Raw genomic sequence first — 243,793 nt, 5'->3', positions numbered from 1 at the left:
TACCTGCAGCCGTTTACATATCTGCACAAGAAGAAGTCAGTCGTACGTATTGTTATATTATTATAAAACTTCCCAAACCTCAATTTCTTCACACTTTACGTATATTGTTATTATTAATTTAATGTGTCCATTATGATTAGTTTATGTACAACAAACGATTAACCATGTTATTTAATTTATGCACAAATTTTAGTAATTTTAGTAAAATGGATCGTTGGGCTGGTAAAGTAGCAGTAATTACTGGCGCTTCATCGGGAATTGGATTAGCGACAGCTAAAGCTTTAGTTCACCGTGGCTTGACTGTGGTTGGTTTGGCCAGAAGAAAAACTAAAATGGAGGTACAACGATTATCATATAGCGCTTTTCAGACTTGTTACATTACTATTTTTATACGCGATTATTCTTCAAGATTAATCTTTTTTCAGAACGAATTGAAAGACGTAAAAGGCCTTGGAAAATTTTACGCGGTAAAGTGCGACGTGACTATCAAAGAACAGGTCAAAAATGCCTTTGAATGGATCAAAACGAATTTAAAAACTATTGATATCCTCGTCAATAACGCAGGGACCAATACATCTGGTAGCGTGGCCGGTGAGTTCACGTTAGGAATTACTGGTAAAAGTGTAAGCTTACAAGAAACTTACGAGAACATGCGTCATTCTTTTAGACATTGACATTGACGAAATGAAGAAAATGTTAGATATCAATTTTATAGGAGTGCTCCTTTGCTCTCAATTGGCTATAAAAATGATGAAAAAAGCTGGCCACGAGTCACATATTATCATGATCAACAGGTCAGTAATAAACTTAGTGGATAAGTTTTTTAATTAAATTCGAACATTCAATGGTTGATTAAAGCGTCATGGGCCTTCGAGTAAATCCCGTTCCTACTCCAAACTGCACAAATATTTACGCAGCAACCAAGTTTGCTCTTCGAGCACTGTCCCTCACGCTAGAAAAGGAATTATACGATACCAGCATACGAGTAACGGTAACAATTTTCTGATTTTCTTTGTTGCTTTGCACGTCAATTAAAACAATTATTACATTAATATCCGTGTTTATTACAGAACATAAGCCCAGGAGCTGTGAAAACTGAATTATTGGAAAATATGTCGAAAGACTTTCCCGAGATTAATCAATTAATGACATTAGAACCCGAAGATCTCGCTGATGCTATTATTTATGTTTTGAGTACTCCTTCAAGGGTTCTTATTGAAGAGTTGACGATTAAACCTGCAAAAGCACCATATTAGTAAATCATTAATAGTTTAGAATTAAGGTTTATCCATCGTACATGCTTAAAACGTTTATTTAAATTTTTTACACGCGTATATATTTATTAATTGCTTCGTGCGAAGGAAAAAGCAAAAAGTTCGATGCCGTAGATTAAAGTAACAAAGTCTTGATAGACCATAACAGAAAATACATAACAATGACACGTGCATAAAATTATTATCGGTCACAAACCTTATCACAGTAATGATTGTCATCAAAATTCGATACAGATTGATAAAGCTCAGTAAAAATAAATAGAAAATCCATTAAAACATATGGTTCTTGCTAAAGGGTATTGTCAATGTAAAAATCAGTTGGTGCTAATGAAAAAAAGTCCAAGATTGATTATAGCTTCTTCTTATTTCTGATGATGAAGACGACGCCTTCCGAAGAGCGCAATTATAATCTTTATTCATTAGCAAGCCAGTCGAGCTTGCGGTTTCGAGATACGATTCTTTCCATTCTTCTCCGCCTCTCTCGCTCTCCAACTTGCCTTATGGACTCGCCTCGCGGATGATCAATATTAATTTAAGCTTGAAAAAAGATAATGAGAATGAAAGGCACTTTTATATGGCGTTCGACGAAATCTCTGAAAATTGAGTTGTTCCTTTAAATTGTCAAGAATGACGTTGGCGATTTTTTAATTGACACGCTTGGCTCGACTGCCAGATATCTTTTGTATAAGAGTATTATCAATTGATAACTTTGCTACTACTCACTAGGAATTCGCATTCGATATTTTATTCACGCAGAGATCGATAAATAAGATTTCAATGGAAAATATGGTAAATAATGCGCATTCACGTTTTACCATTCCTCATTCATTCACCCTACCCTCAGACCTTATATGGTAAGGCCGATGCGAAAATGATTATCCTCAAGTGTTTTCCTTCGATTATAAAATAAGAAAGAAAAAGAAAGGTACGTACGGCGATCCCATCGATTTCCATCTTGAAAAGTTGCCAGAGTCAATATGCGAATAGGATTTCAAGCGAGATAAACTGGAAATAAATTGAAAAAGTTTATTGCCGTGTTCGAAGAACAACACACACACACACGCACACACATACATATGTACACTTCGATATATTTCTTTATTCAAGCATCTGCGAAATAAGAAATCAGTTAATTGTCTGTACAAACTTTCAAGTGAACAACCTAAACAGTAACTTTCAAAATAAATATTCATAAATCACGAACAAAACAGACATAAAAAATGGGATAACTACAAATAAGTTGAACTCCGAGACAAATGATATTTTTTTTGGTACAGTCGAAGACGAACAGTAAAGAAAAAAACATGACGACGACTATATGCAAATATAGCACGGAGACAGAACTTGAGGTTGTCGCGTGTGCACGAGGGGGAAAACGGAAAAAATTACGACAAAGTGCTAAACGATCGCGGCGCACCACCTTATGCCGGGTTATCACTGCGTCTGCGTTTCTCTATATATGTGTATGTGGGAAGAGAAGAAATGGGAACGGGGAAGGCGGAGGCGGGGGGGGGGCAGAGGGAGGCCTCGAGATTTTAGGTCGACTATGCAAATAAGCCACTCAGCCCCGAATGTCTCAGGGGCTCGATTCGCCTCTTGCTTTTTCTTCTCGTGTGTGCACTGACTTGTTGGCCGCCTATCTATACTCTCGCTCGATGTCGATACGGATATGTCGCGAGCGCCTGGGAGCTAATTTCACGCCAACAACAGCTTTCTTCGCTCCACGTTCTTCATTTCGAATTCATCGCTGGAAAATTATAGGCCAGTGTTTACACTTGGCGGCAGCGTTTGAGAATGAGCTTACTCTTCGCAAAGAAGATTCGCGATTTTTCACTTTACCATGTCGTTTACTGCGGGCACAGTGTTTTCTGCTTACTGCGTACGCTACTGCGGCGTAGATGGTGTGCGCGTAACACGCGTGTGCAGCTCTTTTTATAAGAATAAAAACATTTACGGCCTCGCATAGTTCTCCATCTCACGAGTATATGCAGGATCTGAGAGTTATATAGCTACGCCAGCGCGCACCCTTCTGAAAAAGTATCAACACTTTTATCAACACTTATCGCGTATTTTCTCGACGTTCTAGTTTGTTGCATCAAGCTTCTAGCTCTCGAGCAGCTTTTTCAGCGATTAGTCACATTTTAAGATTTTTTTTTTCATCTTACCCCAGTCAAGTCAAGTTAGTACGTTGATGTTGCGTTAATTACAAAATATTTTATCAATGTGCAGATATTACAAATATACACAGTTGAGTAATTATTGTCACTTATAAACTAAACATTACAATTGTCCTTTAATATTTTCCGAAATTACTGTAAAGGCGCAATATATATAAAGTACATTTATTGAGTTCTCCGTATATTACAAAACTGTTCACACTTCAAACGACCACTTCAAGAGATAAGAAGAAATTTGAGCTTGAAAGTGGTGCCACCTATGAGCGCTGCCATGAAATAGCGAATTTATCAGCAGAGTTCCTATTTACACTCGTATCTCAAATGATATAAATTAGATTTGGATAATTTCAAAAGCGTTACCTTATTTTATCTAATTCCCTATAAATTTAACAGATATATCAACCAACTGCTTTTCAAAAGTATCTAAAGACGAATAAAACTCGACAATGGAACGTTATTTTTATACTAATGCATAATTTCAACAATTATTGTACCTCGCACGATAATTTACAGAAATATTATATTCATGAACTCTTGAAAAATATTTACCGTACAATATAAACATAAAAGAGGGCATAAAGAAAAAATGAAAAAAAAGACTATTTATATCGAACAAAGCGTGAAAACGAAAAAAAAAACTTCAAAGAACGTCCGAAACGCACAGCGTAAACAAATCATAGCATAGAACCCCGACAGTGCCACAAAGAATCACATGCAACAATCATCAAAAACGAAGCGGAAGAATAAGTGAAAGAAATAGTTGTTTGATGGTTACCGCGCCTCCTTGAAAAATAAAGAGACAGCGGTGTGCAAGTACATACAGCAAATCAAGATCGGCGGTGTCGCGCGAATTCGCTTAGATCGGCAGATAAATTCAGTCTTTGGTTTTCGACATGTGACTCAGTTTTAGTATGAGTACTATAAACACTTAGGCGGATATTTGCCAAGTGAGAGCGAGGGAGAACAAAACGATCTCATTCCCATCTCAATCTATATTCGAGCGTTGAAAGAGGTCGCGCGAGCCAAGCCCGTGGCTGTCGACGTGTGGGCGAGGGGGGGGGGGGGGGGGGGGGGGGGGGAGCTCTGTGTGTTGGCACCTTGCGCGGCGCAACCCTTTCAAGCCCCTTTCCGCACACGAAGGGCGCGAACCCCGACGCCACGCGCGTTTTTAACTCCGTGTGTATATGTATGAGGGGCCGCGCATATTGCCGGCTCTCCGTAGCTTTCTTCTTTTTTCTCTCACTCTTTTTTTCCTAGCGGCCGTCTTCACTTACTCTCTTGTTTTTCACTCGCGACGACGGCAGCTCTTTCAGCTCGCGCTCGCTCTCCTTTTTGTCACTGCGGCTGCACGAGTCTTTCTTCTTCCGAGATACCTTCTCTCTTTCGAGTGTCATCTTCTCTTCTTTCTTCCCTTTTTGATGTTTTATGCTCTTCGCGCACGACTCGCACCCTCGACTACTTCCGCACGCATTGTCGCTCGGTTGCTCGCTTGTCTTTTCATACTTGTTGTTTGAGATGTGAATTTTTTCACTGCTTCAAATGAGTATGCGTTGACGATCAAGTGACTTGAATGCACCTACTTGATTATTATGCTATTTCAGTTTCTTTTTGTCAGATGGATGGAACAACGTCTTCGTCGGTCAGCTAGTCGGTTCAAGAAAATTAAAAGAAAGAAAGATTAAAGAAAGATTAAGAAAGAAAGGAAGAAAGATTAAAAGTCGCTTCGAACTCTATTTTAATTCCTCGCGCTAGCCTACAACCTCAAGTACATTCTCAAGTATAGATAAAGATTACGGAGCGTTGACACACTTTACTAGCTGTAACCATCTGTTTTTTTATTATTGAATCATTAAAATTGCGAGACTAGCTGATGCGATAAATTCAAATTACTCCCAATACACGTGAACAACGTTCGACCAAGTAAAGTGTGAAGCCTCGGTCAGGCAAAATAATACGCTTACGCGTGAAAAACAACGATGAAAGAGTGATTATAGAAAAGTTTATTTTTGAGGTGAACGGTGAATGACGCGTAACCTCATACGGGCCGGAGACTCCTCTGTTATCGAGTAAGCAGAGCAAATTCATGAGAACAAATATGAAAATCTCGAGTGCAGTAGCCGCCAAGCGTGAAAAACAACGAGTAAATCCGAGGGTTAGGTTGGTGCTGCGCTCTCGAGTCTTCGCGGGCGCCTCGAGCCAAGTCCCCCTGTGTTTAGTTGCATTTCGCTCATAGCGCCAGCTATACGCGCTATCCCTATGTAGACAAAGCTTTAGCACGCACACATTGCCAACTGCGAGCTTGAAGACGATATCGTGTGCTGCTTGCAAGCCAGGTTGCGAGTGTCGATTATGTATTGCTAGTTTCCGCTTTCTCCAAGGCTCTATATACGCGGCTTTACGTCAAATTAATGGCCGGCTCGAGTTGTAACGTACATTGCTGAGGCTCGGCAATTGTTACTCTTGCTGAATTATCATCTCGTGTTTTTCATATTTATTGCTTCGATATTTACTGCATAAGCTAAAATTGTTCTTTACAGCTAATCTACGTTACACTTCACAATAACCAGAACTATTTGATGTGCCTAAAAACGTATCACGACACCTAAGCCGTCCTCGAATTCATCGCGTGAAGTTCCGAGAATTATTTGGAGGAAGGAACGACGGGCTGCAATAACATAAGAAGAGCAGCAACAAGAACATTATTGATAGATGGCGATGAAAGCAGCAGCGGTAAAATCTATTGGAGCAAAATAGAAGCGCAGCAGGCAGATAGTCTAGAGAATGAACGTAGAGAGGCAATAGCGAGGCAGAGAACTCTTGCGCGGAAGAGACGACGCAAGAAAGCCCTCTCTCTCTCTCTCTCTCTCTCTCTCTCTCTCTCTCGCAGCCGCAGACTGTGGAGGAACGAGAGGAAGAAGAGGAGGATGAGGAGGAGGGGGAGGGGAGAGCGGAGCGAGAGAGAAGAGGTGGCGTGCACACAGAGAGAAAGGAAAGCTGGCTGACTGGCTGGCTGGCTGGCTGGGAGGAGGAGGTAGTGGTGAGGTCGCTCGGTCGATTCAGCCCCGGGCACTTGCAACGCTACCTAACGTATATCTGCAGCCTTCGCGCTGCTCGCTACCATTCCGAAAAGCCTCCGACAACTCTCCACCCTCCCCCTCCCCGGTCTCTTCTGCCGCTGTGACAGTGCAGACGCGCCAGCAGCGGAGAGAGAGAGAAGTGGAGGCAATATTTGCTGCCGCTGCCAGCGCTCGTATATAGCTTGCATTCTACTCCGAGCGTGTGCCTTTCTTTTAATTTGCTTTTTTTCAAACGTCGCTTCGTCAATTTAAAGGTTGCGCGCGTCGCATCCGCTCTATACTTTAAATATCGCTTAGCGCAGCACTCTTCTACCGCGACACCTGCCATTTATCTTGCTTCTAAATCATTCTTTTTCCAGTTTACTTTGGGATTTTCCGCCAAACAAGTTTTTCAATTTATGGAGAACAGTCGACGAAAGTCTTCTGCTCGAATTGCGCCTCCTCTTGAATTTCCTCGAATGCTTAATTGAACGAAAGGCGCTTCTCTTTTTTTGTCGAAAGCCATTATTTCATCGCGCAATTTTTATTGCCTTTTTTTACCTACCTGATCCCAGCTCTCTCTCTCTCTCTCTCTCTCCTATCTACCAACTTTTTTTCTCGCTCACTCTCCAAAATAAAGTCTTCGCGCTCTGAGTGCTATCGATTCGATGGTGAGCCGCTCGGAGGGCCAAGTTTTATAGGTTTGTTGATGGAGGCTCTCGCATTCCGACGGGATCACGAAAATTAAAAGATTAAAGATTTGTATAAGGGAGAGGCCGCTGCCTCGTTCTTATGTCCTTTCTTCGAGAGAGATTTTCATTAAGCTCATTGCTAAAGAAAATTGCGGGAGGAAAAGAATAATATTTCATTTTTTCCGTCTCTCTCTCTCTTATTCGTATAATAATACTGACGGATATTGGTCGTTGAGCGTGAGGGGAATATACGAGTGGCTGACTAAACTCGGGCGTCGCTACTGAATCGCGAACTTTCTCTGAGAGAGACTCAATTCGGTGAAGCTGAGCTCTTACCTGAAAATTACGTTATTTTATACTGCGCGCGCGGCGTGCAGGCAGCGCAGCATACTCCAACTCTCTCGCGCGCGCGCGCGCAAGATTAGACCGAAAATGCAATTTCGTATAGGAAACGTCCGGAATAGTAAATGGAGTGTGCCTCGACGACGCGCAATAAGCCGCTCTCTCTCTCTCTCACTCTCTCTCTTCCTCTTTCTCTCAGAGAAAATGGAGTGAGTGAGGAGGGTAGAAGGAGGGTTGGAGAGAGGGCAAAGACAGAAGAAAAGGAGGTGCAGTAGGCGAAAGAGGGCGGGAGGCGTTTCTCGCGGTGGCGTCTCTGTCTGGCGGAGGGAATGAGAAAGCACTCTAGCGAGTCGCAGAGGGAGAAACAAACGGAGAAAAGGGTGGGGGATCGAGCGGTAGGTTTGTGCAGCAGCAGCAGCAGCAGCAGCAGCAGCATCGCTGGCTATAGACGTCGACAGAGGAGGGAGGGACTTAGCGCCACCAGGCATTGGTTTCTACGTCTGTTACGTATACGTCTGATGACGCAAAAGCCCCGCGAGGCTCCACCCAACGCACGAAGAGCACACAGAGCTATATACAGCTGCACAACTACCAACGCCAATTCTAGCCGCTCAATGCACTCGCAGACTCTCCAAAGAGAAAAGGATACCAAGATGGTGGCACGTGATGATTCTACAGATGCTTCTACCTTGACGCGACGCTGTTCCCTATTATTCTCTTGAAATACAGCGCAGTGAATGTTCTATTTGATTGTACCCTAAAGGCATCCAACGAATCAACAATTTCTAGATGTCATAGAACTAATTATACGTAATTTAAATATATTGTTTTCAGATAACATGAAACATTTTGCATATAACTATAATAGACACTACTTCAAGGAATCGAAAAGCAGGCCGAGCAACGTATCTGACTAGAGTATTTCTTACTACTGAAAACTAGATATTGCGCGTAGGTCTTTTTCGGGTTTGTCGCAAAAATGCAATGTGTGCAACAAAATACGTATATCTATCCTCCTTTTTCATCGGAAATCGATAGCACTCGGAGGGCGGAGTGTAGGAGAGAGTAAAGGAGGGGGAGGCTGCAGTCTCATAAAGCTTAGGCGATCCAGCGAAGCAATTAAAACTTAGGACAAGGCTGCGGTAGCGAGCGCGCACGGCAATGCAATCTGGCTGCTCGAATGCGAGCTCAAAACGCCAAAGCAGCCAGGCAAGAAGAGCAGAGTGGTAGTGGCAACGGTAGAGGGGTTTCGCGGGGGAGGGTTGGCTGGTTGGCGTCGATGCGGGGAGGAAAGGCGCTTGCGCCGCAGCCACCTCTCTCTCAGTCACTCTCTCTCTCTCTCTCTCTTTTATTTGTATCTGTCATTGCTTCTGCAGCTCGGGACGCGAGGAGAAATAGAGGGGAATGCGCTCAACTGGAAATTCCTCTCGTATACGTGTACACACAGACATATAAACGTTATTCCGGAATTTTCTTCACCTCTCCTGCTGCTGCTAGTGCTGGTGATGCTGGTGCTGGTGCTGCTGCTGGCTTGCGTCTCTGCTGCTTTATATCCCGACTTGGCGGGCTGTCTTCTGAATTTTTCCAATATAGCCCGCGCAGCCCTATGCTAGCTCTCGGCTTCTTCTGCTTCTTTTTTACTGCCGTCTACGCTCGCTTGGCTACTGCCTTTTCATGAGAGTTATTTTCTTGCGTGACTTTCTTCTTCCGATCTTTTTACCTCACAGCGAAAAAAACTCAGACATATCGGTCGAGAGATGAGAATGAAATGGTTTATTTGTCATTAGGCTATACTGAGGAAAATAGTCAACCGGGGACTTCTTGTAACGCGAACTTGTTCGGTCAGTGATGGTAATCTTGCAGGCTGATTAAGCAATAATTAACGAGAATCCACACGGTAAAATCCTTTATTTTTGCACCGAGAGAACAAAAGAGACGTGGTCGAAGTGGTTTTCTCTCAGCGCCGCGTCGCTCGAGATACATCCAACCCCTTTTTTCCAGCTCACCACAACAATTTTTTCCGCAGGCTTTTCCCTTCTCATCTTTTCTCGTACTCTCTTTGGTGCCCTTCTCACTTTTCTGCCGCGGGCTTTTCTTTCATCCTTTTTATACGAGTCCTCGTTTACCTTGCTCTCCCTCTCTTTCTCACTCACTCGACTCGCTTTTCCTTCTTTTAATTTTATTTTTGGTCTTGGCTCGCATGCCCTCAACTAAAGAGAGAGAGAGAGAGAGAGAGAGAGAGAGAGAGAGAGAGAGAGAGAGAGAGAGAGAGAGAGCGAGGGAAATTTATTCTGCCGTTAAAGTGCTGTGAAACAGAAAACTCGGACCAAGCAGCGCTGGCTGGGCGAGAGAGTGCTCGCGGCACGGCGGCTGCTTGCTCTCTTTTGTCCTTCGCTCTTAGTTAGTTTTCCTTTTAGCCAGGTAGCGCGCGACTTTGCACGCGCGCGCGCCACCCACCCAACCATTTTTGTGTTGGCCGACGAAAGCGCGCGCGACCAAGGGTATATATACACACACCTCTCGCACCGCACAATTTTAATTAATGCGTCTGCCCGCGTGGAAATGGCAGGCGCGTAATCGCGAGTGGAAATAGCGTTCTTAGCCGGCGCAAACTCGTGGCCAAAGAAAAAGCGTAGGCACAGCTTCGGCCTAATGCCGTTAGGCATGTTAAATTTGATGATAAAATTCACGCGAAACGTTTGACGGTAGACTCCGCGATCTCCGATATCTAACGGAATATACGATATCGGCCAAGTGATAAAGCTTTTTTTCTTACTATGTGCCGATCGCGAGAGCCGATACCAACTAATACTATTTCCGATAAATTATTCTTTCTTTTATTACATAGAGCTTACATCCTCCTGGAGTACATTACAATGCCCATTTACTTGGCTTTTATATTGAATTTTAATAAATTCCACGTGCTCGTAGCGGGTGCCCGAATATGTTCTTTAAATATCTTATCTATGCATCCATCTCTTACAAATATCAAATTCATCCTCTTTGTTTTCGATATAAATTACCACTAATTATCGACGAGCCGTATTTTTTTCCCGGCAGACGCGCAACATTTTCTTTGTTCGTGGCATCTTCAATCTAGGCTCCGCTTAGCCTTCCAATTGAAAAAATTCTTTATCTTTTTTCTTTATTTTTTTAATGATAATTAATGCTATCATAACCATTGCTCTTTCCAACGGTAACGTGTAGTTTTCGCACACAGTCGTTGCAATGCAGCAGAGACTATGACGTCTGTCTGACAGTAGCCTGATGCATTCTACTGGCGGCATGCTTGCATGAAATCCTCGCTGTTTAATTGGCCGTCGGAGCTGAATCAATATACAAGCGCCAGTTGGATGAAATTCCGTCTATTTATATCATCCAATTTATCGGCCCCTCGGTGCATTCTCATGGGTGATATATATAATTGCTCTTTCGCGCGACTCTTTCTTTGCTACCGCGGCTACGGGGAGACGATTGTGCACGATGTTGGCGACGACGACGACGACGACGGGATGAAAAACTTTGATATCGGCGCGGCAGCCGCCGGCGTAAAGCGATATAAAGGCTGACGGGAGGTAATTATAATTAGAGTGGCGAACGGCAGTAAATGCATAATGAGCGCTTATGCCACTCTTGTGCTGCTGCTGCTGCCTACCTGCCTTTGCCTGTCCTCGTTTTTCCTTTCTTTTTTTCTTCTGTCGCCCGGCGCATCATGCGGCTCGCAATGTTATTTTCTACAGAGACTATTTATCAGCTTTTTGATCTATGTTTTCAATATGTATTTTATGGCTAACGTCACCTCATTTTTCTAATATGTTTCTTATTCTTGAGGCGCCTCTTGACATCTTGAAAAAGAACTAGATAATCCCCACTATTAATAGCTTTCTTTATCCTTAAAGGCCACTAATTTTCTAAGAATTCATAGTATCGTCAGGATATTTAAGAAAAAATACATTTCACGTACTTATATATACTATTGTGGAGAGATAAATTAATTTTCTTTATTCTCCAAGCTTTTTTATTTATACTATCTGTAGGCATATTGAAATGTTTGCATTGGTCGAAGCTATCAGTTCGCGCCGCGTTCGTACTGACCCAGACAACGTGAAATAAAATAATAAGAATCATAAGAAGATTTCAAGCTTGGATGCCTTAAGTAAAAATAATGAGCAATTTTTCAGATAACGGATTATCGTAACTACTTTAACTAATGTTTAATTAAAGCTCCCCTCCTGTTTACTCTCGTTCAGCCGCTTCTTTGAATTTTGATAAATAATATTTGTCTCGTAATAAAAAACAATGAAAATGACAATAAAAATGAAAGTACATGCTACAGCGATAATTAAAAGAGTTAGGATAAGCGACTTGAAAACGTTCAATTGGCAAAGCAGACTTGTGACCAAGTATATATCGATATAAAGTTGTTAAAAATCAACAACACGCTAACGGAGGAAAATATCGAAAAAGCCCGAGTTGTTTGGAATCCAAGAAAGAAAATAGTTACGCGCATCGACGATTCAACGGGCGCTTCTTTTCATTATTCAAGCCCGACATCGAGAAACGAAGCACGCAGACGGTTCGAAGGGAAAAAGAAGAAGAAGCGACGCGAGGAAAAAGAGGAATAAGGGGAAGGGGAAAGAGGAAGAGGCGTCGAGAGTGTCTGCTAGCTACTGAGGTCTCTTTGTCTCTTTCTTGGATCGAAGCGCTGCTGCCGCTGCTCTGCCGCTACTGCTGCTGGGCCCTCTTACCCTTTCGAGTGCGCGCGCCTCCCCCCGCTCTGCACTCCATTTTCTTTTACCTTTCTCCCCCCTTGCCAGAGTGCAGACTCGTTATACTTCGGTTTCCTTCGTTGCTCCCACCTTTGCATGCAACGACTTCTCGCTTTTTCTCTAGCGAAGCGTCTTGAAAAAGAAAATTAAGGGAAATTATAACAACATTCACGATATTCACTGTGAGAAAGCAAGTTTCATGTTATAAGCGAATTGGATACAGAGTCTTAAGTTGCTGCTATCGAATTTTCTTTTAATCTGTTGATATTTTTTTAAGGTGTTCTATTGTGTTTTTATCTTCAATTATTTCATAAGCTTGAAAGCTCTACTTTATAAAATTAGATAAGATCAATAAATAAATTGTCGTTATTTTTGTATTGATGCTCAAAATATTGCAGTTAAATTAATAATGAGATAACAATTTATTCGTATTTCTATATATTTATCGGTTAGATAAATGTAAGCGTTGATAAAACCTAACTAAAAATATGGAAAGGAACTTCAGTCGTAAGCATATACTAAAGGTTAGTCACCCGAAAGAGAGACAGACAGACGACAGACAGACAGACAGAGTGAGTAGAGTAAGACAGAGGGGAGTAAGGGGAGAGGACAGGGGCGTAGCCAACCCCTCTCACGGCGACAGTCAGAGACCAATGGAAAGCACAAATACGCACGACTTCCGCTTTCCCTCCCTCGACAATTCGGGAAACTCCAAATCCCAACAACCATTAGGATCTGCACGAGTGCGGAAGCTTTTTGCCATTGGTCGCCGTGAGTTTCTCGCTCTCTCGTGCTCAGGTATTCGTCTTTTCGACGATCCACTCACGATCGTTCGTGGGAGTTTCTCGTATTCCAGGCCTTCGCATTGAAGGGAGTGGTTTTCATTTCGAATCTCGAGTTTTTTTACTTTCGACCTCAACGTAAATCATTTTAAAAAATTGTTTAATACCGCGATTATGCAAAAAGTAAGTCATGAAAAGAACGAAAATAAAATTAGACAAACAGAGAAATGCAAGGGGTGAAAAACATATTGCCATGAAGGCGAAGATACGTGAAAACCTATACATTTCACTAATCTCAAGTTATATCGAAGATAAATCTGGAGATACTCGATAGAACGAGGTAGACATTTTTATGCTCTTTTATCGTATATTATGATTATCTATCGATTATCAACCAAGAAACGAGTCATTCTTAAAAGCCCGAGCATTGATTATTAAAAATAACTGGTGAAAAGAAGAAAAAGCTTAGTGCGAAAATGGAATCATTCTTTCAAAGTATCTTTTCCTCGTTCAGCCAAATGTTAGTCTGTATATGGATCCAAGCTGCGGCGCTTTCGAGCCACCCCCCTCGGGTCGCGAGTTTTCCGAGTCTATATACCAACTCTCCTCCCGCTACCACTATACTGCCGGCGCTACCGTTTCCTCTCCTCTATAACGCGCAGGAGGGTTCCTTCTCTTTCCCTCTCTCACTTTTAAACCATCGTCGTCCTTAGTTTCTTTCTCCTCTTTCTCTCTCCCTCTCTCTCTCTTATATCCCAGCAAAATCCATCCATTTTAAATGACGGATATTTTCTCCATAGAACCGCGCCTTATGGATTTTATTTTACTACAGACGCTAGAGACGCATATATAGAAGCGAAGATGAGACAAAATTAGCCTTTTTTGACGACGACTTATTTTTCTCCCTCAAGCTTTGATGATTTTTACTTTGCGTTCGAAATTTAGTGTTGTAATCTCGATTTTTCCTTTTTTCTTTAATTACAATTATAATGCTGTTTACAAAAGGAGCATTATATTCGCAAGCAAGCTCGTTCAAAGTAGTATTAAAATATATTAAAAAATTACAGCAACTTAATTCATTTGGGATGTAACCATTCCGAGTGAAAAACCGCACGCAACGAATTGAAAGTAATTAACTACTCAAAGAGATTTAATTATTCGAGCAATAAAAGAAGTGAAATTTGAAATTAAAAACGAAATTCATAGCGGCTATAAGTAAAACTTTGTCGACTATTGAGCACCGGAAAAAGGAAAACTACACGAAAGACGAAGACAAGGGAGGTAAAAAAGAGAGAGCAGAGCGAGAGAAAGAGTGGATGCTGTCTCGTGCCAGGAAAAGTGATGAACGAGCGAGCGCTCGTGGGAGGATAGGCGAAAAAATTATAGACGGAAGATTATCGAATCCGCCGTCGCCGTCACTGTCTCTCAGAATTTTCTCTCGCGCCCGGTACAGCGTTTCGCCTCCAAAAAAAGAAGACCAAATCGATGCCGTCTGTTTCGTTAGCATTTTTTATTTAAAAATTAAAATATTACAGCTCGTCATTTAATTATACATTACAAAAATTAGCTAATTGAATAATAGCGAATCATCTTATTGTCTAAATTTTAGGAGAGCTCGTAAGGCCAAAATATTAATCTAATTCTTTATTTAAAACAATTTCCTTTTTTCATTTCATGATTAAATAATTCTTCGCAATGTGTAAGTTCTGTAAGTCTTCGATCGTAAAAACGACAAATTGTTCGTAAGATACTCACGTAAATATTTATGTTGAAAGCAGTAGATATTTGGAAAAATCATTTAAACGATCTTCAAAACTAGATTTTCCTTAAGTTCATCGCAGTATGCCATAGATGCGGACGTGAAAGAAAAACATATAACATGGAAATGAACGTTTTTTTCTGTATACACTTCAGAGTACAAAGACAGATTATTTCTTCAAATAGTATCATCGACAAATAGTAGAGGTCATCTGCGTCATAACCGAGCACAATGATGCTCTTGAAAAAGAAATGATGAATTATTGATGCGCAGCTCTCTGACGTTTTCTTAGCATCTCGTTATTTTGACTTTTGTGAGGTGCATAGCTAGCTTCTTTCTTCTTGTTCAGTTGTCTACGCTATGGGGAAATGTAGTTTTGCCCAAAAAGTAGAATTAGTACTGGAAAAGCTGATTATTTCTGAGTCTTAAAAATCTCCATACCCAAATAATATATTTATTTGAGAACATATATTGAATAAATGGCCTTATAGAAAAGACGGAATACAGATTCCATCAGTTATTTTTGCTGGGTCCCGAGGCAATCTCTACAAGCGATCCGCGACCACGCCGCTAGCCACAACTCGCGGAAGAAGACGAAGTAGGAAAAGAAGGCTTTGATAAATGACTGCTGAGAAAAAATCCACGTCGATACGTCTTCCTCGAGAGGAGAGCTGCTCTTCTCTTCTCTCTCCGACGGAGTGCCGGAAAAAAAGAGAAAGCCTCCAACTCTCTTATCTGTACCGAATTCATCCTTCCGATAAGAATAAAATGATAAAGCAGCAAGCTACTTTTTCGAGGTGCAATTTTTTTTCACACAGATAGTGATGGATAAATGATTTCGTGTCTTCAGACTTGCTTTTGAAATCCCATCGCGTCAATCCAACCGTTAAACTGAAAAATACTAAAGCGAGTGAATTTACATTACAGCAAATTGATTGCTACAAATCAATTAATAATCTGTTTATCATGACTCGTGCGTATCAAGCAAAAATAAACCAATCGATCTATATCGCCAATACTTCAAAACAGAAAGCTAATTTCTTTTATTACGTTCTAACGTAGATATATTCCAGTTATCATTGAACTTTTCGCCTTATCTTGTTGTATGCTCGTTCAATGACAACTTGCCCCCGAGTTGAATATATTGCCGGAAAACTAAGATGCACGCGACTTTGGTAAACGAAAAGATGGTTATCGTCACGCGGATCTACATGCGTCCATAAGAAGGCCGTATAATAAGATTGTTACTTGTAATTCGATATAAACAATGATAGCTTGAAATTAAAATTACATTTCAATTACATTTTGCATTGTTATTGATATCAGCTACTGATTGCCTTGGTATATTTCATTAAAAAATATTTATGTTTATCATCAGGACTTTCTAACGTTAATATCAACAATAAAATGAGCTATTTTAACCAATTCGAGCACATTATATACTAAACGCAGTACATTATATGAAGGCTATTAATATAGATAAGTAAATATACGTAAAATTTTATTTACGTAAAAACACTTTCCTTATCGAGGAAATAGGATTTCATAGAAGCTTAATCATCATATTATTGTGAGCCAAAAGAATTAACTTGAGAGTTTGAAAAAAACTTTTACTTACGATTGAAATGCAGTCTATCGTTATCAACAATATAACAATCTTTTATCGGCAATTTACATTACGTTAAAGAATCGAAACCTATAATGAATATTTTTATTTGAAACATTATAACTCGATAGTGAAATTGAAATTCGCAAAGGAAACGATAACAATCACGAAACGTAAATAAGGTTGAATAGCCGTAAATTATGAATATTTACTTAGGCAGAAGATACGCACACGGGGGAGGAAGTTTTGTGTCGAATTGTGGATGGAGTGTGCGGCCGCATAAGCAAATACACTGACGTCCAAGAGCAAATACATGCAATCGCAAGATAAGACTGACCTTTCGCGGTCTACGAGGGACGTCTACACGCGTTTAGGACTGCCATAGGGGCAAAGACGAATTTCGCACAATTGCCTAACACACTTTTAATGTCAATCTTACAAAGTCGCATTTGACACTCAATACCGTTACATCGTCGTATGTCGTAGCATAATTAATTAATCCGAATGGTTTGAATGTAGCGTGGATCATTGACGCTTAAACGTACAATGACCCATGCTTCAAACATCACACGTGCTAATGTGTATAGTACCTTCAACTTGGATATTCCGATTATGCATAGTTTTTTTCTTATATGTTATGTTATTAGTGTGCGGGCCCGCGAATGGATGATAGGTCAGTTTTGGATGAGAAACATCTTTCGCTGTCTTTCTGTCGTTTTCTTTCTCGTGGTGAGTAGTGCAGTGAAAAGCTACATTGGAATGTTGTGAACAGTCAAAAAGTGGTCCGACGGCTTTCTGGATGTCTCTGGTTCTTTGACACACGCTGACGTGTTTGTTCCGATGAAAAGCCAAACGAATAAGTCAACGCCCGGATACATCTTAACTTGGGGGATTCCGAAGAGAAGTGATTCAGATATTATCGTCTATTATTACAAATTTATTTTTCAAGAAATTGTACTTTCGAGTATGCTCTATCTTTATCGTTTGTATAAAAAAAGGTAATAATTGAACAAAGACAGTGTTGATAAAATGTCAAAAATTGAATCCAGGCGAAACATAAAAATTGTATTTTATTGTAGGATTTGACTGTTACATGAGAAAATGCTATTGTGGTAATAGTAAAAACTATTCAAATAAAAATCTATCGCAATAATAACTCGAGATACAAGGTTCTTTTATTACGTCAACAAAATAATCGGATACCATTGAATTCTAAAGTTGCTATCGGAATGTTTCGACTAAATCTGAAGAAATATTGCTGATAATCACTACATTGAAGTGTGTCAAACTAATGCCACAAATTTTTATTAGAGAGATGTTTGTTATGTTGGATAACTAATATTGAATGATGAAAAATCCATTCAAAAGTTTCAAAAACATGAACTGTCTTTTGAAGCTTGCCTATTCTGTAAGATGCGATAATAGCCAATCCACCTATATCAAAGTTTGAAAGTACATTGTTATTTGCAATTTATTTTTCAAAGGAAGACTATGTAGAATTCCAACGCATATGATACGTCTGCAATAATAATGGAAAATCATTATCGTATATAAAAATATCACCAATTCTAAAAATACTAACCATGATAATTCGTTGCATTGACTGTATGTAACCAGATAATGTTTCTTTTAAAATAGCATAGAGTTCAATACCAATGCCGTCGAAATAATAGTTCTCTCTCAGCTTATTTTTTTTCAAATACAGATCACGTGAACATCACGAATTGTAACTTTGGTAATTCCACTTGTGTCTTACTCAATTAATTATATTTTGAAATATGGACATGCTTTCAATCATCATTTGTAATCATAGAAGAAGTTAATCGTTATCTTCGAGGCGGTTCCCTTCAATATAAGGCGCGTGATAAATTCATAGTGATAATTGAACATATTGAGGCTAAGCTAGAGCTCGAGATGCTTAATTTTTCTAAAGAAAAGTAATTACAGTTGCTCTCTGTATTATTCTCTTAGTGTACCGATCAAACGACTTTTATTTGACCATTATGCCAGTGTTTCGAGCATTTTTTTTCTACTAAATTAATCTAAAATTCTTGGAGATAATAATATTCTTATTTCAAAGAAACCGCAATCGCCAATCCCATTTTCGCCTTTCATTAAGCTTACTTTTCTATTGTGGAATTGGTTAACTCGTGAATAAAATAAATGACCAAAAATCACGTGGTCGTTTTGTAAAAGACAAACTCTATGGTACATAAAAAATATGACGTAGATTTTAAGAGGAAATTCGGTATGATTGAAAGTTTGAAAATATCAACAAGATCGAACACAATACTGCAAGATGATGCAATTCCAAAAACCCTTTCGCTATTAACAAGGGCGAAAGAGGAGAAAAATGAGCAAGCTATTTGTGAACACGATCTCGCGAGACATCGAAAAGAATCACGTCGAACGAGAAGAAAAGCCAAGCGTAAGAGAGAGGTGGCAGAGTAGCATATGTATATAAAAAAGAATCGGTGCCAAGTGAGAGACAGACAGTCAGTCGAGTGAGTTACATTCGGCCGGCTAATAAGATGAACGGGGTGCAAGACTACTTGGAGGCACATCAGTTACAAACTAGAGACGCCAACGATGTGATCGAAGAGTTTCAAGATGAAATTGCCAAAATGCAAGGTTGCTGTCTCGACATTGGTTGTGGGCCGGCATCCACTACGCGTAAGCTCTTCATGCCTAAACTACCGGCTGATGCTACTGTTGTTGGTGAGAAGATATTTATTTTATTACTTAACTAATCCATTTTTTTTTAATTTAGCACTTTCGACTAGTCTGGCGGTAACGAAGATCAGTCGGTTTCAAAATTTCACTGTTGCTATTATTTTTCATGAAAATTTTTTAAAGAACAATCGTCTTACTCGGATTACAAATTGATTTCAGGTGGTGATATATCAAAAAAAATGGTTGATTTCGCAAAAGCTACACATGTTGATGAAAAACGATTGTCATTTGTTCAACTTAACATAGAAGCTGATAATCTTCCATCGAATCATTTTGAAGCTTACGACAATGCGGTTTCATTTTATTGCCTTCACTGGTGCCAAAATATAAGGTACTGAAAATTTCATTATCGCAAAGAACTTAGAAATTACGTAACGATCGATGGTTAATCCCGTTACCGTTGTAGATAGTAGTAATAGATTGATATTTAAAACAGAATAATGTGTCGCAAGTAGATAATGATAAATAAGTTCCAAAGCGATATTTTAAAAAACTTATTTTTAAATATTTGTTCATTGACTATTTAATATCACTATAAATACATTTTGAACAGTAAATGATCTCTAACTTACTATGGTTAACATAATCGATTAAACCATCGAGATGTTTAAATAATGATACGATTGTTTTACGATTTGTTTTCAGAAAAGTATTCGATAATATGTATAAACTCTTGCGTCCCGGCGGAAAGTCACTAGTTCTGTTTTTAGCACACAACACAGGTTTCGATAGTTATTTGAGACTGTCAGACGATCCAAAATATAAGCCGTTTATGAAGGTATTTGTAATTTGCAGTTATCAGGATCACTTATTGAGTAAAAAAGATTCCTTATAATATGTCCGTATCAAAATTTCATCTCAATTAAAGAAATTCAATCAATAAAAGAACTGAAGATCCGCTTTATCCTAGATGACTAGGTGACTCGTCTAATAAAGAATGTATTGTTCATATACATACAGCACAAATATAAACGAAGATTTAAACTGTCCTAAAAGTAACATACCAAACTATTGAATATAATTTTATACTCTTAATTTTTACGTAGAAGTTTATAAAAATTTTAATAATAACTGTTCACCGGACGATGCTTTTAAATAAAACCTTATCTTTTTCTATTCCAAGTGATTACACTCGATTTCAAATTACAGGACGTTTCAAAGTACATCCCTTACTTTCAACAGAATGATAATCCAAGAGCAACGTTGAAAAAAATGTTGGAAGAATCAGGTTTTAAAGTTCATCATTGCAGTTTTCGTGAGAAAACCTTTATCTATAATAGACAAATATTAAAAAGTAAGTATTATTAATAAATACATTTTTGCATATGCAGGCATTAACGATCAGTACTATTTCCGTTTACAATAGAGCACGCAATAGCTGTTAATCCATTTATTGAGAGAATGCCTCTCGAAATAAGAGAACAATTTGAAGAAGATTTACTACGTGAAATTATCAGTCGCAAGATTTCTTTCGGACATACAGATAATGGATCGAAAGAAGAAAGTAAAGTACTCGATAGATATCACATAATGATTGCTCATTTTGAAAAGATAGGAAGCTAGATTTTATTTTTGATCGAGAAAACAGTATGATGGCTTTTACTTTACGCATTAGAACATGATGACACAACTGGAGAAAATATCTTGTCTGATATGTATTGTTATGAATACATATATTATGATATAGATATGAACCCAATCATATCCATGTAGCTTAGAAAATCATTATGTTCCATGATGAAATGACCACGCTACATATACAAAGTATTTTTGTGATTATTTTCGTGTATTTTAAGTTATAGCTACACAGCAAGTACTCTATGTTTTTAAAGTATAAGTATTAATTATACGTTATAATATTATTCACTTGACTGAAAATATTGGATGGCGCTACAAATACTTACAAGTATATACTCATTAAGAAATCTACGAGATAATTTTTTATTTCCAACTATATTTACAATCTGTCTGACGACAATATATACACCAAATAAAGATTTGTTTCTCTGTTAGATTGGGAGTTATTAAACTTTATTCTCACCATGGATGTTTTGTATTGTAGTCACCTCCCGCTAAGAATCGATTTCCTAGACTGTCAAAGAACTTTTTGTGGTTTTCTTAGCTGATAGTGTGTCTCGGAGGACAGTATATCGCAAAGAATGTGATTGAGCCGTTCTTATCTTTGATTTCTACATTTGTTGCTTGTATAGATAACCATATTTGTATGCTTTAACTACATGTTGTTTAATGGTAGTTTTGATTATTATTACAGTTTCCCCGTGTACTTTGTCATAATGATGATTAGTATTGTAGATAGAGTATTGTGGCATTTTCAAGTAATTTTTATGCATGAAATGTGTTTCAGGAATTAACATTAAGTCGATATTATTTTCTTTATGAAATGGTTTTAGTTCAATGCTTCTTTATACCAAGCCGTTTTCATTCCAAAGTGCTATTGTCAATCTAGTATTCATTTAATCATATTTATGAGCGTGACGAGCATACTGAGTATTGTATCCATTCTGTTCATAAGCTTAACCATCATGTTTTCTAATTGTGAGTAACTGTTATTGTATTCTGTTGACGGTGTGGTGGCAGTACGTTTGGGTTTTTCTTTAATTTTGTAGACACTACCACTTGCTACCAGTGCACATGTAATATTTAGTATAATAGCATTTTCAGGGCCTTGGTCTTTCTTTTGGTCTGAGCACTGAGATTAATTTTTACCGAAGAAGATTTCCGCCGTAGTTGGCACGTTTGATATCTTTTATTTTTGTTTGAATAGGGCAATTTAAAGCTAAATGATTATTCGCGCATTTAACACAGACTGGAGTTCTGTGGCAATAGTTTTTTGTCTAACCGTATTTCTGATATCGCAATCGCATGCACTGAGGAATATCTCTTTCTTACACGGTTATTCCAAAATGATTATTTCGTTCATAAGTTTTTTGATTTTGTATATTTCTTTGTTATTTTCATTAGCTTTTATTTCTACGAAGAAATTGGTAAAGGTTGTTCTGTTATTCTATGTTTCATGTTAGAAATTCTTATTATTTTGTGATTATACAATTAAATTTCTTGTTTTATATAATTTGCGTTAACTGAAGGGTTCATATTTTTGAAAATGGATTTAAATGATCTATTTTTCGGACGTGTAAAATCGGTGTGGTTCTTTTCTAATTTAGCTATCATATTGGTGAATAGTTCTAGATTATCAATTAAAATGTTTATTTTATTATTGTTTGGACTTCGATTGTGAACTCATTTTTCGCGATTTTATCTTTTGACGGATTGATATTTAAAACACTACTATATATTATGAATATCTACGGTTATTTTAACGGTTTAAGGACTACCGACATTGCTGGCGTTGTGTTTACATTACTTGTTCTGATTTCGTCTTTGAACTTGCAATCCTTTCAATTTGTTGCTTACTTTAACAGCTGCATTGTTGGAAATTCCTAGCCAGTAGTCTTTGATATTGGTATCCCTTTTCTTGATTATTCTATTTTCTTTCGAGCTACTTCTCGATCTTTTGCTTTACATAGAATTCTATTCTGTTTTGTTTTCTTTTTTCTTCCGTATTTTTATTTATTTATTTTTTTAAATTACATTGATGATGTTGGCACTGTTTGATTGTTTGCAGTTATGATGGCTGGTTTTAATAATATTAAATTTTGATTGGATATATTGATAAATTCATTTTACACTTTGCGTGAGACTTGTATGAAAACACTTGCTACGAGTTGCTTAGATTTTCGAGAAGCGATTCTTTGCTCGTTTATTCAGAACGAGAACGATTGGCGGTTTTTCAAGATTAGTGAAAAGATAATGAAATAAAAAATATTATAATTTTCATTCCAAAATATATATTAAATACACATAAGAGAATCACTTTAAAATATTTAAGGTTAGAATGGTAACAGTTGCAATATATCATATTATTTATTACTTTAATTAATATTCTTTGAATCGAATGGATTTTTATCAATATTTTTATCAAAAAATTTTATGGAAAATTTAGAGATCATTTATACGCCTGATCTTTTATGAACAAACTATATTCAAGTCATCCTCTAAAATACTTGCAGAATATAAACAAATTTTACTTTTTATTTTAGAAAAAAATCAGTGATAATGAATAGTAGAGCTATATAATATATGATATTAAATAAAATTAAATATTGAGATTAACATGAACTTTATTATGCCAATAGTTCTTCTTGATTTTACATTGCAATACAGCCATTTATAGAATGTAATTCTTTTTTATATTTATTAAAATGGCACGTATTTCTCCACATTTGCTTGGTAATTAACAATTGTTTATTATTATCTAAGTAATTGTAATGCATACACATGGATATATTTTATTTTTAAACTTATTTAAGTTCCATGATAACATATGTCTATATAATGTCAGTTTCATTTAATATAATGGTCTCAAATATACATGTGCATCTTAAAGAAATTATTTTGCTTACACTTAACAAAATCTATTGGAAATATCTTTACTTCGTTTTTTTTGTTTCGGATGATATTTATGCATACGCTTTCAGAAATTTCAATAATAGGATATTATTGTTATACATTTTTCGAAGAGTTTTAATGTATTTTCGACTGCGGTGACATTAGCATGATCATCCCAGTTTCAAAAGAGTTCTTTTCGTAATTGAATGATAGCATTTGAACTAAAGAAGGGCCGTGGTTTTATTTAATTAAGATACATCAATATTTTTTGATTATCAGACGTGATGATTGCAAATAAACAAAACTATTCGTGTGCAGTGCTATCCATGTTATGTACCGTGAAAAAAAAATCTTATAACAAGTGGATTCTTCTCAAAATAATCTGGAGAGGAAAGTCCCTCTTGTTACAAGATGATTTCTTCTCGCTATAAGATCTCTTCTTATAACAAGACGATTGGACAAATGGATTAGTTTCAAGAAAATCTTTTTTATTAGTATTTAAATTTAGCTTCTAAATTTTAGTTCATATGATGTAAAAAATTGATACGCAAAGTGGACAAAAACAAAGCCACTTCTAATATTACCTCACTATTAAAATCTGCCTCATCTTTAAATAACAAAATCTATTTATATATCTCCGTAGCATAATATTAATGGTGATTCTATTATTACTTTTACTTATATGTTTTGAGATATTTTCTTATTCAATCTTATAGAATTCTAAATAAGGAATTAAGCATGCTTAGAAAATTCAGATTCAGTTCGTACATACAATTTGATAGTTTAAGTTTGAAATTTTCATTACCTTCTGTTTTTATTTCATATTCATCTTCAAATAAATTTCACTTCTGATTTTATAAACATTCTCAAACATTAGAATTATTCAAATAAAAAAATATCGTCAAATCATGTCAAAAATATATCAAGTGACATATATCAGCAAACGCGTTCACCTTTATGATCATATGACCTACTTGTATCAATATTAACAATACAGAAACAAAAACAAATAAACGAAAAACACTGAAAATTTTCAGAATTTACGATGTTTAATGTTTAAAAAAATATATACATGTACTGATATATAAGATTGTAATAGAATTTCCAGCATATAGTTGTTAGTTGCTTTCAACCGTCAGATTTACTGTTAAATTAGCTACATTAAAAAATTGATGGTATTAATTTCAGCTCACATTTATAAAATAATAATAAACTTTTATTTCAGAAAGCTTGTTATAAGGAAATACTAACATGTTAATTTATTATCATAAAAGTGATTGCGTTTCCTTTTACTTTCGTACGATTACGTATCTTTCAATAACAATTTTCAACGTCTTCACATGACAAAATTACATTTTTATAGTCCCTTTTTCATGTATTATATTTTTAGTAATTTTTTAATTTTATTTCTTATATTATTATGAACATCGAACATCAATTATAACCCTTCGCTGAAAAGGAAGCAGAATCAATGGCGCGATCCATGCTTTTGTGTGCACAGAATAGAATTACAACATTTATGGAATAATTTTTGAAGTCAAGGCACAAGTGTATTAGAGAAAGGGCCATTAAAGTTCCATTGGATATTTAAAAATTTTTTAATTATTATTATTTCCATTTCAAATTTGTGGGTGACATCGATTCAATACTTGTCCGTAAACCTCATTATCTTTTTATATCGTATACCGACACAATCTGATAACAAATGACCATTCTTTTATTCTTATACTATTTGAAATTCATACTGATACTTTTATTTAGTTGTGTTAGCATATTTAAATAAGTGTTATTAGATGTAGATGTTTAAAAAATTATCATTCACCAAGTTTGAATTATAAATAATGCTCTTTTTTTTAATAAGCTTTATATTATTTTTTTTTGGAGAACCATTTACTACAGTAATTTATAATGGGTTGTGATAAATGGTGTATTCTACAAATTTATAAATTAAATTTTACACAGAATAGAAAATTACTTCTTATTCAGTCAAGAGACATTTTGATTTTCACTAATAATTACTACCTATAAGTCACATCTGTTATGATTGAATATTTAACCAGTGCTTTTACGTTTAGACCGGACGCCGAGGGGTATCTGTGAATGTATTAAAGGATGGCCTCGATATTATGTTTTTTTATGTTTTTATGAAACAATTGATTCATCGTGCAAAATTATTTGTACTTAGAAAAAAGCTCGTGTGATTTTCTGACATATTTTCATGGAGTATACAATGTGTATCCTTTTGTTATACTTGCACGAAGACTTAGAAAGACATTGTATGTATACAAAAAAAACACCCTTTAGCGTCTCGACTAGTAAGACTACAGATTAACTGCGTAGATATTTATATTGCTTAATTTTTTATTTAAATATATGTTATAAAGAGGCAGGTTCATATTATCTAATAAATTAATTATTACGTAAATCAAATGCACCATAGAATTTTACAGGTACAAGTATTGAATAATTTTTAACGATTCATTTGACAGTTTCAAATACTTTTAAATAGAATATATTTTACGTAGAAAACCAAATTTAATTAATTTACTGGTCAATTGATTTGCAATAAGTGATAACGACAGGAAGCGACGAACTATTTTTTACGTTTATACTCACACACACAGCGATTTGATGTGAATTAACCATTAACAATTACAACTTTATTAATAATTCTTACAAATACTATCGCATGTCATTTAGACGTGTTTTACAATGATCTATAAATTAGAGGAATATAAAACTTTTTTATTTAGACAGCAAAAATCAGACGATCATCACTATGACTTTTATAATCTAATTTTTATTATTATCAATAATCGTCTGTTCCAATTTATTTACAGTTACTCTAGCTTAACTTACAATGTTAGATATACTCATATTTAACAATATTTAACGATATTAAGATGCACAAGAAATAGTAGAAATGGAAAAGTGTGTAAACAGCATATAACATCGCAGAGAAAGTGCAAAAGCCATATAGCAAAAAGAACTTTATGATTACCTATTTATTTGACTCTAATTTTAACAACTGGGGTTATTTTCTTTTCAGTACTTTCACACTTAATTTCAAATGTTATTTTAATTATTTACTTTTCAAGTTATCAAGTTTAAATACAACAAGACTTCTAGAACACTTTCATTCAAAATTTGTACAAAAGTATAAAATATGTAGACAACTAGTATTAGTTACACACCTAGTTCTGGTAAATAATGTCGATATATATGATTTTCATTTCCGGTGTTATTTCTCAAATAACACTCGAAAAATCGGTGCATTGGCTGGTTTTTATTATTTTATAAGAAAATCGTCTTGGAAGAGAGAAATATTTATAAAACTCTAGTATTCATTGTTAGTTTCATTTGTATGAATCCACAAGATTTTTTTCTGATAAACTAGTAAGAGCTTATTAAATTTCAAATACAATTTATTCAGTTTCATTAATGTTTCAAATAAAAATGTTTGATATTACAAAAAAATCTTATCTTTAACAAGAAGTCACTTTTTGATGGATAAAATATCATATTTACAAATGTATGATATTTGTCATTGTCAATTTCATTTCGCGACTTGACATTGACTTAACATTACATTGAGAGAAATTTACTGGTCATTGATCTATTTTTTGGAGTTAATGGAGAGCTACACATCATATAAAATGTATTATTCAGTTGAACTTGTAAAAACTATACATAAAATATCGAACAATATACCCAGCAAAATATACAAATTTTGAAAATTGCAATTTTGAAGTTCAATCGAATATCCAATATGGATTTAAGAAAATGCCTACTTAAAATGGGAGATATGATTTATCCCTTATATAAGCCTAGAAACTAAACTTCAATTTGAAGGACATTTTTTTGTATGGATTAATTTGGGTAGAAACTAATTTGTGTATAAAACCGATTTTTTTATTATGTATTAGATGATGTTTACACACGTAATTATATCTTTTGTAAGAAAGATATTTTAGGAATCATTGGAAGAAGATAGCTGATTAGACTTTCATTTTACGTTCGATTTGGCAGAATGATTTTCGAAAGCTGTAGGGATCGAAGTCGTTTCTCAAAATAAAGATACTACAAAACAGAAACAAAAACAAAAAAACACGTTAACAAACTTATTTATATAGTTACTAAATAAAAGTCGACTAAATCATATACTTGATTACAATATGACTTTATCTCATCATTAAAGACTAGTTTCGTGACTTTATTCCACTGTGATCCAGCGATATTACACTATTGAAATAATATAATATTTGGATAATGTTTAAATGCTCAAAGTGCAGTGAACATTTTAACGAGAACTAGGTAGTAAAATATTGTCTACTAAATAAAACTTAATTTTTTCGGAAGGCCACTTCGAACCTAGCTGTTCGATGCGTATTCATGAAAACATTATATTTTATAATATTCAGATGTGCTTATTTACATTGGCGATTTTCTTACTTAATAAGTTCTATCGCATGAATTTCGCGTAAGAGATTACAGAAGACATAACTTATATATCTATACGCTTATATATGCTCAACAACATCAACAGCAATAACACATAATAATATTTTAACGCGAAGTTTATAAAGTAATTATTAGCTTTGTTATTATTCCTCTTAATCTATTTACACAAATTTTTAAATAACAAAAAGAGAAACCATTAACGTTAAGATGCTTAACGTTCAAGTTTAAGTTACATGGAAGTCCTTTTGTAATTGGAAGAACAGAACATTACATTCCTTTCTTTCTTTGTAATAATATTTCAATTTATGCTCTCTTGATTCATTGTTATATGTTCTAACAGTTTGCTACAGTTCACGCATAAAACGTAATGATATATAGTTGCTGAGATTAGCGGTCTTAAAAGTAACTGAAAAATATGTATATATCAAAAGTAAAAATTTTTTTTTGAGATTCAAGAAATTTCGCATTGTGTCTCTGAAAATATCATAAATCGAGTGCGTACCGTAATTATAAGTTATTTCTTTACATATTAATTTAATTAATTTATATTATAACTTTTCGCTGTATACTCACCACAATAAATACATAGTTCACTTTTATAGAAAATCTCCATTTAGATTTCCTTCGATATATAATTTGATAACTAGTAATAACCTTCACAATAGAATTAACGCTGATAGCGGAGGAAGCTCAAAAACGTCAACAATCTTTTCTTTTGTATATGGCGGAAATTTGAAAATACATATTTATTTAGCTTTTTTATCGGTATTTGTGCTTCAATAAATTGATATGACAAAATATTTTAATTGAAGAACTTTGTACCGATAAAGAATAAAAAACGTATGTATTTTATTTAAAATTTGTCAGTACAAAGTGTAATCGATAATGAAAATTTTTCGTACAATGGCATACTCAGTAAAATGTACGCATAGCAAATGAAGCATAGTTCATTAAATAATTTGAGCACAACATTTCGAAAGATGCGTATATTATTTGGAAGAAATTACGTATAATCCTTAAAAATATAATTGACATTCAATATAAACATAAATATATTTTGGAATTCGTATATCATAGCATATTGCTTCAATATATACAATATATTTAATATATAGTATTACTGAGCATGCCAATTTTTTGTAATAGTTAACTTGAAAAAATTCGAAAACAATTCTTAAAAAATAATTTATCGTAGAAAATAATTAACACGCATAAACCAACAATTCATGATTATTTCAATTTGTAAATGAATCCATCAATGATAAAACGCTTTATAACTTCAAGCGTTTGACTATTTTCGCATCACACTATTATCTTTCCTCTCGCTGAGCGCATACATATAATTAAGTTTTACACAGCGATCCTACGATTGCTTTGAGATCCATTAATATCACAACGCGTCGCGTCTATAAAACAACATGTTTAATATTAGTCAGTTTTATACTCTGTTACTGAAGGACGAGAAGCAGTTTTTGAAAATAGCTTTATTTTTAGTTCTTGAACTTTAATTCTGCATATGCTTCAACTTTAGTTCTGCATATATATCATTCCATCTTTGAAAATTTTTCTATTCTTTATAACCGCAGCGAGTAGAATTAAAAATTTTATGCTATGCATAGTAGTACATTAATATCACGACTATGTGGAATTTATCCTGATATATATTTTAATCTGAATAAGAATTATAAATATTATTATCTGTATCATATTTTTACTTTTCATATTTTCAATTTATAAGAATTTTTTTCAATAAATTGTATTTTATACTTCCTCATACATACGCTTCATAAAAATTAATGTTAACGAGGAAAATATTACATCAGTGTTAATATTTACACGTGTAACATTTTTGATTGTCGTTTTGAAAAAATTAGTCTACGGAGACTTGTTTGATAATTAAATTATTTTCGATAACGCGTCCATTTTTTTAGTTTAAATCGTCTTTGACTTTCCTTTTTTTAAATAAACATCCAAAATTTATTTTACCGTAAAAAAATATCTCATTAGAGCTCCTTCACAAAAAGTTAAGGTTCCTAATTAACTGTTTACAAATCAATATTTTTCCAATTAATTTTATCTTAAAAAATATACTTTCTATAGATCGACTCACAATGAATTTCGGTGACGAACGCCTTAGCTAACAAAAAATATTAAATCGAATAATTGTATTGTTTTTCCTAACACATTACTCAAAACCTGAAGACTCCGCTAGGCCGATGAGATTCTATGCGGGTCTGGTTTTATTACCCGAACAAATTTATACTTTATTGACAAAATTCTTGTACGAAGTTTATCAATATAAGCTGAGTGGAGGTATCACGTCTTATACATATAACAACAAGATTCATAATTATATTTTACAAAGATTACACTTACTTAAAATCACATTCCCATCGTATAAGTACATCTCTTTTTCACCTTAAATAACTTTATTTCATCAACCAGATTTTTTTGTTTTGTTTTTTTGTTTTTTAAGCATATCATCAACCTTAATCTTCTATTGTTTGCAAAAGGTTCTCTGCTTATATTTTAATTATTTAATACTGTGACTATGAGTCAAATATTAATGAAGTGGTGTTTTATGCGTAAACGTTTTCATTGCTTTTACAATTCGTGATGACAACGTCGCTAAATCAAACACTTTCCTCTTTCTCATTGAGTGACTTTGACAATTATACAATTTCATCGAAGATCAGTTTTACACGATTTTGGAATGTTAAATATACCAAAAATACAACTGTCTTCATATATCCTGTCAGGGTATTATTATTTTAATAAGCTTCTCAAGGTCAATTTATAGAGCCTATTCACGGAGAGGCTTTTCTCGTAATATCAAAACGGATTCCCACCGTTGAAATAATATATCCCATCATTGACTTTTATTTCGTTGGAAACAACGCAACCAACCAGAATGTCCAGTGGCCTCTTGCTAGTAAGTCTTTTCACTGACACCTTCAGGGACTTCCGGGCCATCATTTGTTGGAGACAAATCTTCGCCACTTTCAAATTTGCTACAACGGCTGTTGAATTCTGCCTGAAGAGCTGCCCGTACCTACGAATAAGAAACGTAAAATTTTCATTTACAATCATTAGTAAAAAATTCGATTATATATTGAATTTTAAGTAATTTAATTTTAAGTAATTTAATAAAAGTTTTAATAACTCATTACGTAATTGAAGACAAATTACCTTAATTTTTTCTTCTTCCAATTTTTGTCTCACTTCCTCGTGCTGTTTTTCCAGTTCAACTCTTTTTTTTTCATAAATCTTTGTCAATCTTGTGCATTCATTAACTCCTTTTTCCACGGTTGATTTTGCTACCTCCCTCTTCATACGATCGAACTCAGCTTTATCTTTGTGAACTTTGGCTAACTGTTTTACCTATTGTTTAATTTAAGTTGATATAATGTAACGATAGTAATATGTCAACATTTTAAACACAAATATTTGCTGGAAATTAATTGAAATTGTAATATCCTAATTTTATATTGTATTTAATATACCTCTTCATGTCTCATAGCTTGTAACTTCCGCTTTACATCAACAGTTTCCCGCTCGTAAAGAGCTTGAAGTGTCTTCAACTGACTGGACTGCGAGGACTTCATAATTTTGTCCAATGTATTGAACATACTTTCGTAATACTTTTCTTGCAACTCACGCTCTTGCTGAACATGCTCTCGACAAACTGCGAGCAAACGTTCGCTCTGACTTCGCGGTAATCCTTTCGGAAGACTATCATTGCCATCCACCTCAACTGACTCTGCTGCTTCAGGTAGAGCCATGGTACTTAGAGCTACTTCACTGGAAAAGCTGAAACAGCATCTTTATTTGAGATAGAAGAATAAAACTTGTTCATTCGAACAACAGCTACCTCTACTGTCAACATTAATCAAATTGATAATAAATATTCTACGTACATGTTTTTACTGGACAAACGTTGCAAAATTTTGTGGCTTACGAATTTGGATTTATGTTTTTCTCCATCAACAGAGCCCTTGGCATTTTGTACCCGTACTTTCTCCTGCAAACGTGAGCCAAAAAATTAATAAGTTGTAAAACGAATTTTTATAGTGAGTAGAATAATTATAAATACTTTTTCTTGTTTCTTTCTTAAAGATTCCAATTTTTTCTCTAATTCACTTTTCTTCTCCTTTACCAATTTATTTTCCATAAACTTGTCCAAAGGCTCGGCGATGATCTCTTCGGATGCTATAGAAAAAGAACCTTTTTTGAGGAAAAGTCAGAGCTGTTCTAGAATTCGACTTTCCTCTGATAAATACTTACTCATACTGGCGTTCAAGGGGCTCTTATTGGAAGAAGCATCGGCAATATTTACAGTCAACGAGGTCCCGCCATCTTCTATCTCCTGAGAATCAGATGTATTTATCGCACCTATTGAAGGTCTTCCCTGTGGACTACCAGTACTTGGTATTAATCCCGGCAGCTCTCCGATCGATTGGTGTCTTTTTGACTTTGAACTCTCGTCCTGAATAGAAAATAGTGGTTTACTAAATTTGTAATATAGTAGGTGATTTTCATCTTTAGATAGGAAATTTTAAAACGATTAAACAAAAATATTAAACTATTATTAAATAATATATATCTTCTTCGAAGAAAATGAATATTTAATTTTAAATTACTTTGAGTACAATGATAGAAGTTGAAAAAATAAAAGGAAAAGATATTATTTTTTTATTGATATTTCCTATTTAAAGATCACAAAACCTTTAAGAACTCACGGCTGGCTTAGAGGAACTTGGTCCACTGCCACCTTTTTCCTTAACTTTTTCTTTAATCTATAAGAGTTTGTTAGATTATTCATATTTCTAAGACATATGTACACAATTTTCATATAATTTCATTTAAATTGAATAATGTAAGTAAACATTTGATAGAATGTGAATGTTATATCTTAAAATCAATGAAATAAAATCTGAAGTGTACGAATCTAATAAAATTATACTAGTAAATAGTCGAAAATACACGTAATAAGCAAATTCAGTGATATAAAATCATATATTGTAAGATGTTTATAAATAATTGTAATAACTTGGTTAATAAACTAACTAAAAGCTGTAAGACCGTTATTAAAGAACGCATAGTTATAGTTTAATAGCACCATAGCTTAATATTCAAAAATAACTATAAAATACCTCGACTTCTCCTTCTTTTGGCTCTTCCAAATCATCAAGGAGCACTTCCAATTGCTTTTCTCTCTTTTCACGTTCACTCTGATACTTGATTGGATTGGCGAGAGCTTCAGCAAAATCACTAAGACCATCCGGTACGTAATCGTTAACAATGACATGCATAAAGAGGTTCGCCAACGGAAGGGGCTGACCAATGTCATTTCTCAATGCCACATGGTGATAGCCTGGGCAAAGGCCAACCACGGGCAGAACTCGATGCCCGATCATTTTGCCAGATTCCTCGTATGCTGCTATTCGTATCGATGCTAGTTCTGGTAATACTATCTATAAATATAATCACTTGACTGACTATTGGTTGAGATTGATACTTTCAGTACTAATTGGTTATGCGAAAAAAACGATCATCATCAAAAGGTTGACATAGGTGTCATATATTTTTAGATTATTGATTATCGATAAATTAATTGCAATGATTTATTCTTAAAAATACTAAAAGCTTTATCCTTTTTAAATAAGTCGTGCTAAGGCAGCGTTTTTTTATGAATAATTAAACTTTCCAAGAGTAGAGTCTATAAAAGCTTATTGTTTCAGCGCTCTTTGGACTATATTTTATTTAAGTGATTCAAATTATTATATTGTCAGAATTCAATTAAAGCTAAATGGCTCTTATATAAAAAATATTATAAAAGAATAAAATTTTAATATATCATTTTACCTTTTTAAAAATAAATGGCTCTTCATCATATACTGGATTAATACCATTATTTGGAACGGTTTTCGTTCTAAACTTCTTTCTAACTGTGTCGGCCGGAAGGCCATACATATCGACTTCTACGTAAGTCCCGACTCTCCTATCTGTTAAGAATTGGGCCGATATAACATGAATACGGACCATTCCAGCAATAATTCCATCTACAGCAGATTCAGCAAATGGATCTAACGGACGATCTTTTCGACGCATAAATTCAGGTTTTAATAAATAGCCGCATCGCTTATTGTATTCGAAAATTCCTAAATTTAGTTGCATAGCAAGATCTAAAGCAAAGTAAAAATAAATTTAACTTTTATTGTTTTACTAGTACTGTTTATAATTATATAACTTTATAAATTAAGAAATTTTATATATAGGATTTTGAAAAACATTACCTAAAGTCTGATAATTCAAAGCAACAAGTTGACATCCTGCGTTCCAGAAAACTTGAGGCATAAAGTTACTCGAGTCAAATCGTGTTCCCGACGGGTAAACTCTCGAGAGTTGATGTTTATTATAATTGACAAACTCCAATGGTCGTTCTTTCAAAAGAGTTGTGGCTTGTTTCTCATCAAAAGATGACATTTCATAAGTTCTATTTTTTCCTGTAAATTAATATCTTAATAATTTTTTACCACAATTTTATTGCACAAATTATCTTGATTTTAGGAAAAAAGAACAATCTAGCCAGACCCAATTTTCGTAGTTTTCAACAATGTTTATCTCTACTGTTATTATATAGACATACGCCTGCTAGATCACATTAATGAAGCTTTTACGTATCTAAAGCTCGTAATACTATTAATTTTATTTCAAAATATGAAATTAGAAATTTGTGATAAAAATTTAATGAAATTGTAAATAAATTTTAATCACTTAAAAATTTCAAAATTGTTGAATGATAATTCGATCAGTAAAAATTCAGAAATTTTACCGTAAAAGTCATTCGAAATTACCCAATTCACATTCTCAAAATGCAGCCCGCGTAATAGAAGGATAGATTCGCTGACCGAAGACGAAAGTGATGCCTTGCATTCAATTGATAATAAGAGTGTGCATCACAATGAAACAAGCGACACCGACGAAATGAAAGGCGAACATAACGGCGATTACTTGAAGAGCCTGGATTGATGTAACCGAGCATTATCCAAAATAGACGGACACTATCGGAAACGTGCCCCTCGTTGTGCCAGGATTCTTTAAGAAATTGAGCTACTTTCATCGCGACCTCCTTGTTGTTCTTGGTCCTCTTCATTTTACAAGTCTATTGACACTTTTACGTAAAAAGAATTGGCAACGATTATTTTTTAAATCATCTCTTATTTTAGTTATTGTAAATGTTATATAAAAAACCTGTGGGTCGACTAGTGGCTACAAAACGTTTTAAAGAATTAAAATGCAAATGAAAAATACGATTTCATCGAAAAGGAATCAATTCTCAAAACGTATCGCAGATGGATGAGTAACCGGTTTATTATTTCGGGGTCATCAAAGAAGGCCATCGATCGAAATGTGGCCTTTGTAAACGAGAAAGTGTTGACCGTATGTGCACTTGTGTTATAATTACATATTCCCTTCTGATGCATATTGTGCATTATACCATTAAACATGTGCTTAGCATGGATTGATCAATGAATATTAATGGAATAATGATATTCTTAACGTTTTATAATGAGGTCAAGTGTAAATTTACATTTACAAATATTCAACGAAAAGATTCTACATGAAATGTTAATAATTCCTATGAATAATTAATAAAAATTAAAAACATCTTACTTTCGGAATGTTCGAAGCTAGTGAAATGAACAGGCTGAACGTAATTAACAAGAGCTGATATTTCAGCTCCAGCTTCTGTTTCTTTTGCAGCAGCTACTTTATCGGCAACTTGATCCTTGTCATTGAGTCTCACTTTGCCATCTTCAACATTCGATTCATCTTCTTCGGTGCTTGATTCATCGTCGTCATCTAGAAATATTGAAATTGATTTGATGTTGTAAAAGACAAATCATTTTTAGTTAATGAAAAATATACAAAGAAAAACATTAGTTGACAAAATAAAATAACGTACCGTCGTCATCTTGCGTGCTATCCTTGCTACCCTGTCGTTGTTGTAGCATAGGCGGATGAATGTCTCCATTTCCTATTTGATTCTCGCCATTTCCATTACCCACAACAACTCCATCAACCACTTCACTTTGCGGAATAATATCGGGTGGGGGACCATTTTCTCCTTTACTCGCTTGACTTTCGTTCCCGTTCTCTTGGCCGGCCTCAGCATTTCCCTCGTTGCCCTCTATTTGAGCCTGCAGCTGTTGCTGTTGCTGCTGCTTTTTTTGGTGTTTTTTATGATGATGGTGATGATGTTTTTTCTTATTTTTTATTATTATCTTTTTTCGCAAGAGCGACGGCGGTGGTAACTCTTGGCCGGGTTCTAACTACAAATTATGAAAAACTGCAGTTTAGTAAGGGTTTCTCGCGACTATTTATCTTGATGCCTTGTCATCGCAAATTTTCTAAGGTTAATTTTGATCACATCAACTTGCAGTAAATTGACGAATATACGAAGAAGCGTGTCTTTCTTGATTATATATAGTATATATTGTAACGTTAGCGAGTTACCTTATGTGTTTCGAGGGGCTGTTCAAGTAGCATTTCACCAAAGTACTCTCTGCAGTACTGAGCAATTTTAGCCTGCTGCCTTGGGTTACAGTGATTTTCGAAGCTAAGTATCACAGGATACTCGGATGTTTTAAAGGCACTCTCTGCTATCGCCTCGATAACTTCGCGAGCTGAGATCTCAGGTACGAAAGTGTAGCTGCAAATTGTTAACGGAGCAATAATTGACCGAGTCTCAGACTGAGAGTTTTGCCTTTTGCCGGAAATAAATGAGAATATTTACCCATGAACAATGACGGGTTCGTCGAATTTACCATTCCAGAAATCAAGTTCGACGCATCGACAGCCGGCTAACAAACATTGCCGGTATATTTCCACCGAACTTTTGCCAGTTAATTGATGACCTGCGAACGAATCAAAGTTATTCTACATCAGTTTGGCCGTCAGGGTGTAAAGGTGTTTTCCGATTGAAGATTTGTTGCGCGCAAACTCACCGGTGAGATAAGTATTGTGACTAGAATTGATGAAATAGTGAGCGAGCGGCTGATCCATATCGTCGGACAGTTCGAATTTGGACACGGCAACAATGGGATTATCCTCGCTCATCAAGTAACGAAGAAATCCGTCGGAGCTTAGTTGGCCCTTTTGGGCGTTGTGCTTATTGGGCTCGTATTGATCGATTATTTCCATGGCGCGTGCATCATTGGCATAAGGATAGAGGATCTCATTAAGACGTGGATCGCGTTGCGTTTCATTCAGAAATTTCACGAATTGCGGCACTGACATCAGCTTGCGCTTCGGATTGCCCACTATCTCGTCGAATACTTTTTCCACGTCCGAACGTTGCGTCAGCGACTTGTAAAAGTTAAAAAATTCCTCGAATTGGAATTTTTGCAGTGGAATTGAGTCGTTCTTGCCTGACGCGTAGCCGGATATGTCGAGTGCCTTCTCCACGCGCTTTCGGTCATCTTTGTTTTGCGTGAACATCTTTACGATGCTAAAACAATGAATTCATTATTGTTTCGTATTCTAATTGAAGAATATGACGACGTTAAAACAAACTGCCTGCGAATTGAGAAGAATTGAAGCTTAGACATCGAAGCTTTAAAAATGGATTAGTTATCATATACGTTGAGTAGTGCTGTTAAAATAATGGAATATATAAAAGGCTTTATCAGTGAATAAAAAGTTTGTGAGTTTCAGCATGTATAAGAAAACACAAATATCTGGTCTATTTTACATTTTATTAATTTAATCGTAAAAAATACTGCGAAAAGCTTGAAATAGCAAATACGAATGTTGAATCCCTGAAACTGTATATCTAACTTACAAGAATTAATTATTACAAAATCTAAACGTAAATCTGAGTTCTTTTTTTTTTTCAAAAAATCCGTTAGAGCACTCGTCGTAATACCTGCGTCAAATCGAAATGGAGAGCAGAGAGTAATTCATAAAACTTACTTTTTGACAGGTACGTTTCCCTGTTTATCAGCCGATAATGTCAATTTTGTGTGCGCCTTTTGCAAGAACATTATTGTGCTAGTATTAAGCTGTGTGAGATTATAAGCCAAGTGGAGAATCTGATCGGTCCAGTGACGCGCAATATCAGCACGAGTTGTACAGAAATTAATGAAAGTCACGTTTACAAAATCCGAACCATAGCAGATAGTAATAGTCTTGTCTTCTAAAGAATCTTGAGAGCCCATTGTTACAAGGCTCCTTAACTTTGGATCCTGCAAATTTGTCGTACGATTTATTTCAATGTAACTACCCCACCAACTTTTAATTTTCTTTCACTAGAGTCACATGTATGTCAAGAAAGCAAATTAGAAAGCTAATTGTATTTAATGAAGATTTTTTAATTAAAATACGAGTACAAAGCGAAAAGCTGAAAATCAAATTAAAATTTCTAAATCTTCAACGTATAACATAGAATTATTAAATTGCGTATAATTATAATTCAGAATCTAAAATATCTCAATACAACGATACGAAAATTTTTATGTAAATCAATGCTAAGATACTACATCAATTTATTGTTGCGAACGAGTAATTTAGTAATAAAAAAAATGTACTATGCATAACTACTTGCAGACAAGATTTTCCAAGTATAACAAATTTATTGAATTTTAGATAAATTATTCATGAAAAAAATAACTCTACTTTCCATTAACTATATACATAGATTAGCTAATTACTTTAAACCAAATAACATTGAGAATAATATTTTTTTAAGAAATCAAACATATAAGTTATATTGTGTTATGTCTAAACATTGAGTATATTATGTAAAAAGTAAAATCATGCTTCAACGTTCAATCAATTCTATAACGAATATCAATAAAATCTTTTCTTGTCAAATAGTATTTAAATTGATTATATAATAAATAAGTCCTGAATGACCCTGTGTACAATTATGCAAATATTTCTCAACTTATCATTAACATAAGTAATTTAAAAACGATATACACTAAATTTAAAGCAAATCAATAAACAAGATAATATGTTTGCATATGTACACATACTCTAATTATAAATTTGCAATAACTGTTAATTTAAAGTATTGTGCAATGTTAATATCCATGCAGAAATGCAATAGAATGATATGCTGTGTTAAATAAAATTAAAAACAGTTGAATACATGCACAATTGATTTTAATAACAATCAATGACTATCATGAGATGCATGCATGCAACATTATGAATCCAAGTTCATAAATTTTACTGTCAGTAATCACCTTGGGTATTTTAGCATGTTTTCCATTTCGTGTATCACGAATTATAGCTATATCAAGCATATCCATTTCGTTGTGCTGATCTATCCAGTGCAAATAAAAACCATTTTTGTCCACTTTGAGAGTGACTGGTGTTGCTATTCCTGAATCCTAATTTCAAGCATAATAAGGATACAATTGGGGTCAATTCAAAATTTGATCAAATCAAGAAATTTTATCTACATTTATTGGACTTCTAATTAGGTATATCACTAGTTCAGTAGCATTTTAATTACCAAGGATATATTTATAATTTCTATTGCAAATTGAACTATAACTACTGCTATTTTTAATTATTTCCTCTTTGATGTAAAATTAAGTGATACATGCTTTTTATGAAAGTATTCTTCACCTCCTTAAATACGTTTATTATATATACAAGTAACATGATAGTTCTTTGAATGTTTGATATAAAAAGAATGATTAGAAAAGAATTCTTAAGGCTTATTAAACTTCAGAACATAACATTGATACTGTTTAGCAATCATTTTAAATAACGGTTATCACTCTTAAAAATGTGAAGATATATCTATCCACTCTCTAATGGATGTACTTTTTCTGAGTCTAATGATTGTATTTAAATTTTGCAAAAAGTGTATGCAACATTATAAGTCATTCTAAAATAAAAAAATATCTTACCTCGTCCCACTTGACAAACTTTTCACCATCCTGGAGCTGCTGAGACACTTCAATGGGTTTAGTTTGAACAGCGTTCTCTGCTGATTTGGTACTTGCCATTTTTATGTTTGATTCTTTTGACTTAGATGAAACCACTCAAAGGTATAAATATTAATGAACTCCACCACAAGATAACTTGCTTAGTTATAAGTTTCCCTATTACAATCTTGACTTGAGCTTACCCATGGGCAATACAATTGCCGTTATGTTTTGGGTACACAGATCTACCTTGCCCAACATTGACCAAACTAAAAAGGAACATTAAGTTTCAACCTACTTGTATCCTTCATTACACAGTAATACTTCAGTAAATACATGAAGCATATAACTCTAGCCAATTAAAAACAGCAACAATTTTTGCGTAATTCTAACCAATCAGCAGTATGACTGAGGCAGAAACAGTCAAAGCACTGCGAGTTAAGGCGAGAAAACGATTCGCTTTAAAATTCGCTTTAAGGTATATTATGCGTCTATTTATTTGAGAGAGCCAACGCAAGCTTGGTTGTGTTTAACAATTACGCGAATATAAAAGCGCTGAAAGAAAACACTGCCAGCTAGAATTTCAACTCTGGCTAAATGATATGTTAGATTCAAAATATATAATGTCTCTCTGTGCAGCGAGAAATCAAGCTGTGTACAGCATACTGAAAGGCACGGTAATCTAACAAAAAATAGCGTTCAGAGCTAATATAACGAAGAAGAGGGAGCCCACTTAAACAAGTTATGTAGGCGCTATATAAATAATGAGGGTGAGGATAGGGAGCTGATGATCACCTGTCTGAGATGTTGACAGGGATACAGAGAGATTGCAGAGGAAGCTATCCGCGGTTGTCAAAAATGGAAGCACTGGATCGCAAGGACGGACATCCTGACTAGAGAAGAGAGAGAGAGAGAGAGAGAGAGAGAGAGAGAGAGAGAGAGAGAGAGAGAGAGAGAGAGAGAGAGAGAGAGAGAGAGTGAGAGAGAGCTACTGCAATATTCAACACTTGTGCAAAGACAGACAAGCAGACAGACAAGCAGACAGACGACGGCGAGGAGTTGAGGCTGCTGCGACTAGTACGGCGCTGGCGCGGGAGCTCCTCCCCGAAAACTGGTGAATATACACAGAGAGCGCGCGCGAGAAAGAGACTGTAACTGCGTCAGGTGTATTACGAGGCCGAGGGCACACACGAAGACTAACTGCTATGTGAATGTGTGCGCGTTTATTATTATTATTATTGTTATTATATATTTGTCTCGGTTGAGCTTATTCTTCTTAGCTCAAACTACGTGTGGTCTCGTATTGCAGACACACCAGGAGGCTCGCACGACTCTTGAGCGCAACCACTACCGCAACTCGACTATTTTTCTCTCTCGGCAGTTCTCGGTTCAGAGACAGACGGCTCACAGCGTAGGCTAGATAGGTTCTTCTTGCCGTCTTCTGCTACTGGCGCCTGCGCTCCACCGCGGTTACTGTATATGTTACTGTTGATGTGTGCGCTTATGACGTTGTGCGCGCGCGAGTATGCGCAAAAAACGATGGCACTATAAGAGAAGAGAGAAGCTCGACTAAGATTTTAAAATTTCTAAAAGAAGGTTTGATCGCCACGATTTTTTGGACGATAAACATACGTACACATGTACCTCGACTTTTTCTGCTTAATAAACAGAAACATTATATCGGAGAAGAGAGTATAACTGACCTAATGGAAATTGATGACGGATCTAATGAATGTACTAGAGCTTTTCTTTTTTTTCGAGAAGAACGAAGCTTTCACTTTGCGCCTGGTCCAAGAGAAGTTTACGGAAAATTTATAGCGTATAAGTGACAACGCTCAGCTTACATTCTACCTCGCTCGTTTAGCTGATGCCTTGGTCTAATATATATTCATACGCGACACGATTGCTATTTGCGAGGTGTCGCTTTTTGAACTTGAATTGAAAAATGGCACTTAACAGAATTTAGTGACACTTTTATAGCCGGGAATTGAATACGTATACATCGAAGAAATAGCTTTAGCATTCGAATACAAAAATACAGTAAGTAGCTTTTCCATATGATTCTTTATTATTTGCACTCTGACACATGTCGTTCACTGCACATTCTGAGAAAATCTATTTTGATTTTTTAAGCGCCAAATTGATGTCAACTTGTTGATACGTAAACATAATTGATCCGCCTCTCTAACGGCAGGTCCATTCATTCGTTCGAAAAAGCTCTGAACTTTCGGCATTTCCATGGTCAAATATTCAACAGCCCTTTTTTTCTTGATCACAGTCAATACTGTCCAAGTTTCACTTCAAATAAAATTTATGTAGCTATGTGTGATGGAAATAAAAATGAGATTGCATTCGACGTTGTAAACCGAATAGTTCAATACCAATACATATTGAAAGTTGAGCCGAGAAAGCTTGCGGGCGCTAATCTTCCTTCTTTTTTTTCCGAAGGGATAACAGCGTTTATCCATCAATATAAAGTTCGACTGAATAAATGGTGCGAATGAGGTGAGGTGATATATGATCGTACCGTAGAGCACGGATATATAGGCAAGCAAAAAGAATCTGATAAATGAAAAATCCATGAATAAAAGAATCAACCTAATTGCATGGCAAGGAGAAGGGAGATAGCAGCATCAAAAGGGCAATAGCTGAATGGGGCGCGTCTATTCCTTTTCAAAGAGAAAGAGAAAAAGTATATAGATGAATGTATGCAAGCTAATTTATAAGGGGAAGGGAAGGATGAAAGGCATCGAGCGCGCATGATGTATACCAGCACAGACTGACAGACGCACGTACAGCAGCTGGCGAAGTTTGTTCGTCGGATTGATTTTGTCGTGGCGCGACGCTCGAAAATAAGCTGCCGCAAGCTCTCGGATAATAATGAGCGAGTTCGGGCGAAGGACTTACGTCAGGCCGACGTTTTATAAGCTAATGAGCGCCAGAGCAACGTAGCGTGAAAATTCTGAATTTGCATTTCGCTGAAACGGGAACATTGCGTAGTTATGTGTTGGAGCGAAAAACGCGCGTCAATAAATGTGTGCTAAGCGCGTGTATTGCGACTTTCGATTTCCAATTGGTTGGCGCGAGCGCTGGGTTTTTGCATTTTTACGCGCCAGCCAAGCCAAGCTTCCAAGCTAATAATATACTTTGACACTATTGCGGCGCCGCAACACCGACCCATATGCATTTAACGCTTTAATCAATTGTACTTTCGAGCTCGAATCGCGACTGAACGCCTTGTTTTATTGATTAAATTCCTCAGCGGACGACGGGTTTTAATATTGCACGTGCTCGCCGTCAACTTTCAAGAGCACTGCTTTTCACTTATTGACAGTTCTATCAAATTAAATCTGCAATTAATCAAGTCCAACCAAGTTCGGTTTGCTCTAAAATGAACTTTTATTCGAGAATACCTCTCGCGATTTCTCTGAGTTTTATACTAAGAAAAGACAATTTCGAAACGACTAATTGCTTTTATCGATCGCACTAAAATCGTATTTATTATCTTGTTTTTTCCCATTCGTTCTCAGAAATCACTGGACTAATCATACATAGTTAGCGCTTTACCAAACTTCGTACACAAACTGAGCTGGTCTAATTTAATGGAACTTTGCTCCAGCGTCTGCGTGGCTAACAGTCCGAGAGCAATAAGTTTTAATTGCCGCCCGCATGAATCAAATTTTCTTTTGCGGTGCTGGAGAATAAAAACAAATGAAAGATCGATAAAAGTCGCATGCTTATACGACCTGTGTAAACTGGTGTATGGATTTATAAAACACTAGCAAGCCGCCTGCTTTGACCCCGAATGGTGTTTGATCAGTTGAGCCCTTATATTCGTCTTCCCCGTGATATGTAAGGTTATGAATTATTTATGTTATACGTATACCCTACCTTTTTAACTTCTATCTTTGTACACTTTGTACACGGTAGACATTCAAGAAATGTACAAGTTACATTTCATATGTGCACGCTTAATTCATATATTGGCTACATTAAAAATAAAATAATTTAGAGCCAGAAAATATGGTGCTCATATAAATCATACTGTTTTTCAGATAGCTCAATTATCTTGGGGAAGAATATTTGCGCTAACTGAAATAACTGGCATTCCGTACGACATATTCATCTGAAAGCGCGAAAGTACATTTTTCGTATTTTGGGATAACTTTTACATCGAATGAAAACTTTTATAATCATACATTTCTCCTTATCTTAATGTTTCACAAAGACAATATTAAATATATTCTTATTTTATATTCAACAAAGATATTTTTTACTTAGAATATAACGAATATTTCGAAAAATTCATGACTGTACAAACTGCTTGCGGAACTCGTATAATAAAAATCAATGTCTTGTTCTTTGTCACGGAGATTATACTCGTAAGATCACAAATTCCTTTCACATAACCATAACATAAATTATAGCAATTGAATATTTTATATTAAAGTATTTGTTTTCATGATTCAGTGTAATTATATGAAAAATATCAAGTCTCAAGTTATTTTTAGAGCCTTCTCATTTCATTTTCTATCTTCCCTTAAATCTGCGATCGCGTGGAATTGACATATATCTGGTATATAAATCGCATTTTCTAAGAGGTTATTACGTAGACTATGTATTGCAGATAATCACAAAAACAAGTTTTTTTACGAAAATAGAATATTGATCAAGTCTACTCTACTTCTATATGAATTAGAACGAAAAATATTCATTTCTTTATTAGATTGAAATGCAGTTGCATATCAAATATAGAACACAAGCAAATAAAATACAAGAATTTGATTGTAAGTTATTTTGAATTATTAAGGTATTGGATATGTATAATAATGTATAAAATTTTTTATTAAAATAATTTTATTACTGTTTCGGATTCGTGAACATGTTCCTTAGCAGTTATGAAAGTACATTTACTATAGAAAATTAATTTATTAATTGTCGATATACAAAATTAAAAATCGTAATTGATTAGACGCAAATAACGTGCGCCATTTATTAAACTATTATTTTGTTTTGTTTTACCTTCAAATTAAAGCGGAAATGCATACAAAAAATTAACGTTCAAGTAATGCCTAACGCACGTTGCAAACACAATAAACAAAAAGAACTCGTACGTGACTTGAAAAATATTGAAGCTATACAGAAACAAAAACCTTCCCGGTACCACTTGACTTGGCGGTCGAACAAACAAATGTGAATAAGTGATGTAGCGTGATGAAAGGAAAGAACGAGGTAAAGATAGTACAAAAGACTAAAGGCTCTAAGCTTTTTGTCCTGTTTAATTTATCGTCGTCAGTTGAAAACTGCTGAATCTGATAAAATTAGCTCAGCATGTTAAACTTCGCAAATTTTTGTAATTTATGTAAAACTTCATTCCTGAATAAAAAATTAAGTCACTGCAAATCCTTCATTCTCAACTGTTCTATATTTTTTTAATAACTGTATAATGTTGATACAAAAATATTTTTTCAATTCAGTAACTGCATTGTTTCCACAGAAAAATTTTTTATATTACAATATTAAAATTTGAAACAGAATTATAAGGACTAGAAATAAAATAAATTATACACGCCATCAAATATAAGTGTTTCAGCCTTATTCCTTAGGGGGTACGTTTTCATCGTGATGATTTTTTATTCTTTATAGTGAAAATGCTACAAAATAGTATAGATTGTGTAACAAGCCAAACAAAGTTGTCAATTGCGCACGTGGACGTTACTCACTATACTCATACCTACAATATTGGCGTTCAAGTACGCAATTAGAAATTACCAAACAAATTGTATAACAAATTTTAGACCATTAGATATATACTTGTAATAGATACATACTAATATATACTAGATATATACTAGTATATGTTCCACACAACATGTAAAGGCTTTGCACGTGTGACGTGGTAGGTTAGTGAATCAGCCATTTGGCACTCCCAAAACCGTCATGCAATGTGGTACCTCACTAGCATCTGCAGATATGCAACAACATATTGTATGAACAGCATTCGACATATCACAAAGATACAAACAAATCAAGAAATTATTTTCTGGAGAATTATTTAAGTTAACTTAAAATTCCACCATGTCATCTTCATATCTATTAATTGGGTCACCTTTCAACAGCGAAACAATTAAACTGAAAATTTTATGATATTTAATAGAGTTATAAGTGTGCAGAAAATGAGAGATTTATTAGTATTACTCACCAATACAAATAAATGAAAAAGAATAATAAATAATATCCTAGATAAACCATACAATCTCTCATGTGCCTTTTTAATTGGCCTCTATTGTGGATTTCTGTTGGATCATATACTCCCATGTTACCTCCAGGAGTAGCAAAAATTTCATACAAAAGCCATAATGTCATTGGTATATTTACACATGTCAATATCCATTGGCCATTGATAAAAAGTAAGCATAACAAAATTGCATGAGCTATCATCTTTGGTATAACCCACTAAAAAAAGAAGATAAATTTATCAATGTAAAAAATAATAAAGAACAAATATAATTTAGAGATATAATTGAAAAAATACCGCATTTAGCCTTGAGCAACATTGCTGAGCATTCAAATAGTCACATTCTAGATCCGACAGAGTTATTACCTATTAGTAAATGTTAAGGCTAGTATTTTAAGCATCATTAAGTCTATATAACAGTTATTTGAATAGATATGGCCACTTATAAACAAGTATTTAATCAATATCTAATATACTACAAAGATTAAAACTTAATAAATTAGCAATAGCTTATCAAATCAATTATGGTTTTTAAGAAGTTATTGATTAAATTTTATACAAATAATGATGCACAGAGTATCAATGTGTTTTTAAATTCAAATTGTGGCGCTATTTTAGTAGAAAACGAAAAATGCTAATTCCCTAGATATTAATAACATTCGCTTACTAATGGTAAAGCTTAGCAATTAAAAGAGAATTAATAATACTTATACCTTTTTGTTTGGATATCTGTCAAAGTAATATGTATAATACAAAAGGATACAAAATACACAAGAAGAAATAGAAGTGCACCGGTGTCCAGGAGAGCAAGTGCAAATACCAGCGGTTCCGGCATAAAAGTCATCGCGAATGAAAATTATCGAACTACGTTTGTCAATACACAAATATATTCTTTTATGTCATTTCACTGGTTTTGCTTTGTTATGATGGTCACCAAGTGATTAGTACTGTACGCCAGAAGCCAAGAATAAACTTTAGATCGACAATTATGCGATACAAAAAATGCAACAATCAACACGGTGACGCACACTTCATGCCACTCTTTTTGCTGACTTTTGATTTGCATATAGTGAGTATCGACTGTCGACATTACAAAGCTCTACTATATCGTGCTTTTCACTATATTCATTTTATATACATATATACATTTCAAATAGCCTTGAAAAAACACTATATATACATCGCTTCTTTATGAACACATGAATATTTTTGTAAAAATATCGATATTTCATGAATTTTGCATAAACAATTTGTACAAAATTCTCATTAGCTGTGAACATCAGATATCACTAAAAAAAGATTAATATACTCTATAAATGTTTATTATTTTCTTTAATAGGCTAATAAAATAATAAAGGATAGTTAGAAAAATGTTGACGCATTCGTTTTTTGCAGCATTATCGTTTGAAAGATTGTATCCATATATATCTTAAGGACGTAAGGACCCGAACTATGTCACGAGAGACAGAGACACGTGAACCTAATCTAGTAAAATGATTTGGAGCCCCTATAGATACAAACTTTCGAATGGTAACATTACGTACAACTACAAATATTCGTAGCACCTAACCTACACAACAACATACAACCTAACTTGACAACGAAAGGTCGCCGAAGTCTCTAGCTTTGTTGTCATGAGAGCAGTCGCAAACCGCTGAGCGTGCCGTGAAAACAATAAAGAATTTGAAGAAACACGGCTAGGTGGACTGCAAACGAATTGATTTCACAATTCTATACGATTCCTAACTGTTCAAAACCGTCCACGCAAAGGCCAATAATAGGTTAGCTGTAAAGGAAGAAAACGAAGAAGGCAAAAGTAAATGCAGAGGGTCATGAATCGATCAGGATAACGATTGAATAGGAGGCCAGGTGCACACATTATCCTTGCTTTTTACTCGTAGCTTTGTGACAGCTGCATTATACCAGCTTATCGATATGTCCCACTTCTGAACTTTCCATCCCAGAGTGAGACGGACAAACGTCCTCATGTACATATATACATATGTAACCTTTCCGTTGATGTCGCGATTCTGCAGTCAACACACAAGTCCTCGTGCTAAACAATCGTCGCACGAAGGATAATGGACTTTTTTCTTTGCGTTTGTTAAAGGTAAGAGCATTTAGTATCAATCACGTAAAAACGTAACTATTGATCGATTCTAAAACGCTGATTCATTTAGAACAGTATCGGATTTTCGATTGATTAAAAAACGACTCAATAGAGTTTCTCATTTATTTTTTCCCCGTTATCTATTAAAGTATTTTCAAATTCAGAAAATTTTCTTAATTCTATTCACATCTCCATTCTATGACTGCTTTTACTTCAAAGTAAACATTTTGGAGCAAACAATATTTTTTAGTTGAATATAAAGTTTTCTTAGACTTCTTATATTTAATAACTATTCATTTTTTCTGTTATTATTCCTTATCCCTATTTTAAAGAAAGTAATATAATAATAATTTAATATATTAGGTTTATCAACATTAATTCCTGAGATAACGTCCTCTCAAAAGACAACAAAATGTTTCGAAATTCAGCAAAACTTCTAATTGAAGATCCATCTGCTCCATCTACAGCATATGCTGCTTACGTACAAATGGAGGATTTGTTGGAAAAGTTGAAAATTTTAAATTATGATAATGAAATTGTTGAAGATTTAAAAATGAAGAAATATATAAGCAGGTAATTTCTCAATAATTATTTTTGAACTGATAAGATATTGTTGAGTAATTTTATTGCTTTTTATTTACAGGCATTATTTTATGATACCAACAAATCCAGGAGAACAATTTCATACTTTTTCTTCATTAGCTGCTTGGTTAGTGAGGAAAGCTGGAAAAAATTTTGATCCACCACAAGAGTCTGATGATCCAAATGCAACAATTGCAAAAATTTTGGATTGCTTAAAAGAAATTGGAATTACAACAGACATTCCACAAAACAAATTAAAACAAGGAGTTGGAGAACATGCTGTGTTTGTACTTGATAATCTTGCTGACCAAGCTATAAAGGCTTTTAAATTTAAATGGAAAAAGTATATATATTTTTCTGATATTTCTAAAGATTTATTTCTGATTTTTACTCACTGAAAATATATTCTTTTTAGAGTTCAAATTCCATCAGATGAAGGTATTATGGAACCAGAAGTAGAAGAAGATGAAGCAGAAATTATTTTAGAAAAAGTTGAAGAAGAAATGTTAGCAGACTTTGATGATGAAGATGATGACATTGTTCATGTCGATGATATTACGAAATTATACAAAGAAGCGTCGGTAATTAACAATGTTCTATGAAAGTACAAATATATATCTAAATATATATAAATAATTTACGCATTGTTTCAGAGTATCAGTAAAAAACCTGAAAAAATTTTAGAATCTACAGTTGATGCAGAAGAATGGAAATTAGAATTAGAACGGGTCTTGCCCCAATTGAAATTAAGCGTAAATGCAGGTAATGATTTTTAATTTTTTTATATAAATTTTTCAATATAACTGTTTTTTATTATTTTGATTATATTTACTCTGCAGATAATCGAGATTGGAGATCGCATTTGCAGGAAATGAAAAAATTGCATAGTATAATGAGTAAAAGTCTACCTGCGACGACAAGCCAATTAGATAAACTACATATTGACATTGGAAGAGCTTTGGAGAAGATAAAAACAAGAGAAACTTATTTAAATCAGCAATTAGAACCACAACTGCAAGAGTTGAGAATGCTTCAGGTAATAAATTATTGTTTAATTTAATGTCAACGATAACAATGTCAGTGTAAGTAAAAATTATGAATTTTCTATTAATTAGGAGGAACTTTCAAGAATCAAAGAACGCTATAGAAATGCAAGTGGAGATTTGACGGAACGAAAAATAGCATACGACAACCTCTGCAATGATTATAATCAGCTTAAAAAAGAGATGGATGAAAGAGGATCAAGTATGACTGATGGAAGTAAGCAACTTTTTTATATTATTTACTTGAATAATAATTGTATCGTTTCCTAAACACAAATTTATTTGCATATATATTTGTTAGCTCCGTTGATCAATATCAAGAAAAATATTGGGAAGATGAAATCTGAAATTTCGGAAATGAGCATACGTATTGGAGTTTTAGAATATAGTTTGATGTGTTCGAGGGTTCGTGATCGAGCACAACTACAAGAGGAAATGAACAACACCACTAGTACCGTTTCCATTTAATAAAACACGACTCAAATTAGGGAAATTATTAGAAATTTTCTTATATTTATACTTGTACACGAGTAATTTTTTTTATAGTCAATTCTTGTACATACATAGTTCGCACAAAATATGAAATCAATTTTCATAACAGATCTTATCATTTTAATTGTATATAGAGCATATAGTGTTATACTTTAGATAAAATTGAGTCACAGTCGACATAAACGACGATGCTATACTTTTCAATGTTTCGTAAAAGAAAAAATTAAAGGTCACCAAGATACCAGTGTCATACTAGCTGACGTATTCCTTATTACAATAAAAAGAAAAAAATAATTATTTATTATTTTGAATTTAAACCAAAATACTTTCTCTTTCATCCTCTCAAGCTTTGAACACAAATTCCTTAAAGCATGAATGTATTATTTTTGGTAACAGGTGAACTTGAACTTTAAAAGCTGAGTGAGTTAAGAGACGTTGCAAATTAATGTACGTTCGTGAGTTGCGCAACAAAAAAACACTCTTAGCAAACAACATGCTTTAGTTGACTCGCCGGAAGCAGAGAAAAAGTCGAATCTTCATTTAATAGTGACCGTGAAGTGATGACGTCCCCTCCACAGAGTTCGCGTATAGCAAGGAGGAGAGAAGGCAAAACAGCGAATCCAAGTTCGAGTGAGTAGTTTATGTTGCAGTGCATCAACTTTCGCCAGCGATACGAGTCCGACGCAATCGTTCTTCTACATTGTTTGCAAAGTACGTTTTTTGGCTTTTTAAATAAACTTGTTTGCGAAATATTTTTAGATTTAAGTAAAACAGATTTCTGACAGGTATTCGAAGTACTTTAGATTTGCAAGTGCTTGAAATACACACATTCTTTATATAGCATAATATGTTTCTTTGTTCCTATTATACACACACACACACACACACACACACACACACACACATATATATATATATATATATATATAGTAGCGATTACATACTCCGAGATATAACAAAGCAAATAGTCGGTTGAATCACTGACCCAGCGAATGTTCTCTTTTAATTAGCATTGCATTGTTTTGGTGGATCATAACTGACGAAATATTATATACATTTGTTGACAATAAAGATTTGTAAAACATAAACGAACGCTTTCTTTTCCTAAAAGGCAAGTGGTGCCTGTGAATGGACTTTCACCGCCGCTAGTATATACGTATCTCGCGAGTTTTGACGTTGCTTTCATCAGAAGCGTAATCAGTGTGGCCATGTGCACGCACGCTCGCGGTATCACGGCATGTAATGTAAATGGCCGGCACAGTGCAATTTCTTCTATATATGCGATAAAAAGTATACGAAGGACGATTCATCTGCCCAACGGCTAATATCGCGCGCGTGAGCTGGCCTTTCCGCCCGTAATATTTGATTGCACAGCTCTGATGATATGGCAGCTTATTTAACATTGCTTTTGTTGTTTGTTTATGGTTACATTGGTCTGATTGAACGAGGAAGTTATAATCCAACGTGTTAATTTGATTGAGATATTCATATAACAATACGTAAAAACTTTCAACTATAATTTCTCATCTATATAATCAATGGTACTTTCACGCAATAATAACTGAATTTGCTATTTTGAATTCATCTTGAATAATCGATATAAGTCCTTAGATCAGACGATGTATAGTTTTATGGTTTCTACCTTAAGAGAGATATACGTCGGGAAGGAAGGAGACGCAATAATTATTTGTTCGTACATTAAACCATAGACCTTTATCATGGGCATTATATGGATTTTAGTCAACAATTTAGATGATAATCAAGAATACGTGTCGCGACAAATTTAATCTAGCGCATGCGTGAATGTTTCGCGCTTGATGTAAATTCACACGTTACAATGACTAGCCCACTTAAAAAAAGATACAGTTTTTCATCGGAATTTTTCTGATATACATGTCTTTGCACATAGTCTTGAGATGATCCAATTTTATTTGGAAGTAGCTACATTCATGCCAGTACTTGGCCAGTATCTGCAAAAAAACTATCAAAATACAGAACCCAATTGTTACAAGCCGGTTAGAAATCTTGACGATTTATACTGAAATATTGTGTTTGCTTTAATAATGCAATGTAAATTTCTACTGACGCAGTCCGTAACCGTCAATAACTGTTAACATAAGTATCAATAGATATAATCTTAGAAAAGGATATGCAACTCGAATAAAGTATTTGACCTAGTATCGATTCATAATTTTAATCCTGATGTTAGCACTTTATAGTTAAGTCATATTCGATAGTTATAAGATTTAATAACTTAACTAAAATGCAAAAAAACATCCAAATACTAAAATGAATAAATTAATTGTTTTTATGAAGTATTTTGATGTACTAGACGAAATAATTTTATTAATCTTTGTTTTGAAATTGAAATAATGTTATCGATCATTGCTTGGACAACACAATAAAAATAACATTTATTATGAAAAATAAACAATACTAATCTTAAATAATTTTCGTCATTGATTTCGAAAGAAGATTAATAACATTATATGGAAGCTTATAAAAAATTGCCATTATACACACTGCATTCAGCTATAAAGTTACTAATTGTAATCTAAAATCGTTATTTAATCGTTATGACGTGCACACCATACAGGGAAATAAATAATAAAATAGCATGAACAATTTAGAAGAGCCAGTACAGATATTGCGTGCTCAATGAATTTTCAAGTTAACATTTTGTATTTGAATTTGAAAAAACACTTGTGGTTTATTTTATCCAGATTTTTTAATTTATGATCTGTGAGTTCTAAGAATAATCAATTCCACGTGAACTGCAAATAAACTATTTATAGATAAAAATGAAATAACGTTACAGTCCAATCAATCAAAAAAATGAATCAGATCAAAAAATACACTTTTTATTTATAAGTGTTTACGTAGAATTTTGTTCTTATAACTTTTGAACAGTTCCACCTTTTCAAACAATTTTTTTACTCAAAATTTCACGAAAATAGCCTATGATTATGGAAATATAAATTTTATAATAATTTGTAATCTTATATATTTTTAATACGAATGACATTTTCTATACCTTCAATCTGATTATATATATACTTGCCAAAACGTATACAATACCTAAGCGACCTTCAAAGAAATGTCATAATCGATCACAAATGCTATCGTTCATTATCTTTCATTTGAGAAAGTACAATCTTATTATCATACAATGTGGTCAATGTTCAAGCAGATACTTGATTTCCCCTTAAAACACTTCTTTCTTAAAATGTTCATATTACTTTAACGTTGTTGAATTAGTAAGAATTCTCATAATTTCTCGTACACAATGCTATGATGTTTGCACTTGATAAAATTCCCTGAATCGTCGTATCCTTCAAAATAAGTTATTCAAATGCGTTATTGTAGATGTATGCATAAATATATACATATATTTTTTTCTTTTTGCATTTATTACTCATCTCACGTTTGTCCAATCTCATTTACACATATCGTTTACAATTAATCATTAAAAACTCAAGAGTGAGGACACATACATTGTATAGAAATGAATCAAGAGAAAGATCAGTATCATTTCTCGAAAATACTTACGTACCTATGCAAAGTATAATCAATATTAAATTAATATGATGAATTTTTTGAAAAAGAAAAATTTTTATACGAAACTATCTATCAATATGCGTAACAGATAGTATTTTGTAGCATTAGTAATGACATTTTAAAATATATTTGATTATTCTTATTATACAAAGGCATTATGGCCGTGCAGCATAATCTGATGTTTATTAGATAACACTTCGGTGCTTCCGAGTTATGATTCCGTAAAACTATTTTTTTATTTAAACAAAATAATAAATATAACGTATTTTATGCCACACTTACAATTATTTTACATAAAATGCGAGGGATTTCAGGGTTATTCCAGAGAAAGGTGAGACTGCTTAACTTTGTAATACAATAATTGGCTTGATATTACATTCGTCTCAACTCAACAAGAATTTGTATCCGATTATTTCCATGATTGCGCAATCTTATCTAAAAAGTGACTTCCAATAATGTAGATATTTAATTAATCTTGTCTACGGATAAGACTACCGAAATATTTGAACGTGCGTTCACCATGCATCTTGATTTTTCTCGCGCGAGAAATTGATAAAAGATATTTCCAAACAAACAGATTTCCATCACTACCTTTTATTTTTATTATTTTAATTGTAAGTAATTTTAATGTTATATTGTCTATTTACAACTAAAAGTTACCGTTGTGGAAATATAGTTTTCAGTATAAGGATAAATAGATTTACGACGATTGATCGTGATTTATAGATATTTAAAGAAACAAAATTTGAGCCAAGGACAGAAAAAGCAAATCTGTTTGAACCGTACATCATTAACATCTGCTGGTGAAAACAATCAATCTGTCGGATCATTTCCATTGATCTCAATTGCTTTTGTAGCTTCGAATGTTTGAGAAATCATTCCGGTTTGTATATTTTTGAAGTCTCCCACTCAATTAAAAGGCGCTTGAATTGTGTGTATCTCAAATAAAGGTTTGATTTTCGACTTGATTACTATCTCGCTTCTAATCGGTCATCGATGATTTAGTATTTTTGACATTCTTTCCTCTCCATGAGTATATTCTGCGTCAGAAATGCGACTGCACTTGACAGCAAGAAAAAACCGTTAATCAATGCAGGCGCTCCTACGTCAATGATTTTTAATTCATCTGCGAATGAAAAAACCTTCTAGCGCGAATGGCAATTGAAAAGCGTAACTGGAAAACTTGGCAAATAAAAATTAATCTCGCGGACGCGAAAGTAAACGAAAATGTGATTTAATTGCCATAACGCGAATAATCTTGACGAGTGGGCGCATTGTGATATGAGCATCAGCAATTCTTTATTTTGCGCGATCTTGCACATCAACAGAAGTGCGCGCCCGAGAGAGCGAAGACAGCGCAAAACAGGGGAGGATTGCATGCATCGCTCGGTGAAACGAGGAACGAAGAAAAGAAAGTAAAGCGGTTCTCCCTGGCGGCTGATCGTCTGTCTGCATCTTTTTCCCCTCCACGGTTCTCGTAAACAGAGTTAGGCTAGTGATTATCGCTGAGCGAGCCGCGTACTGCCTTCGCACGATAAACTGGCTGGCGCTAGAGTCCAAGCTAAATGCTTGCGCTCTCTGTCGCTGTCTCACGCGAGCGGCGCTCTGCCATAATATTTAAGTGTATCGCGTTGGCTCCTTTCGTCATCAGTTTCGTTCACTTCGGAGCACGCCTCGACACGTGCACGTGTTGCGCCCGCGCGCGCTCTCCGAAAACACATCGCCTCGCCGCGCCATCGAACAAGGATGCAGCAACAGAGCAACTGCGTCGAGCTGGCTACTCTTGAGCATCCGGCCAACGGCCACGAACGCAACGACCTCGTGTAAGCTCTTTTCCTTTGCTTTCGCCCGATTTTTTTTCTGCTCTTGCATTCTTCAACGCCATCAGCCCTTAAAGACGACGACGACACACTCCTAATTTTGATCCCGTTCTAATTGCAACTGTCTTTTTGATGCGCTTATACGTCATGCGTCTGCTCTCTGACTTTCACTTTTCAAACTATAAGAGTACCTCGAGAAATTGCAGTGCTTGCTAGACAGACAGCATATTACTAAATACTTGCTATTCGTGCGCTATACAACCTGTTGAGTTTCGCGACCGTCAGTTTCTAATTTAAAAGACCAGACACGTCGAGGTGCTATGCCATCTTGCTCAAATAAGTCTAGATAATACCTATAGACATATATGTCTCTCGATATGCATATCTAAAAATTGACTAATATTCACTTGCGCAATGGTGATCGCTCGTATATATCTATCAAAACACGCGGCATCATGTCCGCGTCAGAATAAATCACGAAACGTTGGTGTGGATTATCCGATAGTGCTCGATCTACTAAAAATTTAACACGCAGTCTATCGATTTTCATCATCAAGACGAAGCTACGACTACTTTTACACATTTAACAGTACCTACGACTATTTGTATATTCAACAATGAAATATAACTTAAAAAGGCTTCTTTTCATGGTCACTGTCATTTCCAGGAGTGACCATAATTGACTAGTCTAGTGAAAATTAATTTGTGTGTGTGTGTGTCTGTATGGGTGTATGTAGTTGTTAAATTAGAAGTGTAATCGTCAAATCTAAAATCAAGATATACCGGAAATAATAAAGCATAGTTATTCCGTACGTGGATCAATACTTTGAATAATTTTTCTTTTTGTCTCGAAAAGATTTAATCTCAGCTTTCATTAAATGATACTATGAAAATTCTACATTAATTAGGAGTTATGTTATTTACACAATAGCCACCCAGTTTTACTGGCTTCATGAAAGCACTCTGCAATTGTAGAAAAATCTAATTTTTAATGGGATAGCTACTATTTCTATTATATTTTTATGTAATAAAATTACTTAAAATTCTAGTCAAATTAATAATTAAAAAATGAGCCACACTCTTTAAAAAAATGTTTAAAAATATATATTGAACTAGACAGCAAATACGTTTCGTATTTTTATTTCCATAAAATAATTATTCTCAAAGTTTGATAAATGAAGGAAGTTTTTATAAAATAAAACAAATTAATCTGTCGAACGATATTTGAGTAGGAGGTTTACCTTGGATTAATATACAAATTTTGTAACATTTTCTGGATCATTTAATTTAATTTAATTTACATTATTCTATTCAATATAACCAATATATATCTAATTCAAGGATATAATTTGTAGTTACACTGTGATACTCAGATAATAAAACGAAAATTATTGATAAATTTATAATCACAATTGATATCTCGATAAATCGATAATTTTTTTATACTACTGAATTGTTGATTTATTAAATTACCAGATTTATTTTCACTAGAGATTAACTCTAGTAAAAAATAACTTATCAAACACGCATTAAAATAGCTAAGTTATTAATATTTGATCGTGCTTGTTATATACTGTTATACTTGTTATCTCAAAATACACGTATTTTAAGAAATTGTAAAAACGTTATCATTTCTAATAAATACTTACGTCAATCAAAGCAGAAACTCAATAGTTCACCAGTTGATTTTGAAGAATATTAAAACTTCATTAACATTATTATATAACTTCAAATCATATATTATATTAACTGTGCAATTAGTATAGAAAAATAAATTGCAATATAATAATAAATCTCATTCATATATGGCACATTCCAGACTATGACGATCAACTTTTCAGGGGTAGATTTCGGATTTGATACTTGGTCTACATGTTGCCTATATGGTAGTATATTTAAGTATGGATTCTTAGATCATTATAATAATTATATCAAAAGTTATAAACAATTGAAAATTTTTGAAAAAATTTTCAAAAATGTATATCTCCACAACCATTTAAGTTAGAGAAACGATTTTTTTTAATTACGCATAAAAGGGTGTACTTCGAAGATATTAAGCGAATAATAGTTTAATATCAATTGTTCCGAAAGTCATTAACATTTTTTTAAACAATTGGCCATATCTCAAAAAGTGTTATTTTTATTTAAAAAATTCTTTTTTTATTGGGTTCCTTGACATTTTTTCTTTAAGAATCCTTTTGAAAATGCATCGAGCGATCATTAGATGCGATACAGTGAGCGATGTGGTTTTATTACCAAGTGCTCAACTTCGGGTAACCGCACGATTAAAATAATACTTTTTGTCTTCTACTTGTTCGCTATAAATAAGTTATTGATGCATCGAAGCGAAAAAATTTGGAAGTACTCCTTATATTATCTAGTTTCTCATAATCTTTGACAGGATTTGATTTTTACTTTTGTTTGTCTACAAAAAATTATAACCTGAAAATTGCTAAAATTTGTAAATTTGTTGTGAATTTTCAAAAATTAAAAATTTGTTTATGCTATATTATTATATAAGGTCTCGAAAAGACATATATCAGTTTATAGGTCTTATTACTCATTAGACAAAAATTCTAGAAGCTATTTAGTAAATCAGCATGGTGTCGCGACGACGATGTTTTGCACTTTTTAGCAATATGTTTGTTAATAATGTAAAAAAATTCACGACAACCTATAATTTTGAATACAGCAATTGGCTTAAAATTTAATGAGCCTCATTTTGTTAAAGATTGGTAATGTTCTTCAGTTTCTTTCTAAATTATTTTTGGAAAATAAAATGAAAAATCTAGGTCTCGTGAAAAAACACATTGAAAACTATAATTATCTATTTCTCATTGAATTTTAATATGGAAAGAAAAACATTACGGAACTTTGACACAACAAAGCTAATACAATTTTGAAGTGATTGCCATATTCAAAATTATAAGTCGCCATGGCTTTTTTTTATGTTATTAACGAAAATGTTGCTAAAAAGTACTGGTATATCTTTTAGAATTTTTTTTAATGCGTATTAAGGCCTATAAACTGATGCACGTACTCTCAAGGCCTTAGCAAATAATGAGGCATGAACAAATTTTTGATTTTCCAAAATTTGTAACAGACTTTTCTTGATCAAAGTTACGAGTTTTAGCATAATTTTTTGTAGACAAACAAAATTTGATATCGAATTCGGTAAAAGACTATGAGAAACTAGATATTATGAGGAGTACTTCTAAATATTTTTGCTTCGATCCATCAAATTTGTTATAACGAGCTAGTAGAATACAAAAAGTATTTTTTTAATCACGCGGCTACCCGAAGTTAAGCACTTGTCAATAGAACCACCGCTAAAAAAAGAAAATCAAAACATTTTATACTTAAAGAATATAAAGAATTATACTTAAAGATGAAAAATATTTATGATGATAACTTTATTAAATAATTTCTGTACCATAGTAAAAAAACAATTATAATTTTAACTGTTTTACACCAGATCCCCTGAATTAATTAGTGAATAAACCAACTCTTTTTTTTTCAACGCCTTATATCGCAAATATTATTTTCTTTCAAATCCAGATCGCTGAAATGTGATTTTAATCTGTTATAAATATTTCAAGTTATATCGGCATTGTTTGATATAATAAAAATTTATCAAGTGATCCAGATCAAAATTTTGATAGGTGTACAATTTACTTAAGAAGATGCCTCTGTTTGCCGACTTTTTCTTGGGGTCTTATTTCCTCTTACAATATATACGCATCGGAGGACGTTCATACTTCAGTTAATAATTAGTTGATTATTAGAAAATAAAATGATGTATGGTTGACTTGTTGATAAAATTAATAAAACTTATATTTCTAAAAGAAAATTGGATTAATAATTTTATCTGAGAAAAATAAACAGTCACCATACAATGCTGCTGTGGAAATAAACAATTTTTATCGATTTTATCATCGAATTTATCGTACTTCGCTTTAATATCTAACAATCAATTATTAACCGGAATATGAACGTTCTCCGATCGTTATTTTGGGAAAAACAAAATATGCCTCCAAGAAAGTTGATAAAAAAGAATTATGGCATTCCTTTAACGCACGTGCAATATTCAACTATAACTTCAAGAATACAAAAGCAAAAATAACATTTTTTACAAGCATAATAATAAAATATCTTTAATCAAGATAATTTAAAAAATCTTAATCATTTGAAAATATTGCAGAGATTACCCGAAGCATATTGAAACAAATATTACGCCTGGAAAACAAACTGAGCATCCAAAGGAGTACATAGACTCTATTAAATCCGTGGAATCAAAAGCCCAGAACGATTTCCAATCAGGATCAACAAGTAACGAAAAGCAGTAAGATATCATATTAAAAAACTTGACATATCAATTATTCACTTGCGGTACTTCAAATTTGAATTTTTCCGTCAGATTTTGTTCTTTACATTGAGATCCGTACGCTACAATAAGTATAGAATAGAATAGATGAATTCTTTGAACAGTTACATTTGTTATTATCGTCATTCACTAAGTGGCGGTAGGTTAAATGAGTACCCACGGCTCAGATCAGACTTATAACAAGATGAATTAATGTGTATGAGCCATGCTGAAAGCGGTGAATGTTCACACAAACACACTACTGTAACGCGTCAAATCAAATTCCCAGTCGGTAACGATCATCATACTTGTGGAACGTTTATTAAATATTTTATCATTTTTAATGCTAAAACAGTCATTCTTACTGCTCAGTCAACATTGTTGTCATTCATATCATAAATTTAAAGTTAATAATTAATAATTCTGTGACCATTAATGTGTTTGGTAGAGTGATATCTTTTAATTATCTTAATTTTTTATTTTCAGTGTCGGTAGAATAAAAAATTCTGAATTGCAAAATCAAGTTTTTCTATGTAATTATCGCAGAATAACGAATATACATAAAAAGATTTACAAAATTTAAAAAGAAATTTACCCTAGCTTTATTTGAAACTTTTCTCAGCCTACTTGTTTTCTATATTGTTGAGTAAGTTTGAAGCTACAATATATTCCTCTTTGTTTACGAATCTGAACATAAAGTGGTAACAAAATTGTATAATAAGAAAAGTTAAGGAAAGCAATCATCGAATCAGCTCGGATTTTTATACAGACAATCCATATTGTTTATATCAGAATTAAAATAGCGAACATTATCTTCGATTCATTAATTATATTTTTTATACCTTTTCTACTCGCTCAACTATGGCTGTAAGAATTGATTTACACATCACATTATAGAATTGTCATATAACTTGTTAGATATCATCAGTTTTTATTAATAAGTTGATTTATTTGACTGATTTCCATGTATGTATGTGTAAAACCATATTTTCTTTGCAATAACTTTATTTGGATGATATTTTTTCATATAAATATTATTATAATTTTTTATATTATTTATGTACAGTTTGAATGAATAAAATTAACAGATAATGTAGCAATGTTTTTTAATTATATAGGTAGATAACTTAAAAATGTATCATTTTGAAAAACAAAGAATATTCAAAATTATATATTAGGAGAAAAAATAACAAATGATGATTTAAAATATCAATATTAATTCTAAACACAGAAAATATTCGGCGGTAAGATGGGGTATATGGCACTAAATAAGTATAAATGAAATAAATAATGATTAAGAATAAATATGAATAAATATTTTATTCGAATTTTGCTAGTGAAGCTTAATATGCAAAGAGGAAGTTATTTATACAGCTTTTTAACTCTAAAAATACCTATAAAATGATTTCATATCTAATGAAATTGAGTAATTATTTTTTTTATTATTGCCATAAAATATTAAAATTTAATTATTTATTTATCCGTGCAGTTTAAAAGACATCGATTTAAAAAAAATACAGTAATAAGATTGCCTGTAGTTACTGTTAATTATTACTATTGTTTTTTTAAATATTTTTTTATTTATTAATATCAGCGGAAACTTAATCTTTTCGAATTAAAGCCTAGATAATCTGAACTAAGGTAATCGTATTCTTAATATAAATAATTTTAAATTATCTGCAAATACGCTTATATTTACGATAAGAAGACACGAGTGAGCTTATTCTATTGCCAAAACTATAAACTTCCATATCTCATAAGTGGCATTTCTATGGAATTTTCTTTTGTTCACGATATCTATATGAGAAACCAACTGCTTTATATTTTTTGCTCTATAATTTTTTAACCCGTAATAATTGAAAGTTAATTTCTATCGGATCAGATCTTGTTTTACAATATGTAAGATCGAAATATTTGAGTGATCTAAGTTACAAAAATAAAATAGAACGTAAAACTGCCAACGGAACAAAATTTACCTTTAAACTTAGAATTAAGCAGTTGGGATTTTATAACACACCCGGTTTTGAATTATTGACATTGTACGTATCAAGATTTCCTGCATTATAATTAGTAAAATATATAGTTGGTTAGTTCAATGTAACGTTTATTCGCCTCAATTGAGAAAAAAATAAAAAGTTAGAACTTTAAATTGATGATATGAATATTAACATAGTTGATTAAGCAGTAAAAATTATTGTTTTAGCACTGAAAATGATTACATATTCAATAAACGTTGCGCGAGTGTGTTACCGACATAGCGTGGTTCACAGAACTTTCTTCTTGTTATAGGTGTGAGCTGTGGGTATTCATTTAACCTGGCGCCACCTAGAAGTCGCCGACTCAAAGCTTACTTTACGGGCACGTTCTCTTAGCATTAGTCGGTCTATCTTTCTATCGTCCACCGTGATCGTCAATCAGCTGTTTTTGTGCTAATGTATATATATCAGTCAATTTAAATAACTTCAACTGTAACTAATCTTGTAAAATGAGCAATTCGTAGTAAAAAGTTATTATACATGTTCTTATTAATCCATTGTTGCGCAACATATATAAAGGATAGGTGAATAATCAAAATATTTTCTGATGCAATATCGATGAGGAACAATCGCATGTGTGTATAAAATAATATTGAATTTCTGAGTATTGGAAAAATTCACGAAAACTAACGCGATAACACGTTTATTGTATATTCCTGTTGATTCGAACATTAAGCTCAAAATTTCTGTCATATTTAGTGAAAAAATAAATTATCGCCGTAGAGATAAAACTTTCTAATCAGTATGAAGAAGGTATCATCAATTAATTAATATAAATATTTACAGATTACCAAGTGAAAAAATGGTGAAAATTAAGAAAAAAGTAGGCATTATGCTAATAGTGTCTTTCTTCTGTTTGGCATTTGGAGTTACCTGTGCAGTTCTTTGGCCTTCGATATTTCGTGATATTATTCATAAGGTATCATTTTATTAAAAGTTTATCAGAATCATTGTTCTATATATACAAAATATCAATGAATTCACCTTTTCCAGCAATTTACTTTATCACCTGAATCAATCAATTATAAAATGTGGAATGCAACTCCAGTGCCAATGTATTTGAATATTTATCTTTACAATTGGACAAATCATGATAAACTGTATGAAACGCCACACTTTGAGCAATTAGGACCCTACGTATTTAGGTAATTACCAACAGATGTAAAAACCATAAATTTCAATGTGATATCAGTAATATACTAATAATATTGAGTATTTGTTCAAATAATATGATTTTTTTTTCTCATCTCATTATTTTATTTACAATGCTTATTTCATTATCAGGGAAATAGATTATAAAGTGGTCAAAGCATGGAATGAAAATGGTACTGTCACGTTTCAACAGAGAAAAAATTGGCATTTTGAACCAACAATGTCCACTGGATCACTAAGCGACCAAGTAACAAACATGAATCCTATTACCATTGTAAGAAAAATTTGATATAATTTGTTTCAGAAAATATTGTATTTTGAAAAATATTGATGCAGCAATTTTGTTTTAGACAATGGCATATACACTTAGGAATGCAGAAGATCATCTTAAAAAGCTAATAAATTTGATATTAAAGGAAGTTGAAGGTATAACTTTAACTGCATCAGTAAAAACAATTTTGTTTGATGGTTATGAAGACAAATTACTCAAATATGCTGTTAAGTATAAGTTAACAACTATACCTTATGAAAAGTTTGCATGGTTTTATGCGGTCAGTAATTACAAAGTTTATTTTGTAATCATGTCAATAAGTAATTTTGTTATGTAACAAATTTGTCTCCTTTTAGCGTAATGATTCTAAGACATATGATGGAACTTTCAACATGTTAACAGGATCAAAAAATATAAATGAATTAGGAATGATTAAAGAGTGGCAATTTAATAACCGTTCTACTTATCATCCAAAAAGTTGCGGGCCAATAAAAGGTACAAATGGAGATTTGTGGCCTCCACTACCTGATAATAAAACTGTTTCAGTATTTTCTCCTGACGTTTGCACGTAAGTGATAACGCATATATACAATAAAAGTAAAAAAAGAATGTCATTAAATTTATTGAATCTATTGTATGTTAAATTGGATATTAAACGTTGTATCGTAAACAAAATTATTTTCATTTTCAGAACTTTAACTTTAAAAGCAGATGGTACAAATGAGTGGTTAGGTCTTACTGGAAATAAATATATATCAGATGCAGAAATGTTTGATAATGGTGATAAAGTACCATCTAGAAAATGTTACTGCGAAGATAGTCAATGCCAACCTAGTGGTACATTGAATGTATCACTTTGCAAATGGGGGGCACCAGCATTTGTCAGTCTACCCCATTTTTATCTAGCTGATAAAAGTTATCTACAAAATATAAGTGGAATGAATCCGCAGAAAGAAAAACATGAGTTCAGATTAATTGTACAACCAGTAAGCAAGAACAATACAAATATTTAAATTCTTAAATTAAATGCTTAAATTCTTAAGTTAAATGCTGAAATTCTTAAAATCATATAATGAAATATATTTTTATTACTTAATTTTAAAGGATACTGGTGTCCCACTACAAGTACGAGCTGCTTTACAAGTTAATTTTTTGGTAGAACCAGAATATGGTTTCAAGTAAGTGATCTTATTAGTATTATTTGATCAGAAATGTAAGATGCTAAGGACATAATATATGACCTATTGATTACAGACTCTTTAAAGATCTTCCAAAAATGTATGTTCCTATGTTGTGGTTTACACAAGAGGTTAATTTAACATCTGAATATGCTAGTCAAGTTAAATTGCTTCTTGTACTTCCTCCTCTTGGAAGTGGAGTCAGCATTTCTGTAGCAATATTAGGGATACTTTTAATAGTTATATCTGCCTTTTTATTCTTTCGGCAAAAGAAAGAAGATGACCAAAAACATCTTTTATCAAAAAATTCTAGCAAAGATAAAGACCTTGATGCAGCTGTAAATAATGAAGAATAGATATAATAATGAATAGATAATAGTGAAAAGCACCTTATAAGTTTCTCATATTAGATATTAATGGAATTATAAATGAAAGTGTGAGAGTATAAGCTTAAAGTATCTGCTCACATTTGAAAGATTTTGTAAATTTATAAAGTGCCTCGTAACTCTTCAAAATGTTTGAAGTAAGTTTTTTTACTCTTAATTTTGGTGCATAAACTCAACTACATACTTATCACTGAAAATGCTTATCTGGCTTTGTGCACAAGAAATAATAATTTGTTCTCCACATCGGTGTAGTCTTTGAAATAAGTTTTTAAAGATTTCTACAATTATTCATTATTAAAAGTACTGACTAATGAATTTAAAAATTTCACATTAAAAATATAAATCTCGTTAAAATAATATGTCTATTAAAGTAAATATAATATTGCGGCATGCTAATTTAATCAATGGCTTATTTCTGCATCAATCGTATTTTTGTTGATATATTTTAAAAAAGTTCAATTATATATATTAGAAAATTTATTCGATAATATTACATTTATCGTGAAACAATATTGTTATGACAAAATTTGTCGGACTGTGCAAAATAAATTAATATTTTGCGTTCGGATTTTTGACCCTTTATAGTATGTTATTTAAAAAACTATTATCAATTGCTTCTCAAATTTCATTGGAAAATTTTAGAAGAAATATTTAACAATGGTAAATTCGTTATAATCGAAAGTTAAAAGGCATTCTACTCAGCGTGTATGAACTTACAAATAGTTTTTATCTATTCTGTAAATAAAATGTAAATTTTTAGTAGTTATTGTATAGCCAAAAAAATAAGGTATTACCAAAACTTCTCAATCAAATGTTTAGATGAGTGTGATTAATGCACCTATAGTTATCTTATTGAAAAAAGTAAAGAATAATTATCGTTGAACTTTTCGTAGCTTTATATCACGCTCGTTCAGTTTAAACAGAAATTGGATGTTATTTTTAGGTAAAAGGTTTTGGTATTGCAATTGTACATATATGTAAATAATATCAAACCTTCAACTTATTTTTTAAGAAAATTAAAGACCTTCCATTTCTATATCTAGCTTCCAATATCTTATAAATCTCGAATATGCATTACAATGCCGAGAAAGCGATTTATATCGGTAGATTAATGTAATGAAAATACCATCGATCAATTTTATTCACTGCAGCAATTTCTTTTAAAATTAACTTGATAACAAAAAATATCACAAAATTAAAAAGGCTAAATATTGGAAACAAAAAGCCAATTATACTTTAGAAATTCATTGTCAGAAATCTTTATGAAAAAAACTATTGCACCATATTAGAGCCGAAATTGATTCACAGTACATACTTTTATCGCACTGATCTAGTAATTTATATTTTTCTTGGCATTGCGGTTCTTATTCCTGATTAAACTTTGTAGTAAAGATTACCCAACCCATTACTTATACATATGTCATAGGCAATTGATATATTGCCGAAAAATGACAGAGTAAATCATTACAATCACCGTACTTCCATCTACCAAGCATGATTCAGACTGTCAGTCGAATGCCGGGAGTTGAAAAGCTAATCATTTTAAATCGTGCAATCAGTTCATTTTCCAAGGAATTGTAATAAGTTATAAATATGTGTATTATTAATTATAATGACTATTTATTATTATTTATCGGGTTAATATTCGATAACATCTCCAGTCACAATTAATTTGTGCAATGTCATGAATAATAATTTAAATATTAGTGGGTTCTTTCGAAGTACACGTCAAATCTACAATAGTTAGTTTTCCAATAATCAAAACGAATCAAAATTATTATTTCCACTAGCAATTAATAGGGACGGTCATTCTTAGAATTTATTGACATTTGAAAATTAATTGGGTGCACTTACCACTATGCTACCGGGGATTCTCAGAATTTATTTAATCACTGATATTATTATTCAACATTTTGCTGATCTCTTTATCAGCCTCCTCAGGATAAGTCTACATTCAAAAAATTACGTTACAAATTGTTAATAGCGATGTACTACCTTGTCATATATTGGTCTCTCGTTTTTTTGCACATAAATCGGAGAATGACCTTCCGTATCGATCACTAGTGTTATGATTATTATATGATGAAGGGTGACAAAAATTTTTATTTTGTTTAAATGAATTATATTCTGATACTTGTTTGTAAGTTTTATTCAGACTAACTGCTTGATTTAAAATAATCGGTCTTTCTATTGTCGACAATCGTCCGACTGAACAAAACAAAGTAGATGAAAGAACCAAGGGTCATTTCAATGGTGCATCCTTCAATTTTCCAATAGTATACCGGCTTCTACCAAAAGCCTATAATATATATTTATAGACATATATGAACCAACTGTAATGCTAACATTTATTTTATTGCTTAATAAAATTAACAAGAAAAGGTCCCCACGTGTACCTCACCGATTTTTATTATGTTGTAATATTCAAGATAATATTCAATATTAAGATTCACCCCTAAAGTTAACTGCTCAAAACAGTCTTTTTAATATCTCAAAAACTACTTAGACTTTTTGAATGAAATCAAAGTCGAAATATTCCGTATAAAATTACGCCACTGTAGACACAACTTTGGTACCAAAGGATTATAACTCCTTTTTTTCCAGGGGTAAATATAAATTTTTTCTTTTCTTTACACGAAATTTATAAAATTAGCTAGTTTAATCTAAAAAAAGACAAAATGGAAATACAAATATCTGGTCCTGTGATACGCATATAGGACCTTCAGGTAGCTAGCAACACGATTATGCGTATTGCTGGGCCTCAGCGTTAAAAGATTCGAATTAGGTTTTCTAATATATATTTGCATGTTACGAGGCCTCGGAAAAGTAAATACTTACTCAAATAACTTGAAAAAGAAATTTATCAATGCGACGTCCTTCGGTTACAGGTCCTTGAAGTACCACTCATCGCGGCCCAATAAAACAAAAATTTTCTTGCGCCCTCTTTTACGCAAGTCTGATCTGACGTGGTTACAATATGCTTGTTTAAAGGGAAGATATTCCGCGTGCGGTTCATGAAATTCCCTAATTTTTTTTTCAGAAATTTTACACATCGGAATTCCGACGGGCTATCCCCAATCGACGATCACTCTTGTGCCTGTAAAAGTGGAAGTATTTTTAGCGTGGTCCTGCAAAACGTATTTACATGTTACGAGACCTGGGAAGATTGAATTTCAATCTTTCCTGGCCTCGCATCATGCATAATATCAGAAATATAAAAAATTAAAGTTGACATGTTTCGGGGTTTTTGAAGGAAAAATGTTCCTAGAGTTATTTTGCCTCTAATCATTTTTTTCATTAATATTTTAGGAAATAAAAATACCCAAACCTTAAATAGCTTTCAAGATCTTATTTTCCAAGAAAATGGTTCAGTCAAAAGTCGTAGGATTTCATTCAAGAATCTTAAAAGATTTACAAAGATTTACAAAGAAAAGGTTTACTGAAATAAATTGCGATTGTGCAACAATTTATGTGCTTTTGTTTTTTCTTTTTCTTTTTTTACATTGTTTTGTTGTATTTATTATGTACTACCACCTTGTGTGTGTGTATGTACCTCTATAAGTTTTACTGTCTAGAAAAAATATCGTGAAATAATAAATAATAAAAAATAACCCTCCAAAATGACATTGGGGTCAAGTCAAAATCATCAAGAAATTCCTTAAATAAAATTCTACAACTTTTGTATGAAATATTTTCTCAAAAAATACGATCTTAAAAAGTTATCCAAAGGTATTTATTTCTATGATACTAAAGAAAGTTTTTATTTCTATAATGCTGAAATAAAAAAATAATTTTAGAGATAATTAAAGCCTAGGAAAATTTTGTCTTCAATAAACCCGAAATATATCATCTTCAACTTTTTATATTTCTAATAACAATTGTATTTTTAGACTAAATTAACTGATTTCATAAATTTTGTATGAAAAGTAAAGAAAAAAAATTGATATTTACCCCTGAAAAAATAAGAGTTTCAACCCTTTGGTACAAAAGTTATGTCTACAGAAGCATATTTTTACATGGAATGACGGTTTCATTCAAAAATTCCAAGTAGTTTTTGTGATATTAAAAAAATTGTTTTAGGGTGAACTTTAGAGATAATTGACATCCCTTAAATCAGAGAATTATCACTTAAAAAAAATACATGTGAAATTTTCTTAAGTATTACAATATGTTACAAAATGATCAATATCGACGAGGTACACTTAGGGACCCTTCCATAAATATTTGATATAAAAGTTAGAACTATGAATGATTCCATAAACTATTACAATTTTATACATTTGTAAATTATTAAAAAAAAAATTTGGTTTTAAGTTTTAGTTGCGACTTAATTGTTACAGCTATTACGTATATTTCATTTCTTACTTTGCCGTAGACAATAAATTTAAGTGACGTGGCATAAAATTGACTTACGGTAGAATAGAAGATATAAATTTAAATGCTGCAAAGGTTTTCCATATGTATAAAGCTTACGTTTACAAGATTTATTATACTTATGTTCTGCAACTGTTTCTTGTGAAGCGATGCACTTTTTTATACAATATTAATCTTGTTGAGAATAAAAGGATTTAAACACTAGCATTTTTTTACTTTTATACTCTTGTGATAGTGATGTACCTTTTTATAATATAACCAATAAGGTAAGTCAATAAGAATACATGATTTGGAGTAAAATTTGCTATTTAAAAAAGTCAGACCTAAATGAATCGAGACATGGCTATAAGGACTCATCATCTTACAGTATGTAGGATAGGGCGCAGCCAACAAGTTCATGGCAACTTCGAGCATAGTTTACCACTGCGATTCTTAGTAGAATTCATAAATGTATATTTTTATCTAAATGCACGTCATATATGGATACTACTTCGGGACTTTTTCTATCTATTGAGTTTCTCAAAGATAGAATATACTTAATAGCTCATCGTGAAATATGATGCTTAATGTGAACTGATTTCAAAATAATTACTATGAATAATATCTTTGGATTACTTTTACATTATGGATCTTCAATTATAAAAAAATTATGTAAAGAAAGCGTTTGATAATAATCTTTATGAACAACACAATAATTATTTCAGCGAGACTTTAATTACTTTTTATGCATTAAATCCAAGAAATAAGAAGTGCGTAGTTTGTTTCGATATTCCAAAAATAGTCTGCAAATTTATTCCACTTCAATCTAATATCCTATCACTGTTTATCTATTTGATGGATCGTCTCGCATACACTAGGGTACAAATTGCGATCTAAACGCGCATATGCCTATTCACTACGTGTTAAAAAGCGAATAACTCGGTAACATTACTTGAGCTAAAAGACTTATATGAAAAAAAAGAATTTTTTTCATTTTCATGATTTTAAATTGCAAAAGAAAAAGAAATTGTTTTCCTATAAAATGTAATATACGTATATACACCTATGTACAATGTTATCGGGTGTTGTGCTTTCAACTTAAAGTACCACGTAATATGCATTTCTTTGTAGCTAAAGTGTCTACAGTATCAAATTTAAAAAATCATCGGTCTACTACGCTTTGGCTAGTGTGAAAAATGAAAGGTTGCGTAGACTAAATATTAATAGAACATCTAATCAAATGAACACATACTTGTTAATATATTTCTGTAAACTATAAGCAGTACATCTTAATTGTTTTGGACAAAAAATCATGAAAAATTATTGCGTGAAAAGAATAGGAACGGCAATTTATAGCAAAGTAACTGGAAACGCAAAAAGTACGATAAAAATGTATAGATATACCTATATAATAGTGTTTTACATATCAATATTTCGTTACATCAGATACATGCAGTAATAAAGTTTTTTACTCTAGCGATATGTGTACGTAATATAAATACATACGTTATATGTTGTTCATTGTGAATTTAAGGCCCGATCCAAGTTTATTGAGCTTCAACTCGCATACAAGTGAACTATATACATGTTCGCGAAATTTAATACCTGAGATGGTAACAGTTGGAATTAACGGAGGATACCAAAGGGCGTGTATGATGTGTATCAAATTTTATCCCGTTAAAATAATAGAAGAACAGAATGAAAAATTTGTCACGCGATACTTTTCGTAAAAGCATTTACTTTTCAGTTTTCGCGCTTTGAAATACTGTACCTTACGGTATATATGAGAAAAGGAGGGGAAATGTTAACTTCAAACTTATGTATATATGTGTATGTATCTGTGTGTGCGTGTGTATGTGCGTGCGTGCGCGCGTGTATTCTTAGGCACGCGAAAAGATATGGAAAGCTGGTGTTGATAAACGACTTTAACGTCGGGAAAAATTGTGTGATAATATAAGCAACTTCTTTCTGCTCCTTGTATTCATCGCACGCAGGTAAAGCATATGTGCATCACCACCAAGCTTTCACACCAAACGGGATACATATATTTTTTGTAGCACATGCATGTACTTGAGGATTGGTTGACAAATATTGACTCACGAATACGACACAACGTGGGATCTAAAAAGAAACCGATTCGCATTTTTAATCTACGCAGTTTACATGGAAAATCGTATTGGCAAACACTGCACACAAAGTTTAAACAAACGCGAAAAATCAACATAACAATCGAATAAGATTACCTTTCTGTTCTGTTGCCTTTGATTCGATCAATAGATGTTGCAATATATTGTCGCTAGTCCTAGCTTTATTTTGCACGTTTTTCCACAAGGAATTAATCATGTTGAATGTGTGTAATGAATATATAGTTTTTTTTACTTTCTTCGATAAGTGACAAAATATTGTGTGCGTGATCATCAAAATAATGGATTTAATTGATTTAAAGAAGAATATTTATAGGATTGGTGTTGTGTATCCCGAAGGAGTCCCCAAATGTGGTATTGACGATGTAGTTGGTGTGCGTGATATTAAACAAAATATAAGGGTAATTCCAAATGAACTGATTATATTTAAAAGTTATGAAAAGTATACACGTGCACTATGCAAAGGATCTTTTAACATCTCTGTTAATTATCCTTGTCATGCAATCACTTGCCATTTGATTCTCATTTTCAAGCTTTCTCATTGTTTTAAGACTTTTCTTGAAATTCGATCACAAACCGCCAAACATAAGCTGATGCAATGCAAACACGTTCTTTTCTCCAAATCAACTAAACGTACCCATGCTCGTAAACATTTCATACTCTTGTACTTTCTACACTCCACACATTTTTTTCATGATTAGATATACTAGTGAAAATAACACACATTATCTTGTTTTCCTTTTTATGTAATTCATTGAATAATTTTGGAGTTTGTCAAGATCCTCTGTAATGGAAAAATGTAGGTTATTGAGATAAAAAAATTAGCACGCATTCGTTCGTACATGAACTTGAAAACTCATAGTATAATGAAATTCACTAACAATAAGAGTTTTAATGGTACCAAATTTGAACTTTGAGCATGTATTTTAAAAAAATTTGCCGAATGAGTAAAAGTCTAACAATAAATGATTCTGAGATGCAATGAAATATTAACAGCCTTAGAAGTTTAAGTAAGAATAAATACGAGTCAAGTAATACGATGTAAGAGCAACAAACAACATCGTTTTTCTTAGATTAGTAAGAATAATACGATAATCAATCATCTTATCCAAATACTTCTTGATGTCGATAGAAAAATATTTGAAGTACTTTAGACTTGATTTCAATAGTTGTTACTCTATTATCGCAATAACTGAGAACATAAATTATTGTATCTATATACGACAATCCAGTACGTAGTAAATTAATCTTTGAATAATATTAATGAAATCCTCGACATAGTAAGCTGCCGGTATTATTGAGCAAAGCACTTAATGCTTACCATTACATTGCTAACTTTTCGTCTATAGATGTAAAGAATTTGTTAGAGTGGAAAGACAATCAATCTTCATATCCAGAAGACAGATCTAGATATGTGGGAATGCGGTAAATCTCGAGAAAAAAGTAAACCCATGGAGTGTGACCGGACATGAAAAGCGAGAGGACACGCGTTGAGCAAAGTCTTGAGGTTAAAGCTGAAATCCATTGTAACGTCAACTATCCTTTTTATATGTTTGCAGATTAGTTATTATCTTTTTCTTCAGTTAAAGTATAGCAAAACAAATACTCCCTGAAAAACAGTATGGGAAGAACTTTGTGAAAACATGATTTCTATTATAATCCGAAAATATTGACTAATAATCGATGAAAAACATTCTTCGAAAAATAGCACGTTACCTAACTAATACGGGAAAGTAGATTGTTATCTCGTATGAGGTTTACGCCCTAGCGAAACGAAGCTGGAATGAGACACGAGGCGAGGATCTCTTTCCCGAACATGTTATTATACATAGCTATATGGTATTTTGCAAAATAACGTGTGGAAAGCACAAATTCGACGAGCATGTGGTAAAGTCTAATTAAAAAAAGTCCCCGTAAAAAAAGTCCCCGTAAGTAAAAAAAAAACTGAAAAAAAGCTCCACCGATCGTATCTGTAAAATATAATCGGCCTAGCCGTGTATAGAAATTGTACGAAGCGTGAGTAAACACGAGTGGATTTTTTTTCTTGCGCACGATTTAACGTAGCGATAAGGGTGTGCGCCATCGTAGGATGATTTATTGTCCACGTATGTTGTCCACGTACAAGTATATGAACAACTCTGCTGAGCGATTGCCGACGATTACGTCGTATACACAAGATCTCGTACGTATACGATCTACACCTGCTAAGAGTTGGCTCGCACATTTTTTTGCACTTTACATCGACTGAATTTCATCATCCTTTTCTCCTTTCATAACGATTATAAGAATATTGAGCCTTTGATAAGATCTTTTTTAATTTGTCAGGCGTTGCTTCATATACACATATCATTTTTGCAGAAATTAAATCAGCGCAATTTTTCGTTAGATATACTAGCCCGTTAGATAATGTAATGCGATAACAATTATTGGAATAAGTTTTATTTTACATAATTTATATGATTTCAAATTGCAATATAAATTAATTCAATGTAAATTCCACAGAGAAACACCATAATATATAATTCATGATTTAATTACATAATTTCCTTATTCTCTGAAACAAGTGGAATCTCAAGATACTTACATTTCCGCACATGATTGTGACAGTTTTTTACCTGCTTTTAAAAGTGTTAAAATTAATGGTACAGTGATTACTATATGATTATTATTATTATTATTATTATTATGATTACGCCCATAAAAAAGGACGCTTACGATTTTGACGAGGCAGAGATTTACATATATAGCAGATATATATATATATATATATATATATATATATATATATATATATATATATATATATATATATATATATATATATATATATATATATATATGTGCTAAATCTGAAATCCAAATTAATCAGTCATCTGGCCATGTTACAAGAGACACGTGTAAAACATAATTTTTTATGGTGTTTTTATAGTTCCTCTTTTAATTTCATGGAGAATAAAGATATTAGCGTTCGAATAATACTAATCAATATAGATCAAAATAAGATAAGAAATTTTTTTTCAGTAATGCTCAAAATTTAGACCATTGCAGAATCACAAAAACTGAAGCAGTTTGTTCACGAACTGGTAAATTTGAAAAGTCTTATTTTATATTTTGGAAGCTTCGCAAGAGTTTAAATTACAAACGAAAATAATCAAAATGTGGTTTTTCATCGTATACACAAATTGACCGGGTAATATTCTAATTTGATTATAGATTTGGATTCAGCATCGATAAATTCATGAAAATAAACGTATGACGGCAAAAGTACGGACGACATTGTTTTTTATGAACCTCTGTAATAAATTTACAATTGATATTATCAAAATTCCAGCAATTTAAAACGATAAATGGGCGTGTAACATGTGTGAATGGGCACAAGTGTTTTCAGTTTTCTTATTGTTTCATAGAATAATAAAATCTCATATAAATGAGTGCGTGCATTCAATATCAAAATTTACGATAACGGTGTCGAACCATGGTACTTTTTTATTGATTATTGCAGATAAAATATAAAATATAATATAGTTGTTTAAAAGTGTGCATCGAAAAAACAATTTAATTGTAATACGAAAAAACGACCGGAAAAAAAGAAAAAATAAAGTTTGTAGTGACGTAGAACATTCCTGAAATTCATTCACTCAGTCTTTAGGAAGTTAAAAGTAACCATCGCAACAAAAACAGAGTGTACCAAAAGTTATTTTGTCAGAGACGGATGAAACTCACTATACTTTATAACGTTTGTTCAAAATACTTAATCATATAACACACTCAAAGTTACGTGCGCACGCACACACACGTGCACACTTTGCTATTTTTCCGTGGGTTTTTCGTCTCGCCCCTTCCGAATATATGCCTGTCGATTTTATTAGCATGATCAGAATTGCTAATTCCCGCACTAGAATATATATACTCCATCTTTCTGAGCCTTTTCTTTCATCTTTGCGGATGCGTAGTGCTAGCTTCACTCTTGCATGACACGACTGCACATATTCCATTAAGGAAATGCCTTTTCAGAATATCTGAACTCGACTTTCTTTACTTTAATACACTATTTCTATGTCCCTTCCTTCCTCCCTCTCTCCCTCTTCCCCCCCCCCCCCCTCTCTCTCTCTTCAAGAGCAGCAAAAATAAACGCAGTAGGGAGAGAAAGTGATTTTATTCTGGCCACAGAATTTATTTATTCGCTTATCAACCAACTTTGCTACAACTACATAATAAAATCTTGCAAAGGTACACGTAGATACCTTTGCAAGTAGGTTACACATACGTAAATAGGAATAAGAAAAAAATAAAACCAGAACAAAACAAGCCAATTTTAGTAGCTCTGCCGTGTTGATATTAATTTACTTTTAACAATTTATTTTTTTCTTTTTATTTATTCTATCTCCAGACCATTTATAGCGTTGCTTGATTTCTGAGAAATTTTGCTAGCAACATATATTCGATTTCTACTAATTACTGGTTGATTTTTTATTTATTTTAGGTATAATTATTTTGAATATCACAACTTCTTTGATATCTGCTAATGGTTAAAAGGGAGAACAATCACACCACGGATATCCACGCTTTGCTCTTCCGTTTAGCCGAAAAGGAAACAGTCATTCCCTTTTACTTATTCTTCCTCTTAGCTTGCTCTTTTTTCTGCGTGCGCGTCCCTTCTAATGCAATTTATCTTGGTGCTGAACTCCTAAGTAGTCTCTTACGGCTTGGCAAAAACTTTCGTGCGTGTGTTTATCCGGATGGTCTTCCAAAGTGAACGTTCGTTTTTGTACATTCGTATCCAACTATATAATATCGGCACCGCCACCCTCGTTACAAGTATTTTGCCGTGTAACGTCTGGCTTAATACTGTTATGTGATTTTTTTATTTGTCTCGACGTTTGAAACAATTTATGCAGTATAATTTTTTCATTGCCTAGTTATATGTCTATTGAATGCATATCGAAGATATTTGTGGTTTTACGTAGCTTCCTAAGTTATAAAATTTTTGAGATCGAGCTTCTGTTCGACTTTTTACAACTCAAATCAACTTTGTACTGATTTATTACACGTAAAAGAATTTTACGCAAATGAAATCCAATACGGAGTTTTCGATCCAAAAAGAAATATCAGTCGTCAGTTCTTTTCTTTTAAATATGTATACATATATACAAGAGAAAGTGAAAACTTGGCTGGTGTTTTTTATTGATCTGCGAGAAAAATGAAAAATATAAGGCCTTGGGGTAGAGCTTAAGCACGGTGAGGGCGCTTTGCACGCCATAAAAAGAAAAATTCAGCGAGATTATTGACAATTTACCAATATCAACTTATGTATATGTGACTAAAAGATGTTTCCCTTATTTATTCAATGCTAAATTATGTCTGATTACGTACCACTCCGATTCATCCATCGTGTTTGATAGAATAAAAAAGCTTATATTTTGTTAGCTTACATTTAAAAAGTTGAATTTCCAAGTACATTGTCTTCGATGGGTTAATTTGTGAGATGAACCGTGGCATTCTGTAAAACGTAACCATCGCTGTGCGCGTAATACACAGCCCTCCATTCATATTTGTAGCCTAACAATGTAACTTACTTCAATTTATAGCTAAAGGATATCAAAACTTAAGCCCCACGCTTGTCATACGAGGGTGGGTCAATAATTCTTTAGAAAATCCAAGAGATGGCGCGCGAAGCATCATAATTTATGTTGCAATAGCAAGCATCACTTCTAAATAGAATACTGCCAAAGTTTCAGCCAGATCCATCAAGTGTCGATCGTCGATCAAAATGAACAATTTTTGCTTATTCTTAAAAACACGTCTATTTATTCTATTTCACCGAAAGAAATTAAAGTTGAGGTAGATGCAATTGGGTAAATGAATTTAAACGTGGCTCTACATTGATTGCAGATGAACATCGTTCAAGCTGTCTTGTAGACGTAAATACTCCGGAAATGATCGATAAAATCCGACATGATGTTAAGTGACCAAAAAATAAAATTGTGCGAAACAGTTAAAACCACAAGGTTTCAAAAAGTACAGTCATTTCGATTTTGCATGAGAAATTGGAAACGAGAAAAATTTCAGTAAGATGGGTGCCACGTTTGTTCTCAGCAGTTGTGTGGTAACCACTTAAGCCAGCCCTCTTGGTTTGCATCCATCATAATCCGGACAACTTTCTGCGTCGATTCATAACTATAGACGAAACATGGATATACCACTATACTTAAAGCCTAACTATACAGTCACTACAGTCAAAACAATGAACTATGAAAGGTCAACTAGCTCCAAAGAAGGCAAAGACAGTAAAATCGGTCGGCAAGATTATGGCCACTGTTTTTTGGCATGCACGTGGAATTATCTTCGTCGACTATTTAGAAAAAAGACAAACAATCATCCGAACGTATTTTGCGTCGTTATTGAACCGGTTAATTGAGGAAATAAAACGAAAACTTTCTCATTTGAACAAAAAAATTTCTGTTTCAAGACAATACACGAGTGCAAACTTGCGCAGTTTCAATGGTCAAAATTGAGGAATTTAAGTTCAAATTAGTGGACTATCCGCCGTATTTATCAGATTTAACCCCTAGTAAACAAATTTATTTTTTTTATTCCTAAAACTAAAAAAGTGGCTTGCCAGTCAACAAGTCATCTCGAACGAGGAGGTCATAACACAAATAACTGGCTATTTTGAGGAATTTCCAAAATAATTTTTTTTTGATGGCCTGAAAAAATTCGAAGGACGGCTAGAAAGGTATATCGAGTAAGAAGAAAATTATGTTAAAATATAAGAAGATCTACACAAAAAAATTGTTTTTCTATCTTTTTCTAGGGACTTATTGACCCACCTTCGTATATAGTAATGTCTGTCTTTGCGTGAAAGCTTAGAGCACTCAGCATAGTGTAAAGTAAAAAGTAATAAAAATTATAACTACAAAAGATAAAATTTACGAAATTACGTATTAAGAAAAAACTATTAACATTTTTAATATCTTGTACTTTGTACGTTTGAATAAAACTAGCGTTCTAAGAAGCATGCACTCTGAATATTTGTTCGCAAAGCATGTCCGTTTGATCAAATAAATCTAATAAATTTATTACTATTTTTCTATACCTTAATTATACTTTAGTATAATTTACGGTATAGCTATTGAAGTTTCTGCCAGGGAAGCAAGAGAACGAAATGATGGATTCTTAAATTCTTTGAAATAGCTTTCAGACATTTGTTCTATTTGTAGAAATATTAATAGACACATTGGTCAGCTTTCTGTAGTCGGCGTACTACTAGATGGGCTGTCTGTATACTGCATTGATACTTAATTATGAATAATAAAAATGCATAAAAATATCTGATGCTTTAAAGTGATTAAAAATGAAAAATACACTTAAAAAATGTACATTGATTGAAGGTTTTTGTCAGCGAGGACTTTCTACTCAATCAAAATTTTGCCTATCGTTACTATTGAATAGATTGTACGCTTTATTCTTCAAAAGTAATGACATGTATGATCCTAAATTTAACAGCTTTTACATAATCATATAAGTATAGTTCCAAAGAATAAAATGCAAATAACGCGTTCGTTCGTGATTTGAACTGCCGTAAAAAATTCTAACACTGTTTTCTTTTGCCATAAATCACGATTCAAATTACTACATTTTGAAACCAAACTTTGCTAAGAAGTACGTATGTAGTTTTTCCATGAATAAACTTGTTCCGTACATTCTCGACAAGCGAGTACACTTTATGCACATTTTTGAGACGCTATTTCTCTCGCATAATCCAAGCTTTTTATGTCAGAATAAGAAACATTAATTTTTCTTTCATTTTATTTGGGAAATAACATATTAACGTTTTTCTGATAAATAAATTCATTTCAATATAATATAATTCTCAAATGTTGAAACTGATCCTAATTAACGGGTGCAATTGTACTTGTCAGATTTTTTCTTATCGATGATCACCCTGAATAATATATAGCTTACTTGAATTGTAATTACCCATACTTTTCTACTTAATAAGCTTTTCTCTTGATTCTAATAATGATTTTTAGAATTTATAGTGTTTTTTAAATTTGTATAATTAGTCTGACTTTTACTAACTGACTTCCCAAATTCAATATTCGCATAATCAATTGATTTAAAAACTAAATAGTCAAACGAAGTAATAAAAGAAAAAGAATATAAGAATATATTATGCTGCAAATGTAATATATACTTTATGATACTTCAAGCTTTATTGCTGTTCAGAATCATTGAATGACTTATGCTGTTAAAGTTTTGTGCATATCACGCATAGATTGGGTTTGAATGTTAAAAATATTCTGACAACGATTTTCCATGTCAGTTTTAAATAAATATATAAATAAATAAAGTAAGATTACATTGAACCTGATTTACAGTTTGATTATCCACAGACATATAGGTGTCATCAAAGCACATAATCAATTGATTGTATGAAAGAAAAATATTTATCAAAGTAACACCTTGATAATATACAAGGGTCGACAAATTAATTAACAGTGTGCTTTTGAAAAGTATATCTCGGTGATTTAGTGACAACCTCAACATAAGAGTCGATATTATCTGTATCTAAATGCGCGTTGTCAAAAAAAAAAAACCAGTATATATAGCATATAAACGCGCACGCAATCTCTCTTTCTCTCTCCTCTTTCTCCTTCGGCGCGGCGACATAAACGTGCGCGTGTAACGCTCTGGCGACTCCTGCAACGTGCCGGCGCTTATAGTCAGTTTCGTCGGGTCCGTCGACGCGTTCGCACACCTTTTACCAAAACACTCACAGTATCCCTATCTCACAAAAGATATTTCTGCAAATTTATATTCATGCAATTATTGAAATTTCACACGATAATTTGATTGTTGCGATTGCGGAGCAGTCGCTCTCGGAATATCGCGAGACTGACTTTATTCACACTGTGTAATCTGAAAAATCCAAGTAATTTTCGATTGAGTTTCGCGTGGAAGTCATAAACGTAAGCAATTTTTATTCAGTTAACTGCATGAAAGCGATAAAAAAATGACACGCGTGCGCGCCATGGCTGCACAAGAGGAATAAGAAGGCAGTAAAGATCTCAATTACAAGCACTCAATAAAGCTGTTGAATTGTGATAGAAAAAAATTTAGTTTCAGCACATGAATCCATTGTCGCGTGCTACAATAGTGCATAAAAATATGCTAAAAGTGCGCGAATGAAGAAGTATGGAAAAACGCGTTAAGAGATTATCGGATTAAGCTAACGTATTGCAAGTAAATATAACAACTACGTCTGATTATCTTTCCAATTGTCAAAAGAATCCTGCCTGAATGCTGCGTTCGAAGATTTTCAATGCAAAGAAAGAAGACGAGATAAATATGCAACAGTAAGAACTTTTTTCATGCCTTGAAACTTGTCAATGACAATACTCAACATATAGGTGCCAAAAGAAAATAATAATAAGATGTATTCTCGTTGTAAGTGAGTGTTATTCTAAGATGAAAACGGAGACGCAAAAATATTTTTTTGCGCGTATTCAAGTGAGTGTCAAGATTATTGTAGAGAGCAGCTCTTTTTAAATCGGCGAGGCAGACTATCACATTTTTCACGCGCCTCCGCGAGTCGTCTCTCGTGAACATTATGATAAAGAAAAAGAATACGCACGTGATTACCGTCCTTAAAACTTTAATGTGCACTTGCCTATACCAATTTTTTCTTTCATCGTTGATGAATAACCATACTTGCTAAATGTGAATACATCATTTCAAATCTTTAGAGAGAACATTATTTATTTTTAAATTGACTAATATTCATTTTACAAAGTAATTAGATTCATAGAACCACAATTTCTTGTTAATTCATGATGTCTAACTTCGCTCTTAAAGATGTTATCTTTAAGTTATGTTAACAGTGGCAGGTCTTTACCTTTTGTTTATTAATCAAATATTTATAAGACTGAACCGTGAGGTAGACTGTTAATGAATCAACGGGCAGAAACTTTCTACGCATAACAATGTGGAGAACTCTGCTCTTTCGAAAAAGCTTTTCTGAACAAAACCGTTATATTTTGAAAACAAATTCATTTCTCTTTCTCTGAAGTCACTTCGAGTATTTATCGAACGTTCTTATAATAATTAATAAATAAAAATGAAAGAAAACAATTACCTTCGTACTTTAGTAAGCATTCATTATTGAAAATACACTGCGCAATGTAGTCGCAAAAATTTCTGTGTTATTATTACAAAATTTGTAATTCATTGTATGGTATGTTACAATTACACGAGGAATTGTGCACACGCATATCATATCTTGGACATTGTACATAAAATTGATTTGCTTTCAATATTATCAATATAATACTGAATACGACTGAACATAATCACTTTATAATAACGATAAATTTAGCGGAAATTTAATCGACGAATCAACAGGGAATCTTTGAAGGCATTTGTAATTTTAAATTTTTCCCTATCTACCGCATTGCGTGATTTTAAACGTACTAACTGGAGAGAAAAAAGTTGAACTCAATTTTTCCTGTGGTGTAGGATCGAACTCGTACACTGAAAAGCAAAAGTTATAGTTCCCCAGGATTTTTACCAGTCGTTAGTCAAAAAAACGTCCACTCTCGCTATCATTTCCAAGTTAGTTATTATTATATTTTATCATTACACTCTAAGACGAAATTATGTTGCAAGGATATTATGGCTACATTAAAGTTCCGTGTGTACAACTACGTACAAATATTGTGACTCATCACCTGAATCAAGACCATATATATCAATCAATTGATTTTGTCTATATACAACACTACGTACCCCAAAGCCTTATCGTAATCCGTACATGTGCTTTATTAGCTTCAGCCATATTTTACATTCTTCTGCAGTGCTGCAATGTTAAATTGGCTGAACTTAACTGCCAGACGGAGTTTACAATGACGCTATACATTATAGTTATTTAATGGTTGATATAAAATCGTTTCTTAACTAAAATTTGTTTCAAGTTATCTCGACTTTATCCACAAGTGAGATTTATGAAATGAAGTGTTCAATAAAAACAGTGTGTTCGTAAGGATTTGCAGATTTCCGAAGATGAATAGATTAATGGTAAATGAAGTTGCAATTGAAATTCTCGAGAAAAGTTGTAAATTAAATTATACTTTCGCAATTCTATCAAGACGATTTTAATGTATAACTTAACGTCATTAAAATCTAATACAAGACTAAAGATATTTCGAATATTTAGCTAAAAATAATAGTCGTTGTCATTCATTAGATTCCCTACCAGCATAACTACCGACTTGGAATTTTGATAAAAATGACAAAATTGGCATTATATTGTTCGTACATAAGTCAGCCATTTCGCGTTTCATCTTGTAAAGTGCATCGCACAGTTATAAGAAGATTACGCTTTTTCACGCGACCAGTGCTGGCGCACACATGCTTACTTTCGTCTGCAGTATTACGCACATCCATGGTGCTGCACGGTATGCTCGTATTATTGTCCCGACTGAAAATGTTTGCAACGTTTTACGAGATGTTCCCTTTACGTTACTGCTTTTATTATTATCGCGCACTTATTTTATTTGCGAATATTTTATTTCCGGGAAGCTTGCAAATTTTTTTGAGGCGAAAAACGTCAATGAACATTGGATCAAACGATAAGCGATAAGGAATAGTGCGAGTGATGATGCGCGAGAGCAATTTACAAGCGAGTAAAACGTCACGCCAACGGGAGGCAATTAGATTCCTTTTTAGGAGACACGATAATGTCAATATAAGGCGACAACACCCTTCAGCCTGCTCTTCTTTTTGGCGCCGTTCATAATGAGACATTTCCGGGTTAATTGAGAGGTTCGAAGGAAAGCAATAAACACACTAATCGAATTAGCGATGATGGAAAAGAAACTTCAGCATTCGACGCTCTCGCCATTATATCTTGCTTGTCTTTTCAATAAAAGTATTTATCCAGCCTGACTTAAGAAATAAAACACAATCCAACGCTATATCTAACGTGACGTTTAAAAAGAATTGTCATAAAAAAGATGCCATTACATATTTACCAGAATATTTTATTCGTAATATTAAGATTTTAAAGAACTAATAAGAAACTTTGTAACAACGTATCGACTGAATATGCATCATTATGCAGTAGTACAATATTTTGAATAAATCTTCTAAAGTCAGTATTGCATAGATATAATTATGTTAATTATTTTAGTTATTAAGTAACATGCAAGCTGATTAAGTGGGGCAAACAAATGTATTATATATAATGTATTTAAATGAGGCTTCTTCATTCCACTTCGCAACGATTAAATGCATCTTCGATTGTACATTTTGAACTCGATTTTAAATATCTATGTATTCAAGTAACAAATTATTATTTTTGCGGACTTCAGTTTAATCGAATTCACCTATCCGATGCTACCTTTGAAAACAATTTTATTTTGTTTGTTTTACAAACACAACTTATCTTACCTTTTTTTAATCCAATAGATGAGGTTTTTAACTTTGTTCAAATCAGACGAAAAATCTTATCTATGCACGAAAAATTTGCCACTGTGATGCTTTGATTGAAATCTAAAATGAAAGAAATTCAAAAGGTTATCTGACATAGTTCGCGTTTCGTTACCTCCGAGATTTACCGTAAGCTTCAAGCTCTTAGCGCTGAAGAACTTTTCTTTCTCGCTGCGACATTGTTAATTTATTTTCTTTTCTTCCTTTCTTTCTTTTCACGACAAGACACGAGAGCTGTAATATTGTCTCTTATTCCTACCATTGCTTCTCGCCTTCACACGTTCATTTCGGTCTTTCTCTTTCTCATTCGTCTGATAGCGTACTTTCAATTCAGCTTTTCTTTGTCTTCTTCTTCTGACTAAAAAAACACTCAAAAAACTGTACCAAGCTAAAGATTTTACGACACATTATCAGCCTAATTTAGTCTCAAGGTCAGAATATATCCGGATCCGCTGTTATCTCTCTCCGAAACATTATTTTGCTCTTTGCCTACCTCTTTTTTCTATTTATGAGTTACAATGCGCGGAAAAGGATTGCTCGGCGCGAAAAAAATTTCAAATCTAATTTTATCTCCGAGGCTACTCCGCGTATGTACGCGTATAAAAGAGCGTGCCAGTTTTTTATTACCACTATGAACGCAACTTGTAGGAAGATAGGTCACTGTCCCTTCGATTCTCTCTCTCTCTCTCTCTCTCTCTCTTTCTCATTCTCACTTTCACTCTCACTCTCTATCCTCTATCTCATTCAAACAATCACTGAAAAAAGTTCTTTGAGTTGGTAAAAAAAAGAGATTATGATTTGTACGCAATGATAGAATAAAAGCTCTGCACATTTTCATAATTTTGTTTGAAGGATTTATTTGACAAACAAACAAAACAGAATATTACTGTTTTCATAACTCAAAGCATACTTCATACTACCTCTCTTTTTCCATATAGCAGTTATTACACACGATAGAACTTTTTATAAAAAACATTTGACAATCGGTATATATAATGATGTAACGAACGTAAATATTTACTATAAAATGAAAAATGAGATTTCCTACGTGTTACAATTGGATAGTAAAATAAACAATAGGACAGATGAAAATTACGAGGAACTGAATTAATGGCGAAATAAGCTGTTATATATTTGTATTTGTATTCTGCTATTGAAGTATAGTTATCGCCCATACATTTACGCGCACACTGTTTTCCCTCTGATTTCACTTGGTCCGGTGCTCAATTTATCAATGCAGATAGAGTGTTCTCACTCGAATGTTTGATAGACAAGTAAAGTAGAATTATAAGGATATGGCTCCTATTATCACTAAGGACTTATTACATACAAGTTACTTCTTGGTTTTTGAAACTAGTTCAATGAGTATTATTTCTTAGATTCTAATTTCTAATCAAAGTTTTTTTTCATATTAGTATATAGTAAAGCTTCGATTTACTTTAATTCTAAAAATACAAATCGCAAGTACTTCTACACGATAAACACTCAATTTTGTTCGATTGAATATGTGGATAAAGATGGACTATAATTTTAAACCAAATAAAAATACATTCCAACTAAAATGAATGATTTTCAGAAAGATTAAAAAACAGAAATAATGACGCGTTAATTATTAATATATTTACAACGTAAGCATTCTACAATTCTCAACACAAAAGTTATTACTGACGTGCAAATAAGAGCAACCTTTCGAAAATAGCTTAGCATGCCATGTTTTATATTAATCCTCGTGACAGATATAATCCTCGTTGTTACTACATAAAAAAATGCCCGCTGGTACCAAGTTGTAGCAAATACTCTATGGCAATAAGAATAAATCGGGCTGTAATAACATTTCAGTTTTGATTAAAAGGATCCTCTTGAAGGCAAAAGGAATTTCGAGTTATTTTGAGATAAAAATTTTCTTGGGGCAAGAGGTATCCTCTTATTTAACGAGAATTTTTTCAGTGTGTAAAATACGAAATCTTCACATTTAATTACGAAAGACTTAAGGTAGTTCCATTTTTAGCTTTACTGTCATAGAAAATTTTTCGATAAACTTCCTTTTAACTATATAAACTCAATTACAAAATAACAGTAAGAATATTTTTAGGCTTAAAATTGATAAAAAAGATTTAACACATCTGAATTCATAACATAGGTTTTAATAAAAGGTTAATTTTTTACATATATGTTTCAAGGATATTGTTTTAAAAAATAAGAATAACAAATCTTTGTTGAAATACAATTCATGTACTTTGAATTCTACTTTCAATTCAATTATTAGAAAACCTTGTGGTCACCGAAGTTTTTAAAAAATAATTTATTAGTAGACACTAAATAACGTCATTATACATCAATTAGACGATCGCACGTTGTCTAATTATATTTTTTGTGCTAAAATTATTTTTTCACTTAAAAATGCTCAATAACTTTTTTAACGGAGGCCCTTGTTGATACGGTGCTACACTATGAAACTAACTAAAAATTCTTGTATGTATGCATTAAAAAAGATGTGTATTTTAATAGAAATATCAATGGTGGTAAAACTATAGAGTATAAAGTTGCAGCTGAAAGTTCACAAAGATAGAAAAAATGTAAATACGTAAAGTATATAAAAGCCGCAGTTTACAGCGTGGTAACATACGAATTCTCGTAAAAGGTATATTCGAGACTTAGCTATAAAAGTTAATATTAGAAATCGTACTGCTACGCTCTTGATTTTTGCGAGGCTGTGTGATTACGCAGCGCAGCTACAAGTACGGATTTCGCCTAATGTCGCAGTCGGTGCACATATATACAAAGAGCTTTGCCAAAACAAAATTGTTATCGCCGTGAGCGTGATGTTATCACCACAGCGCGAACCTCGAGAATATTACAAGCATAGCTCGGTAAGTCCGCGCGGGACTTTTGTAAAGTTCAATTCCGTTGTATTTCGTTGCAACGTTATTAGTTCGACTATATTTCTCATCGCATTGCCCACCACAGCGCTTCAAACTTGTTTCATTACGCGTGCAGTCCACTTCTAGAATCTTTTCGAAGCTTACGCCGCGTTAATAAGCCGAATCCAACTTCAGTTCATGTTTACATTAAAGATTTTATCTGATTTTTGTCGGCTTTAGGATAATTACCGCAATAAATAACGACTCTTGCTGTCTACGCTCTCATTCACTCAAGGAAAAAACCTATATGGCGCTTACTTCCCTCTACCAACGGTTTTCCGAAAATCTGTGACTCAGTACTGACGTCACCAGAGATCCATTTTCTACTTGAGTAGATGCTATGCACATAATATCTGTCATCTTTTGAAATATTTGACATTTTCTTTAATAATTGCTAGTCTCATGGAATTATAAACTACAAATGTATATAAATATATAATGCATTTCTCAGCAATGTTTTGTGTAGCTATTGATATTGCAATTGGAAATTGGATAGGCATTATTGACATTTTTATCTGATACTAAAAGCCTTGCTCGCTTTAGAGGGAGTATATATATACATGTATTCGATATTAGGTCGATGAATATTCAAAACAAATAAAGTAAGCTACGGCCAACTAGATTTTTATCGAGAAAAATATAAAAGAATTTTAACAAGTGTAAGGAATAAACGCGACGCTTTCATAGCTGTTATAGGAAACGGATCGTCTCAGCGGACAATTTTTAGCATGAATATTCATTGTATCAGACAATTTTTGCTTCGTTGGGGTAGCAAAAAGTAATTACTCAAATAGAATATTAGAATCATCTGGTTTTTAAAGAAAACAGTACATTCCGAAAATAAGATATGGCCATAAGCCAAGTTATGTAGATCTCTCTAGATAGCCATGGATCATCAATAACGAAGCATCGTTGCTTGTGTTTGTTGCAGAGTCACGTCAATCATTCAAAAAGCCTCAAAACACATGCAGCACTCGGAAGATCGGCAAAAATCTGCATTCGATTAAGGAACTCTTTGAGAATCGACATCGATCGAACTGTTTGAGAAGACTGACGGAAGAACTAATAGCGAAGGATGGAATCGCTGATGATTATCACGCTGATTGCCGCGGCGCTGGCGATTCCATCGAAGTGCGACGAGTATAAAGCGGACGAGCCGGACGGAAATTGTACGAACCCAAACAACAAGCCATGCGTCTCCGACGAAGACTACCTGGACATGATGTACGACTATATCGTGCCGGAAAGCTACGAGTGGCTGCTTATAGGCATGCACATTTTCGTCTTTGTGATCGGCCTCGTTGGCAACGCTCTCGTCTGCCTCGCCGTCTACCGTAATCACTCGATGCGCACGGTCACTAACTACTTTATTGTTAACTTGGCCCTCGCCGACCTTCTCGTCATCATCGTTTGCCTGCCGCCCACTATCCTTTGGGATATCACCGAAACATGGTTCCTGGGCGTGATACCCTGCAAAATTGTTCTTTACTTGCAGGTCAGTTGTCTCATAACTATCACACCTTATATACTATTCACCTTCTACACTATTCACTTTCATGACAATGCATGGCAGTTGGACGCGATTTATAAATTTTATCGAAACAAACGAAATTTTAGAATTTCACTGCAAAAATAGTCGCGTATGACAGTAATACCAGAGCTTAACCTCGCTCCTCTTCGTTCAGATAACCAAACTTACTTGCATAGTAATATTTACAACAATGCCGAAGGTGCTTCATGATCGAAAATTCAAGTGTAATTTAATTTACCAATCAATGTATACTGCTCTAGAAAAGATACTTTTTCATTTATGCCTTTGTTATTTATTTTGCAGTTGCAATATTAAGACCTCTTCTATGACAACACAAATGTCACAAAGGAAAATATCGACTCTGGCAATTATCTTAAAAAATTCATTCTACGTTATTACAAATAAATTTGTTAAAACATCTTTGACTAACAGGAAACTAATCGAGTAGATTACTCTAACGCATAATTTAATAATTGAAATAAAAAAAAGGATTTTATGAACTGTACTTTAAAAAGTTAGTTAATGCATTTAAAACTTTAATGAAATATATTTTGCAAAATAATTAATTTTCGAAAGTTTGAATAATGCGGCGGGACTGCTCAGCTCCTTCTCGCTTCCCCCGACTTGTTTGCTTCATACCACCAACTGCCGCTACGCGGCGTTGCGGTAACTTTACTCGCTACAGAGTTAGCGTGCTTGGTAATACTAGAAGCGGAACAGCAGTCGTAAAATTCATAAAAAGGGTACTCGCTACTTCAATAGCGCGTCGACTTTGCTAAAGCAGATCGGCGGGGTATGGCTATCAAGACATACTCAGTACGTAATTTTTGAATTTGAGGTGTTGGCTGCCATTTGCATCGATACCTCTCCCATGTTTTTATTTCAGTCTAAATATTTGAAGTTATTCGGTAACAAAATTTATAAATCATATTTTCTTTGATAACAATCATTTCGTAAACAAAAATCATTAAATTAAAGGCAGTGGTCCTGTCGCGCGAGAAACGAATCGATGTGTAATTTAGCTTAATGCATTTTTTTTAATTCACTAAACAATTTGAAACATGGGAGATTTATGCCACTCGATTATTGAGTTCAACGCACTCGTGGCTTACTAACTCATTCAAAGCGGAATAAAAACAACGACTAAATGATTCATAAAGTCAAGAAAATTGGTCACTCCATGACAAAATTAATCATAGAACGACTAAAATTATAATTTAATTTTCGGAAATGTATCGTTTAAATATTAATAAAACAATAATATTTAAGTATCGTTCATTTGATGCACGATAAAGAATAAAAGAAAACTAAGATACATGCTTCAATCAAAATAAAAAAAAATTCATGAATACGTTGCATTCTGCATGTTTCTCAAGCTCTAGCGCTGGCACTGAAAATAGGATTATATTTTGGCAAAATAAGTAAAAACTTAGAGCGACGCAATAGACTTAACGGGAAAGTTACGCTTTGCGGCTCGTTCGACTACGACCTTGAAGACTTTGAAGGTGAAAAGTGAGTAACCGGCTATCGTTGCAGTCCGAGCGCACATGTAATTTGGTTTGTTTCGCCACAGCGATGACCGCTAAACGTACGCTATCAGAAATTCCAGGTAAATGCGTTCACTAGTCGAGAGAGCACACATACGATGCGCAAAAGTATGTGTGTCATGCTACCTACATCTATATATTAAGCTAATCAATTCAGTTTTTTAATAAATCATTCGATTTTCAAATGTATCGTTTGAAAAAATGTTTTATCAAACTCCTCTACTACGTTTTTTTTTTTTTTTTATTTCCTCTACTACGTTATTGTCTTAACAAGCATAACATCGATAACTGAACTAATGGGACAAAATTAGATTAAAATATTATGGTCTCTCTTTCAAACAGACAATTATTTTACGAACAAAAGAGAAATATTATTTAAAATGTTTTTCCATTCGTTACTGTATGTTTAATTAAATTTAAAATACATTGTATGAATAGACCGTTTTTTCTTTAAATGGAGATATGAAAAGTAAGTACGTGCTTCAGAACACGTCTTTAGATTACTTTAATCGTGTATTACATACTTCATGCGCGGTTTAACAAATGATAATATGATTTTTGTGGATGTTGACCTCTGTCAACTTATAATTATAAATTTCATCTGTGTGATTCATTCAAAATTCGAATATTTTTAATTTAAACAATACTTTTTTAAATTAAAAAAATATTGGTGCAGATGACGTACAAACGGAATATTTTCTTCGTTAAGTTTTCATTTGTAAATTATTAACTGCACAAGAATTAATGTTTTGGAATTACTGTAATCGTCATTGTTAAAATTTTTTCAATGCTCAAATGTATATTACATTTAAAAAGGTTTTAATATGAACTCTTCTTTCTTGAAATACTTTCAAAATAAAGACATAGAGACAAGCATTTAAATTGACAAAGCGCTCGGTATTGAAAGTTAACTGAGCTGAATATTCTGAGCCAGAAATTCGAGACAAGAAATTCTACTAAAAAGCTCTTTAATTTCCTTTTCAAAATTAATGAGCATATAATAGCAGCTTAATATCGTGACATTTTTGTTACAAAATGACATCTACAGCAGTCTACTATCCTGACATTAGTTAACCATAAAAAAATGTACGCTCGTCTCGAACTACTTATTCTAGTATCGCGTGCGATTCGCGTGTGACCTTCATAATACAATATGTTCAATACAGCTTAGGTGAAAATTAGTCCGAAAAGACAATTATACAATACGAGATTATTCGTTTAGCACGTAGAACGAAGGAAAATAGAAATCAATAGTGAAGGGTTGATATAATACGTCAGAAAGAACAAAACTAAGAAAAAAGATAAGAAAGAAAAGAAAAAGGACAGGGCATACTTTACATAATAACAAAGTGAATACACGAACAAGTTAAATGATAGAGGAAAGGTAAAGAAAGAGATAGTGCGGAGGGGAGGATAAGTATAGAGAGAGATTGGGTAGAACAAGGCTGCGTACTGCGTAGCGTGTATATATAGCCACATGTATGTACACATCGACGAGGGGTGAAACTAACTGTGTGTATTGCTTACCCTTATCGGTAATCTGACTTGGGGTGGAACCTGCCATGACGAGATATCCCTTCTCCTAAACTGAGTGAGATGGAGGGAGAAGACTGATTGGCTTTATCGCCTATGGTTGCATCCACCTTGTATGATTTGATGGCAAAAGCACCAGTTCGAACGTCACGGTCTATACGTGAATATATATAATAAATTTATATGTCTAAGATATTTACAAAATTAATATTTTATTTAAATTAATAGTTATCGTATTAAATTATATAATTTATTTTATAATATTAGCATTATTACTAATATCAAATATATATATATATATATATATATATATATATATATATATATATACGCTGCCTGAACGATTGTTCTAATTGTGCCTACTTCGATTTTCTCCGATAGCATTAGCTCCAGGCTAACTATTTTCGTTCTTTGCGATAATTACACGTCAAAGTCAGCTGTAGGTATAGCTGATCAGCATAACAGCTTGTTAAATGTATGCTTTACAGTTTTTGCGAGCGTTAAGAGGTGTCGAATAAAAATAGAAAAATGATGTTAAATCTACTACAATAGGCTCTAATGGTAAATTCATACAATAATTTTCATGTATGTAAAAATTGGAACGAAAGAAAAATTTTGATGCTTAAAATTAGCCTAAAGTTTTAAGCTTAATGCAAAAATAAGAAAAGATTGATAGTTTATCTCGAGCGCGTACAAAAAATTGCTTTCTAGGGACAACCGAAGTAAAAGAAAATTAAATGCAAAAAGGAGTTAGGAATATTTCATTCGTTGAGACATGAATAAAAACATGAGACGTTCAAAGCCTTGAAGATAACATGATTATTCTTTTGTTCCCTCAGCAAGTAGGAGAACTTTGCAGATATCAAGACAATTTGTATATAAAGTTGGCGAGCTAATGACGTAAAAGCAGCTGCGTACCTACACTTGGCTAGTACACACGAGTTTCAATTAGTGATGTATGTAAAGAAGAGCCAACGAGCTCTATTACAAAAGACACATTACCAGCCGAAATGAGTAAAAAGGGCCAATTAAGTCGACAGCAAGGTGTGAAAACGAGCCCCGCGTGGTAACGAACGCGCGGAGCACGGAAAAAAGAGAAAATGTCTTTGGGTGGACGAGGGCAGCAAAACAGTGGCTTCCGGTGTCGGTTGTGTGCGTTTCCCTGGCGGCCACCAACAGCATTGTTGTTATGCAGTACATGCTCTATATACTCAAATTTACGTAATAGACGCTCGTGGGCAAAGTTCTTCGAGGTCCAACACACAGCTGCGTATAATGCCAAATTTGTATATGTCAATAATTGAAACACCCATGCGGTGGCGACAATCGAACAATCGAATCTTTTCAATTAAATTGTTCTGGTTAAATCACTTTTTAATTATATCGATATTAATCTTTTGAAAGAATATTGTTAAGAAAATGCATGCGAGAAAGGATGCTTAATATACGTTCTGACAGCGTTTAATAGATCAATTTTGTGTACAAAATAATCCTACAAATGGTAACTATTCAACTTTTGTTTTTAATTAATTAATTTAGTGGTAATTATTCAACATCATCTATGAGAATATAAAATATCAAAGTCCATATATACATATATAGCCATTTTTATCGTAGCATGTGTTACTGAAAAACATTTTTGCCAGCGATAATACTACTCTAATAATTTAGAAATTAATCAAAAACCAATTAAAAAGTTCAGTTTCCTCTGATGAGAAAATAAACGTGCTGTAATTTGAAGACACCCTCTTCGTCAAGATAAATTTCTCTTACTCAAGAGGATGATCTTGTGATATCAAGTTTATTTCCAGCTCGTATAATATTTTTCTCGTTGATTTAAAACATTCCCTTAGCAGAGAAATCCGATCAAACAGTTCATCGATAAGTGCTTGCGAATGAGTTCCGAGTGCTTATGACAGGCTTGAAATACGACTCAATTACAAGCGCGCGTGGTTGTTCAGCCATTTCTGCGACGCAATAAGTAGTTTTGAACTGTCTCCTTTGATCAAAAATTTTATCGCTCCTTTCCCGTTCCCTGCATTCTCTGACGCTTATGAATATCTACGTATTCCCCGTGTACTTACTTGCTGTGGTCGCCTCCATAGTAAATTTTACTCTACTTAATTTAGCTTCCTCCTCGCTACCTCAGCATACATTGCGATGAGGACTCATGATCTTAAGCGTAATCCTATATCCTCGTATATAAAAAAGTGATGGCCTGCCAAATGAAGGCATTTTAATCGTGATCTGATTGACGGAAAGGTAGTCATATGGGTTTCCAGCATGTGGCAGTAATCCGCTAAAAAAATTGTATGAATTTTAAATGAATTTTAGATGAAAATTCATGTAAAATTCACATGTAATACATGCTATGTTCACACACAATTCATGCGTAATTCGCAAGCATTTCATACCCGAATTATCCGAAAATTAGCATGCGAATTTCGTAAGAATTTTGAATAAATTTAGTAAAAACTTTTCATGAATTTCGTATTAATTTTGTATAAATCTTTTGTCTTTAATTAATTAATTTAGTGGTAATTATTTAACATCATCTATGAGAATATAAAATAGAAGGGTCCACATATACATATATGTATATAGCCATTTTTATCGTAGCATGTGTTATTGAAAAATATTTTTGCTAGCGATAATACTACTCTAATAATTTAGAAATTAATCAAAACCTAATTAAAAAGTTCAGCTTTCTCTGATAAGAAGACAAACGTGAATTTAAGGACATCCTCTTCGTCAAGATAAATTTCTCTTACTTAACAGGATGATCCTGTGATATCAAATTTTTTTTCCAAGATCTTTGGAAAATTAGAAATGCAAAATTTGTCCAAAATATATAACTATAATTTGGAAAAAACAGATTTTTTACAGCATCATTAGAGGTAAAAAATTCAAAACAAGAACAACGTGGGATTCATGAAGATTTATTAGATACTAATCCAAGAGCACAGCTCTTCGAGAGTATCCATATCGATACTACTCTACAGATAGAATGACAAATAAGAGAATCTCATCTAATCGATCTACTAAGTAAGGGGCAAGAATAATCCATTGACGAGTGCGAAATCCCTCTTTCAATAGATACTCGACTCGGATATCTTATAAGCATTTCCCTCACTATTTTTTAATCATAGCTTGAAGAAAATATAAAAAGCCCTGAAAACCAACCATACTAGTTATTTTAGTTATCTTAACACAAACAATTATTTACAGCGCCTTAAAAATTCACAAGTCTTAGTTTAGTTAAAGCAAATCAGTGTTTATAAATAAGAATCTTTTATTCCTTTCAAAATTGTGTTTATTTTCAATTTTACCACTACTATTCGAATTGATTTTAGACATTGTATTGATGTACTCTTTATTTGATATTTCTTGATTATTTTCTGATTTTTTTATTTCTTGATATACTTGAACTTGAATTATGTCGTTTTATAAATGTTAATAGATTAAATATTAGACTAGTATTTATTAGAAACAAATTGGCAATATTACCCTCAACAATTGATCAATAATGAAAAAAAAACAATACAAACAAAATAATTTTCAGTTTAATGATACATATTGTGTTTGAAATATAAAAAAATTATTAAGTCGTTACCGATTTGTTATAAAAATTGATACTCTAATTATTCGATTTATCAACAAATCCTCGCGAATTATTTTAACTTAGACCCAAATGGCAGTCTATTTTCATTAGCGCAAAGATTGATTAATATTTTATATCTTCTAAGCAACCAGCTACTATTGTTAATACACATACATATATCAGTCTTCCCTCCCATTTTCGGAATGTTCAAGTCTTTTCCATTTGATTCTTAATTTTGGAAGAGTAAGAGAGAGGAGAGAGAGAAAGAGAGAAAGAGGAAGAGATTGAAGCATGAATGTCACAATTTTTTTTTATTATTTAAGCAATTCAATCCTTACAAGATTATTATACTGCATACATGAAAGTGTATATAGATTTTATATATGAAAAAATTTAAAAACTCAGATTACAATCTTTCAGAAAGAGGACAGCATTTTACAAGTTCTGGCACAAGAATTTGATAAAAAGACGTAGGAGGTTAATGGTGAATACAGATTTAAAGAGCGCAGATCGCTGAAAAGTTTGATACGCGGGGTGTTGCGCTGGACATACTGCTATAACACGTGGTTCAGGTCCTGTTTATTTTGAATAGGGAAACATTAAGGGTGTAATGACCTGAACGACATCGATTTACGGTGGTAATAATTTATATTAGTAAGTTAAAACCAGAAAATGAAGGTTTGCGATAAGGATTGTAGTATTTTGTAAAGTAGTTTTTGCCTTTTAGTTTAGCTTGGGGTAGGAGATTGGTGTTAATGTTTGAAGTTGCAAGTTTCTTCTATTTTCGCTAAATGATCAACGTTTCCGTTATCTTGAATGCCTACATAGGAAGGGATCCAATAAAACTTGAGCTTATTACAGCCGAGAATGGAGAATTCGAGTGATTTTTTTTATGTCGTATATGTAAGAATTGGTTCAAGTCATCATATATTAGCATTTTTGAGAGCGAACAAGGCACCGAGTGAGTCGGAGAAAATAGAATAGCTGTGAAAAGGATCGCTTAAAGTCATGTCTAGAGTTTACAATGACAAGACATTCAGCAGTTAAAAGAGAGGCGGTATTTGGCAGGCTTATGCCAGCGTTTTTGTTAAGAACAGAGCAAAAACAAGCGCTGCCTTCTGAGACAGTGTCGGACGACTTACTATCGTTAGTGAATATGGTGACCGAGTCGTTGTTTTCAATCCGGTTAGTTGTCGCAGTGTTTGGTTTGTTTGAGTTTTTTATGCGAGAGCCTGCCTCCTAGTTGATGTAATAGAGTTGTAATCTCGAATGTACATTTTGCAATTATCGCAAATATAAATAGTATTTTCAGAGTTTTTAAGCTCTCTGGTACGGGACGATATAATACGATAATTAAGAAAGAGACAATGGTTTTGATTGAGCAATTTTCTTTTGAATCGGTTAATTCATTGGCATGTCAAGAGTTTGGTATTTCAGATGATTTTGTACAAGTAGCAATGGCATAAGAACTTTATTCGTTCTTGCAAGACGGGAAGTTTGGATTCGGCAAAAAGAATGTTGATGGTAGTGCTTTTTGGAAAATAAGGGCTAGTCTAATTGCAGCAAACTGCACTTTTTCTAACTTTTCTATTTGTGTGTTTTAAATGAGAAAATATATGAAGCACTCGTAGCCAAGACAAAAACGAACGTAGCATTTGTACAGAATAAGAAGAGTTGCAGAGTCAGCGCCCTACCACGTACTTTTTACAAATTTCAAAATATTCATCAAACGGAGACATTTAGCGAGAAGTGAGTTGATATGTTTTAGAAAATTTAATTTATAATCGAGGATTATGCCTAAAAATTTTACAGAATCTCTAGATTCTAAAGTTACATTGTCAATATTAATTGCGGAGGAACCTGGGGGGATATTTAAGTTATTGATTTCATGAAAACTGTTTCTGACGGGCAAATTTCAAGACCAAGTTCAGAGAGCTTTTGGTGGATTATAGTTATAGCTTTTTCAAGTAGTTTAGTGTAAGATTTAGTTTTTTGTCTATAGTAGACGGCTATATCGTCAGCAAATTGTTTCACGATGAAAAATTTTGGAAGGCTCTTGACAATATTCGCCACATAAATACAGTACAGCAGAGGGCTTAAGACTCTGCCTTGCAAAACTCCACGATTTACTATCCAAGATATAAGGCCTAGACTGTCAGTGTGAATAATTCTTTCAATTAGCTTGATTAAGTTAGAGGGACGAAATTGGACTAAGTTAGAGGGAGAATCAATATTAGTTAGTTTTTCGAGGAGGAGGATTGATCACAACATTGTCAAAGGCATCATTTATATTTAAAAATCAGCTAAAATACAATTTTTATTGGCATAGGCCTCTTCGGCGTACACTAAGAAATTTGTAAGGTTATCGATCAGTGACGGTGGCATGTTCTTTTTTGGGTAGAGAAGACTGAGTGGTAACATTGGCATAACTGGAGGGAATCAGAGTTGAAATACTGTTGGTTTGACCTACGTTCTTGCCGTCGTTATTCGACACCAATACTGGAATTTGATTTTGCACAAATACTGGAACACTAAGGTGTCGAGTTACACTTTTGAACTATAGCTTGGATAAATAATTAACACAGTGAGTATTCAAAGATATCGAGAGAAATGAATACGATAGAAAGACCGTGACAGCGCGTGTAAACATGTCCGCTTGCTTCGGTGTCTCGGACGCGAATCAATGTCACAATTAAGGTAACCCAATGTCACTTCATTCAACAAATCCAATCTATACAAGTAAAATACATAGATAGTTAGTAACAAAATTATTGACTATAGTGACTCTCAGAACGCTGATAGTGTAGCATAAATTCATTATATCTATATGTAATCTCATTTTTGTATGACACTTAAGTAAAATTATGTTAGATACTATTAATTGATATAAACAGTTCATATTTTCCTTTTCTCTGTAGATAGTATTTGAAGAAAGTTGGTAGAGTTTGTGAAGTAACAATCAAGTTGCTGAGCTCGATTATAGATCTATGCTAATACGAGCATAGGTAAAACAAGTTTACTCCAAAATTAACACATTTAGCATAACTTACCACTCGAAATTTATTGAACTAAATTTACTTGGAAAATAGCTGGCTATATTTGATATGCATTTGGTGGGATTTCATATAATTATTAGCCACATGTTTACTCTAATGAGACTTTAGGTTTGAAGTTGTAATACAAGTAAACGATACATGATTTTTAATGTTTCAGTGAATAGCTATAGTACATGAAACAAAAAGCTAAATGGTAAAGAAAGGCTTACCTTCGTAGACAGTAACGTTAATTTTCGTGAACATTATTTCATCTGCCTAAGTAAACATAAATTCAATTTTTGGACCGTATGTACCAAATTGGATGCATCAAAATGGTTGTTTTCGAGAGAACTAATGGTGTTGCGGAGAGATGATTGATAATGTGTACAATACATTTAACTATGTGCTGATGGATTTACTGTTCTTCGCGTGAAAAAATCTTTTTTTATACTAAAGAAGCTCTTCCTGTCAAAATAACTATCGATAGATCTTGGCTTAATATAATGTGTACAATGCACTTAACGACGTGCTGATGGATTTACCGTTCTTCGTGTCAAAAAATCTTTTTTGATACAAAAGAATCTCTTCCTGTCAAAATAACTATCGCTAGATCTTGGCTTTTTAAATGACATTAAATTTTGTTTGCAAAACGATAGGCGTGTAAGAAGTGATAAATACCGTCGAACAATTACTTTTGTAGATGTCACGTTAAGTCAGTAATAAAATATATGTTCTTTTTATGCGATTCCGCAAAATTGATCATTTTACCATACTAATAGACTTGCATGGCTTGACTAGCAGATTTTTAAATACCGTTTTGTATATTTACGCTCATGGCGATTTGAGATTAAAATAATCATTCTCTTGTTTAGTCAACGTTACGATATGGTATTTTTATTCATGCCAAGAATATTACGTTATCTTATATTTTACAAATAAGCAATAGCCTGGAAAAGAAGCAAGTAAAAAATCACCAGTGCACGCCAAACAAAAGAATCAGCGAATGATGAACGAAACATAAGTTTGTAGTTGGCACGTTGAGTCCTAGGCGTAATAGAAAAATGCGTACAAAAATTCAAATAATGTGTTGTATCCCGTAAAGTAAAGGCGGCATTAACATACAGACACAAACGTATGCAGAGCGGGTATTGCCAATCGAAATTGTAAATTAATTCGGTGCAACAGTGACGAATCAGTTGTACCAGGCGACTGCGTAATGAGAGAGGCAGAGCTGATCGATCGATGAGATTCTACTTTACCACCTCCGCGCTACTTCGGTCAAACATATATATCTATGGCTTCCCGGAAGAACCGAATAATTCTGATTTTTATATAAATTAAGCTAACACTAGATATCTACTGTTTCAATACCCCTTCTCAAAGATACCTTTACTCGAAAAATTCAAAATTTAATATAGACCTCTAAAACGTACGATGGATAATCGACCAAATCAGCTTTTGTATAAGAAATGTTTCTAGAAAAACCAAACAAATTGGCGAAAGTTTAAATTTTATAATAATGAAGTAATTATGGCATAATATTTATGTAAGTTTCATTAATTATGACGTCGAAAACTATAATTTGATATGTTGAGTTTAATAAAGTGACATAAATAAATTAATTAAATAATTAAAATTGCAATAAAAGTTTATTTTTACGCTTTTAATCAACAACCAAGCAAAATATTATTTTGCAGTTTATGATTCTAATAGTATTTTATAGATAAGTTACGTTGATGGTAATCCCCTTAAATAATACTTATAATACAATTTATATGAAAATTTGTGTTAGAAATATCCATACTCATCTACAAGCTTAAATCGTTTTTTCTCTCTCTTTTGATGTTTTCTGATATTTTCACTCAACTCAGGAACTTGTTCATTACAAGTTACATTTCAGTTCATTATAAATCGTTTTTTTCTCTCTTTTGATATTTTCTGATATTTTCACTCAACTCAGGAACTTCATTACAGTTATATAACATTACAGTTATTTGTTATATAGTTTCTGGTATAGTCTTTTTATTTCTCTTTGATGACTTTTGGTTTTAATATTTTACAATAATTTCCTTTTCAGATCCGAAATATCAGCCTATACAAAATGATACACAGGCTATTTTAAAGAGCTTCAAACGTAGATAATTTCAGGCAAAAGATCTGTATGGTTTTATTGTTTACCAATTGCAAGTCATTTCCGAAGTAATTTTTGCGTATAATTAGATTCCGAAGTCAGAATTTGCCCATCACATCATCTTTTTTAGATATCTTAACTTAAAAAGGCGAAAAAAAACGGTTTTTGTTATATTTGAGAATATATAACATCGTGGAAAATAGTTTTTTTTTATAAACGGAGAAAATCATTGAAAAGGTTAACTCTCACCCTTCGAAATACATTTTTCAGATTTAAGACAACATTGTGTCCATCGAGATATATTTATGGTTCACCAATCAATTATAATTCGAGATTATTGATTGAAGCCAAGTATTTGAGCAATTTCGAACCAGCTAATTTCCTGGATACGCATATATAGCATTTACGAAAATACTTGACTTTAGTCAACGATATCTCGTTGGAAAAAAGTTATCTCAAATCTGAAAATGAATTTTGAAGGGTACGAGTTAACTTTTCTGTTACTGTTCATAATGTTACTGAATCACACATATATCAACCACCTTTTTTGCCTCTTTAAGTTAGAATATCTAAAAACCCTGATGCGATGAACAAATTTTGACTTCGGATTCAAACTCTACGCAAAAATTACTTCAGAAATGGTCCTCAGTTGGCCAACAACAATTATAACCTCTTATTTTGCGAATCTGTAAAATTTGCAGCCGATCTTACGTATTCGTTTAAATTTTAAACTTAAATATCTTGAAATTAGAAAAAATCGAATTATCCGGTTTTACTCGGAAGCTACAGATATATACGTGGATGAATTTTTATTTACCGTGTGGTTGATTGAAATAATTGCTAATGGCACTTATGCCCGTTGTCAATTTCATGCGATTGCAGCCCCTTAATTGTGATGTTAATTCTTTATCATTTGGTCATAATTAAGTGAGTGCATATAATTTGACATTGTTTTTCTCGCGAAAGCTTATGGATAGTATGAGTGTGTATGTAGTTTCAACTCTTAATTATTGTATGCGATTCCGACAATTATACCATACATTTACACGATAAGCTTATCAAAGTTCCAATATATCCTTGTCAATGTCGATTCCAATACTGAAACAACACTCAATTTTCTGTTTTCATAGGTGCTAATTTTAACGATAATATTTTTAGAAAATGTTCGGATCCTAAAAAATATATATGTATGTGTGTACGTGGCCATTTTTGGATAATTTTGTCCTCACAGTTCTAGGTCAATTGTAAGTCAACCGTTCGAACTTAGTTCATGAAACTTTGTTGCCAAAATCTTTGTTCATTTGTATAATAAGTACTCTTTTAGAAAGCATACTGCTAATGTTGTTATCAACAAATCTATTATTTTCGTACGTACTTTATCTTATCGACATCACTAGATTATACTAAATCAACGTTCGAGAAAACATAAAATAAAAAAAAATGAAATTGTAATGTAGGTTGACGTCAATTTCTATACAAATATTCATCGATCAATAGAGCAGTTGTGCTGTGGAAATAAAACTTGTTCCCGACTGAATGGCGAAGAGCTAGAGTGCGCTTGTTAATTTTTAAGAGAGTCATCGGGAAAAGCAATGAAAATTAACGAGATGTGCAGCGAAAACGTAATAGGAATATACTATGGGCAATTGATACTAGGTCACTACGGTGAATTATCGATAATCCCTAAAAGTCACCTCTCTCTCCTTCTCCTCCTCCTCCTCCTCCCATTATTCTCAAAGCATCGAATAACGTAAAGCTCGTTTATCCATCCTTCCTGTTTTTTTTCTTTTCCAACATACTAAAATGAGAGGTATATTTTAAACTACTCTGCTTGCTGTGACTGATCGATATATCATTTTTTTATTTAGAAACATTTGTTTTAATTTGTGATATCTCACAGGAAGTTTCATAAACGAGTATAGATAGAAGAAATTATACATAAAAAAGCTAACGATAAAAAAAGTATGCCATCAACACAATACTTCAGATGAAATATTCCGATGATCAAATTTAATTATCGTGGCGTGCTGGAAATAAAGCATTGTTTTCTTTAATACAAAGCGAATAATGAAAACTATTTTGCTCGTTATCCCGGTAGGATGAACTCCTATTATAACAGGAGCCGTATGATACAAGCAAACAAAGGCATTAACGATCGAACAAACAGTAATGCGAAGAAATTGGAGATCCGTAATTGCTTGCGGGCAAACGTGTGCAAGCACTCAAACGTATACGTCACGCATGTACGACATCTTACATAAATGTTGATATGTAACATTTGTTTGTGCCTTATGACCACAAGTGCTCGATGACGCGTTTCAGAGTTTCAGCAGGGCAATTCCTAATTTATTTTCACATTAGTTTATCTGTCTAGTTTAAAATCGCGATTCGGTAGTACTGCTTCCACATTATAAAGTTTATAATCCACTGTGATCATGATCATTCTTTTACTAGACTCTGGATCGGCAACTATTGCTTGTATTCGACCTATAGGCGTTCTGATATAGAATTGTTTCTTTCTTTCCCTATGAAAATCAACTGCATCATAATTAGCACAGAAATTCTTTCACTCGCAACCTCAATCCGTAATTCTTTTCTTGCATACGTAATAGAGTGGAGATGCACTTTATGAAGATAGTCTTTAGATATAGTTAGAAAACTAATTTTTAAAGCACTACATAACAATTAATATTATTTTCCATCAGCCTGGAGTCTCCATTTTTTTCAAATATTTTTCATCCATTTCAACGCCTACAAGTATTCCTTTTTCCTGAAAGCTATTTGTAATATCAGTGACTTATGGTATCTGCATGCACTAGTCTTTTTAGTAGTTAATTGGTATATATAGAACACATCAATCAATACCCAAATAAATCAAGCCTTTGTACCGTAATCAGATTCAATTAATTGGCGGCATAAATCTATAAGCCACAGTAATATCTATAATTCTATCTCAATAAATTTTCAGGATATACAGACCTGACAAAATATATAACATGTACTCCAGTAACAATGAGCGCAAATTAGACGGTAATTAACTGTCTCAACAGTCATAATATATAAATAATAGCATATATTGTATTCTAACGGAATGGAAAGTCCGGTCTGGCGTTACAGTATACATGATATGTCGTTTGAGACGCCCAGTCATGGGTACGTGATTACAGCAGGCTAAGCACAATAGGCTCGAGTGCAGGCAGGTGTGTGGCCCTTATTATAGCTACGTATGTACCGAGGCTGGTGCCCGCTCGCAGCGGATCAAACGTTGCACGAACACAAATGCGCGCAGGGGATATTGTACCTAGCTCCAACTATCAGCCCCAAACGCGCGCACTGGCCAAAGCCGCAATTCCTTGAATTTACTACCAGCGCTCTCCGTTGGCTTATTTGCATTGTGGAGCTGACTACAACATCGCGAACGCGACATTCCTCTTTTATGCGCCTGACTTTTCCATGCTCGTCATTCGTTGTTGATAGCCAAAGGCATTTATAAGAAGTTAAAAAGGCGTTAATTGCTCCTTTTTTGAGTCCGTGACCTACCTTTCTACTACTAACTTGTTCCATTGACTGTACTTTTTATATCGCATTTTATTATTCAAAAATATGCTTATCTTATGCAAATCTGCAACAATTTCTATTATATTTTGTAAATAATGTATAAATATTCTATTTCTAAATAAGCTTTCGCGGGTTTCAAAAGAGACTAATAATAGAAAACAAAAGTCGTTTAATATTTTAATCTTTTTTGTTTAGTCAGTTATCCTCTGTTATTCTACTTGCTCCTGTTTAATATTTTTCATTGGTATTATCGCAAACATACTAAAGATTCCGCCTAAACGAAATAAATGTATTATTCAGTAAATGTTAAAGTGATTTAGTACTGTCATCGAAATATTCTTTCGCCGAAACCGCATAAATAAACGAATATAGATTAATTAGCAAAACTAATTGTAAAACTATGCATAGCGTCTGACTAAAACAAGTTTCACTCTACTTACGATCGTTCATTTTCCAGTAGCCCGCAGCCATTGGAAATTAATACTGATCATCCTTCTTTTCATAAATGCACGCCCTGATTAAAATCAACTAGTCAGCTTTCATTTCTGAATCTCTAAAGGCCACCGAATTCAAGGTAATTTGAGTCATGTCAAATTCATAGAGCTCTCGAGCCATCAAGCGCAAAACTTATACCCTTCCCTCCCGCCTCTCTCTTAGTTTCTCTCTCTCTCTCTTTCTCTTGTGCTAGCTCAACTCGTTGGTAAACATAACCATATGTCTAGGTAACCGACAGAATCTTAAATTTAAGCTAGTGAATTCTGTTGGAAATGTGTACTACACTCGTGTGATTTATGCTTCAACGATTCTCCGACTGTCCTGATGCGTAAAGTTAGATGGTGTGGCAAATTTACGCGGAAGCGTAAATTGAAAAAGGCGTGTTATCGTGTACAAGGAAAAAAGTTAAAAGATTGTTTATAAAAGATGTATTTTTATGCTTTAGTCGAAGAGATCGTAAATATAACCTTTTCAGCAAAAGTATTATGGACGAGCAACAATGAGCCTTATGGGCGTAATATTTTTACCGTAGTGCTCATATATTGTGCAAGTAGTTACTCATAAACAGTACTTTAATTTGAGAAAATTTGCACTTAATTTTTACTAAGCTTATACGGTTTGACATATAGAATTTAACAAACACGTGGCATAGTGAAGCTCTTTAATCGTCCATGTAAGCGCTAAAATCAATAAAATATACAACTTTTCATAGTTTTGATATCGAACAATAAATACAAAACAAATTTGACTTTTATGAATTGAAATACGTAGAAAATCATACTGTTGCTAATTTTCTATTCCTAATTTCAAATCTTGCCAAGTTTACTAAAGTTTAGCAAGATAAAGAAAGAATGCCACAAGATCGCGCGGTTATAGGCCAACTAATTTTTGAGTAAACCACTCTTAGTAGAATGATAAATTTGAAAAATGAAGAGTATACCTTACGACGATCAGCTGAATTTCTTCCCATGAATGTGCAGAAAATAGATAGAAAAGATGAGAAAACTTTGAAAATCTCTCTTTGTTAAATGGAAGACCAAAAGTGTACATTTGAAAGAGAAATTCCGAGGTTTTGTAAACACTAGAGAGCTACATACTAAAATTCCTGTTTACGATACAAATCCTGTGTATCAAAAAATGACAGACCTAGGCTTCTTGGCACTACGATTTTTCTCGCTACGAGAAAACTCATGCTACTCAAGTGGATCTGGAAGAACGAAAGAATCGTAAAATTTATCTATATCCTGCGGAATGCTTTCACTTTTCTTCAAATTCTGCCGCTACTTAACATCAAGAAATTTAAGGTACAAAGAATTAATGTAAAAATTTACTGATTTGATAATCTCATAAATTATAAAAAAACCTGCAACATTGTCTTTTGAGTATAAATTCGTTAGCTCGCGTTTCACTTCAAACCGCGTTCCTTAAGTATGCAGATACTATTCTTTACAGCTAAATTTTAACCATGAGTTGGAATTGAATGGGAAGCGTATAAGAAAGTAGCACCCTCTCTGTTTCTCTTCCCATGAAATCACATCGCAGCCTCATCCATACCTGAAGCTGCGATGTATCCACGAATTCACGGTCCAATGAACATTCGATGAAAACGCTATTGAAAGAGTCAAAAAACTGTTTTTTTTTTGGGTGATGGCTGTTACATAAGTACAATGCAAAAATACAGTAAGTCGACATGAAAAAAGATTTGAACAAAATAAGTCAAACGGATTCTATGCTTGAGTGAGTTAACTTCTTTTACTTGTTATGTGTAGCAAAAAAAAACAATATAAAGATAAAGCTTACATTGATGCAAAAAATATCTCGTAAATAGCATAGAACTATTTCAATATCACTTTTGCCAGTCTTTCAATACTACATTTGCTATCGAATATAATATTATGCCAAATTGCTCAACAAATTAATAATTATTATTGGCGTTTATTTGTTTATTAGTCACTCAGTCTATGACAATGACAGTGTTAGAACTAAACGTCTATTTTATTTTAGAAAACTGAAAATAGTTTTTTACCACTTTTCGGAGTATTTGAATAAAAAGTGTTTTGTACATAAATCGTATTTAATGTTATCGAGATGCATAGTTACACATACGAACGAGTCAAACTATATATTTAAGAACATATATGTTGCGGTCAGTGAGCGCCGAGTCTTTAGGACACGCCCGAGGGACGGCTGCTGAGCATGCTATCGACAGATGTGGGTTCTGGTAATCCATGGCTCACCCTTTTTCTCGTTTTGGCGATAAGCGACATAGCAGCCGAGAGACGAAAACAGGCATAGTTTCAAAAACGGTCGCGGCATGATGGTCTGTGGAAAAAGGAAACCTCGAGGTAGGCACGCCCGAAGAACTGACGAGCTACCCGCGATGGCCTCGTGTTTTGCTTGTATGCTTGGGGTCCCTGGGTTTTGTGAGTATGAATTTCTGAGGCAGAGCGAGGAATGCACGAGACACGACCGATGCAAGTATTCAGCGTCCGAGGGGGTAGCTTGTCATGTCTGAGGTCCGAGACTGTTCGTGTTCAAAGGAGAAAGCGAATTCGGTGCCCACTTTCCATTGTCGGCATAGCGAGGTGGCGAGCGAGCTATTGGCCGAGACTACTCGTGACCGCAGGAGCAAGGCTTCTCTCGCTGGCAGGTCACAATTCGGCTCGGCGTTCGCACAAGGACGTCGCCGGAGTCGGAAGTGAACGTAAGGATGTAGCGATGAAAACTAAAGGATAAGGACAATTCAGTTCTGGACGTCTGGCAGGCAAGGTCTTTGTTTTAGAAAAAGCGAAAGCTTCTAATTGTCAACGAATCCGAATCGATTGTAACGCGCAATTTGTACTAGTTGTTTTAAAGTTCTTTTGTTTCCTTTTATTAAATCGCGATTAAAACATACTAACCAAAGCTATGTAATTATTACGTCCTGCCCTACACCCACCAACAACAATGTAGTTAATACGAATCGTTAATCACGAACTTCTATTGTCGATTTTTAATTAACTTTATTCCAGCGATTTCAAGATAGTTTTCTTAAATTTCCTTAAATTGTATTTCATGATTTCACGAATCGTTCAATCAACAACTTTCTGATATATTAAATTTTTTTTTCCATAGTATTTTTTATATCTATGAACTTATATTTCAAATATATATACAGATGTATACAAGAGCATTCTCTATTATTGATTGTCACGTGCTTGCAGATTCCGTTTTTTTTCTGTCGACGATACGTGCGTGTATACTGCGCACGATATAAGGTCTATTAATCGTAAAAAAAGGCTCATTTCATGGACAAAATAAAAATATGAAAAAATAGGAAAAATGATAAAATAACAAAAATATAAATAACGCAAATCTGAGAAAAATTTTGATTTCGTCAATCTCCTGTTTTTGATGAATAAAAAGTAGCCATGGGGAATTGCGAAAGATTGATTGGCACCTGAGCTTAAAGTTTCCAGAGATTTATTCGAAATCTGAATTCCGAGCGACGCTGTCACCCCGCGTAAGCTTATATACCTGTTTTGACATCGCTGGTTCAGCATTTCTCTTTCATGTATAGCTTCTTGCACTTAGAAATACCGTCTGTAATAATAATGAAAAATACGAATAAACAAAATCTGTTCATACTTAATATCGCTTGATAAACAAAACTCAACATTTTGTTACACAAATATAAAGAAAGCTGATACTTTTGCCTAAATCAACTCTTGCACGGAACACTAAGCAGCAGCAATGTGGGCGATAAAAAAAAGAATCTTGCAAACCATCATACAACAGAAGCACGATCATCAGATCAATTAAATCTCAGCGAGGTGCGTATACGAATAGGCCAAACGCGTTTTGTATCCGGTAAACGATGTAAATCAAATAGATGATCATTGCGGCAGCGGCCCCTTTTGTAAATACGCCACCAGCTTAATATGTCAGCCATTTGAATAATTTATCAGTTCATGACAATGTCGTCATTGCCGTCTACCAGAAACTCAAGTAGTAAATTTAATTGTAGTTCTATTGATATAACCTATTTTAATAATTAGCATAAGTGTTAATGAAATATTACAGAAAATGTATAATTGCATGTTTATTTGATCACTCGAAGTTACTGTTATAAGTAACAGTAATAACAAAATTAATAATATTAACAATGATAATAATGACAATCAAAAGTAGAACTCTTAAAATTTGAATTGCTCATACTTGTCACTTGAAATGAAAATTTATTAACATGAGAAATTGTACGGATAAAAATGTCAACAAATATCTCTTTAAATACTTTATGAATTCTAACTTAACTAACAATCAATTAACGAACAAATGCAGTCAATATCATTGCCATATAATAAATTTATCAAAGAACGAGGCAAAAGATGGTGTTGTCGCATATTTATAACAAATGTGCCCGTAATTTAACAATAACTTCATTTTTGAAACAATCCATTTCACAAAAGATTCATTTGAATTATATTACATGATTAATCGTGCTATTAAATTTGTTAATAATATATTATCTCTGTATACCATCGAGTGTTAGCATCGTAAATCAGCGTGGAATGGAAACTCTATACCGAACACCCGATGCATATAGTTATACCTGTACATCTCTCCGAGTGAATGTAGATCACAACGCAATAACCTAGCGTTAATTTGTCAATTTTCGCGAAGTGGTTTTATGCTAAAGAAAATTATAACCGATATGTGGACGCGCAAGGATAGTCAAATTGAAATGCAATTGAATAATATTCCTCGTTGAACTGGTTATTACTGAATTGCACAAATTTATTCCGAGAAACACGGCTTCGCTCCATGGCATATCTCCTTGTATTCAATAATAAATAAATTTATTCAAAATAAATACAGCGTTCGTTGTATTAAAAAAACTGATAACAGTAGATTAAAATTTGTAGAAGAATATATATGAATAAATAAATTCAGTAGCGTATCGAAGGGCTCGTTTTATTGGAAAAGGATTACTCTCTCGCCAGTTCACTTGTTATTTTATAATCACGTGTATGAACTTTTCATCTAAAATTTTTTTAAAATAAAGAAACAGATGGAAAGTACTATAACAAAATAATAACTTAAAATAAAGTAAATCTATTTTTAAGATTAACAACTGGGAGATTATTATTGTTTCTATTTAAAACCTATAATCATTATTCTTTATAGAAGAAGATGTATTGTTGTCAACTTCGTTATTTTGTACTTTATAGTATTTTACATCGATCTTTATTACACAATAAATTATTTTAATCCTTGCAATATAACAAAAAAAAAACTTATTAATAATAGAGTATTAGCTTGTCAGCTATAAAGAGAAATGTATATAAAGATGAATTATCGATATATGCCGCATAAATAAGAATATTATGAAAGGGCAATTAAGGAGTAGCTATGTTAGATATCCCTATCGATTAACGCATAGCTTTGTTGCTTTTGTTTTTGCAAATGACAGTGGTAGTGATGAGCCAATGCACTTATCTGTGTAAAATGGAAAATCGATGCAAAGCGATGGTGTTTCATGTGCATTATTTTTGTTTTTATCTTTCTCATAATTACAATCATGATTATAATTTATTATTATTATTATGATTAATAATTTTCCCGCTACTACGGTTAGTGAGTGTGATAAAATTGGATAACTTCTCTGCGACAAATAACATATGTATGTAAGTGTACATAAGGAGAAGTGCTGAACTCTTTTTTAATCTTTACGAACGGATGATAAATCAAGTGTTGCTGGTAATTGAGACTTTTGAGGAACACGAGACGCATGCCGAGACGCAATTACGTCGTATTAATCTTTGTCCTTATACTCAAGATTAGTGTTGCAGTTTAGCAAGTTCATTATCTTGAGTTTAGAAGCTAATTATATTCCAAGCGTTTAATTATGCTAACTAATGATCTGATTACACACTTAGTTTATGTATACATATATCTATTTATTTTTTAGATTTGGAGTAATCACGAATTTACTTTACGTTTCATATAATCTGCTCGACAAAGTAAAAATAAAAATAAAATTACTTTTACACTAAAACAACTGACAACGAGCTTTTCAATTTAACCAACCCCCAAAGATTTTTCGACAATAATCTCTAGAACATGATATCTAAAATTAAGCTTCTCGCAACAACATGAAATGTTGATTTGAATAGAGCAACCTCTATAAAGTGATTATTTTCAAAGAACTTTCTTTTTTCAGGAAATATTTATATGAATATATATTTATGTGAATTAGAACGGTTAGTTCATTTTGGAAAAAGTTAACTTTGTCGAATACATACTCCTCTCTATTTATCAAGTTAACTAGGTAGAATATGAATATACAATATTATACATTGCCATGACTCACACTATAAAATGTGTGAAAAATGTTAAAATAACGTTATTTAATTATGTTTTTTTTCTAATTAGACTGTTTCAGTGACCGTAAGCGTGCTGACATTGACTTTCATATCAATAGACAGGTGGTACGCAATTTGTTACCCGCTGAGATTTAAATCGACAACTGGTCGTGCAAAAACCGCCATCTTCATCATTTGGGCTGTAGCCCTTACTTTTGGTGAGTTGTTATATTGTTTGCTTTAAAAAAGATTGAATATTGATGATAAACAACGTATTTTTTTTTGAAGACATTCCAGATTTGATAGTGATGACAACGAGAAGAGATACGGCAGCGTATTATGCTTCGGTGACAGTATTGTTTACCCAGTGCTCGCCGTCATGGAGCATACATAGTCAGAGGACCTTCACAATCCTGAAATTTATATTGTTATACACGGCGCCGCTTACGTTCATGAGCTTTGCGTATTGCCAAATAATTCGAGTGCTCTGGAGAAACGATATCCCTGGACATCACAATCGTGAGTCTTAATGCAATTAATTTACATACGTATAAATTTGCACCAATTTGTTTTATAACTTTATTTTACAATTATTAGATTTTTGACTATCATAATGACATTGGAATAATCGAAAATTTCTAATTAGTTTTGCTTCCTTGAAGAAGAAGCTTTGTTTTCAAGAAAATGTTTGTTCGGATTTTTGGCGTAATTTTACTACCACATGGATCTCAAATTTAAAATATTTTCGCGGATGTACTTGCGGTCTGAAGATCATTGTTGCGATTCTGTTTATGGAATAAATGTAATATTTCTTTAAATTCTTACAGATAATGATCTATGAAGTAAAAAATTATTTCAAGCCTTTCTTCAAATGAAAATTCGTCTTTGTACTTAGTTTAATGACTTCAAATTTAATTCAAATACTTGTATACTTTTTTAAGAGCTATTTAAAAAAAAATTTGTACTCTACTTATTGGGCGTAGTAAAAGGAAAAACCATAGCTTATTTCTTTCTTTTGAGATGCACTCCACCTATGCGATTGGTAGCAGTTTTTCATATTAATTATATCACTATCGCTTGCTATTAAATTCCTTATCTTAAGAATAACTAGAAATATCTCAAGTGTACTGGAAAAGTGAACTCGCAATAGTGTTAGTCTCTTATAGTCCCGATTGACAGTAGCATCTCGAAGCTTATATTCTAACAGGAGAAAAATGGTACGGTTGCAGTGTCAACAAGGATTATCAACGCCAATGATTTGAGCTCGCAGACGAGCGTTGGTAATCCCGAAGGGCAACTGAAATCCCGTAGGAAAGCTGCTAAGATGCTGGTCGCTGTGGTTCTCATGTTCGCTATTTGCTGCTTCCCAGTACATTTCTTCTTAATCCTCAGGTGAGAAAATTTTGCTTCTTTCACTATCTACATTCTAACCAATTTTTTATTTCTTCCAAATCAAGTTTTTGCAAATTTTGTTAATTCGTCAAATTTGTTTTTATTTTTTTGTGATACTAAATGTACGATTTAGCTTTCAATCAATACATAAAATAATTTAATAAATGTAATTAAGTCTTTTTCAGAACCCTTTGTAGTTATTAAGTTCAATATATTTCGATCAATTTGAGAATATAATATCACGATTTTTAGGCAAGGTTGCATTACTGTACCTGAGAATTATTCACGTATTAATTGAAAATCGTTATTTTTTAATTATATTACTTTACACATAATATCTGTACTACACATCATATCTGTAATATTATTGTACAAAATAAATATTTGTTAAAAGTTAAATCATATTACAATCTACACACTCAAGTTATTTAATGTATCTTAAATTGAATATTCCACACGAGGTGTACTACACTTATATTTTAAATTAAAATATAAAATTATGCCTCATTTTTTTCTTACACACTTGATGAACAATAGAAAAAAGAAGTTATATTCTACACAAAAGATTCGTAAAAATTGCTATTCTACACTTAAATTTTGTATAATTTATAGGTATAATATTTTTTCGTAACTAAAATTTCGTCTAGGTTATTTAGACTTTACAAGAAGGAAAAAAAGACATTAAATAAGTTATGAAATACTTTTTATATTGCAAGTTTTTCTTTTTTATGTAAAATACGAAACCATAAACATCTACCGAAGTAGGTTATTTACATCGTAAAGAATATGATTATAGAGAACTGCAATGTTTTTAGAACATAAGTTGTAATATAAACATTTTTTATTGTGATTTTTAATTTTTGAATGATAATTTTCCAACACAGATCTTGGGATGACAAAAACTTGAAACTACTGATCATTGACTATATCTCATATCAACTCATGAAAATATTTATTACGTGTTAAATTTTCGAATTTAATCAATTTTGCCAATAACAGTTTTGATCAAAATGAATGCGAGACAAAACGATAAAGATGAGCACGTTAGACATCACTCATATCTTTAAGTTTTAAAAAAACGTAACTTTTTATCCGTGTTTTCATGCGTACAAGTTTCAAAATATTAGTTTTCGCAATTGGTGCTGATCAAAAGAATTATATGATATGAAAATAAAAAAGTTTGTCCATTCAATTTTCCAACAACCAATCACTTCGTGTCATATTATATAATCGGTTGTAGGGAAGTTAAAAAAAAAATTTTTTCATTTTCATATCATATAATTCTTTTGATCAGCACCAATTATAAAAGCTAACTTTTGAAACTTGTACGCATGAAGTCACGTAAAAAACTTTAAATTTTTCTAAAACTGAAAGATATTAGTGATATCTAACGTGCTCATCTTTACCGTCTTGTCTCGCAATCATTTTAATGCATAAATATTGATAATTATTTATCGAGTAAATTGGTATTATCGATGATGCTACCTTACTTTGTGTCACAGTCAAGTCTTATTTAATATTCCATCTTTCAGAAAATTGTAATCATGTAGATGCTCCAACACACAGTGTCACTAAGTATTTATTTCAACATTTTTCAGGGAAAACATGAATATAAAAGTAACCAAGTTCAACACCGCAATGAGTTGTCTTATCCACTGGCTTCTTTACGCCAACAGTGCTATCAATCCGCTAATTTACAATTTCATGAGCGGTAAGTAAATAATAAAGTATAAATAATAGAGTATTCCAGTAATGCAATTAACCATTTAATGCTCGATTACTCTTACAGATTATATTAAAAAATTGTTGTTATAATAAATGTTGTAATAACTTGAACGTTTTTTAACGCACGCATTAACAAGAACTTTTCATTATTCATACTTGCTTGCATGAAATATTTTTAAAATAAAGTTCTGTTTTACCTTACTAGAAAATGCAAAGTGTATGTATTATACATTGTGTGTGTTCAAATATTGATGACAATATTGATGGGAATATTTGAACTAATACTAAATCTATCCTTATGATTAAAGCAGTCATTTTTCTGTTAGTTCTCATCAGTGTACAATTGATAAAATTGTAAATATAACTGAAATCTAAATCAATATTATGTATTTGATATATAGCCTGGCGGCAAAAAAGTAATCAGCTCACTGATCTCACATGTATAAATGCATTATTTACGACTGCTGATTTGAACATATTTTTTGTTCTTTTAGTAATATTGCAGTTTTTAAAAAAGTAACATATTTCTTATAAAAAAGTCCTTTGGTATACAGCTGACACAAGCATGTGGGAAAAAGATTACTTAACTTTTAAACAGTTACGCACACGCGCAGAATTAAAATTAAAACAATTATAGTTGCTTAATTACAAAAGTGATGTCATAGCGGCTCGAAACAAACATTTTTCAATCTGTATGAGTAATTATCTCAATCCGGTCCTATTGTAATTTAATATACTGTACACGTTTTGTCCATGAAACTGGTAACCCCTTAGTGTATAAGCTACTGTACACAAACTGTATACTGTTTTCCACCTACGACTTCGTATCAGGTGTCTATTTTATGTGGAATATTATCCCAGTCAAACTACGTTATATATCATGAGCAGTTACATTAAAACATTTATAGGCGTTCCATGGACATAAATCGATCATGAAACTGCATGTTTTTCTTAAACCGATAGTATTTCATAAAAGTTGTTATTGTAAATCAATTGATGTTTACATTCCTAGTACGTGTATACGTAATTGAACTCGTACATGGCTATATAATCTGTATGAAAAATTAGTAAAATGAAAAAACTTCTTTCTTGGACGTCAGACTTTTCATCATTTTTGCCACAGACTTTTAAATATACAATTAGTGGGTTTCAAGTGGCAACCTACGTTTAAAGTTTGCAATTGTAAATATTTATTAGTTTAATTAATTTGTTACATCAATTCTGATATATAATATTATAAAGAGGTGATACTTACTATTATTATTTCTATGAATTTTTTGTATTATATGTGAATCTCGATAAGACTACATATTAATATTCAAATTACGAATTACAATAATTTAAAATAGAAGTTGTGCACGGCATTGAAATTCAATTAGCATTTTATTATAGTATTACTAACTATTATACGATTTTTCAAGTATTCAGCATTATTTTTGTCTAATTTAATCAATACAGTGTTAAAGGATGAGGTCGAAAAGAGGAGGCGATAAGGGGAACGTAAACTTCATAGAGTATGCGAGCGTCTCGAAAGGCTAGTTGTCTCAATAAATGCCACTCTAGCTTATCTGTTCGTTCTCTCTCTCAATTAATTGAGAGATATGAAATAACTCTTACTGTCTTCCAATTCGGTGGTTGTTGATGGGGGTGCAAGTAATCAAAAGATCAGGAATACGCTTGATATATGGCCGACAGACGAAAACAATACTAAGCATCAATAATAAGATAGCTAATTAAATAATTTAAAAAATATGCCTCTTATATGGTAATCGTATGTTCAAAGATGTAATTATTTTTCCGATTTTAGTGAAAACCGTAGTACACAGATGCTATAAATTTAAGATGTTTTTCTACTTGATCGAACACGATATTAATGAAAACAATCTATTTTTAATATGTTTATTTATTAAACAATTAGATTATACACGAGTACTAAATCTTCTAACTTGCATATTTATTTATTAGCGATACAGTCATGAAAGATAAACAATATAAAACTCATATTTTATCTACATATTTTAGTTTTTATTTGTTTAATAATCGAGACACAACAGCTCTCGTACAGAAAAGCTTTAAATTGAACATTCGCATATAAACCGCTTAAATTTTTTTCAATTTGTATCTCATTATTTCCATATTTTAATATTCTATCCAAAAAAAAAGAAAACTTGATATTATTACCCGTTTATTTAAAGAATTGTTTTCTTCAGCTAAAAATTTAAAAACAAAACAAATAGCATAGAATGCTTACGCGGTTGGAACGCTATTCAAATAACGAAAGTTTTTTCGACATGCTACATCATCATTGATTAAAAAGTAACTCTCTGAGACAAAAGTTGGCTGAAAACGTTTGTTCTTAACACAGATAAAAAGATTATTAAAGTATACATAAAATTAAAGTGCGACATCGAGAGGACACGGTTATAGATATTGATAATCTTTTTGAAGTCATGTTTAAACAATTTTATTAATATGTAATCATTAATAAGTTTGGCGAACGCGTATTTTTCAAACAAGTATATAAATCGTAAAAAGAAAATGCTGAAGTCTCTTCATAAGACGTCTATTTATAACTTAATTTTAGAAGCATTCACACATGTTGCAAAAAAAAAAATTCCAATTCGTGGATCAATATAGGAAATTCCTTGCAGCTAACTTTCAACCGAGATATCTGAAACTCCATTAAAGTTATTCCCAGCGGTAAAGGATCAAAGCTAGCGAGCAATATCTAATCAGTAAGCAAAAAATGTGATTTATTCGACGGAAAGCTATGTAACTGATAAAACGTTAGTAGGAATTGTGTAGCCGGTTGGATCCCAAGCTTTTTGCAAAGTTTTTGTGACTAATGCGGTCAGAAGCAAACAAGACTAACGAACTACGTTACATTATGTTTCACGCACGTACTGGCGACTGTGGTGGACCGTGTAAACGGCCAGGCAAGTTCCGCACGGAGTTCAAGCGCACGTTTTGCTGGCCGAGCAACGGCTCGTTGAACAACAGCCGCGGCGGCGACATGGCTTATCGGATGGCAGGTATGTCGCAGAGCTACGCCTACTACCTCAAGTATCGTAGATCAGTGCATCAGCAGACCAAGCTCAATAACAATAACAATGTTGGTCACAGCACGAAGTGCGTCCCACTCGGCGGCGCCGTCTGCGCGAGCTCTCACCAGCCGACTTATCATTACTCGGAGCACCGATAAGCCGTTCTGAACCGACCAGCACACTCAGCGAACTGCTCTTTCCTGATATGCACAATCGGGATTACGCGGCCAGCACTCTATTTGCAGCCGGTAAGCTTTCTTTTATCCTCCTCTTCCTTGAACACGTATGCGCTGACTGAGCTCGGATAACTAGTTCTGCGCTCGCATTCGATATCTTGATTAGATATTCTTCATCAAGCTGCGATCCTCATTGTCGTCGCGCTCTCGCCTGTGTTTACTATTTTTGTAACTTCTGCTCATTCCTCCAGGAAGCCAAGACTCTTTTACGATAACGGCAAATTTTATCACAAAATTTATTCCCTTTTATCTCCGTTGTTGCATTCTTCACTTACTTATCGCACTAGCCATAGCCATAGAGAATGGAATTTGCGCGCATGTTTACACAGACTAGCAAAAATGGCGGATATTTTTTTTCATGAAAGCATAATTTTTATTTCGTGTATTGGATTTGTCGAATCAGAGTATTTCTTAACAACAAATATTTTTTGAATTTAGTACGCTTGTAAAGATGAACGATAATAGTAGGCGTCAATGTTTTCAATTTTTATTTTACAATTATAATCGTATAAATTTTCCGCTTTGATTTCCTCATTGATACTCACATTCTATATTAGATTTTGAATTTTAATAAAGGTAACGATAATGTTTTTCATTAAAATCTAAGTTCTAAGGGCCCTCCATTAATATTTAACTATACTATCGAGACGAATTGTGACGATTTCTCTCTAATGATTTGCCAAAACAAAAAATAATTAATATAGCTTATATTTTTCTTCTTTTCTTAGTTTACTTTTATGTATGTACATATTTGTCTAAGACCTATTTTAACTGTTGTAAATGAAATTATTAGGCCTTCATAGACTTTTTTAATGTAATTAATGATACTAAAATTTTTCCAGCAGCCAGGTCATCTATAAGATTGCATAACAGCATGAAGATCCATTCCTTAAATTATTTGAAAATCAACAATGAGGACGCTCGGCACTGAAGATACGTACATCGCTGAAAAACTAAAATTAATATTACACTAAACCGAATTCCTAATGAATGTAATTTATAGTAATGACAAGAAAATATCCATGTTTGTTATGTTATACGATAAAGACTGACTTCAGATAACTATAATTTTATTTTCTATTTTTTTATTTCAACATTTGAACAAATAAGTGTATACCTTTTATACTTCTTATTAATGTAAGTTATAAAGATAAGACATATTGATGTGTATGCTAATTAATTAAAGTACGTAATTATTTTGAGACAAATCGTATAATTGATTAGCTGAAATAATAAGATACTATTGTTTAATATATATGTGTAGATAGATACTAATTATAAAACGTAAATTGTATTTAAATTAAATATATATGTAATCATTTAAAAGTGTCTGCATTAATGTTACAAATAAAACGTAAGTTTGTTAAATCATTCAATCAAAGGGTTGTACTTAAAGATTGAAAAGACAAAAAAACAAACCAATTTAAATATTTACTTCATTTTCTATATTTTTGTTATTTACAATATACATTTTGAATCGTGAATATTTTTGTTATCTTTCTGGCATTAAAGGCGTAAATTTATTACAATTATGAAGAAAGTCATTGTTTCTTATACAAAATCGAGTACAAATAAAGAAAGAATAAGCAACTCAGTATTAGAGAACAGCGGAATAACTCATAGTATTTTATCGCATTATATAATTAGCAATAATTTTAGACAAAAGCACGGATCACTCATTAATATCGAGTACAGTGATCGAACGATCAACTACAAAATATACAAGTCTTACACATCATGTTTTCGTACAATAGTAACAATCATTAGTGTAGCGTTTGACCTTTTACATACAGTAATATGTAAATTATTCGAACATCGGTACATCTGTGTGTACGTGCTGACGTATGCAATTATGTAGTTAACTTTCTTGTACAACTCAATTTTGCGGTAAGAAAATCAATGCTTATGCAAAGATGACACATTTTTGAAGTGCATGATAGTACATAAAAACGCAAGATTTCTAACTATTTTGTTGAAAGTACGACTTGAAAATTTAGCCTAAAATAGTAGCAACAGAAACAGTGTGTACTTTAATTCAATGCTGCCTGTTCTAAATCAATTTCAACTTTTCATTTACATTATAAACTTTACTAATATTTCGAATAACAATTTTACTACATTTTAGAATCATTAGTATAATGTTAAGATCATGTAAAAGTAAAAAGTTGTTGAAAAGCGTCTAGGATGCTTGATATCGCATTTGGAATATTACAAGATACTAAGTGCACTACGTAGCTCTTGTTATGAATTGATCGAATCATAATCGATGTACATTTGTTTTTGTACAAATAAAAAAAATATATGAAAAAACTTTCGCGACTCCACGATCTGTCTCAAATTTTATTTACACGCATCGTCAATATGTGTCCATTGAAAGGAAACCAAACCAAATGACAAAATATAGTTTCTTTTCTGCAATTAACAGTGATGAAAGTATGAATAAATTATATATACTGCCATTAAGGCAATATTATTATCATGATTGTAAAAAGATAAATCTTATTATTATATTATTTTTGATTCGTTCGGCCAAAGCAACGAATTTTCATAATATATATAATTGAATTTTCATAAGATGCAAAAGTGGTTATGTCAATTGCCTCAGCATGATATATATAAGTTCAATGGTAACAGTGTTACAATAAAAAGGAGTTATTCTAAAAACCTGCAAAGAACACTTTCATTTCTCTAACTTCTTTTAGGCTGCTGCTTCCTCAATCACAGTACTTTCCTTAACACTACAATCCGTTTCGCTCTTAACGTTCACCAGCTCTGACGTTTGTGTTGGAAGGTCTTTTGATTCCTCACTTGTAGCTATAATTTCGGCTTCTATCGTTGTTTTCTCATCAATTACAGCAGCCACCACATCGGGAATGACGGTTTTTATTTTCGACAAAACATCTTTCTTTTCAACTTCGAGTTCTTTAATAATGGGTGTTTCAACTATTTTTTCTTCCATACTCTTGACAAAGCTAACCTCGGGATATCCAGTATTCAGTTTCTCTTCGAAATCAGCTTTTATATCCGATGCACCCGAAACCGCTTTCTCGACATCAACTTTTCTATCTACATCGATTGCTTCTTCTACTAGTTGCTCGGTCACACTCTGATATACCATGTCGTCCTTTAAAGACTCATCGCTTGGTTCAACAGTCTGCTTTTGCTCGGTCTGGTCTTGCTGCTTTTGTTTGATCAGTTGCTGCTGTTGTTCCTTTTCTTGTTGCTCTTTTAGTATTTTTTCTTGCTGCACTTTCAAGAGCTTTTCCTCGCGCTCTTTCAGTAACAGCCTTTCTTGTTGTAATTGCCTTTCCTGTTGGGCCTGTAATTCTTGCTGTTGCTCTTGAATTAACTGTTGCTGATGCTGCTGAAGCTGTTGCTGCACAAGTTGTTCTTGCTGTTGTTGCTGCTGTTGGAGTTGCTGCTGAACCAATTGCTCTTGCTGAAGTTGTTGCTGATGGTCTTGTTGCGCGTGAACGCCGCGATTCGATACTCGAACTCCCGGGTTCTGAAGATTGTCGGGTGGTGGAAGTATTGGTATTGCAGCTTTCGGTCGTCTCAGAGGAACTGGTTGTTGTTGTTGCTGCTGCTGTTGCTGGGCTGGACTATAATAGGTACAACCTTGGGGCTGGTATAGGCCTACATCTTGCGGCGCTGGTGGACCAGGTGACTAAAATGAATGAATTGTTATTTTCCTATAAGATTTCAAAATAGCAGGTACACGTTTATCAAAACGCTTTTAAAAAAACCATTCAAAATTCTTCCCACAACATCAATTTAATTTGAAAGTACTCTAAAAAAATTAAAATTATTCACCGGATTGTATCCCTGATAGTTAGGTTGGAAGATGGGTCCGTTAGGTCCCGGCACGTAGTTGATAATACTAGGCGGAGCAGTTTGTGGGGGTATAAATTGTGGTGGTGGTACCAGGAAAGGTGGCGGACCGTGAGGCGCATAAGTCGGCGGCTGGGGTATCGGTACTACCGGCTGTCCCGGCATTGTAGCCGCCGGAGCTGCCACAGGCGTTGGTTGCTCGTAAGGACTTGGTGGGTATCCTGAAAAAGAAATATGTGGGTTACACTAATGAATGAATTTCTAAATGACTTTTCCATATAACAATACTCTGATGGAATGGATAATGAAGCACGCTGAAAAATAAACAAATCTACTCGAAGCATGATTCAAGCAACGAAGAAAATTTAAATGAGTTTTTTTTAACAGCTTTATTGTCTTAGACAAGTTTCGCTCTTTGTAGCCAAGCAATTCTTAAAAATAGGTGAGCTCTTGTTTGATAAGTTGCATGCAATTTCAATAATACACTGAACAATCACTTTACGATGAACCAAGTGCGCGTTTTTGTTCATGAGCCGTGACTACTTCAATGGAGTTGCGAATTTAATTTGAATCGAGTAAATATGTAAGTTTATTGCAAGATGAGAATATATACGTATTGATATACGTTCTCAATACGACCAATATCAAAACTCACACATGCACAAAGAAAAACAATGAGTAACACAAAATTTTGCAGCTTGTTTTATTTACTGTTATCTTACCTTGTGTTTCTAAAACTGCTCGCGAACTTCCACCTAATTGGTACATGTGGATATAGAATTTTTGTTAATTAAAAAACTGTTTGAACACGAAGGTTAAAATATTAACATCAATCGTTAACCTTTTTTCAAGTGATGCATTTTACATTAGGTATTTTTCAAAAGATAAAAAAAATGAAAAGACTACAAAGTCAACAAAACTGTAAATGGTCAGAAATTCTTTAGTCATAAAAATTTAAAGAAAGTATTATTATCAATTACATAAAAGCATAAACGATATGATAATTAAGTAGTATAAGAAAATTAGAATGTTGTCGTTAATAGAGAGTCATGAATAATTAATTAAACTGTACCTTGAGGTGGTGGAGGATAGTAAGTATGCTGTGGAGGAGGTTGATAGTTCGGTTGAGCCGGAGCTGAGGGCCCCTCTGCGATAGCAGGTCTTTGGCGAAGGCTGGAGTAGCGTTTCGGTCGATTCGAAACAATATCTTGCTGAGGTGGTTGTTGCGGTGATTGCTGTTGCGAAGGAGATGCCTGCTGTTGCTGTGGATGAGCCTGATGCATGCGTGGAGGAACTACTGTCGAGTGTTGTTGACTAGATGGCTGAGAGTAGAATTGCTCTGTGGATGTGAAAAGTTTTACATAATTTGTTTTAAATTTTAATTCAAATTTTAGGATAAAAATTTTTGCGGACAAGAACATACTCGTTTGTCTTGCAGCATGATGATAAGATGGACCGTCTGCCGATACATTTAGATGTTTCATATCATTCGTTAATTGTTCGTGTTCCACTCTTCTGTTGTCAACAGCCATTGGGCCTCTTCCCTTTGGTCGCGACTCTATTGTTCTAGTACCAGGTAGGTTGTTGTTTGTGTTTGCTTTAAAACCTCGACCACGACTTTTATTTGTAATAAGACTAATGGACTCCTGTACTTGAGGTGGTCTTTTGATTTCTCGCGGTGTCGTTTTGACGATTACTATTTTTTCAGCCTCAAGACTGTGTACACTGTTGTCATTTGCATTTTGAATCAATGAAGTATTTTTAGGATCTTTCTTCCATGTCATATTGTTACGTTCATTTGAAGTTTTATTTTCAGTTCTAGAATGAAAAATGAAAAATTGTATAAATAGTTATTCCAAATAATCAAAACATTTTTTTAAAATGAAACAAATGTTATAACTTGTATTAATAAGAATTGTACTTACAATTGACTATTTACAAACTGTTTAGATTTCGCCTTTTGAGTTTCAGTCTGCTGTAAAGCAAGGAAATTCTGTGCTTTGTTAACATGGGACTTATTTTTATTACTGTACCAAGCAGATGTAATAACTGGTTGATCTTCCATTTTTCTGGCATTATCCTCCTTTAAAAAGATTAACTTGTTATCAAAATTCAAATAAAATCTAATAAATAGTGTTATTAAATTTACATTATCTTTTGGTGTTAATAATGGGAATTCTTCTCCAGAACGATTAGGTTTCCTAGTAGTATTTTTAAAAGCAGGCACATTCCCTCCAGCTTTCCCATAAGCATCTTCATCTTCCCAATTACGAGTATATTTATTTGGACCTCGACTAAAGAAAAAATTTGTATAAAAATCCCACTATTTTTTACCATTTGTAATCTAATTTTACATACCCATATCTTCTTCTCCTTCTGGCTCTCGGAGGTCCTTCTTCATTCCTTATATCATACCCATAAACTGCTATCAGTTCAGCATGGCTTTTAGGAGCTTGCTCTTCATCGTTGTATCTATCATGATCCCATCTGTCTTCCTTATCTTTCCAAACTTTCTTCTCTTTTACCTCTCGTTCTGCTGGTGTCTCTACAGGTTCCTTGCTAACCTCCTCTGCTGTTCTATCATCATGCTCATAAAAGGTACCTCTTTTAGGAATGTACTGTGGATTTCTGCGATCTTCATCATCATCCAACTTTTTCTGAGGTATTTCTTCTTCCTGACCATCTCCACTTTCTCTTTGAGCTCTTTCCTGCGATTCTGCATCTGATTCACTCCCTGCAGTATCATATTCAGAGTCATGGGACTCTTTAGTATGTTCACTGCTCTGTAATTTTAATATAAAAATATATAGTAATTAGAATGTAGTTAACTAGTAAATAACATATTGAAGATCTTTATAACAACAAAATAAAGATTAGTACAATTTAATAAATCTTAAATTTATTAAACTATTTTTGAATAATAAATAGCAGTTCAAGAAAATAACAAGTATTATATCAATTGATAAAACACAAATCTACGATTGGAGCACAAAGGCCAGATTGGTCATGAAAAGTTAAAAAGGTCAACTTTTTAGGTCATGTAAGATTCACTTTTCCTTGCTATTAGTTATAAAACCATTGCAACTGATTCCTTCAATATTCCAAAATTCAACTTATCATGCATCACTTTTAAAAAGAAATTTATTAATTTATTAAGTATAAGAAATGTATATTCTGAAACAAGCACCTAGTCATATAGAAAGATTAACTTGTTGTAAAAACTAGTACATAAACAATAATAAACGACATTTGCTCTGAAATCGGAATTATTGGAGTTTAAGAATGAAATTGATCAAATTGGATAATTACTTGTGAGAGGTATCAAATCATATTTGCAATCATGCTTGAACCCTAGAATCGTTATCAAAAGATGACGCGAGGTCAAAAATTAGCCTTGAAAATTGCTTATCATTATGGCTCGCTGGGCCAAGAAAAAGAGCGGTATATGAGGGTTACTCACCTGTGTTTCCTTAGAGACATTGAGCTCGTTGTAAGAGTCAGAAAGGTCATCAGAACCGCCGGACTTTCGACGACGTCGTTGATCAGACATTTTACAATTGAATTCGTCTGGCAATCAAACTTTCAGCTTAGCTTATCGTAGTGCTTAGCTTGTCTTCCTTGCGGAATAACCAACACAGCCGATTGATTACGAATCAAAATATATCCTTCTTGCGGAATGCAATAACCGAGCACATTAAAATGTTTGCAAGATACTACTGGAGTGAGAGAAGGAGAAGAGGACTGGTTGCTCTGCTGCTGAAGCGAAGCGTTTTTAGACTTTTTATGGATATGTATGCACTGTTACACCCAGTCCAATTTATACTTGTTAGACTGTGGTGATCTTTGCTGGATAGGGTTAGTTGGTTTTGGCTCGTTGATTATTGCTCCGATTCGCGAGTCGCGCTCTCCGCGCGGCCGCAGACATCTGCAGAGGTTAGGTTAGATTTATGCTATATACATTTTCTTGCGTAATTATATATATGTATATGTGCGCTCCGGCCAGCGCGCCAATGTTCAATCAAGTCTATATGTCAATATTTTCTGATACTTCCAATTAAAAAAATATTGTAATATAATGCTAATGAAGTAACGCAATTAAATAAATACATATTTTTACACAGTTCAATATATTTTCATTCAATTTGTCTTTAGTAGTATAATCTATGAAAAAAAACGAGGTATTTTAAATATATATTCAAAATATAAATTTATGTATATGCTTATTCTCTTCATAAATATCTTTTTATGTTAACAATGTATATACTTATATAATTTTACATTTCAAGTTTTGTTCATTGAACTTTTAAAATTTCTAGTTCAATAAATAACATTATCATTATTGAATAAGTGATATTGGCATATAATAAAATGTTATTTATATTTTAACTTTTTGTGTTAAAAACCTGATTGGTCAATTATTAATAAAATATATGCGGATAAGCGAGTCGTAACACAGCACGTGGACTTGATATATCGACTGTTGTGAGTTTAATCACGAGCTCGAAGCAAAACGTCTAGAACCCTAGAACGTCTACGCACGCTGAACTGTCGTTTTCAATCCACGCATGCACATCGTGAAGCTTGCGAGTATCGTATCAACGCGGTAATGCATCAAGTTTTTTTTATAAACTGATACCTAACAATGGTAATAGCACTTCTCGTTGACGAAATATGTAAAAATTAAGAGTGCAAAAGTTTAAGCAAGTGGAATAAAGACTGGCAAAATGCATTGGACTTACATTTATCATGTCTTTTTCATTATCAATATTTTTGTTTCCACATTTGGCTACGATTTGAAAGCTTTTGATGATACTGTCTTGTTCAAAATAAACTGGCCTGGAAAAACTGTATCTGATTTACTTGTAAGTATCATGTTCAAATTAGTAATTGTTTATTTTTTACGCTGTATTTTTGTAAAGTTTTTTAAGGTTATACAAGAATTGTATTGCTTCTAGTCTTTTTTTTAATATACAGGCAACAGACAATACAAGCAAATATTATCTTTCTTAATGTTAACACAGAAGTTATTTGTTTATTTTAAACGGCTGTGTATCTACTTAGAGTTAACTACTTATTATTGTTTAAATGATACTATTTATTCTTTTAGGATACTCAGGCAAATGCAGAGTCATATACGATAACATCAGCAAACAATGAGAAATATCATTGCTTCATTCCAGAAGTATCAGAAAATGAACTTAAGCCAAATATGGTATATACTGGGCCAAACCCTATAGAATATTTATCAGTATTGTTTGATCAGAATGCATGCTCTTACAGGGTAAATAATTTATATTATGTGATTTCAATAATTCAAGTTATTATGATAGACTTTTAGTTATATATTTTTGATAATATTTAATAAAAATTCATATTATAGATAGAATCTTACTGGACTTATGAACTTTGTCATGGAAGATATGTACAGCAATACCATGAAGAACGTGATGGGAAAAAAGTTAAAGTTCAGAAATATGAATTGGGAAAATTTGATGCTTTTCAAGTAAAAAAACTGATTGGAGAATATAATGAATATTCTAAGAATCCAAATAGGAAGTCTGAGATTCCTTTAAAAAAAATCGATGGGGTCAATATGCCCTATGTTGAGATTGAAATGTCAGATGGAACTATGTGTGATATAAACAATAAGCCCAGGTCCATCAAAGTTTTATATGTGTGTTATCAACATGGAAAACAAGAAATTTATTCCGTTAAAGAAACTGCTACTTGTGAATATGAAACTATCGTTCTTACACCATTACTGTGTAACCATCCTGATTACAAACCACAAGATACTGGAGAGCACAAGATTAATTGCAGACCCATAGATGATGCACCTAAAAAACCATTATCGTTAATGGTTATGGAATCAGAAAGCTTAAAATTAAGGCAACAGAAAGTGATGGTAATTTAATAAGACCTTAAGGAATTTAATAATTTTTATCTTTATTTTCAGTATCAAGACCCTATGTTAGTTCTTTTCAATAATATGATTGTTTCTTTTTCTGTTTTTTTGTTTCATTATAACAAGCTTACTATAGTATAGTTTACTGATTAATAATATTGAATATTGCAATTTTTTAAAACTTTGTTTCAAACAAAAATAATACATTGGTGCAAATTTTTATAAGAATTTGCAAAAGGATGTGTGCTGATTATTTTTTCTTCAGGATGAGAAGCCTCAAAAAGTCAATCTGATCTTCCGTATAGATAAGGATAGTCAGGTTAGAATATTTTTTGCATTTTTAACCGGGCAAGTGCTTATTACAAACTATGTTCAAGGTGAAATATCAAGCTGCTTCAATAATATTTTTAAACTAATCCTTCTACTAACATAAGCTTCTAAAACAACAAAAACTAAGCCTATAAACCAGTTTAATATTTTCTTATTAATTATTAACATTATCTTCATTATATTTCTGAAACTTTGTTTTGTTTCAAATCTCAATGAGTTTACTACAAAGTATTATTTTACAATAGGACATCTAGAATGTTTAATATAGATTTTTGAGAAGGTTTTGCAATCAGATTGTAATTTTTGTAGGATGGCCAGCCTCAATTGAGAGTTGAAGTTCACCCAATAGATTCAAATGGAAAGCAATTCACTCTTGATGATGTTCTCAATCCATCAACTGAAGAAGGAAATGAATTGGCTAAAAGCAATTCAATTCGAAACTTTTTGAGTGGACAAAACTGTTTGAATGGGGTGGGTAATAAACAAAAATGAACATAATAAATTTATTGAGAAAAGTATCAATTCAATTATTTTTTATTTTAGGGTAATGGTTGGTGGAAATACGAATTTTGCTATGGTCGTACAGTTAGTCAATACCATATCGAAAGTGGAGGGAACAAGAAAGTTTTAAGTTTAGGAGTGTTTAATAAACAAAAACATATAGAATGGATAGAAGTTAATACCAACAAAAAGCCAAAACCTATTGGTAAGAGAAAGCAAGTTTCTCATTTCTACAGTGATGGTTCAATTTGTGATTTAACTGGAAAACCTCGTCAAACAGAAGTAAGTAATTCATTTATATGTTTAAAATTGAATATAATCTTAAACATTGTAATACCTAATTGAAAATTAATATAACTTTTTTTGCTTTACTTTTATTACAGGTAAAATTGAAGTGTGTTACTAATCCTATGGGAAGTCAATCTAGTGTGTCACTGTATTTACTTGAACCTACTTCATGTGAATATGTATTAGGTGTTGAATCACCACTTATTTGTGAAATACTAGAACATGCGGATGATACATATGGTCTCATAAGTGAAAAAGCTCTAATGAATTTTGATGAATCAAAGTCAAATTTACAAGTGCACAATAACATGGAGGAAGATAATGAAAGGATAGCAAATGAAGATGAATAATTAAAATTAGGGAGTTAAAATTCTAACTTTCTTGAACATTTTTATATAAAAAATCAAGTAAAAGCTAAATAATTGGCAATCATACCATTTGCAAGAGATAAATGTAAATATGTTATCAGTTTGTTATCTGATATAAGTATATGCTTTATTTTCTTTATTTTTGAAATTCAATTTTATAACAAGTTTGTTTCTGAAATATGCAAATGAGACATCATGTTGTAAAATAAAAATAAAGTATAAGCATAAGTTAAATAAATGGTATCTAGTTTGTTTATACCAGGATAATTGAGTTTTATTAATAACAAAGTTTTACAACAATATTAATGTTTACAATGTATTTTTATTTTTTAATTATAAATATTTAGTATTTGACATATAATAACTATCCAACAATGTTTAATCCAATGCCAACACTTACATTTTGCTTGGAGTGATCCAAAAGTGCACTCAGCATTAGTGATGCCTCTGGTATTGGATAGAGTTTTTTTTCAAAAACAGCACCAAGTTTCCAATGAGTATCTACAAATCCTTTGAAAAGCATATCTGCTGCTGGTAAATGAAGTTGATAAAATAATCTAGCTTTACAATCAGGTTTTATGATATTTGATTGTAATTCTACACCCATTTGCAACTGTGAACTTTGTCTTTGATGATAACAAAGTCGAAATCCAGCAGGACTTACTGTAGCAGAAATTGTACGGAATCCTGTACTGTACCGAAATGCACAAGCAATATTTGATTGTTGTTTTGATAAATTAGGTATTCTGTTGTATGCTATTTCAGCTCCCAGTGTTATTCTTGGTGTGATTGCTTGGAGGTATTGCAAGATGAGGACCCCTTCTTGTTTTAAAATTTTAGGATCCACCAATGTAGCTGACAAAGTTAAATCGTCTAATCGATATTCTGTTGTGAATTTGAGATTCTTATAAGCTCTTTTCTTTACTTGCGTTGAAACTTTTATTCTACATCTGCAACCAAGAGTATGAACAAAGTTTGCTTTTAAATCACCATTTGGCAAAATTTCACCATCAAGAATTGGATATTTCTCTGCATATCCAACTCTTTTTGTTCCAACATATGAAGCTCCAAATTTATATCCCTCAAACTGCTCTTCCTTGTCGAATTGAGATTTTTCATCCAACAATAATAAACTATCAGATTTGATACCAATTGTGTGAGTGACATAAAAATGTTTGCTGAGAATAATTTTTTTTATAATTCTAACACCGTGAAAAGGCTTGGGATTGAGACTATCAAATTTCTTGTGAATTTCTTCAAAAGTACCAGGATTTCCTGGGGTGTTTCCATGTGGGCAAGGGACACATCCTGGGGGGTAATCTTTATATTGTGTGGAAACGTTTTTTATTCTTGAAAATTGTGAGCCCATTTCTTCAAAGCATCAATATATTAATTAAAATTCTATATTATTACCATATTTACTTTCAGTATGGTTTTATTGACTTTCAGTACTTTATCATAGATCTTTCTTATTAGTTTATGGTTATGGAACGTCATAACAGTTTTTATTAAGTGAATTTTGTTGCAGTTGCAAGAATAACATTTTGCAACTATACTATTGTTTCAAACAGTTACTTATTTTAATTATTCATAAATTGGTTTACTGTAGATTGTTAAATAACGACTAAAAAATGTATAATATAAAGTGTTAATTGAGCTCGATTAATTTATTGGTAAATGTGTAAATCTCTCGTACGATTTGATTTGTTGCGCTCTTTTTTAGTGGCAGTAGTTGTCCACTAGATGGATAAACCGATACAAACGTGTCCCGCGAGCGGCTATAATTGTCGGCGATTCATATATAAGAGGAGTAGTCGTCGACTACTATCGGAAGTGTGTGCTAGTGATGGCACAGCTGAACATTGATCGCTAAAAGTAGATATATGGCAGATCTGCTCAGTGGGTGTTGTCACGTGGTCGCTTCAAGTAGCTTGTGTTGGGCTCCCGATGCGCCCGGCAGATCCGTGTACGTGAGCTCTCTTGGGAGCAATCACGCCGCGGACATTGCTTGGTCTGCACGGTTGAGTCTTCACGTCGCTCCTCGAACTACCGCGATTTCCAAATTGGGGGGTAATCGAATAGGTCAGACGAGGTAATTGGTCACTTCCATATGAAAGGCGCTGCTGTTACGCAGTATGCCATTTCTTTTGATTGAATAAATAAATTCAATTCATTTTATTATTTTAATATTGTTCGCAACATATTTAATTTTTATTTTGAGATATTTTACACTAAAGCTTACAATTATTAGAGCTGAATTTTCTCTAATGTCTTAAAAATTACAGTTTATCAAAAATTAGCTTTGATAATGCTGATCTTACGACAAACATCATCGTTCCAAATTTTAAACAACCAGAAATATAAATTACACAATTGACATTATGATAAAGTGATTGTATACAATTCAATAGTGAATACAAATATTAAACCTTTCCATGGCCACACATTGTTTGTTAACAATACGTTATTCACTGCGGTTTTTCATTGGCTTTCGTTTGCCATTCACTGTTTATTTCCGAAGCTACTTGGGTAAACAAAGATTCCCACGTCCAGACTTCATCGGGTTCTTGAACGAGATTCTCAGCGTATAACTGTTCCGTAAGAAGACTTAGATCAACACCATCAAGCATTGATGACAGCTTGTTTTTGTCAAGATCTGAGCCGAGTTCCTTGTAAGCCGCAGCTGCTCGATTAACTCCAATTCTACCAATATTTGACAATTATCATTTGCACTTTGAAAATAAGTAATTTTATAACTTACTTTGGGATGTGCGAGATATCCAGTGCATCAGTGTCCTCAATTATTTCATCTAAGTCTGGTATCACCGGGATATCTATCAACGAAACAATTGATGTATTAAAAATGGTTCTAATCGCAATAGGCAATCTATATGATTATAATTATTACCATCTTCTTTTGTATTTTTATTGTTGCTTAAAAATCGTTCACTGTAACAAATATGCCTTTTCTTATTGAATTTTGTAAAGCAAAAAGCAAAATAGTTTAACTACTCGACTTACTGGTCGATTGATGCCGTGTTACTTCGATGTCTAAGAAAAACAGTAACGTAGTAATGAATAAGATAATTAATGTATACACTTGCTTAAAAGCTCGCAAGATCAACTTACTTAGCACTCTTGGGATCATCGCCCCAGCCAGTTTTCCGAGCTCGAGGTGGTACCGGTGGCGGTCCCTGCGTCTTCGCCAATAATTTCCCCGACGACAATGAATCCGGACTATCCAGTAAGTCATCGTCGGATTTTTCCTCTTGTACGCTGCTTTGATTTGCTCGACGTCCTAATCTTGGAATTAGCTGCAAGTGAAACGCGCGCAAGATCATTACCGACTTACGATTTTTTTTAAATTAGTTAAAAATCATCGTTAAACGACATTGCATATTCTATTATTTCGTTATATGTACACAGCGTATAGAATGATGAATAATGTAGTAGATATATGACTTGGAAACTTCTTTTTATCCCATAATAACTTTAATTAACGCAATCAATCTTGAATACACACGCACACATACACACACACGCGCGCGCGCACACACACATGCTTAAATGTAAATAACCAATTCGCGTATGTGAAAAATTGGAATCTGAAAAATTTATATTAACTTAAGAAGACTAATAATTTACTAAAGAGTGAAGCTGAAATAGTATAGAATTGATAAAACCAACATTAATTGCTATGACGATGTCCTATCATCATTAAAACAAAAATGTTTTGATACATTTTCAATTCAAATATAAATGAGCTCAATGTATTCAAATTGTACATATTAATCGTACCTTAAAAAATCTTACTTCATCTTTTGAACTCATAATGAACAGTAAACTATGGAAGATAAGCAGCAAAGCAATAAAAACAGGAAATACGCCACTCAAACAACGGTAGAAAAATGAATATAAAGAAACATTGAAGCCTCGGTGTATATGCACATCATGTCGCGACCCATAGATGTGCGCGACTAGCATGCCACGGATATGGCGCGCATCCAGGTATACAAGTGTGTTTATCCGTATGTGCGTGCGTGCGTGCGTGTGTAAGTGCGTACGGCAATTTGCAGGATAGGATGAAAGGAGAACCTGTTCCCAAGCGATTGAAGCGAGAGGCATGTATAACGGTCGAGCCGCGAGCGGTGCATCGTCTCTCTTTTATCTCTCACCTTTTTTCCAGTGACGTCAAAGTCCGAGGTGCTCCAGTCCATACCACCTTACCACGACAAGTGCCATTCGGATCGTGGCGTCTGTTTGCAAACGCTAGTATCCATGGCAACCCTGCCACGTGTATGTATGCGCAAAAAAGTACACCTCCTACGATGAGAACCCCACAAGCGTGTACGTATATCCCTCGGTTGCGCAGGTGCACGCTTACCTACTCCTGGATGAGTCAGCGCCATGTGTGACTTTTTATTCGAAAGTTTGAATCTGCGATCACTGCATGTACTTCGCTTAAAGGCAGGGGCGCTACATATATATTTTTAGCTTTGTTGTATTGGGGATTCGGATTTATTTACTCGAAAGTATCATAATAATTAATACTACAATAATAAAAGGCGCCACGCTGAGGAAAATAAAAAAAGCGTGATCGAGCCGAATTTCGTGGAATGTGCCGCCTTCGCCTATTTTTAATCGCATCGCCGAATCCATAAATCTAAGACGAATTAAAAATAGTGAGAGATGCGAATTTCAAGATTGCAGAGGCGTCGAAACGTTGATGACGTAGAGATATAAGACTATAACACCACGAGAAAAGTAGGAAAAGGAAAAAGGAGTGAGAAAACGTCCAAGCTTTAACGATAATAAGCGAATTTTCGAGCTTGTTTCATCTAATTCACTCGATAATTTCGTAACTCCTGATAAATGCAAAAGGAAAATTGGTCTCATGTACTGCTTAAGAAAATGACGGGCATTCGTCTTTTGCTCTTAGCCAATTCGAGAAACTCTTTGAATGATACCATGCTGACATAAAAATTATCCGGCTACTTGTGCGTTGTAATGAAATGATTGCCTGAATAATGATATTCGTTGAAAATCTACGTCAACTCTATATTTTAATAATATTAAATAAATACAATAATTTTACAAAATCATGCCAGTCGTCTTGAACACTTCTCACGTTTATATTTTAAATAGACAATAAATTTATGTTCTAATTTTACCACCATGGCTCATGTAATTATGGGCCTTATATAAAAAATTAAGTTACTTATACAAAGCAAACGTATAAATAATTCATAAGCCGATGAGCAACAAATACAAAATTTTTTCACGGTTTTGTCTACATTTGCAGTAAGATAACGATCCTTGGAGAATATCGCATTGAAATTCAATCAAGTTTGTTTTAGGAATGTTTAAATTTTTTCTATATGCGCTTGTGCTGTCTTACTTCCGAATACTACTAAAGTCTTGAGCGACACAAGCAATAAAATATTCATAGTTCTATTAAATTAAATGGCTAAAAATTATATACATTTCCGTTAAAGCATAATTTTCCCTACAAAAGTTCATCGATAACCGTCAGTGTTTTAACGGCATCCACAACTAACCACCGACATATCTTCATAACTTTTCAATACTACTCCATCTTTGTCATTGTCGTGGTAAAGAATTGAGATACTTGACAAACTTACTGGAACACAGCATGGCATCTGGACACCTTCATTTTGAGAGAGATTCATTTTCTGCACTATTCCCTGCAATATTATTCATGTGTTCACAATTTTTGGATCAAAGTAAAAAATAAATAAATATATAAATAAGATAAAAGAAAAAGTTGAAAATAAATTGAATGGAAAAGCGCGTGAATTTAAAGGAATAAAAGTCACCTGTATGGTCGCATGATTAGTGGGTTTTTGTTCTTGACTGAGTGGCGACTTGCAATGTCCGCTGCACTGATATGCAGCGTAACCCTCGGGTGCAATAATCTCCGTAAGACCAATCTCCTTGAAGTTCACGTAAAGTTCACGTTTGGAGCATGGTTCAGTTTCAACTTTGCGGCACTGACTCGGCGAATCGGCAACTTCTCGTTTTGATCTTTGCCCTGTCTCGCTGTGTCGACGACGTTGTTGGCTCTCGTGCATGGGCTTCTTTCGCGACTTCAATTTTTCTCTGAGCATCGCTCGCTGATAGATGTCCATCGAGGTTAATGTTTGATCAAAACTTCTACGTCTTGACACTATTCCTAATAACAAAACATTTTCATAATATCTAATTTGCAGGAAAGAATATTCTTCGGCTATGATAAAAAGTGAAAACTCACCAGTGTGCCCTCTAGGAATCTCAATAGCATTCTCATCGCGTAGCTTAGGTCCACGACTCTTTTTCTCTCTGCGGAAGTAAATCGGTCGCTCTTCTTCATCGTATTCCGGTACTAATTCCAGCTGTCCGTCAATTTGTCGTTTTTTTCTCTCTATCAGTGCTTCGTCGAGCTCATCTTCTTCCTCATCTTCGTCAAGCAGTAGCGGTTGATCATTTACACGATCGTCGTTGAACAGAACTAGAATAGGTTGTTTGTTATGCGACTCGTCGCCGCGTCGTGAAAAGTCTACTGTCACTCTGTCGCCGAAAATTGTCGTTGCTATTACAAGGAGGCCAAGGTTCGCTGAATTTGAGAGCCATGAAAGAACTGCTTGTTTCACGTTGAATACCTTCCGGATTAGAGCAAATGCTAATTTTGAAATTTCCTTTGATCGCAAATTTCACTAAAAAAAAGTCAAAATATTTACCTGCCATCCAGAAGCGTATGCCCCGACATAATGAACATTTAACAGTCTATGAAGATCTGGCTCATTGATGTTCCTGTCGGCTAAAATCTGATAAACTTTTATCTAGACAAATAAAGCGACATTTAGATTAATTATATCATATATTGTTTAAACGCTCATAGAAATCTATATCGCTACCAAATAGTGCGGTGATGTAAGAACTGACGGATGCATTGATTCTGGTGATGAACGCCTTCGATACAAGTGCAATTCCGCCTCTAACATTGCTTCGCTTTCATCCAAATCAGATATATTGAAAAGATACACGTTGGAGGACGAAGTATCTGAAAAGGATATCAAGCCATACTGTACATGAATATCAAATATTGCAGTTGTTTACAGCGTATTAGAGCATTTTAACATTTCCAAAAAGTCATTTGCTATGTTAAAATCAAATATCCACATTTAGCAGGAGTAACGGAAGGACGAGTCGAAGTATACAATTTTGAGATGTGCTGTTTCAAGTTCTCACTAAGTTTAGAGTTTTGTTTACAGCAAAATATGAAATTGATAAATGTATACCTTTTTCAATAAAGCTTCGAACGATTTTGGCATTGAAAGGATTTCTTCTTCGTGTTTTTCCTTCCGAGTTTGTTACTGTATTGTAAAGTTCCGTCATGAATTGCGGTGGAAGTTCTTCGCGATGTTGTTCTGATTGTCTACTATGGATTCCCAAAATCTTCAAATAAAAAGCATATGCTCCATCACTTGAGTATACTCCTTTATTTAACCAAGTATTTAAGTTTTGAGCGTGAAAAAACCTCATATTCGTATAGTCAGTGTGAAAATTAAATTACGTATTTTTTATGATACACATTATGTTCTCAAATATTTTACTAAAACTAATGATTAACTTCGTTCTAACAGAAGCAAACGAGCATTAATATTTAAATTTGAAAATAATATTGGGCATGTCAATTTATCATAAAAATGAACTTTTATTTTATTGTAATATTACATTAGTTTTCAATACTTTTCAAATTAATCAGGTCAAGTGCACAAGCATAATAACATAAAATTGAACTTTTTGTAAGAATGCCGTTTCACAGGTTCGTAAAGAAATAATTTGTTGGCCATTTGAAAAATACAGAACCGGTAAATCAAGGAAGAATTATGAAAAATTACTTTTTTAAATTTTTGCAGTGCTTCTTCTTTCTTCAAACTGTCGAGCTCGTCGCGCACTTGCTCGACATTGGCTTGGACGCGATGCCAAGCCTGCTGCACCCCCGACTCCACGTCCTCGTTCAACTCATGAGCACTGGTAGAGGCATCACGTAGCATAAATGCAATCGCGAGCACAAGTGTCAACTGCATCGTTTTATCGCAAAATTGCACCAACAATGACATGTACAATAAAGCGTAGAGAGACGAGAAGAAGCGCGAGTCACTGTATAATTTGGCGAGACGTTATTATGAAGAGGTTGACGCGACACGTGTGGGAGGCGCTCGGCACAACGAGTCACCTTTATGCGACGTCGCCTCCCCCGCTCACTCTCTGTCGCTCTTTCGTGCGCAACCCCCTCTCAGGCCAAGATTTTTCCAAGATCAAGCTGCGAGAATGGGGGAAATCCACACGTGCAACTGCCTTGAAATTACCACTAACATTCCTCGAGTTCGATTCCCGTGGTTCAAATTCGCTTTCCAGGTACTGCTCGCGCTTCCTGTTTATCATTGTACATCCACGCACGCACGCTCTATTTCGGAGCTTCGACCAATTTAATTTCATTGTGCCTACTCACTTGATAAGAATTATCCACTCATCGGAGACAATGAATCCAATTAATTATCCTACGAAATACAAATATTATTATCCCGTTGTTTCGAACAATATCCTAAATACGCTACCTGAGATTTGAAAAATAGAGCAATTATTACGAAATAGTAGGCGGGATTATTCACGAGCTCTTCACCGTGAGCTTTCTATCAGGAATACAGTTGATATGATTGACAAACTAGCGATGGGATTTGACGTCGCAGAAATGCGAGGCCGTAAAGGTAAACCTGGAGCTTAGACCAAGAAGATCAAGAGTCATTTGTTGCTGGCCAAATAGGCCGTTCGCTTAGTAATCGACCAGAAATGTGGACCGCGCCACGCGAAGTGTTTTCGAGCTTGCGTCTCGCGCTCATTCGTCGAATCTCTCGGCGCTTCGGCGCACACGCACGCACCATTCGACGGCCCACGCGGAATCGAAATGCTCCGCGTGTAAGCTCGTGACCACTAACTGTTAAACATCACAAACTTGCTTCCTTTTGCTTGATAGTTACAAGAACGTACTTCGTTAACTTCAACATACGAAATAACGTAATCGCTCACATAAGGAGTTACCTTTCCATCTGTTTTTGCAAACTTAACCTCTTATTTCACTGTATGCGTACTGGCATTGTTACATCTCAGCTTATAACGTTCTCGTCTTCAGGATTATTCATAGATCGAAAAATAAAGTTATTCCGAGCAATCTCTTGAAATATCATTAATTATATTCCTATTTTTAATTCGGATGTGATGATTTATCGTAATATTGGAACTATTTCGTATAAAGCGTCCAAGTGATTCTTGCTAAATTATATAGTAGTTTATACACTTGAATTAATCTATTGTTAATAAAGTATATATTAAATTTTATTAGGTGTAATGTATGCACAAGAGTTTATTTTACTGCATGTGTAAATATTTGACATTTAAACGGAAGGGAGAATTTGAAAAAGAATGTAGTCATTAAGAATTCTGAATGACTTTATGCAGCATTAAATTGCGTCAGCCGCAGTACAGACTTCAGGTTTGACCTTAAACTTTCAGCTGGTAAAGTGTTATAATTCAAGTGCCAAGTCGTGATATAATATCACCAAATTTAAATATATATATATATATATATATTTCAACTTCTATATATAAAATATATATAACTCAAATATATATAATATAAATAAATATAATAAACTTATATATAATACAACCAAATAAACTGCTATATTATTTTAAAAAAATGGTGGGGAAGGTGAGTCTGCATATTCATGACTACAGGGAACCAAGACTAATGCGTACAGGTACCTAGCTTACCTCTGCAGCGTTCTACGTGGACGTAGTTTTTGAAGTTACAATAACAATATTATATATATATATATATATATATATATGAGAGAGAGAGGGAGAGAGCGTTAAATCTCAATCTGTTCAGCTTTCATACAGCCCAAATCGAAGCAGCTGATTTATGAAGCTTCGCGCGTATAAGGATATCTGTATTGGATTTGGTGGCGCCCGTCGAGATTCCAGGGAGCTTAGTGCAAAAATGCAGCAGCAACTTGTAGTCTCTCGGCGAAAGACGCCTCTTCTTTATTTGAAGCTTTCTCGATACGATACGCGTTGCACGGTCGACGAACCGATCAAGTAATCCCGTGCTCTTTTTTAAATATAGCTCGATGATTAATTTCTTATACATTCGTGTTATTTCCTTGCAGGTAACATATGCACTTACATATATTTTTCTCAAGTCTACGTGATGCTGGCACCCATTATATCTTTAAATTACTTTCTTATTTAATCTTGAGAATCTCCTTTTTTTAATAAAATACCAATGCGTGAAAGATGTATTGGTATTTTATGGTAGATTAAACAAACTGGTTCAGTTCTCTAATTATTTAAATAACGTAGCGACTAGAACAACTTCTTTATGCTCAGTTATGGTATATACGCGCATGCATATGTATGCGAGTGAACAACACGCTACAAGAGATCAAGTGGAGTAGCGAGACAATTGCCTGTATGGCAGTTTATGGCTTCCTTCGCCGTCAATTGCCGCGGTAAACGAGCCCTATGCCTGATCATGCCAACTGCGTTGGCGATACATGTCGTTTCAAGCTACGAAGCTTGTTCTCCGCGCGGTCCAATGGCACACCGAGTATCAAGGATTTTCGCGAGCGGCCTTAGCGATTTGACACACTTCGTTGCTAAAATTTTCATCTTCTAAGTGCAAGGTGATATGGCAAATATTTTTGGCAATGATTCAACCGTCCAGTTTTTCACGCAGCTCTATTATTGAAAACACAGAGAGAGAGAGAGAGAGAGAGAGAGAGAGAGATTTGCAAGGAATTGCCGCTCTTGAATTTTCCACCAGAACATTTATTGTTTTAATTCGCATGGAAATTAAACTACAAATGTTTTCGTGACCATACACAATTTTAATGACTAGTACAGTAAAACTGATTCGAATGACTGCTATATATATAAAAAATTGCATGTATTACTTCTACCTATTTAAGCAGTATTATTACAGTCTTGTTAATTTGACATCCCTGTGACATTTCAACTAAACACATGCGCATTGCGTGATTTGGATGATTTCACGTTTAATTCCACGACGCGTTCTGTAAAAAAAAATCACGTTAAAATAAATTCACTTAAAAATGATATCCATACCTGTATTCGATCACTTTGAATTTAGCAGGTGTACAGTTTTGACTGTCAGTGAAGAGTCCAGCAAGGCAATTGGTGGGATTTTTTTTATCGTGTATTATGCAAGTTTCCGTGTTATTTGTAGAACAAGTTCCAACGCATTTGCCAACATTTATTTGCTGCTCAATTGACATTTCTCGTTTGACAATACAGAGAAATCAATTAAAAAAATGCCATTTGCTTACCTTAACGATTGGTCTGGCATCTGCTATGTTCATACTTTCTCGAATTTCGATTCCACTAAAATCTAATACCGTTTCCATGTGATCCATTCTATGACAATTTCCAGCGCACGAGCATCTATCGATTATTGGATAAATTTCATCACCTAGAAGAATACGACGAACGAGTCACTGTTTGATAAAGTATCGGCTAAAAGCAATTAGACACTTTACCATTCGGTCCCCGCACACTGATCGTAGCATTCCTGGATGGCTTGCAACTGTACTCTGCAATCAATCGTGAAAGCTCGCAAATTTATATAAATCGCAGCATTTAATAGAATGCAATTTCGAGCGTACTTCTACAAGCTCCAATGCAAATACCGATGTCGATTTCAACTTGATAAGGAGTGCCGGTGTGTAGAGCTATGGTATAAGGATCTCGTCGGCATGCGTAAGCACTGGAACAATCACACGTTTCCACAACCTCGATCGTTCGGACTCCTTGGATCGTCGAGATCCTCTCCAATCTCGCCGTTCTCGGTCGGCAAAGCATGTTCGGCATACATTTCTGAATCGAACAAATCAACATTGTTGTTAATTCGTGACATCATCAATGGAATATTTATACAATGCAGACTGCGACGCGAATGGAAGACTTTTATCCTCGAAATTTCGTTAAGGAATGTTTGTTCGACCAGAAACTTTCTCGCGTGGTCAGCTTATAAAATAACCACCGAGATGTACGCAAATAGCTCCAACGCTAAGAAAAAATGTGTGCTATGCCACAAATACATTAAGGTAAGAATTATATTTAGATTACTACGAAAATAAGTCATTCCAAAGGTATTCAAACTCGAGTTGGGAAGAATGTCTTGATTAAAAATATGACGCTTCGATTACATATTAAATCAATTTTTCAATAATAAGAGAAATATATATTTGCGCTAAATCTACTGATACTTAATTTGTATGTCATTCGCTTTGTTCTTTACTTTTATACTGTAGAATAAGCACGTGTTACACCAGTACGTATTACAATGATGTATTTGACTTGGAAATAAACAAAGAGATAAATATAAATTCTTTATAACACCAATATGACATTCAAGTTTCACACACGAGCTCCATAGAAAACTGAATGCTACGTATACGAAGCCATTAAATGTATACGATTGCAATTCACATACAAAGTGTAAATATAGTAATTTACAAATTTATAACTGCTGATACTAATCCGATAGAGTTTCTGGCTGTAAGAAAAGGTTCATTAGTTATGAGACTTCATTTTAACAAATTAATATGCGAACAATAATGATTATTTTGATGGTATATAAAATATAAAAAACATATAAGACTGTACCTGTGAATGAAAGATCTTTTTGTCTCACCTGTACAGCTGGTCTACTAGCATCTCCAGGATCGTCGAACAAGTGTCGTGGGCAAAAGCTCTTACAATAGCCAGCGTCGATTTTTATCAGATCGCCCGATATGCCTGTAATTTTCAATATTAATCAATTAGTATTGACCAATTGGCACCAAAATTTCATCATTAATTGAAGAACAAAAGATAAGGAGTCACGAGGCGAACATCTCGGGAAGGTCCATTTGTGGTGAATTCGGAAGCGGAGAAAGGCAACGCAAGAATGAGTAATAAGGAAGCGAGCGAAATAGCCTACTCGCGGTTATTTTTAGCAGATCGGTGGCGCCCGCGGGGCCAAAGAATTTGCCCTGCCCGATTTATTTAGTGGGCACGGATGCCGCGGCTTCAGATTTATAGCCTCTCAACGTGTCTGATCGGCTTGTAAAATTATACAGTTTGTTTTTTTATAGCCGCTACATCATACTTAAGTGCAGTCCCGTCAGCGTTTATTTTGACTTTGGGATAAATAGTGAGCGCATTATCTTATAATAACTGTCAATTCATATCAGCAATAATACCAAATGACCTTCGATCCTTAACAGTTTACTAAGTTAATAATCAATTTCAGTTAAGGAGGGTTGAGGGATATGAGAGGGAGTTTCGGAAAATTAAAATAAATTCATAGGTAAAGGAAAATTAACTTATTTTGACAATTCTTTGAATACTAGTAATCGCCCAACGTAACAGCTTGATGGACATAGACACACTGGAAATAAAGTTTTTGAATATGCTGTCTACTTTCTTAAATTTTCTTTCAAATTTAGCATTTTCCCGTCTCAAATCAGCTAAAATGCTTTTATTTGAAGACATTTTTACAAAAATGCAATAAATTTTTGTGGTTCACGAGACGATATTTGTTTTATTCAGCAATTCCAAATTCAGTACGATTACTCGATTATGCTACTCCTAACGAGCTGTTAATGATACATTCAACTGGTATGTGTAAATAATTCCTTGATCATTTTTTAGGATGCTTTTGTAACTTTTTGAAAAGTGATCGGCAGTTCAGTGGCTAAATCCTCTAAAACATTTTCAAGTAAAACGGAGTACGAGTGCAATTCCACTCGGGCCATGAAACACGATGCACCGGACATCGCGCGCATTACTTATATCAAGCTTGACATTGCCAATTGACCGAATCTGTGAAATGCAATCTAGAGTGTAGCCTATGAAAGGACTGTTTGAAGAACGAATGCATTTCGTGATAATAATTGACAACAAATATCACTTGCCGTGACCAACATCTATCACTTTTTGCTGCCGCGCACAGCAGTGAATTTTTTTCGGTGTCTCGGTTGTTGTGGCTTCTGGTTTGGTCTTCTTATCACCGTCGACTGTTTAAAATTTGTAATAAGCATTAAGTATGATGCAAAGTTAAAAGTGGTATGCATACAATACCTTCATGTACATTGGTCAGACTAATTGTAATGATTAAAGTAATAAATGTAGAACTTGACTTTTTCAGAGGAAATCGCATCCTCATAAGACTTCATTCAAATGAACTCAAACCAACTTTTACATCACGTACTTTCATAAAAATGAGCATATTAAAAAATCTACGTTTAAATAGAAATTGAAAAAATGTTTAAGAATCATTGACATATTCTACGTAAATCTTTTCACCAAAGCCGAGAACTGCATGTAACCATAATTGATTATGCCGAAAGAACGCAAGCAAGCGCTTTTACAAGTAGTCTCGCGGCTTATTTTCATTTATGTATGTAACGAAAAGAGCGAGAGTCGAGGGTGCCTCATTGACGATTTACTAAATCAATCGACTTGTTTGTTATTGCTTTCAAAGCGGCCGCGTAGGCTCCAGCTCGCGGAAAGACTGAATCTCGACGTGTATGGCGTGCTTCGGATCTGGTTTGGTTGAATTGAAGTGGCATACATTGACAGGCAGCTCTCTTATTTGCCATTAATCCCCTCGCTTCACCGCACGCTATCATAACAACGGACGGACGCTCGCATGGTTTAAAGTATTAATGCCTTGTTGACCGCCTATATACATATATGTATTCCATTGCGGGGCAAGTTGATCATCGTCGTTACTTTTCTTTTCTTTACTTTAATCCCTTTTTTTGTTTTAATTAATTTTCTCGTAATTTTCCCGTTGATTCAATTAATATACAAATCATATAAATAGAATACTATACAAGCACACAATAATTTCGATAATGAATTTATAACATAAAGTGGTACGGATATAGGTATAAATGTAATCCTTTTGCCACAATGCTGCAGGCCGCACCGATTGCAGTGAAGCCGCATGCGCATTGTGCACAATATTCGTATTTCGTTTACGAATTTATCATGATGATGAACACGTGTTTTGCAATTTACATTATTAAACGATTAAAATTAGATATACATGTTGCTTAATGCACTTGTATTTATACTGCTCAAAATTTCTTCAATGTGAATTGGAAAATTGTTTGCTATGGTCGTAAAGCTGAATTTTAATATTATGTAAAAATAATACTTTGTAGGTTATAAAGTGATATATATTTAATAAGTTTTTGTAGAATGAATAATAAACGTATCTTTTAGAATATCATGCACTTGAAAGGAAGAAGAAGTACATGCCCGTGGGTCAATTGTGACAAATGTCAAGCATTTTTAGCACAAAAAGATATAAATGATCATGAACAGAATTGCCCTCCCTCAGAGCCATGGAAACCTGGATTTATAAAAGATGATGTTCTGCATTCAATTCTGGAACCTTACAAATCCACAGGTAAATAAACTTTATTAAATATGAAATAAACTATCGATTTCAATTCAAATAAACTGTTTGAATTTTGCTTTTCAGAACTCCCAAAGTTCATGAGTACAAAAGAGTTGAATAACTTTATTTTTATGTCTGAGTTTGCATTACAACAATGTAAAATTCCTATAGGGGATCCAGTATTAATATCAAATAAGGATGCAGTAGTAGTTAAAAAAGCTTGGCCTATGGGTGATAAAACTACAAATTTTAATTCTGTGTTTTTAACCAAAAATGGTAATGGTACTTAATTTAGTTAAGTGAATTCAATTTAAATATTTTCATAATTTATACAGCTATGGAACTAAACAATTTGGAAGGATCAGTGACACTAGAAAAACTACAATCAGAACCACATCTTGCTCACGAAGTTATAATTGAATCAGTGGGAAAAAATCGTGTAGAACATTTAACAACAGACCTTACTGTTTTGATTAAAAATTATAACCATAATAACATTTTTTCTATTGGAAATAGAATATGTATTCCATATTATGGAAGAAAGCTTATTTTCAAAATTATAGATATAAAAGCTGAAGAAAAGTTAATAAACCAATTTTCAATGATGAATTTATCAAATGAATGTAAAGTTTTATACAAAGTACTTTATTCAACAAAATGGACCATTTTCCAAAGTACTGAACCAAAAAATGAAACAAAGAAACTGGAGAGACATAGTCGTATCTGCTCTTTTGGTGGATATTCAAATTTAATAGAAAATTTGAAAGATCTTTTATTAGTGGGATTAGGAAAGTGTGGTACCTTGGAAAACTTTCACATTAGTAGAGGTATTTTATTATATGGTCCTTCTGGGGTTGGAAAATCAATGATTTCTGAAGTTTTGCTATCACAAGTTGAAGCTAATATTATACGTATTAGTTCTCATTCTATTACCAGCAAGAATCATCAAGTTATAGAAACAGATTTATCTAATTTGTTTAAAGAAGCAGTTGACAAAGCTCCTTCTATTATTTTAATAGATAATATTGACAAACTGTGCCCAAAGAGAAGTAACTCTAAAACTGAACACGAAGACAAAGTATTAGAAAGTTTAATAACATTAATTGACAATTTACAAGATAGTAAAAATGTTATGATCTTGGCACTAACTTCAAAACCTAATACTGTTGATTCATCACTAAGAAGGCCTGGTAGAATAGATAAAGAATTTGAAATGTCTGTACCTACAAGACAAGTAAGAAGAGAAATTATTGAAAAAATACTTGCAAAAGTGCCTTGCACTCTGAATGATGAAGATATAGAACAAATATCATATGAAACTCATGGCTTCATTGCTGCAGATTTACTAGGTCTGTGCTCTACAGCTGAAATGGATGCAATAAGAAATAATTTACATTCTGATGTTCCATATGATTCTAATAAAATTATGGTTACAAGGAAAAATTTTAATAATGCATTAAATATTGTTAATCCATCGGCAATGAAAGAAATTCTTATTGATGTGCCAAATGTTAAATGGTCCGATATAGGAGGCCAAAGAGACCTAAAACTTAAACTTAAACAGTCAGTAGAATGGTCATTGAAACGCCCAGAAGCATTTAAGAAATTTAATACTACACCTCCTAAAGGAGTTCTAATGTTTGGCCCTCCTGGTTGCTCTAAAACTATGATTGCAAAAGCTTTGGCAACAGAAAGCAAGTTAAACTTTTTGAATATCAAGGTAAATATTATATAAAAAAAAAAAAGAAATGTTGAAACGATCAAAAATAAATTATAAAGTATATTTTTTAGGGACCAGAACTATTTTCTAAATGGGTGGGTGAATCAGAAAAATCAGTAAGAGAACTTTTTAAAAAAGCACAACAAGTAGCTCCATCAATTATATTTATTGATGAAATTGATGGATTGGCAGTGGAAAGAGGCACATCTTCTGGTATTTCTGGAAGCAGCGTACAAGAAAGAATTGTTACTCAGTTGTTGACTGAACTAGATGGTGTGACAGCATTAAGAAACGTTACACTAATTGCTGCTACTAATCGACCAGATAGGATAGATCCAGTAAGTTTTACTTTGTTGAGAAAACACAGTAGTTTAAATAAGCAATAATTATAATAATTCACAAAACAATCACTTATACAGGCATTGCTTCGACCTGGACGTTTTGATAGACTAATTTATGTTCCTTTACCTGACGCTGAAACAAGATTAGAAATTTTCCAAATAAACCTTCGTGGCGTTCCAATTGATAAAGATGTTAATTTAAAAGATTTAGTGGAGCTTACTGAAGGTTATTCAGGTGCTGAAATAAAAGCTATCTGTAATGAAGCTGGTATGAAAGCAGTAGAAGAAGATGTTGAACAAATCACTAAAGAACATTTTAGGATAGCTTTATCAGTTGTTATCCCTAGAACTCATCCAGATACACTCAAAGCTTATGAAAACTTCATCAGACCTCAATAGATTATAAGTTAATTTTATTTAAAAATTTTTTTATATTCTAATGCACGTTTTATAGATCATATTTTTTATAAATGCACATTGTTGTATTATGTGGAATGTATTACCTGAATAATAGTTATAATTGAAATGCAGAGCATATTTTTTATATTTTATTCGTAAATATTGAAATTCAAATTTGATTATTGCTCTTTATACAAATAGTATTTGAAGTTTGTTAAAATTGGATTTGAAACAAAAGACAATGATTTCATAGTTTTTATAACTCTCAAAATTTCATAGTTTGTATTAATCTAAAAAAATTTGCAAAATTCAATTTTCAAAAACTGATAAATTATAGTATCACACATGTCTGTTATAGTTAAAGATCCTTGTCGTAAAGATGATATTTCCAGACTATTACGGAAAAATAATATGTAAGAAAAAATAAAATTAAAAAAGGTATTTGATCAATATTAAATATTTTTTCTTTCTATTTCAGTTGCAATCCTTGTACTGCTCCAATTAATTATTGTCCAACTGTATTATTTACATGCCCTAATTGCTGCAAACAAGTTATACCAGCTCGCCTACTTTCTGAGCCACAAACAAAATTTTCTAATATTCCAAATAATACTAAACCTATCTGTATTTATTATCAATCCCATCAAATTTAAACTTTAAACATTTGAAATAATGTTATTTTATAACAAAAAATATATTAACTAGAAATAAACAACAGTCAAAATGTAAAATATGTCTATAATATTAAAATGTAAAAAGCCAAAACCTCAAATCAAAAAAGCGGCGTAAAAAGTAAACACTAAAACATTATAAAATGTCAGCTGATGATGGATAAAATAAATGATTAATAGTTAAATAAATCTATTGATGTTTAATCGATCCAATTTTATTTTTGTAATATTGCAATAGTTTCTGCCGTTTGGAGAAACATATTTCTTCGGTCTTCTTAAAACTAAAATAGTACATCACAATAAATATTAGTTACGTACGTTAACCACTAATATTATTCATTTGTAAATAATTCATTAATACTCGCGAAGAATTAGTAATTTTTCAACGGAAACGAAAATCGAAATTCAGATATAAAAACACATATATAAAGTATTAATAAATTATTTATTACAAAAATATTATAGGTATTAATTGAAAATGACTTTTTTTATTTATAGACAATGGTGTTAACCTACTACACGTGGAGTTGACCGTACAGAGCCGGAAGGTGCCGAACTTGTGCCGAACGCCTATGGTGTTGATCATGTGCATATGAAAACTCGCTTTAGCTTTTGTTTACAACAAAATGACAGCCCTATAGTTTTATTTTATTATTGGAATATAGATGAATAATATTCTCTACAATGGATATTTTATGGAACCAGGTCAATTTACAACGTCCACCATGCAGATCTTGGGATATTTCTGTGAGAGAATTTGGTAAGCAATGAATCTAACCTTTAAATTTTATGATTTGCTATAACCAATTCATTATCGAACATATCTCGGTATTTCAATATCTATTCTAAACCTAATAATGTATGCCTTATTACTTTTTATGGTTTAGATCCAACAACATTTTTAACAGTCATTGACAGAGTTCTCAATGACTTTCAGAATTTCAAAACAATGCATGCAGAGGCTGCTCTTCTTAGTCGATTGATTTACCGCATGAAAAGTAAATTCAGAAGTGATAAAGGACTGAAGCATATGGAAAAAGTCAACAGAGCCTTGTTAAACTATTTGAATATGTCTCTAGACAAAGAATATGAACTTTTAAAGGAATGTACTGAAATTAACAATAGCATCGTCAGTCTTCCTCCACAACAGACTCTTGAATATGTTTTAGTAAGAACACAAGGTTTTGCCAAACTTATGTGCAGAGTAGAGTCTACTTGTATGATAGCAGCTTATTTTTTTAAATCTAGGTTACACATTGGACAGTCATGGCCTATTGCTATGGTTGCTTATGGAGTTATAAGCAGAATATGGTAAATTTTAATCTATTCTTCAATGAAATAATATTAACTAATTATTACTTGTTTATATAATTATAAGTTTATTAATTATTTTATAAATACAGGATGCTTTCAAGACATATAATAAAAAAATCATGTGCATGGTATGACAGTGTTTATAAGTACGTTAAAATGTTTCAAAAAGTTGGGATACCATGGTTACCAGATGCTTATGTCTTACCTGAAAATCTTGCTGATTGGTTAAAACTTTCATGGATTGAAGATTTTGAAAAGTATTTTATCTAACATTTTACCTAATCACTTAAAAGATAATTTGTCAAACCATTTATTAAAAGACAAAATACTTTTACAGTTTTTCAACTAAAGGTCAATGGGATCGATCTATTTTTGATTTAATTGAAGCAATTAATACAATCGAACCTGATTGTGTAATAGAAACTTTAACAGCTGAAAATTCAAGTTCAAAACAAAATCCTATACAAGCAAATATTTCAGTCATAACAGAAGATATAGATTATGGAGGTGAGATTATAACAGAATTTATACAAAAATGTAATCTGTTTACTATATAGTAATAATTTTAGTTCCAGTGTCTCGTGAGGTTTTTGGAAAATGTAATGACAAATCCAGTAAAAATCTAAAAACCAAAGCCAAAAAAAGGATAAAGAAACAAAATCATACTTTGTATGAAAGATTGCAATTATTAAATGTAAAATGTGAAAGAGACATTGTTAATTTCTTAAAAGCAGATTACTGTCCAGGATATGATAAACTACAGTGGAGAATATTACAAAAACGGGTAAAAAAATTTGTAATAAAATTAACGAAAAATAATACTTGTGATTTGAATGATCAGCAGATAAAAAAAGTCGATCGTCGTATAAAAAAATTAACGAGCTCTATATAAATGGCGGGAGGAAGGGAAGGAGGGAGGGAGGGAGAAAGACCGTGACATATTCTAAATTGTTATCTTTAATTAATCAAATTGATCAAAGTCATTATACTCTCGCTATGAGAAATTAAAACTACTGTTCAAAAATAGATTTAAAAAGAGGAATTTCTCGTTTTTCTATTATGTTGATTTTAATTTAATATTGATAGTTCGCAAAAAAAGAAACATCAATTTAAAGGAAGATTGATGGACAAGGAAGTAAAGCGAAATACAACCATTTTTTCTTTGATATTAATTTACAATCAACGTAAAATTAATTTTTCACTTTACTTTGTTCCGTATAAAATGAAAAAAGTCGTATAACAGTAAGCCAAAGTTATTTATAAAAAATGTAACCACTAATAATCTATTCTGAAAAATATTTACAATGTAACACTCAATTCATAAATTACAAATTTACAATTACATGACTAATTAACATCTACTATTTAATTTACACGTTATTCCCGATTGTAAAAATCAACTACAACAATTTTTATTTTTTTAATTCATAAAGTGATTTTTCACCAATCGGCCAACAAGATTAAGCGCTCTAAATGTTTTGTTTGGTTTCAAGCGTTGCCTAAGTAAGTAGTAGGTGAGACTCCTGAAGATAAGTAGAATGACGAGAAGAGCAACAAAGTCAACCCAAAAGGTAATACTTTCCATGCCTAAAAACAGAAATTTCAATTAGTTTAGTAGAAAAATAGACAGCAATTAAAAACGGAATTATAAGGTAAAAACGAATAGCAAGAACATTGACGTATGAACGTAATTAAACATGACTCACTTCGCAGATGAATTTTTATAATTGTCGGTTTTATCATGATTTAACGATATGAATATCAAGATGCAACAGACTGAATTACCTCTCTAATTACAGTGGTATTTTAGTCGTTGGTTTTGCCAATTAAAAACGAATATGTAATTTTTAAAACAATGTAAAAAATTATCTCGGAGATTGTCAATTATCTGCGGGCTAAAAACGAAACGACAAAGAATAACAATTTACCACGTTCATCTCATTAAATGTTTTCCTACAAAAAAAAACTCCTGTTCTTAAAGGGATAAGAAGAATAATTTTGGTTTCATTTCGGCAACGGGAGCGCTTTTCAAAGGACTATTAATAATATAGACATTACCCATAGCTCGGAGAAGTTGTCGTGGCACAGCGTAGTGACAGTAATCCATTTCATCTTCTGGACAAGGCAATTTTGGCCGATTATAGCCATAAGTTGCGACGATGAGACCTTCTAGGCCATAACGTATGTAACTGATGTACATTACAATCTGACGATAAATCGGCAGAGGAGTCACGTCACCAATGCCTTGTACGGCGAACAGCATCAACGGCACCGACATTGCTGGTCCCACGAACATTCCGTTCTATAAATACAAAATTTCAATTAGTGTTTATCTCACGGCTTAGTACAATTTTACGTTGTTTGTATGTAATTGAAAATCTTTAAAATTCTTTTGTAAATTATCGCATGTAAATTCAATACGATTTTCTAGCAAGCAAACCACAACGATTACATCTTCAAACGCAATCGAATATCTATTTAACGGCTGTGTGCGTCTAATTGAGAAAATCCAAGTAGTCTTCCGAATAATTTTGCTGACTTTAAGTGTCTCACTTTTAGTTGAAATACATGCAAATTCTCACTTGTACTATTCTGATTCAGTTTCTGGTAAACACTTTAACTTCATAAAGATTGAAAATGATGATTCCGCAAGAAGATGCAATGAAAGATGCAATAAAAAAAAGTACTTACCACAATACTCAATGTGCTTGCAATAGCCAGACCCATACTTTCAGCAATAAGAGAACAGACCATGCAGGTACTAACGAACATTCCATAACGATACAACTCCATAGGTTGACTAGTAATTGTGTAGACCATACTTATATAGAAAATGCATAAAATAAGCTGAAAAATCGTGGAAACGTTAGCATCATGTAGTCGATCCTAATTTGTAAGATAGTCCTTTATAAGACAGCTGTTCATTGATACTTCCTCGTTACAAGGATCTCGAATATAAAGAAGCGTGCGCAGTTACTGGTCGTAAATCGAAATGGACTTTGACTGCGCATTAGCACGCGTGAATAAATCAAGCTTGACCAGTTGAAGTTGCACGAGCGAGAGGGCAAGCAGGCGATCACAACGCAGCGCGTGCTTTTACAGTTAGCTGCTGGCACGTAAGATCGAATTTTCGCGTGCGCGCTGTTTCGTGTCAGTAAAGTGTACACGTCTATACCTGTGCGGGAATGTTGGAGATAGTTAGGGCGCAGAAGTAAGGCCCGAGGTCGTACCAGCGATTAAAATGTTCGCGCTTGACCAGCTGTACTTCCTGGGGAACTGAAACAGGCCAGTGAAACGTATCGCTGAGAGAGTGACCGCAAGCGGTTAGCGAGTCGCGGCTGTAAACTCGTCGCGCTTTTAAACTTTTATTCGTTGCTCGCTTACAGTGCAGCAGCACGGGCAGCATTGGGATGTAGAGGAAAACGATGAGACATGTAAAACAGAAGCCGAAGTTGAACAGAGTCTTCGAGCCGTCGTTGCCGATGTCGAGGAACAGACCACCGATAATGAAGCCAAGAAAGATGTGTAGCGAGATTTTTAGGTACATATAGTTCTGCAATCAATTACAATGTACAGTTACTTTTCAATCGAAAAATAAAACGCACGCGAAAGCAATATACCGATTGATCGATACATGAATTGACATGCAGAAAAGCGTATATCGTTGCCTTTGCAACAACGATTGGCTTACCCGGTCGCGATAAAATTGAAGCATTTTTCGTCGGAACAGAGTGGTGAATTGGTCCCACGACGAGACCTTCACCATCTCTTTCGAAATTTTCTGCCCGTGACTGGCCGTCGACGTGATTGGCACAATAGGCGATCTTGCATCGATTTTCGAAACCATTCTGTCGACGAGCTCTTGACCGTATTCTCCAGACGATATTTCAACAACTGTCAAAGCTACCTATTAGTTACGGATCTCTTTTTTTCTTGGCTAGTAGACTTACCAAAATCAGCTGGATTATAATGTTTGGGGCACTCGATACCGATGTGACCGAGAAAAGGAACGACATCGCTGACTGGTCCGCGGTACGCGCACTGGCCGGCAGCGACAACGTACACATGATGAAATTTGGCGAATATACTGGCACTTGGCGTGTGAATGGAACAGATGACGGTTCGTCCGTTCAATGCCACCCTTTGCAACAGATCTATACACTGTACTGACGACATCTCGTCGAGACCACTGTAATCATTTTCGAAATCAACCGTGATAGTATCATGAAAGGTAGCAAGCTATAGATCGCAAAAAACCAATTAATACACACGTCGTAGGTTCATCCAGGAATATAACTGGCGGATTGTTGACGAGCTCTAACGCTATGGACAAGCGCTTCCTCTCGCCACCGGATAATCTCTCGGTCACAGTATCTCTCGCTGTGTTCAGCCTCAGTGTTTCCAATATCTCGCAAACCTACATGTGCATGTGTCAAAGAAAGCTAAACTTATATCGTTTCGCATTGTGGGCCATGCCGATTTTCGCAATAATGCGAGCGTGACGGGCTTGTTTGAAAGAAGCCCTGGCATTTTCTCAGCGATAGGAGAGAGAGAGAGTTGGAATTAAGCTTTTGGCGCATCGCAAAGTGCAGTGCCTCGGCTCTCGCGCGCGCTCTCTCATTTGCCACTCGTAGTTTGCGGCTTCTGCGGCTGTATCCCCCCCCCCCCCTCTCTATAGTATGAAATACACTACGACGCGATGAAACGACATGCACTTTCGCGAGAAGTCGAGTCGATTTTGTGAAATTATACGCTCTTTGCTTAACTCGTTCACTTACATAGCGTCTTTATCCTCATTTTCATTGAGAAATTTGTCGAGTTGTACATCGGTTATATTTAATTAGCTCCGATTCTGATATTACGATAGAATCAAAACGATAGCGTTATCGAAAGAATTTTATAATCATAGCGAAATTCATTGAACCAACCGCATCATTCGATATGAAACTGCTTTTATCAAAATATTCAAAAGTTTCTTTTACAAAGATGTTATTTTGAAAGAAAGCAAATGGGAAAATTGCTAGATAAGTATTCACTAGACTCGTAAAATTAAGTATTAATAAATGGCTTGCCGTTAATGTTACATAAATCATATTAACAGACCACCACTTTAATGCGTGAATCATCAGTTGTAAATCATGTTATATACACATCTTAAATTTACCATTTGTATAACAATTTATGAATCGCTTAGTAAAAATCAGCTACCTATATGTCAATGATTATATTGATCCATTGTTCATTAGTAGAGATTTTATCCAATCGTCATTCGGTGATTATTGGAGTTTGTTTATTTTTCAAATAAAATAAGAAAGCAACCTTGCTACAAGGCTACTACTATGCGATGTATCAGATGAAGCTATTTTGTTTGGATAAATACTGATATATAGACAGTTTATTCGCATGAAAATGGAAAATCCGTGAACTTGAATACGTTACGCAATTGACATCATTTCGTTGTGTTTAGCAATAAAAAAAGTCGATAAAGTACCGTATTTCGATATCTATCGAAGATCTATGACGTCGGTGGTGCGAATCTATCGACTATCATAAGAGTGTTGTTTTCATTGATAATTCCGTCTTTATTTATTATGACATAACTTTTTTTTAAATTTGATATGTATAATAGACAAATAATAGTAATAATAATAGTAAATAGACCCGTGAATAAGTTAAATGTCGATATTGTGAGTTTTTCTAATGTATTTAATTATAGAAATTATTTCGAATAATAATAACATATATTTTTTTAATTAAATCGATGTATGACGTGCGTAACAGCATCATTAGCAAAGATATTTTGTCAAAATTAATTCGAGTACTGTACAGAAATTATCCACTTATCACGCAAAACAAAGTATATAAAATATACTTATTTATAGCAACCGTCGACGATTACTAAGAGAGTGAAAGTAAAAATAGAGATTCTCAAAAAAAAAGTTAGTTCTTTTTGCGGGGTACGTGTATACCATTAACTCACGGTAAGAAACTTCCACGAGACATTGGACAAACAAAAAATATAAAGTCCTTAAGAAGCCCAATGTCGTGTAATTTTCCGCAAACGTGATCTATTTAATGGAACTTGTTTTAAAGAGTAGGTATATCATATCAAACTTACGATAGCGAAGCGAGTCTCGGGCGTGCTGTGACTGCCGAGCTTCAGATCGGCAGCAAAGCGCATAGCCTCGAGAACTGTGAGCTTCGGCTGCACGAGATCTTCTTGCATTATGTAGCACGAAGATCGGCGAAAATCCTTTAAGTCTCTTGGCTGCCCGTTCACGTTGATCAGACCTGCGGCGTTCTCGCATCTGTAATCAACAAAAGTCGTGGCGGTTTCCAACCTTTTTTCTTTTCATTGCATCAGCCATTATTGCGGTTTCGAAACTCATTTCTGTTTTTTCCCTTTCCCTTGTTATTAACAATGCGTTGATTGTTATATTGTTAAATGCTATGTTTTTTTTTGTTTTCTTCAAATCGCTCAATCAATATCGTTTCGCCACTAATCAAGTTCACATCAATCTAAGAGCAACGTATTTTCTCACCAACAAATATTGGGTTTTTTTTCTGAAGGAGAAAAAAATACACGAATTTCTGGTTAATCCACTATCGCGTATCAAATCTTAAGACGCAAAGTCTTAAAGAAAAAAACCAGTTTTGGATGAAAAATACCCGACGAGGCGCGTGCAACGTGTATGTGCGTTATCGACTTAATGCAAGCAAAGCCATGATGACACCGCAACCGTCGGAGTATAGACGGAACTTGGTTGTTGTCATACGTGTCTTGTTGCTAAGGTCAGTGATCCCGAGCGGCTTAAAAGCGCCCGCGATTATTGTGCGCGTATATATTTACGAGCCTGCTAGTAAAAAAAAATTGTTTTCTTTACCTATGTCTAATATTTCGTGCGTTTATATAAACATTTGCTGTCTCTTGTCGATATCATACCAATTGCCTGGTTTATTGCTTGTTTTTAATTTTTAATTATTATGTAAATGTACTATTTCATAATGATGTTTACAAAACAATTTATTTTGTTTTGTCTTTCTCTCTATCTGTCGTTTATTACGTCTATGCAAATGATTGTGTGTCTTTGAAGTATTAAGATACACGTGCGAATTTCCGCTGTGGAGACCTTGATTAATAAGTTCGTTTTTACAAACGTATTCTTTTCTTGATGAATGGAGATAATTAAATATGTATATTAAGATTTACTCGTTCATTTATTTTTGGAGTATATTTTTTGTCAGATTACGGTGAGGTCGTCCGCTTTAAGTATCACAAAGCCATCAAAAGAAATACATTTACATAATTAACAAATTTTGATGACTGAGATTTAAAAATCAAAAAAACGAAAAATGTTGTTTAAAAAATCAAATTTTGTTTTGAAAATGTCCTATGCGAATGTGAAAACATTGCCGAATCACAATGACAAAAATGGCAAAAATGGCCGAATGGCAAAAATGCATGACCTTATGGAAGCAATAGTTATGTCATTCATAGTGTAAATTCCGTTAGAGAAACATCATCGTAATTTCGTTTGCATGCCTACGTCATGTTAGTCCAACGTCACAACTGATATCATATCATTTCTGTGATAATATCGTTAGTTTCCGTTGGCTTTACTTTTTCAATAATGCTTCTTGGAGTTTTCCCATGATTGAGGCCAAGGGTGTGTGCGCGTGCTCGCAAATATACTTTCGTAATGTATTTGGTATTCTTCAAGCTCATAGACACTTGAACGCTTGACATTCGAAACGTCAACTATATTCGATGAGAACCCGAAAAAATTTAGGTGAATCCGTTTTCGGGACGCGATTGCGATATTAGACTGAAAAAACATTGTTTCTTGAGCTGAATAAGGTCACCAATTAGTTTTCGACAGATACTTTCACTGATTTCACGTACTTATTAAATTCATATATTCTGAACTGGACTTTTTTCTAGCTTCGATTATTTTTTTCTTCAAGATGCACTTCGTAATGCAAGAAGCATAGTACTGTTAGCGAGTAACGCAAAAGAAAAAGAAGATTAAATGAAAAACGGAAAAAAAATCATTACATCATACTAAATGTATTTTGAAATAAAGGCAATCAAAACATAATTATATAAGTGAATTTTTCATATAAAATCATGATTCACTAGTTCAAAGATCGTTCGTAACTCTGATAAGGGTAGTTATTAGATAAAAATGTGATATGGTATTCAAAATATAATGTACGAGACGAGTGTTTATGTCGCGTCACTACGATTTACTTGGTAGTTTCAGTGGTCACTCACGTCCAAAAGGCGTGATTCTAGCCGCGAGACCAATTTAATATGCATGTTAATGTTTAGCAAGTTATGAAAGCACATTGATACATAATGTTGTCCAGTCGTTTTCTAAAAGAAATATGAAGATTCCTCTCTCGCATGTGATTTTATCATAATTTCTCATGCTTTTAATATTATTTCTGAAATTTATGAAATTTTTTTTCAATTTTACTATAACATAATTAAGTAATAGCTAGTCTCAGTTTACGCTTTTGTAATATCTGATGCAATAACTGCAGATAAAAAAAATCATTAAATTGATTGACGTTAGAGCGATCAATTTATATTATGGAAGCGTTAGACATTTAATCATTAAACTACTAACGTTATAATTTATTATCATAATTGTCTTATTGATAACTTCTAGTATAAAAACCTTCTTCTGAGCTTCGTTTTTTCTAACTGAAATAAAAAATGTAAGATTGTATATCAATTCAAACAAGTTTTGTTAACGAAGAGTTTCTTTATTTTTCTTCAAACAAGAAGTCTTGTTTATCTTTTTTCACATAGTATTAACATGTTTGATCTGCATCGCAATAATCTGTTGTTCGAATAAAGATATTTGTATATCTAAACGAGGAATTTTATTTAGTACTAATATAAATCAGCTTATATTTACGATTGCAACTATAATCGGTATACTTTTTACAAACGGTTTGCTATACCAATTTGAAATGTTAGATGGTTTGTTATCTAAATTTAGGTAGAAAAATTAATTTTTTTATTCAATGAAAGGTTTCTTCATCTATAATTTCAATCTTCAATTACTTCAACTTTTTAATCACAAATAAAGGAGAGCAAACGAATTGGGGTATACGGTATTTTTTTGTAGAACGTGCAATTTTTCAGCTTTCTATTTTTTCAATTTTAAAATGGTTAATGCGCATCTAAAATGAAGATGTGGATTTCAATTTTTGAATAAATATTTTATAATGGATATACAAAAAATTTGTTTCGAACTTTTTAATTCTAAATTCGAATTAAACAATGAAAAACATGTTGACACTGAAAGGTAAAATGCAGAAGTTGATTTATCAAAAATAAAAAAATACTGTTTTAAGTCATGACATTTTCTTTCTAGAATATTTACTGACAATTTAAAAATCGCATTTCAATTTTGAATGTCGAAATTTTTTTTTTCAAGGTAGAAAGCTACCTAAAATGAAAAATAAAATAGTACAAAAATCAAACGTATAAAATGAAACATACTTGTATCCGGCTAGAACATTGAGAAGCGTTGACTTTCCAGCTCCCGATGGTCCAAGTATTGCCGTTAATTCGCCGGACTTGAATTGACCACTGACACCCCTTAAAATCATCTTTGAACCTGTGACAGAACAAAATAAAATCATTTCCTCACGCATGTACGAGTGTTTTTTATTCGACATTTATATTTTTATGATCTAGTATATTATTATTTAATGATTTATCACATAATTATTTATTTTACTACTTTTTAAATTATATTATTTCGTATATTAATTATATATTAGGTATTACGCAACACATTGTAACGCAATTTAGCTTTGATGATTACGTTTCGTTCTTATGGAGCTACTGATCCAATTTCCGCTATCACTATTGATTTTATATTTAAAACTTCGACAAAGATTCAAGTATGCTCGACACCTTTTTTTGTCTTAGTTACGTTTCACGATTTAAATAAGGCGGGCGTATACCTAATCATTGAATAAACTATCGTATTTCATTATATCGAAAATGTATTTATTTATTTAATTGTCATTTCATTAACGACAAACATAATTCCGTGCGATTAGTCTCTCACGGAATGTATCACAAATTGTTACAACGCATAATGCACAAAAAAAAATGAAATACTTCTTTTGTATGTTCAAAACGGAAAGGAAAACTGCCACAGAAATAGATACTTGTCAATTTTATAATTAAGTATTACGTAAGAACGTGGTAATATTCGGTTGCGCGTATTGGTGCGATTTTAGGTTTGACGAACGGTGATTAAACTGATGTTTTGCTGTCGACTATACGACACTTGAAAATTACCATTCGTGAGACTTATGCTACCTTTGGATTTGGATTTTTTTTTGTTGGCATCGATGGTTACGTCGACTTAATTCGTTCACGTGTGTTTACACGATACCAAGAATTTTTATAGCTTTTGCAAGAACAAAACGATATATGCTATATGAATATGCAATTCATCAAATTAAATATTTCTTGCAAACACTGTGATCTTTAATTCACTAAGAAATGTATTGAATTTGTATGCTGCTCGATTTATGATCAAATGCAAATTTTCTTTGATGTAAATTACCAACATTCAACAGAAGTTTGCAATTATTGATGGACAATGTCTTTTAGAAGGAATAATGCTCAAAAATAACATTTTATAAAGTAAATATTGACATTCGGATATTATCTGCTGCTATATGCGTGTTTACAAATATTATCATTTAAGTCAACATTGAAGATACTGAATAATAAATTACGTCAAAACAAATTCAATATTTGTCGTTTTATTAAATTTGAAACAAAAAAAACTTGTTATCAATCTGTTACAGCTACAATCAACGTATGATCTAATAAAAATAAAAACAAAAGGAAATGTGCGTGTCATCAAGATCCCTCGGGGAAAGTCCACAACCTTTGTTTCAGATTTTATTCTTGAGTGCTGCACACGCATATGAAATACAGTGTTATTTGGTCGCTTCTCACAGACATGAAAATCTTTAAATTGCCACAATTATTGTGTATCCGTATCTTACATGAAAATTTACTATATTGGTGTAAGGGTATTTTTAAAAATAATAATCTAGAAAAAAGTTTATAGTTTTCCTTAACAGCTGCATTAAAGAAATATCACGTTCTTAGCATTGTTTTTCAAGTTCAAAGACGCGATTAATAGATAATACAATTTATACCTAATACAATTTTTGATGTCTCGTAATTCCCTTGTTTTTCATTTTTTTATGTGTAATGCTTAGTAGTATTCTACTGAATGCTGTACTTTATAAAGTAGGACGCTTCATTTACTCCATAAGTAAATTATATTTTCCGTACACGTACGAGTAATTTCGAGCCACATTTAGTTGTATTCTGTTAGTCTAATCAATGGTCTAAATATATGCCTTGAAAAAATGTAAACACCGTATAGTAAAGAATTATGCAATTGAAACTAAGAAATAAAATACAGCAGTATTTCATTTAAATTGATAAAAAATTGTAATAAATTACATTAGTTTTATTCCATTAGACTTACAATATGCAAGAACATATATTTGCTACTATCCTGAAAACATAATCCATTACTATTATCATATTAATTCACGATTAATCAAATTCAATCAATGTATAAACCGTTATTATCGCGTAGTCGTAATCAATTGAAAAAAAGCACAACGAGCGTCAAGAATCTAAGTATCTAACTTATAAGACGGAGCTACATTTGTTTCGTCTAGCACCGTGTAGCTGTGAACTTATACCGATCAAGGTTAACTTCTTACGCAGCATTGCACTTGAAATTGAGTCTAGTTTTTTTTTTACTTTTTTTCAGTTTTTGCAAATGCGTGAGAATATTACGTGCATCAATGACGGAATTTCTTTAATATTTTTATTCGCAAGTGACACGCGGCTTTCCGAATTAGTTTCACAAAGTTATATAGCTTCTGATTAATACTTTTTGGTGATTGTTATTTTCTTGCTTAGATCTGAGATGAATAGCACTGTAAGAAATTTTATAGTTTTTTTAGTACACCGATATTATTTGTTTATGACTTATAAACAGCCTGTTTTCTCAAAACATAATTTTTATCGATAATGCCTTCAATTTTCGTAAAATCTATTATTCGTTTACATTGAACCATTTTCAGATTAAACGAACAAAAGCACATTGTAAATTGGTAAATTTCTGTTGTCTCAAACTTTCTAGATATAATGGGTTACTGTTAGTGTTATTTTTTGGCAGCAGCATTTCTAGAAAGGAATAAAGTGAACGATTAAGTAGTCAGAGTGAAACCAACAATGCAAAAAGTCTTTTCACGTTGAAACATCTATACCGCACAATTCTTGGATTAGTATGCTTACGAATACGTTGTTTCTGTAAAATTATAATACCGTGTAAGAAATCTATATATTAATACTTTGCTGTACTTTTTTTATAATTTTCCGATGGAAGATGCTTGTAGATAGAGTCGTGTTTGCGAGAAAAAATTCATTAAACGATAATACTATGTAAAGTTGAGCTTATCTTATATGAGTACTAATCCTTGTAGACATAATAATGTTCCTTGTTCGAATGTTTATTCATTTAAAAGTAAGCTTAAAACAACTTATGATGTGGATGTAATAGCAACTTTTCCATTTTCTCAAAAAATGGCTCACGTTTAGTGATAGCATCTTGCATTTTAATGTAAATGTAGATGTTTTTATTCTTTATTAACTAGCAGTTATATATAACTGAAATAAGTTTTCCAGTGGGTTCATTTTAAAATGTGATAAAATATTATTATTTTTTTAATTATAAATTGAGTCCAATTTGCTTACGTACTTTCACTACTTTTTACATAATGAATGGACGTTATTGTAACATTTTAGCAAATTTATGCGGAACCTTAGTTGTATTTACATATTAGGTGAACATAACTTTTTGATACTTTGATGTTGCTTGTTGATCTAAAAAGAATATATAGGTATAGTAGCAGATTACAAGCAAGGTTTGTCATTCCATACGTCGTATTAATTAATCTTTTGAAATGGAAATATCAAACTGTGTATGACAAGTCTTCGAAAATGAGATTCGAAACAGTCAATCCAAGTCACAACTCGACGAATTTATTAACTAAACAACCACGATTAATATGTACACAATTAATCGACAGCAGTATCAGTAGAAAAATAGACTTCATAATATCTCGAAAGTCTTCTATCTTTACAAGTGAATTTTACAATGAAAGAGTTTGCATAGTTGCACAAAAGATGTAACCAAGCTCCGCGGCTAACAATTTTCATAATTTTCCATTGAGAGATAATGATTCAGCCGTCGAATGCATTCGAAAGAAAGAAGTGACAAAGAGGAAAACTGATAAAGCTAATATATTCGTGAACTGCTGTGCAGACGATTTAACAGTTAAAAAAATGGATCGTTTAGCAAATACTTGTGAAAAGCAATCGATAGATGATAGTAGATCAAGGGTAAAACAATGACAAGAAAGCTTATTTTTTGCAAATTGCCTATGCAAAAATTTGTCGATGGTGATATGAATGGATTATAGTTGCAAGTGCTTTTTAATAAACCAGTTTGAGGTATGAGAATCTTGGACAAGTGAGCTTTTTAATTGAAGAAGCGCAAAAAAGAAAAGTAAGATCCGGTATTTCAGGTTCGCTATAAAGGGTTTTAATTATAAATTTAATATTAACACTTTTGAATAGAATTTTTTTCTTTCTTATATTATTTTTCTTTATTATTTTTTCTTTGCATGCAGCTATTGGTTTTTACGGATCGGTACGATTTTTTTTTATTTAAAGATTTTTTAATTTTTTATTTCGTAATCTATAATTATAATAATCAGTTATGTTCCGTCACAATATGTATTCGCTAGAGTCCTTGACTCCACTAGAGTAGTAAATAATGAAATTGAATTGAGAGTGAAAGCGCGAATCAGATGTACGAATAAATTACTAGATTTTATTCTTGAAACGAATGCCTACAAATGATTTTATCTGGATGGTCACTTGTTTAGGAATTTTTAAAATCACATTAAAAAAAATTATAAAACGAATGACCTTACTTGGATCTGATGATGAGACAAGAACGATTACTCAAACTTTAGCAGATGTTTTACAGTGTGTACTGCTTATTCACAAGACCTTGCAATCCAAATAATACATTAGGAATATTTTTAACGTATAATTCGATATTAATTTCCAACCATGAGCTGTAAAATGATTTTTCAATAAGCTTTGATATTGAAAATAGGTCGGGCTAGCGAACTGAACGGGTAGTAATCTTTTCAATCCGAATATTCAATCTGCTAACAATCGCACAAAATTATTCGCGGATACATGAATATACTATTAAGATAACACTGTAATATTGTTTTATAATCTTATCAACGGTTAAGCAAGTTTTAACAATTATATTAGATTAGAACAAGAATGTTTATTTATTTTAGCACACAGACTAATAACACTAATATATATTATATATATCCTGATATATTGTATAAAAACGGTATTAATTCGCTACAGTTTCGCTAGAATGTTTAAATTGAGTACACGTTCTTCATCCAACAGTTTTGGGATTCTATAAAGAATTACAAGCTTGAAAAAAAAATGCGTGATTCTTGCCGCAAATGCCGTGGTGATGAGTTCAATTACTCTTGAGTTAGCCACATATTATAGTATAACATCGAGAAAGTAATAGTATGCCCGTAAAATATACTAAGAGCGATATTTGGAAATTGGACCAACGCAGAATGGAATAAATGCGTTATTGACGCGAGATAAGCTACGTGTAGCGTATATACCTGAAAAAAAGTCGGAACAGAATGAAGTCATTGGACTTCAAAAGCAAAAATTTTAGCACGTTTACTTAATAGCGCCAATCCGAAACGCATCATCGAAAGAGGGGAAAGAGAATGCTAATGAAAATTACCAATTACCATGCAGCTGTGAACAAGTATGAAACTTACCCTTTCTGCCCGTGGGCACGGTATATGTGAGATCGTTGAACTCGATATTGACAGCTGGCAATTTGATTATATGCGGCATTAGGACGGCTTGACCGTTTGCCGGCTCCTTTCTTGTCACTATTGCGTTCTCCATAGCTGTTGATTCGTTGGATTAGTTGGATTAAATGCACACTCACATCAGGCAGCGAGGTCGTCGCACATCTCTTGTTCTCTCGAGTGCTGAGGAAGGATAAAAATTACGACAAATCTTAAACGTCAGAGCCAAGTTTTTAATTATTCACTAATTCAAGGCGGTTGTTCACCCCCCGCTCTTTTCTCGCTCTCGCAGGTCACTGACACACGTCGATATCTTTCGTCAATATCAATATTCGCACATCCAAACTGCTTCCTTTCTTTTCTTTCGTTCTTTCCATTTTTTAAGCTGCTCAAATTTCATGCGACGTCCTGTTCGTTGAAATTTATCAGCGTAATCATGACGTTAATCATCGCCGATATTGTGAAGGAATCGATTCGAGTAAGAGAACCGTTGGTTCGTCGCAAGTTCACGGCTAAGTAAATTGACTAATACTGCATCATTTACTATGCCGCGAATTTAATACAAAGCTTCACTACATTCAACTGTCCGCAAATGATAAAGAAGTAGCAAAATAATCATTCAAATAGGTCACTGGCACATGTGCAATCAGTGCTAAAATTGATGTGTTGGTTAGTCTCTACGTTTGGTATATACTATAGCGTATACACTAACGTTAATCGCGTATAATTAACCAAAGTATTAAATAATGTATCAAGTGCATTTGATTTGCGAGCATGCGTGGAACTTTTTCCCGCGCACAAACAGATTCGTCAGTTTGTTGATAACTTTTATTTTATGATGCGTGGAAAAAAGTCAATAACTTGTCCAAAGTTCAGTGTGTGTCTTTGACGATTAGGCCAGTAGATAAAAAATCCACTAATTGGCAAATAATATTACTCAAGCAGATGGCTGTTGACATTTATTTTGATAACGCAAGTTGATAGCACATTGCAAAAGCTGTCAACTGACGTGGAGAAAGGGAAGCGTCAACATATTTACTTGGGACAGTCTACCAAACAAAGTATAATGTGTGCTTCTTAGAAAAACTATTCGATTCCAAGTTTTGTGTACGAGACGAACGAATAATGTAAAATCGTTGCCCGAAAAAAAATAGCGAAACTTTAGTACGATTGCATTATTTCTGTGAACATACAAGCTTCGTGATTACGCGCATATCCTTGAGTTAACGAATCATTACATTATTTTGGTTGTACGCAACAAATTATTTTTTAATACGTAAATCTACGATGGAACGCGCACTGTTTTATCACGTATTTCCAACAAGTAATGCGATTGAATTTGTAATTTTTTAGATTTTTTGCAGAAATTTTCACGTTTTCGATCAGAAAATGATATTACGTCATGAATGAATAAATGTTGAACAGAAATAAGAGATATGATTTCTAAAATGATTTAGGACGCATATACCCGACTAGTCTTTTCAGGTTGATCAGCGAAAATATGCCAAAAGCGGATTTTTCTAAAGCAAACATCTTTTTGAATAGTCTTATATCCGAGGAGTCGATCATTGAAAATCATGATAGTTCTGCGAATCATGCGTTATTAAAAACACGCACGAAAATTAGTGTTCAAGTAGTTTATCATGGTAATCAGGCAATCAATTGAGCTTTTCACATACTCGTACTTGTTGAATAAATCATGTGTATTTACCTAAGGCTTCTTAAATTGCTTGTAGTTAACGACTCTTGAACACTTAATGTAATATACAGTTTGACAAAGTAAGGTTTCTGAGAAACCGTCTGAAAATTATTAGCTGTTTTAATTAAATTCCATTTTAAAATAAGCATTAGCCTCTTCGTTTTCTATTACGTATCTATACGACGTATCAATTTTGAGGTAAGACTACAATACAGTATCAAAGTCTTCTAGAAATTTTGAAATTTATATACATTAAATTCTCAAAGAAATTTGAATTTGATTTGCATTACTAGCGAATCAATCCGATTGAAACGTCAACTTATAAATTTACATCCTGTTATTCGGATTCGCCAAATGAATTCGATTAAAACACGTGAAGTAACCCAATAACGTAAAACGCATAAGTGACTTTATAATATCGGGTCATTAACAGAACTGTCGTTTTCATTGTAATAAAGTCAGTTCCGATGTTTCAATCGTGCGCTATGGTTTCCAATCCCATTTCGATGGACAAAGAACATGCAACTATTCTGTTACTAGCAATTTCAGGTAATTTTACATGCATCGTAACTTTTATAATTTTCAAGCGTACAGCTTTTCTTGTTACTTTGAATCGTTACTAACGATTTATAAGTTAATCATTTTTCAGTATTGACATTCAAGCAACATTTTTTTGTTTCATCTCGTTAATCTACATCTAAATATGCAATAACCGTGCATATTACTTATCACAGTTTGATACCGTCATAATCATCGTTTAATTTATAGCATTAGCATAGCTAAAGTCACTATTGGCACGGAGATAAGAACAAATGTAATTTCCCTGCCCGTCAGAGAAAAATAAAAAATAGCAACCAGTTGAAAAAATATACACCATGGATGACATGCAGATAAGCCAATATGGCAGAATGGACTCAAGTATACCTATACCGATGTTCGATTTAGCGTTTCTCATTGAATTAATGTAGCGCGTGTGACAACGACGCGGCGAAAGCATGAAAAATGCTTCGACACATTGTCGTATATACATCGAGATGGTATACACGGACACGTATACATCTACAACTGGCCAAGTGGCAGGAAATAGAAAGAGAGAGAGAGAGAGAGACCACTTATCGCGAGGAGGGAAACAAGGGAGTACATTTTATGATGGAATCCGAATGTACTGTGCAACGCCTCCTCGTTATGCCAACGGTCTATGCTCTGTATTGTTCTTTTTCTTTCTTCTCCTCTTCCGCGAGAATCTCGTGGCATCGGATAAGCTGATCGTTATCGCGCGTACCAACGAAGATTATTTTTCAAATCGATTGACATTATGCGCACTGAGCTTATTTGTGCCGATCTCGTTACAATAAATTATAGGAAAACATATGCATATGCGGAAGCCTAACAAAATGCGTCAACTTTCGGATTAGTGTTGGGAGTAATGGAATTGCGTTGTTATTGCTCGAAGGCAAAGTTTAATTACGTCTGGTCGATGATTCAATCGGATGGTACAAACGATTTTTCAATATCAGTTTATCTATCGCTAGTAGGCGGCACGAGGAGCGTAACATCACTGCCGAGGCAGAGAGAGCATTCGAGCAGTTGATTAAATTGGCTTTATTGGGAACAGTCGGAACTTAGTTTTATTTCGTCTCGCGGTATCGAGCTTTCGCAAGCTCTCGAGTGGCGCATGGACAAAAAGCAAACGTGCGAAATTGGAAGGTCTTGAGAAACTTACATGATAGGGAATGGTCGTGCGTTAGGTTGGCTGGTCAGAGAAGCGGCATAACGAGTGCGAGGTCGTAGGACTCGCTGACTCGCGTTGTCAGCCGCGCAGCGAACAGTGACGGCTAAGTGAGCAGGGCACGGAGTAACTGCGCTCAACCAACTAAGCGGCTGGCTCGCGACGTAGCAGCAGCAGCACTGGCTACTCGCGCGGTCTTGGAATAGCAAACGAGCGCTCCCTCTTTTTGTTGCTCGTACTCGTCTTTCGCTCGTGACCGCGCACCAGGCACGCACTCTTTGCTTGATTCCTCATGCGCCCTCCGCAGCCACGCTTTTCCTTTTTGTTTGTTGCACTGTTCTCCGGGACTTTTGCTTAGTTTTAGAACTGAGCTATTCGTAAGGATAGAAAATTCCAACTTTTTTAACTAGCGTCATAGGTCTGTGTTGTATGATTTTTATCTGCAATAAATATTGATTGATTTATTCGGACGCGCTGACTATGACAGTTTTTTGGTGTAGTAGTTTTCATAATTTTTTTGGTTGTCTGTGAGTTATCAAAAAATCTGACGGCTTGATTACGAAACTTGGATGATCTCAAACTCTCAGATAGATTACGGTGTCGTCATAGAGAAGTAGACTATGGAGAAAATAAAAATGATATAGAAGGATTATTCAGAATATTTGAATACAGTCTATCATTGATGATGATGCTGGAAATCGTTATAAAAAGTTTATTATTTACAATTCATGAATGAATTATAATTATAATAAAATCCATTTGTACCGCTAATCAATGATCGATCGCAATTTTGTATTGTTTGTGAGAAATTGATTACGTTGAAACTACTAGTCTTGTTTTGAACAATTTATATTGGAAATTACAAAATATACACCAATATAAAGTTGTATTGCTTTAGTTTCGTCAAGTTTAATTGCTAGTTAAATAAAATTTTCCATTTCACCAATAATGCAGAATAGATTCACTTACATAAAATAAAAATTGAAAGTATTGTCAATGGATTCACTACCTTTCAATGATCGATAGAACTTCATAGATCATCAACATTTTATCTAAATTTTTCAATGTAGCTCTTGCCGTATGCAATGTATTATACAGTATGCAAATGATGTGTCACAGATTAAAAAATTGACTTCAAAAATGGTTCCTTGTTTTTTTATTACAAAAAGTATAAAATTCATATAAAATAATATTTAAATGAAAATTCCTTTTCGCGATTTTTTACAAGATGATATCTTGTCCAGCTAATTTTGTAATGCATTTACCCTCTGCTAAAGCAATGCTTGTTTCTTTAATCAGCTAATAAATTATTCAATAAGTTAATTCAATTATTATCGAAACTGAACTTTCAGTTAATTATAGTTTCAGTTCAGTTCAATGTCATCATTATTCTCGTATTCGTCGATCAAGCACAAAAGAGAAACTTGTTCTCTTCAAGATGTTTGAATCGTTTTCATGGGGTTATCAGTATACTTATTTAAATTTTATATTAGACATTTCGTTTTTTGGCGGATATTTACTATTAAACTTATTTCATTGTAAAAAAAATTATTTTGTACGTAACCTATATAAATATCGACTATTGACTAGTAGGGAAAATAAGTTTATAATACAAACCAATAATGAAATATAAAAATAAACGTACAAATATTTTGTCTGGTTAAATCGTACATACGTCCGACTCTGTCAGTCAAAAAACCGATAAAATAGATATTTTTTTAATTAGCAGTTTTATTGCCTTTCATATGACATTTGTGAAATATTATTAAAATGCAGGAACATGTTGCATTTAAAAGTCGTTATGTGTGCCTGTCGAATGTCTACGCGGAAGTTATGTATTTCGTGGCGCGATAAAATATAAAAAAATGAAATGCAATTAGGGTGCGCAGACTTGTGCGCGATACTGAAAAAACTGAATTCTTTGAATCTAGATGTGACGAAGAAAATTCAAAAATATCGATTTAAGATCGGACTTTGTTTGTCATGATAATTCTTTAAATTTTATACGAATCATAAAGTACAAGTTGAATTTGAATTGTTGCATACAAATAATTTTTTTTAATCAAAACTAAAATGCTGCTATTGTGGATTACGCTGCAAACACAAGATTAAAAAATTACTTGAGCACTTCGACAGGATTTTCATCTGTGTTACGAATTATACTTTGATTTTTTATACGGATGATGAGCATATAGATGGATATAGCTTTTTTTTAGTTTTTATTAATGGTCTGTTGAATATTTATTTTGAATAATCTACATCTCATACAATTTTTTTAATTTTAAAGCAATTTTTTTTAATCAAAGATGTACATTGTAAATTTTCATTTTTCTTATAGCATCTACCAGTTTACTTCAATCAACTAGCGGTCGTTAACCTATATTTACTACATTTATATTGATTAGATCATTTTGATAAGAATTTCATCATATTATTAAAACTTTCGTTCACCATAAAATAATATAATATTACGTTCTTTGCTTCTTAGAATATTCCGATAAGTTGACATTTCCATTCCCAAATAGTTGAATAATCAAATTTTCGTTTAGTAAATAGAAATGCGTGCACTTTTTTTGTTCCATCGCAGCAATATTGATTTACTACAAATAGTTCATAGTATTTTTTTACTAGGCATCCGCAAATTTTCTGTATATTTCACCAAGATTTCATTGCCTACCAATTTTAAAATAGTATAAGTTTTAATTATTTAAAAATAGTGCGTTTTTCTAGTAGAACTATATGGACTACAATCCAGAGAAGCCTAGATAGCTGCAAGTTGAATTGAGCAGGACAAATATAACTTACCATTCTTTTGTCTCCAGAGATTGAAGAGATCTTTGAATATTTTCCCGAGAGAATTTTAAGATATACTTACTAGTTTTTTAAGAAAGTTTTAACATTTTTAAGAAAGCTTTAAAATTATATTTATCTAAAGTAAGTTTTTGATTAATGTAATTTCATTTCAGTCTTTTTGAATATCTGTTTGGTACTTAAATACAAGTGTTTTACATGTATCATATTTAAAAATGTGTTATATATTTTTATACATTCTTTTATACACGTTATTTAAGTATATTCGTTATAGTATTTTATAATGTAAAAGGATCAATCAGCCATTTAGTTTTGTAAAATATGTAGCACTTTTAGCGTGCCTCAAATTTTCTTTCGAACTACAAAATTATGCTAATAGTACTAAACACAAGCTCTTACAATTTTCAATCAAATTATAAAACAAAAACAACGAAACGCGTAACGTTATTACATGCTTACTACAACGTTCAGCAACAAATTTTCTAAAGTTAGTAAAAGATTTTTGACGAATTTTTAAAACGTGTTATTGAAATTTAATCTTGAATTGAAAGTAAGGTAATTCATATTCATATTTTATAAAGTTATTGCTTAAATTTTATAGTCATTGTTAAGATGTTTAATGGTATTTATTTCTCAAATATTTTTTTATTGATGATTTTCGTTGTCATTATTGGATCAGATAAATACTTGAAAAACTTCTACGGACGTGACCTGAAATAATATTTTACATTTATGAAAATCGTACTTTATTCGTATAACAAATATTGTTAAAAATCTATTACAAATGTCCTGCAATTTTCGATTTGATCAAGAATGATCTTACACTAGTATTGATAAAAGGGTGAAGGCCTCCGCATAGTCAACAAAATTTATATTACATTTGTTCAATTTCCGAACTTGCTATTTAAGTTTTAACATAAGGAATATTATTTTATTTTTTTTCTACATTAATTTAATATAACTTTTTCCTTTATAAATTAACTATATAATATCATTGATAAACGCCTATTTCTCATTTACCAAAATACATAAAACGATAGTTCTGTTTGTAGATAAATGTTTTTCTCTTGCACAATAACATTGTTAATATATGTTTCCACTTTTTTTACAATTAATCCTGACAAAAGTTTCGTGCTATAACCAATGTTGCTTTACAATAATCACATCATAATTATACAACTTTTAATTTGTTCCATCTTAATTTCACGTACTCACAGCCATTTAAGGATATAAAATTACGCTTGATTTCATTTATCGGAAGCGAAAATATATGTGCCTATTTTGGAATGTGTATACAATTTCGAAAAATTATTTTAATATTTCTAGAAGCAAACCAAAAATTAAAAGAATGGTTATAAAAAACATTATTTTTTTATCTTCTCCGTCATTTAGTCAATATTCTATTAAAGAAATATTGTTAATTGTATAAAATAATATATATAGAGTAAAAAGAAGAATAAATTTACCCTGAATAATAGTTAAGGACTAAACATTACGTGTAAAAGCAGATATATAAATAATTTACACGATTGAAGTTGCTCACAATTTTTCGAGTATATTAAACTACATTTCTTCTATGATCATGTTTTTACAGCGTTATGTAGAGAGTAACAAAACCGTAAACTATAAAACTAATGTTCGCATTGCAATATCGTTAAAATTATGAAATATTTTCGTCTTGTCATTGTATTAAAAAATTTTTTTTTCTATTAAAAATGAAGAAAAAAGCGCATATTAATGCTACATATTTGATAAAAGTACGTATCAAATTCAGTTAAAATGCTGTGAGTAGCGCGAAATTTTAAATAAAAAACACGATAATAATATTATATTGTTAGAAAATATTATTAATTTATAATTTATCGCGATGACTTGAGCTTCCAGCGAAGAAATAAGTAAGCAGCAATTCGGAGTACGAGAAAGATCAGTAAAAGAGCGAGAACGTCAAGTGTAAAGTCAGCATCCTTCATATCAAGCTCCTCAAGAGTTTCTAGTGGTTTTTTGAAGTGGCAATATTCCTAGAATCGAAAAAAGTTCAATGTCTTATTTGATGCTCTAATGTTTCAAACTCATAGTTTAATTTCTTTTCAAGAAATCTTATACTCACTGCAAAACACTTGAGCTTTTTGCGGCCAAAGGAGTAAGTAGCTAGAGCAGTTCCCTCGAAGCCATAGCGAATATAACTGAGGTAAGTGATCCATCTTAGGTATACTGGTATGGCATCAAAGCTGACAAAGAAGCCGGAGAATAGCAAGAAAGGCACTGACATCACGGGAGCTAAGAAAACGCCATTTTGGACGTTCATAGCTGCCCCGACCACTAAACCTACGGATTGAGCTACAAAAGATATCAAAAGGCATGTTCCTAAGAACATACTGAACCGAAAGAGCTCAGGTGGTTGACTTGTCAAGAAATAGACAATTGTCACGTAAATAATACAAAAGATTGCCTGAAAATTGGAAATTTTAAGAAAGTTAGAAGTTGCTATGAGTCATCTACATTCACGTAAAATATTATAGGTGCATAAGAATTTACCTGAAACGGTATATCAGACACTGTAATCGCCAAATAGTAGGATTTCAGGGAATACCATCTATTAAAATTTTCTTTTAATAAAACTGGCATTTCCAGAGGGACTGAAATAAGATATGCGAACGTTAATGTTCTAGTTCAAAGTAAGAACATAAAAAGTATCAAATATAAAAGTATAACAAATATAAAACTCACATGATAAAATAGTAATAGTCATAGAAGTGTACATTAGGAACAACATGTTGAAGAACAAGAATCCAAGATTACTAAGTACTTTAGAACCATCGTCACCAATATCATAGTATAAAGCTCCAATTAGAAATCCGACTAAGATATGAGCGAAAAGACGTAGATACATGAGTGTCTGAAAGAAAAGTAATCAATTTCTATTAACTGATAGAATATAAAATTGACAATGATTTTATTTCTATAGATATTCACCCAATCTCGTCTACTAAAAAGTAGCGTTCGCTTGAGCACAATCCAGAACTGAACGATCTCGGACGTAGGATATCTCTCGGGAGTCGTTATCAAGGTTTCGTCGAGCAAAGAAGTTGTGACATTGTCTTTTTTGTCCTTATCGACGACAATAGCAACTTCGCCTAAAAAAACCAAATCGAATTTGATATTATTTAATCCGAAAATCATCATTCAAGTATTATAGAATGACTTACTGTTCTTGATAATATCGTTCCTGAAGCTATAATTGAGATTGATGCCACCATTGAGTTTCTCGTCGAGCTTGCTGTCACTAAACTTGTCTTCAATGCTGTTAGCATCGTTTTTGTCTTTGGGATTAACAACATCAGCTGAAGGCATTTCGGAATCTTTATTGCTTGAATTGTTCAGTAATTCTTTCTCTGGGAATGGGTAGCCCTCGCGTATATCATGCTTGCCGTTTCTGATTGCGTTCACGAGGGTATTGATGTTATCTCCGTATTCACCACACGACACCTCAATTACTACAAAGTTGAAATAAAGTTTCATTAGTGCTTAGTTGAAATTTAAGTCATATTTTAGATACTGACATAAGTGCTCATAGTTATAATTAGTAAATCAAGACGTATAATAATAAGCGTCGGAAGAAATAGTGAATGGCTTATATAAACTTACTGAAAGAGGCAGGATTGTGATAGCTAGGGCAGTTAAGGCCGAGCGAGCTGAGAAAAGGCACGAGTTGAGAGGTTGATCCTTGATAAACACACTGGCCTTCGGCTAGAGTGTACAGTGCATCGAACATTTCAAAAAGCCGAGCACTTGGTTGATGAATTGTACAAATAATAGTACGACCACCACGGGCCAAATTCTTCAGTAATGAAATACACTGGAAGCACGACGACGAATCCAAACCACTGGAAATGAATTAGAAAAAATTGACCTTATAAGAACAAGGTTACTGTCTTACTTTGTAATACACAATTGTAAACTCGTTACTCATAATAAAACACATAAGATGCACGTATAATCTACTTTTTTGTAATTGATATTTTGTGAGAATATTTTTGCTACGAGTCGTAATGCCATGAGAATTAGCGATGCATACGAGTGATTTTTACGAGGAGACTCTGTGTGTCGCAGGAATTAATCTGTTTTAATATCAAGTATGTACGAAGACATAAAAAACGAAAAATGACGCGGCTATGACGTACGAAAGCCGGTTTGGATCCTCACTCTGTCCAGTAAGATTGCTTCTTTTTTTGTTGACTACTTTTATTACGTTACATTAAAATAAAGTAAAAAAACATGTATACACCATTTACTATACTTTACATTTCTCCAACAAATTCTACAACCATATTTGAGTTAAATTTTTAAATATTTTTTCTCTTTGAAGAGAATAAAACAAAATGATGGCAGTTAGAATAAAATTTCTCTGCTCTTTTCTGACAAATTAATATTATTCTCGTTTTTTAAGACTTTTAAGTTAACATCGAAAGAAAAATTCAAGCAATATACCTATGGCATTCTTAATCCTTACTGACGTTATTTCTCATAACATGATAAACCGGTTAAACTCAAATTTAAAAATGGTCTATGCATATTTCGGATTTTGTTTGTACGTACGTAAATTATACTAATTTCTACATGAAGCATATAATATCAATAATATTTTGTTAGGGTGTAATATGAGTCAATATAACGGAGTAAAAAAGAATTTTAATTTAATAAAACCGCTCATTATATATTTTTTTCTAACGTATTAATAGATACAGCAGGTGCTATTTGAATTTTTTTAATAATGTGCGCTTCATCATTCATGTTTGAGGTTTTTCAGTGCACGACAGGAAAAATCGCATTAACATTTTTTCGATGCGATTTTGAAGAAAAACTAAAGACAATGCGTCGTATGTAATCGAATGTTCTTTGCCTGACCTTCGTAAAAATGAGCTTTGAGAAGAGTTCCTTGTGTGTAAAATTTGTTTTTCGTATGGTTTATGTAGTCGATCGCTTGAGATGCTAGTAGATAATAAAATTTTATCCGTTCGTATTATGTTTTTTTTGCAAGGACGCGCCTATCCGAATATACTTTCTGTGGAAGATTTCTATCTTTTAAAGCTGTACAAAACGTTGAAATAACTCCATCTACCTAAATATTTAGTGCTTACCTCGTTGGTTCGTCAAAGAACATGATGGGCGGATTGTTGACAAGTTCGAGAGCAATAGAAAGTCGTTTCTTTTGGCCACCGCTCAAATTTGAGGTCATGGTTTTCCGATGTTCAGCAAGCCCGAGAGTCTCGAAAATTTCTTCAATCTGTATTAAACACACAGAAAAGTAAGATATACACATACACACATATAATTTTTATTATTGGCACGAGGATAACGAACAAATTGTCACCGGCATAAATTAAAGAACTGCACTGTTCAATTTTTCTGAGATTAGCTGTGCGTAACGAGTCTGGATCTTTTTTATTTTAAGTTGGTTTACACCCGTGTGTAGAAAGGTTACGCGATTATAAGAATTCAAGTGAAAAACATTGAGCTTCATGATTGTGGTGATATTCTTGTCCTTACCAACATATCTTTTTCGACGATGCTGACGTGCCTACCCAGTTTCAAGTTAGCAGCAACTTTCATAGCTTCCTGAACGGTTAGATTTCCGTGAAGTTGATTATCCTGCATGATGTAGCAAGATAATTTTCTGAAGGCACTTAAATTCCTTTCATGACCATTCATAGTAATGCTACCCTCCATGCCAGTCGTTCTACAATCAAATGTAATTTTATATTATAGTTTTCTTGTAAAGAATTAGCTACATTTAATAAATTCACAAAATTTATTCAAAAAATTATTATTATTATTTTTTGCATTTAAATATAATGTATTTACGACGTATTATGTAAAGGTAAACAAGATAACTATATGCAAGGCGAACATAACAAAAAAAAATAAGCAAAAATACGAGTTATGAAATTCTTCATAAATTAATAGCTATGAATTTATATAATAAATACATAAATAAATTTAATATCTTAATGATATGTTCTCTTCGTCTAAATCAGTGAGGGTGTCTGTATTAATTTGAAACCATCTTTTTAACAATTTTACTGATAACACATTGATGAATCTGCTGGACCTATGTTTCATTAACACTAGGGATGATTATGTCGTGTCTAGTTTTGTTTTGCGATCTAGTATATTCGATTAGTAGGTTATAAATCTTCTATCACTTCTAATAAAAAGTATTCTTATATTGTAAAACGGATCGTTAAATTATTTGTTTTAGCACATAGTATTTTTATTAACTTTTTTCTTATTTTGTATTTTTTGAATACTGTTCAAAGTGTTACTACAAGCTTTTTCCCAGGCAATAATGTGATAAGTGACAATGCTATGAAATAGTGCATAGAGACTTGTTCTTAAGGCTTTAATGTCTAAGAATTTACTCATTTGCGATATTACATTAATTATATTGATAAGTGTGGCTGTTGCAATATTTGGTTTATAATTCACTCAGATTTTAGTAATATGTTTATATTAATAAGGTTTGAGCATGTACGCACGCACGCACCCATATATTTATATATAATATGCTTGACTTCACACTTGAAAATATAAGTTATTACACAGCGCGTAATGGTATTGCAGAACTCGCTTTGCCTCGAAAACTCAAGAAAAAAAAAACTACAGTCCTTTCCCAAGCATTTCAATGTCGACATATAAGAAAGAAATTACTTTATTCGTGTTTCATCTGTACAGAATGCGAAGCGAGTATTGCAGTAAAAAACAGGTTTGCTGATGCGAACACGTGCCTTTTTTTCTTCTTCTTTAGCGGCATTGAAAAATATTTGAATACTTATTTAAAATACAATGCAGTTCTTGAAGAAATAGAGCGATCTCTTTCTCTCGATACGAGCACCATGTCGAGAAAGAAAAGAAGGAGAGAGAGAGGGAGAAAGAGAGAGAGCTAGTTGATATAAATAAAAAGCAACATCACATAGACGAATATTTGTATTACTATATACACGCTCTGCGCTAGTGGAACGTGTTTGCGATGAAAACGTTTTTTCTGCTACTTAGTTGATAACAGGAAATTCAATGTTGAAAAATGTTAATTTATTTGTTTTTTTTTGTTTTTTTTTTCGCAAGGATTCAATAACGCCAAGGAGGACCTCGAAAGAGACGGAAATCTTACTGTCGGAAAAAAGATAGAAGAGCGCGTGTATATATACGTAGGAGTTGAATTGCCTTGACATGAAATTGACCCCGACGCGAGGAATCGCAATGCTTTATGCTAATCACATGACGAAATCTGGAGCTATCGACAGCTCACAAATAGAACAGTTTGGCGCGACACCATTAATCAGGTTGCGTTTTACTTTTTTTTAGCATCGGAGAAGATACACTAATACGAGTGCACGAAGATTCGCTCATTTGAATTGCCAGTCGATTAAGAAATTTTCCTTATTGCTTATTTCCATAGCGATTTAAAATATGAAATAAAAACGCGACGTCTCTGGACAAAAAAACTCAGTTTGCAACATTGAATGAGAAACGTGACATGACATAGTTTATCCGTGTATTCGTTATTGACTTTACGTTTATAAATTTTTATAGAAGCTTATTTTCAATTTTCGACGAAAGTCATATTACGTGAACGTAGTTATGGAAAAAGGAACGAAACGAAAAAATGGGCCAAAGAAAGTGAAATCGCTCACTTCTCCAAAGTGTAAATGTACGTTTGTGTACGTGAGACTTCCGAAGGAAAGTAAATGTGGATTACGCGATATCCGCGTGGACATTATGTCTGCGCAGCACTCATCGCACGAGTTTTCTTCCGCGTGCGACTTTCGAAAGTGACTTTTTTTTTAAACAATAAAATTCAACTGAAAACAGAAACAATTTTTTCGTAATTAATCTATTTGCTAACATCGCTTATAAAAATCATTATGAAAAATTCTGTCTAGTATACGACTATGTACTGTTAAAATAAATACGCCGTTAGGTTTGAAGTTACTTTTATTTTTATATCGAGCAGTGATAACTGTAAAATATATACTATGGATAAATTTAATATTAATCGTTTGGTAAGAAATAAAGGTGATTGATATTTGAAATTAAGAATTTCGTGTTCAGACCAAGCGATGATGAATGGAAATCTGACCTCCATTGTTAAATAATTCTAAACTTCAAGTCATTGCACTGCCAAACCGATTTTGTAGGTTTATTTATGCATATATTAGTAATTTAGCTCATGAATTTCATATAAAGTGGAAGATTGCTTAAACATATATGTCAATGATCGTAATGAAGCTAGTACGTCCATGATTATTAGATTATACGAAAAAGAAGCTATATTTTCTAATCTTTCGGTTGTGAAATTAAAAAATAAAATGAATGGAAAAGTAAATACGAAGGTCATTTGGTAAGTCCGTCACTTTTCAAAAGATAGTGCCGTTATCATAATATTTTTGATAGTCTAGAGTCCTATCAAGTTTCAGTGGGTTGACAAAATTTCAAATCAATACGGTGGTTTGAAAATTTTTTACAGCTGTTTGGATTTAGTTTTTCAATGATTTTTTATCTTAAAAAAATTGATGAGTCGCTGACATCCAACGTTGTAATTGGTTGATGCGAGAAAAGAACGTGAAATTTTTAATTTTCGTATACTTGGAAATAGCTCTATTATCTATCTAGAAGTGAGAGATTGATATTTTAACAGTAAATTTAATTTATGAATAATTAATATGGATAATAATTTGTAAAAATAGAAATATACAGTTAATAAACCGTTTTCAGAAAATAAGGGGTTATATTTTCAAATTAGGCTGGAATAATTAGTACGAATTAATAATTTGAGTGGCAACTCTGAGATTAATAGTGTCGTTTTAAAATTTGATAAATGTGATTGGAAGAGAGAAATAATGAATAGAATAAAAAGGAGGAAATTACATTTTTATTTTTTTACATTGGAAAGTGAGAGGTAAGCAGGAAACGGAAACCAATTATCAGAATATTAAATTTGAAGAATGTTCACGGATGTTTTCAACGAGACAATAAAAGAACGATATTTTAATATGTTACTAATACTAATATAACACTAAGGCTGTAGAAGATGCTGCTATTAAGTATTAAGTAAATGTATTATTGTATGATATAAATAATGTAATAAAAAACAGAAAAAAAAATAAATAAAAAGACGCGCGAAGCGAGCTAAGTAACGATAGTGTATAAAAGAAAGCATAGAAAAAAGTGTTATTTTCTATAAGAAAAATTAATCAGAGAAACTGAATAAAAAGAAGTATTACGCAAACTCTGCTTCATCGCTTGGCATGATTAAAAAATGGTTTACTAAACTTTGTTGCGGCCGTAAAAGCATCACTGATGCTGAGCTTCTTGGCCGTTCAAAAGAGGTAACAACTCAGAAAACGATCCTGATATTGTAAAGTCCATGATATTATATTCGCTGATTATCGATTAAAAGTGTGTGATATTAGTGAGGCACTAAACATTTCAGTAGCATGCACATGGTATTTATTAAGTGAATGCTTGGGTATAAGGAAGCTATCTGCAAGATGGGTGCTGCGCTTGCTCACAGTTGATAACAATCGAGCTTGCGTGGTAGCGTCTGAGCAATGTTTGAGCATGTTTCAATGTAATTCAAAGTAGTTTTTGCGACGTTATTACTTTACTGTTGATGAAACATAGATTTATTATTATACGTCAGAAACGAAAAATACAGTCGACAATGTGTATTGAGCGTGGCGAATCTATGCCAAAAAAGCGAAGACAATAGGATTAGTCGGAAAAGTCATGGACTCTATTTTTGGGACTCAACTAGTGTAATATTAATTGATTATCAGACGGCGATAACGATCACAGAAGAATATTATGCCTCTCCATTAGATGGATTTAATGCTATACTGAAGAAAAGATAGCCCTATCTGGCGAAAAAAAATTTTATTTTTCACACATTATTTTTGTTTTCTAACATGTAAACTTGGCTAGCGGGTAAAATATCAGATGAAGAGATAATTGCTGCAACAAATGAGCATTTTGAGAAGTTTCCTCAAAATTACTTTAGAGAGGGCATAACAAAACTTGAGCACCGCTATAACAATTGTATAGAGTTGAAAGGAGGACTGAAAAATGAATTTTGAAGAATAAATTGGAATTATTTAAATAAATAGTGTTTTCATTTGAAAGTCACGGACTTATTGCACGATCCTGGTAAATGTTGTTAAACAATCAGTCAATTCTCTTTTACCCGAATCATTTGATTCTGATTACAATTTTTCCATCATCCTTTGAAAATTTGTTAAACATTTCCATTTAACAAATGATCACATACCGATTACATCGACAGAAGAACAATATAGGCATCTATGTAAATTTCCATTATGATATTCGGGCGTTTTGCATAAATTTTGTATGTTTGTCACGATTACTTATAGTGCAGTTTTTTTTACATTTGCGTCACTGGCCATCTTAGAACGCTGCAACCTTTGCTAAGGATTGTCAAAAAATGCGCGTGGACTGACTATCAAACAGCCTTTCTGACGCGTTGCGAATGATATAGTCATCAATCCCCGCGTACAAATTTATCGCTGCTGCACCGTTTTTATAACATACTGCAAGTCGAGATAGCCAATGTGGATATTATCTCATTATGTGAATATTTACTATCGTCGGTAAAATAATTTTTTACTTTTCGTGCAGCTTTACACAACACTTACTTGTATCCTGTGAGAATATTGAGCAGTGTTGATTTGCCAGCTCCAGATGGACCCATAATTGCCGTCAACTCTCCAGATCTTAACCTTCCGCTGACGGATTTGAGAATAGTTTTGACATCTGAAATAGTAAAAGAAAATTTAGTTTAAATTATTACTCATATGACTTTTCAAATATTTCATTTACATTAGTATGTTTTTCTTTTTCGAGTAACTACATGAATCAACTTTTTTTTCCCTGTGAAGTACTCACGGTGACAGAAACACTTTTTATTGAAGAGATAATAATGTTAAACGATTTCAGGGTAAACAGCTCCCCTGTATATAATAATTATATTCCTAATCATCATTCATAGAATTATTTCTTTTTCCGTATCAAAGTTGCAGTGGACTGAAGCCACTACAACTTTGATATCAACTTCGTATAAAAAAATCAAGATCAACATGCTGTTATGTGTTTTCAACTTATGCGAAAGAAAAATATATAACTGAAATCAACTTGGAAAATAGAACATAAAAGATTAAAATGAAAAAGCGATTTGACATTGCATTAAAAAAAAGACGATATCTTGGTGATGGAGAAAAAAATATTGGTCATCGAGAGAAGATAATTACGATCCTCGCGCAACAAAGAGTACGGTCAAGCTGTTTTGTGCACGCTTATTTATGTGGATGAACAAAGTCCAATATGCGCCAGCCAATGAGAGGAAAATGCAGTTTGTTGATAATTAAGCTGATGATTCATTGCTCGAGGAACGAGTCAGTATTCGTATAGAATTCGCCCGCATTTGAACTTTGCTTTGGGGATTGTAAGTAAAAACAAACCAGGAATATTCTATTCACAAATCTTGGAGAATCGATAATCTTATCTTTGTTCGATTAAGTAAAGATTTCTAAAATCACTGTGAAGCATTGATCACTGAGCACTTACGGTAACGTGCTTAACATTTTTGGAACATTCTTTCTTTTCGGCGATAAAGAGTTTGGTAATCTGCAGAAACTCGATCGATCGATAATTAGACGTTTGATAAATTATTGACAAGTTTGGTTGAGAAATTGCCTTCAACTAAATGTAGTATAAGTTAGTTGAGTATATATACCGCATCCGAAGATAATTGCGCAAGAGCGATTAATAGTAAAGTAACCGCGAGTCTCATTATTTAACATGACAGCGTCGTATTCAGGTTGAATAATTTTAGAAATGAAATGTTACTGATAGCTTTATAAATCAGTGGGTATCATAAAATCTTCCGAGGCTTGATATTTTACGTGACTTGACTTGTAACTTTGCTCGCTGACTTTTTCTAAATAATTGAAATCGTGTTATATCAAAAGATAAGTTTTTTCTAAACTAGCAAAGCGTTACATAATTATATTGATTCTCGCTGTTTCTCTCTCTTGGTTAAATGCATTTATTGTAGATTGACGTTTATTTCCGCGGCGTTCTATTATTTTTATAAAATCTCAATTAGTTCAATTGCTTATCGACATTCAGAGTCGAAAGCAAAATGGTCAATGAGTTCTAAACTTCTTTCCCGAGATTGCTCTTTAATATGATAGTCACAGATAAGATGCTTGAGAACTATGTACATTTACTTAGATTTTTTTATCGTGCATCAACAATGTTGTTCGAGCGTTTCTAAACGAATAATATTTCAATTTGTAAAAATATCCATTTATCTTTTAATTGAGATGATAAGTAGATGTTTGTTACTACGAGTAATGAAAGCGTTGGATCTTTTATGTATTATGGTTTAACTAAATTTCATAATTTCATTGCTTTTCACTCGATATTTTTCCGCTAATGACGAAAGCATTAGATTCTTAAACATAATATATTTTTATCGGCAATGTTGTAATATAAATTACCAATTAGTTCAGTATCATTACTTATGTTTTGACGTTAAAATTACTTGGTGCGTCCATTAGTATAAAAATAATTGGTACATCTAATTTAGAAGCATATCATCGTGTTTTTTTTCATTGTTTATGTTGGTACACTTGTTTGCTTTTCGTGTGAGCTTAAATCTGAATTAAAAGTCGTGCTCCACTTGTTTGGCCATGAAAACCATGATACATGCTTATTATTTTTTCAAAAACACACATATTCGGTTTCTTTTCTTGTGGTTAGAAGGAATGACGATATGACATATTTGTAAGTTAACGATCGTGTATGTTTTTTTTGTAACCTGCTTTTAAAGTGACTTTGACAATTTAACTTTGTTTTTATCTAGTCCTTATTTATTTGGATACATCATTTGTGCTTCAATTTTTTTAGGACATATGCATTATTGCAGAAAAAATCAAGCATTTGGAAATATCTTCATCATACATGCCAAACTTTTATTTATCGCATACAATGTCTGCAATGTATGTTAAATATTTAGCAATGTACACGTCAATAACGATAATTTATAAGCAAGAGACGTTACCAATGATCCCTGTTTTTATAATTTTTTTCTTCTGGTATATTGGACAGACTACGCGAGATCACGTAACATGACATCGCTGCATGTCTGAGTATACAATCAAATCGTCGTTGGGCGAGACTAAAAACCCGGAAAATAACGAGTTGCACAAAAAACACACACAACCTACGTGAAAAGACACACAACTAACAAATATGCTTATATGCACATAATGTACCTTGTCGATTTAAAAAATAAACGTTCTGTTTTTGCCATGCATTAAAAACTATCAGACATACAGGCAAATTGCAAAAATCTTATAATTCTCCTAGTGGACATTGAAATCGAATTATTTCACCATTGAATGTCAGAAGATTACATTCTCAGTCGTTTGCGTAAACGTTTATGTATCAATCTGCAAGTTGTATGTTTTTTGTTCAAGACTTTTTTTCATTCCACAAAAAAAAAAAAACTCCACAAACATAACAGGAGGTCGCTAGAGTCGAACTATGAGCCGTTATTAACAGAAGTAATGACGGTTTATGTGCCAAAATTATCTTTCGTATACTGTAAAATCTGTTCGCATATAAATTATGACCAAAAAATTTTAATTTGTTTTAAAACACCACCATCATATCAGGTTTCATTTCAATCAACAGCTATATAATCCTTTTCAAAATCCTAAGATTTCAAAAGGCAATTATTAACTTTTTTATATATCAGTTAATCATCTAAATTAAAGTTCATTTATAATATCATTCGTAAAGTTATTTTATTAATTGGATGGCTACATATATTTATTTCAAAAATGTTTGTTCGAAGCCTTCAAAAGTTTTCATAATGTACGATATTTTTTGTGATAGAAAGCATTCAGATTTTAATTTTGTTTAAATAGGTTTGATTAAATGAGATTTGCGGAAGAAAAGTTTCTGGAATGAGACATTTATCACGCAAATGCTGTTGCATAAAAAAGTTGCAAAAATAGCTGTACTCTCTCTCTTTTTGACTCATTACCATAGTGCACCACAAGTGATATTATAGTTTCTGCTTTCTAAAACTATATTAGGAATTGACTTTGTGACTGGAACGAAAAGTGATGATATTCATAACTTTTGTTTTCAGCTGTGGAGAAATACTCATTAGTTTTTAAAGATCAGCAAAATATCGTACTTATTTATAAAAACAATTATTATTAAACTCTATCTTAATTGGAAAAATAAATATTATAACGAGAATTTAAAAAAATTTTGTTATACGGCAACGTTTTTTCCGTATCGCTTAAAAGTTGTGTTGAGCAAATACAACGATTTAGTATTTCTAAAGTATTTTATTGCAACCATTCGCAGTCTTATAGCGATTCGAACTTTCAAAAGGATTGTAAGAAACAACAGTATGTACAAACGCGCACATGTACGATGTTCTGACCTGTTTCAATCTACTAGAGTGTAGTGTTATTATAGTGTTTCCGCCGTAGGTGCGTAATTTCATCAAGCAATGTTTTCTCTTAAAGTAAAAGTTATTCTAAAAAGTCAAAAAACTTTTTGCATTGAATTCACGTGAAAATAACAAAGATGTGAGCTAACAGTATAGAGACAAATATATCGTGTTTACAAAAAATAATAATAATAATGATTCGATTAAATATATTTCTATTAAAAAAGTAAATGTTACGTAACCATCTGTTCCTTTTTTTAATGTAATTATTCCTTATTTTTCAACAATAATAAATTTTTTAAATTAGTCTGATTAATAGTGTACGTAATAAATAAAAATCATTCACTTACTAAAAATTAACAAAATATATACTTATAATAAAAATATTATATTAAAAATAATTTTTAGAAAATCTTTTAATATTTATTAAAATCTGTTCGTGTTTTTACTTCCTCCTTTTAGGTTTTGAATGAACGTAAAGAAATTTGAAATTATACATTAAATAAGTGGCAAATTTTTTATTTAATAAAAAGTTAGCAACAGTTTAATTTATTTTATCAGCAAAAAAGATGATTTATATCGCATAAGAATAAAAAACGTCATTTATTTTTGTTTAACTGAAACCTTTTTTTATGTCTTTCATTACTTTTTTATAATTACGCATAACTTAGTTCTATTTTAATAACCTACGAAGATGGTTAATTGCTAATTGCAATTTGTAATAAGTGTCAAGACATTTTCTTCTTTGGAGTACTATAGTTATATTTACATTGATTAAACCTCTGTTGAATTTATTATCTTTCGAAATAACTTTACGTAGATATAATCATACACTTACGATTCACTTTCTTTTAAAAGAAATCAAGACATTTCTATGCATATTTTGTTACTGTGCTTTTATTGAAAATTATATTTTTGTTTAAAAATCCCAATGAATAATTTAAGTTGAATGATTTTCACATCAAAATTCTTAAAATTTATTACTATTATAATTTATAATCTACATATAATAGAATAAAGCATTCATAACAAAATGTTGCAGATACCACAAATAAGTCTGAATAAAAAGATAATCATCGTGATATTACCACGGTACACGAGGCATAATTTGCAATGTTATATAAATATAATGAAACAGTAGGGAAATGAAAACAAGAAAGACGAGAATAAAATATACTTACTGCTCTTTCGTCCTTCTCGCACTTTATACGTGAGGTCGGAGAACGCAAGATCAACAGGTGGCCGTTTGGGCAAGTGGGTAATAGTTTTAGGCTTGGCTGGCACGATCTGCAGTCTGACCGCCGAGTTTTTCCTAGATTGCAATAAGATTCCATTGCCATCATCTTCATGTGAACTATTCCCTTCAAGCTTCATCGTGAATCCTTGCTACTCGGTAAATGTCCAATTGATGATTCGATTTTGTTATTTTAAGAGCTTTTTATTCGTTCCTTTACTGAACACTTATGTATGATTTTTCTATGTTATTCTTTTGCCTGAAATACCAAGTCATTTTTCGGTTTCTTGCCTTTCAGTTTTAATTTTATTGTTCAATGATGCACATGATGTGATGAATCCAATTTTCTTAGTGAAGCAACTTTGGCTTCTAAGATAATCAAAAGATTTATTGATACATGATATTTAAACTTTCTTAAATGAAATCAATGGTCAGATAACATGACATTTGTTCCAAAGTATGTTTTCGACGTATTTATTTATCTGATACCAGTGAATGTAGATAAATAGTCTAAATATGATAAGATTAAAAGTCTGATGCATATCTTAAATAATTTTATTTGTTCAGTTTGTGAATATGTATTTGTTCTGATACTTTCAAATACAAAAATAATTGTACTTCTTGGAAAAAGTGGCAAAATTTTGTTCTAATATAAGTGTGTTTCGAATAAAAAGGTTTTGTACGAGTTTATTTAGTATACTCTGACACTACGAGGTTCCATAAACAAATTATATTTTTTACCAAGCACTGAAAATATTTGGTAGATTGAATAAATTGGTTTAATAAATTTGAGCATAGCATTATTTATTTTGCAATTGCAACTAAACTACAGAATGTGGGTGATCAATACCGATCCTATTTTGAAGAATAAATATAGATATACGTTGATTTGATCTGTACCTTGTTAAATTTGAAGAATTTTAGTGAAAACGCATATCGAACGATAGAAAATTCTGTAACATAGTCTTGAGCTCATAGTTTAATGTACTTTTGTTTTGAATCCGAAAATCGACCGAATCGAGTAAAATAAGAATGAAGAGTATATAAGCTATGAACAATGAATTATTCACTTAGGAGTGTATAGAGCGTGAGCAAAACCGTTTCCGAAAGTGACTGAAAACACACTGGGTATCATCAACAAAGACAAAGGCTTCACAGTCAATATTATTTCTCTAGAAATTGTTTTTTCATTCTCATTAGTATCGCAGATTTATAAGTAGTAACTAGCTATGAATAATGAGCAAAGCGTACTTATCATATGCACATTTCATCACGCATTTCGATGAAACTTTCCTGCCGAAAACAGATATTGCAACAAAGACTATCGAACAAGAGGAAGCAATTGAAAGATGATTTTTTTAATGAGTAATGGAAGATATGATACGAGTTGGAAAGCAATTGATGCACCGAATGAAACCAACACTTACATGATCCTTGGAACAATACGTTGAAAAGTTTGCCAATTCTCGCATGCACATCAAATGCACGCACGAGTCTAATGTATATGAATTATACAACGAAAAATGAGGACAATTCACGCGCTCGACGACGGTGTATATTGTCATATACTCGCGGCTTCGCGGTTCGAGATGGACTGCGATGACGACGAACCGACCGACCGACCGACGGCACCTCGTCGTTGCTGCCGTTTTACAGTGTGTGTACGTGTGTTGTTTCTTTGGTGGGGGCGCGCACACTCTCACTGCAAAGTATATACCGTGGCCTATTGTTTCGTGCATCGCACTTTTTATACGTCTACATGTGTATTCGCATGCGTGTGTCTCTTCGGTTAAACGCCTTCTTTGTGTTACGTTATCTTATAATAGTTTACCGTGGTCGCATACGCTTCTCTCCCTATTAGACTCACAAAAGCATCCTTTTGTCGCGAGAGGATTACCCTTTCCAGCTGATCTTGCAGTAAGAGGAAATCTTTTTGAAGAACAAAAGCATTTCTCTTTCTACCATCCTACTACTCGAAGCGTAAACTCCCTTCCGTTAAAATTATTCCATCCTGTTGCGCTAAGAAAATGCACTTTTTTGAATTTACTCACACCTATCACCAACTTACTCTGCTTCCATCAATTATTATCATCTGTTTGAAAACACGTCACACTGTATTAGTGTTTATGAAATTTAATGATGTCAACGATGACATTTCGAGTGAACGTTTTGTACCCTATTGAATCAAGACCTGAATATTAATTTGTTTGACAGTCACGGTTTAGCCACGTAAGTCAAAGTCTCCATTAATAAAGTACTACGATTAAAGCGTTTACATAATTATTATGCTTTTTGCGCTGGTGTAACGTATGTCATTTTTTCTTAGATGTGAAATATTCCTCGATCCAAGCAATTCTGTAGGAAAACAATTTTATCGGTCTTTTTTACCAGTGTACGCGTGAAGAAAGTTTTTATTTTATTGTAAATTAACATTACAAGGTTTTGCTAAACTATGAGTATAATTAATGGCAACGATTTTTTCATAAAAGATTATCAATAATTTTTTTAATTGTCAATACACATTTCAATAATTTTCCACGACAATAACTAAAAAAATTATCTTATTTACAGAGAATCTCTTTAACATGTGAGGATTCCTCTCGCTAAAAAAAAGATTTTTCTCTTGTGCCAAGAAAACTTGTTTACTAAGTGTACAAAATAATTAATACTGACTTACAGATTGGAAGTTTCGGGTAGCAATCGAACGAATTGAATCAAAATGCCAGCTGTCTCTAAAGATATACAACGCTATTAAAAAATCTTATTGTTTTTATTACAGAACAAACATCAATTTATAAGTGATACTATGTTTTCTAAAGTGCAATCACTTATCATGTATCCACCATCACTGTAGAATAAAGCAAAACATTAAAGAAGGTAGAAAGCCGATAAAACCAGTTGCGCAGAATCGTTAATTTTTTGTCAGACAAAATGAAAGGAGAACATTCGTTTACTGAGTTAAAAAAAGTCTTCTCGAGCATTGGACTTTGGACTCAGCGTCACCTCTGCTCGGTATTGCGGTCATTAAGTCTTTGGTAAAAAGACTTTCATTTCTCTAAGATAAAAGCGGTTTATTAGATAAGAAAATTAATTGCATTTTTTCAGATACTCCTTGTTAAATATTTTGATGGTGTCGGTATGAAATTATGATCTTGTAGAATTAATAATAAACAACCAAAAAATCAGCAAAAAATATAAGCAAAAATTAAAAGAAAAAGAATATTGAATTACCCGAAATTCGAATCCGCTTGTATAATTTTCGAAAGCTACAATAAAACAAATTGATACAGAAATAAAGAAAATGTTCACTTTGAATAATTGATAAACTAAAGTAGAAATGTATGTTATTGCTTAAAAATTTTCTCACTTGAACATACGACTTATTATAAGACTGATGTAAAACTTTCAAATCTAAATTGAATTTCTACGATGTATATAATTTTTATGATGATTAAACTTTCCATTATTTGAAATTATGCACAGTAAAATATTATTGTGAGCGATTTACTCCAAACTTTTCTGTTTCGAAAGTCAATTACGTAATTATTTACCAACTTGAATTATATGTAAAAGTCAGACGATAATACCTGCAAAAAGTACTCATCTTGCAGAAACCAAAAAAAGTTGGCAGCAGCAGATACATTGGTCTTGATAAATCCTCATGAGGTGTAAAAAAAGATGTGCTCTGTGCGTGATTTGCACGCGTCGAGCAAAATGCATGTAATTGTGTCAATATATGGCATCACAACTCATGATACTGATTGTAATATATAAAGGAACTGCGGCTGCGTTGAAAAAATGTTTTGCCGCGAAAGTCGTTGCAGTGGTTACTGCTGTTACTACTGTTTTAAGCTCATTCTAGAAATAACGGGAGAAACCTGATTTTCCTCACTTAGGACGAGAAAAAATTGCGAAATATTTTGCAGATCCAACTTTCTTACAAATAACATGGGCTAGGTGATTTATTCAAATACTCTAATTATGTTTATTTTTATACACGTGAAGAAGGATTTGTGTATCGCATATATAATTTTTTGTACCAAATAATTTTTATTTATAATCAATGATATAAAGCATAAAATTGAATTTTTGACTAGATTATATTTGTTCATTAATTTTTTTTTATATCAGGATATTCCATTTTCTAAATGCAATATCAAAGTGATGTAACTATTAAATCATACGCGTAACAAGCATCTGTTGTGAACTATCTTTTATCAAACCAGTGTTAAGGCAAAATATTTTGTGGTGCATTTTTTCAAAAGGGACGTCAAATTTTCTTCGATAATGGAAACAACATAATTTTTGTATTATTTAAATGCTAATTATTCTAAAAATGATTATATCAATAGATTAGATATTTTTTAGTAAAGATAGTATAGTATTAGCATAGTACTAATATAGCTTATACAAAGCTTCATTGTAAATAAAAATATTTATTTTAAAGCAACGTACAAATCATACAGACTAGATAAAAATTATTGTTAATAATAATTAATTGTATGGATAATAATAATCAGTAATAAGTAAAACAAAATAAAATTGCAAATATTTCATAATTTAGAAATCGTTACATAAAATACTTATTCAATTAAAACACGACAGATATTTTAGTTACATTGACTGATTATCTAGTTTTAAGTTTAAGGTAGTTATTAAGTAATTTCTCATATTTTATGCACATTGATCAAAGATATATACTTGTTTTTCTAATAAAAGATAAATTGAGAATGTTGCACTCTTACTAAGTCAATCATTGGCGGAAGAAACATTGCATCGTACTATACTCGGTGAAAGTATTTTTTCAATGTTTCTCGAACGTTCTTCTGAATGGTTAGCTATATGCTATATTGCAATGCGAACGATGATAAAATGACGTTTGCGAACTGTTCGTGCAAGAGCATAACACGTTATGTTAACTCGGTTACGCTTCTAGTAAAATTAGCGTCAATCTCACAATGACGTATTTTTCAAAGGATGCCATAAATTTATTACAATCAAATATTTTTGTTAAATTTATAATTACGATACTTTTGTTTTGAATAGGTAGTAAGTTTTTATTATATTATATGTAAGGGCGTTTTTCTATACCTGAATGTGTTTTGTCGGTGTTCATTACTAGCTACCAGTACTAAAGGCACGTTTTAAATACAATGTACACTTGACACTCGTAATAACGCGTTTTCTTTTGACGTAAAATGATGCCTGGACTATTGTCCTGCATCTATTGTATGCATCCTCGAAGTCAAGTATATTCCTAGTTTAACAAAGATTGATTCATTATATGGAATCGGTTGTTATTTTCATTCAAAACATTGCTGCAAAACTATATTAATTATTAACAACTTGCCGTATTTGATAAACTTAATCTCATGGGGTACTAAACAACGGCAAATTAGATTTCAATGCACGTTAATTAGTATTATAACTAAATAGTATTTATCGGTCCTTTATAGTGGATAACTAAGCTGCACGTGGGCATTGCGTGCAATTAAAACATATTTAAATCACGAATAAGAAGGTTCAGCATAACGTATATATTTTAATATAGGCAAAGGAACACTTACAAACTCATCGATGAAGCTTGAACACCTAGCTAAATTTTTTTACATAAGTGATTTATATTTATATTAATCAACTGACATCATTTAAATTTTGCTTATTAAAACTAACAGTTGATATTTATAGAATACAGATATTTGGAATTGCTTATTTTTCTAAATATAAATAAAAAAAGTTTATTAAGAGAAACATACCTATTTCCAATTAAAGCAACTTGTCCGTGCAAAGCGTTGTCATGAACCATTGTGACGGCTTAGTGTAGCTTTCTTTACTAAATTAGCATCAAACCTCTGGTAATATTCCTCTGCCTATCTGTAAAACATAAACAAATACATGAAATACACCCTTACAGACTTCAGTGGAAAATTTTGTTAGTTTTTGCGTAAAGTAAAAAAATGTGATGCATCAACAAATTATACTAAAAAATTTTATCTGCAACTCATAGAGCTAATATTTTCATTTCTGCAGTTTTTGGCTTCAAAAATAACAATGACAATAAAATGTAATATATTAAAAAAGGATTCCTCGTCATAAGCTTATATTATCTAATTTGATTGAAACTATAATTAAAAATGATGGTATTGATGTAAAAAACTGAAAATATCGTATATGAGTAATTTCTTTTCTACATTTGCCTCAAAGACAGTAAGCTGTCCTTGAACTGCTTAACCGACGATAAGTTGTTATTGAAACTTGTCGACATTTCATCTTATAAGATTTTCCGACGTAAGCTTTGATTTTAAACCTTAATATGCAGCATTAAATTCAAAAAGTGTAAATGTTTTAATATTTTTTATTGAAAAATTACTATTTTATAAAAATAATATTTAATTATAAGAAAAAGAAATTATTACTACTCAATTTACGTTGTTTAACAACATATGCGAAGATTACGAGCTTGAAATGTTATAATATTGCCATACATCAGTTTAAAATAATTTAATGCAGATGTTATGTCAATAAGGATTCACAAAGTAATTTTCATCAAGAATTAATGAACTGGTACTTAATTTATTGAAAAAATAAGTTACATATAGAATATGGAAATCAATTAAACAAATCATCCTGAAGGGAGAAAGTTATTAAAAACTGGTAATAGCTATTAACAAAAAAATTAGAATATTGTAATGACATTGTCAAATATGATAAGTTTACTCTTATTCTCGAATCATTTCATGAGTCTCTAATTTTTTACAAAAAAAGGAGAAATATTTAAGGGCACCCCTTTAACAATATTAAAAATTATAATTTATAATAGTCTATAAACAATTAAAATTTTTATCTCTAACTCAATTACCTATATAATAGAAATTTCTTAAGTTAAGAATTAAAGTAAAACATTAGCGAAATGCGGTGCATTTTAAATGTAATCCCGAGATCTTGACCCAAAAGCCGCCGAAAGCAAAGATTAGCAAGTTATGATATTTGCTTCGTTACGCACTTCACGAAAAATATTATATAGCTATAACAATCTACAAAAGTAAAATATTTTAATGCGGGACCACAATGTAATGAAAGAAATAAAGAAATAACGTATAGAATTTTACATCACTATAGTAACTTTTGTTCCGCGTTCAACATTAGTACTTCAATTTAATTTATGTATATATAAGTGTAAGTATTCATGCACATAAAGATGCAAATTTACAATTAATTTTCGCAAATCATTAAAACTCGGCTCAACAAAGAGTTCATTACCTATTATTAATTCATTTAGACATGTCTTATTTGAATGTATAAATAATTTCACTTACAGACTTCTACGAATTTCTATGCCAGTAAAAATAAATAAGGTAATGCAAATAACGTTAACTTAGAAAAAAAGGGAGTAGATCCAACATAAGGAGCTGATTAAGATAAACAGTCATCGCAGCGATGAATGATATTGTAAAATAACTTACAAATCCAAAATCAGCTGGAGAGTTGATAGGATAAAAATTAATACGCACCAAACGTCACGTTAAATTTCAGCAAGCAATACGATTTCCTCGGCTACACTTCAATAACGACAATAAAAGGTCATAACCAAGCTGTATGAATAGTTTTGATCTTTTATCACTTAAACTTTCTGGTCAGGTCAGCAGCCACCATGACGTTTCCCGCGGAACAGCTGTTCGGAGTATGAAAACAATAACAGATGGCTTCTAATAAGTAATCAGGTTACTTAATTTTTTCGAGCAAATTTTGGTCGAGAGAAATACAATCGTATGTTTTTTCTTCTTCAAGTCTCTGACGACGGATGAGCGAACACTGCAGTCTTCAAGTCAAGCTTGACTGGCTGGTCAACTTTCTTGCCTTGACGAAGTCGTTTCCCCCGGAATCCGACATACCGTTCCCACTCTGTTGGTGTCCAGAGACGTTCACTGCCAGTGGATTGGCCATCGATTCTCGTGATAATCAAGACACGTTTTCTTACTTGTAGCCATTGCGAATGTTCATTTATGTACTATACATGATTGCACAAACCAGCTATAATATGTGCTGTGCGCGTGCGTGGCGAACACAACTGTAATACACACACACACACACACACACACACACACACACACACACACACACACACACACACACACACACACACACACACACACACACACACACACACACACACACATATATATATATATATATATATATATATATATATATATATATATATATATATATATATATATATATATGATTATGGTTTTTAAATAGCCGTGGGTCTTACCCTGAGACAGTTTTGTGAACTGGGCATCCATTTATCAATATGATTATTTAATTTGTATCTACTAATTTGTGCGAGAGCTGCGTGTCACAAATGTGTAAAAGAAATACTTTGTACATTAGTTATTCACCTTCAAAATAAATAATCAAAATCGGGTGCTGGGAAAACTATAATTGCGATTTTTTTAAAAACTAATTTGTCCACCAAGAATGTATAATTTCAAGTTTTAGAATACCGGTTTATTAATTATTCATAAATATAATATTGCTTCTTTGGTGAGAGTGACAGGGATCGCGGCATTTACGGTCGTTTGCAGGTAAGAAGTCATTTAATTCAACACTTCTACAGAAAGAATCAGAGTGCCAACCTGAATACTAAATCTACAGCTTAAGGCAAAATCTAAACCACTAACTAGAGTCACGATGTTCTATGAAACTGCAGCAAAATAATATAAAACACATTTTAATTGTAACCCCCCTCCGAATTAATAAAATTTTCTGTTTGTAAATCTTTTACTTCTAATAAAAATCATAAACATTTACAAATTTTATATATATTTTGTCACATCCACCTGTGAAATATTGTCGATGCTATCGAATCAAATATTTTATGACACACAATAGATTTCATAATTGAAATAACAATAACAATAACAATTATTACAAATGTTCAATAAAAATTTTTCATATCAGCAATTCTTAAAAATGGTAAGTGAAATAAAAATTTCTATCAAATAAAATTTTTACTGCATCAATTTGGAAATTGACAATTACTAAGTTGTGTTTTGCATTATTGTGTTACAGTTTCAAATTATCTATAGTACATTTGCGATAAATGATAGCATTAGTAAAAATAATTAAGTCCTAACTGTTTACGTTCGAAGGCGTACAATTCGTCCAAGTAACCATGCGGGGTATTTGAAATTCTTGAAAGATCATAATACGTATCTTTATAATTCATAAAAATATTAGTTATTGAAACTCATGATTTTGGTTCACTTTTCTTATCTATAAGTGAGCATAACTTTATTGATGATCGTGTGAGCTGTGGTAATATAAACAACTTACGCATTTTACTTTTTAGTTATTATTCATGCCAGCAGATAACTTTTATCGCGAGCAAAATATAATTATAAAACTCTATTTTAATATTTTCAGGAAATAAATTAATTAAACATATTTATGTACAATCTTGATTTATTATCACAAGAATTACATTTACGTCATAAATACGCGCGAAACTATTGTATTACATATCGATATAAATATAAAACTGATGAACAAACTTTTCATAATTACGTATGTCATTATTCACGCCTCTCGCACATTCTATTTTAAAATTCATATCGACAATGAATTCACATTTCTATATTTGTTTAAATGATTTCATTTACCACAAAAATAGATTGCTTAAAACAAATATCTATTTAAACGGTGTCATCTATTCTGTTTTATCACTTTGGATCTAAGATCTTCTAATATGTAAGATCGGGATTCGGATTTCGGGGATAGATTTTTATGAGAAATGGCGTCAACATCGACTATGGAGTGCGGGGACTTTTTAGAATTTCAGGTACTACACCATAAAAAAATTAATGCAACTAATTGAAGCATAATAATTTTTCTAATTATGGGGATATTCTATTAATTATTTTTAGAAAACTAATTTTCACATTACTTTTAATGTTTGAACAATTTATAACCTCACTTTTAGCGAACCGGTAAAAAAATATATATGCATAACTAGATATGTATTTTGTTATGTTGTGTATTCTTTTATTTATGAATGAAAAATATGAGTATTATATGATCTCATCGAAAAGAATTAAATTATTTGTACGATTTATAATATGTTCAAATTTACAGGATGCTTTGCAAAAAATGAGGCTAATAGATGACAAAATTATCTATCTACTTAACACTACAATACCTACAGAATCATTCAAGGGTCAAATTGATCCAAAACATAAGTGTAAAGATTTATTCCAGCAAATACAAACTGGTCATTCTCAAAGAGAAATTGCCATTAAAAAGTGTTTATATTCTGTTCGTGACAGAGTGAAAGAATTGAAAGAACTAAGAGATTCTGGGAAAGAAGATCCGACTTTGATAAAAAATTTAAGAAAAGAGCAAAGTACTTTACGCCTCCTTCAATCAGAATTGAATGTTGAAGAGGTTATTAAAAAAAGAACAACTCAAGTTTATTATGAAAGGTGCAGAGGCTTTTATAAACCAGAAAATGAATCATAAAATTTGATTTTTGATGTTCAAAACATATTAAGTAATGTACAAAAGAACTGTACCAATAATCCAGTGGCAAATAGTAGACAACAAATTTAAGAAACTAAATATGTTAAAAATTATGTAGGTAATATCTATCATGAATTTAAAACAAAAGATATATTCTTTTTTAAAAGATCTGTGCATTTCTCAATCTTTGCTGGATATGTAATACATTTTTCGGATTAAATTATGATAAATATTACCAATACAATTTTTATTTTCAAACAAATTCTGTTGTAAATATAACTTAATTATATCTATATGGAATATAGCTGATTTGAATGCATCATATTTTTTTCAAATAATCAAGATAATCGGTGCTGTATGTATGTACATAGATTTGATTTATTAAAAAAAATTGATTGAAACAAAATAATCTAATTCTTCAATTTTTGAGATATAATAAGATAATACATATTATCTTAAATATTAAGTTTATTTATCAATCAATTACATATTGATTTTAATAAAATTTAGGATTTAGTAGCAAGTTGATTTGTATGCTCCTCATTCACTTTCTTATGCCAATCAATATTTCTTTGATGAAGACTATCTCCGTCTTTTCTAGCTTTTCGACCACTGATAGCTGCTCCAATGCACATTATGACAGATATAGCTATCATATAATTTGCTATTTTTATACGAGCTCTGCTTTTTGTTTGATATATAACTTCTTCCCTAAATTCAGAAACAACATATATTATTAAAAAGTTCTTCTTAATAAAAGTTCAAATGAAAGTTTCAATATTAGTTTTAGAGTAATAATATAAAATAAAGTAGATTTACATACTACAAAATTCATTTTTTGAACTGATAGTATGTAGATCATAGATTGGCTTTTTAATTGCTGAGGAAATATAAAAAGAATATTAAAACTTTTCATCTTAAGTATTATGACAATACAATTTATTTACTTGATTCTATCAGGAACTTGTCCTTTTGGATATTTTTTCATCCAAACTAGTATCCATTTATCAAAAGCTGATGGTGCCATCATTCTTGAACCTAACAAATAAAAATTATCTAATAAATAAAAAAACTTAATAATCATTAAATTTATTTTGCAACTTGCTTCACATTACCAATGATAGAAGCTGATCCATTTGTATTTGAAGATGAGGAAGTTGCTCCTGATGATGAAACTTTACTAGTGTCTGAAATTTTTGACTCAAAATTTCTAGTAGATTGACTAATGAATCTTCTACTCAGAGCTGTTTTCCAGCAGTGAAAAAATGCTTTTGGCATCAACATGTTTAACTAAAAATAAAATTTAAATAAATTTTAAATGATATCTTTATTTAGCTATTGCTTTAATATTCAAAAATCAAAAGATTTTTTTACTCTTTGCAGAATATTGTTTTTACAAATTGAAACAAGTTATTTTGATATTGGAGTATTAAAAAAATTAGTACATTACTAGCTAACACTATTGTACTATTAAATATCTATGTAAAGTAAAAAAAAGTAATTTTTCAAATTTTTCCAAATTATGTAATAATAAAAATTATAATTCAACTGTTTGACAAGAAATCTATCTTCTGTTTCGTTATAATCAGACAAACGTTTTTAACAAAAATTTATAAAACGGATTGTAGAACAACAAGTGTACGTGCATGTTTCAACGTAACTCTTACTAACAGGCAAAACTATATACATAGTTATATACTAACGTAGGTCAAATTGAGACTTCACCCCCCTTACCCCAGCCAGCAAAGAGTAATCGACAGTGAACAAAAAATACCATTCGAAATATCTCTAATTGAACCCTCCAAAAATGCTCATTATTTTAATTGAACCCCTTCAGTTGTCCCAAAAAAAATTAAAAACTATGATAATTTTTCCGTTTTTTGTAACTGAGATATCTTTAGTAATACTTAATATTTTTGCAAAGAAACAAGGCAAAAAAATTGAACCCTTGCTCGTTTTAATTGCACCCCTCTTACTTTTTCAAAATTATTAATATATATGTCAAAAATAACAATCTAATTTTATTGTATGTTCTTTCCAAATAACCCAATAACCCATCTATTTAAACTAAAATTAATTAATTAAAATTAATTATTAATTAAAATTAATTATTAATTAAAATTAATTATTAATTAAAATTAATTATTAATTAAAATTAATTATTAATTAAAATTAATTATTAATTAAAATTAATTAAAATTAATTATTAATTAAAATTAATTTTTATTTAATTAAAACGAGCATGGGTTCAATTTTTTTGCCTTATTTTTTTGCAAAAATATTAAGTATTACGAAAGATATCACAGTTGCAAAAAACGAAAAAATTATCATGGTTTTTAATTTTTTTTGGGACAACTGAAGGGGTTCAATTAAAATAATGAGCATTTTTAGAGGGTTCAATTAGAGATATTTCGAATGGTATTTTTTTTTCACTATCCATTACACTTTGCAGGCTGGGGTAAGGGAAGGAAGAGGAACTCCATGTGGACACTCCCTTATAGGGTGAAGGAACTTAGCTGGAAATTAACGAAAATCAATCTAAAAAATTATAGATAAACTGTGCGTGATTGGCAAAGGATAACAAAACTCATTAACAATTTCGCGCAATTTAATTTTGTTCTTGAAAAAGTTGCAAGAGTTGAACATTCCCAGAACAATAGAAATTAAATCTACGTAACTTTTTAATACAGTTTTTATAGAAATGAATGCGTTGAATCGTTAGCCATTTTTCTATCTAATCAAATGTTAATTATAACCATCCGTTAAAGAATAAATATTATTTCTCATTATAACAATACATACATAGCGCGTTTGAAAGATCAATCGGTAACATAGATCTAGACTTTAACAATACACGCTGATAAAAAACTTATTTAAGTATTTATATATAATTACGAAATTGATAGTACAGAAAAACTGTACGTGATTTTTGCTAACGATTACACACGTTTATTTCTGTAAAAACAGCAAAAAACATAATGCATGATCAATGGATGGGGGTTGAGCTACTTCGTCCTTATTTTATTTATGTGACGATGTTTGCCACACTATACAAACACATGGTGCACTTAATGTCAATCAATGTCACACTTATTGACACCATTAGAAAAACGTAAGTATTCTATAAGACATAAAAATAAGTATGTATTTCACTAAAACTTATTAAAAAAGTCACATACATGTATATTATAACTATCCTAAAAAACTATTGTAAATTGTTATTCTTTAATAAAGATTTTTAGAACATTTAGATTATTCGTAAAAATCTGAAATTAAACAATTCAAATTTAAACGATCAGGGACTTTCTATATGTAAGAGCCATCGGATATCAGATGTTGGAAGAATCCTGAGGTAAAAAAACAAAGTGAATGTTATCTTACCAAAGATTTGTGCATGGTTTGAAGAAACCATATGCGGAATTTTCTATTAATTTTACGAATACATTTTTACGCCTTCGTGCACATCTGGTGTTCGAATATAGTTGTGGAGTAGCGAATGTAGTGACACATGCGCGGATCTGCTCGCATATTTTACTATGCTAGCCAAGAAAACGCAAAAAGAAAATAATTATTTAATTATAATTAGAGAATCTGATCGAAAAACCGAAAGCACAGAAAAATTGCGCGGTTTTCTTACTAACGAGTGAAAACATTTTTTTTAACATCTACCTATTACAGCGCTTACGTAGTTTCGAGAACACCGAATTTGAGGTATTTGATATTAGAAATTGTTTTTTTAATGAAAACATAATTGCGTGAATTTGTTAATGGATTTTTCTATCGTTGTTAATCATTCGCAGTTTTTCTATAATATTTTCGAAGTTATTCCTTGCAATTTCTCTCTAACTTCCTTTATCTGTGTCTGATGGTTCGGTAACGTCGAAGTGAGGAATCCTGACGTCACATTTTAGGGCGCGATATACCACAAAACATGATGCAACATGGCGTCGAAACTGAATGAACTGGTGCACGCGCAGAACTCAAAGCCTAACGAAAGCTATATGGCGTCCACGAATTGTGCGTTTCATAACAAATAGTAAATAAAAGAAAAACATACCAAAATCATTGTTAAAGTTAGTCCCGATGGACGTTTAATTGCTAATATATTATTCACGCAATAGCGCAGTGATAGAGCAGTGGCTCTTTCTCGACTAAACTTGGCACCACTCAACACCACTGCTACCTACTAATAGTATTCACACGTGATATCAACGCAAATCACACGCACGCCAAAAGAAAAAGGCAATTGTTATGAAATTAATGAGCGATGGCATTTTTCTTGCATTTGTTTTTGTGCAAGATGTATAATTCGACTTGATTGTGGTTACACCTAGTAATTTACGAACCACTATTTAAATTTAATAGGCTTCCTTACAATTTTTAAAATATATTTAAATTTTATTGCCTTAGTGCAAGTAATACATCATATGTCATAACTATTTTAAAGTATATTTTAACAGAAAATGATTATCAAATCGTGTTATCCCGAAACTGAGAGAAAAGCAGAGTAGCAGTGCTCGACATTCGACGTGTTGTCCGTTACCGTGGTATGTATACACCAATACACAGTATATTCAGTGTGTGCATTTGTATATACACACACACACACATATATATATATACAAGCAAGAAACGAAGGCATCTGGCACTGGCACTTCTACAGCTCACACACATGTGCATCTATCGTGCGTTTTTATAGGCAGTATGCGTAAAATGGTGTTAGTGAGAGTGCGTGCAGGCAGCATTTTATGATGGCGCGGCAGCCGCGATGTTATTTTGCTGGCTGGCTTTTCTCCGAAGTATCGCCCTGACCCACAGACGTGACTGTGAAAACGCGATAATTTCGAAAGGATCGTTGCTTGTGTTCTTACGTCCTTCACGACACTTCTCTATCGGGCACGCTTTTCCTCAGAAAACATTTTGTTTGTACACGCTGCCCGTGTTGCAGCATCTTTACCGGGATAGCGGCTGCCGCTAAAACTGTATCTATTTTTCAGTTGATTGTTTTTACGTTCATTATCAGCCGAGTGTTTATACTTACACTGACAGTTGGGTTATTATACTTGCAGGTTATAAAATATGAATAAACGAAGAAGGACCTCTTCTGTGGCTAGTCGGGGCACTGAGGATGACCCTGATGATATAATACCAGAACCATCCAAAAGAAGGAAAAAATTGGATCCAGTGAGTGAAAATATATTAAAATATTTTTTTCTTGGAATGCTCTAAACTTTGCTTTGAATGAAACTATAATTCTGTACTTTTTACAATATGAAATTAAATTATGAGTGAAATTCGCACAACTGGTAGTTCTAATGTAATATATTTTTGAAGAAGTACTTCAACATTTAACTATTTATTTGATTTTATAAATTATTGTACAATTTTGTAACTTTGTTTTTATAATTTTGTTTAGTTGTATTGAAAATCTTATAATTTTTCTATTGCAGAGTGATTTATGTTATCAATTGTATGATTCGATCAGAAATCACAAAAAGGAAGATGGTTCCTTATTGTGTGATGCTTTTATACGTGTCCCAAAGAGAAGACAAGAACCTGGTTACTATGATGTAGTTTCAAATCCTATAGATCTTCTAAAAGTTCAACAAAAATTAAAAACAGATGAATATCGAGATATGGATGAATTGGCAGCTGATATACAGTTGATGGTTAATAATACAAAAGCATTCTACATGGTTAGTTGAAATGATTATTCAAAAGTGTTGTATAAATTATATTTTTTATCTTCCAGTAAACAATACTTTTAAAGAATAAAAGTTGGCATTTATCTTAAATTTGCAATTTCAATTTATAGCGTAGTTCTCCAGAATATAAAGATGCCACTGAATTGTGGGATCTATGCGTGAGTACAAAAAATAGGATATTGGATGACTATGAAGATGAACCTATTAGAGGCAGAATGAGCTTAAAGGTAACTTTCAATACTATCAACCTAAATTTGTACTAAAAATTTGTACTAAAAGATACATAATGTATCTTATAATTATGAATCTGAATAGAATAAAAGGATTACAAGGCAAGATGACACAGAAGACACTTCTGAAAGCTCAACTAATCCTGATGATGACACACAAGCTTATGAGGATTTATTTGGTGTAGTTATGACTGCAACAGATCCTGCAGACAGTAGTAGGCAACTCCATGCTCCATTTTTACTGAAACCTTCAAAGAAAGTGAGTTGTTTATATTTTGTTAATGTTTTCATTGTTTGGTTTAATTATTATTCACAAAGTTATATAAAATTTCTACGTGGGTACTCTGCTACACAAATTTGTATTTCGAAATATAATCAAATATTTTTAAATAATTTTAACTATATTTTAAGGTTAAGTTTATTAAGTAATTCTAGTTAGTTTAAAATAAATTTGCTTACAGCTCTATCCTGAATACTATGAAGTTATAGATCAACCTATTGATCTTAAAACAATTGCTAACAAAATTCTTGATAGTGCATACAATAATATATCAGAGATGGAAAGAGATTTATTGTTGATGTGTCGCAATGCATGTCATTTCAATGAACCAGGTTCATGGATATATAAAGATGCTAAGTTATTGAAAAAAATAATTACTATAGCAGCTAAAAAACAGTCTTCAGACATCAGTGCATCATTGTCAAAGTCAATGTCTGCTGCATTATCTACAAGAAGTAAAAGAGGTAATCGGTCAGCACATGCATTAGTAGCATCATCTGCAGCATTACGAGATGAAGATGAAGAAAGTGATGACGAAGAAGAAGATCCTTTAGATACAGAAGAGAGTGATAATCCTCAATGGCAACTCTTTCAAACAATCAGGACAGCACCTAATAGTTCAGGTAATTTATTAATTAGATAATAGCATACTTGATAGTACATTGATCAATTTTTTGTTGGGCAATCTGCAAATAAATTATATACTTATGTTGAAAAATTAATTTGCATCTAATTAAGACTATAACAGTGCAAATAATATACATTATCAACTATAAATTTTTGATAATAAAATGTATTATCAAAATGAGTGTTCGATAATGATTAGTAATAACAATGAAATAAATAGCTAAAAATTATTTTAATTGGAATATGTTAATTATATTTTTAATATTTGGAGATAAATTCATTATTGTTTGATGAATAAGTTTTCGGAAAATGTTTGTGGGTTTATGATTTTTTAAACATTTTCAAGATTTATTTAACAATCCTTATTTTACACATGTTTATTAATCTAGATCTATTAAAAGAAAAACATTTTCTTACAGGTCTGCGAATGAGTGAATTTTTCTGGACTTTGCCTTCAAGACAATTATATCCTGATTATTATAAGATGATTAAAAATCCAATTAGCTTACTGCAAATCCGAAAAAAAATTAAGGTGAACTATTTTCAGTTTTATGAGGTTTTTTATAATATATGTAGGCTTATTTAATATTTGTATTTTCAAATTGCAGAGAGGAGATTATGGTACAGTTAGTGAAGTTGCTGGAGATATGAATATTGTTTTTGAAAATGCTAAGAAATATAATATTCATACATCAAGATTGTACAAGGTAATATCCATATTTACATAAATAATAAAATATTTTGTAGATTTTATTTGAGTAAGAACGATTATTTTTAGTTTGCAGTAAAGTTACAAAAAGTTATGCAAGAAAAAGTACAAGAATTATTGGAATTTGATCAGGTACTCTATAATTATATTTACATTATAAATTAATTAGTACATTTGTGTGTTTACTGAAAGTTTTTTATCTAGGAATCCGAATCTGAAGAAGAAAATGATGTCAACTCGCATCCCAAGCTTGTAAAAAGAGCTTCAAATCTTTTAACACGGGGAAAGTACAAAGATAATATACCTCTAAAAAAACGATTACACAAACTTGTAAAGTGTGTTGTGGAATATGTGGTAAGTATTTAATATTATTATTCATTGTAACTTTTTTTATTGTCCATTAACTAAATAGAAAATCAAAACTTGATTATTAGGTTTCATTTCTATAAATCAATGAAAGTTGTTTCAAAGATATAATTTAATTTTTAGACTGATGATGGGCGACAGCCTATATTATTGTTCATGGAGAAGCCTTCTAAAAAAACATATCCTGATTATTATCAAGTCATAACCGAACCAATTGATATGTTAACAATTGAGGCAAATATTAAAGCAGAAAAGTATCGTAATGAAGGCGAATTAATTCAAGACTTCAAAGTAAGTAATTTTAAATATATAATTATTTGAAATTATAAATATATTGAAATATCTAATTATTCTGTCTAAGTACTTCTAATAACGATTCATTTTATATTAGTTTTAAAGTATTTTTTTGCCAATTTATCAAATTAAAATTAATTTAGTTTTGAATAATGATAAACGGCAAATTTTTATGTACACAAAATACATCAATATTTTACATTTTCAATCTAATATTAGTTGTGGTCATTATGTGTTATGATAACGTTTTTCCATCACCATATGTTGTAGCTCATGTTTAGAAATTGTCGTCAGTATAATGAAAATGGCTCCATGATTTATGAAGATGCAAAAATTTTGGAAAAAGTGTTGATGGATAAGGTTAAAGAACTCGGTCCTCTTCAAGATGTTAAATCTAAATCAACAGGTTCAACGCCAACTCGTCATGTTGGGTATGATATTTAGTAATTTGACTTTGAGTTCTTTTTATTTGCTATGAATTTGTTAAAATAAAGATTTTATCAATTTGTACAATTATAGGCGACCCAGAAAAGTTGTGCCTTTGCATTTACAAAAAATGCGGACTATGTACGATACCATTAAGGATTACCATGATGCCAAAGGAAGACAGTTATCTTCAATATTTATGAAATTACCAAGCGTTAAAGAATATCCTGATTACTATGAAGTTATTAAAAATCCTATACATATGGAAAAGATAGCTTCTATTTTGAAAAATAACGGTTATGATACTCTTGACGATTTAGTATCAGATTTACTTCTTATGTTTGACAATGCCTGCAAGTATAATGAACCAGACTCACAAATTTACAAGGTTTGTATAATTCATTTTAAACTTTGAAAAAAATTTTTGGAAAAAATTAAATTACTAATTAACACATTATGATGCTTGGGTTCGTTTCGTATAGATACTGCGTTTACACGATTTGATTCTGTACGAATTTTTTAATTTTATTTATTTGTGTTGTGTTTTAATTTTTAATAGAAAACAAAGTAGTATTTATTAGAAAAGAAGATATTATTTAAGCTATAAATGTTCTACAAAATATTCAATTGGAAAATAATTGGCCCAAAATATTCTACATAAAATGTTTCTTCAGAATTGTATGATTGAAATTCTGTTCATTATCACAGAAATGATCAAGTGTACTATTCTAACGTGTAGAATATTTTGCGCCAATTAATTATTTGTTAATTTTTCTGTAGAAAGATATAATATAAGATTTAATTTTTCAAGAACACTATTTTAAGTTTCGTATACAATAGACAAACTTTGTGTTAAATAAACAAAATTTCCAAATTTGCGTTTAATAAAATCGTGTAGAATATGGAACGAACCAGACTATTATTATACATTAAAAAGATCAATTACAGAATATGAATAATAAACGTTAATCTACACGAGAAGTTTTTTGATTTCATTCAGATTCTGTTAAGTTGATTTTGTTAGATTACATACTGTAATTGCTATAATGTATACTAATGTAGCAATATATTCCGTCCGTTATTTTTTTTTAAATAAGTCAAGTAATCTATAAAAAAAATTAGTTCAGATTCAAAACCGTTAGTTTATAATTTGTTTAAACTATGCGATTGAACAAAAGTATTATTTTTTCGGAAAAGGGCTGAATTCACGAACTAAAATACTTAATAATGAACTCTTTATTTTCTTAGATATGCATATGAGAACAATCTCTGAACTAGAGATTATTTCCAATATATTAATATGTATATTTTGTGTATATTCCAAATTCAGATTATGAAATGCACTGTTGTAGAAGCTATTTGAATAACGTTTTGAAACAGCCTATATTTTTTTCTATTTAAATTTCAGATACACGCGTATCTATTTTCATTATACTTTCACCTAGTTTTACTCTATATAAACAATTAGTATAAAAATGTGAAATTGAAGTATTTCAATACTTAAAATGGAAATGACAATACAAAAGCACTACTTTTAGGACGGTAATTTTTTATTTTCACATAATAATTAATCAAATTATTTCTAACTTTGAAACTACTGGTAATTAAACCTTGAAATTAACCAATTATTGCCTTAAACTTTAATTACTAGTTTGATTTGTTAAAGTCGTTTGATTAGCTCTAAAAATTTGTTAATTTATTTTCTATGAAATATATTTTTTTAAGTATTATATCTAAAATGTTTAAATTATTATTATTATATCTAAAATGTTTTTTTTTTACGTTAATTAATAATTTGAGATACGAATAGTAAAGTTCATCTCATATATTTTATACCTATATTTCATACCATTGAAATTTACAGTTTATTGAAAATCATTTAAATTGTAAAAAAAATTTTATTAGATTTTGTTATTTTAAGTTATTTTCAAATTTTTTAATCGATATAAATATTATAGTTTAGATATGACTATATAATTTAAATGTCCCGCTTGTCTAATAAAATGGCTTCTCTGTTATGATCCTTCATTTTAAGGTTACGTCGTTTAGTTCGTTTTCACAAGATGCTTGTTTGAGGTAGTTTTAGACTGTACTTGCGTTGTTTTATCTCGTGTTGATTGTTTTAAAATGTTTTAATTTATTCCATACTGTTGAAAAAAAAGGCTATATAGGGTTGTGCTAATACTTGTTCATTGTTATCAAGTTTAAAATGCAAAATTAGTCAAATTATTGGAACTCTCAAACACTGTCCACTGGATTATATACTCAAGGCCGTAGCATTTAGTAAAAATGTTCTGTTCAGATGCGGAAATGGTTTGCGTCGATGAAATTGGTTCTCCTATAATGAAAGAACCTATCAAACCGTGCTCGATCCGACTTATGCGAGATCGAGATATAGATCAGCGTTCGAGGAAAAAGTGCAAAAAAAATGAGGCAGGCATTCACGCGTTTATTAGCATTAATATACTTAATGAATCTTTATTAGTCGTATAGCCTATAAAAATATAACTATATTGCAGTCATTTTTACCCCTATTCAGCTGATTTTATTGAAAGATAACAAGTTTCAATAAATATTAAAATACTATGTCTTTTTCTAGGATGCATTAACTCTGCAAAGGCTAGTTCTTCAAACAAAATTACAGTTGAGTGAAGATGATGAAAGTATACCTGATGTTCCATCTGCAGTTCAAGAAATATTGGCAACAGTATTTACTGCTCTGTACAATCACCAAGATGAGGAAGGACGTTGTTATTCTGATTCTATGGCTGAATTACCTGAACATGATATTATTGATGGAAAGAAGTAAGTAGTTCTGTTAAAAAAAAGATTTTTAAGCTTGTAAGCTTTTCGAACAACATAGTAATACAATTTTCGTTAATAAAACCTTTTCTTTTAAATAATTATTTATGTTGTAATCTATAGCTTTAGCCAATTTTCAGATTCTGTGAATTAATTATGTATGAAAATCTTTTGATTAGGGTTCGAGGACTGTCACTGGATTTGATTAAACGACGCTTAGATAAAGGAGTTTATAAAAGGCTTGATCATTTTCAAGAAGATGTTTTTAGTTGCTTAGAGAGAGCAAGAAAATTATCACGTACTGATTCTCAAGTATTTGAAGACAGTGTAGAACTTCAAGCTTTCTTTATTCGTACAAGAGATGAAGTTACAAGAAATGGTGATTTGCTTCATTCTCCTGCTTTAAATTACACAGTTCATGATTTAGCTAATCAAGTGGAGGAATTAAAAAAAACAAAAGTTCAACAAGAGCTTATAACATCAAATGAAGATGAAAGTTGTGATGCTAATGATAAGGTTTGTAAAAATTATGCCTCACTAGATGAGCAATTAATGTTTTGAATTATATTACATAATTTATATAACATATTTAATTTTTCTACCAGAACTTTCAGGAAGGAGATACCAGTAATAGTGTATCTAGTAGTGATAATGGAGGTTCAATGAGCTTCAATCAAGAAATATACAGAGCTGGCGATTTTGCATATATAGAACCAACAGAACGTGGCATGGAAAATAGCGTTGTACTCATTGAAAGGCTTTGGACAAATCCAGAAGGACAACAAATGCTTTATGGAAATTTATTCTATCGTCCAAGTGAAACTTATCACGTAGCTTCTAGGAAATTCCTGGATAAAGAGCTTTTCAAAAGCGATGCTCACGTTGCCGTGCCATTGTCAAAAGTTGCAGGGCGGTGTTGCGTATTAAGTGTAAAGGATTATTTTCGTATGATACCAGAAGGCTTTCCTGAAAAAGATGTATATGTGTGCGAATCAAGATATTCAACAAAAGCTCGAGCTTTTAAAAAAATTAAAGTTTGGAACTTTGATCCAGATCATCTAAAGTTGATTCCAAGAGATAAACAGTTGGAACCAAAACGTGTTATTTCTGTTTATAAAGAAAGGCTAGAGAAACACAAAGAGGAAATTGCTGAGTTGGAGGAAAATGAAAAATCTATCGAAAAAGAAAGACCAGTAAGTTAAAATTTTGTCATTTATAAAAACAGAAACAAAAAATTATATTTAAACTTAATATAACAATTTAATTTTGTTTTTAGAATGTTGTTTTATTCAATACTGATGATACTGAAAATACATATTATGAGCAATACAATACTTGCATAGGACATGTAAAATTAGGTGATTTTGTTTATACAGCAACCGATGGAGGCAAACAACAAATAGCTCAAGTTGATTCTATATGGTCCACCAAAGAGTAAGTAATTGTTAACTTTTAAACTTTTTACAATTCTAAAAATTTCTTTCATTACATTTCTCGTATTTGTAGTGATAAGTGTTACTTTAAAGGGCCATTTTTATTGGCTCCAACAGAAATTACACATGCGCCAACAAAATTATTTTATAAACAAGAACTGTTATTATCAACCGTTGAGGCTACGCATCCCATTGTTGCGATAGTCGGAAAATGCGCCGTTCTAGATTATGGAGAATACACTTGCAGTAAGATCAAGCATTCATATCAATGTATTTGCTACGTACTGTATTTCTTTTTTTGAATCATAATAGGCCGACCAACAGAAATACCTGAAGATGACATCTTTATTTGTGAATCTATGTTTGATGAAAACAAGAATATTCTTAGAAAGCTTGGCGTGGAAGGTTTGAAAAAGTATGTTCATTCTAATCAAGTAACAGAAGATGAAATATATTTCTTCCGCAAGCCAATTAATCCTACCAAGGTGAGAAGTGTATAATATTTATTCAAATTATGTTTAATTCATTTTTTGATACGTCAATTTTATTTAGCTCTATGTAAGATTATTATATGTTGATGTTTATTATAGGTGCCTAGTGACGCAAATCAAATACAAAATCAGAGTAAGTCTGCTGGATCGTCGTCGAGTCAGTATGAAATGGTAATTAAAAGATAGCGTAACATTTGTGTAACATATAACTAACAAATTGCTAATGCATGTTTAACATCACGTTAATATTCTAACTATTATGGTCGTTTGTGCATCTTTAGAATCAAATCATATAAGTTTTGTAGGATCATGTAAATAAGTATGTATTAATCATGAAAATCATAACATGTAAACCGACTATACTAGTTTGAATTCTGCATGAATCGTCTCCTATGCCGGCATATTCACGTTTTGTTGGTTTCGTTTGTTTTACTTCATTCCAAGTTTATTGTTTTTTTAAAGTTATCATCCTTACATTTGCAATGGAATAAAAATATTCAGAGCACCTGTTGGGTTTATCATAAATATGAGAAAATGTATGATAATAATATTCCAAGAAAGCTCACCTCTACGTTCTAATTTAAGCAAACTGAGGATTTCAAAATATTTTTTCGAACTACGCGGAATATTTAGAATTCGGGAAGTTAAGGCAAGAATATTTTGTTTTGTTTTCAAGAAATTATAATATTCGGTTAGATTATTAACTTTTTATTTACATATTTATCTATTATATAAATTTACACAATGTGCAAAGTTACCAAGAAATAAAATGTTCTTGCTTTTACGTTTTATAATTTATTCAGACTTTTACCAATAAAATTTACGACATTTTAAATATTCGCGTTCGTCATAATGTTGAATACCAACAAATAGGGTAACAAATTAAATCGAGGAGAGGAACGTATTTTTTCTTATCGATTTTCGATAAATTTAGAAAAGATTACATTAAAAAATCGTGCGCGTATGCTTGATTCGAATCGAGTAGTCCAAAGCGATATCGTAACGAAGCATAAATGGTATAATAGGACGCATCGCCGTACTATCCAAAGCTGGAGTCCGACGGTCTGGGCATGGGAATGGGCTTTGGAGTGTGTGAGGACAGCTTGGATGCTCCACCGTCGGTCGGCTCCGCCGAAGCTCAACCGGTGCTCTCCAACATTCAAACCCCCGTCTCGTCCAAGAAGGTAGGCCCTACCCTCGTCATTTTTCATTACGCCTTTTATTTTATATTTTATTTTTATTTTTTTTCTCCTCTCTCACTTTAATCTATTAATGCTGCCTAATATTCATCGATCATTGGTTTTTTTGGTTCATTCATACATTATCATCTCCTTCGTTATCTTGTTTGGTTCTGTTTTTGCAGAAATATGCCAGCATAATGAACATTTAATTCATAGTTAAAATTGCACCATTATGGAATATACTTTAGCGCTTAATTTTGACAATTGTTTATGGTTATCGAAATCAGCGAAGTAAAGATGAAATAATGTGCATTTGTTTACCTGATTTTAGAAAACACCGGGTAAGAAATTAGTTACGGGTTATATTTTGTACTCAAGTAAAATGAGAACAACCGTCACGCAAAATAATCCAGATTCGACTTTTGGAGAAATAAGCAGGCTGGTTGGTAATGAGGTGATTATTATTCTTCTTAATTTTCTAAATATATTAAATTATAGCTGAAGCATTTTACATCGATATATAGTACTTTTATAAAAAAATGTATAAAAATCTTAAGAAATATTGAAAATTTCTTGAGTTACTATTGACGACGCTATATCTTAAAATTTTCAATGTACTGGTTCACTTATTCATTGTAGTTTCATTTTCATACAATAATATTTTCCATTTTAGTGGCGGAAGTTACCACCCTTAGAAAAAACAATGTGGGAAGAACGAGCAAATAAGCTGAATGAAGAAGGTGGACAGATTAGAGGGTCAGGTTCATCACAAGACGTAGTATATGAGTGTTGTTGGGAGAATTGTGATTATCAGTTTGAAGATATGGCAGATTGCATTGAACACAGTGTAGCAGAACAATCAGGACATGTCCAAAATTATTTTGCAAATGCAAATGGTAAATTTATTCACATTACATTTACTGTAAGCTACTTCTTCTCAGTTATTGATCATTAAATGAAAAAATTACTCAGATATGGAATATCAGTGTCAATGGCGAGGCTGTGGTCGATTAAAAAAATCTGTGCCTCCATTTCCAAGTGTGCAAAGACTTGCTCGGCATGTAAAGGAGGTACATATACTTAAATCAAATGGACGGATAATTCCACCATCTGAAAGAAGCAGGAATTTTGTTGCTATGAAGGGATCTTCAAATTCAGTTCCAATGGAAACTGGTTTGTATTTTTTTATATATGTAGTGCTGCGTTTCAATAACGTAATAAATTTCCAATACAACTTTTTTAAAAGAAACGATAGCAGCGGCTACACAAACGAATAATATTCCAGCTTCTAAACAACCCGAGCCATTATTTATTGCGGTACCTCCCTGCCCTAGTCGAGTGTTACATTCAGACGCTTACTTAAGGTAAAAGAAAATTATTTCAAGTTTACACATCATGATATATTATTTATAATGTAAAATATGTTAATGTCATATGTTTTCATAGGTACATTGAAGGATTAACGTCTGACAACCGTTACATATCGAATTGGGATAAACAGTTAAATGCCACATCTGAGAACACACAAATTCCGGAGGTTACAAAATTACCTGAAGAATGGCTCGGAAATGGAGTAGGCAATCACGGAAATGTAGTAAATGCCTTATGGACCTTGAGAAATATGATGATGCGTGACGTTCTAGCCATTAATAAGACTTTGTAGTTCTTGAATTACTAGTTTTTCTTTTAGTTTTTCAGCTACGATTTCTCATTATCGCAGCTTGGCGTTTTTAAATTTTCTATAGACTCTTTAGATTAAACAGCAACGAAAGACTGACGTGATTAATTTCGGAGTTTTAAAACTATTTGGCTTGAAAGAATTAGTCGATAAATTTATTATAAAATAAAGTTTCATTTTCATCCGTCATTTCGTTTCAAACAGTAGAAAAATTATCTAAAGATTCTGTTCATTAAATATGAGAAATGTATATTTGATTGTTGTATACATGTAAAGTACATTCATTTTTCTCATCTTGTGAATATACATAAAGCGATGCAGTGCGTGTCAATGTATGATGAAAACATTTGTTTTGATATACATTACTATATATTCTTATGAATGAATTTTAAGTTATTATATTACTTAATATGGTTGTCGTGGATTTGTTTACAGTTTACTATGAGTAGTAATCTTGTATGAATCTCAGAGTAAAACGATGTTTTACCAACTGGGCTTCAATCACTTTCTTTGCGAGAAAAAATGTATATTCGATTGAAAGTACTGAGAATAATGTACATGGCGTAAATGAAAGCATATGTGTTATTGATAATACAGACAATTTCATTTAATACTTTTCAGAAATACATTTTTATTAAGATTATAAAATGTGTTGTATTATTTCATATTCACCAGTCAAAAATCAGTCACTCGACCATTATGCTGCCAATCTCCATATTTTGTTGGATTTCTTTCGCTGTTTGATATAAGCTCGCCATCATTTGGATTAGTGTCAACTAATACTAAATCTACGAAACGCATTCCTGGTTGCACTCCTAAAACGTTAAGTGTTGATCAGATTTTATACTAGATATTAAAAAGATTTATTCATTCTTACTTGATATCTTTTCGAGCTTCATTTTTTCTTGAAATCTTTTCATTCTTTCGGATTCGCTTTTTTGCTTTACGTAGACAGGACTTTCCACATTTCTAGGTAGATCTAAAAATGGTTTAAAACATAAAATTTAGAAAATATTGAATGTATTAATGTATTACGGATCGTAAATTTTCTGATCAAGTTAGGAGTTATTAACAATTCTTGATGTAATCTGAACATTTTGAAGAATAAGGTGTATTTTATACATTTACTTCAATAAGAATTATGCAATTTTTGAGGTTATAGGAATTTTTTCATTTATTTTTATTGAATAAACAATTGAAATGATTATAAGGATTTCAAAAGATGATTCTTATTACGCCCGCACGCTTAGACAGTAGCGCTGGTTTATATCAAATTTATTGCGATTTCTTGCACTTTGTTGTAGTCTGCTGCTGTATCTAATTACATGAAATTTATGGCAATAAATAATGATATATAGTAGTTTAATACGACGCTAATAATTATAAATTATAAGTATAGTACCATCTAAGGTAAATTGGACTTACTTTCAAACATGTAAATATAAAATTCGTAAATTCTGTCATCTAACCTCAATCTTTGTTTTAGGATCACACGTTTAACAAAAGAAAATTCATAAAAATAAAAATAATTTGGTAGTGATTAAACATGCTGAGGATTGTTCAAAATTCAATTTACAAAAATTTCAATAATTCATGCGCAAGTATGTCAGAATATTTCATGAATGCCTTTTTCCAACTAATCTTTAATGGAATACTGAATGGAAAACGTTTGTCCCAGCTTTCCTGGAATGATTTATCGATTTGGCTTAAAAAAGATAGTTATGGTTAGCGCTCGAAAAGAATACCATTGATCAGTAATAATGTCTAAATTACGCGTAGTCAATTTCGGAGGATTTCGCGCAGTCATAGAGAAGAAAATTTAAAAGATAAAATTCTTTTCCAGCACTCCCGTTTAAATGTAATTATAATGATATTTTACGCTTTTATCATTTTGTCTTTTGTTGGCATTTATTTTAATGCACTAATAATAGGTTAAAACTTATTAGCGAAATAGAAAATTCGAAACGTGTATATGCATTAAATATTCCCTCGATTTAGTATGAGATATAGCTGACGATACTATTTATTGGTAAATAAATATACAGTTACGTTAATACTCATGATTTTAAAATGTTATCACGGAAGTTTTAAGTTTTTATCACTCCTAGTCCTGTATTGAAAAGTCATCATTAAAAAGTTTGAAAAACACGATAAGAAAAGGTTATAAGTTCTAAAAATAATATAGTTCTCTATATAATTTCCTTCGCGATAACTTCGGTAGACATTTACGGTTGTAATTAATGCATTTAAAAAAAATTAAATAAAGCCAAAGACATTGTACAATATTTTATTGTAATAATCTATCGATTTATATATTTTATTATTACTTTGCTTATTTAAAGCTAAACTGTCGCATAGAACAAAGTTCAATTATTTCTCTGTCAAAGTATCAGTCGGTTTTTATTTTAAAATTGGTATGATTAAATCAATGAATTCATATTAAATTTACGTCAACTATGTTGAAACACTTTTAAAAAAATTTGCAGTAATCTTTTATGAGCGTACACACACACACACACACACACACACACACACACACACACACACACACACACACACACACACACACACACAACGCACAATTGATCAGACGACTATCTTTTAGCCAATCATATCACGAATAAACTGGCTTCATTATGTCAGCTTCTCTTTTTCATAAGATAAAAAAATATTGCATCATGTAAATAGAAACGACAGCTGGAAAAAACATGCTTGGTTTATAGGTTTTTTTTTTGTAGAAACGACTCCATGAAATACTCCGAACTTGACTAGTTATAATCTATAAGACAAGAGCATATACTAATCATATTCATTTCAAACATCAATTGTTTTTCTGTTAGACAAATCATTAATGAGAAAGCGCGACAAATTTTCTCCAAATAATATGTTACGTACATTATTGGTGGAATGAAATTATGAAATAAATTTCAAAATGTATTCCATACTCGAAATATTTATCGATAACACAAGCTACTGTGATAAATAATTTTTACTATGATTGTTATTGTCACTGCTAAATTTATAGGAAGCATTAGACAACATTCTTCAACAGAACAGGAAAATAAGAAAGAAAGTGAACGACTAAAAGAATTCAGAAAAAAACTTCAAGAAACACGTCCTTTGGGTAAGCTGAATTTATTTCTATACGTTTAAATAATAAAATTGTTTGTTTCATATGTATATGATTAACAGGAGCAACCGGAATAAAAAAAGATAAAATGGTAGAGCAAATGTCTAGTACAAAACACTTGAGGGCTAAAGCTCCTTTAGGTATGTGAGCTTATAATTATTTTTATTAATTTTGATAGTACTTAATAAGTCTTATTAATTTTTTACTTTTCGATATCTTTTAAAAATTAGAAAAATTAGAGGAGCTTGAAGAAGGAATGCATCCTTATCAGGAAAAGGAACCTTTAGAGCCTTTCCCTGATAATATCAATCCAAAAACCGGAGAACAAGATGGACCTAAAGGACCTGAACCAACACGTTATGGCGATTGGGAACGAAAAGGTCGTGTTACCGATTTTTAAGTTTTGATACTGTATGTATTATTGTACTGAACATAATTAAATTGTACATATTGTATATGCTAAAAATTAAGAAGATAGAATATATTTTATTCTTTTAATAAATAGTAATTTTTCATAACTCAGAATTAATCTTAATAATTATTGCAAAATACTTTTAAAATAGTTTTGAATCTTAACTTCACACTTAAAAACTAATTTTTTTCAGAGTGTACAACAAAATGTTAGTTGCAACTATTGATTATTTTGTAATAAATATAGCGGAAAAAAAATTGAGCCTTAAATATGTAGATTATAGAGAGTTACCGTAAGTACCAAATGTTTAACGTGTTTTATCTGTGTGTGTGTGTGTGTGTGCGTGCGTAGAGAGACACACACACTTAATTATCACCCAAATAAACTCATTGGCAAACTGTTTAAGACAACGATCACTTCCACTAGACTTAAGAAACACAAATTGATAAAAATATAAATAAAGCAAAATCCATCTCATGTACATACAAGCTAAAAATAAATATAGAATACGCAATGGAGTATTCTGCTGAATATTTATGCTGAATATTAACTTATCATAATAGTAATCACATTTACTTATTGTTCCAATCTAAGAGACAGATTGTAAATAAACTTGGAGTAAAAAAAAAATATATATATATATATATTTAATAAAATCGATAGAGTACTTATTTACTGTTCAGTGATGAGGAATTGATTACAATTAAACTCTATTCTTGAAATGGAAAATACAAATGATTAGACTTCAGGTTACTATTGGAAATAAATGAAATTGAAAATGAAATGTCAAAATATCCGAATGGCATTTAAAATTGGTGCGGAAAAGCTCGCGTATCTTATATGCGTGGAAGTGAGATTTAAATATATGTGCACTGCTTAGATATTAATTTACGACCTGCTAACTTAATTGATTGAGCATTGATGGTATCAAATGAATTTTTTCTGGGACAAAACTTGCCAAAATAAGCCCTTGATTTAACCTCGTTTGGTGTCATCGATATCTATTGGTCAAAAGTAATTCGGATTTTAAATTTCCCGGGTCGCAAAATAATGTCTAGGCAGAGTAAAAGTAAGCAGGGCATTGCAAATATCCCTGGTCGTAAAGCGTCTCTCATGGTTTTTATCTTGCTCGTGTATCGCATGCGTTAAGCATATAGCTTATATATATATTTACACATAGACGCATACACGCGGAGCAAAAGGTTATTGGCCTATATTTGTATGAATATGTACATATAGTGCATAATTTACATGTGTATGGACTCTACTTGGTTTATTTCTAGGGCGCGCACGCGAGTAGTGAGTACACATACATACTCATTGGCAACGCTAATGGAGGCCGGAGTTTCGGAGAGCTGCGCGCGCTGATGTGTATATATATTAGCGAAAAACCGACCGACAACTGATACGCGACACTTCTTTTGAAAATGCTTTTTCCTAGCGAAAAAAGAACCGAGGTCATGCGCACTTGCACGCGCCTATGCGTATGCCAGCCTCGCATTGTTGTATGATGCTCGCGAGCTTTGCATCTATTCGCCCAAGTACTGCAGCTTTTTTTTTCTTACCTTTTTTGATGCTTCTCGTCGTGAGAATGTATGCATGACTTCTTGACAAGTCGGATTTGTTGTGTCTGTATTGATCCGAGCGAGTTTTGTTACTTTCGCGTTCGTCGTAGATTTTCCAAGAGGCGTCAGAGCATGTTCAGCTTTTCCAATTTCATATATATATATATATATATATATATATATATATATATACACACAAGCAAGCATACATTTCTGCGAGCTTGAGTTGAACAAAAATGTCTGATCATGATTCAGCGATTGCAAATAACATATATCTTGTAGAGAAGTTGTATTATAGCTGATATATAGCTTGTTGGGCAGTTATGTTTTTGAATGATAGCTATCTGATTATGACTGATTTTATTCTTTTGACTATCACCTTGTCTTAAGGCAATCGAAATCGCTATCTACAATTGATTAAGTGTATGTTACTAATAAATGGGTTCCCACAAAGTTCTGAAATATCATCAACGTTATCTGCTTTGATATAGTTATAATTACATCTTTCCTTCGTACAATATTAACATTTCATGAAGATTCAACCTACTTCTGAATTAATGTGTGAAATACTAAAGTAATAGTTATTTCTGTTTGCGATCACTCGGTTGGAATTTATGTACCGAAAACTTTACAAGTCGAAATGGAACATCTGAATAATTGAGAATATCTCGTTTTGATCTCTCTACGCAAATTATTGTATTTTAAAATCTTTTTTTATTTTTTAAACAACGTATGTTAGCTTATTATAAAGCTTATACGAAAACAGCTTAAAAATAACCTATCGCTCAATATTCATGATTTTTGTATATTTAGTATAAAATATTGTAATTGTACTTACTATAAATCAATCCTCATTTGAAAATTCAAAAACAGTAGGCCCAATGTGGGACTATGCGGAAAAGAGTGTTTTTACGTATCTCGATCATGCGTAAACATCAATAAATAAGTCATGAAATCTATATTCAAAAAAATTTTTTGTACTCTAAGCTACAATAAAGCTAGTATTTTATAAGATACAATATGACAATGCGACCGCTAGGTAGAAACATTGATATTAAGAAGTGAATTAAACAAAAATTGTTCAATTGGATAACTGGAGTAAGGAATATTTATTTTACTTTAACTATGCATCAAAATAGAAAGACGCAGAACATAAAAGGCACTATCGTAATGTTTATTCATAACTTACTATTAATTGTCGACTCAATTAATATTGGGTGAACTCAAAAGAGTAAAGTAATTTAGGCGGCATTTGGTTTATTTAGATACTAAGGGTGGACTAGTGGATGTATATGAGATTAAAAGAAGACGAACTTAATGGCGATCGACATATTAGATTAGTTTAAATGCCATATATTCGAAAGAGAAGTTGGAATAGCTGGTAAATTCATTCAATGACTGCTGCAAAATGGGTTTCACCTTCGAGAATGATTTAAATTCATATAACCATCACTGCTTTATAGCAAAAATATAATGCAATAGCGTCGCACTGCCGTAGCAGGTATGCGTATTCAAAATCCGTGCGCAATTTAAATTTTCTAATTATTAAGCGAAATTAACCAAAAAGAAAATGGACGTATACACGAACTGTCCATTTTTTAATTTAAAAACAAATGTAAAAATTATAATTTGTACATAAAGTTATAACTAAATTTATTATTCATCAGTTTTTGAATAATATATAAAACTATACACTAATCATTCAACTTGAGATAAGTTTTACGTTATCAATGTATATTATGTTTAAAATTTTTGTATATATAAAACATCGTTATCTTAAAATCAATGTTTTTGTGGAAAGTTTTGCACTTTGTTAAAAATAATATTACTCAAGATAATACGTTTACTGACAATATTCTTCTAATTATAATTTCTACAATTCATATTTATGATTCATGTTTTAAATTTAGACATAGATCAGTTTCTGTACATGAGTATTTTCTTCTTGGCCAATTTATCCTTAAGTAGAGAATCTTAATCGTGTACAGGCTAAATATGATGAAACAGGATGATTTCTAATTTATATCACGACTTATTATATTGTTATTGTAACTTCAAAAACTACTTCCACGTGCAACGCTGCAGAGATAAACTAGGTACTTGTATGCATTAGTCTTGGTTCCCTATAGTCATGAATATGTAAATTCATCTTCCCCACCATTTTTTAAAATGGTATAGGAGGATAAAGTTTTACACGCATCATGACTGGACCTACATTTTAAGGCGGAATCCGAACCATCTTATATATATTTAATACCCTTTTACGAATAGTTCCGTATTGGTTTCACTCTTTTTGTATATCTAAAACAGGAGAGTTGGCTTAAAATCTGATAACTTACAGCGAGATGATATAAAAAAAATCATGCATTAATTTCTTTTATAGTTACTTTCGTATATTGTCATATGTTGAATACATTGCTAATTACAAATTATAGTAGTTTACGCATAATAGGTGCATGTGCATTATTCTGGAGAAAAAATGAATTAAAATTGTTCATCAAATTTCTGATAAAACTGAGATCCAATACCGAATAATATTGTATCGCTAACAAAAAATAAAGCAGCCCATAATTTAGTCATACCAGTCTAGCTCGGTTATTTACGTGTGAAGTAAATTATAGAAACGTCGGTAACGATACGAAACATAAATAGCGCCAGGGATACATAAACGATATCCTCGTCTAAACAAAGATCACTGGGAAAATTTCTCAACCATATTGAACCTCTATCATCGTCGAAGTGGCGCCAAGATTCGCGAGTTTAACTAATCCCTGGTTATATTAATTTCTTTCTCTCTCCTCTCGCGCTTATCAATGAAGACGAGGCGCGTATATCAAATCGGGTAATTAAACTTTCACCGCTCCTCACGATACGCGTGCTATGCCTGCCACGGCGCCTACTTTATCTCGACATTTTCTCTTTTTCATCTCATCACGTCACGGCGTATATATGCCTATGCATTCTGACGAATCTCAATAAATTTATAACATCTTACCCCGCGCGCGAGAGTGTATGTGCGCGCATTGTTGTCTCTTCTTATCGGCGTGATCATTCTTCATTTTTCCAACGTTTCAGTCAGGAAATGTCATTGTCGAAAATTAATACAGTTTTTCAGTGATGCAGCTATTGTGATACTTACCAGATGTTATTTTCTATTCATAGTCTTCTTTTTTGAATTGTAATCTGCATTGTTCATAAATTGTACATCCATCTATAATTAACGTTAACTGCTATTTCGGTGAGTATTGTTTTTGCATTTATCCGATGATGATTATGTAACTACTTTTAAATCGAGCACGGGCTCGTCTACTCGAATATTATAAATTGGTCAAGGACGAAGCCATATTTGTATGATCAAAAATAAACGGACTCTATTTTAAACTTTCGCATCTATAGAGCATATCATAACTTATTTAGTTCTGAAAACTCATTAAATTTTGCGTACGATTCTATATGAGCTCAGCTTATAAAGGAAAATTAAAATGGAGCTCAAATAACGCAATAAATTGATGTGGATGGATTTGCGTATGCAGAAAAGATATTTGGTACCATTTAAACTTCGTGGAAGCGAACCAGAACACTAGAGAGAGAGAGAGAGCATTTCAATTTGGCTCGGCTGAATCATTCGGTCCAGCTTAACGGTAATCTGTGTAGAAAATTATAAGAGTCTTACTTGGAGGAGGGAGGAGGGGGTAGGGAGTCGAATCAAACCGCTCTGATTGCAGTTTCACATTGCTTTCCCCTATTCGAAACGCGCGAGAAACTCAAGTGTATACCAGCTGCAAGTTTCTTTCTAATAAGTTGTGCTCGTTATCTAATGAAATTGATATAAATTAAACAAAATCGAATTTAATATGCATATATAATTTAATATTTATGTTTGTTGAAAAAACTGCTATTTTTTACGATCGACGTGAGCAGATTCAGTGATAATGTTAATCGAGAGTAATGATTCTTCCTATTTTATAAGGTTGCGACTCGATATTGATAATGATGACTAAGTTTATTTTGCAGTGAGAATCGCAATAAATTAGAAGCAGTGGCGGCCAATCGATATAACAAGGTGACGAAAGCGACATGGGTAGCGAGGCCGAAAAAGGAAAATACGCGAGCCCGGAGGGAAACAGAACTTGGGAATACTTGGCTACCTTCGCCTGTAAGCTAAGCCAACTTCTTCCTTCCATCCTACAGCAGCTACCTCTTCACGAAACTCAACAAAAGCCTTCTACTTCGTGCTTTATGCTTGCCTTTTGACTTGCAAACTTTCCAGCTTTCGATTCTTGCACGAAGCGCTCGGCTATTATCTTTATGTGCTTCCACAGTACTACCTCTTATATACCACCTGACTACGAAATTCTCTTTTGACCACGTTCATTTCTTTTGTACAATCGCGTTATTTGTCAATCATAAGATTACTTTAATCGAGTATCATTTTCAGTTTGACATTTAATTTTAGAAATTTTCCGCCTGGTAAAAGTCATATGCTTGTAAGCAAATCGAGTTAAATAGAATTTAAGTAAATATTCCAAGCTATCTTAATAACCTTACAGAGTTATATTTACCTGTTACACGAGCAAACTAATTTAATTTTGAAAAAAAGCACACATATAAAAGCAGCACTTACATCAATTTCATTTCATTACGAGATTGCTCTTACAAATTCAAAATTATCGAACGCAGAGTCAGCATCGTCAAAAATACCGCACCTTATGGCATTCAATATAGGAGAGCATTATCTCGTAGTCTAGGTTTTTTTTTAACTTGCAAAAGGGTAATTTTGAAAATGTCAGATAATTTTTGACAGTCGAACGACAAAGCGCTAAAAGCAAACTTAAAAGCCTGCTTTGAATAATCTGCGCATACAAATGCGTTGCTATTTGCACACAAACTGTTCGAAGAAATTTTGAGCTGCATTTTATCGTTCCATGATTGCATAATCGATAAATGACATTCGTTCTGTTGCTCCGATTTTCGATGATAATGTCCTTTTCCATTCTACAAATATCACTTTTCGATGTATTGGAAAAGATTTTTTTCCGTTGAAAAGGTAATTACTGGTAAAAAGAAAGTTGACAAGAATATTCGTGGATGTGTACTACAGTTTCACACCAATTGCACGGTAAAAATAATATGAAACCTAGAAAAAATTCATGTCTTTGCGATGAATTTATAGGTTCTATTCTAATGTTCTGCATTGGTTCGTCGATGGGTTGGAATTCGCCAGCAAGCGTCAAGCTGACGGAGCCACCACTGGAGCTGACATCCGTTCAAGTATCCACCTTAATGTCCATCATAGCCATTGGCCAAACACTTGCACCGCCTTTGAATTCTGTTATCGTCGATCGCATAGGCAGGAAGAATACTATCCTCATCACCGGTCTGCCAATGATCGTTAGCTGGACCCTTATGATTACCGCTCAAAATATCTGGGTAAGTTGTGACTAGCTTGGTTTTAGCAAAGAATAAGGCCGATTACGTCGAAATGATATAATTTTTACAAAAAATATAGGCAGTTGATATAATAGGCAAATTAGAAAATGATTATTTCGTTTTATTATTTTCATATTTTTCTTAATGATGGACAGTGACGTCGTTACTTGTAACTTCGTTATACCATTTTTTACTCACTCGTAACGTACTGCTTAAAAATAAGGCATGTGCTTCAAAGCATATGTCCTTTTTTTGACTTCAACAGGAATTTGGTTCTAAAAAAGGTGGTCGTGTAGTCGAACTGAATTTTTTTAACGCGTTGTTGTGGAAAGGTTGAACCGACTTTAATGGGGGAGGGCTTATTCGAAACCCTCTATTCCTAGAATAGTTCGATTTCAATATTGATGTGATTGAAGCAATATTTTACCAAAAAATGTCAACTTGGGAATACTGTTATCTATCGTAGAAAAATATTAAATTTAAGTAACATGTTAGTGCAATCTAATATATTGTTTGTGTCAACTAGCCAGTACTTACACAACATTTATGTTAGTACTAGATCACTTAAACAAATATTGTCAAGTTTTTTAATTTTCTTATCTATCAAAAAAAAAAAAAAAAAGAAAAACACATTGCTACGTTTTTTCACATTAAATACGAAATGAAAAGTAATTAAATAGTAATATAAATCTGGCTATACTTCCTACAAAGGCAAGTACTAATTTTAAACTGGGGTGGTTAAAGATAACGAAATTAAACTTTTTTTTTCGAAAGTAGCGTTGTTTTACTTGTATTGATGTTATTTTTGAAAAAAAAATGCGTTGAATAATGTATTTTAAAACATTTAGCTTGTTTAAATTTTTTATATAAAAGATAGTTGTTTCACCAAATAAGCGATAAATTATATCAGTTAATAATACATTGTGTACCGAGAGCGTCGGCGGGATTTTGCGTGACCATGGGGTGCAATAATTACAGTACAAATCAAGGCAAGCTAGCACGAACCGAGCGTTCTATAAGCTGAGGATGATTACTGCGAGCATCTGAAGAGTAAATATTCCCGATGTATTGATCATACGTGCATTGATTTTTCAATTTCCCGTCCATAACAAAGAAACTGAATCGATAATTTTTCAACTGGACAGTAAAATCCTATTTACAATGTAACCAATTGTGTAAATATAACGCAGACAATAGGAAATTTGGGACAGAAGAAGTCGTTTGTTCGGCTCTGAAAGTTTTTGGATTTGCTACGAGTATGACGAGGGCGAAATCGTAAAAATCGTATATCAAAAGTTCGTAACGAGGTTATGTAACGTTAACGAAACTCTAGCGTTGTTTACCACTGTCGTTGCTCAGATAGTAACATGCAAAATTAGGTATTAGATTTTTAGTAAATATTTTTCTTTGGTAAATAGTTGAAAATTTCGAGATAATTTAGTTAAAAAAATAAATGTATGTATACAATTTTGTTTTAATCACGACGACGAAGAAACAGAGGTAAACTTCATAACTTTAATTGTTTGCTTGGTAATTAGCTTTGTATAGCTTAGTCGTGTTTCGCTTGAAAAGCCCTTAATGACTTGTTTCATTAACATAATTTAGTCGGTATCATTTGGAATTATTGTGCGTAGTTATGCTGAGAACAAATAAAATAAGTTTTATAGCGGCATTACACAACCTACCAAGTAATTACGTAAATTACAAATAAATTTACTTCGAGGAGTTTCGGTTGCGTTAACAGTTTTTATGATATATTTATGAGCTTTTGAAAAATACATCAGGACCGGAATTTCCATGGAATCTTCTTTTCTTCGAATTATTATATCTTGTATGTTTATTGATATTTAATTTCATTATATAGATAGGATTATTATGATAATTTTGCATGAATCGCGGAATAAGGAATATTCCCATCGTTTCGGTATCCACTTATAAGTTGTATAAAAATACGCTAATAGGACACTGATTCAACCTGAAATTGATAAGCTCGGAGGAAATGTGAAGGGTCTCAGCGCGAGTTTGAAATTCTCTGAAATTTAACTTAAGAGGCACAAGCGAACGCAGAATCGAAATCGGAGTCTGCTTTTATTCGTTCGCGACGATGCGAGCATTCCAAAAAAGCTTAGCTATGCTTTCAACGCGTAAAAGTGTCAAGTAGTCTCGTAGTTCTTTACTGCAATGTCATGGCATGGCCGTCTTATGGAACGATAAAAGTAACTTATGATCTAGCTGGGACGAGCGTGACGAGATTTCTGTATTACATTGAGAATTTGCATCAGAGTTGCTGTTATTTATTCATCACACCTAAGCTGCTAATAATATCGCAAGTTTTTCGATTCTAAGTATATTATAGTAACATTTTCAGTGAGTGTAACATTTGGTGCAATATTCAAGAATAAGTACTGTTATACTCATCCATGGCTTAAAATCTTCGTTATTACTCTGATAAATGTACAGTCTTCTAACAATAAAAAACAGAAGGGCTGGGCCATAATCGTAATTTCAAAATAAATTTTAGAATTTCGCTACATTACGCAGAGTTATGTTTCCATCAGGTGCACTTGTACGTACTGTGCACAATAACTGCTCTATTCCACTATAGAACAAAGCAATTTACTTAAAATAAATGCACATCAGGTTGTGTTGCGCTCCCCCCTGCCCCGCCCCCGCGCCATTCCCCTCTTACTGCATTCCTCGCTTTTCACGCACACAAAGCAGTTTAGCTTGAATTTTCTTGTTTACATGCAAATGAAATGTTGACTTGTTATACGGTCTTTGTCCTAGAAAAATGTGAAAATGACGTTCAATTATATCGATACATCTCCTAGCCCTTGTTTAGTAATAAAAGGTTTCACGGTGAAGGAAAACTAAATAGTGCTGCTTAAATCTATCTTGCAGAATACACAGTCTAAACTTACGCGTAAAACTAGAGTGGACTAGGGGCGTGTCTTGCATTTTCGACAATTCCGAGCGAAATTAACGCTGTTTGTTTGAAGTTTGCTAATTTCATCGGCGTGCTAACAAACGGAACAACGTACGTTCGTTGTTTGAAATCAGGTATGTCCATCATACGATATGAGTTTGTTACTTTCAGTACTCAATTTAATTAAGTTATCAACAATCAAACAGCAATACTCGCGACTAGACTAATTTATATCATTAGCCAATTGAGTAGAGGTTATGCTGATATGATTTTCGAGCAGTTTTCATTATTCATTTTTTATTTCAGAAATCACATAGTGCATTTGTTTTTATTCTCTGGACAAAGTAATGAAAACTTGAGAACTTTGGAGACATAATTTATTCAAACTAACATCAGAAATGCATTCACTTTTACAAAGTAGAGTTTCGAATTGTATAATAATTGTATAATAGGATTGTATTTCACAAAAGCTAATGATTTGTACACACATATTCGCTTTAATGCAATAGTGGATAATCACGATATTGATGTTTACATTTCCATGTATAGCCTAGAAGCTTCAGTTATTATATTCAACATTGTAGATTCATCAGCTTACCAATATAAGCTGCGTATGAAGCTTAAAGCGACTATTTTTAAGGAAACCGCGTAGCACGAATCTCAGCTAGAGCACCGTTGTATAAGCATTGATAAAAAAAATCAATAAAAGGTGATTGCAATGCACAGGTGCTGTACGTGGCCCGTTTTGCCGCGGGACTCTCACAGGGGATTGGCTACTGCGTGTGCGGCATCTACGTGGGCGAAGTGGCTTCGCACTCGAGTCGCGGCATGGCGAACGTGCTGGTGACAATAATGTTCAACTTGGGAATGCTGATGGGCTTCGCCGTGGGTACACCGCTGAGCATCCGCCAGACCGCCTGCTTGAACTTGGCGCTGGTGAGTCTGTTCGAGCTGGTGTTCTGGTTCATGCCCGAGTCGCCGTACTACCTGCTGATGGCCAAGCAGCACGACGAGGCGGAGGCAGTGCTGGTCAAGCTTCATGGCAAATGCGAGGTGGGCGACGAGATCGAGGCGATCGAACGCTCACTCAAGAGCAGTCGCAAGTTAGCCGAGAGCCAGTCCAGAACGTCTGCGTGGACCCTGCTGAGCGGTCGCGCCACCGCCAGGGCCATTCTCATCGTGGGACTGTTCTCTTTCAGCCATCATTTTGGCGGTTATACGGCCGTGATCACTTACGGACAAAAAATCTTCAAGGACTTGCAGGTCGCCGGCGTGTCGGATCACTTGGCGAGCGTGATTAATGGCCTGGTGCAGCTGGTCTCGGTTGGCCTCACCACCTTCATCGTCGACCGCTGGGGCCGCAAGCCTTTGATCGCCATGTCAGGAGTCTCGGCGGGACTCTGCAATCTCGTGATCGGTCTGTACTTTTACTTCAAGGAATACACCACGCTGAACGTGTCGGGTTACTCGCTGTTGCCAATGATCGCCGTGTTCCTTGTGGTATTTGCCTTCAACTGCGGTCTCCTCATCGTTCAGACCATTTTCATTTCCGAGCTGTTCGCCCCGGAGGTGAAGGCACTTGGGGTATGTCTCGTCATCACGAATGGCGGTCTCATGTTCACTGCCAGCACCAAGCTCTATCTGACGGTCGCCGAGACTTGGGGTTACGGTCACTCGCCGCCTTTCCTTGGCTTTATGCTCGTTACTTGGACGGTTACCGCTGCCCTACTGAAAATCACCCCTGAAACCAAGGGCAAGACGTTGCACGACATACAGCAGGCTCTTATGGAATGAGCGAGATGCATAGGCATATCGAAAAATAATAATAGCTATGACTGCGCTGACGCGAGCCTGCTGCCTTATCGCTCTCTTTTTATTACACACACGAGCTTTTCCTCGTTATTTGTATGCCGATAGCTATTAATAGCTGTTGTACACGCTATTAACAGTTGCCTCTCTCTCTCTCTCTTTCTCTCTCTCTCTCTCTTCATCTCTTTTCTTTGAGCGACATAATATATGCGTTCTGATAGCGCCCAAAGACAACAACCTCTTGAGCTTCCTTGCAGTGTTAACGATCTTTTTATTCCAGTGCTATCTTTGTCTCGTGATACGAGTGATCGTGTGATTTATTTAGCATCAAATTCCGATTTCTTTCTCTTTTTTTGTTGTACATTGTTAATTGCATTAGTATCAAGCTAACTTTTTTTAACATTGGACCGCGACGCTTATTGCAAAGTCAATAATTAAAATAACCTACGAATACTAGGATCTTACTTAAACTTTAAAAGGCTTGCATTATATATGTGAGCAATTAAAACACGCTGTGCGTGTATTTTTTATATAAAACTTGACCCTCTATGGGACTATATTGAATCTAGAAATGTATTTAGGTTTCAAATAGTCGCTATATATGACATTGTGTTTCAACTATCAAGTAATGGAAGTTTCAAAGATTCAAAGTGGAATCCGTTTTGCAGCAGTCATTTTTTTGTTCAAACAAATAAAATAAAAAATTGTTTGGAATTTTCCTTTAGCGGATCCGCGTCATTTAATCGACTCAAACACAAAACTACAATACGTAATTGAACAGTTCGCACCGCCCTCTTTTACTCTTCAATTATTTTTGTCATCCGAGTGTACCTAATGTACGAGACCGTATCACAAATTGATAACGAAGCATAGGTAAAAATTGTAATAATGTTTGATAATACTTTTGTTTTATATTGCAATTATGTGAATAAATAAAGAGAGAAATTGACAAAACTATTGTTACAAAAAAAATTATTGCTTACATATACAGATAAATGGAATTAATGCATAATACTCCAAATATTACATACATGATGTTTTCAGTTATTCGTACATGCTACGCATGATACGTAGCAATGCCGTTTTTCAAATTGACTGTCGTTGGATCTACTTCGTAGACCTCAAAAAAAGAAATGTTTTAGCGCGACCTTTCGGGTTAGATAACATCAAATTAATCATATGACGACTCATTTAATAGTTACTTTCGTAATTTTTTGAATTATACGTTATAAAATTTATTTTTTATATTTAAAGCAGTTTGCGCATAGTACTTCTACGTTTGAATTACCTAACTTATAGTAAGTTTCACTTGCTAGAGTTTCTTTATATTTAATTATTTTAAGTAAAATTAATAAGTATTTTTGAAATTTTTGATTAAATTAGTACAAGTTATTAAGCCTGTAATACTAATTATCTGTAATATTAATTATATTAAGAAAGAACATTGAATTAATAATGGGAATTTCATTATTATTTTCTTAAAATTTTCTTATTTTATTATAGTTAGTTCAGAACCATTAAAAATAGTTGATCTTTTAATAATTCCACAATTAATATTATCAAGTCGAAATCAACCATATAAATGTATTAGATGCGGCTGACGTAATGGCATATTTAGCTGAGCGAGTAGGAAATTATTGATACATCTATTCCTATAAAACGTAAAATTTATTTCATTTATCATAATAGTAGAGTATTAGAAAGATTAGAACACTATTTTGAATTGTAAGTATTTAAATGACAACAATTGAGTTTGATGATTTTGATTGAGATAAATTCAAGTTTATGACACTAAACATCTTACTATATCCAGGTGATTTCTTATTTTGTAATTTGAGATTAATAAATGTAATAAAGCCCACTAACAGAAGGATGCTCCACTATCAGAAAGTTCCAATAAAAATTATGCGTAATGTTATTAATTATTATTATGATAAAACTCTTTCTACTGTCTCAGACAGAGTCGTACTGTTTAGAATCGAGTTTTTTAGCTAACATAATGCCCGCCACTCTGTTACGATTCCTTTTTCTGCAAAAGATTGCTGGATTCTCTGTGTGAAATTAAACTTAATATATGACGACAATAGTGAAACTGAATAAGATTTAAATAACAAAGGTTTTCCTACTGTCATTAAGTTAAATAAAGGAAACCAAGATTGATCCTAAAAAGGAACATAACACCACGAGCTTTTTTATGTCTGAACTTTGCCAATGAATTTAGAATTAAGGCAAAAAGTCATAAAACATAAAAGGTGAAACAAGCATAAGAAATTGTAAAGACATTCAAGTTTGTTGCTCCTTTTTCTGGTCCTCAAAAGATGAATTATTAGAAAGTAGCATTTTGGGCGATGCAAATTGCTACATTTTTACTTAATATTTAAGCTATTGTGTATAAATAAACTATCAATAATCAGTATTTCTTTAGAGAAAATGTAAGAAGTTAATAAAATAAGTGTTCACTTCTCCACTCATTTCCAATTTTTTCAAGACAAATCGTTATAATGATTGAATCAACAAGATAATAATCTTGTTTATTCTATGATTAAAATTTGATATTCACTGAGCTCTATTCATAAAATTTTTAATTTTTTTTAATTTGCGAAGTAAGTGAATATTTCCACAAGTTCTAAAATAGTACCTTAACTCTTTATGCGACACAAGGAAATACAAGTGTTTACCGAGCATTTCCGGATATTTTTACAAGATAAATATTGTAAATAGTATTACTGTAAATTTCCAACGATCTATTATTTGTAATTTCGATCAAATAAATATAAGCATCTTAAGTAGAACTTTTTGATATAGTGGCTCAAGCAGTTCAGTAACCTGTATTCGTTCATTTAAGGTTTAGTCCATTCCTGTTCGAATAAGTAATAAAAATAATAAAAGAAAAATGAAATATGCGGTTTTAAAACTTTAACTTGATCTACCTTGTTATATTTTTTCTGAATTAAAAAGTGGAGTACGAACAAATGTGAGCACGAAAGATATCTGGATTAACTATCATCATTCATTAGATAATTTTTTATAGAAACAATAGCGAAAACCAAAGTACTGTAAAAAAAATTATCACGAAAGGAAGCACAAGTAGGCAACATATTATAGCATCAATGTTTTAGTGAAAAATACGAGTATCGTATTCTACAGGCATAGTTATACACAATATATCAAAGCTCGTAGGCGCTGTACTTATCTGTCAGGCCCAAATGAGAATCACCTTTTATTAGGAACTCGTCTAGCTGAATGTTCTCGAGTGCGGAAGTAGTGGATAACGCAAGCTCATTTGGAGCTCGTTATTTTTACAGCGACTTGCTCGACTAAAGTTATACGCTGCGAAGGAAAGAGTGAGAGGGAGGAGAAAGACAGGAAGAGGCCTATATATCTATAACTCGCGTTCTGGAGAGAAAGTTTTCCGGCCGTAAGGTCTTCTTGGGATCAGTGCTATTCGGCGGCCCGTAGAAATTGCTATTGGCAGAGCCATTAGGGCTTGGAATTAGTTTGGAGCCAGATATTCGGCCAGCCCACTTATCTTACTTTATGCTCCAGATTAATACTCTCATTCGAGTGTCGTCTCTTTCTCGCGCGCCGGGTCTGCGAAAGGGAATAGCTTCGCTCGTCGTCTTTTGTCTATCTCGATTTAAGAAACTTGCGCAGTTGCAAACAACCAAGGGCATTTTGACATTTTGTATTTTTCACTTCACTACGCGGCCTACATTCCCTTTTAACTTAGCATACGAGTATGCGAGCTCCAATGCTTCCGATGTAATTCTTTATCTTGTTTTTGCGTCGCGAAGCCTTGCCCGTTTTTAATGACTCGCCAGTGCATCATCCATAGCGGATTTTTATTGACAAGTGACATAATTTTTATTGAAACTAGCCATTAAGGTGGCTTTTTCTACTGAAACGTAATTTTTTATCTAATGGACATTTTTATTTTTGTTTATTTTGTAAAGTTACATGTTCATTTTCAAAACAATTTTGATAATAATTATTAAAGTCTTTCAATATATTGTGCTTGTTTTCGTTAAAATAAAAAATTTTCGAAAAACCTATGTATACGCTACAATTATTTAGACCAATTGAAACATTTGGTGAGCTACAACTAATAAAAACTAAAAGAACGACTTAATTAGATTTTTTCAATTGTCAAATACATACTTAAAAAGAATTAAGACATCATTTAATTCTTGTGAAATCGAAAGCATTAGTATTTTTATGTATACTTATGGATATAGAAATACATCTTTAATGAAATTTATAAAAGTGATTAAGCCAGTCTGTTCAAAACGTCTTTGTCTAGCTGTATTCGACATTTCAGTTCGATTCACTAATTTCTAATGCACATAGACTGATTTGAAGTTGAAAAATTGGCAGTTGAGAAAACAGGTTTTGTAAACAATATGGATTAAAGTAATGATGTTTTAAAAGATTTTTATAAAATAAAAAAATCTTATTTTTTGATCAGAATTTGGGTACAGATACTTTAGGGTATGCTTTGCATATAGGATGCAGATTGCGATATTGACGCGGAGATGAATTCAATTTCGAATGTTCTATTGAATTTCGACTTTGGATATACACAGATTCAAACATCCGAAATTCGAGACAAATTGATTTAAGCTTATCTATTTTTATTGTATAGTGGACTTGCTTTTTTGAGAAGTTAAGTAGAATCGAAGATTTATTATGGATTAATTATGGAAGATATTACTGTTTTACCGTTCAAATACCATGAAAAACGATATTCTGATGTTCTTGATTAAGAAAGTTTCTGTTTGGTTAACGAGACGATTTTAACTTCTGAAATACATTTTCCATCGCGGAATTCGTTGGGAGACCTGTACGTGGAAAAATATTTTTGTTCATTTTTGAAAGTGAATCATCTGCACTTACAGCGGCTGGACGATAAAAAATCCTCGCTCTCGAAATTAATTACACCGAGGCACTGTTAATCTTCGCGCGCGTCCGTGTTCGCTATCCCTCGCTAAAATCCTGGATTTTTCGCAAATAGAATAATCAGTCTCGTTTTAATGCAATCCCCTCCTCTGCCTCCCTCTCGGCACAACGGTTTATTTTGAAGGCCGCAATTGAATTAAGTCGCGGTAGCTTAATCTCGGTGCTTCACGGCTTTGTGCTCTCTCTCACTCTCTTTTTCTTTTGGCTCAAGATGAGAGAAGACTCGACGCGTGTCTCGGCACAGCTACTATTAAGATGGGCAATGTAATGACATTGTCACCATTGTTTCTAATGCCGGAATTTCGCATAATTTTATTGGAATCAATTTTTTATTCAATTTTATTACCTGCTTTCGCGTATATAAATAGAGCTAATAATTTTAATTTATAATAGAGCTAAATAATTTTGATACTGTTTATACCAGGTTTTACTTGTCAATTATAAGGGATTTATAATATATGTTTTTATCCAAGCACTCACACCCACACACACGTGCGAACACGTGTATAGAAAAAACTGTTGTTTGTCATCATCTGCTCTTCGTCTTTTAAAAATTTTGTAAAAAAGTGGTAATCATCCTTTTCTCGTCCTTCTCTCAGTCATTTCCGCTCTTCCTATTTTTTAATTATTAACTATTAAGAAATGTTAACTATTTAGTGGATATGAGGTTTCTTTCGATATATTAATATAAAATACACCTGTTACAGATTTTAATTGCACATTTTAAGTATTTCTAACCAATTTCGAGCATAATATAAATTAAAATATAATTGTTGACGTTGTTTGACTCGCAGTATTTAAACATCTACATTTATACTATATTTTATCATTTTTAATAAATTCCACAAAAATTATTAAAAACCATAAAATTCAAGTTTCTGCTCTCATTCGTGTTAGTACTTTTGTGTAAAAAAGGGTGTTACGTCGTACTATATGAAATAAAATAGAAAAACACTTTGTAAAATAATAAAATATAAAAATAAAGAAAATACAACCAACATTTTTATAAAAGGGCCGTTCAAATATTCACAAAAAAACAATAAGATTAAATGATCATTGCAATTTTGTTAAATTTAATTTTCTTGAAAAATTTATTTATTTTTTTTGTACAGAAAATCCGTTCAAACTCGATATCTCATCGAATATTTAATGGAACAGAGAAAAATTTAATAGTTATTGATGGTCATTGATCAACCATTTTCTGTAACTGTACTTTTAAAAATAAAAATTATAGCTAAATTTTAATTTTTTTTCTAAGAAAATAAATCTGGTATAAACACTATGCTCGTTAAGAGGCATAAACATTTTAGTTTGCAGTGATTTTCTTTATCAACGAGCGATTGAAATTGAAAGTTTATTTGAGGTAGTCACGACATATTAATGCACATCGTGTTTGCAATTCATCTCTATGTTGTTCAATAAATACATCCCTTTACTTGCGTAGCGTTTGTTAGTAGTGAAACAGTTTTAACTATTAATTTATTACTAATTTTATTGATTGGTACGATCGAATGATCGAAGTTTGCTTATTTACGTTGTGACTACTAATTTCAGAAATTCGTTGCAGTTTATATGCTTTGAATAAGTACATTTAGCTACAGTTTATATGTTTATATTCCTGAAACAGGTTTATACTATTGAAACACTATTGAACCGTACACAACCAGTAACACCTAAGTCTATTCCGGATTCGTTGCCATTTTTTATAAAATTTACCTCATGTTCTTGTATATTGTACTTGTTCTTCAATAATTTTTTTCAATATCAAAATAAAAATTATTTTATTTTCACGTTGACGTCAGATAGCTCTATTCATATACGCCAAAGCAAATAATAAAATTGGATAAAGTTATTACTAGATATTTTCTTTCATTCATTACAATATTAAATTTCTTTTTTTCATTGTCAATTTATACTCGTGAGAATAATATTTGCTATGTTAAGAAATAATTTCTTTAAATGACGTTTTTTGTATCCATTAATCATTTATCAACAATAAAAAACGTGAATATTCAATGAACTGTACTTCGCAGAATCAAGTTTTTTATAAATCATTTAAATTATTCAGTCTTCTCTTACTTTTTTTAACGTCGTGAAACAATTATTATTGGGGATAGATATGATGAAGGATTTTCGAATTTAATATATTATTCTTGCTATTACTCATCAAAGTAATATTAATCGTTATTAAATGATACTTTGAAAAATACATGAAAAGTGGATGCAATCCAGCTTAGAATAAAAATTTGAAATGCTTTAAATATCTAAACCATGCGGCCATTTAATAATACAAGTAGACGGAATCAATGTATAGTCAGGCGACTTAAACCTAAACATAGGATGTGTGGCCATCGAAATATACAATACAAATTAATAATTGTCAGTAACAACATTATTAATTATCAATGGTGTTGGAGGTTCGATAGGTATGGTTTTTCAATAGCGGAATTAGTTATAGGTCTAAGACAGTCTTAACAGGGCAGCAATAGCAACATCACACAGGCTTGCGATGCGATGTTTGGCCAAACAGAGATATGCTGCTGCACGGAGGTGAGGAGCATATACATAAAGCCAGAAAGGGGCCGACGTTGTGATCCAATGGAAGCGAAGAGGGGTCGGGGGTCGAAGGCGGAGGAGCAACTTGTCCATCCAGCGCTAGAGCTAAGTACACAATTATATCATCAGGCCAAACACGCTAACGATCGCCGACACAGTGGCCCAAGCAAACAATACTAGTTCACAATACAGGATGCTTCTCTTGCTCTTCCCTAGTGACCAACGTCTTTTAAGATCAGTCTTCTCTTCACCACCGCGGAATCTTGCAGCGACAAGCGAATTCAATTAAATGCCGACGGCAATCCGTCGCTTCGTCGTGAGCGTCCGGATGTGTCCTCGATTGAGCAGCTTCGCCCCTTCCTGCTTCTCCTTCTCTCCATCATCACCCTCTTCTTCCTCCTCGGCTTTCATTCGACAAACTCATCCCTCTCTCTCTCTCTCTCTCTCTCTCCCTCTCCCTCTCCCTCTCTGCTCTACCTTCTATCCAATCCTCGTTCTTGTAACAACAATTCTGATAAGTCGGTCCTGAACAATGGCACTCGTTGTCCGAGAGGCTATTTATCGGTCACCTGCTCGAATATATCTTATTGTATTACTATTGTTCCATTATCTTTTACAATTTAAACCAAAACGGGTATTAAATTCATTGAGCAATTAAAGAATTAATTAATATTTACTATGGATGTCATTAAGATTATATTATTTTAACTATTTTAATATTTGATGATCGTAAAAATATTTTATCAATGCAGTATACACACACGCCGTTATCATTTGCAATGTCTTTAATACTGTTAATAAGCGAGACTTCTTTTTTATAAGCACACTTATTTTATAACTTTAATCAGAAAGGCTGATTTTGAAGTTGATTTTTTTGTGCCTATAGGTATATGTAACACGTACTGTATACTCTGAAGTAAATAAAAGTAATATTAAAAAAAGTGCACTTGTCCTTTCTCCTCGTTTAGTTGTGTTCTCAATATTTTCATTATTTCTCTATCTTGCGCGTCTTGCCAAAATTAAGACGCAAACTCGTATTGGTGTGTCATAGTAACACTGTTACCCGCCACACCCCCGATAAAAATTGTAACAGTTTGTACGCCAAAAAACGAACATGTGAGAATCTCGTATGTCAAACCTCTTCCTCCAAACTACATCGATTGAACTGAAAATGTTTTTGACGAATGGCTATCTAGACATTCAATTAGATCCGTAAAACATCGATATGAAATGTGTAGAAGTCTGGAAAATAATGACTGTCTTTCGGCCGTCCGATCAGGTTATTTGCGCCGTTTTTACACAACGGACAATTTTACTATCGTTAAGGCAGAATTTGATGCTAATGCATGAACATGTTTCATGTTTATTTATTGAAAAGCTAGCTCGATATCAACATCAATACTGAAGAATCGAAAAGTTTTGCAGTCTTTATAAAAATTGTCCCAATTGCTTAAGAACGCATCATTGATAATGAGAATTAATCGGGAAATGTGAACTGGATGCAATCAAGTTTCAATGCAACGGTTCAATAGATATCCATTGATAATGACATAGTACATTTGGATACTAATGCGAGACAGTAATTTGAGCGCGAAGGCTAGTGCTCGAACGAAGCGAGGCTTAAAATCACTTTCTGACACATGTATCTAATTGTAAGATCATTTTTCGATACGACTTTTGCGAGGCGAGACTTGAAGCACGCCTGCTTTGCCGAGCCTGCCTAAAGTCGAGTTCTCGCGCTCGGAAAATTGAAAGTAAAAGTCAATCAACGTTTAGCAACGTTGAGAGAGTAAAAGCAGCTAATGACGCTGCCGTACGCACCTCGCTACGGTGGCGTGCGCATGTAGGTATACAGGTAGCACAGACGGGGTGGCGAACTGCTGGCAGCAGTGAGGAGCAGCAGCGGTCACTGCGCTCGTAGCCCTTGCAATCCCGGTCGTTGAATCGGCGGCCGCTGTGTAAAGTGTGGAAGCAATTAGTTGTTATTTACAAAGCTACGCTGCTGCCCCTGCTTGTGCTATTTGATTCACGAAACGAGCCAGCAGAGAACGAGGGAGGAGAGAGGGCCAGAGTAAGCTAGAAGTAAAGGGAGCCCTTGAGGACTCTTTAAAGAGAGCGAGAGAGCCATGCCGGCGAGCTCTTTCTCTGCTGATTACGCTCAGCACTTTTGACATACATACGGCAAATGGCTTAATGAAAACAAAATTAGTCTAGTGTGCTTCACTCGATGGGACCAGGGCAGCAGTAGTACTCAGTTGATGTTTTTTCTTTTTATTAATTTGCCTTGGCGATTTTTAAGACCTCACAATCTATTCAGTATAGTACCATTGCAGTAAATTTATCATTCCCTTTTCAAAATTTGCTTGAACTATGTATTTCTTCATAACTTCTGTTGTTGTCGCGTGCCATTGGCAAAGTACCAGTCTCTCTATCAGCGCGAGATCGCACTGGAGAAATCGTCAAATCAGACACGGCGACGATGCTAATGTGCTGTCGAGCTAATGTTATATAGAAAAGAAATAATGCCACGCGCGCGCCGTAGCCACGATTATAATAAAGTTGGCGATGTCGAGCTTGGTATCTTGATTACCGCGTGAGATACAGGTCACGCAGTGTGCCTTTTTGTTTGAGCATCGAGTTGATGACTCCATCTACTCTACTTTGTTACGAGACTCGTTGTGGATTTATTGGACTTTTAGTGTTGCCATAGAGGATATCGTAAAGCATTTGGGATTGAAATATAATGATACATTTTTATGTGTATAACTGTTATGTCTTGTTAACTTTTATAGTTATATATATGTTGTAACTACGTCAACCAAAAATAGAATTTTTTAAATCTTATGTCCATTTATAATGTAAGCTATAGCTGCAAATTAATTTTGTATAAAAATTAGTCTCGCTATTTGTCATGCAGAAGGTTGCTATATTGAAATGGAAAATAAACATATTTTTGACATTTTTTCAATTTTATGCGCCTTCTCATTTCTACATGTCATTGCATATATTTTGAACGACTTTCATTTGAATGACTTCTAAATTTCACTTTTTATTTGACAACTGACATTAATGAATTTTGATAGTAGGGTTATTGTTTTTAATTCATTGAATGGCTAGTAATATTTATGTTGAATTTGTAATATGTCGCTGCAACTATCTCTTTACATGTTAGTTATACACAGAAAATGACAGTATGATTTTCTAATCAAAAGTTACTTGCCACTTAATAAGCGAATCAATGTCGACGGTGTGTTATAGATATGAGTAAAATAACTCTTTGGTAAACGAGGATTTGCTATGAAAAGGTTGGTTAAATTACGTAACGTACATAAGACGGCTTAATTAGACTTACGCAACATATTGGCTTATCAATTAAGCTTGCCGGGATTCAAAATGGGCGATCTGCGCTCGCAAAAAGCTCGCATAGATCGAGTAGACACGACGCTCGGTACTTGCTCGCCGATAATCGTAATTGACGTTATTTCACTCCAGCAAAAGGGGAGGAGAGCGGAATGGAGCATCACGCGCGAGTGCGCTGTAATTTTCTTAAGGCACCTGATGAACTTGACGCTAACTCGTTCGGTAAGTTTAAGTGCTGGCAACTCCATCGAAAGCTTTCGAAAGTAAGCGGTTTACGTCGCTAACCGCAATTAAATGTTAAACCCTCTCTAACTCGGGTATACACTTGTGCGACCTTCTTAGCTTCATCATCTACTTCGTATATATAATGACACTGACGATATGTTTGCTTCGCCAACCAAAACAAAAATATCGTTAAAGTTTCAGAAAGCAGTTGACCCGAGGTAAATGTACGCTTCATTGTGGCTTTCGATCGTAATCTGTAATCTTCTTGTCGTATAGTGAATTTATACAAACCAGGCTGTCCAAATAAATAATGAGTCTCATAAATATGATTGACCGTGGATAACTCTGGCTCATACATCTTTATAAATAACTATAAATTTCCTTTTCCTTTATTATATTTCCAAGAAAAAATCTTTTTATTTTATTTAAAATTATTATTTTAAATGTATGATATATAAGCGATGCCATACAACAAAATTCATCACTTCGGCTTTGTTTTTTTGAATGTTAAAATGGAGCTCTTACAAAATTTTAGGATGTATGATCTTAATTTTTCAATTTTATTATTTTGGCACGTAACTCATCTAAAAATAATTTGTATCACTACGTAATACAATCGTGACAGCCTTTTAACCATAGAAGTGTTGACATCAATAAAGACAGAACAATGAATTTTATAATATTTTATTATTTTTAGAATTTAATAGAGAAAGTATTTATAATGAACTTATTGTATCAAGTTTTAATTATATCATACACCTAAGCAAAAGATTCAATAAAGATACAGAAACGTATAACGTGATACAGTTTCGTCTTGATGTTTCCTGAGCTCAGACATTTTGCTATTATTAAATAATGTAAAGTAACTTGACAAAAGCAAAGAAAATTTTAGATTCTGCAAGGAAGTACTCAATTAATTTTTTACAATCTAAGAAAGAAAATATTTATCCTACATTTATCATAGTTTCCCTTGTATATAAATTAATTTATTCATAGGCCTGATAAAAATGTCATTTGATTTATAGTGATAATTATGAGCTTGCTGTCGTAATATTTAGCGATAAATTACTGAGTGATGTGCATTAGCTTGATCTCTACTGAGAATAGCAAATTAAAATAACTAACTTAGAAGATAAAAGTATCAATATCGTGATACTGCGAGAGAAAAAAGCTTACAAAGTTATTACCAAACTATATCCTTATTTAAAATACTAGCGTTATTTAACGTGCTTTTTCTTTTATGTTTTTATGTTAATTATTACATTTTTTTAAACCTTTTATATAACTTTAGGATTATAATAGTATATAAGCATTAGTAAATCATGCTGCTTAAAATACACCACATTCATCAATAATTATTAATGAATGGAAATAAAATTTGTACCTATTTATTCACAAAAACTGATGAAATCACTTCAAGAATCAGAAGAATTATCCAAAAGATTAATTAAACCTACGATTAATAGAATATATTAGACTATTATACAATACAGTAGTGAATATAACCCCAGTCATATTAGTATGAATCATATATTTAACATCGTATGTTTTTTGTTGCCTCGTTGAAAACACCTTGAACATTCTTCAAATTTAACGGATTTAATATTCTGATAATTAGTTTCAATTTTTCGCATGTCTCTTAATTTACAATGTACGAAAGATAAAAATGTTTTTTCATCTATTTTATTCCATGCATTCATTCTCTCTCTGTCTCTCTCTCTCGCTCTCTCTCTCGCTCTCTCTCTCTCGCTCTCTCTCTCTCGCTCTCTCTCTGTCTCTTTTTCAACCAAATTTTAAGACCATATTCATTTGAGTATCACAAATGGTTATAAAATTATTGATTTGTCCTCATAATTTCAAAATATATTCTTCTGTATTCTTGAAATGATTTATTAACGGTATATTTCAATTTTTGTAGATTCAATTATAAATTGAATTTACTTGTGAAATATATATTTTACACTCATAGATATGTAATGCAAATATTTCTCAGAATATACGAAAATACAAAATTTTGAATCACATCGCTGGATTTCGAGAACTCTTTTTTTACAATAAAGAAAAAAAATACGAAAATTCATATTTCGCGTTCTTTTTAACCTCAACCAATTACAACGTTAGATGTTGAATAACAATTTTTTAATATAGGAAATAATAAATTCATACACATTGTTTTCACGCGACAAATGTGAAGACATTTTACAAAGTATATATAGATATAGAGCGAATATTGCCGTTGGTTTGATTTTTCCTTAAAAACGGTCGTTATTGATATGTATATTGACGATTGAAAGAATTTAATTGTAATTAAATTTTTACAAGTTTAATGACAGCGCTCAATAATGGAAAAGTATCGTTTTAAAATTTTTTATTCTGAAAAATTGACATATTGTGTAGCTAATGAGTTGTACGCAAGTGTAAAATCAACTCATCGTTCCGATTGGAACTTTTTCATGAAGTTTGTTGTAGGTTAGTATTTCATGAAATCGCGCACGGATCTTACTAAGTGTTTAGTTGCATACTTACCAGAACGATCTAAATATGTGTATTTAAACAGCGAAGTAAACACTCCAAAGACTTTCGGCTCAGCAGCTCGACTTGGCAAGCCAGTACTGCGGTAAACAGACATTCTTTTGAAAAAAGGTCAGTCGTGTCTCAGAAGGATTGAGTAAAGTGGCAGTAACGGAGATGTTGATAAATATACTTACTTAATATAAGCGAAAAGAGACATTCGTTGGTAAAGCGAAAGACCTCGACAGAGAACGCCCAAGGTAAAAATAAGATGATATTCACAATTGTAAGAATTTAAACATTGTTAATTTTTAAACATACTGTGGATACCAACTGCTTTAGTCAATTTTTGTAGTAGAATATTGTTTTAGCAAACGTTTTCTTTGCGTCTGTTAGTGATTACATGGGTGCCACCAAAATTCAAGAGGAAGCGTGTATATTATAAGTTTTTGTAATGATTGAAAAAGAGTATCTTCTTGCTACGATCCATCGAGAATTTCCAATTTTGTTAACGAAGATATTAACTGTTCTTTGTCCTCTTCTCGCTCTATTTGACGATCCTCTATAAGGACTACAATAGCCAATAGCAATATATAGCGTTAATATTAATTCAAAATTTGAACAGACATAGTTTGACACGACTTTAACCTTAACATTAAAGATTAAGAATATCATATTTCCAATAGTATTCCATCGTTAGTGTCTAAATATCGGGGTTTACGCTGAAGCAGCTCTATCTCCGTAAGTATAACATAAACACTAGACTTTTAGCAAAAGGTGATTAGCTGTTCTTGTCGTATGTGTATATGTATTGAGAAATTAGTATAGGGGGGTTGCCAGAGTGACAGTTTTGAAATATTTGTGTCTATAAATATTCATGATTCTTATGTATTGAATGAAACCCAGCCCTGCATATTTAAAAAAAAGATAAAATTTGCAGGTAAGTAACTTGCAGTATCTGAAGACTGTTTTCAAATGAAGCTTTCTTGCCGCAAGCAATTAGTGCTTAGAAGTTGTAATTTCGATTGTGACTGTAAGGCGTCAAGTTTTAACGTCAAGGGTCGATCTTTTTTTTTATTTGGAGAGATGGATCGGATACGTCGTATTATAAAGTTGAAAATTGACGCTTCGTAATCATAATCGAGATAGAAATTGATATTCACTAATTACTTATATAGAAAAAGAATGATTTCGAAGAAGCTTTTAGTTGCTACAGTCTACTGACATGCCAATTTCATGTTTATTGAAAGACGTGTGCGTAGGAAGGGGTTAAAGTCAATCAAATATTGAATATGTAGCGTCGATTCAAAAAAACAAAATAGCCGATGTACTGCATATTCATGTGGCTAAAAATTCATTTAAAAAAGTAACTATATATCGGCAATTGTAAAACAACTGTGGAATATTGTAGCGAGGATCGAGGGAAGTTAGAGAGCACTCAGAGCACTCTGTTGTATTCGAAATTTAAATTCGCTAGGGGCGCGCTACAAAGTAAGGGGCCGAGGCGTAGAAAGGTAAACTCGGTAAAGTTAAAATAAACGTGGCAAGCTCAAGGATTAACAATGCAATCACGCTCTAAACGACCGATTAATTTGCAGCGGTGCGCAGGCCAGACCAGAGCAAGCGCGAGAAAGCGAGGGAGAGAGAGAGAGAGAGAGAGAGAGAGAGAGAGAGAGAGAGAGAGAGAGAGAGAGAGAGAGAGAGAAAGATAGGCGAAGTTGCAGAGAGCAAAGGTATAGTGCAGTCTTGACGCTATAGCGTTGCTTCTCTCGCTTAATAGTGACATACGTGGACCGAAGAGTTGTAAATCGTGATGAAAGAGCGGCTCGCTTCGGCGATTAAACATAATTTCGTAGTTTTTACGGGCAGCGCCAGTAGCAGCAGCCACATGGCCGAAAGTGGATATAAACTTGACGCCCGCTCGCGCCACCGCTACGCGGCGCTTTTAATGCTCTCGAGGATGCGCGCAGCGCCTAGCTGAGACACTTGGGAAGTGAGTAAGGGACTAGCTTATATTCCCTACCTTCACCTCTTATCTCTCTTTCTGCCCCTACTTTTATGCTCGCTTTTTCCACGACTTAATCCCGCTGCGCCATCGGTCGCGTAATGCGATTATCCCGTGTGCCTCTCGTGCTCGCTCGATGAAATATATAAGTTATACCTCTGCGCTGTTTATGTCGTTCAGCTACTCCCACCTCTGTACATACTGCTATATACACTACCTATCAATTATTGTTGCCATACCTACAACCAAATTACCTCCAATTTCAAGATTTATATCACTACCAAGAATTATCCTGTCCAAAAAAACCGATTTATGATTTCAAGGTAAGAGCGAAAGCTTTTATTTCAAGTCAATAGATAGAATCAAAAGTAAAATATTGTAATTTTACGTCTATAAAAATGAATGTAAAAATTTTCATACTTTTTATTATCTCCATTCGATTCTATGCCGATTCGGACGCAGTGTAGATAGGATAAAAGATCCGACGAGAACCAAAAGGTATGTCTTCTTCTTTAAAATGACATTTTGCGGATTCTCATGCGATATTTT

General features: G+C 32.8%; 23 protein-coding genes, 1 long non-coding RNA gene and 1 other non-coding gene across 49 annotated transcripts; 13 read left to right on the top strand and 12 right to left on the bottom strand.

Annotated features, from left to right (window-relative positions):
• Nucleotides 1-206: 206 nt before the first annotated feature.
• On the top strand, nt 207-1,256 carry LOC131664779 (farnesol dehydrogenase-like). Its single transcript, XM_058936136.1, has 5 exons — nt 207-338; nt 426-591; nt 668-794; nt 859-991; nt 1,071-1,256. Exons 1-5 carry the CDS (start codon nt 207-209, stop codon nt 1,254-1,256), a joined length of 744 nt encoding a protein of 247 aa, XP_058792119.1.
• Nucleotides 1,257-18,971: 17,715 nt separating this feature from the next.
• Nucleotides 18,972-21,360, top strand: LOC131664751 (juvenile hormone acid O-methyltransferase). Its single transcript, XM_058936081.1, has 5 exons — nt 18,972-19,175; nt 19,350-19,521; nt 19,836-19,968; nt 20,340-20,484; nt 20,557-21,360. The coding sequence occupies exons 1-5, from the start codon at nt 18,989-18,991 to the stop codon at nt 20,751-20,753; spliced, it is 834 nt and encodes a 277-aa protein (XP_058792064.1). The 5' UTR covers nt 18,972-18,988; the 3' UTR covers nt 20,754-21,360.
• A 2,024-nt stretch (nt 21,361-23,384) lies between these two features.
• LOC131664799 (1-phosphatidylinositol 4,5-bisphosphate phosphodiesterase classes I and II) lies at nt 23,385-41,786 on the bottom strand. 9 transcript variants are annotated; one of them, XM_058936180.1, is made up of 19 exons: nt 41,093-41,786; nt 40,052-40,338; nt 39,377-39,523; nt 38,100-38,371; nt 37,133-37,635; nt 36,922-37,042; nt 36,642-36,837; nt 36,091-36,457; nt 35,799-35,987; nt 34,418-34,627; nt 33,987-34,306; nt 33,275-33,595; nt 32,861-32,917; nt 32,406-32,607; nt 32,215-32,345; nt 32,039-32,142; nt 31,625-31,943; nt 31,311-31,502; nt 23,385-31,173 (listed from the first exon to the last, which is right to left on the bottom strand). In XM_058936180.1, exons 2-19 carry the CDS (start codon nt 40,148-40,150, stop codon nt 31,051-31,053), a joined length of 3,873 nt encoding a protein of 1,290 aa, XP_058792163.1. In that variant the 5' UTR covers nt 40,151-40,338; nt 41,093-41,786; the 3' UTR covers nt 23,385-31,050. The 9 variants fall into 9 exon arrangements, with proteins under 9 accessions (XP_058792163.1, XP_058792164.1, XP_058792165.1 ...); XM_058936181.1 differs by having other exon boundaries at nt 41,105-41,786; XM_058936182.1 differs by having other exon boundaries at nt 41,120-41,786.
• Nucleotides 41,787-44,943: 3,157 nt separating this feature from the next.
• Nucleotides 44,944-47,348, bottom strand: LOC131664713 (protein cornichon homolog 4). Of its 2 annotated transcripts, XR_009301965.1 has the most exons (5): nt 47,071-47,348; nt 46,605-46,673; nt 46,272-46,525; nt 45,901-46,201; nt 44,944-45,803 (listed from the first exon to the last, which is right to left on the bottom strand). XR_009301965.1 is itself a non-coding variant. In XM_058936012.1 (4 exons), the coding sequence occupies exons 1-4, from the start codon at nt 47,149-47,151 to the stop codon at nt 46,135-46,137; spliced, it is 471 nt and encodes a 156-aa protein (XP_058791995.1). In that variant the 5' UTR covers nt 47,152-47,348; the 3' UTR covers nt 44,944-46,134. The 2 variants fall into 2 exon arrangements, 1 of the variants encoding a protein (XP_058791995.1); XM_058936012.1 differs by having other exon boundaries at nt 44,944-46,201.
• Nucleotides 47,349-47,881: 533 nt separating this feature from the next.
• On the top strand, nt 47,882-51,012 carry LOC131664712 (intraflagellar transport protein 57 homolog). The gene is made up of 8 exons (XM_058936011.1): nt 47,882-48,417; nt 48,781-48,990; nt 49,061-49,342; nt 49,415-49,580; nt 49,653-49,761; nt 49,839-50,035; nt 50,115-50,259; nt 50,344-51,012. Exons 2-8 carry the CDS (start codon nt 48,830-48,832, stop codon nt 50,508-50,510), a joined length of 1,227 nt encoding a protein of 408 aa, XP_058791994.1. The 5' UTR covers nt 47,882-48,417; nt 48,781-48,829; the 3' UTR covers nt 50,511-51,012.
• A 4,747-nt stretch (nt 51,013-55,759) lies between these two features.
• On the top strand, nt 55,760-69,870 carry LOC131664710 (protein croquemort-like). Of its 5 annotated transcripts, none has more exons than XM_058936006.1 (10): nt 55,760-55,915; nt 60,114-60,254; nt 63,098-63,230; nt 63,305-63,456; nt 63,596-63,737; nt 63,814-64,014; nt 64,091-64,302; nt 64,426-64,720; nt 64,839-64,912; nt 64,989-69,870. In XM_058936006.1, the coding sequence occupies exons 1-10, from the start codon at nt 55,839-55,841 to the stop codon at nt 65,266-65,268; spliced, it is 1,707 nt and encodes a 568-aa protein (XP_058791989.1). In that variant the 5' UTR covers nt 55,760-55,838; the 3' UTR covers nt 65,269-69,870. The 5 variants fall into 5 exon arrangements, with proteins under 5 accessions (XP_058791989.1, XP_058791990.1, XP_058791993.1 ...); XM_058936010.1 differs by lacking the exon at nt 55,760-55,915 and adding an exon at nt 62,565-62,709 and having other exon boundaries at nt 60,154-60,254; XM_058936007.1 differs by lacking the exon at nt 60,114-60,254.
• A 10,674-nt stretch (nt 69,871-80,544) lies between these two features.
• On the top strand, nt 80,545-118,649 carry LOC131664765 (orexin/Hypocretin receptor type 1-like). Its single transcript, XM_058936111.1, has 8 exons — nt 80,545-81,154; nt 88,137-88,700; nt 111,051-111,198; nt 111,269-111,499; nt 112,210-112,372; nt 113,971-114,083; nt 117,034-117,389; nt 118,223-118,649. Exons 2-7 carry the CDS (start codon nt 88,281-88,283, stop codon nt 117,297-117,299), a joined length of 1,341 nt encoding a protein of 446 aa, XP_058792094.1. The 5' UTR covers nt 80,545-81,154; nt 88,137-88,280; the 3' UTR covers nt 117,300-117,389; nt 118,223-118,649.
• LOC131664825 (U11 spliceosomal RNA) lies at nt 89,473-89,604 on the top strand. The gene has a single exon (XR_009301975.1). It is a non-coding gene; the product is annotated as a U11 spliceosomal RNA (small nuclear RNA).
• A 103-nt stretch (nt 118,650-118,752) lies between the features above and the next one.
• Nucleotides 118,753-125,116, bottom strand: LOC131664729 (protein CASC3-like). Of its 3 annotated transcripts, none has more exons than XM_058936042.1 (9): nt 124,669-125,116; nt 123,567-123,991; nt 123,358-123,502; nt 123,134-123,291; nt 122,632-123,026; nt 122,281-122,547; nt 121,931-121,963; nt 121,191-121,429; nt 118,753-121,044 (listed from the first exon to the last, which is right to left on the bottom strand). In XM_058936042.1, the coding sequence occupies exons 1-9, from the start codon at nt 124,756-124,758 to the stop codon at nt 120,076-120,078; spliced, it is 2,721 nt and encodes a 906-aa protein (XP_058792025.1). In that variant the 5' UTR covers nt 124,759-125,116; the 3' UTR covers nt 118,753-120,075. The 3 variants fall into 3 exon arrangements, with proteins under 3 accessions (XP_058792025.1, XP_058792026.1, XP_058792027.1); XM_058936043.1 differs by having other exon boundaries at nt 123,134-123,288; XM_058936044.1 differs by lacking the exon at nt 121,931-121,963.
• Nucleotides 125,117-125,761: 645 nt separating this feature from the next.
• On the top strand, nt 125,762-128,861 carry LOC131664753 (endoplasmic reticulum lectin 1). Of its 2 annotated transcripts, XM_058936084.1 has the most exons (7): nt 125,762-126,070; nt 126,316-126,489; nt 126,589-127,113; nt 127,379-127,432; nt 127,753-127,914; nt 127,987-128,226; nt 128,328-128,861. In XM_058936084.1, exons 1-7 carry the CDS (start codon nt 125,933-125,935, stop codon nt 128,580-128,582), a joined length of 1,548 nt encoding a protein of 515 aa, XP_058792067.1. In that variant the 5' UTR covers nt 125,762-125,932; the 3' UTR covers nt 128,583-128,861. The 2 variants fall into 2 exon arrangements, with proteins under 2 accessions (XP_058792067.1, XP_058792068.1); XM_058936085.1 differs by lacking the exon at nt 127,379-127,432.
• Nucleotides 128,862-128,964: 103 nt separating this feature from the next.
• On the bottom strand, nt 128,965-129,969 carry LOC131664809 (mitochondrial import receptor subunit TOM40 homolog 2-like). The gene is made up of 2 exons (XM_058936201.1): nt 129,808-129,969; nt 128,965-129,696 (listed from the first exon to the last, which is right to left on the bottom strand). The coding sequence occupies exons 1-2, from the start codon at nt 129,967-129,969 to the stop codon at nt 128,965-128,967; spliced, it is 894 nt and encodes a 297-aa protein (XP_058792184.1).
• An 832-nt stretch (nt 129,970-130,801) lies between these two features.
• On the bottom strand, nt 130,802-132,846 carry LOC131664778 (intraflagellar transport protein 43 homolog). Its single transcript, XM_058936135.1, has 6 exons — nt 132,776-132,846; nt 131,730-131,914; nt 131,622-131,651; nt 131,509-131,549; nt 131,362-131,434; nt 130,802-131,303 (listed from the first exon to the last, which is right to left on the bottom strand). Exons 1-6 carry the CDS (start codon nt 132,815-132,817, stop codon nt 131,069-131,071), a joined length of 606 nt encoding a protein of 201 aa, XP_058792118.1. The 5' UTR covers nt 132,818-132,846; the 3' UTR covers nt 130,802-131,068.
• Nucleotides 132,847-133,708: 862 nt separating this feature from the next.
• On the bottom strand, nt 133,709-136,797 carry LOC131664764 (bone morphogenetic protein 4-like). The gene is made up of 7 exons (XM_058936110.1): nt 136,502-136,797; nt 135,899-136,055; nt 135,515-135,660; nt 135,338-135,439; nt 134,872-135,259; nt 134,438-134,793; nt 133,709-134,305 (listed from the first exon to the last, which is right to left on the bottom strand). The coding sequence occupies exons 1-7, from the start codon at nt 136,721-136,723 to the stop codon at nt 134,138-134,140; spliced, it is 1,539 nt and encodes a 512-aa protein (XP_058792093.1). The 5' UTR covers nt 136,724-136,797; the 3' UTR covers nt 133,709-134,137.
• Nucleotides 136,798-139,486: 2,689 nt separating this feature from the next.
• LOC131664773 (uncharacterized) lies at nt 139,487-143,223 on the bottom strand. Its single transcript, XM_058936127.1, has 8 exons — nt 142,809-143,223; nt 142,643-142,744; nt 141,379-141,482; nt 140,348-140,558; nt 140,222-140,275; nt 140,012-140,154; nt 139,791-139,945; nt 139,487-139,738 (listed from the first exon to the last, which is right to left on the bottom strand). Exons 1-8 carry the CDS (start codon nt 142,891-142,893, stop codon nt 139,681-139,683), a joined length of 912 nt encoding a protein of 303 aa, XP_058792110.1. The 5' UTR covers nt 142,894-143,223; the 3' UTR covers nt 139,487-139,680.
• A 498-nt stretch (nt 143,224-143,721) lies between these two features.
• Nucleotides 143,722-147,154, top strand: LOC131664749 (ATPase family gene 2 protein homolog A). Its single transcript, XM_058936078.1, has 6 exons — nt 143,722-143,895; nt 143,961-144,147; nt 144,223-144,414; nt 144,474-145,858; nt 145,930-146,196; nt 146,278-147,154. Exons 2-6 carry the CDS (start codon nt 143,967-143,969, stop codon nt 146,596-146,598), a joined length of 2,346 nt encoding a protein of 781 aa, XP_058792061.1. The 5' UTR covers nt 143,722-143,895; nt 143,961-143,966; the 3' UTR covers nt 146,599-147,154.
• A 323-nt stretch (nt 147,155-147,477) lies between these two features.
• On the top strand, nt 147,478-149,626 carry LOC131664722 (uncharacterized). Its single transcript, XM_058936024.1, has 5 exons — nt 147,478-148,029; nt 148,157-148,580; nt 148,673-148,840; nt 148,921-149,090; nt 149,153-149,626. The coding sequence occupies exons 1-5, from the start codon at nt 147,954-147,956 to the stop codon at nt 149,473-149,475; spliced, it is 1,161 nt and encodes a 386-aa protein (XP_058792007.1). The 5' UTR covers nt 147,478-147,953; the 3' UTR covers nt 149,476-149,626.
• Nucleotides 149,627-149,768: 142 nt separating this feature from the next.
• LOC131664721 (ATP-binding cassette sub-family G member 1-like) lies at nt 149,769-167,204 on the bottom strand. The gene is made up of 12 exons (XM_058936023.1): nt 167,018-167,204; nt 163,560-163,778; nt 158,101-158,218; nt 154,702-154,891; nt 152,855-153,000; nt 152,534-152,772; nt 152,275-152,477; nt 151,968-152,136; nt 151,759-151,859; nt 151,275-151,430; nt 150,642-150,885; nt 149,769-150,170 (listed from the first exon to the last, which is right to left on the bottom strand). The coding sequence occupies exons 2-12, from the start codon at nt 163,690-163,692 to the stop codon at nt 150,004-150,006; spliced, it is 1,866 nt and encodes a 621-aa protein (XP_058792006.1). The 5' UTR covers nt 163,693-163,778; nt 167,018-167,204; the 3' UTR covers nt 149,769-150,003.
• Nucleotides 167,205-170,071: 2,867 nt separating this feature from the next.
• Nucleotides 170,072-187,221, bottom strand: LOC131664822 (ATP-binding cassette sub-family G member 4). The gene is made up of 12 exons (XM_058936218.1): nt 187,044-187,221; nt 185,564-185,875; nt 180,544-180,661; nt 175,382-175,571; nt 174,973-175,118; nt 173,480-173,718; nt 173,041-173,328; nt 172,808-172,968; nt 172,562-172,730; nt 172,370-172,470; nt 171,942-172,283; nt 170,072-171,852 (listed from the first exon to the last, which is right to left on the bottom strand). Exons 2-12 carry the CDS (start codon nt 185,754-185,756, stop codon nt 171,694-171,696), a joined length of 2,106 nt encoding a protein of 701 aa, XP_058792201.1. The 5' UTR covers nt 185,757-185,875; nt 187,044-187,221; the 3' UTR covers nt 170,072-171,693.
• A 4,150-nt stretch (nt 187,222-191,371) lies between these two features.
• On the bottom strand, nt 191,372-193,595 carry LOC131664823 (uncharacterized). Its single transcript, XR_009301973.1, has 2 exons — nt 193,080-193,595; nt 191,372-191,490 (listed from the first exon to the last, which is right to left on the bottom strand). It is a non-coding gene; the product is annotated as an uncharacterized LOC131664823 (long non-coding RNA).
• Nucleotides 193,596-195,111: 1,516 nt separating this feature from the next.
• On the top strand, nt 195,112-196,492 carry LOC131664743 (protein MIX23). Its single transcript, XM_058936071.1, has 2 exons — nt 195,112-195,460; nt 195,754-196,492. Exons 1-2 carry the CDS (start codon nt 195,413-195,415, stop codon nt 196,135-196,137), a joined length of 432 nt encoding a protein of 143 aa, XP_058792054.1. The 5' UTR covers nt 195,112-195,412; the 3' UTR covers nt 196,138-196,492.
• A 13-nt stretch (nt 196,493-196,505) lies between these two features.
• On the bottom strand, nt 196,506-200,660 carry LOC131664741 (UPF0389 protein CG9231). Of its 4 annotated transcripts, none has more exons than XM_058936067.1 (4): nt 200,195-200,660; nt 197,253-197,427; nt 197,085-197,175; nt 196,506-196,848 (listed from the first exon to the last, which is right to left on the bottom strand). In XM_058936067.1, exons 1-4 carry the CDS (start codon nt 200,201-200,203, stop codon nt 196,644-196,646), a joined length of 480 nt encoding a protein of 159 aa, XP_058792050.1. In that variant the 5' UTR covers nt 200,204-200,660; the 3' UTR covers nt 196,506-196,643. The 4 variants fall into 4 exon arrangements, with proteins under 4 accessions (XP_058792050.1, XP_058792052.1, XP_058792053.1 ...); XM_058936069.1 differs by lacking the exon at nt 200,195-200,660 and adding an exon at nt 197,687-197,824; XM_058936070.1 differs by lacking the exon at nt 200,195-200,660 and adding an exon at nt 197,733-197,777.
• Nucleotides 200,661-200,849: 189 nt separating this feature from the next.
• On the top strand, nt 200,850-212,349 carry LOC131664755 (protein polybromo-1). 4 transcript variants are annotated; one of them, XM_058936090.1, is made up of 26 exons: nt 200,850-201,119; nt 201,207-201,321; nt 201,588-201,833; nt 201,953-202,069; nt 202,158-202,331; nt 202,534-202,975; nt 203,399-203,511; nt 203,588-203,686; nt 203,758-203,820; nt 203,893-204,042; nt 204,178-204,345; nt 204,619-204,779; nt 204,868-205,162; nt 207,374-207,579; nt 207,756-208,092; nt 208,182-208,769; nt 208,853-209,010; nt 209,083-209,255; nt 209,322-209,494; nt 209,600-209,671; nt 210,526-210,684; nt 211,013-211,135; nt 211,355-211,577; nt 211,654-211,854; nt 211,967-212,045; nt 212,128-212,349. In XM_058936090.1, the coding sequence occupies exons 2-26, from the start codon at nt 201,217-201,219 to the stop codon at nt 212,342-212,344; spliced, it is 4,842 nt and encodes a 1,613-aa protein (XP_058792073.1). In that variant the 5' UTR covers nt 200,850-201,119; nt 201,207-201,216; the 3' UTR covers nt 212,345-212,349. The 4 variants fall into 4 exon arrangements, with proteins under 4 accessions (XP_058792073.1, XP_058792072.1, XP_058792071.1 ...); XM_058936089.1 differs by having other exon boundaries at nt 200,851-201,119; nt 208,191-208,769; nt 211,928-212,045; XM_058936088.1 differs by having other exon boundaries at nt 200,851-201,119; nt 211,928-212,045.
• Nucleotides 212,350-213,025: 676 nt separating this feature from the next.
• Nucleotides 213,026-217,254, bottom strand: LOC131664758 (succinate dehydrogenase assembly factor 4, mitochondrial-like). Of its 2 annotated transcripts, none has more exons than XM_058936095.1 (3): nt 217,219-217,254; nt 213,237-213,338; nt 213,026-213,174 (listed from the first exon to the last, which is right to left on the bottom strand). In XM_058936095.1, exons 1-3 carry the CDS (start codon nt 217,220-217,222, stop codon nt 213,035-213,037), a joined length of 246 nt encoding a protein of 81 aa, XP_058792078.1. In that variant the 5' UTR covers nt 217,223-217,254; the 3' UTR covers nt 213,026-213,034. The 2 variants fall into 2 exon arrangements, with proteins under 2 accessions (XP_058792078.1, XP_058792077.1); XM_058936094.1 differs by lacking the exon at nt 217,219-217,254 and adding an exon at nt 213,785-213,887.
• Nucleotides 213,594-216,395, top strand: LOC131664756 (succinate dehydrogenase assembly factor 4, mitochondrial-like). 2 transcript variants are annotated; one of them, XM_058936093.1, is made up of 6 exons: nt 213,594-213,769; nt 213,846-213,960; nt 215,385-215,483; nt 215,552-215,629; nt 215,720-215,900; nt 216,095-216,395. In XM_058936093.1, the coding sequence occupies exons 2-5, from the start codon at nt 213,906-213,908 to the stop codon at nt 215,887-215,889; spliced, it is 402 nt and encodes a 133-aa protein (XP_058792076.1). In that variant the 5' UTR covers nt 213,594-213,769; nt 213,846-213,905; the 3' UTR covers nt 215,890-215,900; nt 216,095-216,395. The 2 variants fall into 2 exon arrangements, with proteins under 2 accessions (XP_058792076.1, XP_058792075.1); XM_058936092.1 differs by lacking the exon at nt 216,095-216,395 and having other exon boundaries at nt 213,604-213,769; nt 215,720-216,032.
• Nucleotides 217,255-221,543: 4,289 nt separating the features above from the next.
• Nucleotides 221,544-227,854, top strand: LOC131664772 (facilitated trehalose transporter Tret1-like). Its single transcript, XM_058936126.1, has 3 exons — nt 221,544-221,622; nt 222,640-222,896; nt 226,549-227,854. The coding sequence occupies exons 1-3, from the start codon at nt 221,544-221,546 to the stop codon at nt 227,614-227,616; spliced, it is 1,404 nt and encodes a 467-aa protein (XP_058792109.1). The 3' UTR covers nt 227,617-227,854.
• Nucleotides 227,855-243,793: the final 15,939 nt, after the last annotated feature.

This window comes from Phymastichus coffea, unplaced genomic scaffold (assembly GCF_024137745.1).
Source record: "Phymastichus coffea isolate CEN01 unplaced genomic scaffold, Cenicafe_Pcof_1.1 PCOF00045, whole genome shotgun sequence".
In the NCBI taxonomy this organism is placed as follows: Eukaryota; Metazoa; Arthropoda; class Insecta; order Hymenoptera; family Eulophidae; genus Phymastichus; species Phymastichus coffea.
The sequence above is the reverse complement of the archived record's forward strand: the minus strand, read 5'-3'. Positions and strand labels throughout refer to the sequence as shown.

What these genes read in the sequence shown, in the direction of transcription:
- LOC131664741 (XM_058936067.1), bottom strand. An exon ending in TGGATCAGCTTCTATCATTG is followed by an intron (nt 197,176 to 197,252) that starts GTAATGTGAAGC and finishes TTTATTTGTTAG; the next exon opens with GTTCAAGAATGATGGCACCA. An exon ending in CAAGTTCCTGATAGAATCAA is followed by an intron (nt 196,849 to 197,084) that starts GTAAATAAATTG and finishes TTCTGAATTTAG; the next exon opens with GGAAGAAGTTATATATCAAA.
- LOC131664749 (XM_058936078.1), top strand. Translation starts at nt 143,967, where the DNA reads ATGCACTTGAAAGGAAGAAGAAGTACATGCCCGTGGGTCAATTGTGAC. An exon ending in TAAACTTTTTGAATATCAAG is followed by an intron (nt 145,859 to 145,929) that starts GTAAATATTATA and finishes TATATTTTTTAG; the next exon opens with GGACCAGAACTATTTTCTAA. An exon ending in GACCAGATAGGATAGATCCA is followed by an intron (nt 146,197 to 146,277) that starts GTAAGTTTTACT and finishes TCACTTATACAG; the next exon opens with GCATTGCTTCGACCTGGACG.
- LOC131664779 (XM_058936136.1), top strand. Translation starts at nt 207, where the DNA reads ATGGATCGTTGGGCTGGTAAAGTAGCAGTAATTACTGGCGCTTCATCG. An exon ending in CATATTATCATGATCAACAG is followed by an intron (nt 795 to 858) that starts GTCAGTAATAAA and finishes GGTTGATTAAAG; the next exon opens with CGTCATGGGCCTTCGAGTAA. An exon ending in ATACCAGCATACGAGTAACG is followed by an intron (nt 992 to 1,070) that starts GTAACAATTTTC and finishes TGTTTATTACAG; the next exon opens with AACATAAGCCCAGGAGCTGT.
- LOC131664713 (XM_058936012.1), bottom strand. Translation starts at nt 47,151, where the DNA reads ATGACTTTTATGCCGGAACCGCTGGTATTTGCACTTGCTCTCCTGGAC. An exon ending in GTTGCTCAAGGCTAAATGCG is followed by an intron (nt 46,526 to 46,604) that starts GTATTTTTTCAA and finishes TTCTTTTTTTAG; the next exon opens with TGGGTTATACCAAAGATGAT. An exon ending in TTTTTCATTTATTTGTATTG is followed by an intron (nt 46,202 to 46,271) that starts GTGAGTAATACT and finishes TAAAATTTTCAG; the next exon opens with TTTAATTGTTTCGCTGTTGA.
- LOC131664778 (XM_058936135.1), bottom strand. Translation starts at nt 132,817, where the DNA reads ATGGACTGGAGCACCTCGGACTTTGACGTCACTGGAAAAAAG. An exon ending in GATGATCCCAAGAGTGCTAA is followed by an intron (nt 131,652 to 131,729) that starts GTAAGTTGATCT and finishes TGTTTTTCTTAG; the next exon opens with ACATCGAAGTAACACGGCAT. An exon ending in GATATCTCGCACATCCCAAA is followed by an intron (nt 131,304 to 131,361) that starts GTAAGTTATAAA and finishes AAATATTGGTAG; the next exon opens with AATTGGAGTTAATCGAGCAG.
- LOC131664773 (XM_058936127.1), bottom strand. Translation starts at nt 142,893, where the DNA reads ATGAGGATGCGATTTCCTCTGAAAAAGTCAAGTTCTACATTTATTACT. An exon ending in CTAGTAGACCAGCTGTACAG is followed by an intron (nt 140,559 to 141,378) that starts GTGAGACAAAAA and finishes TGTTCGATTCAG; the next exon opens with AAATGTATGCCGAACATGCT. An exon ending in ATGCCAGACCAATCGTTAAG is followed by an intron (nt 139,946 to 140,011) that starts GTAAGCAAATGG and finishes TCAATTGAGCAG; the next exon opens with CAAATAAATGTTGGCAAATG.
- LOC131664722 (XM_058936024.1), top strand. Translation starts at nt 147,954, where the DNA reads ATGGATATTTTATGGAACCAGGTCAATTTACAACGTCCACCATGCAGA. An exon ending in GGAGTTATAAGCAGAATATG is followed by an intron (nt 148,581 to 148,672) that starts GTAAATTTTAAT and finishes TTATAAATACAG; the next exon opens with GATGCTTTCAAGACATATAA. An exon ending in AGAAGATATAGATTATGGAG is followed by an intron (nt 149,091 to 149,152) that starts GTGAGATTATAA and finishes TAATAATTTTAG; the next exon opens with TTCCAGTGTCTCGTGAGGTT.
- LOC131664756 (XM_058936093.1), top strand. Translation starts at nt 213,906, where the DNA reads ATGCTGAGGATTGTTCAAAATTCAATTTACAAAAATTTCAATAATTCA. An exon ending in TTTCAATAATTCATGCGCAA is followed by an intron (nt 213,961 to 215,384) that starts GTATGTCAGAAT and finishes CTAAATTTATAG; the next exon opens with GAAGCATTAGACAACATTCT. An exon ending in GAGGGCTAAAGCTCCTTTAG is followed by an intron (nt 215,630 to 215,719) that starts GTATGTGAGCTT and finishes TTTAAAAATTAG; the next exon opens with AAAAATTAGAGGAGCTTGAA.
- LOC131664764 (XM_058936110.1), bottom strand. Translation starts at nt 136,723, where the DNA reads ATGTCATTGTTGGTGCAATTTTGCGATAAAACGATGCAGTTGACACTT. An exon ending in TCGAAGCTTTATTGAAAAAG is followed by an intron (nt 135,661 to 135,898) that starts GTATACATTTAT and finishes TATCCTTTTCAG; the next exon opens with ATACTTCGTCCTCCAACGTG. An exon ending in CATACGCTTCTGGATGGCAG is followed by an intron (nt 135,260 to 135,337) that starts GTAAATATTTTG and finishes CTAATCCGGAAG; the next exon opens with GTATTCAACGTGAAACAAGC.
- LOC131664822 (XM_058936218.1), bottom strand. Translation starts at nt 185,756, where the DNA reads ATGAAGCTTGAAGGGAATAGTTCACATGAAGATGATGGCAATGGAATC. An exon ending in TTTTTAGTAGACGAGATTGG is followed by an intron (nt 172,731 to 172,807) that starts GTGAATATCTAT and finishes CTTTTCTTTCAG; the next exon opens with ACACTCATGTATCTACGTCT. An exon ending in AAAAGCTCAAGTGTTTTGCA is followed by an intron (nt 171,853 to 171,941) that starts GTGAGTATAAGA and finishes TTTCGATTCTAG; the next exon opens with GAATATTGCCACTTCAAAAA.
- LOC131664755 (XM_058936088.1), top strand. Translation starts at nt 201,217, where the DNA reads ATGAATAAACGAAGAAGGACCTCTTCTGTGGCTAGTCGGGGCACTGAG. An exon ending in AAATCCGAAAAAAAATTAAG is followed by an intron (nt 203,512 to 203,587) that starts GTGAACTATTTT and finishes TTCAAATTGCAG; the next exon opens with AGAGGAGATTATGGTACAGT. An exon ending in TTCAGTTCCAATGGAAACTG is followed by an intron (nt 211,855 to 211,927) that starts GTTTGTATTTTT and finishes CTTTTTTAAAAG; the next exon opens with AAACGATAGCAGCGGCTACA.
- LOC131664753 (XM_058936084.1), top strand. Translation starts at nt 125,933, where the DNA reads ATGCATTGGACTTACATTTATCATGTCTTTTTCATTATCAATATTTTT. An exon ending in GTATAGATAAGGATAGTCAG is followed by an intron (nt 127,433 to 127,752) that starts GTTAGAATATTT and finishes TAATTTTTGTAG; the next exon opens with GATGGCCAGCCTCAATTGAG. An exon ending in GACAAAACTGTTTGAATGGG is followed by an intron (nt 127,915 to 127,986) that starts GTGGGTAATAAA and finishes TTTTTATTTTAG; the next exon opens with GGTAATGGTTGGTGGAAATA.
- LOC131664729 (XM_058936042.1), bottom strand. Translation starts at nt 124,758, where the DNA reads ATGTCTGATCAACGACGTCGTCGAAAGTCCGGCGGTTCTGATGACCTT. An exon ending in ATGTCTCTAAGGAAACACAG is followed by an intron (nt 123,992 to 124,668) that starts GTGAGTAACCCT and finishes TTAAAATTACAG; the next exon opens with AGCAGTGAACATACTAAAGA. An exon ending in CAGTTTGTAAATAGTCAATT is followed by an intron (nt 123,027 to 123,133) that starts GTAAGTACAATT and finishes TTTTCATTCTAG; the next exon opens with AACTGAAAATAAAACTTCAA.
- LOC131664751 (XM_058936081.1), top strand. Translation starts at nt 18,989, where the DNA reads ATGAACGGGGTGCAAGACTACTTGGAGGCACATCAGTTACAAACTAGA. An exon ending in CACTGGTGCCAAAATATAAG is followed by an intron (nt 19,522 to 19,835) that starts GTACTGAAAATT and finishes ATTTGTTTTCAG; the next exon opens with AAAAGTATTCGATAATATGT. An exon ending in AATATAAGCCGTTTATGAAG is followed by an intron (nt 19,969 to 20,339) that starts GTATTTGTAATT and finishes TTCAAATTACAG; the next exon opens with GACGTTTCAAAGTACATCCC.
- LOC131664712 (XM_058936011.1), top strand. Translation starts at nt 48,830, where the DNA reads ATGTTTCGAAATTCAGCAAAACTTCTAATTGAAGATCCATCTGCTCCA. An exon ending in ATGAAGAAATATATAAGCAG is followed by an intron (nt 48,991 to 49,060) that starts GTAATTTCTCAA and finishes TTTTATTTACAG; the next exon opens with GCATTATTTTATGATACCAA. An exon ending in ATCAAGTATGACTGATGGAA is followed by an intron (nt 50,260 to 50,343) that starts GTAAGCAACTTT and finishes TATATTTGTTAG; the next exon opens with CTCCGTTGATCAATATCAAG.
- LOC131664758 (XM_058936094.1), bottom strand. An exon ending in GAAGCTCGAAAAGATATCAA is followed by an intron (nt 213,175 to 213,236) that starts GTAAGAATGAAT and finishes TTAACGTTTTAG; the next exon opens with GAGTGCAACCAGGAATGCGT.
- LOC131664743 (XM_058936071.1), top strand. Translation starts at nt 195,413, where the DNA reads ATGGCGTCAACATCGACTATGGAGTGCGGGGACTTTTTAGAATTTCAG. An exon ending in GGGACTTTTTAGAATTTCAG is followed by an intron (nt 195,461 to 195,753) that starts GTACTACACCAT and finishes TCAAATTTACAG; the next exon opens with GATGCTTTGCAAAAAATGAG.
- LOC131664809 (XM_058936201.1), bottom strand. Translation starts at nt 129,969, where the DNA reads ATGGGCTCACAATTTTCAAGAATAAAAAACGTTTCCACACAATATAAA. An exon ending in ATCCCAAGCCTTTTCACGGT is followed by an intron (nt 129,697 to 129,807) that starts GTTAGAATTATA and finishes CAATTCGACAAG; the next exon opens with GAAGAGCAGTTTGAGGGATA.
- LOC131664721 (XM_058936023.1), bottom strand. Translation starts at nt 163,692, where the DNA reads ATGGAGAACGCAATAGTGACAAGAAAGGAGCCGGCAAACGGTCAAGCC. An exon ending in GCTGCCCGTGCTGCTGCACT is followed by an intron (nt 151,860 to 151,967) that starts GTAAGCGAGCAA and finishes GGCCTGTTTCAG; the next exon opens with TTCCCCAGGAAGTACAGCTG. An exon ending in CAAGCACATTGAGTATTGTG is followed by an intron (nt 150,886 to 151,274) that starts GTAAGTACTTTT and finishes TTGTATTTATAG; the next exon opens with AACGGAATGTTCGTGGGACC.
- LOC131664772 (XM_058936126.1), top strand. Translation starts at nt 221,544, where the DNA reads ATGGGTAGCGAGGCCGAAAAAGGAAAATACGCGAGCCCGGAGGGAAAC. An exon ending in ATACTTGGCTACCTTCGCCT is followed by an intron (nt 221,623 to 222,639) that starts GTAAGCTAAGCC and finishes ATGAATTTATAG; the next exon opens with GTTCTATTCTAATGTTCTGC. An exon ending in TTACCGCTCAAAATATCTGG is followed by an intron (nt 222,897 to 226,548) that starts GTAAGTTGTGAC and finishes TGCAATGCACAG; the next exon opens with GTGCTGTACGTGGCCCGTTT.
- LOC131664765 (XM_058936111.1), top strand. Translation starts at nt 88,281, where the DNA reads ATGGAATCGCTGATGATTATCACGCTGATTGCCGCGGCGCTGGCGATT. An exon ending in AAATTGTTCTTTACTTGCAG is followed by an intron (nt 88,701 to 111,050) that starts GTCAGTTGTCTC and finishes TTTTCTAATTAG; the next exon opens with ACTGTTTCAGTGACCGTAAG. An exon ending in TATCCCTGGACATCACAATC is followed by an intron (nt 111,500 to 112,209) that starts GTGAGTCTTAAT and finishes GTACGGTTGCAG; the next exon opens with TGTCAACAAGGATTATCAAC.
- LOC131664710 (XM_058936006.1), top strand. Translation starts at nt 55,839, where the DNA reads ATGCAGCAACAGAGCAACTGCGTCGAGCTGGCTACTCTTGAGCATCCG. An exon ending in TTCGTGATATTATTCATAAG is followed by an intron (nt 63,231 to 63,304) that starts GTATCATTTTAT and finishes CACCTTTTCCAG; the next exon opens with CAATTTACTTTATCACCTGA. An exon ending in GAACCAGAATATGGTTTCAA is followed by an intron (nt 64,913 to 64,988) that starts GTAAGTGATCTT and finishes TATTGATTACAG; the next exon opens with ACTCTTTAAAGATCTTCCAA.
- LOC131664799 (XM_058936180.1), bottom strand. Translation starts at nt 40,150, where the DNA reads ATGGCAAGTACCAAATCAGCAGAGAACGCTGTTCAAACTAAACCCATT. An exon ending in TAGCACGCAAGATGACGACG is followed by an intron (nt 35,988 to 36,090) that starts GTACGTTATTTT and finishes CAATATTTCTAG; the next exon opens with ATGACGACGATGAATCAAGC. An exon ending in TTTGAATTATCAGACTTTAG is followed by an intron (nt 34,307 to 34,417) that starts GTAATGTTTTTC and finishes ACTTTGCTTTAG; the next exon opens with ATCTTGCTATGCAACTAAAT.